The sequence below is a fragment of the Heterocephalus glaber genome, unplaced genomic scaffold, assembly GCF_053883595.1.
Source record: "Heterocephalus glaber isolate CG9 unplaced genomic scaffold, H.glaber_assembly_v1.0 deba00001509, whole genome shotgun sequence".
NCBI lineage: Eukaryota > Metazoa > Chordata > Mammalia > Rodentia > Bathyergidae > Heterocephalus > Heterocephalus glaber.
Genome location: NW_028258325.1, coordinates 10,279,824 through 10,568,181, shown reverse-complemented (window position 1 = coordinate 10,568,181; position 288,358 = coordinate 10,279,824). Strand labels below are relative to the sequence as shown.

Sequence of the window (288,358 nt, the reverse complement as noted above, 5' to 3'; positions counted from 1 at the left end):
TTTCTTCACAAAGATTTGATGTTATGATTTATATCTATTAAAGCCTCTTGTGACCATAGGTGGGACCTTTGGGAAGGTGACTGGATTATGGGAGGCATTTAGCCAGCTTGCTGTTAGGAGGTAGGGCCTGGCTGCAAGAGGCAGGTCAATGGAAGGCTCGACCCGGAAGGTCATATTTCCCTTCCCATGTCTTCCCTTCAACCCTGTGCTTCCCAGCCACCATGGCCGAGCAGCTCTCCTCGGCCACGCCCCTCTGCCATGGCTGCCCTGCCTTGGAGTCAGCCGACTATGGACTGAAATGTGAAAATGTGGTTTTTTTTTATAAAATGGAGTACTACTCAGCCATAAAAAATGAGAAATTAGAGACATTTATAGCTAAGTGGATGCACATTGAGGTGATACTCTTAAGTGAAATAAATAGGACACACATATGTAAATACCGAATAGTTTCTCTGGTGTGAGAAACTGAAAGTGTAAATAAGGACTAAAATGTATAATAGGCAATGTGAAATAGGAAGAAAAGGGGCAAAGGGGAAGGAAGTGGGAGGGCTAGGGGAAAGGATAGAAGGGAATGGGATTAATATGAGAAAATGGAAAAATAGGAACAAAATCTTTGTAAATAGGGGGGAATGGAGGGGTTGAAGGGAGGGCTGGGCAAGGGTGAAAAATAAGCCTACCTTTCTTTAACTTGTGGGTGGTGAATATTTTTGTCCCAGCCAGAAGAAAGTGACTAAGACCTATGGGTGTCAAGAGGTTTTTCTAATTGACATGCACGCAGAGAGTGCCTGAGAATCCATTTCCCAACATTCACGCAGTTAAAACTTTGGGTTAGCTTTGTCTTCACTTCTGATTATTAATCAGCTGTGTCTTTAGGGAATTTCAGCTTTTACTTCCTCTTTCTCTTAAATGTAACAAACACTTGAGAAAATGAATCCTAAAGGGACCCTGTAACCCTTTCCTTCTGCTAAGTCAATTGTTGGAGGACACTTTCCCTTTGCTTTTGTGTTTCTGCAAGTAAGATGCTCAGGTACAAATGGTCAGCGTTCCAATACTAAAAAGTATCCACCTCTTCCTAGCACAGCGTTTTGCTGTGGTATGACTGGAGGCAAGTTACCTACATCTAAAATTCCCATTTCTCATCTGTAAAGTGGTATAATGGAGGGCCGGGGATTCAGCTCAGGGGTCTGCCCCCTGCTTCGCAAGTGCAAGGTCCAGAGTTTGATCCCCGTACCAAAAAAACAAACAAACAAACAAACAAAAGTGGGTATAATGCAATGCCTACTCATCGAGTTGAAGTGGAGACTACAGGGATAATAAACACATCTAGAGTGTGCTGGAAACTCAGTGCGTGGTAATACTGTTCCTGTGGACTTATTTGTACATAGTTGCAATGTACAGAGGCTCAAAAAATGTAGTATTCATTCATTCCACAAATAGTAAGGACCTGCCACATGCCAGGTACTATGTTAGGTGCCGAGGACACCAAATAAAGTGCTTTGAGGAATTGGTGTGTCCCGTAGCAGCAAACAACATGGATTTTGTAGTCAGGTAAAAATGGGCAGGCTCTGCCTTTTAGACAAATAATAAAACTGTTTTGAACCACAATTTCCTCTTCTGTGGTATGAGCTTAGAGACATCTTTGGACCTCCCTGAATTCATTAGTGTCTGACCACCAAGAAGTACTCAGCAAATAAGCACGAACATCACAGAGGCCGTGTGGCGGACAGGTTCCACGCAGTGGGTGGAGTGGTCTTTAGGAAGGCAATTTCAAGACAGACATGCTACCTCAGGTGGTGACATGCAAACGCAAGAAGGGGAATCGAATCCATCTAAACAACCACAGGGAGAACACCAGGTAGGTGTGGCCATCGGGGAGGCAGTGGAAATGCTGCTCCTACAATGAGGGTGTCAAGGTTTCTTCTCTCTTCAGCCAACTATGTTTGTCATCTTTCAGCCACTCAAATAATACGATCACATTTTCCAAATCAGAAATAGAGAAAAGAAGAAAAATGACCCTCATTTCGAAACACCAGCCCAACTACCATTAACATTTTGGTATCGTTCCAGCCTTTTTCCTCATCTTTGATAGCTTTCAAGTTGCTTATAACGTATTATTTAGCTTAATTTGTTATTTTATAATTTACACCTGCAAGATTAGTGGAAATGCAAAGTTGAATGTTTAGGGACTCTTTAAGAATTTAAAGTAAATAATATGTTATAACCTCTGTACTTTCTGAAGCAAGATAAGAGAAATCAGGTAAAAAAAAAAAAAAGGAGACCAAAAAAAAATCATAATTTTTAAATTGTACCTTTAATAAAAACTGCAGCTTCAAAACACAGAGCCGGTCAAAAATTCCTAAGGGCCTATAAATGCCTTGTACGACGGGCCCTTCCCCTATGGATGCTACAGCTCTGTCCTTATGGATGGGCTGTCACCTCTCACCCGCCCTCTTTCAAAGACCCACAAACCCTACAGATTCCTACCCCTGAGTTCCCATAAGTACACCCCGCTCAAGGCTCCAATATGCCTCTCTCCCTTTTGAAGGCCTGCATTTTTATTTCTTTGAGTGTGTTCTTTTAGAATTCTGCCTAACTCTAACTCTAACTCTTACTGATGCATCCTTGAACTTCTGTTCCTGCAGTGGCAGTTAGCAACCCTGCAACCTGCCCCATGATGGGTCAGAGTTCTCCATCTCCACTTTGGGGACCTCCTTGGACTCTGTCTCGTGACATTTCCAGTTCACTGTGCGCACAAAGTCCCTGCCACACCACTTCTCCTCTCCCAGAACACAAGAGCCCAGGCTCAAATGCCAAATCGCACTCTCTGGGAGCTCATGGAGCCAGAACATCAATGCACCCTCCCCAGTCTCCGGCTTGCTGTAAGAACCTCTACATGCAAAGCAGAGACAGCCTCTCGATAAAGCCCCTAGGAACTGGGCACCTCCTCTCCTCAGTCCTCCCACTGGAAGGTCTCTTCCCTGAGAACAAGGCCATTGCCTGCCTTGTCCACCAGCAACACCAAACTCAAGTGCCTGCAGCACTAAGACGATGCCCACTGTGTGGCCAGCACATGGGAAAAGAAGACTCTCACACAGTCAGACTCATGACAAGAGGCTGAGCATCCACCCCTACATCCAAGGGCTTCCCCAGATTCTCCAGATAATTGTTGTCTATTTGCCTTGAAGGAAGCACAGTGTTGGAAGAAGAGGAAGGTAATACAGTAAATTGCATAATCCTTTTCCCCTTTCAGTGATACTTGCTAACGTCACTATGTGTCCAGTACTTTGCAAGCGCTACCCCATGCCATCTCATAAATAGGTCATGAGTCCCGTATTATAGATAAGGAATAGAGGTCTAGGGCTGGCAGACTCAGTGAGTTCTTGAGGAGGATTTATGGCCCACAGTGGGACGTTTGGGAATCGTGATTGGGTGCAGGCCTATGACAGCTGTGAGGAGACTTTGTGTGTCCCTGGGAGGCTGAGGGTCCATCTGTTTTCCCAGGGAGGATCCTGCCTCCCCAACATGTTTTCTACTTCCTCAAATGAGAAGAAGAATGAGTCGAGTTGAGTACTGAAAACAATAGGAAAGTGCACTTATTGAGGTCATCAGAGTCATTCGTTTGTGACCTGTTACTTTTTTCTACCCAGTTTATGAAAAGAAGAGTTATGTGGTTTCTCCTCCCACATCCTGAAACTGAGCTAGGCCCAGCTTTGCATTCACTAATTTTTTTTTCTATATTTTCAATGAGACAAGATCACAGAGGATTTGGCAGAATGCCTCAAAATATTTTTAATTCGGTTGGGCTGCCTGCTGTTCCGGGTAGGCCTGCCTGCTTATCTAACATGGGGATAGATCTGAGGGCACAGAAGCCAGCTTCTCAACCACTTCCTCAGTGAGGGCCCACTCAGCCTGCCAGATGCGGTGACTCCTCAGTGCGTCCCTCTCTCCATGCCCCACCTGGATCCTCCCTCTTCTTAGCCTCCTGCTAACGGCTTAGATCAGCGATGGCCAACCTTTCGGAGAGCTCAATGACATAAACAGCCCGCCGCGGCAAGCGTGCCATAGGTTCACCACCACTGGCCTGGACACTTGTTCTCGGGGACACTTTTACAGCCTTTCACCTTGGGACCACAAGCTCCTGTTACATATTTCCATATCCGTCCCATCCTTCCCGATATTTTTCAGTTCCTGCACCTTCACCTTTGTCCTCCACCAAGCTGTATAGAGGGACACATAACCTCCTCTGCCTTAGGTAGGTCTCCAGTGACCAGCAAGTCCCTGGGCCTCCACACCACTGCAAACTGTCCATGAAGATCACATTTCAGTGCAAATGTATTTTCCTTTTCATGTGCTTCTTTATCCACTCATGCAGTAAGTGTTTCCTGAGAGCTTACTCTGTTCCAGGAACTGTTCTGGGTACTGGGTATCTAGAGCTTAAAAAAACACAGTGCTAGCCAGGCATGGTGGCACACTCCTGTAATCTCAGGTACCAAGGAGGCTGAGGAAGGGAGACTGCAAGTTTGAGGCTAGTCTGAGCAATTTAGCAAGTCCCTGTCTCAAAATAAAAAGAGCTGGGTATGTAGCTCATTGAAAAAGCACCCCTGGGGTTGATCCCCACTACCAGGAAAAAAAATTTAATGCTATGGAGTTTATATTGTAAAAAGGGACAGACATATAATAGACAAAATAAATAAGTAATTCATAGCATGTGTGAAGTGTTGATATTGTAGAAAGCTAAATTAATTAGATATCTTGTAGACAGTTAGACAGGGCCAGCCCTCCTGGAGTCAATATGTCTTTTCTCTTTTGGTACCGGGGAATTGAACTCTGGTCCTTGCACTTGCGCAGCAGGCAGCGAAACCACTGAGCTAAATCCCCAGCCCTCCAGGAGTCAATATGAAAGACAATGCAGATACATTGACTGCAGGTCAACATTATAAAAAGAGAAAAAATACTATACTCACATACTTCCCCTAGAGAAGAACAGCAGTGATTGATAGTCTAAGTAGGTGTCTGTCATCTTGGGTGGGGACCAAAATCTCTCTGGCCCATTCCTTATGGGGAGGTCCTTGTTCCTTCCATGTACTCTTGCCTAAGACTAGAGCTGATCATAATTTTGTCCCACTTCGTGATTTCCCATTGGATCAACATTACCTCAGTGACTGTACTTGTAATCTTATTAGTTGACTATGGTTTTGTCCCACCTTGACCTCACGTCACCTTGTGGCTTTGCTAAATAAAACGCCTTTGAGAAGTGGGGTGGGCGGGCAACCCACTTTCTGGTCCCCTTCTTTCTCTCTTAGACAGAAGCCATCTTTCTCTCAATAAATTCTTCTTACTCTTCCGTTGTTCCTCGAATTCATTCTTCAATTTTAGAGAACATGAATTTAGAGAACATGTATTTCAGATATCTAGCAGGTTTGCAAGTTACATCTCTTCCCCTTATATCAATGACAGCTAAGAAACAAAGAAGGCGGAGATTAGGACTCGGAGGGAGCCCCTGGAGGACAGAGTGTCAAGGAAGTTATCGCTGAGAAGGTGGCATTTGGGGCCCTGGTCTGAAGAAGGTGAGGTAATCATGTGACATCTTGGGAAACAAGATCCCAGGTGAAGGGAAAAAAGAGGAAGGCACAAGACCCTAAGGCAGGAGCAAGCCTGCTGTGTTCAAGGAGCAGCAAGAGCCACTCAGAGGTGCCCGGTGGGGAGGTGCAGAAGGAAGTGGAGGTGGGATGGAGAGGTAACTGGCTGTGTGTTGTGGGCATTTCACGGGAGCGTGATATCTTCCAACTTAGGATTTCTCTAGCTCACTCTGGCTTTTAGTGAGCATCATCAACTCTGGGGTGAGGGCAGAGGCAGTGGAACCACCAAGGAGGCTGTGGTGTGGTGCTGTAGCCTAGGCAGGAGGTCACGGGGGATTGAACCAGGTTGGCACCAGCAGATGTGGTTGAACACCGGGGAGAGCTTCATAGTATAACTGGGGATTTCCTGATGAGTTCAGAGATGGGGAGCTCAAGGAGAACTCCAAGGATTTGGGCTGGGGCAGCTGGGAGGAAGGAGTTGTCATTTACAGAGCTGGGAAAGCCGACGAAAGGAAAATTCATTTGGGGCGTGAGTTTGAGACGCCCATTACATATGTAAGTGAAAACATCAAGAGACAAATGCTGTGCCAGACGTTACAAATATTAACTCGTTCAACCCCATACCAAGTCCAGCATGTAGTTAGTATTTGGGCTCTAGTTTTACAGGGAGGAGCTGAGGCCCCAAGAGAAAGAGTGGCTTGCCCAGGGTCACCTTGCTATATGGTGGTGGCACTGGGATTCAGATCCTTGCTCTTCACTAAGCTACCTGTTGGCTGACAGTGGATCTGTTCCCATGAGAAGGTCTTCCCGTAGCTCTGACTGACCCCATTTCTAGCCAATCACGTGGCCAGGGGCTGGGTCTTCTGAAAAGAGATGGGTGTGGGTGAAGCCCAACCTTGTCTGAGAAGGGAGCAAGGGGAGGCTCCCTAGAGGAAAGTCAGGACATCAACACCAGAAAAGGGGGAATAGACACTGAATAGCAAAGAACAACAGAAAAGCACACTTACTGGTCTTAAGTCTAGCCCACTCACAGCACTGGACACAGTTTATACACTAGTCATTCCGTATGCATTTCAAACCCACTCAGAACACCCATTCATGACAAAATGTTGTCAACAGTTTTTCTTGTAAGGTATTTTCTTCATTCCAGGGACACTTGAGCTCTCCATTCTTCTATTCAAACGCCAAGAGACTGAAGGTCAAATAGCTCAGCTGGGGAAGGAACACATTCTTGAATTTCTAAGAGTAACTGGGCATCATACTGAGCAAATTCAAAACAAAACAAACTCAAGAGAAAGCCCCAAATAGAATTCATTCGAATACTGTTAAACTTCATGTTGTTTGCTGATTTTGTAAATTTTGCCTTGTTCTTTTCTAAAATAAACTCCATTATTTAGAGCAGTTTTAGGTTCATAGTCAAATGAGGCAGAAAATAGAGTTCCCATATGCTCCCTTCCCTCAAAATACACTCAGCTCCCTCAGCAGCAACACCCTACCAGCTCCACTTGTTAAAATCAGAGAAGCTACAGTGGCATGTCACGGTAGCTGAACATCCAGCGTTCACCTGGGGTTCAGTCCTAGTCTTGTGTCTGTGGGTTTGACAGTGGCATGATGATATGTAGCCACCATTTGTGGTGGAATACAGAATAGTTTCATTCCCCCCAAGAGTCCTCCGTGCTTCAACTATTCATCTCTCTTGCCGCTCTAGCTTCAGGAAGCCCTTGTTCTTTTAACTGCCTCCATAGTTGTCTTTGCCAGGATATTATATAGTTGGAATCGTACAACATGTAGCCTTTTCAATTGGCTTCTTTCAAGCAGCTATATGCACTTAAACTGTCTCTGTGTCTTTTCATGACTGGATAGTGCATTTCTTTTTAGGACTGAATAATATTCTATTGTTTGGATATACCAGTCTATTTTTTCAGTCACCTACTGCAGGACATCTTGGTTATTTCATTTTGTTTTGTTTTCTAAGACTAAATTTTTCTCAACCTAAGAAATTATAAAATTCTTTTTATTTTACCTAGTGGATTAGTAGCTAAAGTAGAATCCTGATTTATATTTTAGAAAGGTATCTCTTCTTGAAAGGTAATGAGCTCTGCAAATTATTTTTCAGGTTGCAATTGCAATTTGGTTCTCATATGTACTTCTGAAAAGTAAGAGTAGAAAGAAAAAATAAAACCACACATAACTTCATCATTCAAAAGTAAATAATACTAAGGTTAATATCTTGGTGTAATATATGTATGATTTCCCCAGAATTCCTTGGATTGTAACTTATTATATGATAGATATTTTACTTTGTCTTCATAAATACAAATTTAGTAGTGTATAATCCTCCATACTATTGTCATACCATAGTTTAATCAGTATCTTTTTTCAAATATTTCTATTCTTTCACTGTACTATGGTAATATTGCAAAGGTAATTCCCTGGGGAAAGCCTTTATAGTTTTCTTACAGTAAATTTCTGAAATTTGAATAAAAACTATTATTGTTTATGTTGGAAAAAAAAGGACAGAAATTAAAGGGAGCTAGGAAATCAAACATATTCTAAAGCGTTAATCATCAAAATTCATACAGAAAAAAATAGTTCAGCTTCTTACATTAATAATCAAGAAAATCATCAAGAGACTGAAAATGTAGCTCAGTGGGTACCGCATTTGCCAGGCATACAAAGGTGTGGTCAAAAAATACAGTGAGTATGAAATTTAAAAGTTTTAAAAATTTCTTATAGTAAATGATGCTTTACCACTAATCCTCCTTGAAACACTCCATTTTGCTTCAACACTTACCCCACTGCCCTGGCCACTTTCTGAAGCAGCTCTGGAAATCTTCTTTCATGAGTGTTGATTCAAAATATTTACAACAATTTCTGTCAAATAAAAACATTATGGGGCCTGGGGATTTAGCTCAGTGGTGCCTGCACCTGCCTCAAAAGTGCAAGGTCCTGAGTTTGATCCCTGGTACTAAAAAAAAACCGTTATGTGTCTTCATCCACCTTATTCACCAGAGTCGGCACCATGAAACTTCTGGTCCTTCCTCAAAGTCAAAATTACCATGAAAAGTAAACATTCTCAATCAATTAAGGACAAAGAGGCAGCCACAACACAACTGAAGACCCTCATGAGAGAGAACTTCCAGAGCTGTTTCAGAAAGCAGCAAGAATGATGTGATACATTTGTTTAAAGTGAGGGAAAGTATTTCAAGAGGGATTAATGACAGTGTGTCTTTAACTGTAATGATTTTTTTTTAATTTAAACATTCATGTAGTTTTTGAACATACCTCATGTATGGGCTGACTGCCCAGGAGAGAGAGAGAGAGAGAGAGAGAGAGAGAGGAGAGATGGAAAGGGGAGGGGAGGGGAAAAGGAACATTATCAAGAATCTAGGTGTCAGTCATTATTTTTTTAAATTACATTTTTTGGGGGGGTACTGGGGATCGAACTCAGGACCTTGCACTTGCGAGGCAGGTGCCGGAACCACTGAGCTAAATCCCTGGCCCCAAATTATATTTATTGTATGTATTTTCCATAACACAATGTAATAGAATACATGTCTTTTGTAAAATAGTGGAAAAAACAATGTCCATGGTCACTTCAGCATTATTCACAATAGCCAAGATGCACAACCTAGCATACATCAATGAGTGGATGAATGAATAGAGAAATTATGGTATAGTTATACCCTGGAGTGTAACTCAGTCATAAAAAGAAGGAAATTCTCCTATTTGTGACAGTGCAGATGAACATGAAGGACACTACGTTAAGTGAGATAAGCCAGACATGGAAGGACAAGCAAGTTACGATCTCACTTACATGTGAAATGTAAAGGAAAAAAATTGAACACATAGAAGCAGAGAGTAGAATGGTGTTTACCAGGAGCTAGGGATAGGGAAATGGGAAGTGTTGGCCAAAGGGTTCAAACCTGAAGTTATAAAATGAGTCAGTTCTGGGATCTAATTAATGTGCAGCACGGGTGGTGACAGCTGTGTTGTCTGGTTTGACGGCAGTAATCATTACACATGTATAGGTATATCAAATCATCACACTGTACATCTTGAATATACTCAGTCTTTATTTATCAATGAGACATTTTAAAATACACTTTAAAAACGATGGCAGGGATGGAGATGTAGCTCATGGTTAGAGCATTTGCCTAGCTTGTGCAGAGTCTTGGGTTTGACCCCCAACACCATGAGCAGAAAAATGTGGCAGGGAGCAAATATACAAAATTACAAATAAGAGAACAAAATCCACCCATCATCAAAGTTTCTAGAGAAAATCACATTTATGCTCATTCTTCCACCTATATACACAGAGAGAAAAGTTGTCTGCACACACGCGCGCGTGCACACACACACACACACACATATTTACCTGGTTTAGAATTAAGTACTTGAGCTGAGGGTGTGGCTCAGTGGTACAGCACTTGCCCACTACTTGAAAGGCCCTGGGTTCAATCCCCAAAACCAGACACACACGGTTCTTAAAACCATCCACAAAAAACAAATGGCCTATAATTACTAAAATCATATCACACTCGCTCAGCGTGCAGTCACACACTTACAAACTGTACTGAGCCCTCGTGTGTTCCTGGCTGTGGGCTATTCCAGGAGTCCCAAGACCTTCGAGACAAGTGTCTGCCCTGAGCATGTCTCCATCTGACCAGGAGAAGGAATTCCTGGTCTATCCAGATAAGTGATCGCCATGTGCACCGTGGTTCCAGCTCAGCCACCGAAGGCAGGGCAGAGAGGGCCTGGTACATGAGCGACAGACTGCACAGACTTCAGCCAGGTCTTCATCCGGAAATCGTTTTCTCACATTTTGTGTACAGTCCTAAAATTTGGTTTCCCAGCTATCAAGCTAGCAGGAGACCAAAAGATAAAAATAAAGAATCTACTTTCTAGATTCTAGAAGAGTAAAGTTTCTGCCTTCTCGAGGCACTTTAATATGTGCCTGCAATAATTATTTTCATTATTCTATACATGTATTATCATATATGGTTTTGTCTCATTTAAATTTCATGCTCAGTAAATTTTTTCCTTTTAGATTGAGAAAGTAGAAGACCGACAGAACACAAAAGACCTTTCTCAAGCCAAAGCAGAATTTCAAAATCTCTGTCTCTCTGTCTCTGTCTATTGTCTCTCTCTGTCTCTCTCTCTCTGTCTCTCTCTCTTTCTCTCTCTCTCTCCCCAACACTGGAGATTGAACCTGGGCCTCAAGATACCAGTCAAATGTTCTGCCACTGAGCTATACCTCCAACTCCCAAATCTCATTTTTGTTGTTGTGGTTGTTGTTTTTTGTTTTTGCTTTTTGGTATTGGGGATCGAACTCAGGACCTTACACTTTCGGGAGGCAGCACCACTGAGCTAAATCCCTGGCCCCTCAAATCTCATTTTTAATAAGCATTAATTATCAGTTTGAAAAAATTGTATGCCACATGTAATGTTCAAATAAAAATACTTTATGCATGTTTATATATGAAAGGGAAAACTGTATCTTCACAGATAATTAATCAAATTAATTTCTTTAATAAATATTTGTAAGTTTACTATATGTCATCATTGGATTAGCAGTGACAAACCAGATGCAAGCTCCTGCCCTCAGCTTTAACATTCCTAGGGCCTGGCTTGGTGGCACATGCTCTAAAATCTCAGTACTTGGGAGGCTGAGGCAGGAGGATCACTGTGAGTCTCTGGCAAGCCTGGGTGAGTTCAATACCATACATAGGTGAGTTCAATACAATACATAAGTGAGTTCAATACCAGTCTGAACTACATAGCAAGACCCTGCCTAAAAAAAAAAAAAAAAAATCCTAGGATTCACTTAAGAAGAATGAAAACATATGTCCTCATAAAAGTGCATATGAATGTTCATAGCAGCATTATCATAGCAACCAAAAAATAAAAACAACCCAAATATCCATCAATTGAAAAACAGATAAATGGAATGAGGTATATTTATATAATGAAATCTTATTTAATTCAGCAAAAGGAATGAAGTACTAACAAATGCTAAAACATAGATAAACTTTGAAAACACTGTGCTAAGTTTAAGAAGCCAGTTACAAAGCACCATATTGTCCAATTCTGTGTACACAAAATCTCTAGATGTGGCAAATCTATAGAGACAGCGTGGCCCAGCAGTTGCCTAGGGATGGATGGGGGTGGGGGGAGAGACAGCTGGTGAGTATGAGGTTTCTTTTTGAGTTGATGAAAACGTTTCAAACCTAGATTGTATGATAGCAGCAAAACTGAATGTATTAAAACCATTGAATCATACTCTTTTTGGGTGGATTTTATGTATGTGAATTATATCTTGAAAGGGATGTTAAACAAATTCTTTCCCTCATGGAGTTTACATTCCCTAGTGCAACTTTCATGTTTACCAAGTGTGCTATTGCATCGGCCAGCTTTCCATCCCTGGGATAAAATACCCGACACTCACAATTTGAAGGAGGAGAGAAGTAATTTGGTTCACAGTTTCAGGGGGTTCTAGCAATGCCAGGCTGCTCCAAGGCAGGCTATCATGGCAGAAGGGTATAGCAGAACAAAGATGTTTTAGTTCAGGGCAATGGGGAAATAGAGCAGAAGAACAGAAGTGGAGAAGAAAGGATTGAGCAAGCAGATATAGACAGACACACTCAGAAGTGGGTTCTGCTAAACCCCTAGGTGGTTCCTAAGCCAATCAAGTTGACAATGGAACTTACTGGTCACAGCTCTGAAGACAGCTCATTTCAGACTTTGTGCCAGTGGGTAAATACTAAGGAGAAAAATTAGGGGGAAGAGACATATTTAGCACTTACTTCTCTGTGGTACTATCCAGCTAAATAGTAGCTCTTTGACACTGCCCTCCACGATCCGTCCTGGCCCCAGAAACCGAGAAAATTGCTTCCATTGGGAGAGTTCACATGCTGCTTCTTATCCACTTTGAGGAGGAGGAGGAAGGGATGAGGAGAAGAGGAGGAGGAAGAGCAAAGGAAGAAAAAGAGAGGAAGGAAGAAAAGGAAATGGAGGAAATATGAAGGTGGAAGAAAAGAATGGAGGAGGAAATGAAGAGCAAACATTATGGAAAAATTTACCATGCACCAACCCCTCTACTGGGCTCTTCATACACATCAAGCTGTTGAAGCCTCCGAGGGGCCCCCTGAGGAGGGTGCTGTCAGTGCACCTCCTTAATGGACTGGGCTCCGAATGTGGTGAACACAGCATCTTCAGGGGGTGCTGCTGGGAGGCTTTCCACTCAGCTGTGGTACAGCATGGGCAGGTCTCAGTTTCTCAGTTCCTGGGCAATAAACTCTCTACCAGACCAGTAGTGCAATTTGGAGATTATTCCTGGCTCTTCCTTAATTCTTTCACCCTCCAGGAATTCTGGGGCTTCCTAATATTCTATAATGTGGTACCTGGAGATGGTTCTGTTGCACTTAACTAAGGCCTTGGCCTACAGCAGAAAGGCCAAGCAACTTGACTGAATACACGCAGGCTTTGGTCTCTGCCAGCCCAATTCCAGTCCTTCACCATTGGCCATGACACCTGCAAAAGGAGCGGATCTGCCTGGCTGTAGCTCCCTGGTGCTGCCCACAGCAGAAAGAGGACCAGCACCCACCTGGTGATGAGCCCATGCCCCGGGGATAGAGGAGGCGGGAACATTTCATCCCGTCGCATTTTACAGGAATGTGTAACATTGACATCAATACTTTAGACATCTTAAAACTTCATTAACTAACTTCACTGATTAGCCAGATGTGGTGGGGCCTGTAGGTGGCACCTATAATCCTAGCACTCGGAAGGCTGAGGCAGGAGGATTGTTGGAAGTTGGAGGCCAGCCTGGGCTACATAGTGAGCTCAAGACCAGCTTGAACGGCATGGTGAGACTCAAATTAAATGGTCATAAAACAGATTAACAGGAGAAAAAACCCACTCGATTACATTAGAGTTCCAGGAATTCCACAAAACTACAAGACCAGAAGAAAGGGGAGATGATGGGCTGCAAGTGGTGGCACACGCCTGTAATCCCAGTATTTAGGAGGCTGAAGCAGGCAGATCGATGTGAATTCAAGGCCAGCCTGGACTACATAGTGAGACCCTGTCCAAAAAAAAGCAAAAAAAAAAGGTGAGATGCCTGAGGTTGACACCATGCTGCAGCACAGAGAGGAGTAGGGCCTTGGCCTTAGGTTTCAGGGCAGGGAAGCGGTTCAGGGTGATGACACAAGTTAAGAAAGGGTCAGGGGAGGAAGTATGTGGTGAATAAAGGCTGTCTAGTCTCACAGATAAAGACTCCCAGTAATAAAAAATGGTCCAGGTGCAGCCTGTTCCTGACACAGACACTTTACTAATGTGGATTTCCTTTATAGATGTGAATGTCTCTCACAAAATGATAGATTTTCAGAGCTACTCGTGCATCTGCAGTTTCTCTGAATAACCAGGCTAAAACATGCCAGATAAAGCTATTTTAGAGTGGCATCCTCTGGCTTTCTATGTCATATTTTGGGGCACCATCTTCACAAGGTTGGGTGTGTGCAACACATTCTACGACAAAATATTTCTCAGCCTTAGAACTCATCCACCACTCTCAACTTATCCCCACTCAGCTCAAGAAAATATAGCTAAGCCTCACTTCCTGTGTGTGACTTGTACTGCAAAATGCAAATTCAGAACAGTGTTTTCAAATATATTCCACCCTCAGACCTGCCACTGTGATGCAATCTTTAGCCAAAAACTAAAAGATGATTAAATAGAAAAACTCTTGCCAACCGAGTGTTTTGTAGGATGGGACCCATTCTTCTCTGAGGGTCTTAGACAACTTTTCTAAGTTTTACTGCATCATTTGTTTTCATGATCTAAGAAGGGGCCGAGTTGTCTAGTGTTTCCTTTTACGAGAAAGACTTCCCCCCACTTCAGTGAGAGACACAGAGCCTGCCCTCTTGACTTCCATGTACAAAGGAGTTGAGCCTGTACCAGGTTGGATTTCAAGCTGGGCTCCCTAAGAGTTAGAATGAGGCACCCAATTGTAGAATCTTTAGTTATTCAAGCAACTTGGAGTGGCTTCATTTACCTCCCTTGTGTGACTCTGAAGTCACCATCAGGACAACATCCCTCCAAGTAGCTGGTATTTCTTATGACAGGGAACTTACCATGCCAGGGGCAGGATTTCTAGCCCCAGATTTTAGGAACAGTTACAAAAATATTGCTGCCAAAGTTCACATACATAGTCGGCTGAGTGTAAATTGGAACAAACTCTTTAGAGGGCATATTAGCACTTAACACTCAAGAAATCTCTTGTCTGTGCAACTTGACCTCTAAAAATACAGCCAGCTGATAGATTTCCAAGTGTACTCAAGGCCTGTGTGTGAGGTTAGCTGAAGCAGAGGATGATTTCAAAGAATAGAAGGTTGGAAGGAGTCTAACATCCATTGATAGGGAACTGAGGAAATGCATTATGACAGCTCCATGCAGTCTTATGTGTGAGAACAAGACCGATACCTGAGAAGAAAGATCCAGAACACTGTGGAGAATATGCTATAATTTCTGTAAATATCAGGACAGATTTTATATGTTCTCATATGCGAAACAAATGTATACAATGAATGCAATCAATGTTTCTGGAACGATTAAGAATCTGCTAACAGTGGTTGCTTCTGGAGAATGTCCCCAAGAGTGTTCTCATGTTTCCGTGAAACATTTTGAATTTTGTACATGGTATTTATTTTGCTTCTAGAAATTTTCACTGATGGACTATCCCAAACGGACTTGCTATACAAATACTTGACCTACTTATATTACGTATCTAGAGTGTCACATTAACAGAAACAGAAGGTAGAATAGTGGTCCCCAGGGGCTGGCGGGAGCAGGAAAGGGAAATTAGTACGAGTGTTTAGTGAGTATGGAGCTTGTTTTGCAAGATGAAAAATGTTCTAGAGATGGGTGGTGGTTATGATTGCAAATAATGTAAATGCATCTAACACTACTGAATTTTACACTTAGAATGGTGAAGATTAAGTTCCACATTATGTTTGTGTTTTATCACAACTTAATAAAATAAAAAGCAAAGATTAATTTTTCTAAACTTAAAAAAAACCCTTCTCCCCGTCCACCCTGCTGTATTTTAGCAAAAACACTGGAGAAATATTTTTTTCACCTTTGTGTTTTGTTGCTTTTAGTGCTGTGTTGTTTAATTTAATTTTATTTTTTTCATATACTACAGTTATTTTCAAAATAAAGATCAATTTACCTTGTAATTTTGAAGTTTATGTGTATGTTGCAAAGAATAGGAGGGCGTTTCAGATGTTGCCCGTGGAACCTCAGAGTTCTCTATCAGTTCACATGATACGTTTGCGGCTGGAGCCTTTGGAATAATTAAGAAACTAGTTTCTCTGACAGTGGGGTGGGTGTTTAGTTATAACCAGAGGATTAGAGTTTTTTCAGATTTTATGGAGCGCACATGAGGACACACATGAGTAAGTGCTCTGAGACGTTCACCACTGATGGTAACCAGCATCTACACTGACTAAAGATTACAGTCGGAGTCAACATTTATTTCCTCTTTCCAGTTTTTCACCCATAAGTAATACACAGTTGTTCATTTCATTGCAAAAGTCCCAGCAAAGAATTGATGCATCAATATGGCAAATGCGTTTACATTTTGACCCACTGATTACATTTCTAGAAATTTATCAGACAAATGTTTCTGCCCATGTAAGAAATGATGGGTAGACCAGATGATTCATCCCATTGCTTATAAAAGAAAATGATTGCAAAAAAACATGAATGATTTTCCTAGCAGGGGTGTGTTAAGCACATTACAGAACATCTCTCCCATAGATTATTATGCAACTATAAAAACAAGAGAGAGAGTAAAGCATCTCTATATTTTCAATACAGAGTAATTTTTAGTATGTATTAATAAGAGAAAAAAACAAGGCACAAAATATTATGTATTAGATGTTCCCTTTTGTGTAAGAACAGTGTAGGGCACAATAACATGTAATTATATGTGCTTATATTTTCACAAGGAAACCCTTGACCTATAGGAATCTTTATCAGAGTGACAGGTGGGAGTCAGAAGACATAATGGGGTGGCATGAGGGTCTGAATGTCCCCTGAAGATCCATGTGGAAATGAAATTGCCCTTGTAACAGTACAAAATGAGACCTTTAGGGGGAATGAGGCTTTGAGAGCACTTCTATCATGAGTGGGTTAGCTGTTGCTGTGGGCGAAGGTAGGTAACATGGGAGCAGGTAGTTATCCCAGAAGTGGGCAGTTATTGTGGGTGTGGGTAGTTATCACGAGACTGGGCAGTTATTGAAAGAGTCGGTAGTCAACGTTGGAGTGAGTAGTTACTGTGGGTAGTTGCCAGTTCCTCAGAAGAGGATGGGGTCAGCCCTGTTCCTCTCTCTGCATGGCAGATGCTTGCTCATCCATCTGCCGGGTTAGGACATGGCACCAAGGCCCCCACCAGACACCCGCACCACACTCCTGGACTCCCAACTACAGCTATGAGCCAGATGAGTTTCTGTTCTTTATAAGTTACTCAGTCTCGAGTATTCTGTTGTAGCAGCAGAAAAGGAACTAAGACAGGTGGAAGTGACCTTTTTATAGTGCTTTTATTTTTTAACCATAAGTATATATTACCTCTTAAAAATAGCACAAAACCACCAAATGTAATCTAAAACAACTCTATTCATTTAAATATATTACAAAAACCAGCCATTGGGGAGCAGCTTGTTTTTCCTGCCTTACACAGGCCTGCTTATCAAGTCACCCCCAGTGGAGGGACCCACGAGACATCCGGTTTGGCTTCTCTATCACAGTGTCTTTCCCTTCTGCAGTCCTGCTTCTGCTGCCCCCAGAGGCCTTGAGAACACAACAGGATGTTCAGATACCTCTTACACAGCCCTTGGAGAGGAAACAACTGTAAATACTGCAGGTTCGAGGAAGAACATCTGGCAATTCTGAAAGGCTTCCAAACTAAACATCCCCACGTCCTTGGGTCCCTTTGGGCCAGAGTTCACGGTGGGGTCACACTAACCCCAACAAGCTCTGTTTTGGTGGCTCTTGAGGCCTCCATTTGTTTTGCAGAGCTCAACTGTGCATGTCGACATGATAATCATTTAAAGAGTGTCTGTCTAAAACCAGTAATCCATGGTTGATTACTCCTCAATTTATCTACTCTCTCTTCCTCCTTTGAGGCTAAAGACACTAAGATAAGAGTAACTAAGATATTTTTAAGACTTACAGGAGCATCATAAAAACAGATTACCAACACAAGCTTTTACCATGCCCTGTTCCAGGACCTTGCTCCAACCAATCCCACTGTTTCCCAGCTGAGCTGTTCTCTCACTCTGAATCATTCTCCTCCCCAGCTTTTATTAAGTTCCAGGAACAGTGGGCCTTGCAGGCAATCAGCTTCCTTGGTAGCAACACAACCTGAGCTAATGGCAACCAGACCACACTGTGACCAGAACTGCCTGGCTATGCATATCTCCGGCCCCCTGATTCCACCCTGACCCTCTGTAATCCTGGAGCCACTGCTAGCACCTCAAAGACAGACCTTAGGTCATTAGATCTTTGTCCTTCCCAATGTGGCCACACTGAAAATAAGTTCCTTTCCAGCTTCACCATTGCTTTTTCCCTCTATTTGGTCTCCTGGGGTGAGTGGCTGCACTTGTGTTCCCAGTAAACTGTCCGCTGCTTCCTTTGTAGCTAATAAACTGAGAGGCAGAATATCTGAGAGAGAAGAAAGTTTGTGCCTATAACCAGCTACAGGGAGAAGGCTGGAGCCAAGTCCAGTCCTACTTGATTTACAGCTGTGTTCCTTCGGGGATTTATACCCCAAGCAAAGGGATTTTGCAAGCATGAATGAAGCAAATCACTGCTGAAAGCAGTCACTATTCAAAGTCTCTTGGCCAGTTTTACATCTGCAGCTGCATACCTGTGATCGCTCTTCCAGGATGTGCTAATTTAGACACCCAGGCCTGCCTTTCTTATCTTTGAGCAAACACTTTACTCTTTTATAAGATTAATGTTAAGCAGACTATAAGAAAGATATTATTCCTGCTCAGGTTCTTTATGGCCTCTAACTGCAGGATTTAGAAAGGAAAAGTTTTCAAGGGTGATTTTCTCTCCAGAGTTGTAAATTCTTTGTCGTTTACACAAATCATGCAGCTAGCAACTAGAGATTAGGTCGGCAGCCACAGATGGTGGCTTTTGGTTTGTAACACTTGGTCACTGGGACCCCCCGAGCCAGATTTTTGGCCAGGGCTCTGGTAACCGTACCCTTAAACCCTACTCGCAGGAGGCAGAGTTGAAGCATTTCCCCTGTCTCCACAGGATTGTGCCCCATGAATGAATTCTTTCTCTTTTGCAAGCTCATCATTTCAGTGATTGGCACTCTGCATGAAAGGCAAAGTGGGTCTGCTTCAGTAACACGCTTGTCTACAGATCTACCCACCACATGCACCTGCCTCTGCCATCAAGGTTGGTCTTCCCACCTCATGGCCTCCAGAACACCTGATTCATGTTTCAAGATGCATTCTCTTCTCAATTCAATGTTACTGGTCAGTCTTCCCTACACACTACCTGGGAGCTACTTGATCAAAGGAGAACACTCAGAGGCACACACACACATGTGTGTATTCATTAGGTGGGAGAACTTGCTTTTCCAACTTGTGTGCATTGATAGGCCTGTAAATTAGTGGAAAATAGATTAACGGAAGGAAAAACGAATTTTTTTTTTCATATACAGGTAAGAGTACTCAATGATGAGTAAATGAACAGACAGATAAAAGATGTATACATCTGCCAAACTTTAGAATAGGGGAGAGTTCAGGGCTTCATTGGGAAAGCTTGGGAGAGTCTACTGGGCTTTTGTACATTGATGAATAAGAAACTTGTCTCTGAGGCTGCCAGATTCACAGGTAACTCCTCAGAGGGAGATTTAACAACAGTGGTATTTTCGGAGGCGCTGCCTTAGTTATGTAAGGGAAACTCAGAGAAGATTTCTTTCTGCATCTTCTTAGCTCAACTGTGTTCACATTGAGATAATCTTTATACACCTCTGCAGGCCTAATGATCACACACATGCACACACACACACAAACACACACACACACACAAAGTTTGTGACAGCAATGACTGAGCCCTCTTTCAGGGTTAAGGCAATGACTGGAGATTTCTAGGCATTGATCTGGTGGTGTGGAACAGGCTGTTGTAAAAATTAGTGGTTGATAATCTGTCAATTATGATGCCCCTGTGAGTCTGAAAAATATCTTAGTTAATCATATCTTGGTGTCTTTGGCCTCCAAGGGAGAAGAGAGAGATCAGATATAAAACATATTTATATAACTGTGTGTATATTTGTGTGTGGTGTATGTATGGGTGTGTATGCACACACCCATACATGCACCTATGTTCTTTTGACTAGAAAATATGATTTAGAAATCTCCAGATTGGAGGAAAAGTATTCTGGCTAAACCACCCTGATTGGATGCTTGGTGAAGTTTGGCCAGGATGATAAATTATGGGGTAATGGGGAGTTAAAGAATTTGATCTGCTATCGGGGATGGAAGATTTTACTAAACCACCCCTGCAGGATTCTTGTTAAATCAGAGCTAATTAGGCCCAATGTGCCCAGCAGCAGGGTATAATATATAGAGGAAAGATTTATTTTCTTCACTCATTTCCAGGTTCATATCTGTAGTATCTACAGCAAAGGGCAGATTAACAAGAGAAAAGCACACAAATTTATTTAATATAAATCTAAAGTGTTACAGAAGGTCCTTCACAAATAAAGACCCAAAGAAACGGGGAAACTCATGTGGGTTTTTTGTTTTTTGTATTTTGGGTTTTGTTTGTTTGGTAAATTTGATGAAGAAGTAGCTAATTGTGGAGAAATATGATTGGGCAAAAAGTGGCCATGGTCTAATCAAGGTAATTTGGCAAAATCTACTTGTTTAGATTCTCCTGTATTCCTATGTCTCCAAAGATAAGGACATTTCTTGTTTCCGGGTATAGGATTGGTGTCTCTCACATGAGAGCCTTATGACCTACTTTAGAGCAAGGCCAGAGAATTCTTTTATGAACTGTTAAGGGGTAAAGGTGGGAAGATCAGAGAGATCTTTGGTCCTGCCGCTTTTCAGATGACAAGGTGCCATATTTTGGGCTAGTGTGCCTTGAGCACACTAGGGTCCTTGAGGACTTGGGTCAAAGAAAGAATCTTAGGCACTGGTCAGATGGACCTCCCAAAGACTCTGCCTGGCCAGGCTCAGCATGAGAAGATAAGCCACGTGCTTTCATAGACGAATTGGCTGCCTACCGTGAGTCAGCATCACAGTCTCCAAAAAGCTCCTGAATTTGGACTTGAGGCTGAGGACACCTGGTTGCATGGTTTGCTGGAGCTCTGGGGAGGGGCCCAGGGCGAGCATTCTATGGGGCACATGTTGGACTGTCCTCCCTGCACCCACCCTGGTGAGCCCACATAGAGGGACTCTGCCTGGGCTGCTGGGCAGCAGGCGATCCTGGAGCAGGTGTCCCGTAGACTCACATCATAGTCCCTGCTCACACTGACGGTGGGTTATAAAAGTCTCTGACCATTGCCCCTGGAATCAGCACATATTGCCTATGTTGTGAGGATTGTTAGTAGAAAAAAATCCTGTGGCACATTAAACAGCTTACTCAAGCAGTAATTCATGAATTGGACAGTTCCAAATCTGAAGTGTTTTGGGGTGCAGCCAAAGGAGTGTGAAGAGAAAGCTTTGACAGTGGAGCAAAGAAATCACTTGATTGTTTGAAAGTAGGGCAGTTGCCTTACTTGGGCTGCCTCAGTGGAAAGTTCCTGATAATATGGCTAATACTCAGTTGTGCACCTATGATTGGTTCAGCTTAGGTCCTGTTTTGTATAAGTAATAATGGGGTTCAGGACATACTTTTCCCCAAATATGGCAACTTGGCATTTAAGAAAACCATGGAAATAAGATCACTCTCTTATCTCCTTCTACCCTTCTTCCCTTAATGAGGTCATAAGACCCTCATTCAAGAAGTGATTTCCCTGTACCCAGAAGAAAGGAACATCCTTATTTCTCAGGCACCAGAACACAGAGAAGAATCTGAACAAACAGGCCTTGCTAAATTCCCCCACTTTATCACCACCAGATCATGCCCTTTGGTCCTGTGATTCTCCACAACTGCCCACTTTCTATTAGAAGTAATCATAAACACGCACAGCTTTGCTTACATCTTTGGATCTTCACTTCCAAAGGCTCCCATGTCACATAAAACTTACATTAAACAAATATGTATGTTTTCATCCTATTAAACTATCTTTTTGTCATAGACACTTCATCCATGAACCTAGTGATGGATGGGGAAAACAAGTCCTCCTCCACTACAGTAGGGATCCAGGCATTAGAGCCTCCCATTATTTTAATCAGACCTAATACATGTGTATTAGTCAGTCAGTTTTCCCATTACTGAACACAATAGCTGACACTCACAACTTTAAAGAGGAAAGATTGAATTTAGCTCACGGTTTGGTAGGATTCAGTCCATAGTCAGCTGGCTTTAAGGCAGGAACATCATGGTAAAGAGTGTGGTGAAACAAAGCTACCTAGTTCATGGCAGCCTGGGAACAAAGCAGAGGAACAGCACCAGAGTGGAATGACCAAGGGATCATATATAATACCTAAGGCCATACCTCCATGATTTAGCCAGACACACCCAGAAGTGTGCTAGGCATTCCTTAATCCAATGAAGTTGGCATATCAGGATTAATATAATGGTCACATCATATAAAGCACTTAGAATTCTGCCTGGGATTCTGCCTCAAATGTAAGCTATGGATGAATAGAAAAGTCTGGGTAACCATATACTACATTGAGATCCATTCTCTCTAGGGAATTAAATGTGGAAGGATACTTTCATTTAATATATGTCTTCATTGTTTGTAATTAAAGAAGATGCATTAATTAGGTCTGGAATTTTGAAGATACTGTTGATAATGATCCTGGAAAACAGTGACTACATGGATGGGCCAGTGCAGTTGGTTTGGGGTGCATGTTCTAGAATCCAAGTTTGGATCCTGTTTCTACCATTCCTCCACATGGGACCTTGGTGAGACATTTTGCTGCTCACATTTGAAAATCAGGGTGGGGTATTATTGTGTTATCAACCTCATTGTGGGGCCCAAATGGGTAACTGCAGGGAAAACACCTGGAGCTGCTCCAGACCCAAGATGCATGGACCAGATTTGTCAGATAATGATGTTGAACCATCTCAGAGCCCATAGCACATGCACAAGACCTTGAGGCTGATACAGCACTATGATTTTTGCTCCAATGTAATGAGGATTGGACATTCTGATGAATATTGGTTACAAAGTATGTGCTATCAATCACTACCACAAATCATGGCCATCTCAATTACATAAGAGCTCACAAAGGCCATTTGACAGGTGGACTTCTGCGGTACAGTCATCCATTTCCCTGGCCGCCCTCTCACACTGATTCCTTAGCTTGTGTGGAGTAAGAGCCCTTATAGTGAGAAAGACCAAAGAAATGGTCCTGAAAGTGACCCTGGTTCCAGAAGCAACACTGCCCCCGACAGGCAAGGTAAGAACCTTCCTTAAAGACTAGGGAGGGGTGTAAGATAGCAATTCCACCATATCCTCATTTATCATCTACTTAGCTCCTAACAAAACCAAACATTGGATGAAATATGTCAAATGACAATAGGTGATCACAAATGGAGCCAAATGGTAGCCCCAATTTTCAGTTGCAAGGCCAAGCGATGCTGTCTTCATGACCCTTAGAACTTGGTGTGCTGTGAAGGTCAGGAGCAGGTTGCATTCCCCTGGACCACACACGTGATTCACCATCTTGGCCTCTTCTCTGTCCTTTGGTAGGCTAAAAGGACTTCAACTGTTCTCTAAACATTCATCATATCACCAGTCTGGCCCCTCATTTTGATGATGTCATGTTAGCTAAAACTAATGTGTTTGATGTGTCAGGTTTTCCTGATGTCCTGGTAAAGGCACATGTCATCTAGGGGTGGGAGATAAACCCTACAGCCTGGGACTGAGATTACAGTGAGCCAGTGGTGTAGGGTCATGCAGAGCCTCCCCGCAAAGTAAAGGATACGCTATTTCAACTTGTGCCTTCTACCACTATGAAGGAAGCACAGCGTTTGGAATCATTCTCTGGATTTTGAAGACAGTACAAACCATACCTGGGAGTATGGCACTAAATCACTAATCACACGAATCAGAAAGCTCTTGGCTTCAAATGGCTCCAAGAGCAAGAGAGGGGTCCGCAGCGCGTCCAGGTCCTGGATCTCATGGATATTTTAACAATATGACCCAGAAGAAACCATTGCTGTAAAGAAGGCCAGCTACATAATTTGGGGGTCCCCTGTGCAAAATCAAAATAGAACATCTTGTTTACAAAGTAAGAAGAAAAAGTACATCCAAGCTAAAGATACTAAAATAAAATGCTTTCTTTTAGAAATATTTTATTACTATAAGATGTAATTAGTATAATAATGATCATAAATAACAGATAAACCTACAAATTGTAGAAGATTTTGATGTCATAAGTTAATACAGTATTTTGAAGAATTCAATATATAATGGGTAATTTCATCACTACAATAAGTAATAATAAATTTAATGTGGTACTGTGATTTATTATGATATTGTCCTGGTTTCCTTTTCCACAAATTCATTTATTGGTTCATTCAAATTTATGCTTTCATCAAATGTATGTTTTCATTATCAATCAGTGTAATCAAAAGTGATATCAGTCACTCTTGGAAAATGCAAGATTGCAGTATGGTTGATAATTTTAAATTTTGAGAATTTTCTGCTAATAAACCTATTGCTGGAGCTATTAAACATTTTATGGTAGTTGAATAAAACTGACAAGTTACTTTATAATATAAATTTTAGTACATCTAGAACTGATGACTCACAGAACAATTTTTCAGAGAAAGCTTAACTTTCAACAAATCACTTGTAAGTCCAAATTTTCAGTGAGAATGATGCAACGGCATTTTGTGCTTTCTCTCACTGCATAATTTATGAGGTCTGTGCAACAACAGAAGGCGACTTCATGATTTTTGCACAATTTGAAAGAATCATTTAAAATGTGTTCTTCCCCAGTACCTTAAGTGACAAGGAAAGATTAAATCAAATAGAATTAATTGAATATAAGACAAAAGCAGGTGATAGACCAAGTTTAGCCCCACTCTGGGCCTTGACAGGTACTGTCCATTATAGCTTCCTGCCCCCCAAACACACACACACACACACACACACACACACACACACACACACGATATTGCAAGCCCCTTTGAGCTTCAGGAGATCCCCACACCTCTCTCTGTGAATTCTCAGGAGGGTCGGCTATCTACGGTGCGCACAGACTGTATGGACCTTCCCCTTACACATGTGCCTCAGCCCTCCTCTTCCTACCTTACCTCTGCCTTTTGGAAGAGCTCCTAATAGCAGTGCTCTGAGCAAAATATCTTGGGCCACCATTTCCTCCTGGGCAAGGTCATCATATCGCCAGTATGATGTCACTTCCGGGCTGTCCACCTCAGCACTGGACAAGGGCAGGCCCCAGTGGAAGCCTGACCACCTGGCTACTAAGTAACAGCGTTAGTACTTTTCTGTCCCTATAATACCTCAGGTATAAAATACCTGAGATAACTAACTTAGAAAGAGAGTTTATTTTGGCCCACAGCTTTGGAGGGTTCCGCCATGAGTGATTGGTCCTGTTGTTTGTGTCTGTGGTGAGGCAGTACATCATGGTGGGAGAGCCTGGCAGAGCAAAACTACTCACCCAGGAAAGAAAAGAGAGTGGGGAGGGGGCTGGAGCCCATCACCCTCTCCAAGGCCCTTGCCCCAGTGACCAAAAGACCTCCCACTTCCACGGGGGACCAAGCCTTTAGCACACGGATCTCTAGGGAGGACATTTAAGACCTAAACCATAGCAATAATGAAAGATGACTTCCAATCTGTGACTTTCCTTGTCTTCAGCAGCCTTGTCAGGGCATCTGCTTTGGAGGAGGGGTGAACAGCAGGGCCAAATTCACAGTCTCACATCTCGGGGAAAACACTATCCTGAAACAACGCTGCCCCTTCCGAGTCTTCTGATCAAGATAACCAGTAAATATTGGCCGAGCAAAATAAATTTGTTAAATGAAGCGCAAATTCTTAAGACAAACTCAGCAGCTGAGAACGTAAACCTCTGTACACATTAGTTTCCCTGACTGGAAATATGGCCGACCGACCCTTCACAGTCCCATCTCCCGACTAGCTACAAAACCTCCATCCTGCTGGTCTCAACTTGAAAGCCACTTGTTCTAAGCCTGCCTTCCCTGGTGTAGACAAGAGTGGGTCCCTCACTCTGGAACCCTAACGCTGTTGCCCGCATCATCTGCAGCACATACCTAAAGCAGATAGTAATTGGTACTAGTTTAATTGTCAGCTGGGAGCATTTGGGAGAGTTTCTCCCCTATCCCTCAGCCTCTTTCTCTCTCATCTCCTGTTCACTCTCCCTAAATTGTAATAGTAGGAGCAGAGATGGAAGAATAACTACTCTGATTATAATGCTGTACAGATCACTGCATCACACAAAGTTCAAACAAGCTTAAAGTGTTCTGAATGCTTCTAAGTATAAGGTAACTACTTCCAAATAGGAAAAAGTGTGCAGCACCATCCTAGAGTCACGCTGTGACCTTTTCTACAGCAAAATCATGTAGGTGCATCTGTTCCAACCCAAAATAAGCACCTTACACTTTGGCACAGGGGCAAAACATGTATGCTAGGGTTGTCTTTTCAACAGGCATCTGTCTAAAATATGTAAGTCATTTCCATAAGAGTTTGTATAATTATAATAGCATAAGACAGAACTTCCAAAGGACCAAACCACGTAACAGTGAATAAATAAGCTTTAGATAACCTGCTGTATTTTATATCTTCTGAGAGGGACTTCTGTATTTGTAAAATGTTAAGTAGAATGAATACTTACTGTCACACCCAGTGAGAGAGAACCAACCAGAGACCGATATTAAATCCACACAGGAGTTTATTACCAGCCAGGACCCGAGCTGAGCATCAGACTCGAGCCTCGACTGGGGGGAGATTAAAATATTTTATACACCTTTGAGGCCAACAGTTTCTAGACCCCCCTATGGGATAGAACTAGTAAAGCAAGCAAAAGGTACAGAAGCAGAACGACCTGCTGTTAGAACATTTGTAAAACAATAGTTGATTAATTGTTGTTTCTAAGAGACTCTAAGGGGAGGAGGTTTCTAAGCTTCCACCTTTTGAGCTCATCTGAAGGGCAGGTGGGTGGGTCATTCAGCAGCAATGTGGAGTCTGTCTTGCTAACTAGGGTCCTTCACTTACTATTGGGATATCTTCAGTCAGCATTACCAAAAAACCCAGAAATGTAGCAAGGTTTTAAGTGATGCATAATTGCCTCTGAAGTAGAATAGTTGAAAGTCTGCAACCTGCTTCGTTGATTATTAATGTGGCTATCCAGAACCCTTGCCAGGTCTTTAAAGGTAGCTTTCCAGTCTCAACAATTGTGGTGTCCCGGTTGCCAGCTCAGTCTTGCAGTTTGCCTGTTTCCTTGGTGCCCAGTGGCTCCTGAGAGGAGTCAGGCCCATTCTGAGATTCAAAAGCGCATTCATTAAGTTCCAACCACAGCACAGTCTTGGATGAAGACTCGTTTTCATGAGCTCTGCTCTTCTGCCTTGAGGAAAGACTGATAAATAGCAGGCATTAGGAGGTAGTTCAGCTTGCCTTGGACTGTCCACACAGAGAGGGACATGACCTTTCCAAGTGACACTCTGGACTCACTCACATCAAACTGGCAAGACTCAGTTTTCATTATTTCACAGGAGGAGGAATGAAGAAGCTGGTGTTCAGTGTATCATATGTCTGCTTCTACAACTTACTTTAGAAATATTCACTGTTGAATTCGTTTGCTACGACTGCCATGACAAAATAGGAATTGCAAGGAAGACTGTGTTAGCTGCCCCGCACTGACAAAGCATTTGAGATAATTGTTTTAAAAAGAGGAAATGTTTATTTGGGCTCACAGTTTCAGAGGTTTCTGTCCATGATTGATTGACTCATTGCTTTGGGGGCTGTAGTGATATGGAAAAGTTTTAGATAACTTAATAGATTGAATATTAAGGTAGTTGTAGAAGCAAAATAAGTAATGTGTTCTTTTAAGATTTGCTTTTCCCTGTAACTCCTTGTTTAAGGTGAGGATTATCTGACTCTAACTGGTAATTTCATTAATCTGACAAAGTTACCATGCCAGGGTGAATTTACAATGTCTATGGCCTATCTTGTGTCTGTGACTTGTAAATAGGAACTGGAATTGTATTTACATATCAAAGACCACTAGGGATGAGATAATGGCTAAAAAGGATATAAAAAGGGAAATGCTGAACAAAGGGGGCGCAGATACTGACCAGACTGGTTTCTGGCATTCCGCCCACTCGCAAGAAGAAATTTTATTATTTTATCCAAATTCTGTGTCTCTGTGTATTTCTTTCCGAGATTTCTGCAACAGTAGTAAAGCAGTACAGTGTGGCAGAAATGTGTGGCACAGGTGGCTGCTCATTTCTGGCAGCCAGGAAGCAAAGAGAGACAGGAAGGGGCTGAAGTCCCACAATATCCCCTCAAAAGCACCCCTTCCCATGACCCAACATTCTCCCAGTAGGCCCCACCTCTGCCAGTAGCACCACAGGCTGGTGACCGCGCCTTCAACACATAGGCCATCAGGGGACATGCCAGGTCCCAACTACAGCAGAGAATGGTCAGGCTGTAGCTACGGTGCTCAAAGTGAAATTCCAATACGCGCCTGCCATCTGAGCCAAGGTGTGGTCACTCCCCCTCCACATCTCTGAAGACCATCAGAAGAGGGTCATTGTGTTTTGTCATCAAAGTCTTGTGCTTTCCAATATATGGTTTTTTAAAAATCAACCAATACTCAGGAACATTTTGAGGATTTTTATCTCATTCTTTTTCTCACTTTTTAAGTTTAACAACGTTATGAGACTCCTCAGAATCCAAGTGTTCCCAGCTTTACAGCTACATTTCCTCCGACTTATGTGAAGATCTCTCTGCCACCTTAATACACGCAACAGACAGACAGGCTATCTCATCAAGGAAGGGTTTAGAGACCGCCTTGAACTTTTCCTCAAGGCCCTAAAATTTCTTTTCAAGCTGGGTTTCTTCTTTTTCATTTTTCATAGTAGTTTTAGGCTCATAGTAAAATTGAGCAGAATATACACAGAGTTCTCATATATTCCCGTCCCTCCACATGCACCACCTCCCCCACCAAAGTAGTGCCTTTACTAAAATCAACAAACCTGTGCTGATCCATCCTTGGACCTATAGTTTGCATTAGGGTTCAGTTTTGGCCTTGAACATTGCACGGGTTTTGACAAAGGTATAGAGTCATGTGTCCACCGTGATGGTATCATACAGAGTATTTTTATTGTCCTAGAAATGTGGGCTTCTATAGTATCCTGTTGCCTCTTGTTTTTGAGGACATGAGTGTGGGTGGAACTGGGTCGGGCAGCCTTGCAAATAAGTCACCTCCTACTACACCCCTGGAGATTTGGGTCTCCTGTCTGTGGAAGTGCAAAGTCTCTTTGTTTTTCTCAGTATTTTCACCTTCATGGTTCCCACGGTTTTCTCTTCATTTGTTCACTCAGCCTATGTATACAAAGCACCCACTGTGTGTCAGGCAGGCACTAGTACTGGATCTTTTGGGTAGTGGAGAAACAGAGGTGGTTTTCTTAGCTGATCCTGCTGAGCCTGCCTGCCTCTGCTCAGATGTGACCCTGGCCTAGGAGTAAGCTGTCAGCATCCCTTCTCTCATTGGTGCCATTGGTATTGGTAGAACTGATTTCATGGGGTCAGGGGAGGGTGAAAGAGGCCGTGTATGCAAATCCTTGCACAGTACCTGCTGCACAGTAGCTCCTGGCCTGTGCAGAGCTGGAAAGTGGTGTTTAGGCAGCTGACAACTTTGGCAGTAAAAGCAATAATCCTGGCCATGAACATGTACTCAGTCTAACTGACTCCCTGCCCAGGACTGTCCCCAGCACTTCATACACATTAACTCATCTCACTGTGTGTGCATGTGAGCCCTACTTATGCATGAGTTGATGCAGCTGACACAGTGAGTGACTTCCCCAGGGCCACACAGCTAGGAAGTGTTAAAGGCAGGACTTGAGCCAGACTGTCAGGCCCTGACTCTAGCTCTTAGCTGTGATGTTGGGCTACATCCCTAGGACCCTCTTCTTGGTTCCCCAAACTTGAAGAACTCAGTCAATGTTAAATGTAAACTCAAATTCTGTGATGGCTCCTTCGCTTATCACAGGCCCACAAGATCACAGCTGGTCAGGGTAAAGCCCTGTGAGAAACACAGATACCTGGTGAGGTCGCTGTGCTAGAGAGATCAAAACACTTGGGTCTAAAACTGGAACAAACTAAGGCTTTGAGGAGGAGGAGGAAAGCAAAGCCACCAGATAGAGAGGAGGCTTACGCTGAGAATGGGGAATAGAGAGAAGGAACGTGGAGCGTGGACAGGGGCTCCCTGGGCACAGGACTAGGGAGGTAGCTGGGGGCACAGGGAAATATCTGGAACGTTAGATTTCAAACTATGAACTTTGGGCTGGGTACGTAGCCCAGTGGTATAACTATCACCTAGCATGCCTGAGGCTCAGGGCTTTATCCCCACCACCACAAAAGCAAGCAAAACACACACACATACACACAAAAACCCACATAGATGAATTTCATTCTGCTGACAGTAGGGAGCCATCAAGGATTTGGAGAGAGAGGGTGATGCAGTTAGGGCCTTGGCTCAGGGTGCTTGCTCCAGCGGTGCTATAGGAGTCAGGCTGGAGGAAGTAGACAAGCAGAAGCAGAAAGATCCACCAGGGGTCAGTGATAGGTTTGCAAAAGGATTAGGACCTGTGGTTTAATGATTCTGCCCTGCCTTATACTCTTGATGCCAAATGTTGCCCCTTATGTTTAAAAGTATGAGTATGTGTACGAATGTTCGTAGAAAGAAGTCGAATTCTTTGTACGTAGGATGCCAGATGATAGCTATTACCTTCTTCCCAAGTTTTCTGTATGGTACAAATTTTTTTCAAGAGGTTAGGCATAAAGATTTTTATATTTTAAAAAGTAGATTTTTTTTCTACCTTTTAAAAATGAAAGTGTTTTCTTCTCCACTCCAAATGGCAGCATCTAATTAAGTCGCAGGTCAGTGTGTTGTGCTGACTGCAAAAGTCCCCTGGTAACCCAGGCAACCCAAAGGCAGTGGACACTGTGTTCTCCAAGCCTGGCCCAAGAGACAGACACCCTTGGCCGGGTTTTCCACCGGATTAGTCTGAGGAGCCGTGGTCCCAGACAAACTATAAATTGGGGTCGGCTGAGCCTTTTTCTCTCACTCTCTCTGTTCCCAGCAGTTTCACTCCTGGGCATCATCCTCCTGCTCTGGCTCCTTCATACATCAGTGGCATCACACACTCCATGTGTTTTAGTGAAATGTCGAGTACGTGCAGAGAAGTGTGGTCCACAGTGCTTTCAATCTGCTCGTTCTCCATTCCTGACCTCCTCCGGAGAAGCTCACACCCTGCCTTGCTTCTCCAAGCTCAGTCCCTTCGCCTATCTGTTCTCTCACTCAAGCGCATCTGGAAAGCCTACCTCACCCAGGGTGGCCGTGGCAAGGCTGCCGAGATGGGCAGACCCTCAATGTAGCCACAGTCCCCGGTGAAGCCAGGCAAGGACCCAAGCGATGGCAAGACCGACCGTGGAGGTGAACCACGGCACGGGAAGCCACGCAGGCAGAGGAGCAAAGAGCACCGAGCAGAAAGGCTCTGGAGAGGAGGTGATGATGGAGGCAGGGCTGCACATCTGTGCTGTGGGTGCCGAGCGGGAAGGGAAGTCGCTGCTGAGAGACCAGCATGTTCAATGTTCCAAGGCCCCGAAAGAGACAAAGTGGGCCACATCTGGGTTACGGCAAGCAGCTCAGTTGACGGATGCAGCGTCTCTGAGACGTGTGCACCACTGTCACAAGGCACGTTGGTGGCTGCACATCCCAGACACACCAGGCCTTCATTCCTTTACAGTCTTGGGTCCACGGTCTGTGCCCCTTACCTTCCTGGGCTTGACCTGCTTCCCGACCCCCACCCGCTCCCTGTCCCGACTGTGCCCTGCCACAGCCTAGCCCGAGTGTTCTGCAATAGAGGAGAAAAAATCCACCATCTCCAAAAATGCCTCGGTGTGTACAAGGCAAGACGACCAGAAGAGTGTCACATAGTGCTAGCTGTGATGAGGAGGATGAAGGCGGTTGGTGGTATACTAAGTCTGTTTTTTGATTATTAAAACAAAAGGATGGAGGCAAGATGCTTTATAAAGCGAAGGGGTTTATTTCTGCTCACAGTCCTGGAGGCCCAAGGTCCAAACAGCATGGGGCAGGCTTGGCGAGGGCCCTGGTAGGGTGGGAATGTGTGTGTACCTCTGTCAGTGTCGTCTCTGTCCCTCTCCTTTTGAGCCACCAGGGTTCAATCACGGGGGCTCCACCCTAACAACCTAATCTGATCGCATCACTTCCCAGAGGTCTTCCCTAAACACAATAGTGAGATTCAGTTCTACCGTCTTAATAAATGAGCGTAAGACTCTGGAGATTAAACTCCTGCCTTTGTCCAGGGGAACAAACCGTATTCAAACACAGCAGATAATGATGGCGACCATGGCCTCGTAGCCTGGCCTCTCCTGCCCAGAGGAGAGCCGATCTCTGGATTGAACACCATTGGGAGGAGCAGATCTTGGTGTAGACCCCACAAGGGCAGGGCACTGGTGGGAGATGAGAAGGAACCAGGAAAGAAGAAAGCCAGAGGAGTCATCAGAATGCTGTTACGTCATTTCTGGCAAGACAGACTGAAGACTGCCCAGGACAATGTCTGAGCTGACTGGCAGCCACAAGCCTGGACTCCAAGTATTTGCTGTGTGCATTGGTCACTAAGCTGTGTAGTATCCCACCTGCAGAGTGGATATTTGCTCAAATGTGCACAAATCTGAGCAACAGCACTGCAGGGAGAGCCTCCCCTGGCATCGAGGGATGGAGGTGTCTGGAAGACAGAGTTCCAGCTCTGCAGGGCTGGGAGCAAGCAGCACTGTGTCACTCTGCTGGCTGCATGGTTCTCTGGTTCTCCAGAAGTTTACAGGGATCCCAGAAGGCAACAAGCCACCCCGACACTTGCTGGTCCCTGGGGTATCAGAAGTAAGGAGGCCACATTCCTGGCCACACACACTTGCTATGGAGTAGACAAGGAGTAGCGAACAGAGAGACCTCTGAGACCAGCTGTTGTTTGTCTCCTCTGAAAATGTTTTTTATTGGGTCAAATTTCTACACTTATGGTATGTGTGTTTTTACATTTTTTTATGATAATAGGATATTGCATCCTCATCGGAAAATACAAAAAGTTAAGAGTCAAAAATAGAGGGGCAGGGATTTAGCTCAGTGGTTCTGGCGCCTGCCTTGCAAGCGCAAGGTCCCAAGTTCGATCCCCAGTACCAAAAAAAAGAAGAAAAAATAGAATCACTGCACCACATGGGGCTGAAATCTCAGCACTCTGGGAGGATGAGGCAAGAGGATCGAAAATTCAAACTCAGCCTAGGAAATACCAATTTAGGAAGATCCTGTCTCAAAAACATTTTTTTAAAAAGGACTGAGGATGCAGCTCAGTGAGAAAACCCTGGATTCAGATCCCACTGTCACACACACACACACACACACACACACACATCACTGACATGACCACTATCCAGTATTAGTTTGCTCTGCCTTTTGGTTCAGTTCCTTCCCTTTTGCCTCATTTACTGTATATGTATATCACATGAACATATATTCATGACATGATTTATTAAATTTGTACTATGTTGGAGCTGGGAGTGTTGACACGGGAGATTAGGGCATGGTAAAGCTGTCTGGTGAAGTGGGCGTGACCCATTAATCACATGACCCCAGACACATGCCCCAAACAGCTCCCAAAGCCCGGCACGTGGACTTCTCTCAAAAACTCCAGGGCCCGGGATTTAGCTCAGTGGCACGGTGCCTGTCTCCCAAGCACAAGGTCCTGAGTTTGATCCCCATTACTGAAAAAAAAAAAGGCACCTGCCTTGAGAACTTGAGGGGGTTTTCAATAGGGTGCCTAGACCTGGCCTCAGCCTGAAGCATGGGATCCCAGCGGCACCTCTCAGGACCCGGATGTAGAAGTTATCCTGGGTTTCCTCGAGGTTTGGACTCATGAAAGGGCACAGATGCCAAGAAGAGGTTGCTGTCGTGCCTTTCCTCATAATAGCTTGTCCTGCTTCCTCTAGGGTGTACTTTGTCTTGATTTTTCCTCTTACTTGGCCCAAGCTTGCTCTGCTGAGCCACTTTCTTCTCATTCCACTTTTATTTTTTCAAATAAACTTTGCCACTGCTCTTTGCTCATTTCATTCATCTCTTTGCTCTAGAGGAGAATAACCTGAAATCTAACTCCAGAAGGAGAGGCAAGCGACCTAAAATCCAATAATATTTATTTGGCAAGCCACTTTAAGAAGGTACCAGGTAGCATTTTGGTGTAGCCATCCAGGAAATTCAAAAACCAGGAGATTCCGATAACAGTGGTACAAGCCTGTAATCCCAGCACTCAGGAGGCTGAGGCAGGAGGTTCACCATAAGTTCAAAGCCAGCCTGAACTACACAGTAAGACCCTGTTTCCAAAAAACCAAAAAATTAATTAATCTGTATTGTTTCAAACAACTGAATTGTATAATAGCTTTATAACCTATGTAGTATTTTTTCACTTATCACTGACAGTTTTCCTATATTATTAAATACTCTTTGAAGACATTTCCTTTCATTTAAATACAGTGAGATTTATTCTTTTTGATGTATAGCTCTGAGAGTGATGAAAATACACAGATTCGTGTACCAAGCCACCACCATCAAGGTACAGACCAGACCAGGACTTCGCTCCCTGTCCCTCTAACTTGGCCCCTCTGCCTCGTCCTGACACCCGTTCCCCTCTCCCCAGCAGCTCCTGACCTGCTCTCTTTCCTACAGCTCTGCCCCTCCCAGAAGGCTGTACACACGGAGCCACACAGTGCACAGTCGTTTGGTCTGGCGTCTTCCCCTTCGCATAATGATTTGAGTTTCATCCATGCTGCTGCAGGCGTTATCAAGAGTTAATCACTTTTCACCGCTGAGCACTATTCCATTGTGGAGATGCACCCAGTTAATTTATCTATTCCCCAGTTCAAGGCCATCTGCATTGATACGCATGACTTTTACTTTTGGATGATATTCCATCCTACAGCTACACCAAAGCTTAGGCAAGCAGGTCTAAACAGTTCCAATAAATATGTAAATATTATTGGACATTTGGATTGTTTCCTTACCATATGTAGCCTTTAAATAAATCTCTTTAGATGGAAGTATTTGCATATCTGATATATATGTATATATTATATGGTATACATATATCAACCACCCTGCATTGTACACTTCTGGAGATATAGAAAAATACTGAAAATACAAAATACTGTTCTATTAGAATTTTCTAAATTTTTTTTTTTTTTTTTGGGTACTGGGGATTGAACTTGGGTCCTTGCGCTAGCAAGGTAGGTGATGTAACTACTGAGCTAAATCCCCGGCCCCTCTAAATATTTGATTGTATAAGGTTATGCAAGGGACCATGGAGTTAGCTCAGTGGTGCCACTGCCTGCCTCACAAGTACAAGGTCCCGAGTTTGATCCCTGGTACCAAAAAAATAAAAATTTTTTTAAAAAGATTATGCAGCACTTGGGGGGTCTCAAGACTTGGCACTATCATAAAAGCAAGAAAATCAAAAATTGGTTTAATTTTAAGGCCACAGATTTAACCTGCAAACAGGACTAAATTAGTTCCTTGTTTCCAGAATCCTGAGCATGAAAAGCACTGAAAAATGACCTCAGGACATCATTTTACCAGACAGAAGCATCTTTGGGGAACAGGATTGCTTGGCAAATGCAGAGCGGGACGGAAGACAGCACAGGCAGGTGTGGCTGGCAGCTGCTAAAACAGCACAGCTGAGATCACATCTGGGAGCCTGAAGCCAAAGCCACTAACAGAGCCGCGAGGAGGGTGGAGCTGTGTGCTGTAGAACGAGGCGGGGCTCCTCTCTCAGCCGCCGCCATCGCTGACCTGAAAATCAACCAGGAAATAGAAAAAGGGTCAGTACTGGTGTGTGTCACCTCCCCTCCAAAATACACACGCACGCGGTAGAAAATGTTCACTAGGGCAGAAAGTTATAAAGTCTCAGAGTCCCTCCATTCCTGGTTTCCAGAGAGAATCGCCGCTGATGATTAGGACTGTTCTTCCAGGAAGGAGACAGACGGACACACACACACACACACACACACACACACACACACACACACACACACCCCTTTTTATTTAAGCACATGAAATCTGCAACTTGCTTTCTCTGGATTTTTTAACAGACATTACTGAATTCTGTTAAACCAATGGAAACGTGAATTTAAAAAATCATGAGGCCATCTAATGTTAGATTGAGAATAAATCCGATGCACTGGAAGAGTGGCCTTAAAAATTCCTGATTCGATTTGAATGTTGGTGGCACCTTTATTTGCAGAAGGAAACTCGCCCACAAGTTTGTGTTATGGCTCCTCCTGCTGGACATTTTCTATGCTTACACTTCTGGTTCAATCCCAGACCTGGTTCACTAATTTTGCTCTTAGATAGCTACTTAATATAAGGATAGGTATATTTTGTACGAAAATACAATAATGTAGAACTAAACACAGTCATATTGAGAGTCTCCTGTTAGCTTTTCCTTTCCTCCCAGAAGTAACAACTGTTAGAAACTTGGAGTTTATCTTCTCAGACCTATTTCTGCCACTTATGTCCAAACAGAAACATCTGTGTTCATGTGCTGAGTGTCACTTTGTCAAATTTTAGCTAATAAGCTTTTCTCACTGACATGAGGTTATACTTGGGGTCAGTTTTATGCACCATTTGTAGTTATTCTGGTTTTTAAAATTCTTGCTATTAAATTTATAAATTCAGAAGTCTGATTTTCAGATACAACATTTATTTTTAAGTTATGAATTGTGTTGTTCTAGTTAAGAACCTGCTGAGCTCTGACAACTTTTTATTTTTTTTCCTACTAGCAGGGATGGAACTCACAGTTTCTTCACACTAATACGTCACCAGACTTTTTAAAAATGTATTGTTTTGAGACAAAGTCTCACTAAATTGCCCGAACTGGACTTGACCTTGTAACCCTCCTGACTCAGTCTCCCAGAGTGCAGGGACAACAGGAGAGCATTGCTATGCCTGACTCTGACAACTTTTAATGGCTTTTCACATTTATTTAATTTCCTTGGCAGTTTTTAGCTCCAGTTATTTGAGGTTAAAATGTCTAAACTGAAGTTTTATAATATTACATTTTCTTTTTATAAATACTTCAGCTTTCTCTAAACAAGCAAAGAGTTCTCAAATACTTGATTCCAGTAAACCCCACCAACGTGTGCGTGGCTTTGAGGTTGCAGTTTGGATTCGCCATCCCTGCTCTAGCCAGTTTGGGGTCCCTTCATCTCCCTGAGCCTGAGCGTCGTTGGTGAGGACCCTGGGCCCACATTCCGGGTAGGCGACCCAATGAGGCGATGGTGACCACAGAGCCCCGGCTGGAGACCTCAGCGGCCCTCATCCTGAGCAGGGCCTAGATGGCCTCCCGCCCCTCGGGACGGCACTGTGGACAACAATGGGCTGCACAGAAAGGAACTGCATGTGACCTACACCGCGACAGGGTGCCCTAAAGGAGACAGGAGGAGCCGCACGGGCCCGAGTGACCCTGCAGCCGGAGACTACCCACACCCGGGCCACCTGAGGCTCTCGCTCAATGGGCATCTGTCCCCTCAAACCCCAGACAACCTTGCTGTCCTCCTGCCAGCCAGCTGAGGAGTGGATACAAAGTTGCAGTGCACTTCAGTAAGGATTCCCAGGAAAGAAAGGAGGCCTGAACCCAAATATTTACTTACGAGGCGAAGGCGCAGTCAGGATGAGTGCTGTGATCCACGCACATCAGGAGCTTCACTGGTCTACAGAAAGAAAATCAGGGGGTTGTGTTTGGTTTTGATTTGATTTTTTTGTTTTTCTGGTAAGGGGGATCGAACTCAGGACCTTGTGCTTTCGAGGCAGGCAGTGGCACCACTGAGCTAAATCCCCAGCCCTTGATTTGATTTTTGAGAAAGGGTCTCACTATGTAGTCAGGCTGGCCTCAAACTTGTGGTCATCCTGCCTCAGCCTACCAAGTGGTGGCATTACTGACATACACCACCATGCCTGGAAGTGTTTAAGGGATTATTTAAATAACTCACATCCATCACATATTTATGGTGCACCTGAAAATTCTTGGAGATACAAAGTCTGGATCCTTGAAGGATATACAAACTATTCTTTTTCAAAAGCCAGCCTGTGGTACTGCTCCCCTATAGTCCCAGCACATGGGAGGCTGAGGCAGGATGATCGATCACAAGTTGGAGGCTAGCTTGGTCTCCGTAGAGAGCTCAAGGCCAGCCTGGGCTGTATAGTGAAACCCTATCTCAAAAAATAAAACAAAACCAAAAATTAGGTAGTATTTATTGTGTGGCCCACAGCGCGCTTCCTCTGATGACTAGCTCGCTTTCCAGGAAAGTATGCGAGGCAGATATTATTTTGGGTTGGCTTTTTTGTTTTGTTTTTTGCTTTGAGACTGTATCTCACTGGGCCAACTCAGGCTGGTGTCAAACTCCTGGGCACAAGTGATCCTTTTGCCTCTCTTGTGCATGATTGATCAGATGATAGATATCTAGACAGACAGACAGACAGAGATGGCTGTTGATTGTTTTATGCCCAGAGAAGGCATTGTGCTTACTGAATACTCAGTGTGACTCAGCGGAAACCAAGCAGGAGGTGAGGGAGCTGACCTTTGTCACCCTTTGTGATCTGCTCTCTGCTCCTCAGGAGCAATACAACCACCACCTTCCCGATGAAAGGGCTCCGGGGGAGCTGAGGGGGGAGGAAGGTGCAGGGACCTGGGACAGTGGGAGCTGAGAGGAGACCTTGGACTCTGGCCCAGCCTCTGCCAGGTGGCCCAGTGGCCTGCAGAACACACCTCCCTGGAGAGGTAGCCGGTAACCATGGGAACTTTAGCCACAGTGGTCTTCATCAATGAGCTGTTGTATAGTAAGAATTCTTTTTTGAAATGTACTAAAATTCTGGGGTTTTGTTGTTGTGTTTTAGGGGAGACAGGGTCTCACTATGCTGCCCAGGCTGCCTTGGCTGTCCTCAAGCCCTGGGCTTGAGCAATCCTCCTGCCTCAGCCTCTGAGGAGCCAGGACTTTGGGTGTATGACACCACACCTGGCTTGAAAACACACTGCTTGGATTCAGGCAGGGGGTGGTGACTGACAGGGAGGCTGGGGAGACTCTGGGGGTTGCTATGTTCTGCTTCTCTTCAGAGTGGGGAGCAGCCATTGAGACAGGGTCTCACTAGTGCAGGCCATCCTTAAACCTGCTATGTAGCCCAAGCCAGCCTTGAGCTCATGATCCTCCTGCCTTGGCCTCCCGAGTGATCACAGGTGTGCGTCACCACACTTGGCTGTGTTCTACTTCCTGACCTGAGTGCTGGCTGCATGTTGAACTTGTGAATATTCATCCACCTGGATACTTTGTATATTTTCTAAACATAGGTTATGTTTTCTAAGTATATTTGCTTTGTTTTGTTTTTCAAAAAGGGGTGATAAATAACATCTAACATTTGAGTTCCCCAAGAGCACTGTCAGTGCTATATGAGTGAAATGGTACAGAGGACAGAATAGACTCTTGGGCTCCTTCCCATGAGGAGGTGTGCAGTGGGGACTCTGCTCAGCCGGCAGCATAATGGCGCCCTTGGAGCTTTTAGGAGGGAAGGAGGGGAGGGATGATGATGTCATTTCCACACGGACACACCCGCAGGCTCGCAGGACAGCCACTGAGGGCCTGCACACCAAAGGCTGAGACAGAGGGCAGAGCCAGGTTCTGGGCCCAGGGGAGGGCTCACAACTACCCCAGGGCTAGTCAAGCTTTCTTAATGTCCAAGAAGAAAGAAGGCCCTCAAATGACACCCAAGTCTCAGTATAAAAAGTGCGCAGTCCTAATGCCCACAGTAAATGCCGCGATTACTATTTTCTCACTGGCTTATGGTCTCCTTGCATCTGTCTGCACTCTGTCAAACTCCCACCTCTGGGTCTGTCATCGACGAGGACCCCACAGGGACCCAGAGTGGAAGAAGCGCACTCCTGTTCTCTCTCTGGCTGCTCCACAGCAAGCAAAGTGAGGAGGAGACTGACTCAGGCTGATACAGTTCTCTGCCTGTCCTTTCGCTGCCATCGAAATGGACTCTGAAGCGGGCTGGGCCCAGGAAGAAGTGCTGGCGGGAGGGTCCTCCCTGCCACACCTCTGGAGGGCGCCGGAGAGCTCAGTGTCACGGCCTCTGCGGCTGCTGCTCGGCAAAGCCCTTCAAACTCCCATCGTTGGTCACCTACGTGTGATCGTTAACACAGCTGTGCCGGAAGCCCAGGGCCTCCAGTCTGTCTTCCAGGATCTTCACGCTGCCCTCTCCACAGGATTCCCTAAAACGGAAGAATGTGTTTCCAACACTGAATAAACAAAACGAGAGGAGGGAGAAGGAGAAGAAAACGCTGATTCTACCTGGACTGAAATTTCTTAAGAACACCTGCTCCCGACTTCCTTCTCTCAGAGAAGGGAAAGCCTGTGGGCCATTAGTGCTGCTTCCAGTAAACACACAGCATCCGAGGGTCTGAGCTGCTCTCCCTCTAGAGTCTGCATAGTGTGGTTATTACCCAGCCCAGACACAGGTCCAAGGTGAGGCCCAGGGGGTGCATGAACGAGGCTACGAGCGACTTTGTTCAATCTACGGAGTATTAACTTTAAACTTTAGGTAACAACAAATATATGCACTCCTTTAGGTATTAGAAAATGAAAATAAAACAAAAAATTACCCCAAATCTCACATCCCACACCCCTAGAGATAGCTGCTGCTGACATTTTCATGCACGCTGGCACCCACTTACCCGCAGTTTTCCCGTCATAATTTTTGTTATCTGTAGTTAACCTTGCCCCAGAAATAGTAAGTGGAAAACCCCCAAGATAAATGATTCATCAGTTTTAGATTGCATGATGAAATCTCCCACTGTCCCCTTCCCAAGGACATGAATCAACCCTCTGTCACCAGCAAGTCCACACCGTGTGACTTGTTTGTCAGTCACTTAGTGGCCTTCTCAGTGATCCGGTGGCCCGTCGTGGAGGACAGTCCTTGAGCTTAGATAATCCTCTTTCTATCAATAATGGCCCCAAGCAATTTGGTGCTGGCAATTTGGATATACCCAGAGACGCTGCACTGTGCTTCCTTGAAGTGTATGGGTGAAGGCTTTAGACTTCATTAGAAAAGAAAAAAAATCATATACTGAGGTTGCTCAGTGCTATGGGAGGAGCACATCTATCCATAAAAGTGTGAAAAAGGGAAGAGAAATTTATGCTGGGTTTGCTGTCCCTCCTCCAGCTCCAAAAGTTATGGCCACAGTGAATGATAAATCATTTTATCTCACCATGTAGGCATGAGTACAATTCAGTAAGATATTTTGAGAGGGACCACATTCATATCATTTGTTTTGCAGTGTATTATTATTATTGTTCTATTTTATTACCAATTATTATTGTTAATCTCTTATTATCCCCAATCTGTAAATTAAATTGTATTATAGCTATGTATGTATAGGAAAAAAATGTAGCCTGTATGGGGTTTAGTACTCTCTGCAGTTTCACACTTCTGGGAAGTCTTTTGGGTCAGGTTCCCGTAAATGGGGGGCTACTGTGTATCCTTCTAGGCTTTGTAAACATATATGTTCCCATGAGGATGTTCAGATACAGCAATGGCACTCTGCTAGCCAATGTGTTTTGTTTCTGCCAACACACACACACACACACACACACACACACACACACACACATATCTTTCTCTGCCGTTACTGCTCATCCCTGCGTGGTCTCCCTGACATAACAGATCCTAACTCAAAACAAATTCCTTCTGTGGAAGACCTAATTGATTCTCACACTCCAATGCAATTTATACTCCAACAAACCTGGTTGAAAATTCATTGTCATGCACCTTCTGAAGCATTTGATTCCTCGGCATAAATTTCTACCAACAGGGTTTCTGGTAGCAAAATTTTGCATCCATTTTCAGGTTCTCCCTACGTACTGCCAAATTACACTCTGATTGATCATGGGAACGTGCATTTCCCACACTCTCACCAAAAGATTCTCGCCCTCTTGATGCCTCAGGTAAGCAGGGAGCACTTATAAAGGCATAGAATGTCAGCTGTGGCCAACAGGCACAGTGCTCATGTCATAGACAGAGCCCGGCCTGAGTTTATGTGGACCAGAAGGTAAACAGCCTCCCTGTTATAAAATTGGCAGACAGGTGGTGTACAGAAAGGAAATGAGTAATTGGAAGAGGTTTCCACAGAAGTTGGATGCCAGGCATTACAAGAAAAAAAGCAAATAAAGTGTTCAAAGGCATAATTTTTTAGGACTTTGCCAAAATATGGGATGATTGCCCAGAAAATTGTTGGGTTTTTTTCAGTAAGCAATAACAAGGAGCCCCCAGGATGCCTAGACCCAGAGAAGAGTCCATAGTTACATTACAGTTTCTTTGAATAAAGGCAGACAAAGCCCTGCTAACTTCAATCAGACATTAATCACATTGTTTTTAGCTCTCTTCCTGTGAGTTTTTTAGAAAATAAATTACATTACATATACCAGAGGCTTACCACTGTTATAAGATACATGTAGATAATAAAAGTTACCACAATGAAACGGACTAATAGATCTGTCATTTCATATAGTTACTTTTTGTAACAAGAACAGCTAACATCTATTTAGCAATAACCTCTAATACAGTACAATTTTATTGACTACAGTGTTCCTGCTGTTCCTAAAATATGAGAAGCCCAACACCCCTACTTTCTTGGCTCATGACCTGCAACTGTACTTTTGCCTGTGGCTCAAACTTACCAGCAGGTGTTCTGACCCTTTTGTACCTTCTCCTGCAGCAGAAGTGCTGAGCTAAGATGACAGTGAACTATAGCACCCTATTCTCAGTAGAGGTAGTGTCAAAGAGTAAACTTTAACAGATCCATTAAAGGAACAGGTAAGCATGACTTCTAGACAAAGAGTAGCTTCTCACAAGAAATAAGAACACCACCATGCATCCTTCACACTGCAGTAAGTATCATCTGTCTTCGGGAAAGGGAAATGCTGATCTTGGTGTAACTTGTGCAATACGTAGTTTGCAAATTTATTGCAGACTGTTGCCTAAGAGCTGGGGAAGGGTAACGCCCATTATATGGTGAATCTTAGCGAGGGCGGGAAGCAGAATTTGCTGAGGTTCTCTCGGGACACATGTTTAATGGCACGTCCACTCCTTGGGTTGGACAATTCTATCCTCCAAGTAGCATCTGTGCTCTGAAGAACGAGGCCTCAGCTTGCCTCCGAAGGCCCATTATGGCTGCTGTAGGCTGACGTCTCATTGAAACATTACTGAACCTGATAGGTTTAACTTATTTTGCCTTGAGTTTGTGCTCGGAGTGTCCTTTATTGGTTAGACATATGAGTTCAGCTTCCATTTATATATAAACTCAAGGGGTTTCCCAGAGAAATATGAATCTTAGAACTTTGTTCACCACGTTATCTGAAACCCAGTGGTGGAGCTGGTTGTTCTCTGAGAATAAAATCTTCATCTTGTAGTCCCTGGGTTGATTCTGAAGACCCTGGTGAGGGGCTTTAATGACCAGAAAGAGAAACTGGCTTTGAACTTCACATACACATAAAGAACTCACCTAGGGCCAGGGATTTAGCTCAGTGGTTCCACCACATGCCTCACAAGCGCACGGTCCCAAGTTCGATCCCCGGTACCAAAAAAACAAACAAACAGAACTCACCTATCCAAAACTGCCCAATTCACTCAGAAAGGAACTGTGTTCCTTGGCTGGATAAAGGAGGTTTTCCCTCTCAGATCAAAACTGGCTAGTGGCATTCCCAGAAAGTAAGGCCTATGTCTCTATCAACCGCAACAGAAACAGAAGCCTGGCATTTCTCCCAAATTGAAAACGTAAAATGGACCTAACTATAGCACAGCCAAGAAAAATATAATTACCATCATTGATAGCACAAAAACTTACACATTAGGTCCTCCGATTTCATGCATGACCCAGATCTCTATTTGTGTGACTTTATCCTTCTGCAAGTAGGGAATTTCAAAATCTGCAAAAAAACTGAGACAAGGAGTTGTTTTTGTTTTTCCGTTTTGCACTGCATCCCCAGTGCCCCAGCCTGGAGGAACATTTCTAAAAGTTCTAGGCAGTGGTGGTGAACCTATGGCACACATGCCACACTGGGCATCCGGAGCCTTCTCCGTTGGCATGCGAGCCAAATCACCCCCAGCAGCATCGGATATTCAGGTTTAATTGCAGTGTCGGCACTTTGCAATAAATAAGTGGGTTTTGCATTGCAGTTTGGGCCCTCGGTTTCACCATCACTGTTCTAAAGCAATATTATACTTTCCCTTTTTGTCTTTTAGTTGATTTGCAAACTACCATTCAAAACAGTTTTAAGGGTTTTTTTTCTAACTTTTTTCCAAGAAACATTTAATTTAATATCAAAAGTGTTAACACAAAAGGCCCAAATTCAATGAAGGAACACATTCCCCCATTAACACCGAAGGCAATGCCCCTAACCTGTGCCTGTTGAATGGGATAAGGGTTTAATAAAGTTCACTACAGAAAAAAATAATGCAGTGATCCTCATCACAGCCAATATCCTTATTTAACCTACTTGTGAAATAAATGTTTATAATGCTTTAAAAAGTTTAAGTTGAAATGTGATACCACTTCTCCACAGTTGTACCATCCTTAGTTAAGATTATCTATAGTAGGGCCAGGGATTTAGCTCAGTGGTTCTGCCACCTGCTTCGCAAGCGCAAGGTCCCAAGTTCAATCCCTGGTACCAAAAAAAAGAAATTATAAAAAAAAAAGATTATCTGTAGTTTTTGCAACCATTCAAAGAACAAACCATTGATTAAAACTGGATTAACGGGGGCCAGGGATGTAGCTCAGTGGCACCGTGCCTGTCTGGCAAGCACAAGGTCCTGAGTTTCGATCCCCAGTACCACAAAAACAAAAACACAAAAACAAAAACAAAACACATTGACTTAGGTGCCATTAAGTAATACAGAGCCCTACACTAAATGGTTAAATATCTACTACTTTACCAACATCTATTATTTCTCTCATGACTATTAAAGTTGGTTCTTAGTCAATAAACCCTTTAAAGGCAAAGTTTCCCTCATTTGAGTTTTGACCCAGAAGTTCAACAACAGTCATGAAGTCCACAGTCTTACTGACAAAACTGATACACAGTGTCTCTAAGTCACTGTGCTCAAGGCTAAGAGTGATGCATATTCCCTTTTTACATTTAACTGGAGTTTTACATGTTCAATTCATGATTTGAATTTTTTCAATCCTCTAAACTATCTGAAGATATCATGTGCCACAGACTCAAAACTTCTGTTTCTCCCTCAGTTTTCTTCAAACAGAAACATTTCTCAAGCGTCTACATGTTCTAGAAGAGGAATTTTTCAAACGTGCCCTCTTCTTCGGAATAGTCCGAAGGTGTCAGACCTCTGAAGCAAGGGGAAGAGGGAGACCAAGGAGCTGAAACACGAGGTTCGTCTGGTAAGTTTTACATTAACCATTACAAAGTGGACAGTATGAGTGTGGGGGTTCTTTTGCCCAAAAAGCCTGAGTGGGAATGAGTACTTGGCTGTCCTGCCACAGCCCATCAGAGAAGTTCTGATTGAGGAGTAAGATTTGTTTACCGATCAGGTGTAAACTTCCAGGCACTCAGTTCATCTGGGGCTTGTTCCAGTTTGCCCTTAGTCTGTTCCAGTTTACCTTTCATTTTTTAGGAAAAACCAGTTGTTCACTGGGTCTACCATTCTTGATTTCAGTTGGGCCACATTTGGCTACTGGACTTGTGTGAGGTACTGGATTTGGGGTGCACACTTGTCTGCTGGTTTCCAGTCCCATTACAAGGTGTTTTCCCTGTGTACAGACTCCTGCTGCTGCTGCTTCAGCCTTTCTTTGAACTCCCTTAAGCCAGTTACATCGTTTAAGACCTGTGCCTTGACCTCCAAAGCTTGATCATATGCTTCCTACTCTTTCCATCTTAGAATTAGCTCATCTCCCGCCGTAACTTTGAAGTCTGTCTGTTTCTCTGTGGAACCTTTCTGGAAAGAGGTTCTTCATTGGTCATCTTGAATTTGAGGAGTCACCTCCAGGGTGTGGCTGGGTCCCTGGGAGTGAAGGTGAGGGAGGCCAGAAACAGCTTAACCGGGATGGGGATTTGAGGCAAAAGGGAACAGCTGCGGCCTCACCCAGTCCCGGAATCTGCTGGGGCCCCTTAACTTTTATTTTAGGTTACTTATTCATGCATTCATCAGCTACTAATGGTTTAAGTGTACAGACCTGGTTCTGGTCGCCAATTCCTTCAACTGTTCTGCTTTCCCTGAATTTACAAAGGCAACCATTACAGTATTTGTTGGTGCTGGAGTTCTTACCCTTTGATGGGATAGGCTCCTTTTGGCTCTGAACCATTCAACATCACATAGATCACCCCAGAACTATCCCTTGAATACTGCAAGAAGAGAGAATCAGAATCATTTTTAGCAAGCTAAAACATGTCTCTTTCCTGCTATGAAACGAGTTCTTTTTTATCGATAATTCTCAACACGGGAAAATTTGGTATTTCACACAGCAAATAGGGAGGCAAACTGGTTTACTTTGCAAGCCAATTGCTTTCAAATGTCAAAAATTCATAGAGTCAGTAATTCCATGTCTCAGCCTCTAACTATAAGATGATCTGTACTGCACAGCATTGCATCTGCTGGAGTAAACTAGGTCAAGCTGCCACAACAAACAGCCACAATAGCTCAGTGTCTTTAAACAACACTTTCTTTAAGCTCACACTGCATGTTTACCACATGCCCACTGGGGTCTTGCTCAATGTGTCTTCCTCAGAACCCAAAAGGAGAAAGTTTCCACATCTCTAAAGTTGCTCATTGTCCAAGAAGGAATCAAATGGTGACAGATCACTGAATGGTTCTCGAAAGCTTCCACCCACAAGTCACACAAGTCCCTCTCACTCGTACCTCATTGGTTGTTGTAAATTGCATGGAAACAGCAAACCATGGGTGCAGCAGACAAATCAGAAATATTTGGTAAAGAGTGCTAAGGACCACCCCGAGCATTGTGCACAAAGATTTGTACTGCAGCACTGCTTTTAGTACCAAAATACAGTAACCAGTTTAAAACACCCACATGGTACTTACTTACATGTTTGAAATATTAACCAGTGATTAGCAAAAGTCTACACAGTATTTGCAACAGCATAGAAGTGTTTGTCTTCAAAGCAAAATGCAAGATTAGGTGGACAGAGCATGAACTCTACTAGGTTAAAAATAAATAAGCAGCATCAGGGATATAACTATGTAGTACAGCACTTGGCTACCACTGGGAAGGCCTTGGGCTTAACCCTAGCAACATAAAATAAGCAAATAAATAAGCAAAAGACTAGAAACCCCCAAGAAAGAGAGCTCCAGAGAAATTTCCAGTTCAGAATACTAATGGAGCATATTACTTCCCTCATAAAATTTTATACTAGAATAAAGGTGAGACGAGAGTGAATTATGTATCACGGAGATACACAGTGCTGGATTTGCTCTCTAGAAAAGCGATGCCCAATATTAGCTGCACCAAAACAACGATACGGCCCATGTCATCCATGTGTCATTGCATCCAAGTTCTAACAAAGTCAAATCCTCAAATGCAGAGGTCTGATGATGACTATGCTAAAGGGATTGCAGTAAGGTGGTAGAAGCAGGTCCAATTCTCACTTTTATTTTCAGCAATTTGTCATTCTCTGTCATGAAAAGCCATTGAATCTTCTCTACTATGTCATGAAGGACACATTGGAAATAAATTAATAATAACCAGGTGTGGTGATGGACACCTGAACCCCAGTACTTGGGAGGCTGAGGCAGGAGCCATGAGTTCGAGGCCAGCCTGGGCTATGTAGTGAGTTCAAGGCCAGCTTGAATTACATGGCAAGATTCTGTCTCAAAAAAAAAAAAGATAACTTAATAATTGGACTTGAGACAGCAGTAGAGCTCTCACCTAACATGTGTAAGGTTCTTGTTTTAATCCTCCACACCACACACAAAAAAATAATACTACTAATAACTTAATACTAAGTGAATATTTACCTGCTAAGGTTCAAACCCTCTACACACACTAGACTGTCTCATCCTCCAACTCCCCAGCATATTCTAAGGCCTCAAAAACTCAAAAGCTGTGGGCCCTATTATTAGTTTCCCATTATAGCAGTGGAAGAAGTATCTGATGTCTGGCAAATCTCCTAAGTAGAGGATCTGGCTCCTTCACAGAGAACGTGGCTACATCCCCTGGGTTCGCGCTGTGATCCCACTTCAGGTGATGACTTGGCCACAGCCTCCCAGGGGAGGGGCCCTGGCTACCACGGCAGCTGGCTGGAATCTGCTGTCCAGATGACACCTACAGGAAGAGGAGCTGCCAGGAGAGCACAACCCGACACAATGCTTCCTGCCTGGTGGGGACCCTTCGCCTAGCTCCCAGCTGCAGCCACGGTCTAGGGTTTGGCTAAAGTCCCTTTGCCCTGACTAGCAATGGACCCAGTGTACAGCTGGAGTTCACAGTGGAAGAAGGTACCAGAGGGACACGATATTCCTGAGGGGGCAGGCGCCAGAGCTCACCCGGCGTCCACCTGCCTCTGGTCAGTACATTTAACACTGCGTACTCTGCAGCTCTTGACCAGGCACTGAGCTAGGGATCTAAACCTCTCGTTTCCAATCTTTACTCTAACCCTGGTGACAAAAAATGAAAACTGTAATCCCCGGCATTTTATAGCTATTGATAACTATTGTCGATCCTGGTGACAATATTTTCTAAGAAGCAGGTCTACCTTAAGGGGAACATTTCTAGGTCTTAGCTCAGCCATAGCCTCCTATTGTCTCCTCTTCCACTAACATAAGTTTGTGAACATTTCTGAACCATACTCCCAGATCTCAGGTGTCACAAGGTCTTTCACGATGCAGGGATTACCCAATTTTACATACCAATAAAAATATCGCCTGAATTTAAATAGTAATAACAACCATGACATAATGGAAATAGTGACTATATCATGTCCTTATTTCTAGGTAACATTTACTGAGTGCTTTTTCTGTGCCAGACCTTGCTTTAATTTACTTTCTTAGCTAGGCATGGTGGTGCATGCCTGTTATTCCAGCTCTTAGGGAGCTGAGGCAGGAGGATTGTTGGCTTGAGTTCAATCTCAGCTGTGTTGTTGCAGAAATCTCAGAAAGAAATACACAGAGACACAGAATTCGGATAAAATAATAAAATTTCTTCTTGCGAGTGGGTGGGAAGCCAGAAACTAGTCTGGTCAGTATCTGCGCCCCCTTTGTTCAGCATTTCCCTTTTATATCCTTTTTAGCCATTATCTCATCCCTAGTGGTCTTTGATGTGTAAATACAATTCCAGTTCCTATTTACAAGTCACAGATACAAGATAGGCCATAGACATTGTAAATTCACCCTGGCATGGTAACTTTGTTAGATTAATGAAATTACCAGTTAGAGTCAGATAATCCTCACCTTAAACAAGGAGTTACAGGGAAAAGCAAATCTTAAAAGAACACATTACTTATTTTGCTTCTACAACTACCTTAATATTCAATCTATTAAGTTATGTAAAACTTTTCCATATCAGTGTAACACATTCAAAGCCAGTCTGGACTATATAGTGAGACCCTGTCAAAAAAAAAAAAAGAAAGAAGATCTATATGTATATTATTTTCTTAAATTCTCTGAGCTTTATGGAGCAGAGAGAAGAAATTGGGATGTCGTAGAAGTGGAAAGTGAGGCTCAGACAGGTTCAGTAATGGCCTGGGCACCCAGGCTCTGAACCCCTGTTCTGTGTTCATGAGTCACGCATGCTCAGCCCCCAGCCCCTTCCCCAGGATTACCTGCATGGAGGCCCTCTTCCAGTAGGAATCCACAGCGTTGTTTTCACAGTCTTCTGACGTAGGGCAGGATTGGTAATCGAGTCCTACAAATCAAGTAGACAAACACATTTCATTTCAAAGATTGTATCGCGGAAGAATTAATTTTTAACATCAGCCTGGTTCTGCACAATGCACACAGACCATTAACCCTGCCCTAAGCCCCAGTCTCCCGTGATGGAAAGTGAGGGCAGTACGGCAGAGCTACGCCCAGTCGGGAACCCAGGCTCTGGGGTCCTGCGCCTGACACTGCTCTCTGTTTCCTAGCCATTCAGCCTTCCTTACCCTTGCTGTGCCTAGTTTTTTCATATGACAAAACAGGGATATTTTTCTAGTTAGTATTTTCTTTTTTTTGGTACATGTTTGCAGCACATAATAATTAAATTACTCGTGGAGAGTTGGTACATGTACATAACACATCTTAATTCTTTTTTCACCCTTTTTCCCTCCCCTCCTGCCTCTCCTTCCTCTTTTGGTCCCCTCCATGCCACCCCCTTAGTCTGTCACAAGAATTAAATGAGTTAAGATGCATAAAGTCCTTAGACCAGCACCTAGCAAAAGATAAGTGGTCTCTACCTACTATCATTATCAATTACTATACTGGACCTCAGAATTTGAGGGGAATCAGTGAGATAAATGCTCATGAAAATATCCAGCACAAATGGCAAATGCATGGTAAAAGGAGCCCTGGATTTTCTTGTGATGTGTATAGGAGTCTTACCAGAGGCATTTTTCTGTCGACACCAACTCAAGAAATCTCCAACCCGACCATACAGAACATCACACAGAGGCATAAAGCGACGGGTGTTCTCCGAATAGCCAGCAACGAGGAGGTGGTTATTTTCCCAGAACAGGGACTAAAAGAAAAAATTAAAATACAAGGTAAAATCAAAACAGACTACTTAGGCACAGTATCATCAAGACAAGTCAGGCAACCCATTTCTCATCCAACTCTGGCTTGCTGCAGAATGACAACACTTTCCTATCTTTGTCTTGATTTACCCATCTGATGACTGCTACCATCTCTCCTCCCTTTACTCCAAGGGTATCATGTAACTATTAACGAAGTATGTTCATAGTAGTACAAAATACCTTAGTACATGTAGTAAAATCTTCGATTTAAAAAAGGTTACAGAGCTGGGAGCTATAGTGCACACATCTAATTCCAGCTACTGCGGAGGCTGAAGCAGGAGGATGGGAAGATCAAGGCCCCCCCAAAAAACAAAAACAAACCAAGAGACTTGGGTTGGAATCTTGGAATCTTGTCTCTGGTGTACACATGTGTGTTCTTGGCCAAGGCATGTAAACTCCCTGAGTCTTGGTTTCCACACTTGGAAAATGGAGAGGATGAATCCTTTTTCCACATCCACAGCTATGATTAGAATGATATGCAACCACATCAGAGAACATTTCCTAGAGTGTAAGGTGTAAGGTCCGCCAAAAACATTACTCTTACAGTAACCCTTATGGTCTCCACTGTAGACAGTGTCTCCATATAACAGTGCAAATCACAGTATTCCCTGCTCAGTGGCTCATCTGATGAGCTACCTAGTCACCAGGCTCTGCCCAGACTAGAAGGTCTTCAAGGTGAAGCTGTTTTTCAACATCCTACCCTTAACCCTCAGCGTAATCCCTGGCACACAGAAGTAGCCAGTAAGTATTTCCTGAGCTCATCAAAAAGCCCACAAAACCTATGAGAGAGATAAGCAAAAATTATGCTTCTCCTTTTTACCAAAAGGGAGGCAGTAAGATTCAAAATACAATGGATACCCTAAAATCATGTTCCTAATCTATCCCACTTAAGACTTCATGGTTCTATTTAATTGCCTTTATAAGTCACACACAATAAAATCAGATTGTTACAGAAATAAAAATGCTATCCGTCTTTAAAGCCAAGGTACTATTCTAAGCAAGCATTTTATGGAGATTTTCTCATTTATTTTTATTTTATTAGACCTTAGAGTGCAGGCACAATGTAGACCTGTGGTTTTCTTAAAGAAACTAGTACTGAATAAATACCATAGTGACACCCCTCCGCAGGAGAGATTCTCCTGGGAGAACAGTGGCACTGAGGGCTTTCTGAATTATTCAGGGCAGTTAGGACCAGTTAGGCTGGAGGATATGCAGAACTGGCCGGATGTGGAGGCCCGGTGTGAACGCTCTGGCCATACCCTGAAGTCTCGTGGAGATTCCTGTACTACCTTGCTGACCTGGGAAAGTTCCTTCGGTCCACACGTGGGCAGCACATCTAGGGTGACTGCTGGGGCCAAAGCTGTCTTGGCACCAGTGAGTTAGCTCAGCACACATCTTCCCAGTGCATTGCTTGACATTCCCGAGACACTGCAGGCTGCTGGGGGCAGCTGAGCTCACCCTCAGCTGGCCTGTGCACCCTCTATCAGTACAGAAGGAAGGCGGTGACTCATCCAAGACGGTGTAATTACCTTGTCTCTGGGAATGGGGTGCCTAGACAGGTTAATGAAGAGGTCATAGTCCGAGGGGAGCACAGAGCACGGATCTTTGTCCAGCACCACTCTGAAGGCTTCCCAGATGGCTGTGCAGTTCTTGTCCCTGTGCAAAAGTACATGTCAAAATAAAGCCAAAGACGAATGCTTTCACAAGCGACTCTGTGTAAGTGGACTGCAGGGCTACTGCTCACACAAAAAAGACAACAAAGGGTTCAAGCGACAGACTGAGAGATCTGACACTGGGAGTGTTTCTCAGGAGGTGCTACAAGCCTTCTCAGAGTTAGGAACAGTTTTGCCCTAAGGTCACAAGACAAGTGGAAAAGGTTACAAATGAGAAGGTGACAGTTTAGGTAAACCAGACCGCCTCCAGGCACTTTTCCCCTCTTTTAATTGCTGGGGATTGAACCCAGGGCCACGCCTGTCCCCAAGTCCCCAGCCCTTGTTCTCTATGTGGAAGCCGGGCCAGGCTTATTATCCAAGTCTGGCTGGGCCCAGGGCCAGGTGAGGCCAGGGCAGAAGGCAGCAAAACCCAAAGAGAGCACCGGGTGCAGGGAACGGCTTTGCCCCTGGTAAAGCAGAAAGCATGGCCGGTGCTGCCAGCTCCCAGTCTTGGGGTCCGCATCAGCTTTTGGGGAAACTTCCTGCAGCTTTGGTCATGTTTCCTTTCTACACTAGGTGGGGGTAATATCGATGTTCCTTATTCCCCGCTCTTTTCTATTTGCCTGAAATGAGTCACAATAAAAACAACCCGCACATGAAAAAGATATGAAAACAGGAAAAGAGAAAGGGTTCCCAAGAAGAAAGAAAAATCAGTACGAGGCACAGCGCTGTTAAGAAAATAGAAAACTTAAGGCCGGGGATTTAGCTCAGGGGTTCCGCCGCCTGCCTCGCAAGAGCAGGGACCCAAGTTCCATCCCCGGTACCAAAAGAAAAGAAAAGAAAATTGCAGCTGTGCCCTGAATACTGGGGCTGAGGGTCCGGCCAAGCACTGGGCGGAGGCAGGTGTCTTTCAGTCCCACCTCTCCAGCTCGGGCTTCTAGACTTTCCACACCACACACGCACGCAGGCAAGAGCCCCTCACCTCTGGACCACACAGTGCCCTCACCTGGAGAACCCAGCCCTGGAGACCCCCCCTCCACCCGCAGCACACGCCTCTGCTCCAGGATCTGCGGTCCCTGAGCCACCCCTACACCTTCGCCGCCTCTCACCCGGGCTGCGGGCTCAGCAGCGTGATGTACTCGGCGCAGCGGCCCAGGAAGATGCTCTGCAGCCGCGGGCTGCTGCCCTCCCCGCCCCACCCGGCGTCCGCCGCCCGCCCCAGGGGCAGCAGCAGCAGCAGCGCGAGGAGCGGCAGCCGCCAGGGCGCGCGTCCCGGGCTCGCCATGGGAGGATTCTGATTCCCTGGACTCCAGCACTTCCTGCCCCGCCGCCGAGGGCGGCTCCCGAGCGCGCTGACCCCAGGAGCCGCTCCCCGTCCTCCGCTGCAGTGGGGACCAGAACAGCGAGGAGCATCACTCGGGCCGCACGGTTGCCTGTGCGTGGAATCCGCGAGGACCACGCCGAAAAGAAGACTCGAGGCTGGCAGACGGGTGAGAATTTCCATCCTCCAGAGACAGATTTTTCTGGCTCCAAACTGTAGCGACGTTGAAGATGTCTTCTTTCAGGGAACAATAACCACAAAAGCTAATATTTCTTAAATTGTTTCTATGTGACAAGCACTCGACTTACTCATTTACGTTCATATCTCTTCTAATGAGGATTTTTTTTTTTTTAATTTAAGCAAACTTTTTTTTTTTGGTACCGGGGATCGAACTCCGGTCCTCGCGCTTGCGAGGCAGGCGGCAGAACCACTGAGCTAAATTATCGTCATTTTGAAGCTCAGTAAACTCAAGACAGGTAGTAAATTCACGGTCAGTCTCGCTTAGGGACAGATGCAATAGCCAGGAGACGATCAGTGTAGGGTCCGGGTTAACACGTTCACAGTGGGCCTATGAGGTGACTGTCCCTGCGGTTAGCTTGGACCACAGCATGGGACAGTCTGCGGCTTGAGGGGGCAGGGACGTATTTAAATGCAGGAACAAATTAGCCAAACTCCAAAATGTCTCTCGAATTAGCCAAAATTGATTAAAATATTTGGCATCCTTTTCAAAAAGAAGCAATACCGCCACAGAAATCCCCGGAGGCAAAGGCTAAAGAGAAATTGAGGAAAATGTGCACCATTCACCACACAATCCTATCGTATTCTTGGTCCAAAAACTTCTGCATTGCAAAGAAAAGCCCAAATACCAAAAGAGTAATGGACAAAGCTGAGAACAGATATGCACAGAAGAAAGAAAAGGCTGTCTGCCGCGTGGATGATTCCCAACTTCATCCATAAAGAGAAACACATGAAGTAACACCCCAGATTCCTTCCCCCCATTTCTCAGGGGCAGATCTTTCTGTTGAGTTCTGCAAGGTTGTGCACTGGGCAGATGGTGAAGGGAAGGGCACTTCCCCCTCCTAGGGCTGAGTTGAGGGAGCCCACCCTCCTCTGAGAGCAGGGAGGCTGGTTGGTGACCAGGAGGCCCAGAGAGACCCAAAGGGGAGGGAGGGACAGGCAGGGAAAGAGAGGCAGGGAAAGAGGGGGGGGGGCATCCCCGAGGGATGGAAGGCGCCTGGAGAAAGGGGAAGGGGGCGAGGTGTGGCAGAAAAGACCGAGAAGTCACTGAGGGAACCCGAAGAGGACTTGAAGGCCCTGCACTGCCCTGTGGGCCTCTCCGAGAACAGAGAAACCCACCCGACGAGAAGCGCAGAGTGCCAGGCCTGGCAGAGAGGCCACGATGGCCAAATATCAGGACTTGGGCGCCAGGGCGAGGGAGAAAAAAGGGGCCTCCAGTGCTTTGGCCTGGGGTTCTGCAGATGCTCCTAGGGTGGTGCTGGAGCTCAGGTGGGTGGAGCAGAGTGAATTCCCCTGCTCTACCTGTGCTAGTTACCTAGAAAGCTGAAGTATCTGCGTGCTTAGTTGAGATTTTCGAACAAAATGTTTGAAGTGTGACTTGCTTCCTGATTGCTTCTGGTAGAATGAGAAAGGGAATAAATTGAAGGAAGTGCTAAAAATGGAAAGAGGATCTGATGATTTGGGAAATTCCGAATACAGACGCTAGGTTTAACCCCTGAGTACTGGTCCGATGACTAGGTCGTTAAATGAATTGGTCGCTAAATGAGAAATTCTGTACAGTATTACAATACTTGGCACAAAGAAATGGACAAGGGAAACTCCAACTTGATGACTTTGCTGTTATTTGCACGATTCTTTTAGTGTTTTTTGTTTTTGTTGGCTCTTTGAGATAGGGTATCCCTATGTAGTCCAGGCTGGCCTCGAACTCACAGGGATCCTCCTGCCTCCATCTCCCAAGTGTGCATAATCTTACATGCAGTACTGTAATGTATAACAGAACATAAACCTACAGAACTGTACTGAACAGCACAATCAGCAAAAATAACAGCACTGTGTAAACAAAGTACACTGTACAAAAAGACACAGGCTCAACAAGATGTACAGAACTGTGGGAAAAAAAGGACAGATTGTAAGTGACCACTGAGTTGTAATTCAGAACAGTCATTAAACAGGTAGGTCGTTAAACGAGGAGAGTCTGTTTTCTGTTTGGAAAAGATGCTAAAGTTAAGAGACCAACAATGAGGAGTACATGCACGAGAGAAAGCCAATGATGTGGTCGGACATCCTTCTTTTTAAAAATTCATTTTTGTAAAAGATTTAAATTGTGGTTAAACAGCAAAATTTATCTTCTTAATCATTTGTAAGCGTGCACAGCTTTTTGCTAGTGCTTGGGAAGTTTACAGTTAAGGCATTCAATCACCCAGGGGGTTCTGGGGTGAGGTGTGTGACCCATGCATCTCCTCAGTCAACTCAGGAGAAGCCAAAAATAGCTGGGCTTATTAAGGAAAGATTTACGGAGGAGCTACTCCTCTAACAGAGCGAATCCTTGTTACTCACCAGGCCTTTAAGACTTATGTTAAGAAACAGTGAGGATGAAATGGAAGGCTGCCAGGTTACTGAAATTTTACTGGCAGGAAACAGGCTGATGAAATCAGTGAGACATGCTAGTGTTGTTCTAAAAAGGATGGTTCAGAGAGTGGAGCCACAGCTATAGAGAGCAGACAGAAACCACACAATATCATTCCCAGGCTTTGAAACCCAGTGAAGTTCACCCAGTCGGACTTTGAAAGTGATGGTTTGGTGACTCCTTTTTGTCCTTCATTTTCTCCTTTTGAATGAGAATTTCGATGGTAATCCTATACCTGTTCCACTGTTTTGGAGCTCAGGACACGATTTCTAGTCTCCCACATCCACAGTTAAGAAAATTTTGCTCCAGAGCGGATTATACAGAGAACTAAACCCACATCTGATCTAGATGATTTATGTATGAGTTTTGTGTCTTTTGAACTGATGAGACTGAGATGAGATTTAGGACAAGTTGATGCTATAATGGGTTGAAAACTTTTGGGGATCTTGGGATGAGTGAATGCATTCATCCTGTGAGGTGACTATCTTTGGGAGCCAGAGACAGTCTGAATAACGGCCCCCGCCCCACGTCTACATCCTAATCCTTGAGTCCTGTGAATATGAGAAAATGGTAAGAGATTCTGCTGAAGAAACATGTATGAATGGACTTGAAACTGCCTGGTTGGACACAACTTATTAATCACAGCAAAAATAGCAGTGAGCAGCACTGTGTCAGTTCCCCCATACTCTGCCCCCATGGGATGCAAGGGTCAGATGTTACCCCTGCAAGCAGCGGATTGTTCTCAGGAAATGAGCTCCAATTTTTAAGACACTGTTTTTGTTTTTTGAGACAGGGTCTCACTCTGTAGTTCAGGCTGGCCCTGAACTCACCAGGTAGCCCAGGCTGGCCTGGAACTCTGTGATCCTCCTACCCCAGCCTCCCAAGTGCTGGAGTTACAGGCATAGGCCACCACCCTTGGCTGATCTTTGTTTTTATGGAGCATTCATTCCAGAGTGGCAGGATGCCAGAGCCAGTAATAAATTAATAAAATGATTATAAATTATATACTGCAAAGAAAATATACAAGAATGAAGGGTTTCATTTACCCTACTGTGACTAAGAAGGACTTTTTTAGGAAAGTAACATTTAAGTTAGTCTTAAGAATCTAAAATAGCAGACAGCCTTTTAAAAATTAACTCAAATCACATCTCTCCTGTTTAAATCCTTAAACAAAAAGCCAGAGGCCCTATAAAGGTCTACAGTCTTTCATGATTTGGTCCCCAATATTTCTCTGAACTCCGTTCTTCTTACTGTTTCTTTAGTACTTACTATCTTCTGAAGATTTTAAAGCTTATTATGTCTATGTCCCTCTCTCTCTCTTTGCAAACACATAAGCTTTACCAGAAAATAGTATTTATTTTGTTCACTTTTATATATCAAATAACTCTAGAAGAATTTGTGGCCCCCAAAAGTAGCTCATTCATTTTTTTGCTCAATGAACATAAAATCACTCAATTTTATTAATATTTAAATATAACAGGGCCAGGGATTTAGCTCAGTGGTTCCGCCACCTGCCTTGCAAGCGCAAGGTCTGGAGTTTGATCCCAGATACCAATAAATAAATAAGTAAATAAATAAATAAAACAAAGGTATCAAGTACAATGTTATATTAAGATTTAAATATAGCAGGAAATATTACAAGGTAACATCACAAAATAAGCAAAAGCTAGGGAAGAGTTTATTTAATGTGTAGAGTACGCTTGCCTGTTCCTAAGTTCATTCTAGGCTGGAACACAAGAAGATAATGCTACTCACATATCTCTGCACCATTCAATTTATTTCTTCCTTTTGATTTTAAGTGGGTTAAGACAGAAAACTCCAGGGCCAGGGATTTAGCTCAGTGGCACCATGCCTGCCTCGCAAGTGCAAGGTCCTGACTTCAATCCGGGGGAAGCGGGCTGGGGTGGGGTTGAAAGACAGAAAACTCCAAACTAGTTGTGAATGGAACTATAGGCAAGATGTAGCAAAGGAAAGCCTTCCTTCATCTTAATGCAAAATGTTGACGAACTTAAGTTTTCATAGTTATTCCTCAATGTATATGACAAACTAAGCTGTAACAATTCATTCTTTTCTTCAGGCACTAAGTTTAATTCAATAATTGATTCAGGGCTTTGAAAAGCAAAGGAATTTTTTACTCAATTGTTTTTCCTTAATGTTTGAAATTTCTCTTTTGGAAAAAAATAGGTAAAAGTTTGAGATAGAGAAGTGAGATACAGCAAAATCTCTCATTTCATTTCTTTCAAAATGTCTTCATTAATAATATTCATTCAATATGTTGCAAAAATCTTGGAAACATGTAGAAGCTAGGTCAATTATTTTTAAGCCTTGCTTGCCATATTTTTTTGAATGTTTGGACATGTTCAAAAGGTTGGAATATATCACTGTCTTAAACTCAGATCATTAAGAATGCCAAAAACATCAGTTAAGTATGCCAATTTCATTACCCAAATATCATCCTTAAAAATAATTGCTAAATGAGATTTTTTTTTTGAGGAAAATGTGAACCTCATTCCTGAGTTCATAAACTCGCTTAGTATTTTCCCTTGAGACAACCAGTGAACTTTGGTATGATATAATAAGTGGGTATAATTACTTCTCATTTCTCAACAAAATGTTTCAAGAAGTCAGCTATTCAATGAGCTTTCTTTAACAAGATTAACAACTTTTACTGCATTTTATATTTCTATGAGTCTGTGGAATTTCTCTGGAAGCTAAAACTTCACAATATATAAAACAGTGATTCCACATAGCACCATTAGTGACTTTTAGCAATTTTTTAATTACTCTGCTACATTTCCAGTTATGCTTGCTGTTCCATCACTTATAATTGCTTTGCAGTTTCTCCAGTTTAGTTTATATTGACCAACAATGCACTTTCCTAATTCTGTAAAAATATCTAATCCACTTAAATGTGAAGTTAAATTTAGAAAACACAAAAAATCCTCCATAAAATCATCTTGCCATGCATATCTCACAAACTATTTTGTGCGGCTTCCAGGATTCATGCTCTCAAGGAGCTGGATTGCATAATCTATACCAGACTGTAACCTAGCAATAAGCATTGTGTCTAAATCTTCTGCAATAATACAAATTTGAAGAGATTGTATAGGTATAGGTATTGTACATTGTATAGGTATAGTTATCAGGTGATTTATCATCAAAAATTGTATGCATCATATCCAAACATGCTGGAAGAAAAATTTTTTCAGCAGCTGTGTGAGCCACTTCCTCTTTTGCCACATGATACGCAATGAAATATGATGACAGTAAGGTTTCTTCACTAACAATACTAGTACAACGAAGAAACGGTGTTGATGACTTTCTCGGTAAATATTCCAGGTTTATCAGTAAGTTCAGCATGCTGAGTTTCTAAGTGCTTTTTAAATTTTGAATGTCTGAAACTTTCATTTGAAAGAATATTATTACAAATCATGCACTGAGGTCTATCATTTTCAAAGGGTTTTTCACATTTGATAAAATCGTATTTTAAGCAATCTTCATTATAACACCTTGTACTTAACTTTCTTTTTGCAGTGTGGCTCAAGTAATGTGAATGTTGAAAGACTGGAGTTAATATTTTTCTCAATATTGTCAACATTCATACTTTCAGATCTAACAGTTGATCCTGTTATTGTATATTTCATTTCATTATTCTTCTTTCTCTTATTATAGAAATGATCCATTTAAATAATAGTTTATTCAGGGCCAGGAATTTAGCTCAGTGGTTCTGCCACCTGCCTCACAAGCATGAGGTCTTGAGTTCAATCCCCAGTACCAAAAATAATAATAATAATAATAATAATAGTTTATTCAGTTAGTGTAAAATGACTGCCACTAACACAAAAAAGGGGAGGAGCCTAGATAACATCTCCAAAAATGTACTCAAAGTTTGCAAATGAATCTCAAGTGAATATCTCAGACTTCATATCTAACTGCAAGTCATGGTAATACAAAACTATACTGTACAACTAACTTTGCTATCATGAAAACTAAATGATATCAATAGGGCAAATAGTTGAAAACCATTTGTTAGCCAATATACATTTTATTCATCATATCCCTTTCATCAGAATACTTTTCTCGTATGCTGAAATGGACCTCAATATTTCTTACAATGTGCAAAATTCAGCCAAAGGATCTAAGTGAAACAGTCTGATACTATATATTTAGTTTTTTAAAAGTTCACCAAGACTCACAGAACTGATTGCACAACTCAGACTGTAAAAAACATTTTCTTCCAGAAATAATGCTTCCCTGTAGTGACCACCGTGCTTCCTAAATTTACTTAATGACCCTTATACCTCCTGGAGAGGTGCCCTGTACAGCACAGGGGCTGTGCCATTGTTTCTATGGATCTGAGAATACAAAAACCTATTCATTCATGAGTCATTTTCATCTCTGCAGGTTTTTCTCTACCTGATTGAACCAAATCTTGGGTACATTGTAAAACACTGTTATTTAGTGCTAACTGCTCTGGTTATAAAGTTGTATAGCTTGGCCCTAACCTTCTTTTCTATATGAGAAACTTTCAAATACAAATATTTGGTAAACTTAGTTGGAATTCTCTAAAGAATGCTTGTTACTTTTTAGCATAAATTCTGTAAACCATGAGTTTTTCCAGGAAGTCATAATGTTAAATGCTTAAACTGTGTTTAAGCAGACAGAGGTCTTTGTGTACATGGCTCCTGGCCACACACTGAAACATATGAATAGGGGAGAGAATTCAGGATGTGGTAGATGCCTTTGACTTACTCTTGGTTACATGCTTGGTTAGATCATCATGTTCCAAATATTCAACCTTAGTCTGAGAAGCAAAGCTTTTCTTTGGAGGTGTTATGTCTTCTACCTGCCAAGAAACATCAGAAGGACTAGAGTTTATGGCAGATGCCTCTTTAATGTTAGAGAGCAGTATGTGTCACCAATATATTAGACCAGAACCATATGGGAACGCAACCACATCTAGATTTTTCTAATGAATAAGAAAAGTTTGAAGGCAATTCTCATTCCTTGAGGCAGTACAAATCAGATATATAGCAGTCATTAATAAGGGAAAGAATTCTTGAATCTCTTCTTTTCATAAATGAAAGTTCCAGTAAAGATGCTCACCTATTTTTAATTCTTTCCTCTACCACCAAGTAATCTCACACCACTACAATTTTGTCTTTCTGTCACCGCTCTATATTTATTTTACTGATACCTGCCTTACATAGCTAAAGACAAACAGTGTTATGCAAAACATGCAACAGTCTTTTGTTCTCCCTCTTTCTCTACTTACATCTCTGCCAGGAGCCTTAAAAGCCAAGGGAGTTCAGGTGGGGTAAGTTCAAACCTAAGATTCTGGCCTAACCATAAGTTCTGGACCTTAATTTAAACAAAGATATGTTCAGTTAGAATTCAATATAAATCAGAGTATACACATACTAGAATGCAAGCAAGTACATAATGTGGTTCTGTAACCCAGATGGGTTCTGCTGGGACAGGTCCCTTCTGGTCAAAATTTCACAGTTGTATAAATATACACAATGATGCTTAAAATGTGTGCATGGAGGTAGGCTGTTGTGGATGTATAACCACATTTCAGAGGGATAATGCTCCTTATTCAGCTATCCATATGGTTAGCCATTCTTTAAGAGAGAATTCCAACCAAGGTTACCAAACACTTGTATTTGAAAATTTCTCATATAGGAAGGTACATTAACATGCTCATGTGATATAGTTTCAGGTTAACGATTTTTCCACTAGTGAATCATTTTATCTACCTGATCCTCAAATAGTGTGGCACAAGGTAGGGACTCAATAAATGTATTTGAAAAAAATGAGAAAAATCAGTGAGACCTATAGTAAAGACTGTATATTATACATTCTTTTCACCACGATCAGTGTCAAGTTTGGATATGAAATGTCCGCCAAAGGATTGCGTATCAGACTTTGTCTCCACTGCAGCAATGTTCCAAAGTGGGGCTTCTGGGAAGTGATTTGATCATGGGGACTGTGATATCATCAATGGATTAATCCACTGCTGAGTTCAAAACTGAAGAGATTACTGAGAGGTGGCAAAAGGTGGGGCCTAGTTGGAAGCTGGTCACTGGGGGCATCGCCTAGAAGAGCATCTCGTCATTTGCCCCACCCTTCATGTTGCCTGCCATGCCCTCTGCCCTGTTGTTTCTGCCTCACCACAGGCCTACAGCAATGAGCCAACCAACCATGAACTGAAACCTCTGAAACTGTAAACCAAAATAAACCTTTCCTTCTTTAAGTCTTAATTCTTAGGTATTTTGTCACAGCAACAGAAAGCTAACACAATCAGCAAAAAGTACATTACAAGTATATTTCTATAACTTGGTAATACATAAGACAAAGACTTACATATCTCTAAAAAAAGATAATACATATCCTCTTTCAAAATAAACTCCTTATGATATTAAGTGGCAGAAACAGGGGTCCTATAAAAACTTGTATGTAAACTATCTTTAGATTTATCTTGAGAGCTGGGGATTTAGCTCAGTGGTGCTGTGACCGCCTCACAAGTGCAAGGTCCTGAGTTCAATCCCTGGTACTGGAAAAAAAAAAAATGTAGAATAGATTTATCTTACGAAATCAAACTTACATGCAAAAACTAGTATCTCATTTATATTACTATATATATGGGTTTTTTATTCATATAGACAGAAGCAATTATCTTCTAACCCATTTCATTCTTCCACATTTTTACTCTTTTCAACTCAATCCCCCTTGTTTATAATTGGTTATGCTTCACTGTTATATTCAGAAAGTATTCACAGAAGGCTCAATCTCCCGCTTAAATCAAATAATATAGTATATTAAGGTAAAGATCTGATAGATGCTATATAAAAGCATGGAAATGTCATTTTTAAATTATAATAGGATGCAAGGTACCACGTAAGTGGGAGGCAGAAGGAGAAAATGTTGCAAGTTTGACCAAAGAAAGTATGAAATAACAAGAAAGTTTAACACAGAATGGACTAGGAAAATGTTTTAGGCCTTTAAGTGAATCTGCATGGCTGCCTAATGCAATGATCATTATTGTCATAATGCCTAATAGGTAGTCTTTAATTCCTGACACTAATCTTGCACATGCTAAAATATACCTCCAAGGTGCTATAGATATCATCTAAGAATATCATCAAAAAATCTGATCAGGTTCCTTCAAACTCAAAACCTTCTAATAGCTCTGAGCTAGTGGAAATGCCTCAGGATAATGTCCTTTAAGTATAATCCCTTTCTTTCTAAGTTTCTCTTTTATCACATTATCTCCATACATTCTGTATTTTCAGCTCTAAAACTATGGAACTTTCTGAAACATTTCGTGCCTCTTCTGTTTTTGTTCTATTTTTTTTTGCCCAGAATACTTTTCTTGCCTTCTCAGACATCTGAAATCCTCTTCATTTAGTATGATTTAGCTCAAATGCTATACCACTCATTGAATCAACTAACACTGGGGATGTTTTAGACATCTGGGTATAGATACTATATAGCAACATAAAAGAATATCTGTTTGGCTATTACGATGAACCAGAGCTTTATAACAATGACAAATCGTAAAAACAATAAACAAGGTAGCTCCAAATAATGTTACTGTTAAAATCATGCAAAACAGTATTCTATTGTAATTAAAAATTAAAACATGGAGGCGCTTTGGGAGTGTTTACCGTGTGCAAGAGGCTCATGCGGAACAGAATAAAATGAAGTGGAGCTGACAAAGAGCTGCAATTACTTATATAATCATTTATGTCTCCACTTGGGTGGGAAGTACACAAAACTTCGTTTCCCTTTTTTCCCATGAGTCTACTTTTAAAAAGCATTTACAAGGGTGGGTGCTTTCCTGAAGGCACTGCAAACCTGTTACAAAACCATGAACTTAAAATTGCTTCTCCCTTCGAATTCCGCTTGTTTTCCGTAACGTTAGTATGCACACATTACTACAGGAGGCCTCACAGGTAGGGATTCCAGGAACCCGTTTTAGGTATATTATAACGTAATCCTCTTACCTGGGGATTACTTCCTGGTTCCCTGTTGTCCTAAAGGGACGCAGCTAGGACTTATGGCACTGCAGTCCGACCCCTCAGCCCACTCTAGACTATCTCCCCTCATCTCCCGGCGGCTGCCCCCATCCTCCACCGTGACTTCAATTTGTCCCTTCAGCAAAACCAGACGAACCCTGGAATGTCTTGCTTTTTATTGGACTCCGGCCCACTCCTATCAGGGGCCGCCTTTCTTCCTTCTCCCCTACAGCCCATATGGCAGGACCTGAGCAGGCCCAGGGCGCCATCCTCATTTCGCAGGTGAAGCAGCAATTCGGGGGTTTTCCTCATTCATCCTCTTAACTCTAGTTCCGGCCTAACCTGGGAGATCCCACCTCCGTCCGGAAAAGGCTCGTAGAGGCATTCTACGCATGCGCGAGGGTGGGATGATAGGCGGATAGGCTTTTACACTCCTCCTTCCACAAAGTTCTCGCGTCATTTCCTACTCTCGCGGGACTTGTTTCAACAAATTGGCGGTAACCAGATCGAGAGTCCGAGGAGACTGTGGGTCTTCCCTAACCCAGCGCGACCAGGGGTCTTCACGCCGCCAAGAGAGGGGAGAAGCGGCTGCAGTAGTCCTCGGTGTCGGCCTTCCCTTCCCCGGCCAAGTGGGCCCCGCGGACGGCACAAGTACTGCTCAGTCTGTGGGAGAACTGTAATAGCCCCGGCCTTGTTTACTTATTTAGAGTACTGTAGCGTTCTTAAAATAATACTAGGGCCGGGGATTTAGCTCAGTGGTTCTGCCACTTGCCTCTCAGGCACAAGGACCCCAGTTGGATCCCCGGTACCAAAATCAATCCATCAATCAATCACACAAGTCCTGTGTGTCTCTTTAGATTGGCAGTAAGTCACTGCAAATAAGTGCATCTTTGTTTTATAAATCATTCTTTTTGATTTAAAATCTTATTATAATTTTAAAAATAGACCCAAAATGGTGAAGTACAAAAGCTTGAATTGCAACTGAAACTTTCTGCAACTTTGTCCACATTGCTTCGCCTCGTGCAGCTAATTTCATTACTTGAGAAATTGATGACACATTTTAAAAATTTTTTCTGCATCTCTCTAAGGTGCAGTTGTATGTAGCACAATAGGATAACTGGTCGACAGCCATTGTATATAGGGTCCACCAAAAAAAATGTATACATACTTCTGGAAAAGAAAAATAGTATGGGGCCGGGTGTTTGGCTCAGTGGTTCCACTACCTGCCTTGCAAGCGCAGGGTCCTGAGTTTGATCCCCAGTACCAAACAAACAAACAAACAAAAAACCAGAGTTAAAAAAAAATAGGGGCTGGGAATTTAGCTCAGTGGTTCTGCCGCTTGCCTCGAAAGCACAAGGTCCTGAGTTCGATCCCCAGCACCAAAAAAAAAATAGTATGATTTTTTTTCAACAGATGGTGTTACCTTTGTGGCTGTAGTATCAACAAGTGATGTAAACAACAGTGACAAAACGGCAGAGGTATGGTTATTGCATGAAGAACATAAGGCCATTTTTAATGTAGTATTTCAAATTTGAGAATATCGACGAAATACAACAATGATGGAGGCATGAGTTTGGAAAAGAACCTCTAACATACCTGACAATTTCACAGATTCACGCTAAGTTCGAAAAACATGATACTGTGTATGATGTGCATAAAGGAAAATTAGGCAGACCTTATACAGCAACAAGTGCTGCTTCCTCAGCTATGGTGCTGGAACAGTTCACATGTTCATGACAGAAGTCTTCCCCACAGTGTACATGTGAGACAGGAATAAGCAGTATCAGCATATGGCACATTCTTAAAAGAGCTAAGTGGAAAGTTTATATCCCAAGATTGTTACCTGCGATAAATAAAGATGATCCTGATGGAAGGATCTAGTTTTGTGAGTGGTTTCAACTCAGGGTAGGCGAGGATGAAGCTTGTGTGGTCTGATGAAGCCCAACTGAAGCTAAATGGAACAGTAAACCAACATAGTTGTGTTTACTTTGCACCAGAAAAACCCTAACATGCATGTGGACAAAACTATTTACCAGAAGTCAATGTCTGGTATGGAGTGTCAGCAAGAGGTTTAATAAGACCTCTTGCTTTGAAGGTACCTAGACATATTACACACATCTATCTTAGCTGCCATACATGAACTTCATGGAAAGGGTGAATTTTTCTTTCATCAAGATGGGATCTCGCCACGCTACCACAAAGATGTGCAAGTCTGGGCTGGGGATTTAGCTCAGTGGTTCCGTCTCTTGCCTTGCCAAAAAAAAAAAAAAAAGAGATGTGCAAGTTTATCTTTGTCACAGTTCATCATCCTTGGCACAGTGCAAAGGATGAGAGATTACTCTGAGTCAATGTCCAATTTAAACTTCAAAAAAGCCCAGAGGGAGTGTCCTTAACTGGGACCGCTCAGCATGAGAGAGCCTCATAAAGACAGCCGCAAAATGAAGCTTTTATGGCCTTTTATTGATAGAACCAGGAAGGACAGGGGAAGGTCAGGGTGGTCTATTACATGATTGATTAGGGTCAATGTAAGTGATAAATTGGGGTATGGGGAGGAGAGGGCCAGAGCATTCATTCCTTAAAGCAATGTATTGTGATCCTACTTGGACTTGTGGCCCTGTAGGCTATCTTAATGTCTGACCAGGCATTCCATGTGGCTGTAGAAGCTTGTTATCTCTGCATATCAACCTCATACATACCTCTGGCCAACACCCTCACATATCTGGATGAAAATTTGCAGGACACTGGCTAGGATGAAGAGGTGCAGTTGAGTTCCCTGCACATTCTCCTGATTTAACACTTGCAGACTTTTATGTATGGGGGACCCTACAGGACATATATATCGCAGAAAATCCACTACACTGCTGGCCCTTAGAGAAGAAATTGAAAATGCATATGCAGCAATCTCTTGGACACTTTGACCAAGGCTACTCGAGCAGCAGTTCACTATATTAATAAATGTCTGGAAGTTCATGGCCATCACTTTAAGCACCACTTGTAATTGTAGAGGCCAAAGGTAACTTGTATTAATCTCACAATGCCTCAATAAACTTAGTATTAAAATAGTTACACAAGTTTTTCTTTTCCTGAAGTGTGTGTACATTTTTTTGGTGGACTCTGTATTTTTTTGTTTTGTTTTTTGAGACAGGCTCTCATTTTGTAGTTCAGGCTGGCCCTGAACTCATTATGTGGCCCAGGCTCGTGGCAATCCTCCTGCCTCAGCCTCCCAAGTGCTGGGATTACAGGCATGTGCCAGCATGCCCAGTTTGGACTCTATTTCAAAATAGCTAGTGAGGAGTTTGAGTGTTCCCAAAGAAGTGATACATGTTTCAGGCAATGGACATACCAGGTCCCCTGACCTGGGATTTATACGTTTTATACAAGTATTAAAATATTCAACTGGATGCCATAAATATGTACCTTTTTCATGTGTCAATGAAAAGTTTAAAAATAAATTTAAACTGGGCCGGGGATTTAGCTCAACGGTTCCACTGTCTGCCTTGAAAGCGCAAGGACCCATGTTTGATCCCCAGTACCAAATAAATAAGTAAATAAATTCAAACTGGTTGTGGTGGTGCACACCTGTAATCTCAGCACTCCCCACTCAGGAGGCTGAGGAGGAGGACTGAGATCCTGTCTCCAAAAAAAAAAAGTAAATAAGTAAATAATAAATATAAAATATTTTTTGTCTTTTTCACTTACAGTTTAGTCCATTTTTTGTAGTTAGTGCTGTTTTACCATTCTTCATGTAAATTCAAACAAATGAGATGATATTATTTCACACTATCTCTCAATATTTTCTGCATTATATTGCATATTTTTTACTTTACAGTATGCTCTGTATATTCTTCCTCACCACTTATGTTAGTTGCTTTTCTCTTGTTGCTGAGACAAAATACCTGATAACCAAAGTTGAAGGGAAGGCCCGGGATGTAGCTCAGTGGTGCTGCAAGGCAGCAATAAGCACCAGGGGGCCTTATCGGCAGCTTTCTGCCCCTTTTATTCAGACTACTGGGTTTAGGGAGGTGCCAAACCAATCACTCACCTGTAGTGGCTGAGTAACCACACACCCTCAATCCTAGCATCACACATTCCAGATTTAGCTACCTTCAAAAAAGGCTGCAGGATAAAACTTGGAAACAACCCAATTGCCCATCAACTGGAGACTGGATAAAGAAAATGTGGTTTTTTTAATAAAATGAAGTATTACTGAGCCATAAAGAACGAGAAACTAGAGACATTTATAGCTAAATGGATGCACATTGAGGTGATACTCTTAAGTGAAATAAATAGGACACACATGTATAAATACTGAATAGTTTCTCTGGTGTGAGAAACTGAAAGTGCAAATAAGGACTAAAAGGTATAATAGATAATGTGAAATAGGAAGAAAAGGGGCAAAGGGGAAGGGGAAGTGGGAGGGCTAGGGGAAAGGATAGAAGGGAATGGGATTAATATGAGAAAATGGAAAAATGGAAACAAAGTCTTTGTAGATAGAGAGGGGTGGAGGGGTTGAAGGGGAGTCAGGGGAAGGAGGAAAATATAAGGACCAAGATGGATTATGTAAAGGTGTAAATTTCCAATGATGAATGTCATTATATTGTATACCTTAAATGTACCAATATAATTAATTTTTTTAAAAAGGCTGCAGGAGGTTTTGGGGAGACATCTAGACACAAGCCACAACACCAGGATTTAAACTTTTTTTTCCTGTCACATTCCATTTTGTAGATGCATTCCAATTTATACCATTAGTTCCCTATAGATGGGCACTAAGGTTTCTAGTCTTTGGATATTAGAAAGAAAGCTTAAATGAATACATGTGATTGCTTACATTGGTGGGGAACTCGGGTTCTCAAGAGAAATGCTGTATCAGAGAGGATTGTGTCAGTAAATATGAATATTGATGGTTGCTTTTCATACATTGATAGCGTATGATCCATTTTACTCTGTAGTGCTGACAGTAGAGATGGGAAATATTGCTTTTTAAAAATCTTTGTTAGGGTGATTGGAAAGAACAAAAATATTATTAAGGGGCATGTTTCTGGTGTTTGGTTGGTTGGTTTTTGTTTTTTGAGTCAGGGCTTCACTATTTATACAGTTCAGACTGGTTTTGAACTCACTACATAGCCAGACTGGCCTTGAACTCCCAGTGATCTCCTGCCTCACCCTGCCCAATGCTGGGATTATAGGTGTGTGCCACCAAGCCCAGCTCCATGTTTTTGTTTTTGAGAAAATTTGTAAGTACAGTAAAATCCTAAGGAGCTTGGGAATATGAGTTAGAATGATAAAGGATATATAAAAAAGAAGTTGTTGAGTAATAGGTAGGCTTTTTTTTTTTTTTTTGGCAGTGTTAAATTTGTACCTTTTTAAAAATTTTTTTGAGACCAGGTCTCACTATATAGTCCAGGCTGGCCTTGAATTCATGGCAATCCTCCTGCCTCAGCCTCCTGAGTGCTGAGATTACAGGCATGTGCCACTACACTTGGCCCTAAACTATATCTTTAATATGTTTTTCTAAAAAGTTTAAGGATGTTTAGAAAAGTAAAAAAAAGTTGTGCTCCAAATCTATACTGCATTGCTCTATGACAAAAGTAATTCAATAACAGGGAAAATGTGGATAATTATTACAATTATTCTACTGGGTGAATTATTAAGATTTTTTTTGAGATAAGGTCTTGCTATTTAGTCTAGGCTGCCCTTGAACTCACTATGTAGCCCAAACTGGCCTTGAACTTGTGTCAAACTTCCTGCCTCAGCTTCCTGAGTGCTGAGATTACAGGCATGTGCCACCATGCCTTAACATTGCTTCTAAGAGTAATCTGGGGCAGGGGATATAGCTCAAGTATCAGAGCACTTGCCTAGCATGCAGGAGTCCCTGGGTTTAATCCCCGGTACTGCAAAAAAACCAAAATCCAAATTTATGTATATACTATATTTCTTGCCTTTACACTGCTCTATAGAAATACAGTGTGTTGAAATTATCCATTATATTCTTTACTATTCTGAACTAAACTGTTATCAGTGTTCTCAAACATATAGGTGATATGCCTAGACATGGTGTTATGAACTAAATCATGTTACCTCAACATTCATACACTGAAGTCCTAACTTCCAGTGGCGCAGCACGTGACCCTTATTTGGAAATACAATCTTTAAAGACACGGTTCATTGAAAATGAGTTGCATGTGCGGGGATGCTGGCTCAGTGTCACTGTCCTTATAGAAAGATTAGGCCACACCCAAAGACACCAGGCAGTCACACACACACAGCAGCACGGCCATGTGAGAATACCATGAGTGGGGAGCCATCTGCACGCCAAGGAGAGGTCTCGGAAGAAGCCAGACCTGCTGGTGCCTTGACCTTGGACTTTGACCCTCCAGAACTGTGAGAAAGTAAAGTTCAGTTGTCTGAGCCACTCAGTCTATAGTATTTTCCTATGGTGACCCTCGGTGACTAGTAACATTAGAATTGGCAGGAGGTAGGGTTATGCACATGTTAAGTAGTGTCAACATTTTTAAAGTCCTATAGTTGGGCCAGTGTACAATCTTGCCGACTGAGGGCTGTGGTTTAAATATAGTTTCTTCCCTCCAAACCTCAGTGTTGAGATTAATCCCCTTGATGAGATTTTTAGGGATGGGACTTGTCAGAGGTGCTGAGGGCTCTTCTTTCATGAAGGGATTAATCCATTTTATAATTAATTGATTAATGGGTCATCTTTGGAGTGAGTCTACCGTAAAAGCCAGTTAAGGCTAAATCTCCTGTGGTGCCAGCAAGGAGCCTGTCTTCACATGCAGACCTCTAGACCTTGGACTCACACTGTGAGCAGAATAAATCTCTTTATAACTTATGGAGCCTCTGTGGTGTTGTTATTAGCGACTGCAAATGGATTAATTCTATGCATTAGAATTCTTATTCTATACCCTTGTCAAAACCCAATGTTGTCGACCAATCTGTTGAAAATGCATGAAAACTTACTGTCATCTTAACAACAGAGCTGGATCTCTTCATATATATCTTGTTTTTTTTGTTTTTGGATTTTTGTTGTTTTGAGACAGGGTCTCACTATGTAGTCCAGGCTGGCCTTGGACTCACTGTGTAGCCAAGGATGGCCTGGAACTCGTGGCAATCTTCTTGCCTCAGCCTTCCAAGTTCTGGGATCATAGGCATGCAGCATCATGCCTGGTTTATATCTTGTTTCTATATCAATAAAATATGTGCCTGCTTCCATATTGCTACTTGTTTTTGATGGATTGGAGTTAATTTTAATGAAATTAAATTGTTCCTTTTTTTTTTTTTTTTGAGACAGAGTCTTGCTATGTAGTTCAGGCTGGCTTTGAACTCACTGTGTAGCAAAGGTTGGCCTTGCACTGGTAGTGATCTGCCCGCCTCAGTCTCCTGAGTACTGGATTACAAGTGTGTGCTCCACTACACATGGCTATCTTCTCTTTTAATGGCCTATCCTCTTTTCAATGTTGCAGGAAATTCTTCCCAAGTTCTAGAATAGGAATAACAAGTTGTCCCAGAACTTTTCACTAAATACTCTAAAAAAAAATACTTAAATACTCCCTTTTTCTTCATACTTGGCTGATCTATGGTTCCACCTCTTGTCATACCACTCATCTATATACACTGTTTTCTTTCTAATCTCTAGACTATTATTGTTTTGTTCTAGATGGCATCACATTCTCTTCATTTATCTGGGTTTATGATCTTATAGTGATTTAAATTTTTAGTTTTAAATGCTGTCTAGGTATGTACCAGCATGTGCATGTGAACCCATCCTGTGGAGAACAGAGCTGGCAAGGTGTATTTAAGCATAGGAAATGTTTTTCGACAGACTAGAACAACTTCTTTCCAAGGCACCACAGTAAAAATTGAACCAAAGGGCTGGCCATGGTAGTACATGCCCATAATCCCAGCTATCAAGGAGCCAGAGGCAGGAGAAGCAAAAGTTGAAGCTCAGCCTTGGGGACCCAGTGAGACCTCGTGTTAAATAAATAAATAAATAAATAAATATATCAAGCCAATGAACCATTTAAGAGGCTTTGTCTAACATAGGATCAGGCTTTTGCAAGTATCTTTGGTGGGGTTAATACATGAAAAACATTGGGCAATCAATGAGTTAATAATTGTTGAACCTCATTGAATGTATTCATATTTTTAAGGTTTCAGTGGCATCAGTGACTAGTTGTTGTTGTTTTTTTCCTTTGGTCTTACATTTGTTTTTTTGTGGTTTTTTGTGGGGTACTGGGGATCGAACTCAGGCCCTTGCGCTTGCAAGGCAGGCGGTGAAACCACTGAGCCAAATCCCCGGCCCCAAAACTTATATTTGTTTTTTAAGATGCTGTCCTAAAGAGGACATCATGGTGGCGTTCAGGAAGCACCATTCACAAAGCTCAAGGTCCACACCAAGGCCAGTCAGCATGGCTACTTGAGATAGTTAATCTGCCAGCCACAGGAATATATTGCAAATGGCAAAGCAAACAGGTGAAATGCAGGAGGTGGGAGAGCTAGAATAAGAAGCCACACATAAGCTCAGGTGTTCTCCCAGAACAGATTTGGAGAGACTGCTATTCACAGTGCAGTGGAGGCAGCGTTTCCCCGCAGGACACGACCTCCAGTGTGTGATGACAGTAGCAAACAAGTCCCCCAAGCACCGCCGGCATCCCAGCCCACATCTGGAGAATTATCCACCCTGTTACGGATGCATGGACTGCAGCACTGAGCCTTGCTTGGGTCCAGAACCCAAGCTCCTCTGTGAAACAAGAACAAGGCAGGAGGGTGGCCACAGCTCTGCCCACACCTGATGCCGCTGTCCACAGCACAGATGGAGTACAGCATTGCAGCCTCTGGTTCAGGGCCCTGGGTCGCACAAGAGCCAAGTGGAAATTCAGAGGCCCAGGAAACTTGTGGTCCTGTGCTCAGTGATGGGAAGGTGGAGAGAAAAAAACCTGCACGGAGGAAATCTCCTTGCTAGTTCCAGAGACCACTGAAGTCGTGGAAGGCTCAGCAAGCTGAGACAGGGAGTTTCGGAGACAAGGAGTTTCGGAGACTGTGAGAGGGACAGGAGGTGTTCTGCAAGTTCCTGGTTGGAACCGAACCTGAGGCTGAAACTCACGGCCAAAAGCAAGGGTTCTGAAATGGGGTGGGCTGAGTAGAGCAGAGCTGGAAATCAGTGGAGCTTTTGCCCCACTCTAAACCTTCCTGCAGTCTGCACATAAGCCTGGCTAGGCTATCTTGCTGTGACAGCAGGCTCCCTCCCTCCCTGCCAAAGTGTTGGGGGGTAGAGCCCAAGCATGTATGCAACTGTGTACGGGTTTGTGTTTTGTTTTAATTTCTGCAGGGATTTACATTTATCTATTGGGTTCTCCCACCAAGGGTAATGTTTTGAGTCTTCCAACATTGGGTTTCTGCAGGCAGAGTTAAGCTATTCATTTGTTCCAACACCCATAAAGTCTCTCATGCTTTCCACTTACATTTTTTGTCTTCTTTTTTCTCTGCCCCTCATTAACCTCTCAAACCTTCTCTCCCTCTACCCTCCTTTTCAGGCATAAAAATAATACCATCAAAACCGATTTTCTTGTTTTTCCTTCTTTTTTGTTTTTATTTTATGATTTTTAATTTAATTTTTCATCCTGTTCCTTTTAGTTCCCAGTCTATTTGTAACTGGTATTCCTTCATCTTCCTGGGTTATTGAAAAAATTCTGAACAAATTTTAAGTTCAGTGTTGATATATGATTGCTTTGTATGTTGTTGTTACAGGTAATTGTTCAATCGAACAATTCAGTTATCAACAGAAGCATTCGACAAACTTTTGCTTCCGTTCACAAACTCTGCATCGGGTGACAAACACAACCCTGGCCATCTTCCCTGCACAAACATGAACACAGCCATTTTCTCTGCTCTGATGCATGGTTCTGTCTTCCTTGAGTTGAGATCTTGGTCACAGACTGACCTGTGCACACTTGCTGTGAAGCTTGTTTGTGTGCTTTTTAGCACATACAGTACTGAACATTATTATTTAATCCAGCATGGCTCCAAAGAAAGTGCAGCATGGTAATGAAGATAACAAGAATGTGCAGAATAAGAATGGTAAGAAGGTGCAGGGTGGGAAGAGTAAAAAGAAGGTTTTGAAAAAAATTACCATTGAAGAAGGAAATTGTAGAAAAGCATGAGTGTGATATTCATGTGGCTGATCTGGACTTGGAATACAAGACGGTAAAGATGACAGTCTTGACTATTTTAAAGAATAAAGATGTCATCAAAGAGCTGATGTGACGAAAGGAGTAACAGTCTTAACCAAGCAGAGGACACAAATGCTGGAAGAGGTGGAAAAAAATTAGTGTTGTTGAGTGAGAAACAGGTGCCAGGTGATAGCATTAGTGAAGCTATGATCTGTGAAAAAGCCAGAAAATTACACAGTGATTACTGCAAGAAAACCCCCCTACAAGTGCAATAAGTGATGACTTTAAAGCCAGTAGAGGGTGATTTGATAAATTCTGTTACATCCAGCGAGAAAGAACCAACCAGAGACTGATATTAAATCCACACAGGAGTTTATTACTGCTGGGACCTGAGCCGAGCATCGGACTCGAGCCTTGACTGGGGGAAGACAAACATATTTTATACACCTTTGAGGCCAACAGTTTCTAGGCCCCCCTATGGGATAGAACTAGCAAAGCAAGCAAAAGGTACAGAAGCCGAACGTCCTGTGGTTAGAACATTTGTAAAACAATAGTTGATTAATTGTTGTTTCTAAGAGACTCTAAGGGGAGGAGGTTTCTAAGCTTCCTCCTTTTGAGTTCATCTAAAGGGCAGGCAGGTGGGTCGTTCAGCAGCAATATGGAGTCTGTTTTGCTAACTAGGGTCCTTCAAATTCCACAAGAAGAGTGGCATCCACAATGTGATAAGACATGGTAAGGCTTCCAGTTCTGACAAGGCCACTGATAAGAAAACTTCTACAATGCTATCATGAAGTTTATGAAGCAAGAAAGAAAATGACATATCAGATCCCCAGTCTTGAGCTCAGATCTCCTGTAAGGCAGTACAAAGTGAGACAAAGAAAAAAAAGACACAGAAACAAGACTTAAACAGATATCGGGGAACTGGGAAAGGCCACACTGAACATGTGGCAGTGAGGTCGAGCATGTGGCAAGGACCATAAGGAACCATAACGGTATTTATTGATTATATAGGCGTGGGTAAGAATAGGGTAGAGGGACTCATGTGGCATCTGGTGATATCAGCTGACACAGGCAGGGCTTGTAGAAAGAAGGATCAGTTATACTTGCAGAAGGAGCAGGACTGACCAAAGGTCAGTCGCAGTTTAACTAGGAAGCTACTGAGACAATTAAAGGATGGGCAGCTTTGGGGATGGAAAGTGGATTGGAGCCCTGCAGTCCTTAGCTGCAGTGTTATCTCACTAGGATCCCTGCCGCTTCACAGATCAGGACTTAGATCCCCTTGGCAGCCATTGGCCCAGAAGATGCATTGGCCTGCAGCATCATCCAACATGCTCCTGTGCGTCACGCAGGCTTTGGTCCAGCTCCGGTTACATTATAGCCAATTATGGGGGGAGAGGAGATGCCTGCCCCATATTGCAGCCCTCTCTGACTTTTGGTCATGACTCTTGGTCTGCCACCATGACCAAACAGACCACTTATACTTCCTCATCTTCCTTATCCAGGCCCTTTACATCTCCTGGTCATAATTCTGATGACGACACTGATGAGGACTTTGAAGGATTCGATGACTACAGTGTTAGCTGGAATATTTTTTTCTTTTGTACAGTTCTTTACATCTTCTTTATAGAGCCTCAGTGTCTTCTTTTTGTACAGTACACCTTATTTATTTCTCTCTGCTTTTTTGTTTGGTTTTGTTTTGTTTTTGAGACAGAGTCTCTCTGTATAGTTCTGCCTAGCCTTGAACAAACTATGTATCCCAGGCTGACCTTAAACTCAGGAATCCTCCTGCCTCAGCCTCCCAAGTGCCTGGATATTCTTTTTTTTGGTACCAGGGATTGAACTCAGGACCTTGCGCTTCCAAGGCAGGAGGTGGAACCACTGAGCTAAATCCCCGGCCCCCAAGTGCCTGCATTACAGGTGAATGCCACCATGCCCAGCCAGTGCATCTTGTACATACACTAGTGTAACTTTTGCTGATTACACTTAATGGTACAGTACTGTAGTCTTATGTTCTGTTATACATTCCAGTACTGCATGTGACAGTTATGCAAATAAAAGCAAGGACATCAAATTGGAGTTTCTTTTGGCCATTTCTTTGTTCTGAATATTGCAATGTATACACTATATACAATTCCTCATTTAACGACCAATTCATCTAATGATGTAGTCACAGAACCATAACTTGGCCATTAAATGAGGAATATCTGTATAGGAAAAGGCCAAGTGCTGTTTGCCACAGTCAAACAGCTAATTTAATAAGCAGAAAATGAGCTCTTTCAGGCCTTCTACCCTTTAAAAATTTTTGTGTATTATATTTACCATCATTTGATGATCTCTGTGAAAGTTAAGGGTGGCTAGGATGTTATTTCTGCCTGTCCAACTAGAAAGTTTTTGTTTTTGGTACCAGGATTTGCACTCAGGGCCTTGTACTTGCCAGGCAGATGCTATGCCACTAAGCTAAACTCAACTAGAGATTTTACTTGGAAGTTAGACATACTAAAGTTTCAACTCTCTTGAGTGGTTCCATTTTTCACACTTAGAGTTTGGTAGCTATGACCTGAGTTCAAAGTAACTGGGTTTAGATAGAGCCTAATCCTGTAGCCTAGTAAATGTATGATAGAAAGAATGCAAGGAAATCTTTATAGGCTACAACAGTAGTTGGTCATTTTGGCCTAAAATTATTTTTATTTGTGGTACTTAATCATATCATTTTTATACTAATATGCTTTGTTTCCCAATTTGTTCTGCTTATCTTAAAAATAGTAACTCTAGGAAATGGCAGAGCAGTGAACAGCAGAGAAACAGCTTCTTTGAGATTTGGTGTCCAGACACTGGAATATAGATAGCAATGTGAAGAAGAGAAGAAGAAGGGAAGTGGGTCCCCAGAACCCAGCAAGGATTTGAAGTGAGAATTGAAGACCACAGGATGAGTGGAGAGAGAGAGACTTCAACAAAGAAGAAAGAGGTGGCAAGTGGCACTTTCTTCCTAAGCCCTACTACTGCATGGGAAGGGCAACTTGAACCTACAGATGCACGGTGACTATTGGTGACCTTAGAGGCCTCCACAGAGAAACACACCAGTGGAATGCAATAGACTGCAGTGGCTGGTGAGTTATTTGGGTTCAGACCAACCCCCAGGAGAGGGCAGTTGGCCTGTAGCTATCTTGGAGAGGGGCCAACTGAGCTTGGAACTTATAGCAGCTGTGAGCTAGCTCCATCAAGATGAGATGGAACCAAGTTCAAGTTGGCAGGAAGTAAAGGAGCCAAGTTCAAGCCAACAGGGAGCTGAGTTCAAGCTGGCAGGAGGCACAGAGTGTTGCAGGCTGAACAAACCAGGTTCTAGCCTCGCAGCCAGAAAACAGCCTGAGTATGAGAACTAAAAGTGCAGGCTTGCTGGCATTATCCACTACCCTGCTGTAAATATAGAGCTGGCTTATTGGGATGAATCAACTTGGATCTGGACTCTGTGTCCCCAATTTGTCTACCAGTGACAGCAGAGACCTGCCTTCAATGGACATTTTTTTCTTATTTTTCCCTTTTCGTGTTTTTGTTTTGCTTTATTTTTCTCAATTGTTTGTTCTTGTTTTTATATAAGTGTAAACATTGTATCTGGTTTTTTGTTGTTCTTCTGTTCTGTTTTTGTTTTTATTTCTTCCTTCTCTCTTTCCCTTCTGTCTTCTTCACCAGTTTCACAATGTTTGTGTAATCTTTCTTTGTCCTCCAGCCTTACTTCTAATCTCTTCTTCTATTTCTCTATTTTTCCCCTTAATGCCTTTTAAATTCCACCCTTAGGGTAAAATTGCCTTACTGAGGGCATATTTAATGTATACAATTTTATGATTTGTTTTAGATTTTGTTGTATAACCACAAGTCTAGTTCACACAGTTAAAGGTAGCAAATTAATAGTTACCATAATTTGTAATTTTCTAGGCTATGTTTGATGCTGTTGTTTTTGCTGATTGTACTACTTTAGCCAAGGTGGCATAATTGTTCTAATCAGTTGTTCTTCCTGGTATGCTAAGATTGAGATTACCTAAGGGTCATAAACAATACTATAGGTCAGTGCCAAAGAACTAGAGGCTAGCCCAAATAGGCAACAACTTCTCATCCCCAATAAATTGAAGAGGTAGGATCTTGCAACAGACTCAAAACCCAAAAACCAGTTACACCTGGAAGACATCTCTGAGAAGTAGTCATTTCCTAAGGGTTCTAAATGCTAGCAATAAAGCTTCTTGCCATACATAATTTGCAAATATCAACCCAGGAATTAAACTCAAAACCAACCAACCAACCAACGAATAAACAAACAGAAAATGAAAAGATACTTAAGCAAGATGCAGCCCCAAACTTCTCGCTCACCAAAAGCAAACCCAAGGGGCAATGAGGAATTGAAGAGTTGTTTCTTTGGGTTTTTTTAGAGTTGTTTCTTTGAAAGATTAAATAAAATTGACATACCCTTAGCCAACCTTACCCAAAAAAGGAAAGAAAAGACTCAAATCCATACAATTAGGAATGAAAGGGTGAAATCACAACAGATCATGCAGAAATCCAGAAGATCATCACTATCTACTTCAAGAAACTGTATTCTAACAAGATGGAAAACAGAGAAGAAATGGACAGATTCTTGGATACATATGAATTACCAAAGCTGAACCAAGAAGATATAAAAATTTTAAATAAACCAATATCAGTCAATGAAATTAAAGATGTAATTAAAAACCTACCAACAAAGAAAAGCCCTGGCTCTGATTCACTACTGAAGTCTACAAGAAATTTAGAGATCTAAGGCCACTACTTCTCAAACTCTTTAATGAAATTGAAAGGGAAGCAGTGCTCCCCAATTCATTCCTGGAAGCATTACCCTGATACCAAAACTAGAGAAGGATCCAACCAAAAAAAAGAACTATACATCAATTAGCCTAATGAATATAGATGCAGAAATCCTCAGTAAGATACTGACAAACAGAATGCATCAAATCATCAAGAAGGTTATACACCATGACCAAGTAGAATTCATCCTAGGGATGCAGGAATTGTTCAACATATGTAAATTAATAAATGTAATGCACCATATCAATAGAGCCAAAGACAAAAACCATATGACCATCTTGAAAGATGTAGAAAAAGCATTTGACAAAGTCCAACACCCATTCATGATAAAACAAACAAACAAACAAAACCAAACAAATGCTACAGGGCCTGGGATTTAGCTCAGTGGTGCTGCCACCACCCTTGTAAGTGCAAGGGCCTGAGTTTGATCCCTGGTACCAAAAACAAAAAACAAAACCCCAAAAAACCCTACAGAAAATTGGAATAGATGGTACTTATCTCAATCTAATAAAAGCCATCTATAACAAACCAACAGCCAACATCTACTAAATGGACAAAAATTGAAAGCTTTCACTCTAAACAAGACAAGGATATCCACTGTCACTACTCTTATTCAATATAGTTCTGGAAACATTAGCCAGAGAAATTAGACAAGAGAAAGAAATAAAAGGAATAAGGATAGAAAAGGAAGAAGTTAAATTATCATTATTTGCAGATAACATGATACTCTACATAGAAGACCCCAAAAATGCCACCAAAAAACTTCTAGATTTAATAACCAAATTAGTAGTGTAGCTGGATATGAAGTCAACACTCAAAAATCAATAACATTTCTGGACACAAATAACAAACTCACTGAGAGAGAAATTATGGAAAGCATCCAAAAAAATGAAATACCTAGGAAACAATCTAATGAAGGAAGTAAAAGACCTCTATATGGAAAAGTACAGTACTCTGAAAAAGAAGATCAAAGAGGATATCAGAAAATGGAAAGATATCCCCTCCTCTTGGGTAGGAAAAACCAAAATAGTGAAAATAGCCACACTCCCAAAATTTTTATACAGATTTAATTCAATCCCAATCAAAATACTAAGTAGCATATCTCACAGAATTAGAGAAAGCAATCCTATAACTCATTTGGAACCAGAAGAGACCTAGAATAGTGAAAGCAATTCTGGGCAACAAAGGCAAGGCAGGAGGCATCAAAATCCCTGACTTGAAATTATACTACAAAGTTACTGTGATAAAAACAGCATAGTACTGCCCCCCCCCAAAAAAAACAAAAAACCAGAGCCGAGGACCAGTGGAACAGATTAGAAGATGCAGAAACAACTCCAGACACACTCAGCCACCTCATCTTTGACAAAGGAGTCAAACACCTTCCCTGAAAGGAAGATAGCCTCTTTAATAAATGGTGGTGGGAAAACTGGATTTCAATGTGCCAGAGATTAAAACTCGACCTGTATCTTTCACCATACACTAAAGTAAAATTGAAATGGATCAAAGATCTAAATATTAAAACAGAAACACTAAACTTGCTGGAAGATTGAATAGGTAGAACTCTTGAAGACATGATGTAGGCAAAGACTTCATGAACAAACCCCTGATCTCACAGGAAATATCCCAAAGAATCAACACTGGGGATCTCACCTTATTCAAAAGCTTTTGCAGCCAGGGAGTTAGCTCAGCGGCACTGCACCTGCCTTGCAAGTGCAAGGTCCTTAGTTTGATCTCTAGTGCCAAAAAAATAGAAAAAAAAAGTTTTTGCATAGCAAAAGAAGCCACCAACAGACTGAAGAAACAACCCACAGTGTGGGGGGAAAGTTTTTGCCAGCTGTTCCTCAGACAAAGGACTAAAGACTCAATCCAAAAATGGACATCTGAAATGAACAAATGAACAGACTCTTCTCAAATGAAGTAGTAGAAATGGCAAATAAATGTATGAAAAAATGTTCAACATCAGTGTCATTCAAGAGTTTCAAATTAAAACAACATTGAAATTCTATTTCACTCCAGACAAAATGGCTACTATCAAGAAATCAACCAATGAAAGAGGCTGATGGGGCTGTGGGGGAAAAGGAGCCCTTCTCTACTGTTGGTGAGAATCTAGATTGGTGCAACCACTGTGGAAATCAGTGTGGCAATTCCTCAAAAAAGTGAAACTAGAGATTCCATTTGACCCAGCTGTTCTCCTTGGTATCTTCCTGAAAGAATTAAAAGCATTATACCACAGTGATATATGCACACCCATGTTTATAGCAGCCCAGTTTGTAATAGCTAAATCTTGGAAACAGCCCAAATGTCCATCAACCAGTGAGTGGATCAAGAAAATGTGCTTTTAAAAAATATACAAAGGAGTACTACTCTGCCATAAAGAAGGATAAGCTTGAGAGATTTCTAGCTAAATGGATGCACTTTGAGACCATACTCTTAAGTGAGATAAATTGGACACACATGTTTAAATGCCAGATTCTCTAGTGTGAGGAACTGAAAGTGGAAATAAGGACAAAAATATATAATAGATATTGGGAAATGGGAAGAAAATGTTCAAATGAGAAGTGGAAGAAGGGAAGAGAGAGGGGGAAAGTGAAGGGGACTGCACTGTTGATTATACCCACAGCAGGCTGTAAGCAGTGCAGGCTGTGAAGAATTAACCTCACATCTGGCTCATTTATAGAAGTGAGTCCGGCTGAAGACTATGTGCTGAGGTCAGAGTAACTTGCACCCACATTCCATTCCCACAATTAAAAACCTTAAGTAGAAGGCAATGTTCCAATTATAACCATATATTTTGTCTATCCTGTTCCTAATTTGAGAATGCTTTGTCTTTTTCCTTTACAAGACTTGCCTCCATTAGCTTCCATAGAAACCGCACAACTGTGCATCTTCACACAGCATCTTGCACATAGCTCGCCTTTACCCCAATTTGATTACTAATAAAAATCGGTGACTCGGACCGACCAATGCCTTTTGCTAATTAAGCATCATTGGCTATCCTGGCTCCCCGGTTTCTCTGTGTCTTTTAGTTCTGTCTTTTAGGTTTTTTTTTTCTTCAGCCTGGCATTGTACATTGAGCAGGAGATGAGACTACTGCAGAGGTTTCCAGTAGGAAAGGAAAGAAGGGTAAAGGGGAAAAAGGAGAATAGAAGAAATAAATGGAACTAAAGCTTTTGTAAATAAGAAGGAGAGGACGAGGGATTGAAGGGAGGAAATGGGGAAAAACGAAGCAAGATATACCATATACAGGTACAAATTCCCCATGATGAATGCCATCATTGTGTGTATCTAAAATGAACCAATAAAGCTTTTGCTTAAAAAAATTAACTCTAAGTCAATGTTAATTTGAAGAAAATGAATAATGGAAGAAAATGTAGGAAGTGAAACCTGAGGGAGGTTATATTCTTCTACAGTTTATATGACTGAATGCAAAATCAGTGAGGCAGAAAAATGTTGTATAAGCCCGGGTACACTTCACTGAAATATCTTACACCGTTGCTTCATCTGTTGTTTGGGTGTGAAGTGGTCTGTTGCAGCAGACTCACTGCTTTCTTTTTCAGTGACTTCTAGTGAAATGATAGCATTCCTTATCAGAAAAAACAAGTTAAAAGAAAAAAATGCATGGAAAGAAAAGAAATGAGTTAACTGGTAGAGTAGGAAGGAGGTTTTATGACCATAATAAAAATTTCATGAGCAGGATGTGGTAGCATATGCCTGTAATACCAGCACTCTGGGAGCCTGAGGCAGAAGGGTAGCTTGTTTGAGCCTAGTGACTTTGTGACTTAGGCCCTATCTGAAAATAAAAAAGGACCGAAGATATAATAAAATCTCTGGGTTCAATCCCCATTATCACGAGACAAAAGAACAGGTCAAATTTTATGAATATTTTTGTAAGAAAAAAGATTGGAGTCTTTGTAAATAGGGAGGGATGGAGGAGTTGAAGGGAGGGCAGGGGAAGGGGGAAAAATAACCAAGAGAGCATGTAAAGGTGCATACCTCTAATGATGAATGTCATTATATTGTACACCTAAAATGTACCAATAAAAGGATATACAAAAAAAAAGTCGGAATCACATATTTGTAATTTCACTAATATTTAAATCTAACATAGGCTGGGCATAGTGGTGCACATCTGTAATCTCAGCACTCAGGAGCCTGAGGCAGGAGGATTGTTTCGGGTTCCAGGTTAGCCTGGGCTCCATACTAAGACCTTGTCTCGAAAAACAAAAAACAAACCAAAAAATCCAACATAGACCAATAATACCAAACCAACCACAATACGAATAAAAATTGAGGAACATTTTACTTAATGGGGTAAATATGCTATCCATTCCCGAGTTCATTCCAATGTGGCATCATAAAGACAACTGTTCTCTCTGGTACACTATTACTGCATTTGCTGTACCTAGCAGTGGGCAGTCATATTTCATCCAAAAGAATAATATATTGTTTCATAATCATGAAATGTTTATAAAGTAATCTGTAATATTTCATATTCTTCATGCACCAAGAATAGCTCAAGTTTTTGATTCAGGGTTTGGGAAAGCTAATGAACCTATCCATATACTTTTCATATATGCATCAAAAAATTTTTTTTTCTGGTATGTAATGTTGAAAAGTTTGAGCCAGCCAGGTGTGGTAGCACATGCCTATAATTTCAGTATTCTGGGAGGCTGAAGCAGGAGAGTCTCCAGTTCGAGCCCAGACTCAGCAACTTAGCGAGTTTGGAAGACCCTGTCACAAAACAAAACAAAACAGGTTATGGATGTAGCTCAGAGCAAATCCCCAAGTTTACCTCGCTGAGAGCCTCTCTAGGCTGCACCACAGAGAGGGTGAACATACGCCGCCTGGTGAGATCCCTAAGTAATGACACAGGCCGGGAGAAACCAAGAGTGTATGAGGTGGAGGTGGCAGCATAGACCTGAAGAGGAGGGAGCTCCAGAGAGCAGGAACAAATGTTCGGAGTGGTTCAGTAAATTCTGGTCATGCGTTTGAGACCATAGCCTGACTCCAAGAAAGGATCATCTGAGTGCCTCAGAGAGACTCGAGTCACGCTCAGAGGGCGCCAGGGCACTCGCTGTCTGTCCCACTGGACAGCGGGAGCCCTCTTCACTCACACTGGACAGTGCAAGTAGAAGGCCTCGCGAGAGGTGGGGAGGAATTAGTCCTGGACTGCGCTTGTTCCTGTCTTGCAAAACAAGTGTTTAAGAAAGACTTGAAAACCCACACCATTTCCGAGTAACTGTTCCAGGAAAACAGCTCAAGAAAATGTAAAAACGACAACCAAAATAAACCCCACACACATCTTCTGTCTCTCTCAAAACAAAACAACAAAACAAAAGAACTCCCCCAAATTTTAATACTTGCATTTCTAACGGTACCAATATGGTTTATAATGCTTACATTAAAGTAGTAAATAGTCAACAACTGTTGTTTTCTTTTCCATTATTATTTTCCATTTTCATTTCCATTATTATTATTTCTTTTTCCACAATATTTTGTGGTTCTTTTTTTTGTTATTTTGCCCATGTTAATATTTTTGACTGACATTTCAAGACTGTAGACATTTATGGAATAAAATAAAAACAAAAACATTGAATGAAAACACTACTGTGTAAACAAGTAGCACTGTGTAGCAAGCACTGGATAAATTTTCTTTGTTAATACTGCATTTCCTATGGCCGGGGATTTAGCTCAGCGGTTCCGCTGCCTGCTGCGCAAGCGTAAGGACCTGAGTTCCATCTCCGGTAGCAAAAAAACCCCCTGCATTTCCTAACAGGCTGCAGTTTCACCAGAAAACAACACAACAAAAAACCACACACACACCCTCATATTTGTAAAATCTGAAAAGTCAAACCAACTGAAAAGATTTGTATTACATGAGCAGAATGAGGAAATTATCTTTAAAAAAAATAGTATCAGTAGGAAACTGAGACAATTCCGTAAGCATTTGTACATAAGGCAAGTGAATCAATTTCCTCTTGCTTCAGTCCAAGAGCATGGCTTGTGGTTTTAAGCAGCTCATTTTATTGTAATCCACACTCCTTTGAAGGCTGCTGAAGCACGATTACAGATAGGCTACAGTCATCAGATTCCCAGCCACTGTCAAATCTGTCTCCACCCAGACCCATGCTTTTTGAGTCCTGGGTTGGTTCATTTTCCTACTGTTTTTCCCCCCTAAGTTTCAGGATTTTTGTGTTTCATGTAGAGGCAGGTAGCCTCAATCCTAAATTTGCGTTTCTTTCCTTAGATAGAGTTTAGCTATGCTTGTGTGGCAGAGCAGTTCATTTCTCATTCCATGTTTGAAAGCATTTAGTAAGGCTGCAGCATGCAAAGAGCTCTATGCCAGGCACAGGCAGTGGGTGGGAAGGAGTGGACAAAACCTTGGATTGCATACTTTGAGCATTATTGTGGGCATTTGCAGATTCAAATGCCTTTTTAGTACACGTGGCATGTAGGGTGACCAGATGTATTTAACGTGGCTATAGGGTAGCTCTGTCACCATTTTACCAAATTAGCTGAGGAAACTTGTGAGGCAGATCATCCTAAGAGAAGAAATTAAATGGATCAATAATAAAGCTCTGGCTGGAGTGAAGGAGGGATCTGGTTATGGTGATATGGCTGTACCTCCGATTTGCCCTGGTTCAGACCCCTGAAATCACATTTGATGCCCCAAGAGCTACAGGTCTCTGAGTAAATACAATCGAGAGCTACTTCACTCAGTACATGGGCTGAAGCAGCCCTCCATTGTGATTCCCTTAATAGTTTGTTACAAAGGGGAAAGCTATTCTTTCCTACCTTAGCATTTAGGCCAGTGGGGACCACCTGAGAATTTAGGGCCCGGAGGAAGAAGGGGCGAGACAGGCGCTCGCTTTCCATCTGGGGTACTGGCCCAGGTCTATGGGAGCAGATGCATGACGGAGCATGGGAAAGACATCCCTGAGGACCAGAAGTCCTTTGTCACAAGTGAGGAGAGGACTTTGCTAAAGCTGGAGGCTGTAAACTTGAAGGTGGTATAGTGGATCATTAAGAGTCATATATTAAGGACACTGGGATCTCATTTGTACCTGTGGGTTGCTGGATCCTGTGGGAATGTAGCTGTACAAAGTTGAGCAAAATGGTAACCTTGCCTTCGAAAACTATTCACTTAAGTGAGAAAAAACACATGTTGAGATCAATGAGAAGAAAATGCAATGTGCTTAACTTTATACCTGAGATATTATACTGGGTGCCTCATTGAGTGACATGTAAGTATCGGGGGCCTATTTGGTAGAAATTGAGACACCTCCAAATGTTTTTAACTAAGAGAGTCATTTTTTGGATCTGTTTTAGATACATTTCTGACTCCTTAATTTGGCAAGAAGGATGAGGATGAGAAGATAAAAGGTGGGCCAGCAGAAGCAGGAACTAAAGTTGGCCCATATTGTTGTGAATAAAGAGGGAATGGATACAGAGATGTTTAAGAGGACTATGCATCTCATGCCGTACTGAAATGATGGAAACGAGAATCTTTGATGACAATCCCAGAGTCTTAGAAGCAGTACCATGTAGGAATTTAAAATTTTAAACAGCCAGATACGATGGTACATGCCTGTAATACTAGTACTGGGGAGGCTAAAGCAGGAGTATCACTGCACGTTCCAGGCCAGCCTGTGCTACAGACTGAGTTCAAGGCCAGCATGAACTGCATGGGGAGACCCTGCCTCAAAAAGTCAATAATAATAAAATATAAAATAAACCTAGACTGCCTAAGTTTGAATCTTGACTTTGGTAATTATTAATGGTATAGCCTTGGACAGAGATGTATAGCTTCACCATTCAGTTTCTTCATCTGTAAAATCATACTTAATAGTAATTATCTTTAATGCAGTCATTCTGAATAGAGAAAGTTTTATGCTAAAACGTCTTTAGAATACTGCCTCACACTCAAATATATTTGCCACCTTTATTCTAGCCAGGGTAACTACATGAACAGCAATAAAAGTCAGTGAGTAGTCAGGTGTCCCAGCTACTCTGGAGGCTGAATCGGGAGGAACAGTGGAGTCCAGGACTTCAAGATCAGCCTGAGCAGCATAGCAAGACCTCGGCGGAGAAAAAAGGACCAAGACAAAACAAACAAAAAACACTAAGGTGAGAAAACAGAAGGCTTGGTAAATGCAGAGGACAAAGGAAATGTTGCATTCAATTCTGGATATAAACTAGTTTCTGGCACATGGCAGTTTGTTGAATAATAACACAAATTAGCAGATTTCTCTTTCTTTTTTGTGAGCACTTAAAAAAAAAATCACATGCCAAGCACCGTTATAAACTCTTTAGTTATATCATCTCTACTCCATTAGCAGCATAGAGAACAGATTTGTAGTGTAACAATATTAGCAAAGCCCTCATTCCCAAGAGGCAAAAAGGTTCTGATTTATTCTGCTGGTAGTCAGAAAGTGGACCAGCTGGAATTTGAACCCAGACAATTTGATTCCAAAGCTGTGTACTGAGCCCCTATAGTGTTTGTAATCATTTGAATCCTCTGTCCTCCAATATTTCAATACTAGAGTCTATTAAGATACTATGCCCAAGCCTGATATGGTAGCCCACACCTGTAATCCTAGCACTTAGGAGGTTGAGGCAGGAGGATCACCCTGAGTTCAAGACCAGCCTGAGCTACATAACAAGTTCAAAGCCAGCCTGAACTACATAGCAAGACGCTGTATTAAAAAAAAAAAAAAAGAAAAGATGTTGCATCCTAAGTCTTAACAGCATTAGATGTTTAATAATAAGGATTCCTATCATTTACTCATTGGGTACTATATGCCTTTACTTTAGTCTTTAGTCTTCATATTTTTACTTCATTATATAGAAACTAAGGATCAGAGATATTAAAAAAATACCATACCCATAAACACATGACTACTAAGCAGCAGAGGTCTGGGATCAGGTCTGTATAGTCCCATAATCTATACTATTGCTAGACAAATCTTCTAAATTTAGCTGTGTTACACATTTGACCCATCATATCTACAGGTTCTGCATCCATAGATTCAAAGAACCATGAATCAAAAGTGTTTGGCACTCCAAGGCTGAAACAGGATTGTAAGTCTGAGGCCAGCCTGGGCAACTTTTGGACTCAATGAGGCTCTCTCTCAAAAAAAAAATTGGGATGTAGCTCAGTGCAAAGGCCTTGTGTTTCATCCCCAGTACTGCAAATAAGTAAATAAATTTAACAAATAAAACTGAAACTATTTTGGGGGAAAAATCATGTCTGTACTCAGCATACACTTTTTTCCTTGTCATTATTCCCTAAAAGACCCAGCACAACAGCTATTTAGATAGCATTTACATTATGTGACATATTATAAGTAATCTAGAGATGATTTAAAACACACAAGAGGATTGTGTAGGTTCTATCCAAATACAATATGATTTTATATGAGGGATTTTGGAGGGGGTGTCCTGGAACCAATCCCCCAAGGGTGCCGAGGGACAAATGTATTTACTGTACCCAGTTGTGTTTTTAAAGGACACCATGGCTCCCCTGAACTCTGCAACCACCTTATGAAGTTTGAAAAAGTTTCAATTATGGAACTGAGGTTAGTAGCTGGAAGAGCGTTTATCAAACGTTTGTTGCATAGGACTCATATATAGAATCCTAGACCTTGCTCCAAATGCTTTGAATTGGATTTCCAAGGATAAGTCTTAGCGATCACTTCTTTAAAAGTATCTGATGTGATTCGATTCAAGTTCTCCAAGGTCCATACTTTGAAGGGTCCTGTAAAGGACTGAGTTAATTCAGCACTGGAAATCTCTGGTGTAAGTTTTACTGCAGATGCATTATCAGTCCCATAGTTTATTAGCCCTTACTTATTACTTCATATCTGCTGCTGTTAATTTTGTAGAGGACAAGCATGTAGCTAAGAACCCCGAAACAGTGTGTACTCTGCCTCTTGCTCTGCTGTCATTGTTTTCCACTTTGTATCCCTTTTCCCCAACGAGGTGCCCAGCAAAGTTAAATGGTCAGACTTGTTTTTAACAGAAAGTAAATGTGTGATAGTTGTGCACGGAGAGAGTGCTGGCTTGAAATCTTACTTCTGCCTCTCTGAACTTTGATTCCTCATCTATAAAATTGGGTCATCAGGACCTACTTCTACTTCACAAAGTTGTGAGATAATGTGGTGCCTAGTATTTAGTTAATCTTTTAATAACTGATGACATTCATCAATGCATAATACACCTTTACCTTTGGAGAGAAAGCTCATACAAGTATTATGATATATATAAAAGAAGAAATATCATTTCTTAGGAATGTTCAGTAGGAGGCTGGCAAGATTAAACATGTATAAACCTGTAGTCCTTTGTGATAATAATTCTCCTTTTAATTCAGCCCATCCTATGGCTAAACCAAATTAGACATTTGGATTTGGTAAATATTTCATAATCATCACTTATTCATTGCTCACCCTGCAAACTAGGCCAGTATGACTGTCTTAGGCATTTTTCTCATTGCTGAGACAAAAATCCTGACACCCAAAGTTAAAGGAAGAAAAATTTATTGTAGCTCAGATTGTAGAGGTTTTAGTCCAAAGTTAGCTGGCTCCAAGACAGGGTGGCATGGCAGAGGGCATCATGGAGGAGAAACAATTCATGGCAGGCAGAAGGCAGTAAAGCTGCGAAGTAGAGGAGAAGCCACAAGCAGTAAGCAACAAGCAATAAGCAGCCCTCTTTCTTTCCCTTGTATTCTATCCAGGCTACCTGCTCTTAGGGTGGCTAACACTCACACCCAAGGTGGGGCACCCTTAATCCTAGCATCACACCATGAATCAATCCTAGCATCAGATCCTTAATCCCAGCATCACACACTCTAGCTCCTGCCACCTTGAAAAAGCCCCATCTATGAGTGCATGAGGTTTTGAGGGGACATCTTGATACAAGCCATAACAATGACCCACTATTTTTCTTTTATGGATTATTCAGGTACCAAAACACTGTTCTGACAAAAGATCTGGTAATAATCATTGTGTGTACTTATGCTTTTTCTGGGAATTACTTTATTAAACCAGAAACTTGTTTGCTGTTCTATTCTTTGTCTACAACAGGAACACCTTTACAAAAAATGTATAACTTACTGCAATGTCAGCTACCTAGAAATATTTATATTACATAAAGATAATGGACCGATACAATTTTAGAATACTCTTGAGGGAAAGGATTTCAATATTTTAGGTTGCAAATTGTGAAGAGAGTCTCACTTGAATTATCCAAATTAAGTTTGTTTTCTTTTTTTCCTTTCTCTTAAATTTAATTTGTCACATATAAGGTTTTTATATACAATCAGTGTGCATTGTAACAGTTTATATTAAAAGTCAATCAAGTTTGTCTAAAATGTTTAATCTTTTTTTTTTTTTTTTTTTTTTTTTGGGTACTGGGGATCAAACTCAGGTCCTTGTGCCTGCAAGGCAGGCAGCGGAACCACTGAGCTAAATCCCCGGCCCTAAGTTTGTCTGAAACGTTAATCTGCCTGCATAGCACATTTGACATTATTGCCCACACGAAAAGGGAAAACAAATGGATTTACAGTAATGTTTGGCTGTTTGGATTCTGAGAGTCACATACCTACCCTTTTAAACCAAATGCATCTGGGAAAAATGTTTCCAGAGCATGCAGTTTAAGCTAGAACCACCCAGCCAAACCATCCCAGGATTTCTGGATCTCATAAACTAAGAAACAGTAAATGTTTCTCCTTTATGCCACTAAGTTTTGGGGTAATTTGTTATATAATGATAGGTCATGACATAAAGAAAACATTGTTTTAGTCCAGCATGTGTAATGTGCCTGTCATCCCAGCACTTGGGGAGCTGAGACAGAATTGAGAATTCAAGACCGGCCTGGGCTTCCTAGGGAGGTGAAAGGCCTCCTGGCTTATATAGTGAAAAAATATATATAAAGAGGAAGAAGGAGAAGGAGGAGGAGGAAAGAAAGAAAACCTAATCTTACTTACACCACTGTCATTTTGTATTTTCCATTGCTTATCAATAAGTCTAACTCTTAAGTCCCTTTTCCAGTTAAATTGTTATAGATTTGACCCAAAGTAACTAGTTTTAAGGTGCTATTCCTAGGGTTCTCACAAATTGAAAACTCCCAGAGACCAAAGAGAACATCTTGTTCAGTCTCATCATTTTACATCTAAAAGTTACAGCTAACGTGCAGTGATTCCAGTGTTAGATTCAGTTCTTTTGTCCAAGTTGATGAGGTCTGGACGGGTTTCTAAGTTCCGGTGTGTGACAGTAAGGAAACAAAGAATTGCAATAAAGGATTGCACGTTAAAAAAAAAAAAAGAATTGCACATGATGGGAAGGAGAAAAGCAATAAAGTTTAACGAAGTTTTATTAGGGGATGGTTTGCTCAGAGTGAGTGAGCTTGCACTGGTTAAATGGAAAATGGCGTTAATGCTAAATGTGTTGGGTTTAAGAATTTAAAATGCTGTACCTGGTGTAGGATGCCTCCCATTGGGTCTTCCAGAGCATGATGGCCAATGTGACCAATAGGATTCTGAGTCATGTCATCTGCATCTATGATGCCTGTCCCCTCCCATAATCCACTCTGTTACAATCAGATGTGTGAGATGCAGTCCATATGTGCCAACATTTATTTATTTATTTATTTATTTATTTATTTATTTATTTATGGCACTGGGGATCAAACTCAGGACCTCAAGCTTGCCAGGCAGGCGCTGTGCTGCTGAGCTACATCCCTGGCAAATGCATGAAACTTTAATGAGCCCTATGTGAAGAAAAATTACTATGGGTAATTATTATAGGTATGATAGCTAATTGTCGTGTCAATTTGAATAAGAAACACCCAGCTGACTGGCTTGGCAGAGTCCTGGGTGTGACTGAATGAAGGACTGACTGAAGAGGAAAGACCCACCCTGGGGGTGGGTGGCACCAGCGAATAGGCTTGTAGCCTGAATGGAATAAAAAGGGAAAGAAGGAAGTCTTGCTTCTTCATCTTTGGAGGAGCTCCAATCTTTGCCATTGCTTTTGGATGTCTGTCTCTACTAGCCTTCTCACGCAGACTCCTCAGCCTCTGAACATCGACCCTTCAGCTTCCTGATACAGACTGCAACAGGACTGGGCAGTGAGCTTCAGGTCTTTCACCTTTGACTGGATTCTTTGGCTCTCCAGTGTGCAGACCGCCCTTTTGCATTCTTCCACACAGGACTCTACAGGCGGCTATTGTAAGCATATCTAATAAATAAATAAAGTACATCAAATCTGTTACGCTAGTGAACTCTAACTGATACAATAGGTCAGGCTTGAGGAGCTGGCACTCACAGATCTTGTTTTTCCACTTTGAAATCTCTCTAGGTGGGCTCAGGGGTCTTTGTCTTCTCTGATCTCTCCCTGAAAGGTCAAGGAGCCCTGGGGCATTGGCTGGGTTCAGGTGAGTGGAGGAAAGTGGTCCTGTACCCCTAAATGTACTTTCTACACCAGTTCCATACATTTCATTTTCAAGACAACCTGTGAGGCAGGGACTTACTATCCCATTTCACACACAGCAAAACAGCGTTGACTTTTTGCTTTACTGTCTCTTTATTGCTAAAGAATCCTTTCAAACCAATTCAAGGGCTGGGGTGTAGAGCAGTGATAGAGCACATGCTTAGCATGTGTGAAGCATTGGATTTTGTCTTCAGCACCCACTGCCCCTAAAAGTCAGTCAAAAGCAAATATCAAAGTTTTGTTACAATCTTACACCCAAAGGAAAAGATCCATAGCAATCCAAAGAGGCACCTTTGTGGAAGAGACATTTTTGGACAAGTGAATGGAACTAATCATAGTTATACTTACGTTTACACAAAGAAAATGATCACTGGTGAAAGGTCACCTAACTCCTTCCTGACTCATGTGGGCAGTGGATGACTTATTTCCCAGAATAGGTAAGTACTTGCTATCCTGGCAGAGTCCTTTTTGCAAATGTTGTCAGTCAGTTAATGTACTAATTATTTTGCACCACTTATCACTCAAGAGCACTCCAGACCAAGTATGTACAGTATTTGTGGAAACTAAATGGGCAAATAATCTTCCTATGGCCTTGTGGATAGGCAGGTAGGTAGTTGGAGAGGAGGGATTAGAACTCAGGATAATATTTTATGTATTAACCTAGCTATTAAAAAAGTTATTAATCAGTGAATAGGAACACTACTTTTTCTGCCTACACAACTCCCAGGATTTAAAAATTTTCAGAGTTGCTTTTGTAACTAGGAATATTTTTTGCACTCTTGTTTTGAGGTTTTTTTTTTCTTTTTTTCATCAGAGCTAAGTAGGAAGGAACAGAACTATTTCCTGAAACACATTTTCCCCTTTCTCTTTGGACAAAGATTAAGCAATTGTCTGACAAATTTCTCCATTGCAATAAATGTAAATCTGCCAATTTACAGGAAGGTTATCAGTCTTTTGGATTCCAGAAACTCCTGATACTTTTCCTTAGGACATGGTACAGACATCCCAGTTGAACTGCACTTTCCCTCGGGCCATACACGCTGTGCCCTGCAAGTTAATCTATAATGGGGCCTTTGACTGGAAGTCATGGAGTTGCTGTGGACTTGGCATTATTTACTAGAGAACAAGGTAGATATAGGCTGGGGTGTAGCTATATGGTTGAGTGCTTGGTTAGCATTTGAAAAGCCCTGGTTTCCACTACTGCAAAACAAGCAAACAAACACACACAGGTATGTTTAGGAAACCGAAGGCTCTTATCTCCTTGAACTTTTGAAAAGAAACATAGACCATTATACACATTATAGCTCTATGTTTGTAATGACCAATCTATGGTGTGTTCTGTTTATTTATTTGTTTGCTTATTTGTGAGTTTTTTCATTTATGTATTTTTTTTTAATCTTGAGATAGGGTCTTGCTATGTAGTTCAGACTGACCTTGAACTCACTATATAGCCTAGGCTGGCCTGGAACTCTCCCTGATCCTTCTTTCTCAGCCTGAGATTACAGTGGCACTATCCATGAGTAAACTATGGTTTTATCATTATCTAAACTACTTCTCATCAAAAGATAATTTAGGGAATGGAAGGTATTCCATATTTGGACATTTACTGACTTTATGGTGTGTGTTACATTCTTTTCAGGGTAGGAACTGAAAATTTGAGTGCCCATATGAGGCCAAGAATTCCTACTTAAGGGGTCAAAACAAGCACCTTTTAAAGGGAGGAAACAATTTTTGAAAGTAAGGACTTTAAATATAGCATGTTGGGGTTAATTTTTTTAAAAGAACTGTATGTATATTACTGAAAAATGAGAATTTCTGGTTTGCAAAGTTCTTTCAGTTAGGGATTTAGCTCAGTGGTGCCGCCGCCTGCCTGGCAAGCGCAAGGTCCTGAGTTCGATCCCTGGTACCAAAAAAAAATTAATAAAGTTCTTTAAAACTTCCATCTATTCTTGTAGTAAAAAATATTTTATATGTACTTGTTCTGGGTCCATGGATAAAGACAGATAAGCACATTACCATGTAATGTTAAGTACTTAGAATTGCTACGAAGCAATAAGTCACTTATTTAGTAGACTATTCTTTTATTTGTCATTAAAATATTATGTAGTAAAAGCTGCAGTCATCGCAGAAAGAAGAATCAACCAGAAGGAAACACTTGACAGATCCCTGCAGCTCATTCAGGAGTGAGTAATATGAAACTTTTAATCTCCTTAAAAGCTATGATATTTTCAAGAACAATAATTTGGATTTATTCAACTTCATATCCTGCTGTCCAATTAATGCGGAATGAATGAAAATAAAGTCTCTGGAATCCCAGGTCCATGGGACCTCTACTCACTCTGATTACCGTGGCAGTATTCCATGTTTACTGGCTTGCTCTTCCACCAGGACAGAGAACGGCAATCTCACAAAGCCTGTGACTCCAGCTCAGAGGTTAATAGCACATATTATGCATTTAAGCTGTTGATATGAACTAAGCACACGACATTGTCCCTTGAGCATAAGGTGAAGTACATGTTAGGAGTTAAGAAAGGCATGGATTTAAATCCCTGGTTTTCCCCTCACTAGTTCTATGACCTTCAACACGTCTGTGTATCTCTCTAAACATCATTTTTCTTTTCTGTTGAGTGGGAAAAATAGTAGAAGATTCCTCACATTATGAGGCTTACACACTGTAATTTGTGGAAAGCATTTATAATGCCTGGCAAATGGTAAAGCTTCAATATATTTTAATCATTGTTACTTCTCTATTTCCACCTATATCTTCTTTTCTTATTCCTTCCTTCATTCTGCTTTTCCTTGTCTTTTTGTCTGGTCTTAACTGTCCCTTTTTCTTTTAAACCCTTTCCTCTTCTTGGCTTATAGCTTTGTATGTGTCTAACCAATCCTTTTCTCATGTGCTTCATATTGACCACCTCTAGGGAAGACAGCACATTGTGGAGCACTTGTGTTCCAATCTGATGTCCTATCCTGTAAGACAGAAGCATGCTGCATCAGTCAGGTTTCTGTTACTGTAAAAAAAAAAAATACCTGAGTCATAAAATAGGTTTATTTAGGCTCAAACTTTTGGAGGTGTCGGTCTATGATTGTTATACCCAGTGCTTTGGGGCCTGTCGTAAGGGACCACACCATGGCGTCAGAAAGTGGCAAAACTGGCCCGGGGATTTAGCTCAGTGGTTCCACCACCTGCCTCACAAGTGCAAGGACCCGAGTTCAATCCCTGGTACGCCCCCCACCCCCCAAATAAAAGTGGTAAAACCACTTACCTCATGGCTGGGACAGGAAAAGAAAGAGGGAGGGCTGTGTCTCAATACTCCTTTCTTGGGCCAATGGTTGGAAGAGCTCCCACAAGGCTCTTCCGCGGTTCCAAGGTTCCAGCACCTTCCAATTACAGCGCCACAGGCTAGTGAGTTAGGACACTAAGACTGGGGCAAACCAGACAACTAACTGAATGTACCAAAGGTCATAAAACCCATGACTAACAGGTTGAGCAAGTGGTTTTCTAAAAAGAGCAGGCATGAACTATGGGAAAACAAAGTTCTGTTGTTTAAGCAACCTAGTACACTATGACAGGCATAATAAACTAATACACATGGCAACTCATCCATAATTTTATAGGTAAAACCAATTTGGGAATAGTGTTCACTGTAATTAAATCAGAGTCAGATGCAGTATGCACTCTGGAAATCTACCTACTTTGGAGGACAGCCATAGTTTAATGATAGCTTGGTCAACTTAATGTGACTGTCTCAAAACAAAAATTTTAAAAGCTGGGGATGTAGTTCAATGGTAGAGTGCTTGTTTAGCATGCATGAGGCCCTGGATTCAATCCCCAGGACCACAAAAATAAAGAAGAAAGGATGGAGGCAAGGAAGAAAGGAAAAAAGAAAGGATTTGAAGTAACTGCAGACAAGTATATGTATGTATTACATTAACCGAGGTCCATTTGCATATAAAGTAGGCGAAAGGAAAATGAAAACATAGTGTAGCATTTGACATTACATTTCAACTCATTGGCTCTGTTTTCTTTTAATAATAACATTATTCCTACTTTATATTTTATCTCTAAATCCATAGTTCCTGGTAACAGTTGTTGATTAGCTATTTTGACTGAGTGATATTGACCATCAACTCTGGTACTGAGTTAGGACTGATGGCAACTGTTTTATAATCTTAGCATTCCCTCATTGCTTATTTTCACAACTAACCCTTTACTGGGGAAAGTGCTGTGCTACATAGTCAGAGTAAAAAGCCTTCGAATCAACCTTTCTTGACTAGTAATCTTTTTTTCAGGGCCTTCACAACTAGGGTTAGAAAAGTCTACAGAAAAGGCCTAGTGTCACTGTATTTCTTGGTTGCCAGGGAATGACATTTTTCTTCCCCCTGTAGCATGCAGTTTTTGGAGGGAATAAGAGTGGGGAAGAGTACCTGGGCCTGGTGGTGTATGCTTGTAATTCTAGCAGTTTGGGAGGCCAAGGCAGGAGGATTAGAAGTTCAAGCCCAGCCTGGACAATTTAGCAAGTTACAAGAACCTACCTAATTAAAAAAAGAAAAGGGGGGAATTCTACTAATCCAGAAGGCATTGCTTTGTTGCCCCACCCCACCCCTTCTTACTGGGGATTGAACCCAGGGCCCTTGCATGAGCTATACCCCAAGTTCTTTATTTTATTTTTTTGGATTTTTGAGACAGGGTCTCACTAAATAGTTAAGACTGGTCTTGAACTCACTATATACCCCTGGCTGGCCTTGAACTTGTAGCGATCTTCTGCCTCAGCCTCCCAAGTGCTGAGATCACAGGCCTGTGCTACCACGCCCAGCCTCAGTTTTAATTTTTTAAAGCTTTTTTTAATTTTGAGAAGAGATCTTGCCAGGTTGCTAGTTGCCCAGGCGGGGCTAGAACTTGCCATATTCCTGCCTCAGCCCCTAGAGTGCTGGGCCTATAGGTGTGTGCCACCATGTGGGTTTTAAGTGCTCTGTTGCATGCCTTACCCAGGCACCTGATGGCAGCCAGTGGCTAGATGATGTGTGAGGATTTGCCTGCTGTCCTGCTTGAAGAAATCATTTATAGCTGGCTAAACTAACAACCCGCGCCTCAGTGACAATTCCTGTCTGGTACAGTTGCAGGAACCTATGATAATGACACTGCACTGATCAATGCCTCCTCTCTCCAGCTAAAGTTCAATATAAATGAATCATTTATTCTGTAGGTCAGGTGATGAATTGCTAAATTACCCAGCATATTGAGCCTATAGTAACAGTTTCTTTAGCAAATAAAAATGATCTGCAGGCTTTATTTTTTTTTAATACTTTAATTTTTTCATTTTGTCTTCTTAAATTCTGTGAAACACCCAGAGTCCAAAGTCGGTGTTATTACTCTTCAACTGACTGCACAGCTTCAAATCTGAGTTACAGCAAAACTGTGTGTGGATGGACATTTTGGTTGTCAATTTTTAATGTGCCTGGTTATAGGGTTAAGTGGACAACACAGAGAAAAATAGATGAATGGGAAACGCTGCATGGTATATTTAGTTAGTTAAAACTAGAAGTTAAAAGAAGGCCACCAACTTCCCTTATTCCTTCTTTACTCAGCATTTATTGAGTACTAATGGCATTGTAGAGATTGTTCTAAGCACTGAGAATAAAATAAAGTACATGTTCTCATGGCGTTCATTTCTCTATATAACTGGCTCATCCGAGGGTTGATTCTACACTCCAAGATAGCTGGAGTGAAAGATCAGAATGAAGTAAAGAAACAGAGAGGGATGTTAAAAAGTATAGAGGCAAAGCTCTAGGCAAAAGAGCAGAGAAAAAGCTGAGCAAAAACAAAACAAAAAGCACAGGCACAAGGAGAGGGAAAAACAAAGTGAGAGAGTAACAGAAGGAGATGAGTCTGGCAAGGACTTTGTATCACTGTTCCTTAAGCTTAATCTTTATAAAAATCCCATCAAGTAGGTATTATCGTCATCCCCGTTTTTTTTGTTTTTCTGAGACAGGGTCTTGCTCTGTAGTCCAGGCTGGCCTTCAACTCACCATGTAGACCAAGCTGGCCTTGATCTCTCAGCTATCCTCCTGCCTCAGCCTTTCCAGTGCTGGGGTTACAGACATGAACCACCACATCTGGCTCTTACCTCATTTTACGTAAGCGGAACATGAGGCACAGAAGAAAGTCATGTAGTAGGTTGTCCAAGGTCCTACTCTTAGCATTTGGCAAAACCAGGTATTTAACGTTTATTTATAGAGTCTGTGTTTTTAACCACTGCTCACACTGCTTGTCAATAAAAAAAAAGAAAAAAGGCACAAGATTAGAGCTCCGCATGCAGATAAGCTCCAGAGCAAGGTTCTCACCTCCTTCTACTCCATCACGTTCAATGGGGATTTTTTTCCATCATGTTCAATGTTTACTGAGTCCCTATGTTGTCATGAATTTGGAATGGATACTAGAGATGGTCATATCATATCTGATTCTTGCCTTGCTGTAGTACATGGCCATTAAGCAAGTAACACGGGCTCCCCAGTTCCTCAGCCTCCCTGTCTCCCATTTCTTCATCTGTCCAGCCATGGAGAGCTGATCATGGTGACCTGGTTTCCTGGCGGGCTGGGGCCAGGCCAGGTGACTGTGGAAGACAGCCTGACCTTTCGGAAGTGACCTCATTCTTAAGTCTCTCGGCTTAAAAAGGAGCGGTTTGTTCCAACGATCTTTCTGCACCAACCCTCCCCAGGACCCTGGATCCCCGGGACGCCTCTCGCCCTCCCTGGGGCCTCATGGACTCCTGGGCCCTTGACTGGTAGGCGGAAGGTGCCCCGGCCGACCCACAGGCACGCACAGCTAGGCCACGGGCCTGGAACGCGGCAACTGCGCAGGCCTCCCGGGGATCTAGGCCGGGTGGGGACGACGGCCACATGCAGTCCTGACACGTCACCCGCCCCACACAGAGAGCGTGTTTTTATGCAGTGAAACAACCGAGAGCAGCTGTGGCGTCTTCCTGCGAGACCCGAAAAAGACCGGGTCGAGCGCGGAGGTGGCGGGAGGCGAGAGGCGGGTTCCGCGAGGCTCCGCGCGTCTCGGGCCACGTGATGCGAGGACCGCATGGCGGCGGCCCGCGCGCCCCCGCGTCTCGGCCGCCAGGGCAGCCCGGGCGCGCGCGCCGACGGGGCGGGCGCATGCGCAGGGGGGCGCGCCGCCTCTGCCCCGCGGCGAGGGTGTCTATGGAGAGGCGGCGGCCGAGGCTGCTGAAGAAGCGGGGGCTGAGGCCGTGGCGATGGCGCCCTTCCCTGACGAAGTGGACGTCTTCACGGCGCCGCACTGGCGGATGAAGCAGCTGGTGGGGCTCTACTGCGACAAGGTATCGGAGAGGGCGCGCGGCCGGCGGGGGACACGGGCGGGCGGTCCCCGAGGCCCGGCCTGCGCCGCGCAGCGCCTCCCGCCTCCCGCCTCCCGCGCAGCTGTCAGCCCCGTGCCCCCTGCCCGGCCCGGCCCGGCCCTCGGGACCGGCCCGGCCTGGGGCCTGCGGGCTGCGCTGTCCCCGCGGGCAGGGCCCCGCCCTCGGGGACCCGCTGGTCCAGGCCACGTCGCAGGCCGCTGGGGCCCCCAACCCCGGCCCGTTTCGGGGCTCGCGGCGTCTGTTTGCGGACGCGCAGCCGAGCAGCGCGCTTCCTGCCTCCGCGCGCGGCTGCCCCTGGTGATTCGCCTCCTCGCCTTCCCCGGGTTGACTGGCGAGAAAAACCAGCCTTAGAAACTGACTTTCGCTCTTTACGCATGGGTTTTTAAATTTTTTTTGCAACTTTTATTGCCCCTCCCACGCCCCCTGCGTATTTATTTACTCGATGTAAATTTTGCTGTTAGACAGCTGTTCTTCGTTGGAGGTCTTTACCTGGGCCGCAGTGGAAGGGACCTGGGGAAAAGTTCGTTTGACGGTGGGAACCCGGCGTGGCCGGCCACTTAACTGGGCGCAGCGTGAGCCCAAGGAGCACTTTGGTGGAGAGGCTCAGGGTGCCAAGACGACATTAAAATCCCCTACATTTGCCAGTTTACTCTAGGGAAAGTCTCAGGAATATCCTTAAAATTCCAGGCAGTCCTGTGTCTTGTGGAAAGGAAGGTAATATACTAAAACGACTAAGCATAGAAATAAAGTTTTTACTTTTACAAATTATATAGTGTTAACTTTCGACAGCCCCCAGGGGAGGCGGTTAGGGGCTGCCCCGGTTCGGTGCTAGGCCACCCTCAAGACTAGCAATTTAAGGCGGTAAGTTTGAGTTTCAGATCTTAGCAGGGCTGCTCCACAACCATCTTCTCCCTCCCTCCCATTTTGGAAAGTAAAAAAAAACCCCATAAAACCCTGATTCAAATGTCATTTTAAACCTTAGGACTGTTCTAGGATAGTGGTTCTCAACTTGTTTGCTGTTCAAAATTCTGGTGCCCAAACCTCTGGGCTCCAAGACAGACATCCATTTTAATTTAAATCTCCCAGTTAGTGCAGGGCTCAGCCACTGGGGAGAACCACTTACCCAGGAAAAGTTTAGGGAATGGGTAAGCCAACGAGCAAAAGTGTTTAACTTTTGAATTTTTCAACGATCTATGCTGTCGTGTCTTTATCCTCTTTTCTTCTGAAGTGTGTTTGAACAGTGTCCTTTAATTGGAAGAAAGAAAAAATTGGGGGAGCTTTTTCACTTCCTCAGAAATAAAAAATCAGTAAGATTAAATCCCAGCATTCAGGAGGCTGAGATGGGAGGAATCAGGAGTTCCAGGTTAGCCTGGCCTACATAGTGAATTGAAGGCCAGCCTGTACTACATAGTGCCTGTCTCAAAAATAAAAAACCAAAAAAAGTTAGTGAGGACTAATGAATCCTAGGTTTTCTATTTTGTATTGAGGAGAGGTGTTCTGGAGATCACCTGATATTATATGGCACATTTTGTGCACATTTTCCTAAATTTTCTTCATCTTTCCAACTGATTATGAGCCCCCAGAATAATCAGAATTTTATTTAGTTGCTTACTAGGCCTGTCAGACTTACTGTGAAATTTTGAAGAAGTGTCTCATTTTTTGTGGTGATTGAGAACTTTTGAGCAAATTTTGAATATGCAGTTGACTTTTTAAAGAGTGAAGATTCTTTTCAGTAGTTCAGTTTCCCTGTTTCATAGTTTAATAAAGTATTTTCAATTTGACATATCATACGTCAAATTATTACTAATTTATTCTTGGTATAGCACAAAAAATTATCACTAATTTTGAATTAACTACATATAGTTAATGAGGTTATTGTATTTGCTCATTGAGATTAAAAGTCCAGTGTTCTGAACCTTGACGAAGGTGATTTAGCCACCAGGAACCTGCACAGGAATTTTACATCATCATTTCTTCTTGATCCTAGCAGCCAGTGGATATCTCTCTTGGGTTACCCTGTGTGCGCAAGACTAGAAATATAGGTATTTTGTGATGGCTGAATGAATGGTCTTAAGGGTTCGTTTTTTTTGTCATCTGAAGTTTTACTGTCACTCATTTGGTTCTCTGGATCAAGGATGCAGTCCAAACAACCTTCAGTAAAACTAAAAATGAGAACTAGTTTTTATGTTCAAACTAAAAAAGTACCAAATGTGTTACTATATTCTGTATTTTGACTCTTAATGCCCCTGTAACTATAAAGAAGTTGGTTTTATTTCTAGTATTGCACTTAAGTGCATTGCACTTTTAAAGTACAGTATATTTTAGAAGCATCCATTTGTTTACTAGAATTAAATTATTTCTCTGCTTAATTTATTTTGAAGTAGTTGTAGGTCATGTTAAATATTGATGCAAATACTTAATACTTTGTTCATAAATTTTCTCTTAATTTTTTTTTGGGGGGTCGTTTTGAGAGAGTCTCGCCATGTAGTTCAGACTAGCTCTGAATTTACTGTGTAGCCCAGGCTGGCCTCAAATTGAGAGCTATCCTCCTGCCTCAGCCTCCTGAGAGCTGGGATTACAGGTCTGTGCCACCATGTCTGGCTCCCTTACTTTTATGAAAGATCTTATGGAAAGATTTTTCACGTTTGTTATCTAGACAACAGTTTCAGGGTAGGTAAAGGTGGGGAATATTTCTGTTTTATAGTTGGGGATTTATAGGCCTAGTTTAGATAGGCCTTGTTAATGTAAGCAGTTACTGATTCAAATAGAGACCCAAGGCAGCATTAGGACTGTTCAATTTTCTTAGTGGGAAACCATAATAGTTTCTGATTTTTGGTTTGTTTGTTGGCTAACAGTCTGCTAATCTTTTTTTGCTAACTCACTGATTACAAATTTAGATGATTTTAATAAAAATTTGCACAGGATGATCTTTTCCCCATTTTCTTCCAGTTCTTCAGTTTTTCCTCTGATCCCGAAAATGTAACTCCATTGACTCTTGTCAGTTGAGTATGCAGCTTGTATTTGTCAATATCCCTTGTAGCTTGGCGTGGCAATGTAAGATGTAGTTACAGTGCTTAAGGGGTTCACAATTTAATATGTGATAACGTCTATGCTAGGATGGAAATCCAATAGGCTGTATTGGGAAGGAAGGGAAGAATGTGTTCAGCTCTGTATTCACCTGTGAGGAGAGGTCTCTGAACTGATCTCTGAGAACAAAGTGGGTGAGAGTTGTAAGGCTGTGAGGAGTCCCAGACTTACACCTAAATCAGTTATAACAAATTCAAGTGGTGGAGGCCTTCATATGTGCCCAAATTTTTCAGTTGAGGATATTAAAAGTGCCTTCTACTTTATCAGTTTATTTAAACAGGATGTTTAGTGACCAGAACTCTTAAGAAGGACGTAAGCTGCTCAGAATAATTTAACTAGGTTATTTGTTTAATAGGAAGAATATAGTTTTATAGTCAGTCTTCCCTTTTTTTTCATTTTTCTGTATACCTGTAAAAACATAACTGACTGCACTTGGGAAGTTTTAATGCAGAGGATATTATATTGAAACCTGGGAGAGGACGGAAAGGGAATTTAATGAGTTCTTGCTACATGCTGACGTTATTTTCTCTAATCCTCACAAGAGCCCTATAAGGCAAGTGTTAGCCCTCATTTAAAAATGAGGAAACAGTCTTAGTGGTTAGACAACTTATTCAAGTAGTAATTAGTAGAGCCTGAATTTTAATCTTGGGATTTTTTTCCCTTTCCAAAGCCCATGTTTTTACGTTACCTCATTGATTCTGCTGCTTGTTACTAACTTCATGATTTTATGCAGAACAGTTCATCTGTGGGGTCACTGTTTTTGAGTTTCTTCAGTGAATGTAAATCTCCTTTGATTAAATGAAAGAATTGTCTGGCTGAGTAGACAGAAAGTAAAAGTTATTTGTGTGGTAATGGTTGAGTTTTTGTTATGTATTTCCATATGCTTTTTGGGCAGTAGAGGGATTGGATTGAACCAAGGGCCTTCCTCATGCTAAGAGCTGTACCACTGCCCTTTATGTTTTCTTTTTCTTTTTTCTTTTGATTTACAGCCGTCCTGCTTCAGCCTCACAAGTAGCTGAGACCACAGGCCTATGGGACCTCTCCTGCCTCCTATCTTTTTTTGTTTTTCTTTTTTGTAGCACAGTACTGGGAATTGCAAGCAGGCTGGCTTTAAGTGATACAGCCCCTTTGGGAATCATTTTGAAGCCAGATTTTTATATTTTAGGTTGTAGAATGTCAAGAGATAGAAAGTCAGTTATAAATTCTTTCAAAAATATGGAAGATACCATGTTTCTCTTTGTTACTAACTGATTATATGTATATTACTTTATTAGGTCACTAGAAACTCTTTTTTGGTGGTAGTGGTGGTACTGGGGATTGAACCCAGGGCTTTCACAATGAACTACATCTCTACTTTCTTTTTTTTTTTTAATTTTTATTTTGGCAAGGTCTCACTAAATGCCCATTCTGGGCTTGAAATTGAAATCCTCTTGCTCCAACTTCCCAGAGTGCGGAGTAGCAGGATTGTGCCACCATAGCTGGCTTAGAAACTTACATTCTATTGTAAAGCATTGTTTTTCAAAATATTTTCTATAATCTGTCCTTCAGCAAAAATCAGTTTTGCAGATCAAAACAATTTAAAAAATGGAAAGAGGGAGATACTCTTACTGAAACTTGATGGAAGTGTTTGTGATGTGTGAGTCTAGACCAGTGATGGTGAACCTTTTAGATACTGAGCGCCCAAGCTGCAACCCAAAACCAACTTATTGCAAAGTGTCAACACTGCAGTTAAACCTGAATACTGAGGTTTTAGTTGAGAAAAAACAACCCATACACCTGGCTTGTGTGCTGATGGAGAGGGCTGTGTGTACTTGCTATGGCATGCATGCCAAAGGTTTGCCACCACTGGTCTAGGCTGTATCGTATTATATAATGATGGTTATGGTAAACAGTGCTTACCAGGCGTGGCAGCGCATCCCTGGAATCCCAGCACTTGAGAGGCTGAGGCAGGAGGATTGCAGTGAATTTGAGGCCAGTCTGGACTACACAGTGAGATTGTCTCAAACAAAAAAACCATAATGCTTGAAAAATACTTGAGTAGAACAGTGTTTCTCAAGCAAAGCACTATTGTCATTTAGGGCCAAGTGATTATGGAGGGGGCTGTTGCTTGGATTGCAGGATGCTTTGCTGCAGTTCCTGGCTTTTATGACAGTAGCGCTTCTTCAGCGATGACAACCAAAACTCTTTTATCTCCAGATCTTGCCTTTTTCTTTTAGGGGGTAAAGTTTGAGAAATTCTTCTGTAGGGCAAGTAGTTTTTCTGATCATTTAGTCTCTTGGGTCTGAAAGGTATCTTTATGATTGGAACAAACGTTGTATCTTCTGGAAAGAACACAGGCATTAAGAGTCACAATAACTCATCTCTATTTTACTGTCTGCCAAATAGTTATATAATTCAGGATAGAGTGTTTCACTGAGCCTCAGTTTTTTAAATCTACAAAATGGGCTGTGATACCTACTTTCTAGTATTATTCTAAGAAATAATTCTTAAAAACACATAGTATAGTACCTAACATATTTTAGGCCTCAGTATATCCTACAAATTATATCCTGGTTTATTTTTTTCTCAAACATGTCTATATGGAACACCTTTGCAGAAGCAAACAAAATTTCGGAAGAACTACTAACATATTTGTAGAGTTAGGTTGTATATGTTTTGGTATTTCTGGTTATTCTTTTTAACTGCTGAATATTCTAACTTGGTTCCAGGTTAAAAACATTTGTACTTTTAATGTGGAGAAAAACTGGCATGGTTAATATTTTTAAGGCCCGCTCTTGAGTTTTATTTTTCCTAATCTCATATTCATTAAATCAACAAGCAGGGGTTGAAAATTTAATACAGGTGAAACTCTTTTATTTCTTCAGTCTGTTGTACAGACCTGTTTTGTTCTTGCCTAAGAATGACTTTTCATCTGTTGATCATTTATTTTCCATCTTTATTGAAGCATAATTGACAAGGATTGTTGTTGGATGTGGTAGGGCACATTTGTGATTCAAGCACTCTTCGAGGCTGAGGCAGGAGGGTTATAATTTTGAGCTTTACCATAGGCTGCTCTGGAATCTAAAAGAATCCGATCACTTAATGAAAGGTATGCAGTATTTCAGGCATTATATTTTTATTTGTTTTTAGACAGGATTTCACTGAGTAGTGCAGGCTGGCGTTGAATTCCTGGCGATCCTCCTGTCTCAGTGCTGGGATTATAGGCTTGTACCACCAAGCTCTTCCTGGCATATCTTTTAAAATGTTATCTTCCTTACTTTCTATGAGTGCATCATTTACTTTATTGCCATTTGTATAAGTTTTTAATACTTTCTTTTGATATATGTCATAGTTCTGAGACTATTTCTGAGGGTTTTATTTAAGTGAAATGACACTGATAATATTTGCAACAATTAGCAACTAGTGAATTTTGTTTAAATCTTATTAAATAGAAATGTCATTTCTTAGCATTGTTAAAATCTACAACTTGGGTTTAATCAAATTGACCTGGCCAATTGTTTTTATGTGATTCAAGAGCTAGGAGTTGTTTTTATATTGTTACATCATTAAAAGAAATCAACAAAATATTTTGGAACATGGAGAAACTATATGTAATTTCAAATATGTGTGTGTAAATATAAAGTTTTATGGAAATACAGTCACAACCATTTACTTGCCTGTTAATCTGTGACTACTTTTGTGCTACTGTAACTGATTTAAATAGTTGTTATAGCCCGTATACACTGAAAAAGTTAAAATATTTACCACCTGGCCCTTTTCTCATGTATTGTGATGAACTATTCATTGCTTTATTTTCCTTCACTAGAATGTGAACTTCATAAAAATAGAGATCTTTCATTTGTTCACTCATTCATGTATCCTGAGTACTAGGAACAGTTCATCATATCTTCTCAGTAAATACTTGAATAGAGTAAAAAGTTCATTAATTTATAAAATTGAATGTTTAATTTTGAAAATATAGCTAACACTTAAATACTACACCATATAATTTGTTCATTATTCACATTTAACACCAGAATGAAACTAAGACTTTGGGAATGAAATTAAGCAAGGTTACACAGATAAATAAATGGTAGATCTGGGATCTGATCCTTGGAAATCTGGCTTTAGGTTTGGTTCTCTATAAATTAGTCTGAATGCCTGATCTGTTTAAAACCACCCCCCTCCCCATATTGGGCCTTTAAACAGCACTTCCTGAACATTTTTTAATTGGCCAGGGTGAATTGAATTTATGATACACCTGCTTCCTGCTTAGCTTCCCAGAATGTTGGAATTACAGGCATGTGCTACCATGCCTGGCTACCATGCCTGGCTCACACTATCTTTTATAGAAGATACTTAGTTCTGCCTGATGTGGTGGCACTGCCTATAATCCCAGTGTTTAGGAGGCTGAGGGAGGAGGATCATCACGAGTTCAAGGCCAGCCTGAACTACAAAGTGAGGCACGTGTGCCCTCAAAAAGGATAGTTTTATTGTATATAACAGAATAATTTCACTTTAGGAGTTTGTGGATTATCTTTTTTGATGCTCTGTCATTGGACCACAGTTTTGCTAAGAACAGGCAATGAAACAGGTTAGATTGTGCTGCATTTTAGGAATACTAGATCAGGGTTTAGAAAGCAAGGCCAGGAAATGTGGTGTTAGCATTTCTTCTTTTGTTCATCTGTCTGTTGTGTTTAACCTAATTAGATTTCACCTTTTAAAATGAGTTTTGAAACTAGAATTGATAAAATAGAATGTAGATTTACTAAGAGTATCGGAGAGGTTGACTGTTACTTTAAATTTTAACTTGAAGCAAGTTTCTTGATTGTATGTATGTTTTAAATACAGAGTTTAATTTGCCACTAGGTGTAAAAAAATTAGAATTACATTGTAATAGGCTTTTTTCTTTCGTTGAATATTAGAATTAAAGAATATGGTAGTTGTTAGACCCAGTGAGAGAGAACCAACCAGAGACCCATATGAAATCTACACAGGAGTTTATTACCGGCCAGGACCTGAGCCAAGCATCAGACTCATGCCCAGACTGGGGGGAGACAAACATGTTTTATACACCTTTGAGGCCAGCAGTTTCTAGGCCCCCCTATGGGATAGAACTAGCAAAGCAAGCAAAAGGTACAGAAGCAGAATGACCTGCTGTTAGAACATTTGTAAAACAGTAGTTGATTAATTGTTATTTCTAAAGGGACCTTTTAAGGGGAGGAGGTTTCTAAGCTTCCTCCTTCTGAGTTTATCTAAAGGACAGGCAGGTGGGTCAAGCTGCAATATGGAGTTTTGTCTTGCTAACTAGGGTCCTTCAGTAGTGTGCGTATTTCTTCATATTTTTACTGATTTGTATCTTTCCCTCAAGTGGATTTACTTTTTCATTGTTTGGTATCCTAAGTTTCTGTAAGTTGTGAAGGGTTTATGCCAATTTTCTTAAAAAAACAAATAAAATTCCTCCAATTATTTAGTAATGTTCTAGTAAGTCAATATTTTATAATTTTTTTTTTTTTTTTGAGATAGGGTTTCACTGTGTATCCCAGGCTGGCCTCAAACTTATGGCAGCCCTCCTGCCTCAGCCTCCTGAGTGGTAGTATTACAGACGTGCACCACCTCCTATAATTATTTTCCCAACAGATCAGTTTTCTCTTGATATTAGAGCCTGAAGAAACCATTATGGGATGTTTTTGAATTTTTAAATCATAAACTCATATTAACATAAAGAATATTTTGAAAAAGGAAAACAGCACTTTATTATTCTAACGCAACTCTTTTAACATGTATCTCTCTGGTGTACCTGCTGATATTTATTATACAGTAATGGAATTTGCAGTTTGGAAGGAACTGGGTCTAATTCTTTTTACTTTATGTGATTTGTATATGCATCATATTTCTGTATCACCAGGTCCTTTAGAATGCAAAGCAAAATCTTTCTGGCCTAGAGTAGTTTTTAATTATACCTTTAAAACACTATGAATTTCCTTTATCTGTATTTTAACATAATCAAGTGTAAGGAAAACATGTTACTGTTAAATAGGAATATATTTGAATATTTAATTGGTACATTGTTAACATGTTTGCATGTATTTATTATGCCTTTCTTTTAAAATTTTTATTCAGCTTTCTAAAACCAACTTTTCCAACAACAACGATTTCCGTGCTCTTCTGCAGTCTTTGTATGCTACTTTCAAAGAGTTCAAAATGCATGAGCAGATTGAAAATGAATACATTATTGGCTTACTTCAACAACGCAGCCAGACCATTTATAATGTACATTCTGACAATAAACTCTCTGAGATGCTTAGCCTCTTTGAAAAGGGACTGAAGAATGTTAAGGTAAGTTACAAAAATTGGTATGTAACTATCACAGCTTGTGCATTTTGTTATGTCACTGACAGAACTTGTTAACAATTTACAAATGCTATTGTGTTAAAAATATTCTTTCAGCTGTTAAAGATCTAGGAAGACTTGATCAAGAGGTACAGGTGCAGTGGGGCGGCTTGCAGTATGGAAGAGAAATCTGGCTCAGCTCTGAGTGCAACAAGAATCAAGAAGGGTGAATAGCCAGGGAAGATGGTGAGGTTAATAAATGGAAAATTACCAAGAGGAAACATCGAGGCCAGGAGGATTCTTGCTAGATCAGCTCTGCAGGATTTTTCCTAAAGGCATGCCAGGGTGATAAGATATTTAGGATGAGTGGGAAAGGAAGAGGAGTTTGATCAGATATTGAGATAGATAGATAGATGCCAGCGGGCAGAAGATTTTCACTAAACTGACTCAGCAGTTTTCTTGCTAAAACTGGACTAAGAAGGTGAAGCTCACACCCATTGAGAAGAGATAGGGGCCGGGGATTTAGCTCATTGGTTCCGCTGCCTGCCTCACAAGCGCAAGGACCCGAGTTCGATACCCTGTACCAAAAAAATGGGAGAAGAGGCAATCTGGCTTAGTTTCATTACAATTTTATTTTTTTATTTATTCTGTATCTTTATATTTTTATGCCATTTTTCTTTTCTTTTCTTTGTTTTTTTTTTCGGTACTGGGGATCGAACTCAGGTCCTTGCACTTGCAAGGCAGGCAGCGGAACCACTGAGCTAAATCCCCGACCCGTCGTTACAGTTTTTTGTCAATTGTCTCTATTAACTGTTTAAACATTTTATCATGAATGCTACTCACCATGTCTTAAAGTTGTTTTGTAAGTTGAAATTTTAATTATCATGAAATTACTGTATTCTGTTAACATTTGCTGAATTGCCAAGGAGAGCTATCACTGTAGATACTAAAGGTACAATTGTTACTTAGAATGAATACACATTTTATTTTACAAATTTTACCTTTTTCTAAAATTTAGGGGATGTGGCTCAGTAGTAGACCACTTGCCTAGCATGTGTGAGGATTTGGGTTTGATCCCTGGCACCATTAAATAAAGTGTAATGTTTGCTATATTTTTTCTAACAGGAAATAGGGCGGACAGGGTAATTTCAGTTATATAAAATGAAGGTATTTTTAGTGTAGTTTAGGATAATGATACAGATTTTCTGCTTAATTATTGTTATGGTTTATATCTAGATGTCCCTCCAAAGCCTCACGGGCTCAAAGGTGGGGGATTAGAAAGGTGATTAGATTGTGGAGGATTATAGCAGGCTTGCTGTTAGGAAGTAGGGCCTGATCAGAAGAGGCAGTCACTGGGAGTGGGATGTCGGTGGGTTTGTCCTCCCTTTCCCAGCTTCTCTCTTCTCTTTCTCTGCTTCCTGTTTGCCATGTTTACCAACAGCTGCCTTCCTCCCAGGTCCTTTCACCATGCCTTTCTGCCTTGGAATCAGCCAGCTACGAACTTAGACCTCTACACACTATGAGCCAAAATAAACCTGTCCTCTGTTAATCTATGGATGTTGGGTATTGGGTCTCAGTAATGAGAAGGTGATGGAGACAGACTTTGGTACCAGGAGTAGAGTCATCACTGTGACATTACTTGAGCATGTGAGTTAGATACCTTTAGAACTGGTTTACAAGAGTTTAAAAAGGTTTGCACATGCTTGCTGGAGAGCAGCCCTAGAAGGCTGTGAGCCAAGCTAAGTGGAAGTTTTAGGTTGGAGTTGGAAAGATCAGAATGATGATAGAAATGTAGCCAGCAAAAACCAGTCTCAGGAGGTTTCAGTTGAAAAGGTAGATTCCACTGGCAGTTGGACCCAGACCGTGTGTGTTCTTTTATAGAAAATATGTCTACATTTTGCTCCTGTCTGGAGACTTTGTAGGAGACTGAGATTGAGGGCAATGGACTGATCTGCTGGTGGAAATTTCAAGGCTGCCCAGTGTTGGCACTGTGGTTTGGATACTGTTGGGGCAGGTTAGCCGGGTTTATACTGAAAATGAAGAGCCAAGAGTCCATTTAAAAAGTTAGCAGCCTGGGCTGGGGATTTAGCTTAGTGATTCTGTTGTCTGTTCCGCAAGCGCAAGGACCTGAGTTCAATCCCTGGTACAAAAAAAACAAAAAATAAAACGAAGAAAAATAAAAATTAGCAGTGTGATGCTGCCACTTGCCTTGAAAGCGCAAGGTCTTGAGTTCAGTCCCTGGTACCAAAAAAAAAAAAAAAGTTAACAGCTTTGCCAGAAAGAAAGTGCGTGCAACGATGGAGCAGAGGAGAACTTGGTTGATGAAAAGATTAGCATTAAAAGAAGACAAATACTTTGGATTAGAACATTAGGAAAAATGACTTAAGGTTCAGAATTGCAAAGGTGAAAGTGCTTTGAGAAGAGAGCCCCAGGGCATCTAGCTCAAGAAGGGCTGCTTAGGGAGTTGGTGCCCTGGGATTCAGTTTACAGTGCCCAACCATCTAGGTACTCGGAGGCCTCTGCAGCTGCTACTAAAGGGGCTTGGCTACTGCTGGAGCTGGTGGCAGACCTTGGCATCATCCATGTGATGCTGGTTTTATAGGTGCAGAATGCAAGAGTTATAAAAGGCTTCCACAACAAGGTGTTGAAAGTCAGGCAGTATACCTCTGTGAGAGAAGTGGGTGATGCTGTGAGAATGAAGCAGACCGTGCAGTGGAGACTCTGGGAAGTTGGAGAAGCCAGGGATGTGAAATGTGTGAGAAAAGCCACAGGGAATGAGTAAAACCAACCCAGGAGAGAAGCCATGAGAGGTACCAGAACTAGCAGTGCTGTAGGGGCAGGTCTGTCCAAGCCATTTGAAGTTCAAGTGTCACCACAGCTTGCCCTGGGTGTCGGACTCAGCTATAGGATTTAATGTTTGCCCTGCTGGGTTTCTATCTTGCTTTGGTTCCATTGATTTCTATTTTCTTCCTCCTTTTTGCAATGGGAATGTTTACCTTGTGTCATTGTTTGTTGACACTATTCAACTTTTTTTTTTGATTTTTACAAGGTCTTATAGCTAAGAATTTGCCTTAAGTCTTAGAGGGGACTTTGGACTTGGACTTTCCAGCAGTGCTACAACTGTTAAGACTTGTGCACCTCTTAGAGATAGACTAAATGTATTTTGCATAAAGGGATATGCATGGGTGTTTTAAGGCCCACAAACGGAATGTTATTATTTATATCTTGATGTCCTTCCAAGCCATCATGGACTGAAAAGTGGGGATTTTGAAAGGATTATGTAGGATTATAGCTGGCTTTCCATTAGGAGGTGGGGCCTGGTCAGAAGAGTCCAGTCACTGAGGGTGGAAGTTTATTTCCCTCCCCAGATCCTCCCTTCACTTTCTTTACCTGACATCTCCATGCTATGAGCAGCTCCTGTCTGCCTTGGCTCTTTCATTGTGCCTTTCTGCCTTGGAGCCAGTTGATTGTGGATTGAAACCTCTACAACTGTGAACCAAAATAAATCTCTCCTCTGTTTTGCGGGCATCAGGTATTGTGTATCAGTGACGAGAAGGTGACTAGGATAGTTACTTTTATATATTATGAAATATTTGAAATTTGGTCTTATTTTATTTCCCTTCAGGCTCAATGAGCATAGGCTTCTTAAGTAACAAAACTATCCAGCTACCATGCAACCACCTTTCACTTAGAGCTTTTGTTTTAGAAAGCGTCACTATTCTGCTGGAGGGAGGAGAATGGATTGAAGGTAAAGAAAAGACTCAAGAAGGAATACTACTAGTAGAAAATTAATAACCTCTAAAAGAATACTTCATTGCTTGGGGAGGTGGGAAATTGAGTGGGGTAGGGTACTGGATGCTAATGGAAGAGAGATTCATTTTTCTGTTGAGTATTCCTTTGTATTTTGGGTTTTGTATTACATTATATTCACATATGTAGTGTGATTGAAAAACACAGTGTGTTTAATTAAAAACTTATTACTGTAAAAGACACATTGCTATTGATCTCCCTCATGATACTCCCTCTCGCTTTGAACACATCACAAGATTCTTGCTGCTCTCTGAAGCAGTATTGGAAATTCTTTTTTGTGTGTGAGTGTGTTTATTTGTTCTGTTGCAGCTGCCTTGATATCCCGAATGGATTCAAAATAGTAGTTCAGGCTCTGAGGAAGAGCCCAAAGTCACACAGTGCTGGATCTGTTGAATGAGTTGTATGAGGATGCTGTAATGTTTTTACAAGCCTGCCTGTCCATTGGATGGTACTTGGCAGCAGTATTCACTGTGGTTTTAAGCACACCTTGTAAAGATACTCATGGAAATGGACTTCAAGAACTGCTTCAGGGTATAGCAAGAGTGATGAGATGAGTGTGTATTATGTGTAGATTCAGACCAGTGGTGGCAAACTGATGGCACACATGCTGCAGTAGGCTGTATTGTTGAAAGTTCTGAAAGGTTCACCATCACTGATTTAGATTGTCCCCCAAAAGTCTCAGAGGTGGTGCTCTTAGAAGGTGATTAGATCATGGAGCACTGTACTTACCACTCGATTAGTCCACTGATGAAGCCATACCTCAACGTGCTTTTAGGAGGTGGGGTCTGGTTGGAAGAGTCTGGTTACTGTGGGCGTGACCAGAAAGGGTACACACACACACACAAACACACAGACAGACACACACACACACACACACACACACACACACACACACACACACACACACTTCCGGGATGTAAATAGCTTTCCTGTACCATATTCTTTCACTATGCCCTATTTGCCTTGGAGCCAGCCAAATGTGGCCTGAATCCTCTAAAAACCATGAGCGAAAATAAACCGCGCCTCTTTTGGGTGTCAAGTATTGTATCCAGTGATGGGAAAGTGACTAAGATGGAAACAAGAGAGAGTATTTTGAAGTGAATTAATGGCAGTATGTCTTCTTTTTTTTTTTTTTTGGTACCAAGGATTGAACTCAGGACCTTGCGCTTGTGAGGCAGGTGGCGGAACTACTGAGCTAAATCCCCGGCCTGAGGCAGTATGTCTTCTACTGTAATAATTTTTTTTTAGTGTAAATATTATTGCTTTTTTTTTTTTTGGTACTGGGGATCTAACTCAGGACCTTGTGCTTGCAAGGCAGGCATGGTACCACTGAGCTAAATCCCCGGCTCAATGCATTTTTTATTTTTTATTTTTCTTAGTACATATTTGCAGTACATAATGTTTACATTCCTTGTGTGGAGTTGGTACATGTACATAACACATCTTAATTCCTTTATTCATCCCTTTTCCCTCCCCTCCTTCTCCACTTCCTCCATCTTTTGATCCTTTTCCCATCTGAGAAAGATTATATTGTCTACCTCCTATTTTTCATTTTATTCTCTACTTAAAATTTGGGTTTCTCAAATAAGAGATACTGTGTGATATTTAAACTTGTGTGTGTGATTTAAGATTATGGTTTCAGGGTACATCCATTTTCTTATAAATGACTCAAGTTTATCTTTCTTTATGGTAGAGTAGTACTCCATTGTTATAAATACCACATTTTCTTTATCCACTTATCTGTTGATAGACATATGGGTCACTTCCAAGATTTAGCTAATATATATTGTGCTGTTATAAACATAGGTATTCATGTATCACCATAATATGTCTTTTAACTCTTTTGGGAAGATGCCTAGAAGGAGAATAGCTAGATTGAATGAAATTTTCGTTTTAATCTTTTGAGGAATCTCCATTCTGATTTCCATAGTGGTTGTATTAGTTTACTTTCCCACCTGCAATGTAGAAGGATTTTTGTTTTTTCTCCTGCAGGCTTACCAGCAATTCTTATTATTTGATTTCTTGATGATGGCCATCTTTCTAGGTTAAGATGGAATTTCAGTGTAGTTGTAATTTGCATTTCTGTAATGACCAGCAGTGTTGAGCATTTCTTCTTGTATTTATTGGCCATTTGTACTACTTCTCAGAAATGTCTATTCATTTCACTTGCCCTTTTTTTTTTTTTTTTTTGGAACCGGGGATCGAGCTTGGGTCCTTGCGCTTGTGCAGCAGGTGGCAAAACCACTGAGCTAAATCACCGGCCCTACTTGCCCATTTTTTGATTGGTCATTTATTTAGGGGGTCTAATTGTTTTTGAGTTCTTCATATATTCTAGTTAGTAGTCCTCTGAGAACTAGCTGGCAAAATTTTTTGCATTCACTAGTTTTCCTTTTCACTCTGTTGGTTGTTTCTTTTGCTGTGCAGAGCCTTTTAATACGATCCCATTTGTTGATTTTATTGTGCTCTTTTTTTTTTTTTGTACCAGGGATCAAACTCAGGACCTTATGCTTTTCAGGCAGGGGCAGTCCCACTGGGTTACATCCCTGACCCTTCATTTGTTGATTCTTGGTACTATTTCCTGTGCACCTAGAGTTCTGTTTACATAGTCCTTGCCTATGCCTATGACTTCAAGAGTTTTACCTACTTTATCTTCAAGTAGATTAACTGCTTCAGTTTTAACATTGAGTTCTTTGATCTATTTTGATTGTAGTTTAGCATATGGTGACAGATACGGGTCTAGATTCAGTCAATCTGCTTCATGTAGATAGTTTTCTTGCACCATTTATTAAAGAGGCTATCTTTTCTCCAGTATATGTTTTTGGCCCCTTTGTCTAAGAGCAAATAGTTGAATGTGCTTGGGGTTGTTTCTTCATCCTCTGTTCTGTTCCACTGATCCTCATGTCTGTTTTTGTGTCGGTACCATGTTGTTTTTTATCACTGTAGCTTTCTAATTTCAAATCTGGGATTGCAATGCCTCCTGTTTCGATCTTGTTGCCTACGATTGCTTTTGTCATTCTGGTTCTCTTCTGTTTCCATATGAATTTTAGCATTTCTTCCTCCAGTTCTGTGAAGAATGTTGTTGGTATTTTTATTAGGATTGCATTAAATCTGTATGTCAGTTTTGGAAAAATGGCCTCCTGGACTGTATTGCTTTTGCCTGTCTAGGAACAGGGGCTGTCTTTCCATTTTCTGATGTCTTTGATTTCCTTTTTTTTTAACGTACTGTAGTTTTTGTTGTAGAGGCCTTTCACTTTCTTTGTCAGATTAATTCCTAAGTATTTAGTTTTTCTTGGTGCTATTATGAATGGTATTATTTTCCTAATTTCTTTCATAGTTCGTTCTTAGTGTACAGGAATGCTATTGATTTTTGTGTGTTGATTTTGTATTTACTACATTACTATTGAATTTGTTCTGAGAGTATTTTGGTGGATTTTTTTGGGGGGGAGTTCTTCTATGTGGAAGATCATATTATCTGAAAATAATGTTAATTTGACTTCTTCCTTTCCTGTATATAGCCCTTTTGTTTGTTTTTCTTGCCTAATTGCTCTTGCTAATATTTTAAGTACAATGTTAAACAGGAGTTGGATATCCTTGTCTTCCTGATTTTAGAGGGAAAGTGTTCAATTTTTCCCCATTTAATATGTTGGTGGTAGATTTGTCATAAATGGCTTTTATTGGATAAAGATAAGGTCCTTTTGTACCTGTTTTCTTCAGTGTTTTTCTCATGGAAGGATGTTGGATTTTGTCAAAGGCTTTTTCTGTGACAGTTGAGATGATCATGTGATTTTTGTCCTTGTTTCTATGTGATATATTATGTTTACTGATTTAGGAATATTGAACCAACCTTGCATTTAGATATCTAACTATTAATAATGCTTAATGGTTATACTAGTAAAGGGAGTGGGGAATGGGAGAATGCAAGAAGTTTGAAAAATGAAGAGGAAGATGAGGTGAGAAAAGTAAGATAAAAGATTCTATTAAGCATAAAAGAAAATCAATAGAATTGGATAAAAGTATCAGTAAAGAAGAAAAAGAAGAAAAAAGAAAAAAACAGTAAAATTAAAAATGAAAAAAGAAAAAAAGGGGAAAAAACAAGAAAGCCAAAAACTATATCCTGAAATTCCAAGAGGAAAAAACAGAACAGTCTAAAAAAAAAAAAAATTCTGCATGTTTTTGAAGGAGTGCTTTCTTTCCGGGGTCTATAGTATTGGAATCCAGTAGATAACGGGGAGGGATGCTGAGTGAGTGCTATGACCTATTTTTTTTTTTTTACTACCGGGGATCGAACTCAGGACCTTGTGCCTGTGAGGCAGGTGGTGGCACCACTGAGCTAAGTCCCTGGCCCGTGACCTATTTTTTTTCCACACTAGTGATTTTGTGTGTGAATTCTGAATCCTGCCCCACCTTTCCCACTGGGTATGGGCAGTCAGTGATGTCGACCTTAAGGCTGTAGTTAGTCCAGCACCTTTATTTTCTGCTCCCCTTTGTGTTTCGCCGTCACAGTTTTCTCTGCCTAGCCTTACACCTGTGGGTTTATGAGGTGCCCCCTTGCTGCCGTAGTCCCTCTGTCCATATATTTCAGGCTGTGGCAACCATCAAGCCAAAGTACATGCTCACGTTGGCAGATGGGGAAAGCACATAATAGATCAGTGAGTTCTGTGCTGGATGTAGGCAGCAGGGCAGGGCTTCAAGCTGACTGCTATACCTAATGCCACTGCTTTCAGACCCAGGTCTCTCTGAAAGCCACCCATACCTGGCCTGGCTTCTGACCTCTGGTGTGGGTCTTCATGTACTTGCCAGTTTGAGCTTAAAGTTCCATTGGTGTCTGTGTCTAGCCCGTACCCTCTCCGCAACTGTCTCTTGTGGCCTTTTCCCATTCAAATCATTGTGGTAAGTGACACCAGAAACCCTAAAGTAGAGTTGTTCTGTAGTTCATGCTAAATAATGAACTCCTTCCCAAAATGGCACCTGATTGAACCCTCTCAAATATGCTGGGTGCTGCTCTGGATTTCTTCTCCAACTCTAGTCTGCTTGGAGAAGGAATTACTTTTTTCTTCTTTGAGACAGGGTCTCATTGCACAATTCACGCTGGCCTTGAACGAACTGTGATCCTCCTGCCTCAGCCTTCCCGAGTGCGGGGATTACAGGCATGTACTACCACACCTGGCAGGAATTACTTGGAAAGTAAAGCCCCACACTTTCTGCAGTTTCCAGTAGTCATGGGCTTTTCTTGTCTACCTCTGCCAGCCAGATCTGTGGCTTCTTGGCTAACCTTGTGTCATTGGGGACTGATCTTCCCTGGGGGTCTGGCGGAGCTTTCCACACTTCTTTGTTCTTTTCTCCATGTTGTGCTGTGTTTCTCCAGCTTCTCTGAAGTTTAGTTTTCCTGTCGGCTCCCTCCTGATTCCTGGAGATCTCCTTTATTTCCTCTTTGCCAGGTTGTTGTTTTCCAAGTGTTTCAGTTCCAGGTTGTGGAAAAGCTGAATTCTGCTGTTGGTCTGTACTCTGCCGTGTTTAATCCTCTAAGGACAGCTTTTGTACAGAGACCATTTTTGTTGTTAGTCTTTTTTTTTTCCTGAAAGTTTCCTGTCAAGCTTTAAAACTTTCTTCCTAGGAACCAGGCATAATATAAATAATGAAGCAAAACTTTTATAAGTAATACATGATTTTTTTGTTTCCAGAATGAGTATGAGCAGTTAAATTATGCAAAACAGCTGAAAGAGAGATTGGAGGCTTTTACAAGAGATTTTCTTCCACATATGAAGGAGGAAGAAGAGGTAAGCACAATTTTTCCCATTGTGATTTGGATTTATACAATTTTTACAGTACCATTTTGCTTTGGTTTTTCAAAATAATGCACAAGATGATCAATCCAGTTGATGGAGAAAAGCCATCGGTTTCTTTTGGTAACTGAAGACAAGCCCCAAGGAAAAAAATGGTATTTGATTTATTTTCTCAGAAAGGTTGCTGCTTTTAGTGAATGAATAATCTGGTTTCATTTACTCAGAAATGTGTATTTTCATGTGTAGGTTGCACTGAGCTAAATATTAATAACCTTTTATGTCCCCTAATATTTTTTCAGAATCTATTGAGGATTATATAAATTTTTATTTTGTTTTGTTTGGGGAGTGTTTGTTTTTTTTTTTTTTTGGTACCAGGGATCGAACTCCGGACCTTGTGTTTGCGAGGCAGGCGGTGGAACCACCGAGCTAAATCCCTGGCCCTTGTTTGGGTTTTTTTTTGAGACAGAGTCTTGCTATGTAGTTCAGGCTGGCCTTGAACTCGTGGCCGGAGATCCTCCTACCTCAGCCTCCTGAATGCTGGGGTTACAGGTATGCACTACTACCCCTGGCTTAAATTTTTAAATACAGTATATGTATTTAAATTTAGCATGCTAAATTTAAAGAATTTTAAATGTATTTTTCAGTAGTAGAGTTTAGGAATCAGATTGTAGTTTTAAATTTATCAGTCTTCTGCCAAATGTATATGTATTAGGATATCATCGAATGAATGAGAGAAACATTTCCTCTTTCTCTACTATGGGATGAATATCAAGGTAAGATATAAAGTATTTTGTGAGGAATTGGTTACTTTTTTAGCTGTTTGTGTAGTGATTCTCAACTATGGTTTCACCTTACGATCAAATTAGTAATTAAAAAAAATATACAGGTGCAGGCCTGTAATCCCAGCACTTAGGGTTGCTGAGCCAGGAAGATCACAAGTTTGAGCCTCGCCTGGAAAACTTACTGACTTTGCAAAACCCTATCTCGCAATAAAATAGAAAAGGGGCTAGGGCTGTAGCTGAGTGTGAAGGCTCTGGGTTCCAAACATAAACACATATGTAAGCCCTTACCAGCCCACGTCAGTCAGATGGGATGAATTGACATGGTTGTCTTTCAAGGCTCCCCAGCTTACTGTAGTACAGAGCGTGCAGTCACCACTGAAATCATTGAGGTACTGCAGCAGTATTGCTTCTTACTGGTTTTTGTTTGTTTTACTGAGGTGTGGGTTCTTGTTAACGTTGCCAACACTGGCTTTGAACGTGCGGTTCTCCCACCTCAGCCTCCCAAGTAGCTGGGATTACAGGTGTGCACCACTGCATCTCTCTCAGAGCAATGTTTTTTTAACCTGTGATGCACACCCCAATTATCTATGAAAAAACAGCAACAACAAAAACTATGGTTCCACCCTAAAACTTATAAATTAGAGGTTGGGACTAAGCACCTGTTTTTGCAAGTGCTTTTGAAGAAATCTCCATGGATCATTCTCATAGCACCCAGTGTACTAAAATACCGATTTGTGGACACATCTCCAAAGTTTAGAAACAGTAATGAATAGTTCCATATCCCAGAAGAAATGTGACTTTATATTTCTAGTGTACTGGGTATCTTTCTCACTTAAAGTAGAGGCCCTGTATTACAAGGTTTGTTTAGGAAAATTTTCTTGTCCCTGAATGCTTTAAAATTTTCAGGGCCTGACTTCCTACCTGGAGAAACCATAAAAGGATTTTTCAGGGCCATATTCTTTGCCTTTTTGGATAAACTTAATGGTAATAACTGAACTCTGTATCTCTTTGATATATTTGGTCATTATACTACACTTAAGCTGTTAACAATTTAAAGTGTATAGAGTAGAACAAGACTAAGCATCTTTCCTTGGAATATCTTGTTTAATATAGGTTTTCCAGCCCATGTTAATGGAATATTTTACCTATGAAGAGCTTAAGGATATTAAAAAGAAAGTGATTGCACAACATTGTTCTCAGAAGGATACTGCAGAACTCCTTAGAGGTCTTAGCCTATGGAATCAAGCTGAAGAACGACAGAAGTTTTTCAAATATTCTGTGGATGAAAAATCAGATACAGGTGAGAGTCTCTATTAGAGAATTTATTAGTTCAGGACCAGTGACATTGTTATGATTTGTAGATTTTTTTTGAGGAATAATTTAAGTCAATTAAAAGCTATTTATTTGCACTTATAAATTAATTGAAGAGCTGAGCATGATGGCCTATGCCTCTGATCCCAGGTGGCTGAGGCAGGAAAATCTCCTTGAGTTCAAGGCCAGCCTGAACTGTAAAGAGAGACTCTGTCTCAAAAAACTAAAGAAACGTGTAATTGAAGATAGTAGATTCTATTTTAAAATTTAGTATTTATAATAATTTAACATCTTATGTACTTGGACCATATGTAATATAATCTTTCTTGAATAAGTTTATATGTACATATTAATAATTATTATTACTGGACCCAGTCAGAATTATTGAGAACTACATCATACAGAGCAAGTTTACAGTATCATCAGACTTTCGAGCTCCACTTGTCATACTGGCTACTTTTATCTTTCCTTTCAATGTTTCGTTGATTTGCAAAGCTGTAGTTCCTGACTTACTGTGGTTCAGCTTACAGTTTTTTGTATGAAAGTCATCCCCATACCACAACTCATTTTGAGTTCCATCTTTCCTGGGCTAGCTGTGTGCTGTGTAATGTGCCCACAGTGCTGGGCAGCAGTGTATAGTGAGCTCCTGCTCCACTCAGCCGTTTGGGCACGAGGGCAAAGAACCAATAACACCACAGCATACAGTGGTGCTAAGCCCTGTTGTGTAGTGGTTTAGGCATATTAAATGAGTTTTCACCTTGGATAATGTCTCCTGATGATGGGTTTATTGGGATGAAACCCTGCTATCAGTCAAGGAGCATCTGTAGTTTATTTCCATCCTTTCCTACTTGTCATTCTTAGTTTACATCTGGTGATACTCGGGAGTGTAGGAGAGGCAGTGTGTTTTTATGTGCAGTTACTTTGAGAAGATAAGTAAGAAATGCAAATAATATATGCTTACCTTTTTTTTCTTAATGGGTTACTTCCTCCTTAGTTTGTCTATTTTTTTACGAAAAACTCCAAACATAGCCAAATGCTGAAAGAATTACTGTAAGGAATCCCCGTGTGCTCATCACCTGTCGTTATAGCTTTACCTTTTAAAATACCATAAAAAAACAGCTGGCATCCTCAAGCTAATAAAACCTTTTGCTTCTTCTAGATGTGCAATAGCAATGTCATTCCTGTTGAAATAGTCTACAGTTTTTAAAAATTGGTTATTTTCTCATATTTTATTTAGCAAAGTAGGTGAGATTCATGTTGAAACAAAAATGACTTTTAAGTTAAGCTATTATTAAACTCATAAAACTTGTAAGCTTTACTGTGCGACGCTGCTTGTGTCTTAGATACCAAGCTAAGACCTGTTGTGTCTGGTTTAGTTGTAATTATAACGTGAAGTTTAAAAGCATCACACTGGTTATATTTAATTTTCCCACTCCTTCAAAGCAAATTATCGCTGCATTATGTGTAAGATATTTCACATTTAAAAAGTGGCAGATTAAGTTGATTCTAGCAATTCTAGATTTAAGTTACATTGTAAAGATAAATCAGATATACATTATTCAAATTCTTCCTAGTACTTCAGTGATAAATCTTTTGTATTTTATATTCTTTATTGTAACACTTCATTTTCATTTTTCTTTTAGAAAATTGCTGCTGAAATAATAGATACACCCAATTGTGTGTCCAATGACATACCCTACAATAGGTTCTAGTAGAAGATTCCTTATCAGTGTGTACCAGCATTAGAAAGAATTACATTATATTGTCTCAACTGGCACATAAATAATTGAAGAAAGTTAAGGCAACTATAGGTTAAAGAAATCAGATTTCGTAGACTTTTTATATGAAATATGAAAATCGAAGAGGGAACACAAGGTACTGGCAGGAGTCATAATGTATGAATAGAAAATGTGAGATTGTGTGTCATTAAAAATGCCTTGTAGATCTCGTAATCTGGCTGACTCTACAATTGTTGATTTAAAGCTGTATAACCTGTTTGGTTCCTTTTTCAAATGATGCTACTTATGCTACAAAGTAAGTATTGTTTTTTCTGTGACGTCTTTGTAAGAGGAAGTCAATTCTGTGTTCATTTTGTAGCTCTCACTGATGAAGTATGACCTGGGCCATGATAGTTTAAGTCTACAGGTTCTTAACAAGCTCCACATCCCCATGTTATCGCTAATAAGTGTTACTTCCTTTTCACATCTTGCAAGCAGGAAGGAATTAACTTCAGGCACTGTATTTTACTTGTACAAATGTGATTCTTAGTTTCTTACTGCTTTTGCTCTTACAGCCTTTCCTACTAAAGTTTTTCTTTTCTTATTTCAGAAGCAGAAGTGTCAGAGCACTCTACAGGTATAACCCATCTTCCACCTGAGGTAATGCTGTCAATTTTCAGTTACCTTAATCCTCAAGAATTATGTCGGTGCAGTCAGGTCAGCACCAAATGGTCTCAGCTGGCAAAAACTGGATCCCTTTGGAAACATCTTTACCCTGTTCATTGGGCCAGAGGTAGGTAAATGGGATTTTTAGTTTTTGTAAAAAGTATGTCAGTATCTTTTTTTTAGATGAATATTCATAGCCATTGATAAGCACGGCTGGGGAGGGAAATTCTGAGAGCATTGTCAAAGTATTTCATAGTTAGATGTTGTTCTTGATGTATACATTTCAGAAAAGATAGCAGTCCTGAAGTAGCCATGTGAATTATGTGATGTCTGCCATTACCTTCAGAATATAAGGAAAGAACAATTGGAGGAGAGAATTTAAAAAATTGGATAGATACTGATAATTGTTGAAGATAGGTGATGAACATATGGGGATTCCTTGTAGTAATTCTTTCAGCATTTGGCTGTGTTTGGAGTTTTTCATAATAAAAACTTAAAAGCAAATGTAATAGATTTTCTGAACTGTTCTACATAATTAGTTTGAGTATTTAAAAAATACAGAATAAGGGCCAGGGATTTAGCTTAGTGGTTCTGGCGCCTGCCTTGCAAGCTCAAGGTCCTGAGTTCGATTCCCGGTACCAAAAAAAAACCAAAAAAAAACCCAGAATAAATTCCATGAAATTTAAGCATGAGGCACCATTATGGCTCCCTTTTGTTAGTAGCTCAAAATAACTGTATTTTTTTTCTTTAACATAGTTTTTTTGTGATTGGTAATTCTCATTCTCTAAATCACAGTTTCATATTAATTTCATTGTGGTAAGTTACTTTCACATATGAACAATTAAAGAAAATTTTTTTCATGGACATATAATGCAGTCATGGGATAAATGCAAGGAATATGGTATATATTTTTCTGTAACTGAATTAAAACACTTCTGGGTGAGTATTAACTCAAAATTTATATGAATTTAAAAAATTTCTCTCACGGGTGACTGTATGACTTTAGCATGTAAATATGTATATCTCATATAATTTTCTCTGGCTTAAATGATAAATTTTGAAAGCAGTTTGTTACAGTGATATGGAGCAAATTTTTGTGTGTTTGTTTTTGAGACAGGGAATCTCATGCTGTTGCCCAGACTGTCTTGTAACCCATTACCCACCTCCTTCAGTGTCCCGTGCAGCTAGGACCATAGGCACATGTCACCATCCTGCCTTGTAGTACTTTTAAAATAAGTTGTTAGATGTTTTATTTATTTATTTTTTTTGTACCGGGATCGAACTTGGCTCCTTGTGCTTGCAAGGCAGAGGGCAGAACCACTGAGCTGAATCCCTGGGCCAATGTTTAATGTTTTTTGAGTGAAGCTATTTGAAGTATTGGAATTAACTTATATAATTCAGATGATAAGAATTAGCATTTTTATATGGATTAATTTTTAATAGGATAATGAAATATTGAGTAAAAAGCCAAATATGGATACATCAAATACTTCTGCTGAGGTGTTTCTAATCAAGAATTAAGAAAAATATATAATGAAACGATTTTACATGTTATTAAACGTGATTGTCCTGTGCTTTTATGAAGTCACTCAAATCTTAAATTTTTTTTCCTATTTTTAATATATGTAAACAAAAATTCCAACGAAAGATGTTTATCGTTTACGTATGATATTTGTTTTGAGTGGCTTTCCCCTCTTCCGTGGGATATTTAAAATGCCTGGAGACGTTTTTCTTTTTCTATCTTTGGATGTTATACTGGTGTCCGGTGGATAGAGGTTAAGGTTGTGCTAATCTTCCTGCAGTCCGTAGGTCAGCCCCCCACAGCAGTGAATTACCTTCCCTAAAATGTCAGTGTTATGTGGGTTGAGAAACTCTGACTTAGATATAATGTTAAAAAGTTAGTAAATCAATTCTGCATTGCTTCACTTCATGATCATGTAATTTAGTTGAAGTGTAGTCTCTAGGATCTATAAATTTATCCTTTCTCTTTGCCTTAATCTTTCCCTTTGACTTCTCTCACATTCTTATGAATTGTTGACTGATTCACTGCAGAGTAGAAAGTCATGCTTCGTTTTGTTTATTAGCTGTCAGCATAATGGGGCTATTGCTGAAGCTACTGTGAAGCCACAGTAGGGGAAAAAGGTTAGGTTATTTTCAGTGATTTTTAAAAATTACATGTACAGCTATCGATAATTATTTTTCTTAGAAATGGGTTTATAACCATTAAGCTTATTTGTGTAAAAGGTGAACTGGAAAAACTTCATATGGAGAGTAGATACATAGCAGACTATACATTTTTGTAACTGTTAATTTTTGAGAGGAAGATTTACGTTGGGAAAATATCAATTATTGATTAGTTGATTAACTGTGTTAATTGAAGCCACATAATCACAGTTTTTTTCAATACACTTGAAATTGAATCCTTCACTTATTAAAGTGTAATTGTTTTGAAACCACAATTAAGTATTTCTAAAAATAGTTGTTCCATTGCCTGGGGCTAATATATCTTTTGTGTATTGAGGTTGATATTGTAAATACATTGGTTTTTTTGTAATGGTAGGTGTTCTAATCTTACCTTATAACTCTTTCTGTTTATTCATTGAGTAGGGGACTGGTATAGTGGTCCTGCCACTGAACTTGATACTGAGCCTGATGAGGAGTGGGTGAAAAGTAGGCAGGATGAGAGTCGTGCTTTTCAGGAGTGGGACGAAGATGCTGACAGAGATGAATCTGGTGAGCCATGCTCGAAATTAAAATTATTACATGATGTTTTACTAACTGACATGTTTAATGATCACTGTAAACATTCGAATGTTTTTGTGTTTTCCAAAGAGATTTATTTTTAAGCCTACTACTTTTTAAAATTTGAAGGAATAATAAGCAAATGTAAAATTTATTCTAAGTGGTTTAAATGTGCATATTACTTCCCATGTTTTCATATTAAAATAAAAAATGAGAAACTGATGCCCGTTTTCCATTTGAGAATACAGTGTATTCACTGTGGAGCTTCACTGTTTAGAATCCGCTTTGTAGAGCCAGTTCAGTGAATGAGTTGATCAGCCTCACTGAGTCATCTGTGTTCCTGAGGAAGGAACCATGAGGCTGTTGAATGTGTTTATTAATTTATAAAGTTGTAACATTTGCCTCACAGGGGTGTCGTACTTCAAGATTCTGGGTTGGGGTGTAGCTCAGTGGCAGAGCACTTTTAATACCCAGCCCTGCAGCCCTTCCCAATATTTTTTCATATATGAAAATTCTTTATAAGTGGGAAAGAGTTGTAAAAAGTAGAGTGGCCATTTGTTATGCACTACGGGAAAGTTCAAGGGTTTATCAGAATGTATTCCTACCCTTAACTCATAAGTGGAGGATAATTTAGAGTACATAATTCTTAATTCAAGGTACATAATGAAAAGTGCTGTAATAGAGGTGCATATGGATGCTGTTTAGGAGTGTGGAGGAAGATAGAAGTTCTATTTTAGATACTATCCTAGATAAAAATTGCTAAAAGATAATGAAGTAGTAAAAAATTAACATGATATAGTCCTCTACTTAACTAAAACAAACTGTAGGAAATTTCTGATTAGAATAACACTTTTTACTTAAACTGCTCCAGTGAAAGACCTAAACATGTGGAAAGTAAGAACTTAAGTATGAAGATTATTATTTCAGCAGTGGAATCATTTTCTTTACATAAAATGAAGATGTCACATTGGGTTTAGTTTGGGAAGGTGCTTGGTAAGGAAGAGGTGTGTCCCACCTGGATTTGGTGATGTGCTTCCCCACGGCGGGCACTGTCTGAATGAGGGATATAGGGGTGAACAGAATGGGAGAAAGTACACTGGCCTTGTTGAGCTGAAAACTTGGACAGGGAAGTGGACAAGTGTTGTGGAAAAAAGGGAAAGTGTGCCAAGAAAAAAAGAAGTTCCCATTAAAAAAAAGTGGTTTAGTTTCTCTTGAGATTCACGCGAAAACCCAAAGGAGGTGAGGTCTTTGCTTACTTGTCCTGTCACCTTAGGAAAGACTTAATTGATGCTCTCTTGAAAATTAACTCATACCACCCATGAGAAGAATTATAAAGGCTTTAGTGTATTTTTCTCGGTGCTTGAAGACCAGCTTTTCTCTGCATACTGAAAGCTGTAGCCGGGCATAGTGGCCCACCCCTGTCATACCAGGATCCAGGAGGCCAAGGCAAGAGGATCGAGGCAAGAGGATCGCTGTGAGTTCAAGACCAACTTGAACTACATAGCAAGACCCTGTCTCAACAAAACAAAACAAAACAAAACAAAGCTATAAAGACTGGGGTTAGGGCTGAGGTGTGGCGTAGTGGTAGAGCACTGCTTAGCACCTAGGGGCCTAGGCTCAGTGCCCTAGGAAAAAAAGATTGAGCCTTTGTGAGACAATGTTATCTATTCCACTGATGAGTGGACTCAAGACTGTACTGTGGATCTGCCATCTACCTTAGTGCTGTGTGCAGTTTAGATGTCTTTACTACTCATGCAGAGATGATTACTCATGTTAAACTTTTTTTTTTTCTTAGAGATTTTACAGTAAGCAATACACATGTACATAGGGAGGGCCACAGAAACAGAAGAAGGGTTGGGAATGAAATTGTAGTGAATAAATGGCTTACTAAGGTAATTTTTATTTCTCTACATTTTACATATATGCCTGGTGAAGGAGGAATTTGAGAGAATAGCTATAGACATGAAATCATTAGTTTAAACTTATTTTTTCACTTACATTCCTTTTGTCCATTGTTCTATTTTGAATCAATTTTCTTTTTTTCTGTTAAACTGTCTTTTGTTTGGAGACATTCAAGTTAGGTCTTTAGGTAATAAGCAGGATAACAATAGGATCTTGAGAAAGGATTTAAAATAATCACTTCCATCTTGTTAATGTAGTGTATTTTTCTTTATATAAAACTGGCATTTTAAAATTAAAATTTTTTTGTGTGGTGGTTGTTTCAGTAGTGCGTCCCATTGTAAACACCCAAGCTGAATTTTATCCCTGCCCTTTAAAAATTGTTTTCAAAAATTTTGAGACAGTGTCTGTGTATTGCTCAAGCTGGGCTCAGGCTTTCGACTCTCTTGCTCCATCCTCCCTGGGATTATAGGTGTGAGCCACCATGCCTGGCTGCCACACTTGTTTTTAACTTCTTAGTGATTTTAAGATACCTTCCTTTGCTTGATTCATTATGTTCAGGCTGAGTGTAGTTTCAGATCTGTTCAGCTTTGTGTTTTATTTAAGTAGAATAACTGATTATACTTTTGACTGTGTGTCTTTTCTTTTGGTACACATTCTGTTTTCTCTTAAAGAATGTTAATATTCTTTAAGTATTCAGAGTTCTTTTCAAAACTTACTTTATTGCCTGAAACTGGAATTGCTTATGAAGGGGTTTTAGGGACAGCACAAAATATTTCTTTTTTCCTTTTTTTTTGGTTCTGGGGATCAAACTCGGGACTTTGTGCTTTTGAGGCAGGTGCCAGAACCACTGAGCTAAATCCTTGGCCCCAAAATATTTCATATTAACAATTGGCAAGTCTTTAAGTAGCCTAATTGTAATTAGTATATCAAATTCTTAGACTTTCGAATTCATTTTACAGAAGAGTCTGCAGAGGAGTTGACTGCTATCAGCATTGCACAAATGGAAAAACGTTTACTCCATGGCTTAATTCATAATGTTCTGCCATATGTTGGTACTTCTGTAAAAACTTTAGTATTGGCATACAGCTCTGCAGTTTCCAGCAAAATGGTATGTACATATTAGCACTAGCTTGGGAATTAAGACAAATAGCAGTGTTACAGCTTTGGTTTGTTTATTGCTGAGCTTAATTAAGGGAAAAATATATCAAGTGCCTTCCCCTGACTAGGCATACACTGCCGACTCTCATATTATTTTAGTTCTTAGGAAAGTCATTTTTGCATGAATATCATTGCCTACATGTTATGGATGAGGTAACCAAAAGTAGGAAAGGTTAAATATTGTATTCAGATGTTGGTAAGATAGGCAAGTGAGATGAAATCACTGTTGTTTTTTGTTTGTTTTTGCAGTACTGGGGGTTGAACCCAAGGCCTTAGAGCTGAGCTACATCCATAGCTCTTCTGAAAAAAATTTTTTTTCCTTCAGATTTTTGAGGTAGAGTCTTGTGAATCATATTGCTTCAGGCAGTACTCAAATTTGTGATCTTCCTATCTCAGCCTCCCAGAGTGCTGGGATTCAGCCCTGCACCATCCTAAGAACTGTTCTGTGAAAATTTGTCTTGTGACTTCCTACATCAGTGTGTCATTGGATACTTCTTAAACATGTCAGTCTCAAGCCACTCATGCTCGTGTGTGTTTGAAATCCTAGTACTTGGGAAGCTGAGGTAAGAGGATTGCAAGTTCAGGCCCAGCCTGAGCAACTTAGCGAGACCATGTCTCAAAATAAGAAAAATAAAAATGGCTTGTCTAAAGGCCCTGAGTTTAATTCCCTGTACTGGGGGTGGGGGTGGGGGTGGGGTGGGGGTTAGACACCCTGGGTATAACCTCATAAGTATTAAAATAAGTTCTCAGGGTTTTGAGCCCAGAATGTATATTTGCAGTGTACTTGTCTTAGTTACTTTTCTCATTGCTGAGACATAATATTGATACCCAAAGTTAAAGGAAGAAAGGTTTATTTAGGTCACAGTTTGTAGAGGTTTTAGTTGGCTGGCTCCAGGGCAGGGTGTCATGGCAGAGGGGGATCACAGAGGAGAAACAGTTCATAGCAGGCAGAAGACAGCAAAAGCAAGCCAGCAACGAACACAGCTCTTTCTATCCCTTATATTTTACCCAGGCTGCTTAGGATGGGCAGCCCTCACCCTGTAATCCCAGTGCCATTGATCTTAGCATTGCACCATAAATCAGTTCCAGTGTCACACACTGTGGATCCCAGCTACCTCCCGAAAAGCCCCACCTATGACCACATGATGCTTTCAGGAGACATCTAAAAACAAGTCATAACATTCTGCCCCTGACCCCCAAAGACTTATATACATCCCTTTATGCAAAAGGCATCTAGTCTATCTCTAAGAGTTGCCCGAGTTTTAACAGTTTTAGCATTGCTGAATAGGCAAGTCTAAAGAGTCTCTTCTGAGATTTAAGGCAAACTTTTAGTTGTAAGCCCCTGTATAAATGAAAAGAATGTTAAACACCTTCAACATTTAATGGCACAAGATAGACATTTTTATTTTAAAGTTATAAACAGGGATAGCAGGAATGGGAACAAAGCAAGATTAAAAGCTAGACGGGCAAACATTAAATCTTACTGTTTTACTTGTAGCATTTTTGGCAATCTGTGGCAAGTTGTGAACTCTAAAGGGCTTAGGTGGCTCTGCCCCAGTGCCATTGACGGTGGTTGTAGCTCTCATGGCTTTTCTCCTAGGCCAGCTCTGTTCCCTATTTGTAGTTTTTTAGATGACCTATATTTTTGGGTTTTTAAAAACTTTTGGGGTCTCTCTTGTACCCTTGGCTTTGTATTTGCAGCTTTATGTACTGTTTGAAATCTGGGTGGAAAACACTTTTTGACCCCATAACCGTTGTATTTTGTATGGACCTAACACTAGTACCTACCATGTGAGCAGGGTCAGGGTCTACCACCAGCTGGAACAGTAGCCAGGCTTTTTCCCCCATTTGGCTGTAGGAGTTGAGTGCCCGTGAACTAATTTTGAGGAACAACTTTTTTAGGCTGCCGCCATTTTGGAATACGGGGTTCTGGGGCTTTTTTTGTTGTTGTTGTTAAATTCTTTTATTGGTACATTTTAGGTATACAACACAATTACATTTCTCATTGGGAATTGTACCTTTACATGATGCATCTTGGTTCTTATTTTTTCCCCATTCCTAGCCCTCCCTTCACCCCCTCCACCCTTCTCTATTTACAGACTTTATTTCCATTTTTTCCATTTCTCATCATTTTTCCTTTCCCTTCTTTCCTTTCCCCTGCCCCTCCCACTACCCCTACCCCTTTGGACCTTTTCTTCCTATTTTGCATTCTCGATTATTCATTCTAATCATTGGTACATTTTAGGTATACAATATAATGACATTCATCATTGGAAATTTGCACCTTTACATAGCCTCTCTTGATTCTTATTTTTCACCCTTGCCCAGTCCTTCCTTCAACCCCTCCATCCCTCCCTATTTACAAAGATTTTGTTCCTATTTTTCCATTTTCTCATATTAATCCCATTCCCTTCTATCCTTTCCCCTAGCCCTCCCACTTCCTTCCCCTTTGTCCCTTTTCTTCCTATTTCACATTACCTATTATACATTTTAGTCCTTATTTACACTTTCAGTTTCTCACACCAGAGAAACAATTCAGTATTTATACATGTGTTTCCTATTTATTTCACTTAAGAGTATCGCCTCAATGTGCATCCACTTAGCTATAAATGTCTCTAATTTCTTATTTTTTAATGGCTGAGTAGTACTCCATTTTATAAAAAAACCCCACATTTTCTTTATCCAGTCTCCAGTTGATGGGCATTTGGGCTGTTTCCAAGTTTTAGCTATCACAAACTGTGCTGCTATGAACATGGGCGCACATATATCACTGTGGTATGATTCTTTTAATTCTTTGAGGAAGATTCCCAGCAGTGGAATAGCGGGGTCAAATGGGAGTTCCAGTCCTAGTTCTTTGAGGTGTCTGCATACTGATTTCTATAGTGGTTGCACCAGTCTACACTCCCACCAGCAGTGGAGCAGGGTTCCTCTTTCCCCACAGCCTCTGGGGCTTTTTTTTTTTTTTTAAAGCAAAGTCTTTTACTTTGTAACTGAGGCTGTAGAGGCTGGAGTCTTGTTGGTTTTTGTGATGTCTTTAGGCTATCTTTTTTGTTATTTTTTGTTAGTATTTTTGGTGACCAGTTTTTGTTTTGTTTATCTTTGTAGGCTGCAAAGCTTTTTTGGGGGGAGGGTTTCTTTTTTTTGGCCAAACTCAAAATGTTTAAGTCATTTTGCTAGGCTCTTTGTTCTTGATTTTTAACATAAATCTGGCTAAAGGCCTGTAACAGTACCCATGTCATCACCTCAACATTAGACTGCCATGAAAATTTTTTTGCCAGATAAATTAGTCTGCTGTCCTTAATCTCACCCTCAGGGAAAGTCTCTGGACACAAGCAAAATGTAGACAAACTTTCTGCCAAGTTTGCTGTAACACACATCTTCTCGAGACTAACAGCCAACGTAGTCCTTTTTTCAGCAGAGACCTCTTGAGCCTGGTCCTTACCAGCAGAATTTTTATCAGCATTCTGAGCTCTGACCAGAATCTCTCATCAAGTATAGCCTCAGGTGTTTTAGCTCTATTTTTTTTTCTTTTTTCCTTTTTTAATGCTGGCATTTTTTAACCTTTTTAAAATTCTTTTTTTTCCTTTTTACAAGCGAGCTCTAAAAGGCTCTTAAACCACATGGTCAGGTATAATTACAGCAATGATCCCACTTCTCTTACCAAATTTTGTCTTAGTTACTTTTTTCATTGCTAAGACAAAATATGTGACACCCAAAGTTAATGAAGGAAAGGTTTATTTAGCTCACAGTTTGTAGAGGTTTTAGTCCATAGTTGGCTGGCTTGAAGGCAGGGTGACATCACAGAGGAGAAACAGTTTATGGCAGGTAACAAAGCAACAAGGGAAGATCACAGCTTTTTTTATTTCTTAAATCTTATCTAGACTGCTTAGGGCAGATAGCACTCACACCTTTAATTTTTTAGCGTTGCACCATGAGTTAATCCCAGCATCACACTCTAGATCTAGCTACCTCTGAAAAAGCCCCACTGAAGTAGGACTGCATGAGGCTTCGGGGGGGACATCTAGACACAAGCCATCACAGTACTATTCAAGTGATTTTTTTTTTTAAACATGCATATAAGTTTGAAAAACCACTGGATTATATTTACAAATAAGTGTCTCTTGCTTCTAACTAAAGGTTTGCAGATCTTCATGGTGATTTTTTCCCCTCCTTAGGTTAGGCAGATTTTAGAGCTTTGCCCTAACCTGGAGCATCTGGATCTTACTCAAACTGACATTTCGGATTCTGCATTTGACAGGTTAGTTACTTTAAAACACTTTAACTGTAATGAATTAGTAGAATTACTCTCTAGTTTCTCATTTACATCATGATAATTTAATCATACTCTTATTTTTTACTGCTAAGTCTTCATCTTGTTTGGCTATAACTTGATAGCAACCTCCACTTCTTTTCCTCTTATCTATTGCTCCCAGCTGATCCAAAACTTCTCTACCATTTTGCCACATCTCTAATCAGGTACTGTGGCTAGGCTTTTGAGCCTTGCTTTATAACCACATGGATTAGTTCTGCAAGTTTTTAAGGTTTCAGTTGAGCTCTTAAGCGCCATTTGGCACAGTTCCCTTCTAATTCTTCATATTTTTTCTGGTGCAGTACCACTTGTTCCCGCTATACTTTTTACAGATTGTACTTTGTTGGATGCTACCAGTTTCCCCTTTAGTCTGTCCCCTCCCTCCCATCCTAGCATTATCCTATTTCAGAGGGAGCAGTCACTCTTCTGGCTGAGGTTAGTCATCTAATTCCTAGATATTGCTTCTTATGTACTTTTCCTCACTAAGCCTTAGATATTCTTCTTTTGTTTGTATAGTACTTCTCCCATGCTGATTATTTTTAGGATAATAAACAATTTTTATCCTTACCCTTCTGCCATCCTATCCTTCGGTTAGCAATACTGTTAATTTCTAATCACTCTTACTATCTTTTTGTATCCTTAGTACCAAAAGTACTGCCTTGTAACAATAAATATTCAGACAGTGTTTTGAGTGACTATATTAGATTTAAATTCTATTTTCTAATATCCTTCTATACAATTGTAGTCAAGTGCTTTTGAAGAATTTAACAACATAAACTAATAGTCTTGTTACCTCTTAATTATAGTTGGTCTTGGCTTGGTTGCTGCCAGAGTCTTCGGCATCTTGATCTGTCAGGATGTGAGAAAATCACAGATGTGGCTCTAGAGAAGATTTCTAGAGCTCTTGGAATTCTAGCATCTCATCAGAATGACTTCTTGAAAACTACTGCAAGCAAAATTACTTCAACTAAATGGAAAAATAAAGACATTACCATGCAGTCTACCAAGCAGTATTCCTGTTTGCACGATTTAACTCACAAAGGCATTGCAGAAGAAATAGATAATGAGCACTCCTGGACTAAGCCTGTTTCTTCTGAAAGCTTTCCTTCTCCTTATGTGTGGATGTTAGATGCCGAAGATTTGGCTGATATTGAAGATGCGGTAGAATGGAGACATAGAAATGTGGAAAGTCTCTGTGTAATGGAAACAGCATCCAATTTTGGTTGTTCCTCATCTGGTTGTTACAGTAAGGATATTGTCGGACTAAGGACTAGTGTCTGTTGGCAGCAGCATTGTGCTTCTCCGGCCTTTGCTTATTGTGGTCATTCATTCTGTGGCACAGGAGCAGCTCTGAGAACTATGTCAGCACTCCCAGAGTCTTCCGCAATGTGTAGGAAAGCATTAAGGACTACATTGCCTAGGGGAAAAGACTTTCTGGACTTAGGGAGTGAGAAATCTGATCAAGAGACTGGGCGTGTACTTTTGTTTCTCAGTCTGTCTGGATGTTACCAGATCACAGACCATGGTCTCAGGTGAGTAACCAGGGTAGTAGGAAATGGACACACTCTCATTCTCATGTGAAATAGGAAAACTTGATCTAACTTACCCCTTTCGGTGCATTTATTTCAACGAGGGTTAACAAAAGTGTTTTATTTCAGAGTGTTAGAACAATATAACTTAAGGTGTTAGTATGAAGTTTCATTGCAGTCAGTTCAAATCTGTTGTGATATATAGAACAATGTAAATTTAATGTTTTTGCAATTTTGATAAATTTATAAATCCTTATTGACGATTTCAAGGCTCCAGTCTGTGAACATGGAATGTCTTTGAATTTATTTGGATTGTATTTAATTTTAGCAGTATTTTATAGCTTTTCAGCATACAGCTCTTTCACTCTGGTTAATTCCTAAGTGTTTTATTTTCACTGATGCTGTTGTAAAATGGGATTATTTTGTTTTTCAGATCGTTACTTGTTAGTATACAGAAATACAACTGAGGAGCGTGTGTTGATTTGTATCCTGCTACTTTCATTAGATCATTTATTCTAACAGTTTTTTTGTGGAATTGGAATTTTCTATATGTGCAGTAGTATCATTTCTAAAGACATAATTTTACTTTTTTCCAGCTTGTACACTTTATTTCTTTTTCTTATTTAATTGTGTTGGCCAGAACCTCCAGGCCTATGTTAAATAGAAGTGGCCACAGTGAGCAAGCACCCTCACCTTGTTCCTGTAGGGGAAGAGTTTCAGTCTTGCACCTATGAGTGTGATGTTAGCTCTGGGTTTTAATAGATGAAGAACTTCCTGTCTACTTCTGGTTTACTAGATTTTTTGTTTTGTTTTGTTTTTATTTTGAAAGTATATTAGATTTTGTCAGTGCTTTTTCTGAATCAATTGAGATGATCTTGTGCAGTTTTTTTCTAGTAAATTATGTTGATTTCACATGTTGAAAGTTGATAAAACACACATGGTCAAGGTGTATCCTTTCAATGTGCTACTGAATTCAGTTTCCTGGTTGTGTCTTCATGTTTACCAATTTTTTCTATAATGGCTAATTACTGATCATTGTTAATCTTATTCAGTGTGTATTTTGTTTTAGGTATTGTATTTTTCATCTCTAGAGGTTCCATTTGGCCATCTGTATCTTTCTATATACACACACAGGTATATACACTGAAAATAAAAACATACAATAATATTTACAAACAAGGGCCAGGTGCTCAGTGGCACTGTGCCTGCCTCACAAGAGCAACGTCCTGAGTTCCATCCCTGGTACTGAAAAAACACCCAAAACAACATAAAATACACACACACACACACACACACACACACACAAAATCCTATACAAAATTAAATATAAATTATATAAACATACATTTCTGTTTCTTTCATTTTGTCCATACTTTCTTTTAAATTGATCTTTTAAAAAATATTTATAAAAGTTTTTAAAATAGATGTTTTGTATATACATATTTAAGATATACAGTATGATGTTATAGGATACATACTTTATAACAGAACAGATTAACTTACCATCATCTCACACAGTTATACATTTTCCCGTCTTGTGGCAAAGCAGGTACAGTTTCACTTAGCAAATCTCTTGGCTATAGTACACTATAATTAACTAGAGTACTCATTTTGCACTATCTTATGACTTGTTCATGTTACATAGTTGCTACCCTGTATTCTTTAACTCTCATTTCTGTGGATTCCTCACTGGTAACCCCTGTTTTATTCTCTACTTCTACATATTGGATTATTGGAGTATTTTTAAAAGATTACACATAGCAGTAGTAAGATCATGCAGTATTTTCCTGTCTGGCTTATTTCATTTAGCATAATGTCCTGTAGGTCCATCTAGGTCTAGTGTGGCAAATGGTAGGATCTCTTGCTCTCCCTCCTCCTCTCCCTCCTCCTCTCCCTCCTCCTCTCCCTCCTCCTCTCCCTCCTCCTCTCCCTCCTCCTCTCCCTCCTCCTCCTCCCCCTCCCTCCCTCCCTCCCTCTCTGTCCCTCTCTCAGCACCCACCATCAGTAGGGCCTACCTCCTAACAGCCCATACAGCTCTGAACATCTGTGTTAATCAGCTTAAGTGTTCAGTCCCCCCATGATTCAGCCAGGAGCCTCTTAATCCAGTTAAGTTTAGCTGGCACAATTCAGGATTTTGTTAATTATTTTTGTTGTTTTGTAGATCTTTTGTTCTTTGCTTCCTTGCGTTATCATTGTCATTTGGTAATTTTCTGTACTGCTAAGTTTTGATTCTTTTCATTATTTGTGTTTTTGCTATAGTTACTCTGTGGTTGCCATGAAGCTTATATAAAACGCCTGAAAGTTATAGTAGACTGTTTTGTACTGATAACAACTTTAGTTACCTACAAAACCTCTAGATTTGTATCTTCCATCTAACAAGTGATATTTTTGACGTAAAAATATACCTCATGTATTTCTTTTTTGTTTTTGTTTTTGTTTAAGACAAGATCTCACGATGTAGTTTGCTATGTAAATCTTCCTATGTAGCCTTGAACTCACTATGTAACCCAGGCTGGCCTCAAACCTGAGGTGATCTGCCTGCTTCTGCCTCCCAAATGCTGGGATTACAGATGTGCACTACCACGCCTGGCTCTTCGCGTATTTTGTAACAACTATTGAGAGCTATTACTGGTTTTTGAGACAGGGTATCAGCATGTAGCCCAGGCTGGCCTCACTGACTTCCATGTGCTGGGACTACAGGTATATGCCATCACACCCAGCTCATTGCTGTTTTTGAATGTTTTGGGTTTTTACCTTTATACTAGATACACTGATTTCTGAAGCACCATATGGCTGTATTTGGCTACCTTTACCATTGAGTTTTAATTAAAATGGGTCTTTTGGTTGAATCTCTTTTAGACATCTGAGTTTCATGGGTCCAGATGACCATATCTATTCCAAGGCTTTGGAGCTTTTTAGTAATTACTTCACTAGGTAAACTTTCTGTCCCCATCTTTTGTAATTCTCATAACATGAAAGTTTGTTCATTAGGTCACATAGGTTGTATTCTCTCTTTGTCATTGTTTTTTCTTTTTCCTCTGGCTGGGTTATTTCAAAAAACCTATCTTGAACCACTTACCAGTCCAATTATTTAAATATAAGATGACCAAAAATTGCGTATTTTAAAATTAACTTTTATAATATAACAGGAAATATAAAAATAACAAGTATGATTGTTATGCAAGCAAGAATTGGCTGGTTATAATGACACCTGCCCAGTGATGCTTAGGATAGTACATAAACAAACGCACTGCCCGAGTGATACTTCCATTCATTGGGTTCTTTAACTCCAAAATTTCTCTTTGGTTCTTCATTATGCTAGCTGTTGAATTTGTCATTCAGGTCAGTTGTTTTCCTGATTTCACTGACTTGTCTATCTGTATTCTCTGATCTCACTGAGTTTCCTAAAGATTATTATATTAAATTTCTTTTTAGGCCATTTCATACATTTTTTTTGGAGTCAGTTAATGGAGAATTATTGTGTGCCTTTGATGGTGTCCTGTTTCCTTGCTTTTTCCTCTTTGTTACGTCCTTGCATTAATTTCTACACATCTGATGGAACAGTCCCCTCTTCTTAGCTTACTCAAGTGGCTTTAGTAAGGAACGATTTTTCAGGGGTCTTGCTCTGCCAGCTGGGAACCATGTGGTGGCTCTCCTTCCAAACGGATGCAGTGCTTTTGCCTCTGTGCAGTGACTTTATTTTAAGATCCATAATAGCAGTGCCAGTGGCTTAAGCTGGAGGAGTTTGTGGTGGCACTGATGGCAGTGTAGGTAGTGAGGGCACTTGGTGCAAGAGCCTTGGGGTTCTCTTTATTTTCCCACAGTGGAGAGTTTTAGCTGAGGGTATCTCTCTTGGTGTCAGGTCTAACACTGTTCACAGGCAGCTGCGGAGAAGTTGGGTTTCAGAGCACAGATGCTCATAGCAGCTCTAGAGTCAGGGTCCTGAGCACAGGGTCTCATGAACCTGTGTGGAGCCCAAGTCTACCCTTTCACTTCATCTTATGTATGCAAATACTGTTTCTATTCTTCTAGGACATACTTTGTTGGACTTTCTCTTTTTAATTAAAATTTAATTTACATACCACAAAATTTACCATTTTTTTTAGTGTACAGTTCTGTAGCTTTAGAATAGTTACATGTTTTTGCAACCATCACCATTATCCAATTCAAAAATATTTTCATCATTTCTAAAAGAAATCAATACTTATGAATAGTTACTCCCCATTCTCCCTTACCTCCAGCCCCTAGCAACCACTAACCTACCTTCTGTTTCTATTGGTTTACCTATTCTAAGATAATACTACTAATGGAATTGTATACTGTACCCTGTAGCCTTTGTGTCTGCCTGTTTTTGCTTAGTATGTCTTCAGGGTTCATGCGTGATGTAGCATCTGCCTTTACTTTGGAGATCCATGGTGCTTAATTGTATGGATGTAGCACATTTTGTTTACCCATTATTTAATGGGTATTTGGGTTGTTTCTGTTTTTGACTGTTAGGAATAATGGTGCTGTGAACATTCATGTACAAGTTTTTGTGTAAACAGTTTTCAGATTTTCAGATGTACACATATAGGAATTGCTAAGTCATGCTGTTTTTGAAAAACTAAAATGGTCATAGGTTTAAAACTTGAGTAATTTTCTTGATAATTTTAACTTGGACAATTTGGTGGGGAAATTATTTATAACTTTGGGGTTCAGAACTTCCTATAAGTGTTGAGTTACTGTAATATTCTTATAAAGGAAATTTTCATAGATGACTTTATTGACTTTTTAGGAAAAATTTAGATAGTGTTTCTGAGTTAAATGTATTTCTGCTTCAGGATATATAAATCTGCTTCAAGGTCAGTTATCAGTGTTTCAGAGAAATTCTTAAAATTTTTTTATTACGTAAAATCATGGCCCAATGGGCCATAGGAATATAAAGTTTTCATGGGTTAATATATTCTGATTGTCGCGTTGTGTCTCTTGCAGGGTTTTGACTCTGGGAGGAGGGCTGCCTTACTTGGAGCACCTTAATCTCTCCGGTTGTCTTACTGTAACTGGTGCAGGCCTGCAGGATTTGGTTTCAGCTTGTCCTTCTCTAAATGATGAATACTTTTACTACTGTGACAACATTAATGGTAATGCCTTTTAACAATGAGAATTTTAGCACTTCTAATAACTTTTATGGTTTCTGTTTGATTTTCTAGAAAATTGTTTTACTTTCCGTTTTAGTCCTTTAAATTTGATAATATTAAAAAATCACAGATGTTTATTACTCGATTTCTCAAAAGGTAAATTTTTCTGTGGGTTACATATTTCAAATATCCATTCTGTCAGATTTTTGAGGCATATAATAGTTTAATCACTTAAAAATGGCAAATTGTTATAGAAATAGTAAAATCCTTAAAATTTTTGGAAATTCCTCCAATTGTACACTAAAGCACTCATTAACAGTATAGAGGAGTTAATCTAGATACATTGATTTCTTAGAGTAATAGACTTATTTTTCTAGTAGAACAATTTTATCAAACATTAATAGATGTAGAAGTAGTTTAATAATATGAACTCTGCAGGAATTCTGGGTCTGGTTCCAGATAAGTCTCACTGAAGACTGCTGAGGGGATAAGGCCGGGTGTTGAGAAAAGGCTGAAATGATTTAGATGTGACTAAAATTTCCAAATAGTATTTTGGAAATTGATTCTTGAACCTGTTCTTAAAATTCATAAGATAGGGCTGGGGATGCAGCTCAGGTAGAGCATTTGTCTAGCATGTGTGAGACCTGGGATTCAATGCCCAGCACTGTGAAAAAGAAGGGAAAAATTATCAGGTAAGTATGATTTGTTCATTAAGCTTAACCTACCCTACTACGAGCCTGTTGAATGTACTTTTTCATAGTACATTCAGTGCCCATTGGGGCATTTGGTAGCTGGTAGGAGAAACTAAATTTCCCAGAAAGATAAAAAGCTGCTGCTTAATTACTAGTAAACAGATCAACCTTCTGTATTTATAACTGGAAAAAATTTAGACAGCTTTCTACTCAGTTGGCTATCTTTTTATCCTGTATACTGTGTCTTTGAGAGAGCCTGGTTCCTTTTAATATGATGGGAGGTCAGCTGAGTTTTTCTCAGGTAGAGCAACTGACAGGAGACAGGAATACCAGAGTGATGTTACAAACTAGGAGGTAGAGAAGTTAGCAAATCTGCTGTTTCTCAGGAAATTAGATTTTCTTTAGATAAAGAGACAGGAGAGCTCTGCTCTCTTATTCCTGCAATCACATTGTTACGTACTGAACTTCCCATGTTCCTGGTATTTCAGCAGAAAGTTGAGCATCTTTGCTCTCTCTTGCCTTCAGTGTGTAATTAAGTAATGATGAAAATGAATGTTATTTTGTTTACAACCAGCTTAAGCCTCTAAAAAAATGTATGCTGACATAATGGAGCATTTTCTGGATGCAGAGGGTTTGAGAGGGGAGTTTTGTGTTTTGTATTTAAACATGAAGTTTTATTGTGGGTTGGTTGTACTTCCTAAGACTGGTAGAACATAAAGTAATCAATAAGCAGTTCGTTTTTGAGAAAAACATTTATACATTACACTTTAATTTGAACATGTAATTTCATTATAGGGTATATTTGGGAATAAATCTCACAATTTAATTTGTTATATTTATTTTTGAATATATAGATATTTTAGGTGATGAAGTATTAGGTTTTAGTTCATTTTATGATCTATCTCGTGTTTATGTGTTTTTAAACTTTTTGAAATAATTTTGATTATAGGATAAGTTAAATCTTAAAATCTTTCGTACTTTGTTGGCATTCGTTTCATCTTAACCTGTTTTGAAAATATAATATTCCAAAGGAGCTGTTGTATTTCTTTTGTTGAATGTAGGAATTTTCTTTTTTGATAAGTGATTGGTAATTTTCAGTAAATGAGCTTTATTTAACTAAGAGATCTGAATTTGAAAAGTTTGAAAGGAAATTGCATTTTTTGAATGATACAGTATTAAATCTCCCTTTATAAGTCATCCAGGCACAATTTGGGAGAAATGAAACACTGCAACAGGGTGACTTGTCATAGAGCTTGTGTTCTACAGTAGCAGCTAGTCGGTAAAGCAGTGCTGGAATACTGTCTTTTCCTTAAGAGGACATTTGGACAACCTGGAGACTGGTGGAATTATATCCAGTTTGCAAGGTGACACTCTTGACACAGTGTCCTTTCAAAGCAACTCAACTTGTACAGTAAATGTTTAGTGAATGCTTGCTTATGGGCCCCCTTTTTATTGTTTTTATTATTATTTCTGAAACTAGTCTGTTTTAATATATGGTCTTAAAGTAATGAAGCATATTTAGGTGGTAGATTATATTATGAATACTTGAAAGTAATTTGATTCAAAATTAGTTTGCTAAAAGATAATCTATATAATTAACTATCAGGTTATTAGCTAAAAAAAGTAAATATGGTTAACGTTAGTCATTAACTGAATAGTAAATGGTTAAGCAGAATGTTTCCTAAACACTGGCAGAGATTTTTGAGAAGATAAAGATAGCCATCCCTTATTCAAACAGTAACTACCTAGAAAAAGATACTGTGCTGAGCATTGATATAAAGTGCAGATTGATTCCTCTAAATGATTTATCATGCCTTTTAAGTTCGAATAAAAAGACCTCTTAACCATAACATTTGTAAAATTCTTTATCATTAAAAAGTGTTAATTGGAACGGCATGGATTAGAGCTCTGAAGAACATTTGAACAATGATAGCAAATAAATTTAATTTGTGCCTATTTGTATTTCAATGTCTATATAATTTATGAATTAAGATAGATTAGCTCATAGCTCTGGAAGTGACAGTCTCAGATGATTTGCTCTCTTGTGTTTCTAATTTAAGTTAAAGAGGAGTCACAGGTAAGTTGAGGTAAGTGCAGAACCACAGCATGAGTAATGCAGACTCACAGCCTGGGAAGACAGTCGTTCTGTAATGCAAGTTGGGGAAATAGTGGCTTTATAGGTATTTCCAACCAATATTTAAAATTACTCCTTAAAAGGCTTTTAAAGATTTTATTTAATGGCTGGGGATTTAGCTCAGTGGTTCTGCCGCCTGCCTCGCAAGCACAAGGTCCAAGTTTGATCCCTGGTACCAGGGGGAAAAAAAAAAAGATTTTACTAAATGATTATGCAATTTTATTTTCTTGTTTTCTTTATTATTCTTTAGTATAGTTTTGTCCTCATATATTAGAACCATTCGGATTCTCTGTCCTCCATTGATATGGAAATTTTCTGGTTGTAATTCAAATATTTAAAGTGAACTATTGTGTATTTTGAATTGTTAGTGTCTTTTGAAGTATAGCTGTTGACTTGATATACTTGGCAGCCTAACATATCTGTATTTCTTCCTTGTTCTCGTTCATTTATTCTTTTTGTTGACCACCTCCTCTGTGATACTGAAAGATCTTAGTATTAATGTTGCTTGTAATTACCATGCTTTGGAAATTGCTACTCACACGTTTTCTACAATATGAAACTAAGTTTAAAACAGTGATTGTCTGCTTGTACTTTTCCCTAGGCTTCAGGAGAATAAAATCCTTTCTTGAAATGTATTGCTTTCATGGATTATTAGGATCAGATAGCCAGTCACTCCTCTGATTGACCTTATGATGATACTGTAGCGTCGAAGCTGTTAAAATCATGGTTATTAGTTAGGTACTTGTAGGCTTCTCTAGATAGATCCTACGTTTACATTTAAAACACCACTATATTCCCTCTCTTGATATGAATCCCACTGGAACTCATATTTGAAGGAAGTGGCACATTTTATGTCAGTGTCAGCAAGAATTTTGTGATGAATAAGGAGATGCTGACAGAATTCTGTTGTTAGCTTTCTACTTAACCAAAGTACATTTTTATATGTACACTTTTCATCTCTTATCTTCCACCACGTCTAGACTCTGAGAACAGGTGACACAGGTGGCCAGAGTGGACACTGAGGATGTTGGCTCCCTGTGTCTTTTAGGTGGGATGGTGAAAAGCTGTGTGGTGTCTGCACCTCTGTGAGTCTCCAGGAGAATAGCTTCCTTGGTCTAATTTCCCTGTGGAGTTCTTTCTCACTTTCCGTTGGAAACCAGTTGTGCACTTCATTTTTCTTTTGTTCCAGCCATCACTTACAGTTTTTCCAAGGCCACTGTAGATTTACTAAAACATTCCTTCTTTACCTTTCTATCATTAAAAAAAGGGGAGGATATGGCTAGGTGTGGTGACACATACCTATAGGCCCAGATACTTAGGAGGTGAAGCAGGATTGTTTGAGCCCAGGAGGTGGGGCCAACCTGAGCAACATAGTGAGAGCCCATCTCTTTAAAAACAACAAATAGAAAAAAACCCAAAAAACAAATAGTAATACAGACATTATGAAGTATTTTGTGATATTTTAGTTTAGAAAATTGAGTCTATATATCTCTTCTTACTTCCCTTAAAAAATTGAGACTAGAATTACATGCTGATAAAATACTAATCAGATACATTTTGGCAAAAACTAGCAATTCAGACATTTCTTCACAGACTCTGAAGGCCAGGGGGATAGCACGGAGGCAGGGGGTGGGGCTTGGAGAGGGCACTGGACGATGAGTGGGCAGAACGGTAACCATGTAAGGGGTGTGAACAGACAGGCCCAGGAGGGGCCGAGGAGGGGCCACGGCCTGGGCACTGCCTACAGGTGAAGCTCCAAGTGAATTTAAAGGGAACCCTGTTAAGACTGAGTGTGGGAGAAGAGTACCCCAGCTCTAGGGTTCCTTATCTGAACATTTCTCATAAATACTAAAATGTACTAAAAAAGTTTAACTTGATTTTGTGGCTCAGTTGACTTCAATGTTGTATCTTATTTCAAGAGAACATAATCTTAACAGAAAATGCTTTGTAAATTTTAAGTATTTGATACATTTGACTTTTAATCTTAAAATGGAATAGATTTTTATTTTGATTAAATAAAAATGGGCTTGTGGTGATTGTATTGAAAGTAATTTTTTTTTTTTTTGGTACCGGAGATCGAACTCAAGACCTTGTGCTTGTGAGGCAGGTACCAGAACCACTGAGCTAAATTACCCAGTCCTGTATTGAAAGTAATTTTAAACATTTTTCTTTGGGGATTTTTAAACATATGAACAATAATATAGTGAATTGTCATGTACTATCAGCCTCTGCAGTTATAAATCTGTGGTCAGTCTTGTTTTCTTCCACACCATACCCATTCCCACACATGCTCCCCATTCATTTGAAGCTGATCCTAGGTGTCATGTCTATTTTAAAATAAAGTATAACTATTTGAAAATGAATGAAAGCATAGACCAGTGGTGGTGAACCTATGGCACACGTGTTATTTTGTTTTTCTTTAAAGACAAAGATGTTAAAGTATGAGTTGTTTTTTCTAAACCAAAACCTCAGTATTCAGGTTTAATTGTAGGGGTTGGCTCTTTGTGATAAATAAGTGGGTTTGAGATTGCGATTTGGACACCTGGTCTCTAAAACGTTCGCCATCACAGGCATAGGCTATTGCAGTTCCACATAATATGTAAAGTTTACTCATTTATTTTCATAAACATTTGTTGTCATTTTCATAGTGAAATAGAGGAACATTATGCTTCAGTGATTAAATACCCTAAGACATTCTCCACTTTCTTTTGTATATGCCATTTTAGGAATACAAAGAAAAGTTAAATTTCAGGAATTTAACAAATAGTGCTATTAGCAGACTTGCCTTCTTTTGCAGTGAAGTGTTGCTTTAAAAAAACAAAAAAATACATTTTTGAGTTAGGCTGGTATTATTCCAGTGTACTGTGGTTTTTCAGTTATAATCCATTTGATATATTCAGCAGTAAAATCATATTTTGTGTGCTTTTAAGTTTGGTCCTTATATGTCACAGTTACTGAGGAGTTTGCTCTAGTGGGCACGGAACTAATTAACTTTCTATTTTTCCATGATTCAGAAATACTGAAAGACTTCAATATAGTCAAACAACCTTTTTCTGCATTTGCCAGCCTTTATAAAAACTGTCATTTACTTAAAGTACTTAACGTTTGAAAATGTGCTATAAAACTTCTTTATTATTTTCTAATTCTCAGTTATGTTCCTTAATGGATCTTTTGTCTAGTATTTGGGTAGCATAATGTGAGTGGAATAAAATGTCATTATTCCACAGATATTTTATTACTCTTCTTTATAAGTGAATCACAATTTTTATTGTGTGTCAGATGTTTAATTACTCATTATTTAACTCAGATTTGGAAAATAATTTCATCTAACCCTACCATGTTTTTTTTCTAGCTATAAATGTTAAATAAAAATACACCAAAATGCTAAGTTTATGTATAGTGTATTTTAAATTTTGTACATCATATTTATTGTAATTGCACAATAGTGAATTATTTAGCTGACCTATTATAGTTTTTTTTCTGGTTTTTGTTTTTCCTTTAATTATATTTCTAGGAATCTATTGTTAAATTAGCCAGGCAGTCCTGCTTCTGCGGATTGCTCCTTTTCTTCTTAAGTTTTTATTTTGTAAGATTGTTGCCAAAAACTATTTCTTTTCTCTTCTTCCATTACATTTTGGACCATGAAAAACATTGGGTAATGTCAGACTGTTACTGTCAATGTTTGTCTGATGAATTTTATATATACCCATTGTAAGATTCTACTTCTGTGATATAAGTTTACTACTGGGAAAGCAAATAAATTTTTTAGCTCTTTCATAAGCCAAATTGTTTTTATACGATTGCTAAGAAATTCTTCCTTTCACACTTGTCTCTTTTCATACAGGTCCTCATGCTGATACCGCCAGCGGATGCCAGAATTTGCAGTGTGGTTTTCGAGCCTGCTGCCGATCTGGCGAATGACCCTTGACTTCTGACCTTTGTCTACTTCATTTAGCTGAGCAGGCTTCCTTTCATGCACTTTACTTATAGCACATTTCTTGTGTTAACCACCCCTTATTGAGTGTGTCTTGTTTTGGTCCCATTTCTTATACTCTCAGAAATCTTAATCTACCAGTGAATTGTACAGTGTTGTTTCTTAGGCAAAATATATTTTTGTTTTAGAAAGGTATTAGGTCATTTCTTAAGGGTGAGAACAGTCTTACTAGATTTCTTTTAAACAAATGCTTCAAAAAGAATGTCACTAATGCATTGCCATTTAAAGTATGTTTTAGATTATTTTGAATTTTGAAAGTCTTTGGGGGTTATTGGTTCTCCTTATGTATAAACACTGTACTAAGCTTTACAGATTGTTTCAGATGTACATTTCTGAAGTTTTATTTTCAAAAACAGCACATGTTGGAAACTAATCTCTTTTCCATAATATTTTTTTTATTTGAACAATTTTAGGGGGCCAATTCAAACACATTCACATATGAGACCCTTTGAGGTTGTAGAATAATTGGCTTTGTGGTGTTAGCTCAGTGAGCTAGCAGAGCACCAGCTTATTTATATTTGCTTTGTCCAAAACCCCTGGTTCTACCACTGCCCCTAAATTGTCAGATTTGAGAGGGATTTTTAATAATTCCACAGCCATTTGAAGAAATGTATAAATAAAATTACTTTGAGGACTTTACCAAGTAATATCTTCTGTGTTGTGATTTTATTATAAATTTCAATCCACGTTTACTTTAGTATAAAATAGGACTAAATATTTTGGCTTTTGAGCTTGTGAAATATGACTCTGCCAGGTAAACAATTTTACACAGGTGAGTAATCCTGAGCTGAATTTTCTTTTGAAGAATGGTTCTTCAGTAGCCAAAATTTAAATCTAAGTTTATCTTCATTACTTGGGAAAAAGTCATGAGAGTGAAACCTACCAATGAGAAAGGGACGTACCGGGTCAATTTTATGTCATGCTGTGTATAATTTTATACTAAGAAGAAAATAGTGCCATGCCATCTTTTTAAAAATAAATATGTGCAAAGCTGGAGAAGAGGAAGTAATCTTGCAGGCAGGTTCTTTGTAGCCCCAGATATTTTTGTTTGCTTGAGGGAGACTAGGAGAGGTATAAACTGCAGGGAGGCACATTGCAGTTTAGGCTATGAGAAAACTGTTCTAGAGATTAGCATGTAATGATGAAGAATCATTTGACGGAAATATAAACGAGAATTTATGAATGCTTTTGACAAAATTTCTGCACTATAGGGGATTGAACCCAGGGCTTCATGCCAGCTAGGCAAGTGCTCTGCCATGGAAGTGTATCCCCATCCTTTTAAAAAATTTTTACTTATCACCATATTTGTGATATATAACGCCTGTTTTCATTGTGGATATTTGGTACATGTATATGACACATCTTATTTCTTTTGTAGGTCCCTTTCCTCACTGCCTTTCCCTCTTCTCTCTCTCTCTCTATCCTCTTCTCATTTGCAGAGGATCTGTACCCTGCTTCCTTTCATCTTCTGTTTTGCTCTTTAATTTATTTATACTTTGGGTTTCTCATATAAGAGAAACTATACAGTATTTAACCGTATGTATGTGATTTATTTCACTTAACATTGTCTCAAGGTGCATCCATTTTCCTACAAAAGCTCAAATGAGAAAGGGTCTTGCTAAATTACTGAAGCTGGCTTGGAGCTTGGTGGATCCGCCTTTACAGAGTCCCTAGGATTATAGGCTTACGCTCCCAAGTCTGGCAGGAACGCTTTTTAATTCAACTAACATTTGAACTAAACACATGTGATAATCAGCTCTAAAAGGAGCATATCCAATGATGCTTGGTTTTAACTTGCACTTTAGTGATTCTCATTTTGATTTCTTTGCTTTTGATATGGTAGGGTAGGGCAGCTGTTACAAGCAGATCTTGACTTTTGAGGTTTTTACCTGTTAAGCTTAAGTATCATGTCTTTTGTGGCAGCACTACCTCCATCCTCCTATAAGTCTAGGTCTAACTGAAGAATAAAACAATTTCTTGGGACTGATTAGTGATAGAGCACTTACCTAGTATATAAATACTCTGGGTTTGACCCCCAGCACCACAAAAAAAACATTCCTGAGAATGTGAAAGGAAATCTGAGCTTACTAAAGTCGAGTTTCATTTTGTCAGGTTCAGTGTTTTATAGTTACTGTGTATTTACTTCCATAAGAAAATCTATATGATTTAAAGTTCACATCATGGACTATTCTGAGAAACAAACCATGGGAATTCCTGTGGGGGAGAGTCTCATCCTGCCCCATACTTCATCTTCTTCTTTTTTTTTTTTTTTTTTTGCACTTTATTCTTTTATTGGTACATTTTAGGTATACAGCACAATTATATTTCTCAATGGGAACTGTACGTTTACATAATGCATCTTGGTTCTTATTTTTTCCCCATTCCTAGCCCTCCCTTCACCCCCTCCACCCTTCCCTATTTACAAAGACTTTATTTCCATTTTTTCCATTTCGCATCATTTTTCCTTTCCTTTCTTTCCTTTCCCCTGCTCCTCCCACCACCCCTACCCCTTTGGACCTTTTCTTCCTATTTTGCATTATCGATTATTCTAATCATTGGTACATTTTAGGTATACAATATAATGACATTCATCATTGGAAATTTGCACCTTTACATAGTCTCTCTTGGTTCTTATTTTTCACCCTTGCCCAGCCCTCCCTTCAACCCCTCCAGTCCTCCCTATTTACAAAGATTTTGTTCCTATTTTTCCATTTTCTCATATTAATCCCATTCCCTTCTATCCTTTCCCCTAGCCTTCCCATTTCCTTCCCCTTTGCCTCTTTTCTTCCTATTTCACATTATCTATTATACATTTTAGTCCTTATTTACACTTTCAGTTTCTCAACACCAGAGAAACTATTCGGTATTTATACATGTGTGTCCTTTTTATTTCACATAAGAGTATTGCCTCAATGTGCATCCACTTAGCTATAAATGTCTCTAATTTCTCATTTTTTAATGGCCGAGTAGTACTCCATTTTATAAGAAAACCCACATTTTCTTTGTCTCCAGTTGATGGGCATTTGGGCTGTTTCCAAGTTTTAGCTATCACAAACTGCTGCTATAAACATGGTCGCACATATATCACTGTGGCATGATTCTTTTAATTCTTTGAGGAAGATCCCCAGCAGTGGAATAGCGGGGTCAAATGGGACTTCCAGTCCTAGTTCTTTGAGGTATCTCCATGCTGATTTCCATAGTGGTTGCACCAGTCTACACTCCCACCAGCAGTGGAGCAGGGTTCCTCTTTCCCCACAGCCCTGCCAGCATTTGTTATTGGTTGATTTCATGATAGCAGCCATTCTTTCTGGAGTGAAGTGGAATCTCAGTGTTGTTTTCATTTGCATCTCTTGAATGACCAGTGATGTTGAACATTTTTTCATGTATTTGCTGTTTCTACTTCTTTGTCTGAGAAATGTCTGTTCATTTCAGATGCCCATTTTTGGATTGGGTCTTTAAATTTCGGAGGTCTGATCTTTTTAAGTTCTTTATAGATTCGAGATAGTAGACCTTTGTCTGAGGAAGAGCAGGTGAAGATTTTTTCCCACATTGTGGGTTGTCTTCACACTGCTGGTGGCTTCTCTTGCTGTGAAGAAGCCTTTTAATAAGAACAGCTCCCACTTGTTGATTGTTTGTGCTAGTTCATGGGCAACTGAGGTTTTGTTCATAAAATCTTTTCCTACACCGATGTCTTCAAGGGTTCTACCTAACCTCTGTTCCAACTGGTTCAGAGTTTCTATTTTAATATTTAGACCTTTAATCCATTTTGATTTTAGTTTAGTGCATGGTGAGAGATATAGGTCTAGTTTTAATCTTTGGCAAGTTGAAACCCAATTTTTCCAGCACCATTTATTAAAGAGGCTATCTTTCCTCCAATGAGGGTGTTTGGCTCCTTTATTGAAGATGAGATGGCTGAGTGTGTCTGGCGTTGTTTCTGCATCTTCTAATCTGTTCCACTGATCCTCAAGTCTTTTTCTTTGCCAGTACCATGCTGTTTTTATCACAGTAGCTTTGTAGTATAGTTTCGGGTTGGGGATTGTGATACCCCCTGCCTTATCTCTGTTACCTAGAATTGCTTTTGCTATTCTGGGTCTCTTCTTGTTCCAAATGAATTTTTGGATTGTTTTCTCAAGGTCCATGAAGTATGTTGCTGGGATCTCAATTGGAATTGCATTAAATCTATCTAGCAGTTTTGGAAGTATGGCCATTTTCACTATATTAATCCTTCCTACCCAGGAGCAGGGGATGTCTGTCCATTTTCTGATAATCATCTTCAATCTCTCTTTTCAGAGTGCCATAGTTTTCACACAAGAGGTCTTTGATTTCTTTTGTTAGGATGATTCCTAGGTATTTCAATTTTTTGGATGCTATTGTGAAAGGAATTATTTGCCCTATTTCTCTCTCAGTCTCTCATTTGTGTAGAGGAAAGCTATTGATTTTTGTGTGTTGACCTTGTAACCAGCTACTTGACTGAATTTGGTTATTAAGTCTAGAAGACTTTTGGTGGAGTTCTTGGGGTCTTCTATATAGAGTATCATGTCATCTGCAAATAATGACAATTTGACTTCTTTTCCTGTCTTTATTCCTTTTATTTCTTTCTCTTGTCTAATTGCCGTGGCTAATGTTTCCAGAACTATATTGAACAAGAGTGGTGATAATGGACACCCTTGTCTTGTTCCTGATTTTAGTGTGAAGGATTTCAGTTTTTGACCATTTAGTATGATATTGGCTGTTGGTTTTTCATAGATGGCTTTTATCAGTTTGAGGTAGAGACCATCTATTCCAATTTTTTGTAGGGTTTTTATCATAAATGCATGTTGGATTTTGTCAAATGCCTTTTCTGCATCTATGGAGATAATCATATGGCTTTTGTCCTTGGCTCTATTGATATAGTGTATTACATTGATTGATTTGCGTATATTGAACGATCCCTGCATCCCTGGGATGAATCCCACTTGATCAGGGTGTATGATCTTCTTGATGATCTTCTGCATTCTATTTGCCAGTATCTTATTAAGGATTTTTGCATCTATGTTCATTAGTGAGATTGGCCTATAGTTCTCCGTTTTGGTTGGGTCTTTCTCTGCTTTGGGGATCAAGGTGATGCTTGCTTCCAGGAATGAATTTGGGAGTATTGCTTCCCTTTCAGTTTCATTGAAGAGTTTAAACAGTAGTGGCAGCAGTTCGTCTCTAAATGTCTTGTAGAATTCAGCAGTGAAGCCATCAGGGCCCAGGCTTTTCTTAGTTGATAAGTTTTTAATTCCATTTTCAATTTCATTGGTTGATATTGGGTTGTTCAGAATTTTTAGGTCTTCTTTGTTCAACTTTGTTAATTCATATGTATCTAGGAATCTGTCCGTTTCTTCTGTGTTGTCCATCTTACTGGCGTATAGGTTCTGGAAGTAGGTATTGATGATCCTCTGTATTTCTGCTGGGTCTGTTATAATTTCACCCTTTTCATTCCTAATTGCATGGATTTAGGCCTTTTCTTTCCTTTTTCTGACAAGGTTGGGTAAGGGTTTGTCAATTTGATTCTTTCGAAGAACCAACTTCCCTCCCGCCCCCATTAACTTTATTAAAAAATACAGTTACATTCATCATTGGGATCTTGTACCATTACATGAGTCTCTTGGTTCTCATTCTTTTTCCCCTTCCCTTGCCCTCCCTTCACCCCCTCCACCCTTCCCTATTTGCAAAGACCTTGTTTCCATTTTTTTCCTCTTCTCATATTTTTTCCTTTCCCTTTTTTCCCTTCCCCTACCCCTCCCAATTCCCCTGCTCTTTTAGACCTTTTCTTCCTGTTACACAATATCAGTTATACATTTTTTAAATTACAATATTAAGATCTAGAAGACATTACCACAGATTTTACAGAACTTAAAGGGATATAGAAAGCATATTACAAAAATCTGTTTTAAAATAAATTTGACAACTTCTAAGAAGTAACTTAGACAAATTAATGAAACTGACTCTAGAGGAAATACAGAAATGAGAAGACACATAAACAAGCCTCAAAAACAGACTTCTGGATCACCTACAGCAACCCCAAAGGGAAAGGAGATGGAACAATCTGATACTTAACCACCTGGACTCTCTGAACTGGCAACAAAAGAGAATCTGGGAAAAATGAAATCAGAAATAACCCTGTTCTTCTTTATGCTTTTTTTTTTTTTTTTTGGTACCAAGGATCGAACTTGGGACCTTGCGCTTTCAAGGCAGGTGGCAGAACCACTGAGCTAAATCCCCAGCCATGTTTATGCTTCTTGATGTCAGCAAACCATTTTGGCCAATTTGAACCAAACTGGCTTTACTATGTCAGCATGTTGTCATCTTGAAACTCACTGTTTTTCTACCATTTTTTTTTGACCTGTGATTGCATGAGGTCATGACATAATCTGCATTTAAGTTTTATACATTGCCCTGGTTTTCATTATTAACCTAAGCGGACAGTTAATGTTTAGTAAAACGCTATATACTTGGTTTAAATTTATCTTGGGTTTTGCAATTTCCTTCTGAAAATAAAATGCAAGCATCGCATAAGGTGCCTTGTGCCTGACAAACATTAGGTGTTCAGTGTAAGGTACTTCTAGGCGCTCGACATGTGCTGACCTGTTCAGGGTTTACACAGTGCTATGGAGCCTGTAATCATTCTCATGTATGTAACAAGTTAGCTAACTTAGTGTGGATTACCCAGATAGTAAGCAGCAAAATGAGGATTTATCAAGAGTAATTGTGTCACTATGTCATTATATTGGTAACTTGAAGAGTTCCCATGAAGAGTTCATATTAGAGGTAGCAGAGCCATGTCACACATAATTCCAGTGTAACTTGATAGAGAAATGTATAAGAGATTAGCAAAGGTGAAAGTTGTTCCTTGGTTCTTTCTGTCTAATTTTTCTTTTCACTTTAAAGTGAGAGCTACATCAGTAATTGTCAGCTGGACTCGATTATTTTCAGAGGACATAGAAACAGCAACATCAGGAGAAATTTTTGTCACACTTGGCTGAAGAGAGGGATACATCTGGGATCTCATTAGTATAGGCTAGAGTACATGCTGGTAAACATCTTAAAAGATTTATTAGTAGATGTTTGCAATACATAATATGTTCATTATGGGGAATTGGTAATGTATATATCACTTCTTAATCCTGTTCACTTCCCTTACCCCTCTATCCCTAGATCCCCTTATCATCTGCAAAAAAGTCTTATCTGGTAAACATCTTTAAAATGTAGGGAAAACCCTACACAACAGGTAATTTTTGGGCCCTGAATGTCAATAAGGCTGTTGTTGAGAAATCCTGCTTTATATACTTGTTTTGTGTACTGTATATCCAGATAAACACATACATTTAATTCTTTTTAATGGCTTAGTGTAATATATGAATGTGTTTATCATCAGTTGGGTTGCTATAACAGAATATAGACTGGCTTAAACAACAGATGTGGGTTTTTTTTGTTTTGTTTTTTTTTTTTAGACATGTGTTTCTTATTTTGAAGGCCTGAAAGTCCAAGATAAGCCCCAGATCTGCCGGAAGCCAGCAGATCCAGTGTATGGTAAGGGCAGTCTTGGAACGCAGATAGCATTTCCTTATATCTTTGTATAGGGGAGTGGGAGGAAAAGGGGAAGGAAGGGAGCACAATCTTTCCTCTCGCTTAAAAGGACACCAATGCCATCATAAGGATTTCACCCTTATGGCTCAGTCATCTGAAAGGCTTCATCGCCAAATACCATCTCATTGGGGGTTAGGGTTTGGCGATAGAAAAACATAGTTCATGGCAGTGTCTAAGCCTTTTAAAAAAGAACATCCCCCCCTCCAGTATTGTTTCAGTGGGTGCGTGCACATGTGCACAGAATTAGGGTAACATGAGCTACCCAGGGCTGAAAAATTTGATACTGCAAAATTGTTCTTCCCCTAGGAGAGTTGAGAAGTGTTGTTTCACTGGGTCTTAGAAGTATAATTGGTGTTCTGCTGGACAGGCAAAGGAGAAAGGCGTCCCAAACAGAAGGTGACAAGTGCACAGGCAGAGGCTCGAGGCTCATGGTTGTCCCACTGTGCAGTCTCAGCTGAACTGGGGAGTGGTAAAGACAAAGCAGACTACTAATAAAACACACAGTTTGAAAATAGGTGAGGAAACTTTATTTCATTTAAAAAATATTCTCATATGCTAGTTATAGTTTTTACATGATATAAAAAGCACTGTGAACCAATTACCTGTTGCGTATGAGGGAAGCAACATAGATCCAGACGGACAAAACATTTTTAGGGTATGGGTGGATATACACAGCTAGAGCAAATTCGACGTTAGGAACATCAATATTATGCACTCCAGTGCTGTACACGGCTTCAATTAAAGGCTTCACTTCAGAATAGGGCATGTGAAGGGGAAATCCAGAGAACTAAAAAAATACATGAATAGTCATTAGTGAAGTTTGAAGATTGCAATATTTCTCTACATAAATGTAATTCTTAATACAGTTAAATCTTCTAGATCACAAGATCATCCGGTTCTGTGTTTCTGGTCAGTTCTATGTTAACAATACAGACAGTGGCGAGAGGATTATGAGTGTGTAAGGGGCCTGTCGTCACCCATTCTCCATCAGTCCCTTTGCTCTTCCTGCCGGTGCCTAGTGTGCATGACACATGTAATCATTCAGACCTAGGTTAAGCTGATGTTTGCATTTCACCTCTGGCCACAGAAATTAATCTACAGGATGGGCATGTGATCAACCTGAGACTCAGGAAACAATGCTGTCACCTACTTGGGGCAGTATGTGTGCGGGCGTGTGTCCCGGGCCTGCTTTAGCATTTTCTTCCAGGAGCAGAGCAGCCTGAGAGTGGTGTTAGCACAGGCGGAGAGCAGGGAAGAGCTGCAGGGAAGGGGCTGGTCTGATAGCTGCTCACCTCTAGAGTCACTGAAGTAAACCAGTGCATTTGCTAGTGCTCAAGCCTCTACGTGTTCTTGTTACTTGAACTGAAAACATCCTCAGTGACTAATCCACCTTGGCTGTCACCTGTGTTTGCCATCACTTTATTGTCTCAGTTATGACATTGCTTTATAGGTTTTCTTACCAGCTACAGGATAAGAACACAGCACTACCAAGAGGTGGTAGAGAGGATATATTGTTCATTAATGAGAATTTTTCCTAGCACTGAAAAGCACGGTGCAAAACCATGTCCTTTAAAACACCTAACCTAGAGTCTTCACTGTCTTGTGCAGTTGTCTGATATAATTTAGCCAGATGTTTTCATTTTATTTACTAGCTATGTATTTCATAAAAGTATAGTATCTTAGGATTATATTACAAAAATGGTAATATTGTCACATTACAGACATTTTGTCATTTAGTATGGGTTACAGAACTTTTACTAATACTCTTTAGTCTATGCTGCTGTTTTTATATACTTGGAGGAGCAGCGTGGGTATTTGGTTGCAAGAGCCCATTATTGGGTAATTTCTCGTTTGTAAGGAAGAAACCCAGCAGGCCGGCCTGTGAGTCACTGTGCTTACCCTGTAGTCTCCGAGCTGTTTCAGCAGTTCTGCTCTGTGGTCATCGTCCACGCCTTCTCCTTGGCTTCTTTCCAGCAGAGGCAAGAAGTGGCGCAGAGTCGAGATACAGTGCCTGTTCCACCGGGTCAGATGGCGCGGTCTCCAGTCCATGATTTTTTCTTTTAGCATTTTTTCAATCCTGTTCATAAACAATAAACTGCAATATTTGGTGACTTGACTTTTCCCTTGTTAAAAAAAAATGTTTCTGGGCCAGGGATTTAGCTCAGTGGCATCGTGCCTGCCTCACAAGCGCAAGGTCCTGAGTTCAATCCCCGGTACCAAAAAAAGTTTCTGTTGGTATTGTTATTTACCAGGCAGTTAGTAATAAATATGGGCCAATCCCTGGGGATTCTGAAGTCAACACAAGTGATTCTTTAACAGTTGTTTATGGGGGTGGGATGTGAAGCAGATGTATAATTTCTAAGTATATAGTACCTAAGGGCCTAAGAGATGTTGGAAAATAGCACAGAAGAGGCACACTGAATGACGGGCTGGCTAACGTCAACACAGGTGGCAAGACATTTTTTATTACCACAAAAGAATTTATCATGTATTCATTTGGTGACATACTGATTGACGAATCTGACCCAGACATAAGGAGTAGGACTTGTGTTGAAATCCTCAAATATGTATAAGGCTCTCAGGGCTTATATTGATTTTTCCCCAGTCACCTTTATTCATAATAGTATAATTTTTTTTCTAAATTGCCTTACACTACCTTTAAAATGCCATCATTGCATCTTAATGTTTTAATATAAGTATGACTTCATAGAAAGTGAAGCTTAAACATAGAATGATGGAATATAGCTACCATTTACTGAGCTATTTACTGGGAACTGTGTTTTTTATACACTTTCTTTGAATCTCTACAATAACCCACAAGGTAGAAGATACAGTCTTGATTTTACAGATGAGAAGACAGTTTGATATAATTTGATTTGACTAAAGAAGGGAGATGACATGCAGACTGAAACACTGCTGATTCTAAAGCTTCTTGTCCATCCTCTAACCAAATGCAGAGATTTAGAGTTGTGGCCAGCTTACTCAGTAGCCATAGGATCCCCCCCCCCCTTTTTTTTTTTTGCTAAGAAACATGTATCTTTTGGTTTCAAGATGGCCTGAACAAGAAACTATGGGTGAATTGTCACACACTAATACTGAAGAAATAAATGACTCGAGTCTAATTGATAGCATGTCTAAGATCTTAGAAGAAACAGAATAAGTTCCACATGAGGATCCCAAATAAAGCTTTATGGAGAAATTAAGAGTAAATTGGTGTTTTCTAATAATAATGTCTAAAAGGGGGGTCCTATATGACCTTGTGTAATTTGACATAGTTGTCTTCACATAGCTTGATCCAGTGGAAATGGCAAATAGGTTTGGAAAGCAGAAAGATGTGGCTAGGCTCACACACCCCCTTTAACGTTTAACAGTACGTGGACCACTTTGAACCTCATTTGCCACATTTGTGAAACTGAGAGAGAAAGTGATTTTAGTATGAGTGGAATTAGAGGGACTCAGCCTTTTACCAGCCTTCTCCTTTGGTTAGGTTCATAAACTAGCTGAAGTTTTACAGGCCACTAATAGACAAAAGAAGCATATTTAAGTTGAGGATTATGATGTGCTTCAACAAGATCTACAATAACACGATGTTAAGCTCTAATCTGAGGTAAAATCTTTGGAGAACTGCGTGTTTTTATTAGAGTTCAGCTCTGTCTTACACTGTACTGATGCTAATGCACTGTTTTGAGCCTTGAGATTTAGAGATCGCATCTGTACTCAATACCTGTAATCATGGATTTAATTGCCCCAGTTTCATACAGATCCAGGCCGACAGCTGTGTGAAGTTCGGTATTATGCTTCTGTGACAGATTACATGTGGCTTTACGGGTATGATGTTACCTGTCTTGTAGCTCCGCTGCAGCCGTTTTATCTGTGTGTTGATAAATTAGCTCTTCAGGCTGTAAAAGAGATCATATTTTGGAAATGCTAGAAATCACTTAATTTGAATAGACAGACCTTTTTTTTTTTGGTACCGGGGCTCCAACTCAGGACCTTGCGCTTGAGAGGCAGGCGGCGGAACCACTGAGCTAAATCCCCGGCCTTTGAATGGATATACTTTAATATTTTTAATTATGAAATTTCAGATACTCAGTAAGATACGGAGGATAGCATAAGGGTGCACCCATGACCCACTATAAATAAAGCACCACAGATAAGTTGCAGAGCTTTGTAGTTCTTTCTCAGTTTCATTTCCCTTTTCCCATCACAGAAGTAACCATGACCTGAGTTTGTTTTTAACATTCCTTCACTCAACATTTAAATGAGTATTGTTGCCAGGCACCTTCACAGGTAATGGTAATAGGGATATTACCGTGAATAATCCCAGCCTGCATGGTGCTTACACTGTAGTAAATGAAGACAGACAAATTAATCTGTGTTTGAGATTGTACTGCAGATATGCAGTCCTAACCAGCATATTGTTTTGCATGTTTTCTGAACTTTATGAACGTGCAACTTGATTTTTCTCTAAACATTATACAAGGGATAACAGCAAATATAGTTTTAGAGTGCTTACTAAGATTCATTAATGTTCATTTAATCGCTATAAAATATCCCACTATATACTATAATTGATCTGTCATTCTAAGTCTTATGCTATTTCAAACCATGTTCCAATGAAAAATCTTGTATATGTCATCTCACATACACAGGCGAATTGTATATGGAGAATTTCTCCACGGCAATGTTTTTTGAAAGCTTTTTGAATGGCTATGCCACAGTAAAACAAACAAACAAACAAAATTATATTAAGAACCCAGTAAGACATACTTGTAGCTATCAAATGAAACAAAAACTTTTAGCAACCAATGTCATTGCTTTCTACTTACAGCAAGCCACTGCTCAAGACTCTGTTAATTTAATGAGCCTTAGTGGATTGGAAATACAGTTTCATTCAAGTTTTACTAGTAGTTTTGAAATCAATTTAGTGGGTGAGACCAAAATTTAATTACATAGAATATATTTTCTGGCACTTTGTATGTCATAAGACTTTTTATATCAAAACTTTCTTTCACATATATCTCAAATATTCATAACTAGTACTTGTACATAGGTAAACGTGTTTGTGAGCTTGGCTTAAATAAGTTTGAAAAACATACTGTTCTAAATTAGGCAGCTAGGAGTAGAATTAAAGGCCAAGAGATATCTAGTTACTTCTATGATGATTTCCTATCCTTTACTTTCCTTGTATTGTTAATAAAGAAATCATACCTGAACACTGGAAAGGCCAGGATATGGAAGGCTTCTTGAAAAAAAAGGTTTCCATAACTTGGGCTTGGTGACATCAAAATTTATCCTTAGTGGAGAATCATACTGTTGAATATTAAACCAAATCTAAAAAGGACAAAACTACATTAGCATATATGCTGGCAGATACATATGCACGTGTGTGTATGACCAAAATAGGCTGCACACTCTCTTCAATCATTTTTTGATTTGTAAAATTTCCGTTTTGCAATTAGTGGCATCATACAGTTGATAGTGGTCATTTTTTCCCACATTTTTGGTATTTGAAGTTAGGGTGTACATTATTGTTGACTGTAGGTTTGGTGAAGTAGGGTAAATCCTGACTATGACACTTAATATTTTTAGGAGTCAAGGCCCCTCCTTTCTTAGCCTAGCTTTCCTGATCCTGTCCTTCTCAGCCTCCTAATTGACTCCTTTGTCCACCTCTTTGTTTCCACAGCACTGCAGTGTCTTGGTGAGGCACTATAGCGTATTGGTCCTGGAATCAGACCACTGGCATTTGAATTTTGGCCCCAGCATTTATGTAGCTTTTGTATGTCTCAATTTCCTCCTCTATGAAACTGGGATTAAAATAATAACTACCTCATAAGGCTGGGCAATAGCTGGGACATAGTAAGTGATCAATAATTGTTACCTGTTATTATCACTATTATTAATTATTGTCTATAACTTCCTGTCCATCCTCATTAGATTACTAAATTATGGCTCAAGGACATTCACCATATCCCTAATTCACTATTAGATCTTTACCATCTAGTATTAACTCCTGCCGTATAACAGTCACATTGAGTGTGTGGATTTGTCCATGCAACACTGAATCACATGTCCACTCAACATATTTAAGTACCTACTCATTCTAATCACTGGGGATAAAGTAGTGAATGAAACAATCCTACCCTCATGGAATATCTAATGAGGTATATAGCAAAAACTAAAGGTAAATACATGAGCTATCAAGTGATACTGAGTCATGTGGTAGAATGTATCATTGGCCCCAATTCCTAACTCCTTCCTATAAGCATACCCTTTCTCATGTTAGTTTTCAGTTCCTTCCACTAGAAGGGATGATACACTTCCCCGCCCCCTGACTGTTGGCCAGTAGACAGGGATAGAAGTGTTAGTGTGTGACTTACGAATCTAAACTGAGAGTCTTTGTGTGTTTCCACCTGCACTTTTGTGCCTCTTCCATTGCCACTGGCCAAAGTCCCAGGATGAACACCTGAAGCAGAGCTGTCCCATCCCATCCAGCCCGCAGGCCTGCAGTGAGCAAGCAGCAGAGCTGTCCACCCTTGATGAGCAGAGCCGTCCCAGCAGACCCGCTGATCGGCTCACGAGAATACATGTTTGAGGCTGTGTAGTTTGGGGATGGGTTTTTATTATCTTCACAGTGCCAACAGCTAACTGCATAAGGGCGATGGAGAGAGCTGACCTGTAGGAGCAGATGGAATTTTAACATAGGGAATCTCTCCCTATGGAAGTTACATATGACTAGAAATGCAAGAAGTGCCAGAGAAATTTATGAAAATGCCTGCTAAAGGGAGCCTGGTCCTTTATGTAGAGGAAGCAACAGGTGCAAGGATGGACAGCAAGGAAGTGGCCTCAGAGGAGAGAACAAGTAAGCAACGACAGTAGCAGAGAATGGGGCAGGGACAGGGTGGGTGTTGGATCATAGGGACCACGAGGGCCATTTGGAAGATTTAGGCATTGACCCTTGAGCGTGCAAGGAAGCCAATGGGGTACTTGGAGTGGAGGAGTGATATAATTGGCCTTCCATTTTAACAAGAATTCTTTGCTGTTTTGAGACTGGACAGAAAAGGATAGGGTGGGCGGTGAAGTCTCCAGTTAAGAAGATTTTTTTTCTCCGAGTAACCCAGGTGAGAGAGCCTCAGTGACACGGATGAAAATGGAAGCAGTGAAGGTGAACTGTGGCTGGAGTCTGTGTATACTGTGAGAGAACCAATGGGATCTATGATGGAGATGGATTGGATGGTAGGAGAGAGAGGAACAAAGGAATCAAAGATGACTCCAAGAGTTTTGGCCTAAATAAATGAACTGATGGAACTGTCACTTACTGAGATGGGAAACATGCAAAAATAAATCAGATTCCAGTTTGGATGTGTTAATTTTGGGATGTTTATGTGACATCCAAATGAGGATTTGAGCAGGTGAGTGGATATTTGAGGCTGAAATTCTGGGGAGCTAGATGAGCTGGAGATACAAGTTTCGGAGTCACTGGAATATATATAGCATTTCTAGGGAGGGAATATAGATAGAAAAGAGGTTTGATAAACTTTAAGAATCTTTAATGTTTCAAATTTGGAGAAACAAGGAAAAAGCAGTAAAAGATAGAGAAGTGATGGCCAGTGAGGTTGATTACTTGGAATCCTAATCAAGGGATTGTCTGAAGAAGGCAACATCTTTAAGGACTACTGTTTGGCTCTTGGGTAGGGAATGTGCAGAAAAGTCATAAGGAATAGCACTCGTGGGATAGAGGTGGCTGGGGCAGATTAGATGGGGTTTGGAAATCTAAGGTGAGAAGGTTATCCTTACATGTGTAGGTAGTGAAGTACCTATCATAACTCTGAGCCATAAAACGATGAAAACTAAACATTAAGAAGCTTAACTGGCACCAGTATATCAAATTTTGTGAACTGAATTGGAGACTTTTAGTTGGATATTTACAGTAATGTAGGGTGAAACAGTAATACCATGACCTAAAGGAACTGAAGTGGCAGGGTTTATATAATTTGGTATCTGTAAATAGGATTAAAGGAGGAAGCAACAGGAAGAGGTAAAATCTAGGACAATTCTGGAGTTTGGATTTGGTTAACTGATATCCATAGCAACAGGAAGACAGAAAGACAACCTGGTTTTGGAAGCAAAAGAGAAATGTCTTGAAGTTTAGATGAACTGACTTTGAGATTTTGATTAAGCACCAGGGTATTGAGCAAACAATTTATAATTCAGGACTCAAAAGTTTCTGGGGCTCAGCCAAGGGTGGGAGGCTGAAGCAGGACAATCACTGCAAGCTGAAGGCCAGCCTGGGCTACATAGACCCTGTCTCCAGAAAGAAAAAGAAAAAAAACCAAACAGTTTCTGGGGCTCTTGACAGAATCATGACTTCTATGCCAGGATTAAGTCATATTACTAATAGGTATGATCCTGGGAGGAATCTAAATACAGAAATTTTAGGAACATCTACTTTTAAGATGTGGGAAGAAAAAACAGTGGAAGAAACAAGCTATTGCAGAAAAAATTAAAACCAAACTGTTTTATCAGTAAACCAAGGAGAGGAAAAGTGTTTTCATGAAGTAGTTAGCCATGTTATATTTCATAGAAAAGAGAGAAGAACGAGGAATGAGAATTGTTACAATCACTTATTCATTAACAAGACAGTGGTACTTGTGTTTAATTTGTGTGGTTTGATTAGAGAAAAGCTAGACTATAGTGGGCAAAGCTCTGACTGTGTTGACAAAGTGGTAGCGGACAGTATAAGTAGTGTTTGAAGAATTCTGGAAGGAAAAAAAGGGCAGATGTTATGGTTTAGATCTCAAATGTCCCCCATAAATCCAGTACTCAGAAGTTGGGCCTTGAGAGAAGGAAAGGGTCACTGGGGGCCTGACCTGGAAAGGTGTAGTCTTGTCCTGGCTCCTGCCTTTACTCTTCACTCTTGGCTTCCAGGCTGGCCATAGACTGAACAGCTTTCCTCTGCCTTGCCTTTCTACCATGATGGTCCTGCCTCGGAGTCAGACTACAGTGGACTGAATTTCCCCAAACCATGAGCCAAATTAAACTCCTTTATGGTGTTGGGTATTATATCTTAATAATGAGAAGGCTGATTCAAACAGCAGTGGTGGGAGTTCAAGGTATATCCAAGTGGGAAGAAGCAGAGTTTAGAATTTTTAGATTCTTGAGCATATAAATAAGTAGAGAAGGGGAAAATAGAGGGGTTGGTTTAGTTAGTGGATCAAGGTCTTGGAGAGGTTTAGTTGATGGATCCAGGTCTCAGAGTAGGAGTGGAAATGAAGGGAAGGAAAGAAGCTTATTTCTTGGAAAAGAAGTACAGAAGGAGAAAGACTGATATCTGAAGAGGTGATGTGCTGAGTTGAGGGCAGCTGAGGTTTGGAAGTGCCAGGCCATGCTTGCTTCACCAGCACGTATACTAAAGTTGGAAGTGGCGCGCTAACACAGGATGGAGGCCTCCACCGAGAGCGGTCAAGGCTTGGAGTAGGATGAGCTCAGCTGCCCCAGCAATGCCTGGCCTTGCCAGCCACTGTTATTGTCTGTACAAGTGGAGAAGAGAAGGATCTTCCTCACAAAACACTGATTTTATGAGAACTAGTCAGCCATACAATGATTGTTTCGAGAGCCAACAATAATTTTGCCAGAAAGTGGAGTTCTAAACTATTTTCCAATGTCCGTTAATCCTGGTTGATTACTAATGACCTTGAAGTGATCCTCTAAATGCAAATGGAGCGTCCCAAACCATGTGTGATTATGATAATGACTTTAATTAAAAATAATAATTAACATGAGAATAGAGCTCCACAGTACTTTTTTCATATTTGTAATTAATGATAGTTGCTGTTTGCTGAGCACCCACGAAATACAGGTACTTTGCTGGGTACTGGCATATATTAACTCTAATTTTAGCAGCAAAGGGTAGGGTACATACCTCAGCGATACAGGAATAAGCTATTAGGTTTTCTAATTGTTCATGTTTATTTTAAGTGTTTTTTATATGATATAAAAGTGATGTATATATAAGTATATACTATTTATAAATAAAATATGTATATTGTATAAAGTTTGTCATGACTTATATCTAATGTCCCCCGAAGGCTCATGCATTCATAGGTGCTGCTTCTGGGAGATGGCTGGTGCATGGGTGTGTGATACTGGATTACGGGTGTGGTAACTGGGTCATTCTGCTGATTGGTGTAGCATAACTGTGGGTGCTAGAATTACTGAAGAGGGAAGCCTCAAACTGGCAAACGTTTGTAACCTGGATGTGTAAAGAGAAAGAAAGAAGGCAAATTTGCTGTTTCCTGCCTTCTGCTTCCCACCTGCCCTGCCATGGACTGTCTCTGTGCCAGGCCCCTCTGCCATGCTTCCCTGCCTTGGAGCCAGGTGACTATGGACTGAAACCCCTACCAACTGTGAGCTGAAATAAACCTTTCCCCCTTTAACTTGTAGGTATTGAGTATTTTGTCCCTGCAACAAGAAAGTGACTAAGACAACCAAAAATTTCACTTAGGACTATTCAGGTGACTAATTCTGCCACCATCTTGGCTACATTTTAAAAACTAGTGTATGTATGTGTACGTGTTTATTACATTTATATAAATTTTTCTGATGCATAACTATTTAAATGGCCAATTAAGAAACAGAAAGCAACCATGTTTAAGAGAAAATGATAATACTCACATTATCAGGACCAATTAAACAACCCACACTTTTCAAGGGGCAGAATGTATCAAACTGTCCATAAAAATGTCCACTGCAGGGATTCCATATTAAATAATGATTTTGTTCCCAAGTTAGCACATAGGCAGTTGGACCCTGAAGGGAAATAGATGTTAAAAATAGTTTTGAATGAACTATGCAATTAAGGTCAAAATAGTTTGCACAAACATTTTGTTACTTTAGTTGGACCCTAAAATTCCATGGTAAATGGTGAAAACTAGTTTGTAGTTCTGAATTTTAAAAATAATATTTTTGGGCAAAATTCTCAGATCTTATACTAGTACTGTCCAAGTAAAGATAACGGTCATTTTACTCAACCAGAATATCTCCAGATTGGCTGCAGAACCATTTCTAATGAAGTAAGAAGTCATTGGCATTTTCTTGTTAGAGTTAATAAAATTGCCCTTGGGTATCTAGAAGGCTGATTATTTTGAAATACTATTTCTAAGAAAGTAACTTCCATTTGATACTCATTTATAATTATGCAAATACATAGAAGATTTGAAAGATGCTTGGGAATGGACAGGAGAGGCTTACACAAAAGGAGAGCTAACTGGGGCTTTGGGTGATGAAGGCTCCAGTTTTGCTAAAAAACAGTTTGAAATGCTGTTGAGGGACCTGCGTACCACATCAAGTCATTTCACGTCTCATTGGTGGTTCTGTCTACCTTTAGGGCATTTCTGGGCCACTTTCCTAGTAACTCAGAGTTGTTATGAAAACAAGTCCCATCCATGGACCCAGCTGGACAACTGCACTCCTCTGCGAGAGCCAGGCTTCGGGGCCGTACCTCAGGAATAGCATTGCCCATCACCACCCAGGCCTTCTTTCCCAGGAACAGAAAGAAATTACACAGCAGCACCGCGTGCTCCTCTTCATCGCCTGCCAGGAGATCAAGAAATTGCTGACAAGAAGAAAAGAAGAATATGTAGTGTTGACTGGCTGCTTTACCTGGATCGCCACACAGAGTTTTAGCAAGGCATAGTTGAGATTAATATCTTAAAGTATAAAACCTAGTTTTCAAGTCCTTTCCCAAATTTATTACTATATTGATGATTTTTGAGTTTTTTCTGTTTGACAGGATCTTGGTATATAGTTCAGGCCAGGCTTGAACCCACTGTGTAGCCCTGGCTGGCCTCAAACTCATGGTGATCCTCTTGCCTCAGCCTCCTGAGTGCTGGGCAGACAGGCATACACTACCATGCCCACCATGCCAGTTAACAGTCTTTAACAACACTTGTAGTGGACATAGTGTCTTCTCTAATATCGGTGACAATGTACATTTCTAGAATCAACACTATGATTGAGGTGTGGGCAACAATTTTAAAGAGTTTTAGTTTTCATTTTGAATGTGTATATGACTGCCCACTCCTTGGTAAATAGTCTGTAAAGCACATTACATGCATTAATGCATTTAATCCTACAGCAACCTTTTGAGTACTCTTATTCTCTAGTTTTGCAGATGAGAAAGTGAAGGCATAAATCAAAGTAACGCCTAGACAATGTTAAGCCAGTCTGGCTCTACAAGTACAAGAACCATTCCATGCTTCGTCTATCTTATGGATCCCTACAGGTTGTAGAAAATTCCTTTCTAAAACTGTCAACATTTATGTTGCCAAAATATATCAGGGAACAAAAAATGTAAAGCATGCTTAAATTTCTTCAACTTAGGAGTTTCTTTCAAAGAAAGTTGTATAACACTGTGCAATGAAAACACAGTACAGTGGGAGACCCAGAAGCAGAATTAATACCTTTGGTAATATATGCTTGTCTCATATTACCTAAGATCAGTTTGGAAGTTTACGTACCATACAAAATTGTAAATTCAGTAAAAGTGGAGCTATATTTATTTTGCTAAGGCCAGGATCTAATGCTATGCCTGGTATTACAGTAGGTGACCAATAAGTACATAATGAATAAATAATGATTCAGGTCTTAGCCTACAAATTAAGGAATATACAATTGCCAATTACAGTATTGAATGAAATTTTGATTTTTATGAATAAAACTGGGATATTTTTACAGTAACGCTAACAGGATAATTCAGCATCAAGACATCTAAAGTCTTATTTTTTTGTGGTGGCACATGCCTGTAATCCCAACACTTGGGAGGCTGAGGCAGGAGGACTGCCATGAGTTTGAGACCAGCCTAAGCTCCACAGTGTGTTGAAAGCAAGCTTGAACTACATAGCAAGATCTTGTCTCAAAAAAAGTCTTACTTTTTATTCTTTGTGTAATTAATTTATTTTTAACTTATTAACTTTCAGAAAAATGAACCTGGAAAAAAATACTATAGGATATAGCTCATGCTGCTGAACAGATGGCCAAGTAGATTTTTATGATGATCAATGAATGTTGCAATGTAAAATCATGCAAGCCATTTAGCTAATATTCAGTAAAGTCAGAGCAAGTTAGCCAATCTTCGAGGAAGAAGGACTCACATCAGATGTGCTCCAGAGATCACAGATGCCAGCAAAGGAAACCGTGTCAGGCAAGAAAGGAATCAAGGAAACATATCGAGCTACCAGTTCCTGTGTGAACAAAATGGGCATGAAAAAATAATTTCCAGCAAAATAGCAATCCCAACCTTCTGTTTTGTATTAATATTATTTTACTTAACACTCACTAAACATCTTGTAGATTACTTCTACTATTTATGTATTATATATGTTATAAATATCTTCTGATTTGTGGCTTAAATTTTCATTTTCTTCGCAGCTTTTTTTTTTTTTTGGTATCGGGGATCGAACTTGGGTCCTTGCACTTTCGAGGCAGGCGGCAGAACCACTAAGCTAAATCCCCAGCCCTTTTGCAGTTATTTTTGAGAAACTCAAATTCTCAATTTAATTTGGTCAAATTATTATTTTTCTTTATAACAAAGTTTGTGCTTTTTTCTTAGTTAAGAAGTCTTATCTGTCTCAGACCATAAAAATCACAATGCCTTTCACACTTAAGCCCTTAATCTGTATGCAACCGAGTGTTGTGAAGTAGGAGTCTATTTTTATTTTTTCCTTATGAAAATCAATGATCCCGATACAGTTTATTTAACAATCAATCTTTACTGATCTCCAATCTTTGCCACATATAAGTTTTCTGTATTTGAATGAGTCCGTGCTGGGTTTTATGTTCTCCTCTATCTTCTGCTCACTCTGTCAGTTCCACATTGCCTTAATCACGAAGGTCTTATAATTTCCTGGACAGATGCTATGGCAAGTGTTCCCACTGGGTCCCACTGGTCCCTACTCTTCAGAATTGTTTTGACTATATTTGGCCCTTCTCAATCTTATATAAATATTAGAATCAGCTTGCGAAGTTCTACTAAAAAGTCTTTAAACTCTGACAATCTGTGTCTTTTCCCTGGAAAGCTTAGTCCCTTTCTTTTGATTGATTATTGGTAAATATTTAATTATTTCTACCATCTTATTCTGTAATTTTACTTTTCATGTTTTTAAAATTCTTTTCCTCCTCTCATGCCAGTTCATTATTTTTCTTCTCCTAGTTTAGGAGTTATATTTATTATTTTCATTCTCATCCCCGGCCCATCTGTTATTTGTTTTCTGAGGCAGGGTCTCACTTTGTGGTTCATGCTGGCCTGGAATTCATGTATCCCAGTCTAACCTGGAAGCCCTGGCGACCTTCCTGTCTCGGCTTCCGGAATGCGGGGAGTACAGGCCTGTGCTCTATGCCGGGCTGGACTCTGTGATTCTATCTACAGTCTGTGGCCAGGACCTCCCATCTGTTGTTCCCTTCAGCTCTTACTTTTTGTGTGGTGACTTATTTCTACCCTGATGTTCTTTTGCTGTGTGGGCATGCCACTTGGCACTTTCTGTGTTTTGTGGCCGAGATTAAATGACTTTCTTCTAGAAGGATTTAGGTCTGCTTTTGACAGTGTCATATACCAAAAGGGAATACTTTCAACTAGAGTTTTGGTTGAAGTGTTTTGAGTCATACAGGGAATGTAAATTCCAGTCCCACATGTGAATAAAAACAAGTTAGTCATTAGGAATTCTCAGGGAAGACTTTTTTCTCTCTTCCATCCAGAGTCAGACCGAGACAGCTAGGATTCCTTCTACAGAGCAAAGGAATTCCTCATCTACTCACTGATGACGTCACCCTTCCAGAGCCCCTCTGTGCCCAGCCTGCCCCAGCCGGCACCCTGCCCCTCTGCCCTGAACTCAGCCCTGTCAGCAGGATCATCAGCCGGCCTGAGGGCAAACAGTGTGGCCTCCCCATCCTTGCCGAATCTTGCTTTTTTGCTTCTTTTTTGTTTCTTTTTCCCCTTCACTTTACTTCTGTTTTAGCCATGATTTTAAAAATATTTTATTACTTTTAAGTGCTCTCTCTACTGGACAAAGTTTTCTGTACATCTATAATGTAGGGAGCATAGACACCTTTATGGCTTTCTATAAAAAGCAGTTTAAAGAACTAAAATATAGAACACAGGGGTTTTAAAAATATTATCATCCTATTTCTCAGTCACTACATTAATGACATTAGCGGTAAGAGCCCCTCTAAAACACTTACGGGTTAAAAATAGCGACCCTAACATGGCTTCTGGTTCTGAAGGCAGTGAATGGTATGAGTTTATTTAATGGTCCAGTAGGGATGTACACTGGGGTGATGGTCTCAATGCTGAAAATACTAATACTAATTGTTAAAATAAATTTTGATTAATTTGAATTCAGTGATGCTTATAGCATTAAGTATATACCAAATAGTTATTTTTCTGTTTGTTTGTTTTGTTTTGAGACAGGATCTCACTATGTAGTTGAAACTGTCCTTGAACTCACTATGTATCCCAGGCTGGCCTCAAACTCACAGTGATCCTCCTGTCTCAGCCTCCCGAGTGCTGAGATTACAGGTGTGCACCACCATGCTTGGCCAAGTAGTTATTTTGATATAGTACTGGGCCGGGGATTTAGCTCAAGTGGTTTCACCACCTGCTGTGCAAGCACAAGGACCCGAGTTCGATCCCCAGTACCAAAAAAAAAAATTGATATAGTACAAAGTCCATGAATTCTGATCCAATCCTAACAGGAGTTATTGAGAACACATAACAAAAACATGTTTATATAAGACATTTTGAAAGTGCAGAGTATCTCCCATATGTTAATTTTTAAATACCTAATGGAATGCCAGGGACAGAGTAAGCATTCAACTGTTATTCACTGAAAGAATGAACTATAGATTGTCGTCATCTCTGGTACATTCAGGCTTTTCTATAGAAAGCAACCCTGTGGCAGTAAACAGGTCTCAGTCATTATGTTATGTGACAGTTCATTTGGATTGTTAGCTTGATTGGCTTGAGCTCCACCTTGGGATTAGAAGCACATTTCTGGGGGTGTCCGGGTGGGACCTGGAGGCGAGGCCTTGGGGACTATATCGGGTCCCTGGCCACTTCCTCTCTGGCACTGGTCTCCTGCTCTGCTTCCAGCTGCCATGAGGTAAGCAGCTCCCCTCAGCCCAGCCCTCTGCCATGATGTTCCTGTTCTAGAGCTAACTGAAGACCTGGCACTGAAACCATGCGCTGAACTAACCATTTCTTCTGTGAAGGTGTGGGTGTCAGGTGTTTGATCCCGGCCACAGGAAAGCTGATCAGTACACTTTCCTCACTAATGGTCTTGGTACAGTTAATATCCTATGCGATGACCGATTGTGTCAGCTTGAGTAAGAGAAACTCAACTGAATTGGCTCAGCGGTTCCACACCTACACAGGGTATGAAGACCCAGCCTAGGGCGGCTTGTCGCCTGGATGGTATAAAGGGGAATAACAAGGACAAATCTGCTTCGGAGGAGCTCCAGTCTTCGCCTTCACCTTTGACGTCATCTCCTGGCTTCCAGCACAGGCTCTTCAGCTTCCGGCGCAGAACCTTCAGCCTCCATCACAGACCCATTGGCCTCCTGATAAGGACTCTCATGAGACACTGCAGTGAGCTCCAGACCTTCGAACGGATCCTTTGGTCTCCAGTGTGCAGTGTGCAGACATACCCTTTACCCTCTTCCACATCTCACTCTTGGGTGGCCATTGTAAGCCAATCTTATAAATTTTTATATATTTATATATCTTGTGTTACATATGTGGTTCTCTAGTAAACACTGACTGATATACATGGAATATGATAAAATGGCAAAGTATTGATCAAAACATTTCTAGCAACAGCACTGATTGGCTATAAAATACTTACTGCAGTGGCCTGTGGGTTACTGGGGTAGGCGTTCAGGAGCTCCTGAGGAGGGTTTAAAGGTTTGAGATATCGTGTAATGAAAACTGTTTTTCCACTTATGTCAATTACTGTCGTAAGGCACTGACGACTCGGGAACTTTAAGGCACACTCAACTTGAAACTTCTCTGTTGCTTGAAGCAATTTCTCATCTTCCTGAGAATCAAACTTCAAAAAGAAACACTTCATGGAGTGTATATGATTACAGGAGACAAAGTAAAACATGTTCAGATTCCACATGAATTAAAAGTGTGGTTTAAGAAGTATGATTAAGTGATTCTTTATACAACCATCCTGTCTTCATGTCCCTGTAACTTTAATTGTATTTATAATGTACAAATTAGACTGATTCATTAAACACATAAAGTGGATTCCATGGGATTAAAAGAAAGCAGTGAACAGACAAGCAGCCATTGGGAAACTACTGGATTAATACAACAAGCTATGAAAATTAAGCTATGCATAGTGACTCTGACTGATGAGCCCCAGTGACAGACCTTTATGTGACTATCTCCATGTTGGTTTTAAGGGGGAGAAGGGCTCCGAAATCCATCATCTCAAATGTGAGATGTCTGTGTCAGATTCCTAGGGTAGAATTGTCAAGCAGGAAACAATTGTAGCTTTAAGAAGATGGAAAATTAGGAAACAAAGATGATGTGAATTCAACCCTGATCCTTTACACCCATTCATCAAATACAGTAAGTTCCTGACTTAGGAAGGGTTCTGTTCTGGGAGAACGCTTGTAAGTCAGATTTGTTCCTGAGTCTGACAAAGTGAGTCTTATACAGTGTACCTATGAAAGTTCACAACTGGCATGTCCTGTTTTTTTTTTCTTTTTTTTTGGTACCAGGGATCGAACTCGGGTCCTTGTGCTTGTGAGGCAGGCAACAGAACCACTGAGCTAAATCCTGGGCCCACTGGCATGTTCTTAAGTCAGGGACTTACTGTATTTGAGAAATGTCTGCAGAGGCTCTAAAAGATTCCAGGGATGTGGAATAAACTGAGTATGAAACAATCCCTTCAAAAAAATAAAAAGAAAAGAAATCCCCTCAAGGAACTTCTACTTGAGAGGGCAACATTGCTAAGCACTTAGGTACTTAAAATACCTGACCAGCGGTTCTATGGGGATAAGCACAGGGTGCTATGGGGACATCTAAGAGAGGCAGCTAGAGACGCTGTCCAGGAAGAATAGCAAAGATTCTGAGTCTGCGCTGACTGTTGGCCCTCCAAGTTGAAAGATGAGAGGCCTTTTGCTGCTGCATGCACTTGCATGTTCTGTTGTGTATCCTAACTCTATGCCAGGATGTTCTGAGGCCAGGGCCTGTGTGTGGATGGATTCTTTCTCAGCCGAGCATGCCCACGGCAAGCACTTGATAAACATTAATAGTCACTGAAACTTGTTTAGGCCACCCAGATGCCACTTCAAGGAGTGAAACAGGAATTTAAGGAGTTGTATGCTATGCTGGTGATTTAAGAAGTGCTATGGAAAAGCTACATAATAAAAGAATTTGGATGGTTTATTATGCAAACAGTTCAGGTGGAACTGACAAGTTCACAGTTTGATTCAAGGGGAAATTTGGAAAATTCTTAATTGGCTTGATTATTTGACCCCTAGGTTAACATAAACATTTACAGAACACTGAAAGGGTATATCCTGCTTTTGAATAGCTGCACCTTGACAGCCCCAACCTACTAAAAAATTGTCAGAGCCACATTCTCTTAAGCAGCTCATAGGCTTCCTGGATTTGGAAGGAGTGAAGGTTGCTCCCAAGGGGGAGGTGACATTCAGATCGATGACTTCCTAGACTTAATGCCAACTGAGACCTTTCTGACAAATGAAGCAGGCCAGAGGAATTTTTTTTTTTTGGAGGGGAGCAGTGCTGAGGATTGAACCCAGGGCCTTAAGCATGCTAAGCACATGCTCTGCCTCTGAGCTATACCCCAACCCGACTGCGGACATCTACAGTTCACTGCCAAGGAATCACTCACACGTCTGGACCCAGCCCCTGTCCCCTGGGGACGGTGGACAAAAGCAGCTACTTGGGAGCCTAATAGTGAATTATAAAACAAAATACCGGTACCTTCTTAAGCATGTCACTCATCTATCACAGGCAAGCAAGAAGAAAAGAAATAGAAGAAATGAGAGGAAGACTTTTATCAAGATAAAAAGATCTATTGTAAAAAACTTGTTTCCATCCAAGACAGTGTAAAGTAGATGTTAAAACAAGTGTTCGCAAGGTCCCAAGTTTGATCCCCTGTACCAAAACAGAACAAAACAAAACAAAAAACAAGTGTTCAGGAGTTGCTCATGATTTTTAAAACTTTTCCATTAGTAAAAACCTTTTAAAAATCATATAGAATGATTCCACATGGGATGGAGGAAGAGGGACCACTAATGTGCTAATCCTGGAAGTTTCTGTTGGTGAAAATATTCTAGGTTGTGGTCACCATTTGTGACAATTAAGCCTAATTATCAACTTGACTGACTTGGGGGCCTTCTAGGGGACTTGTGAAAGCACACTTCTGGGTGTCTGGGTGCACCATGGAGGCCTAACTTGGGGGTCTGCACCTGGTCCCTGGCTCCTTCCTCTCTGCTGCTGTTTTCCTGCTCTGCTCCCCAGCCGCCATGAACTGTGCACTGGGGTCCACCACACCCTTCCACCATCATCACGTTCCTGCCTTGGAGCCAGCCAACCATGCACTGACTCTCCTGAAACCATGAGCAAAATAAACCTTTCCTCCTTTAAGTTATGTATGTCAGGTTCTGAGTCTCAGTAATAGGGAAGCTGACTAATACACTACTGTTTTAGGGTAAGAGCTTTGCTTTCCTGAATGGTCTGCAGGTGAATCACAGGGTGGTAGTTTCTGCTACCAGTTGTTTAGATTATCAGTTTCCTATCAATCAACTGAGTTCCCTAACAAACAAAAACAAAAATAAGCCCTGTTTAGAGGTCTTAGAGAAATGCTTCCTGCAGCCACAATGGGGCAGTGACATGCCACCAAAGGCAGCAGTTGACTGCCTAGTTCACAGCTGTAGGGAGGAGGGCTGCAGGGCTTGGGACCCCGCTCCAGGCCTGGGTGCTTCTCCAAAGGAAACCTACAGCAACAAGGACTCGGGCGTTCAGCCTTTCTGTCAGCCGAAGACTGCTTTTGCATGTTCTGGAAACTCCTCCAGAGGACGAATGGCTGACTGCCTTTTCTTCTGTTTAGCATTCACAGAAATAACAAAATCATCTTTTGTCTGGGAGCATTTTTCTGTGTGAACATGCTTGTAGGCTTTCTCTTGAATTTACACATAAGACAACACTCAAAATATATAGTCCCTTTCTGAAAATATTGAGATGCACACATTCTAATGATTTTTTGAGAACCACAGCTTTAGTGACAGAGCCTAGCATATAAGAGTAATTTGAATTTCAGTACATTTATTTTCCAATAATCTTTATATACTGCAAACACCTTCCAAATGGGATATAAACATAGTATTTTTCTCTGTGAACCAAAGTGGAATACTGGAAAAGAAATGAAAGTGCATTCATTTTCTTTTTTTTTTTTTGGTTCCCATCTGAATCTTAATAACAGTGGAAAACTAAAGAGGACAAGAGATTGTGCCACATGGCATGGCAGTTACTGGGTGCAGTATTGTGAATATACACCTCGTGGAATTTCCACCTGCTGTTCCAGGCTATTATACCACCAGTCCCTTAAAAAAATACCTGTCACATACAGGATGATCACTAATGTGTGCTGGGTGTACAGCGTGTTCAAGCGTCACCTCTGCCGTGTACTGCCTGTGTGACACTCAATAAATGCAGTCTTACTTAGACTCATTGCCCAAGACATCTGTGAGTGTCCAAGAAGAGAACATATCCCCAAGTCTGACAGTGCTGAGGAGTAAGGACTCAAAGCACGCTGGTGATGGTGATCACTACATTAATCCACATTAATCTCAATAAGAGGTCACAATAATTTTTTGCCAGATCCAACAAGGGCAGCATGCGTAAAGGCTGCATGAATACTTCACATTAGAAAGTCTGTTTCCCAATGATGAAGGTTGGGGAACAGCTGCTACCAAGTGGAAGTTATAGAAATTCTTCATTCTAGAGTTATTTAAAAGAGAACGTATGCATATACCGATTCATCTAATGAAATGAATTTTGGTGACCCATGAAGGTCATCTGGCCTTCTGATGCTACGAATTGATTCAGTGCATGGCACAGCCAGATATGTGAGGTCAGACGTGGAAATCCATTCCAACATGGTTGCTAGTAAGTTTTAAAAGAGGAATCTGATTTTCTAATTTGTCATTTTTCATTTTCACACTGAGTAAATTCTTCTCAAAGCAGAACATGTTTATATTTGTCTTGCTTTGCCCAAAAGTTTAGGTTACTAATTGACCTAACTATTGGCTCAGTGAAAGCCCAAACCCACACATCTGTTCTTTCACTATCATTCAGTCCAAACTGAAAGAATAACAAATGGAACTTGAAGCAAGAGAACCTTCGTTCAGTGCAAAGTTTACAATAGCTTGGCCTGGCTGACACTTGTCAGGTTTCACCAGCATTTGCCTTGGTTTCCAAACTGTGCACAAGCAAAATTACCTTCTCTTGGATGGACTCTCCTGGAACCAGCTGTGGCTCAATGGTGATAAACAGCGTAATATAGGAACCTTCACTTAAGCTTCGGACAGAATCAAAGCCTCGCTCAATAAGCATGTTTCGCTCCTTACTGTAGCCCAGGAGAACTGGGGGAGTATCTATTTTAAATGTTCCATCAATCTGTGAAGAAAGTATGATTTGGTAAGCATTCTGGTGGTTTTTCCGACAGAAGTTCAAAAGCAAATGTCAACTCCTCGTTGTCTAGTGAATTAAATAGAAGCTAGCATGCTGACATTCAAAGCCCACCCCATCTTTCTAGCTTCATCTCCCAAGCTCTCACTAGAAAGGGTGCTATATTTCCCTGCCTTCTGTTTTGTGTTTAGCCAAGGGTGTACTGGCTATGCAAGTTGCTTGGGTTCATATACTGATTTAAACTCCAAGTGCCTCAGCTTCCTCATTTTTAAATTTAATGTCTCATTTATAAAAAGGAGACAATCATAGTACTTACTGTGTAGGGCTGTTGTGATTATGAATGAATGAAGAGATACAAAACACTAACAACAGTGGCTGGCTTGTGGTAAGTGCTCTATAAATACTGGCTAGCTGGCATTCCCCTTTCCTGCAATGCCGAGCTTCCCATCTTTACCTTACAGAATTTTAATTATTTTTTAAGGCTTGGGTCAAATGTCTGTATCATGAATTTCTTTGTTATATCTACCACTCTACCACAGAGTTTGTTTCTTTCATTTGTTAGATTAAGACATTATGTTCAACGTTATAGTTGTGTGCATATTTGCCATATTCTAGTAACTGCTCTCAGCAAATATTTTTCCTCCTTTTATATCATCTTTCTCTGATACACAGCAGTGTTTCGAATGCACAATAGATGCTCAGTGAATGTGAGCTGAATGAATGACAAGCCACTTATGCAGAAGGAACTTACATAGAGTTCAAAAAGGCAGAACTTTTTACTTTGTAATGTCAGAACTACTCAGGGTTGGAATTTTAAATGCACTGATTTGCAAAGCATCCAATTTTTATTACAGCCTTTAGTGGCTTTTGTGTCTCAGTAGAACTAAAGAAAGAACTTAACATTTCAGTGGATATGTTGTCTAGAAACGAATTATGGAAGCCATCATGTATTTGTCTCCTTACATCAATGGAGTGCACCAAAGCCCTATACCCAATCTAGTGATAGGGTACAGAGGAGAAATGGTCAAAAAGTCACAGCTTAAATAACAGCACATTTATTCTGTAAAGTAGGCCAGTGAGATAGAAGACAATATGCACTACCTTCAAGAATCTGAAGTGTAAGGACTTGAGACAGGGATTCTTAGCCTGCCACGGCTGCTATTTGGGGCCAGGTCACCCTTGGCACTAGAGGCTGTGCTGTGCATTGTAGGGTGCCAGTAGCAAACCCGACTGGATTTTACCAACCGAAGATGTCACAGACATTGCCACATGCTCCCTGTCATACCTTTAAGAGCATGGGCTTTGGAATCAGACAAAACTCTTAGACAATAAATGTAATGAAGTTATTCTCCAAAGGAACATTGAAGCATCTAAACAAAAACGCTGAATACTGCTTTCTCCTTTAACCAGTCTTGTTAGGAGTTGGTAAAAGTTGAATCCCAACTGTGCTGTAAGCCCCTGTGATTTGAGTAAGTCATGTAACCTCTCTATGTTCTGTCTCTTTGTAAAATGGGGATAATAAAACCAACTGTGTTGTGAGGCTTAACTGAGGTGACACATAAGGAACCTAGTATGGGGAGGTAACATTTTTCACCCAAAATTATTATTACTATGGGATCAACATTCTCCTTGTTACATGTAGCTCCAGGGAACTGAAGCAGGACCTAAGAGTGGGAATTACAGGAAGTACATAGATAGTGGCACCTTTCAAGGAAAAACCTTATGACAGAGCCATTCAAGGGAGAACAACCTGCTCATAGGTAGTGATTTCTTGGGGAAGTAAGCAGAGCTGAGCATCGCCAGGCAGGAAATAGGAGCTTCATTCAGCAGGGAGTTTGGAATAACGACTTCTGAGTACCCTTCCAAACGTGACCTTCAGTAATGCCAAATATTATAGGCATTTGGCTTGTAAATGAAATGCTCTTTAAAGTTTGTTCTTTTAAAGTCTATTCAAAGATGGAAGTGTAACTTCTTTTGGTGAGTGTGACACCACACTGTCCCCTCTGTGCAGGAAGGATTGCAATTCCAGCTGATCCTTGAGATTCCAGCTACCCCAACTCAAGCCTCCCAGACTGGAGTTTTGCTCTTGGTTTTGCTGGAGACCCTGTGGCCCAGGGAGCATTCGCTCTGTGCAGTCATTACAGTGGCTCAGAGTCTCCGGTTGCCATGGATTTAACACTGGGACATTAGAGAGATTTCGGAATCCTTAACTGTCCCAGATCAGAGCTGCTGCCATTCCAGAGCTGTCAACCTAATGAATCCCCTTAAGCAAAATCATTAACTCTGAAGAAGAGTATCTTTGTGCAGCACGTCTGTGCTAATACTTTTTCATGTTTTAAATAGTGTGCAATGAAGAAGTATTAACAGAACACACTGGATTCAATGGGCCATTGCCTGTCTTGATGGTTTTGTGCCGATTACGTTCAGTCATCTATCCATTCCACTTTCATCATTTTGACAAGTTTGTACTTTGTCCCACCTCCTTCGCTTCTGTTTAAATGTTTAAAATATTTTCACACTTGAACAGCCATGCATTAACCATTAACTCTAATGGTTACTTTATTAATGTTTAATAAGTCATACAACTATCATGGCAGATCAGTGCAATGACTGTTTTCATTCCAATGGCTTTGGACCCAAGTTCTCTCAGTGTTGACAGGGCAAATGGACAGAGGTGTTCCCTATTCCCAAGGAATTCTGACTTCAGGTACTTACCCTTCCTTGGAAATATATAGTGCTAAATGGAATCTTCACACATCCTAACCAGTGCCTCTCAATCCGAGTGTGGATTCCACTTCCTCTTTCCCGATCATCCTAAAGGAAACGTTTGGAGGAGGTAAAAATTATTTAAGAACTGCAGAACTGCATTTAATTAACTTTTCACCAAGAAAGCAGCAGGGTTTTGGCTAAAACCATGCAGACGTAGGTAAGAAGGACCTAGCTGAATTCCCCTTCAGACACTTAAGAGCTTTGTGACCCTAGGTGTCTTTCGCTTTCTTTGAACTTCAGTTTTCTCATCAATCAACTGCAGCTTTCACAATGTATCTCATAGGACATTTAAGAGATAAATAAAACAATATATAAAAAACATCCAGTACAATTCCTGGCACAGAGCAAATACCTGCCTGAAAATAAGAAAGCCAGTTCTCCCCACACTGTTTCCCTACTTAACCGTGTCAAGTGTCAAGCACTTATAGCGTTAGAGAGGTGGGAACTGTGTTGGAGATTTCTCCTGGGACAGAGGACATGATAGAGTTCAGACGTCCTCCTTGAAACTGAGAACTCACCTCTAAGACATCGCATAGCACTTCGTCAAAAATATTAATGAACACATCATCTTTCACCGACTGTAAATTGGCTGAGCTATAATCCCCGTTAGGGGCCCTGTAAAATAACACAGGCCAGGGGCCATGAGAACAGGAAAAACAGAAATAATGAGATGCGTATGTCAACATCTGAAAAATACCCAAGTAGCAGTGGAGGGGGGGTGGTGGATGAAAGACACCCTCTTCCATCCTTCTTGTTTCTGTTTGTTTCTTTTCTTTTGAGACAGGGTCTCACCGTATAGCTGAGGTTGGCCTTAAACTCACTGTGTAGTCCAGCCTTGCCTTGAACTCACGGCAATCCTGCCTCAGCCTCCTAAGTGCTGGGATTACAGGTGTGTGCCACCATGCCTGGCTAATAAAGGCAGTGCTTTCATTTCCAGGACTTTCCTGGGGCAGGAAGAAGGTAATATCTACACTCGGATGGAGAGAATGCTGCACTGGAGACTGCAGAGCCAGCTCCTCGGCGGGCTTGTTCTGCTGAGTCTCCACTTTCCTCCCCCAGCCCACAGTGAGCTTTACAGGCAACAGCATGGGCACAGGTCTCTCGCCGACGCTGGGGTTAGTCACAGACTTGCCCAGCAAGACGGCTCCCAGTAGTAAATCTCCTACTGCTGTTTGCTGGTTGAATGCTCCCTCCCCTCCACTCACTTTCTCATGGGGGGGGAGGGCTTTTCCTGCCAGGCCAGGCACTGTGGATATGGAGCATTTCCCTTAAGTGGCCTCATTCTTCTCTCTTGTGTTTTGTGTAACAGTGCTCTCTGGTCCCCTCTAACCCTGCTCGTCTCTAAGCTACTGTGGGCTTTCAGTACATCACCTGCCCTTTACGGGTATTTGTTTCTTGTCCAGAAAAGCAGAAGGTTAGATAAGGTCACTTTAAGGACTAAAATAATAAAAATCTTTAAAATATCTGAAATTCTTGGGTCACTGTTGTGGAATGCTTGTTTATTTTTGGCGAAGACAAAAATGTCATTTAGGGGGGCTGGGCTGGAGCTCAGTGGCATCGTGCCTGCATGGCAAGCGTGAGGTCCTGAGTTCGATCCCTGGTACCCTCCCCCCAAACCCCAAACAAACAAACAAACAAAAAAACCAAAACAACAAAAAATCCAGAGCCTGAGGGAACATAAGAGTGTCCGACCATGGCCCCCAGTTTCAAACACCGGACACTGTTCCAGTTTTACAGAGTCATCTGTGGCCGAGAGAGAGACACAGCATCAGACTTGTTGTCGGGGCACCTGGTTCTTGTTCCAACTCACCAGTCGTCCACCTCTACACCTCTCCCCTCAGCCATCTCTCACTGGCCCTATTTTCCTCACACTACTCAAGACATCCTACAGTTCTATAAAGAAAACTGTGTTTACCTGAATGGAAATTCAAGCTCTTCATTCCAGCTGGGGTTTGGTCCTTCAGCTGTGGTTGTGTGGCAAATGGTTCGTTGAAAAGAGACTTCTACAAAAGGACGGACTAAAACCTTACAAGAGAGGACAAATCCTGGTTAGTGGAATTATTTTGTTCTTAGCAGAGGTAGCCTGTGCTTATCAGTGTATTTTTTAAAAAATGAAGCAGAAAAACTGCTCATGAAGGTGATGGGTGATTCTTAAAAACATCAGAGGACATTGGGAGCATCCAGGCTCTCACCTGGCCAAGAGGGTTGTCGGGGCTTTGGTTAGGGCTGTGTGCACTCGGGGAAGCAGCATGCTTCTCACTGAAAGTCCTCGAAGACCTCGATGGCTGCTGGAATTTGCTGGGAGGGAAAGTGTACAAAAGAAATAAGTGACAAGGCGTATTTGATTATCTACTGAGAAGCTGTTTTCTTCAAAATGTATGGCCCTAGTAGCTGTGGGGAAAGCTGTTCTTCCTAAGCTTGTGGCGTCTCCGAAGCTTTTCGTATCGCCTAGTGATTATGCGAGCCTTCCTTCCCCAACTGCTATTCCTGGGCCTGCATGTCTGCTGAGAACAGAACAAAAGGCCTCCTTCTCCTTCCCTCGCACTGGGCATCTGTGTGGGACCTGCCTTTCCCCGTGAATGAGAGCTGAGTCCCTACTAGGTAGTGGAAGCCTGGGCACCTGCCCTGACTCCATCCGGTGACACTGGGCTACAGGGCAGGCCAGGAGCTCTCTCTGGGCCTTTGCAGCCTTACTGGGAAGAGGAGGTTGGGAACCCCCAGCTCGAGTTGAGTTGAGATCACTAGGTCTTACCTCTTTCTCCCTCCTCTTCCTTCCTTCCTTCCTTCCCCCGCACCAGGGAGTGGGGTTTTTTGAGACAGAGTCTTCACTATGTAGTTTTTGAACTATGTAGCCCAGGCTGGCCTCAAACTTGAAGTGATCCTCCTGCCTCAGCCTGCCCCCCCCAGCACTGAAATCACAGGTGTGCGCCACCCCACCTGGCTACCTTCTCCCTTTTGATCTGCCATTCACACAGGAGCAAATGAAGGCCACTTCCAGAGAGCCTCATCCAGATACCTCTCCCCCAGGATTCTAACTTCCTACTTGTGCACAGCTGTACTGCATTCATTCCTGATCAAAGTACAAAGTGTCTCTTTCTACCAGGTGGTTACCTTTCCACAGGTAGGGTTTCGGACAAACTGTGAGACAATACAAATGGAACATTCAACACAACACCTGCCAGAGAAAACCCATTTTTCTTTGGAAAACCATCAATTATATTATGGAACAAACAAATATAAGTATGTGCTGATTTCAGGACCTATGTTGGCCTTGGGCTGCAGAGGCAAATAGGGCAACACGTCAGCTCAGACTGAACTGAAGGCAGATATAGCAATCTCCAAGTGAGGTAACACGTTAGACTAGGTGGGCATGGCTATCCGAGCATGGAGACGGAGATGGAAATCCTATCTGGTTGAGCACAAGGGTAGAGGCTGAAGATTTGGGTGAGTTTAATGGAAAAGTTGATGTCCGAGCTGTTCTGATGCAGCTACACTGAAACATGTAGCACGCAGGATCAAGGATGCTTTCTTGAATTACCTGAATGAGTGATTTAACACTTGAGAATATATATAGAGACCAACAAACAAATAAACACCTCTATGTTCCTTAAAAACAAACAACAACAACCAAATAGCTTTTCACTCTGGAGTTGAGCTTTGAGGCACTCAGGGTGGAACAGTTGGGGAATAGGCCCTGGAAACCAATGGTCCATTCCAGGGCCTAAGTGGACCCTGATAAGAACCAAGCCCTGAGAATGGTTGGCACCAACAGACATTCTGTAATTGGTGAAGAACTAGAAAAGAAAAACAGGACAACATAACTGGATGAGAGAATGGAGGGATGGAGAAATAAAGGAGAAGAACCTAGAGAGGAAAGAAAATGCCAAAGGCTGGCCCAGCACTCTTCTGTGAAACAGGCAGTGCTGAACAACCTCGACTAAGTCACTCTGCTCACTTCCATTTTTTCCTCTGTGAAGCGGAGAGAGCAATAGTAGTAGTAAGAGTTACGTGAAGTAGTGCATGCAGGTGCCTAGCACGGCACTGTGCGAATGCACAGTAAACTCTGCTTTCCTTCTCACCTACAGTGAGGGCTCCACCGCCTGCAGGGCAGAGACTCTGTGTGTCCGCCCAGCTGGGGCCTGCTGCTTTGACCCCACCTTTCTGGCTGTAGGGGACAGGACCGGGCACCAACACCTAAGCCCAGTTAGCACCTCAGCCTCTCTCCTGAGGGTGTGATGCTCAGCTGGCAGTGCCCTGGCTGTAGGACCACTTCCATCTCATGAGAAAAAGGAATCAGGTCCCTGCCGTCCACTGTGTCAACAGCTCTACCTCTTGTCCTTGAGTTCCATGAGATGTCCCAGTCCCTTAGTCTGCAGTGACTGTTACTTGCAAACAATGGAGCCTCGGCTTCAGCAAGAACTCCTGGCCCCAGTGGACAAAGCTCTGGTAGGCACAGGAGTGAGCACCTGGGCCCTCACCTTGCTGCGGGTTTCCTCACTGGAATGTCGTAAGCCCGGCAGATGTTCACCAGCAGCTTTATGTCTCCATCAGACAGGTTTTGGGCCGTCACCTTCTTCCGGCCCCTTCGCCTTGGCCTCAGTGGTCGCTTTTGTTCTGCCAGCTTGAAGAGGCTTAGGCCCAAACTGCTAATGATTACAGAACTCGATTAGGACTCAGAGGAAAAGAAGGTCCCGAAACTGGGTGATGGCTTCCAAACTCTGCCCCGTCATCGCTCATGGGCCTTGGCGAGCTCTGCCCTTTTAAGGAGTTTGGAATAGTCTAGCAATTCTGCCAAATGGGCGATGCCGCTGCATGGCTTCTTCACATTGATTTCCTCAAAGGAGGAAAAGCCATGTTCTGGCCCTGCCTGTGCCGCCCGCTTGCTCCCTGCCTTGCTGACCTGGCAGCCCCTCACCCTCATTTGCTCCTGCCAGTCCTTCCCTCCCCCTTCAACTGCCGGTGGGAGGCATTTTACCCACCCCCAGGTCTCCCTGGCCCCTCCCACAGAGTCCCAGCCTGAGTTGGAAGGGCTGCTATCGGCCCGGAGAGCTTGGGACTTCTCCATCTCAGGTTAGATGGAGCTGGGTGCAAATCCTGGCTCCAGTCTACTCTGGGCCAGGTTATTTCACCTCTCTAAGTCTCTTTCCTCATCTGCAAAACGGGGTCCTTAATACCTCCCTGTGGGTAGATGAGAGGATGGATGTGCTGGGGTGCACTCCATAGATGCCCTTTTCATGGCAACTGTTGGGTTGGTGCCAGTGACTGCAATGCTAGTGACTGTTCTGGAGGGAGAGGGGCACAATCCTTCTGTCATCTCTCTCTACCTTTCACCGAGATGACACTCAACAAAAACTTCCTGGAAGATGAAAGCAACAAGGCGGTAAATCATGGGTGAAAGGTCCTTGGGGCAGATAAACTCTGGCCAAGAGACTAAACAGAAACACAGATGCGATTCTGTGTCTGGAAGCTGACATCGGTGACTGTGCCAGACAGGCACAGAACAAGGTCAGCTGTGTGGAGTCAGCCATGGGCTGCGGGACGTGTGGCTCTCTGCTTTCCTGCCGAGCCCTGGGGTGGGTGCCCAAGCAGTCCGGACTGGACTCCTCTGCTGGAGGTGCACAGCAGCTGAGGCTGAGAGCCATCCGCTGTCTCTGGGTGCTCAGGAATCCCAGGAGCTTTCTAGCTGCAGCTTCTGTTCGCCTGTTAAAAGCACCTTCAGTGTAGCAGAAGTGGTGCTAGGACCTTACCTACACTATTTCTAACCCTCACAAGTAGAGTGTTTACCCCATTTTTCAGACAAGGAAACTGAAGGCTCTGAGAGGTGCTGATTTGCTGAAGGTAATGAAATTTTGTTTCATTTTCCATAAGAAAATAAAGTAGGAGGGGGGAAGCTGGGGTTCAAACTCAGACCACTGACTACACACTGCCAGGACACAGTCCTCCCCCAGGAAGCCTGCCCACCCTGGACTTGGGGGCCTCGCAGACACACTCTGCGCCCTAACACAGCAAATCTCTTTTCTCATCGACACTTCCCCTCTCCCAGATGTAACCCCTCCTGGGGACTTCAATGCCCCGCAGGCAGTCATGGGAGCACCGTGTTGGCTGGACCATTAAATATGGAAACATCTTAGTGGAAAGCCACAAACAAACTGAAATTAAAATAAAGGAATGAACATACCCCGAGCCTTCAGAACTTAATGCAGAAAGTAAAGCAGAAAAAACAAAAAAGAAAGAAAGGAAAGAAAGAAAAAAACAGCATGAAAAATCATCATCTGTTCTAAGTGTAGTTTTCTTGACTATGAAAACATTCAACAACCACACTTTGGGCCTGGAATAGAGAGAAGTTCCCCATGAATTTCTGTGGGTGTCTCTTCTGCACAGGCTGCCGTAGATGGAACCTTCATTTATTTATTCATGGCTTCCTCCCAGCTTGGTGGTGGACAGCAAGCACAACAATAGGAAGCAGCCTCCTTAGGAGACCAAGAGATTGGGCCACAGAAAAGGTCATGAAGTGAGGGGGCCCCATGAGGCCACCAAGATGGGGGCTTATCTCTCACCTCTTCTTCACCCAGCCCCAGCTGGGACCACTGAGGGTTATTCTAAATCATAGGACACCCAGCCGGCGAACACTGTCAGTTCCCAGCTTCGCTGTCAATGTGCATGTTTTCCTGCTGCCCTTCGCCCTCATTAGGCACACATGCTAGCCCCGGGCCTCCGGGCTGGGGTGCTGCAGCCAGGCCTCCCGTGCAACCCCAGAACTGTGGAGGGTGAGGGCCTGGCCACCCCCTCTGCCGGGCCCAGGTCAGGGCAGCCTGGCCCTGGGAGGCTCGGAAGCAGAGGGCCTGTGCAGGAGGGTTGGGTTTTGTGATAGAAAGCAGCGGACGCTGGGGAAGGGATGCTTTGGAAGTGCTAGCAGGTGAGAGGGCTAAACTGGAATGCCATGGGGAGGCTCTGGCTTGACTCGTTCTAACAGAAATTCCCCAATCAGTGTCACCACGGCGCATCATTCTGGGCCCACATGCATACCATGGAGCGATTTTTATACTATTGGGTATTTTCAATTTATCACGTGTGTGTATAACTCTTACGGTAAAGAATGTGTAGAGCAAATAAATAGGTTGAGTCTGGGAAACAGAAGGAACAGCATGTTTCGTTCAAATTCTTCAGAGTACCTGTTCGGGTTATCAAAGACTGATCACCCGAGTGTCCGGGCAGCTAGGAGGCAGATTTCTTGCTTCCTACCATCACTTCCTTAGAGCATTTGGGTGTTTTCATTGTTAGAATTGTCATATTAAATTTTGGTTGAATAAAGAGTTTTATCTTTTCTTTATTCCTTCAACCTTCCTCCTCTCCCTTTCCTTCCTGTCTCTCCCACTGCCAAATAAAGGACACTACTCCCTCTGTATCTGCGGATATACCCCAAGACCCCTAGTGGGTGACGGGAACCCCAAATAATACTGAATCATATACATCTATATCTTTTCTTCTTATACATACATATCTATGATAAAGTTTAACTTAAAATGAGGCATGGTATGGGGTTAACAATAATAAAATAGAACTGTAATAAAAGTTACATGATTATGAAAAAATCTTGTATGACATTTTTTTACAGTATAGAATAAAAATAAAGATTTTTATAGGAAACAATAATAATAATGGCTTTGTTTGATTCTTTTTACCTGATATTGGGAACTTCTTCTTCTACTACCAAGTCAGCAAGAAGGAAATGATGTTTTGCAATTAGGAAACGATTTACTACTGACTCTCTAACCTGGGGAAAGACATCAGCATTGGTTAAAAATATTCTTATTGGTTAAGCTTCACAGTTTACAGCCTCTGCTCCGTGGAGTCTTTGCCCTAATGTCACGTCCGTGTCTCCTACCCTCAAACTGTTATTTTTTTTTTGCTGTAAATGCTCTCATTTTCCACCCCTAGACTATAACTTTCCTAAAGGCAAGGGTTATATTTCAGGAGCTGGACAAAGGATAGTAAACTTTTGCTTAATGAATGCATTAGTGATTTAAAAAATCAGACCTCGAAGTATACACAATTCAGAATTGAGTCTTAAGTTTTTCCTCTATTCAGAATGATCAACTTTCTAATTCAAATAAAAGATCTCTTAAAATTTCCATAAATCTCTTTTTTTTGCGGGGGGGGGTACACAGACCACAGGGTAGACAAACGAGATGAGGAAAATGCCTGGTAATCACAGCAGCATTCCTTAAAAATTAAGTTTACTGAAAGAAGGAAAGAAAAAAGATGAAAAAAAAAACCCAAAGGAAAGAGGATAAAGAAAAAGATGTTTCAACTTTAATTTTTAGTTTTCTAGTGCATAAAGGCAGGGTTTTTTGGTTTAAAAATTTGTTCTGACTACAGTGGTAATCACTGGAATGCAATGCAACATAAATGCAAACATTCAAATATTAGAAAAAGCATGATGTAGAAATTGAGTCCTTTGTAATCGTGCCCTATGTAAGATATTCACTGATAATAAATCACAACACATCCTACTAGTTTCATATATCATCAATTATGTATTTGTATTTATGAAAGTAAGTCCAGAGAGGCTAAGCTTGTGTAAGATGACACAGACATTTATAAGAATGAGAACTTTCCCCACTAGAACGCTGGCTCCTTCTCCTCCTGTACCATCTGCTTTAAATTATTCTCCTTACCTGCTGCAGGTACTTGGCAACTATGGCTCGGTGGGTGTCCATGTGGTCCTTGGTTTCAATTACGCTTTTGTCTCGTAAACGTTTCTCATAGTCCTAAAATGAAAAGAGCATCACAGTTTTATGATTTTAAAGTGCTTTCTGTTGCTCTTCTTGGGAATAGGGAATTATTTATCAATGTGGCTTAGTCACAAATTAGAGTTATAAATGTTCCTTCTAACTTCTGTTTCAGAGTGGATCTTGGATGTAGTATCTAGGATTCTGAGTCAGGGTCAGTGAGGTTAGCAGCCTTACTAGTGGTACAGTATTTAAAAGTTAAAACGTTCATGCAGGAAGGGATAGAAGCCACAGAAGAGACAGAGCAAGGACTTATAATTTGTCTTAGTTATTTTTCTCATTGCTGAGACAAAATACCTGACAGCCAAAGTTAAAGGAGGAAAAGTTTATTTGGCTTTCATTTAATAGAGGTTTCAGTCCATAATTGGCTGGCTCCAAGGCAGTGTGGCATGGCAGAGGGGCAACAGTTCATGGTGGGCAGGAGGTAGCAAAAGCAACATTAACAGTGTCTTTCTGCCCCTTACATCTTATCCGGACTACTTAGGGCAGTAGCACTCACTCTTAATCCTAATGCCCTTGATCCTTGCATTGTGCCACGAATCAATCAGCATCACATGCTCTAGATCCAGCCACCTCTGAAAAAGCCCCATCTATGACTGTGTGAGGACTTGAGGGGACATCTAGACACAAGCCATAACATAATTCAAGATGATAAGCTCATTTAAGCAACTTAACCAAAGCCCTGCTTAAGTTTTGCCCTATTTTAATTACAGAAACAGTGGAGAGCTCCAGTGAAAACATTCCCCTTATCCCATGACATGTGGCTGTAGCTGTCTTGGGTCATCTACTCAGAGGGTGGCATTGGATTCCTTTGGCTCTGCTCAGGCCTCTCCCTTCTTCAGTCAGTGAGACAGCGTGTGTGCCCCACCACATTCTTCTTTATGCGCAACCTCAGTCAAAGATCAATGGCCAGCAGTGGCTTCTAACCCAGGCTTGGAGGCTCAGAGCTGTGCCTCAAGACTTCTGAATTTGGAGCTGGAGGACAGCTCTGTTTCTACTCGCTAATGCCGCCAAATATAAACTTGGCCGGTGTTGCTGAGCATGTGACCCAGTAGATAAATCCTGTCTGCAAACAGGAAGAAGGAAGCTACCAAAGCAGAAGCAGAATGGCGAAGGGGCCCAGCAGCGGGAGGGAAGGCATCCTGGGGTGTGAGGCACAGGGGCTCCTGCAGTCCCACGTCTTTAGGTGTTCAATGCTATTTTGGAATTAAATACCAGTAAACTTCCACTGTGTCTGAAATTGTTCAAAATGGGGTTTTTACCCCTTAGGATCACAAATGCAAATCACTGGTTGGTAGGAGGAACCGCCTAACAAAACTACTCACCAAGAATAGTTTCTGCATGAAAAATTGCAATGGTATTCATTCTAGTGGTTCCCCATTTACCTCATCAAATACACACCTGCCTGTCTCTCACACACAGCCCATGCCCTGTAACTCCTCAGAGCTCCTCAGCCTCCACACCTGCCTCTGCGATCCACCCTCCGCTGAGCCTTTGTTCCTCCTCTTGCCCTTGCTTCTGGTGGAGGGCCGGCCTGCTGCCTTCCTGCTTGGCTGAGCCCAATGGTGAGATCCTACCCATCTATAGGTTTCCCTGAGTGCCTTGCAGTATGCCTCAGACAGGGTACTTAGCAGGTACTTAGTACATGAAAATGGAACTGAACTCCTGATGAAGGCAGCACTAGTTAGCCATATTAACCTGCACGATCTTTTCAGTCTTCCTCTTCTTTTAATTGTAGGCAGTTCAACCAACTGATTCAGAATCCTGGTTACTGGATATATGCTATTATATCGAGGCAAGGAGATCATTTAAATATCAAATTCAAGAAAAATAATGGACAGGTTAAGTATAAACACGCTATAAAACAAAAACTAATTTTGATACTGAGAACATCAGTAAAGTACACATACAACCACATACCAAACAGCACAGCAGATATTTTATTATTTTATTAACCTCTCTCAGGAAATTTCCTACCTGGAATACCCTTTCCATAATTTCTCGGTCATATGCCGGAATTTGCTTATAATTTCGGAATTCTGGCACCTCTTGGCTTCTAAGACGGAGAAGCCGGAATCGTTTGGATCTATTTAATTCCTCATCTGAGACAAAGTTAAATTCTTGTTGCAGCTGTTCCAGTCGAAAGAAATCAGGGACATAAGATTCTCCACTGGTGGCAACCTATAAAAATTAGAAAATGCAGAACTCCAGACAACAGGCAGGTTTCATTCAAACAAACCCAGCACCGAGCTTTTGGGAATGTTTAACAGTTGTAGACCAACAAGTTTGAAGGCCAAAAACTTAAAATACAATTGTAAACGGGCAGATAGTATTATATTCACTTAGCAGTTATAAGAAGTACTACAAGTCATTTTCCAAAAACATGAAAATTCTAAGTTTCACTTTTGGTGTGCATGGTTCTGTAACAGTGTTATGATATACAATGTATAGACCAAAATAAAGGAAATGTGGACATCACATTTCAGTGTATAAACTAGCACCAACTAGAAGTAGGATTACTCACAAGCATGGCACATGTAAAATGCAGACATGGGAGGCTTTTCAATGTGTTTGTGCACATATGCAGATAAAGCCCTGAGTTGGCTGGTCAGCTTCATTCCTGTCTGAACAGCATCTCATGGTCTTAGTCGTGCAGAAAAGTGAGTCAGAGATGGACACCAGCGAGCCCAACCTCCAGGGCCTCACAGAGGTGCTGAGTCAGCATAGGCTGCTTGATTCCCAGGTCTCTGCTCGGTGCTTTGCAGCTGTGACCTCCTCCTGGTCAGAGGGAGGCTAGACAGCAGAGACTTGCTGGGGCCGCAGGATGGGAAAGAGGACCCTGCTTGATGCTAGGGGAAATTCTGGTCCATAGGAAGTTTTATGGCTTGTATTTAGATGTATCTATGACCAAAACCTCAGGTGGTCATAGGTGCAGAGTTTCAAAGGTGGCTGGATTGGGGTGTGTGAATGTGGAATAAGGGGGTGATGCTGGGCATAAAGGTGCTGAGTGTGGGTAGCAGCAATCAATAGGTCTATAGACTGGATGCAATATAAAGGGACTAAAAAGGCAGATTGCTGCTGCTTCCTGCTCACTGCCCTCTGCCTGCCATGCCATGGACTGTTTCTCCTCTGCAATGCCCCTCTGCCATGCCACTCTGGCTTGGAGCCAGCCAACTATGGGCTGAGACCTCTACAGACTATAAGCCGAAATGAACCTTTCCTCCTTTAACTGTGGGTGTCATGAATTTTGTCTCAGCAATGAGAAAAGTAACTAAGACAACAAGAGATCAGTCAGGAAGGAGATCTCTATGCTTCGTTCTCTTGTGGGAAAACAAGTAGTTAAAATGATGAGTGTGATGTGTGTGCTCTCTTATGGCTGATTTAAAGACAGCAGTCAAAATGTGATTTGGAAACCTTATATGGAATATACCCGACTTTACGAAATGTGGCCTCTTCTTAATATATCTATTCTCCTGGTTAAGAGGTCTTACGTCGGAAAGAGTTTATAAGGACAAAAGTCAGAATAAAACAAAGCTTATTTTATTAGAAAGATGGGAATGAGAATGGAGATTTCACAGAGGCCATAATCACTCTGTGATGAGCCCATGCTAATAACCATGGCGATGAGAATGTGTCACACGCTCACCCTCTGTAGCACACACATGTTGATTGTGCTTTTGTGCCACTTATGAAGTTGGCACTGAATTGTATTGTGTTTGCTTCTATGAAAAACAATTTTCTAACTGATTTTCCATTTTATTTACAAATTCACTGAAGAAAGAATTTTGAATGTTGTGGTAGAGACAAACAATTTATCTGGTACATACTGAAAGATTTTTAAAAATACCCCATCAGTACCTTAGGGGGTGAGGGAAAGAGATTGTGCTCTGAGGTCAGAGCCACTTATTGGCTGTGTGACTGTCAGTGAGTACTCTCAGGCTCTGATCTCAACTCAGTCTCCTCTCTAAGGAACTGGGAACTGAAACCTTTCTTGGGGGCCCTCCCTGAAGTCACAGGCAAGAGTAACGGTAACAATAGCCAGTATTTATTGTACGTGGCTTGTGCACCAGCTGCGTGTCCACTGGCCACAGTGCCTCTGCTCATGACCACACCTCGAGGGCAGCCCAGGGCTTCCAGCCTTGATGCTCACATGGCCCGACAGCCAGGTAAGCAGCAGAGCTGCGACTCAAACCCATCACTCTGCACAGCACTCCTGTCATGGAGAACGTGGTGCAAGACAAGTCACAGCCCTTTCTGTTACCGTCACTCCGGGTCCAGCTACATTACATTACCGAGATTAGCTGCATCAGAGGGGCGTTGTTGGGGTCGTTGGGGTCCAGCTTGGACTCGGCCACCCACTTGGCCAGCTTCTTCATGTCTGTCAGCCCTGATGTGCCAATTGATGAGATGGCATCTGCTCTCTTCAAAGCACTGGAACCAAGAACAAGGAAAAACAGCAGCTGTTAGATTCTACAGGGCTTGCTTCATCACACTGTAGTCTGCTGCAGGATCAAGAGGCCCAGGGGGCGGCCTAAAGAAGCTGCTATCCTCCATGAGAGAAAATCCCATCATAGGCACGCCTGACTTGCTCAGTGATTGCCGTTAAATGCGTTACAGGGTGATGAAGAAATGCGAATGGAAGCAGGGCAGAGGTGACCCGGCCCACGACCTGACCCAGAGCCCAGCCCAGTGCAGTGAGGTGCTCCGGGCCAGGGAGCCGCTGTGTGTGGTCCAGAAGGCCTGACCGCCTCACCTGGGGACACGGGCCGAGAACAAAGGGAAGGCCAGCTTTACCTAAGCACGGGCTCTAGACAGGGACCCAAAGGGGGTGAGCCTGTCAGAGCTGGAGCATCACCAGCAGCTCATCCTCTCACTCAAGTGCCCGCCTCCACCCTGGAGCCTGAGGCTTTGACTCCCTGAGCCCTGGAGGTTTCTCTGGGGCAAGCCTAAGAGCAGTGGCTGCAGAAGGCCTCTGCCCCGCCCCGTCCTCCTCCTCGCTGAAGCGACTCCTGACTCGGCCCCAGCTGCAGCTCCTAGTGGTTTTCTTGTCACACAGAGACCGAGGTTGCAATGGGGGTGCAGAGGGCCTGCAGGCACAAGACGAGCCCTTTCCAAGCACTGAAAATGAAGTCTGCGGCTTGGAAAGTGTATTCTCCAGGACCAGGAGGAGCCCTGGACTTCAGAGAGGAGGCCGCGGAGGCCTGGAGGAGATGGCACTCAGGCGAGACTGGGGAGCCGCCTCTCCTGGGGTGAGGGCCGAGGGCCTCTGCACCGCCTCGCCTGGGCAGGAGGGAGAGCGCCTCACGGCTCCCTGCAGCCTCACCAAATGCTCTTCCTGTACCCGTGTCCCCACCTCTAACATGGATAAACATCTACTATTAACTAGGCGATTGCTATTTTAATTTTGCCCTGAAAACAACACCCGGAATACACTAGCAGCTGACAACGGCAGGCAGCGGGAGAATGTGCTTCTGCAAGCTCCCCACCCCGCTCTGCAGGGCCAAGCCGGCCTGGCCCTCCGCCCACCTGGTTACCTCCGAAATCCCGCGTTCTGCTGCGACACGGGGGGAATCAGCGGGACCCCGTTGTCTCCCACGGCCCACGCCACACTGTGGGACACTTTCCCGGAGGTCATGAGAGTCAGCTGGTTGCTGCCGTCCGCTTCGAAGGAGAAGGGCACGCCTAGGGACACGGGGCGGAGAGGTCACTGTCTCGGAGGAGGAGGAGGAGGCCGGGCGGTCGCGGGTTCCTTCTGGTGGCCGCGCACCGCACTGGCTCCCAGCCTCTCCGGCAGCAGACTGCACCTGTCATCAGGACGCCGGCTGCAGGGACCGCCTGAGCTATTCAGGCTCTCCTCACAGCGGTGACTTTGCCCAGTGACTTGCCTTCTCGGAGCCCTAACTCACTTACCTGAAAATAAGGGGGAATAGCAGCATCCCTTTCGAAGAATCATTTCAAAGATACTTATTTGTTCATTCACTCAAGATACCTGTTAGAGCCTCCACTTCAGGCCAGGTACTATTATAGGCATTGAAGGTAGCAGTAAAGTAATAAAACTGATAAAGATCTTTATTCTAAAGAAACAAAATCTCCTTTTTGTGGAGTTCATATTTGAGTGGGGGAGCAAGGAATATGTAGATAAATAAGAGAAAGTCGAGTTGGGTAGGGTTACAATATTTGCAATCCCGGCAATGGGGAAGCTGGGACAGGAGGATGCCCAAAAGCTTGAGGCCAGCTTGGGCTACATAGTGGGGCCTTGTCTCAAAAGAAATAAAAATATTTAAATAAATAAACAAATTTAATAATTAATAATATAATTTAATATATATAAATATATATATGGAGAGAGAGAGAAATCTTTAGCATGCCAGGGAGTAATAAGGTGAAACAGATTGGGGAAGGTTTATAAAAATTTGGTGCTGTGGGGGCTGAGGGTGTCATGAACTTTCAGGTAGGGTGAGCAAGACAGCCTGGATGAGGAGACTTTTGAATTTGTGGTTGAAGTGCATTAGGAAGTGAGATGTAGATGTGGGAGTATGCATTCCTGGTGGAAGGAGCGTGTGCCCGGGCCCTGGGGCAGGAGTTCATTGAATGACTGTGTGTGAAGTACTACAGGCATGGCAAACAGTGAGCACACAATAAATGTTCATTATTTCTAAGCTATTAGGGTCACTGACTAAGCCTCCACCAGTTGGAAATGAATGATAAAAACTTCCTGGGCAAATAAAGGAAAAAAGATTTCCAAGTTCTAAATACAGCAGTGACACAGTCTGGATTTCCAGTTACCACCACAAAACACAAAACTACCACTATTCCACTCCAATGATATTTTTGTTTTTCAAATCTTTCCTTCATTTTGAACATCCCATTTTTATCTCCAAAAAACTCCTATGAAGCCTTAAAGGAGGTACCATGAGATCTACTTAATGAACAAAGAAGTTAATATTTAAAGAGGTTACATAATTATCCGACTACTTGATCACACTGCTTGTGTGTCTACATATTTTATACCGGCGACTGGATTTGGCCCTTAGACAATTCTTGCAGAAGAGGTTCCAGGAACGAATTAAAAAATTAAAATCACCAGAAACATGAGAAATCAAGACACCCAACTAAGAGGAGGCAGAATCAGACCAATATCCAGACAGGTATTGAAATTATCAGATATAGAATATTAAAAAGTATTTTAATATATTAAAATAAAATGAATGAATGAAAAAGAAATGATTGAAATTCCAAAGAAAGGACAAAAAAGCAGTGAGAACTGACCAGACTGATTAGAAAAGAACTACACAGAATGTCTAGCATTGAAAAATACAAGTGGAAAAAGAAAATGATGATAAATTCCAATGATTAGACATTACTGAAGAGTAAATTCGTGAAGGTTTGAAGAAATTACATAAAATGTAGCGGTGAAATAAAATGATATCAAATATATTAAAGAAAGGTTAAGAAACTTAGGGAAGCACAGTGGCCATACACACCTATAATCTCAGCACTCTTGGGAGGCTGAGAAAGGCGGATCTCAAGTTTAAACCCAGTCTAGATAACTCAACAACTCAGTGAGAATCTGGCTCAAAACCAAAAAATAAATACATAAATAAAAAGGGTTAAGAATGTAGTTCAGTGTGGAGGCCCTGAGTTCAATCCCACTAAAAATAAATAAATAAATAAGAAAAGGAGAAAATGAGACATGGAGGATGCAGTGAGGGTCCATTATATATCTTATTAGAATTGAAGAAGAGGGTAAGACAGAATAGTAATGAACAATCTCTATAATAATTAAAATTATTACTTCAGCCGTATAAGTATCACTCTGATGTATACTTTTATGCCCAAAGCTTTTATCTTGGTTTTACATTATTTCCTTATACAAGATGCCCCAAAGTAGAATTAAGGTACCAAAGGGTATTTTAAAGGTCCTTAATTCATTCTACCAAACTCCTTCATAGTTACATAGTTATATGCATTTACACGGCCAATAACAGTTTATAAAAATGGCTTGGCAAAATAATCATATCATTGCTGTTTGAATTTGATAGAACTTTTATAATTATGTGGTTGTCTGAAAAGTGAAAAAAAGATATTCAGTGAAACCATGAGTCACTGAGGATAATTAGCTTTTCTTACCACTTCCAACTCCCTCGTGGTCCAGGGTCACGTGCTGGTTACTGCTGAACTCCACTTCCTCAGTGGGAGCCCTTCCGGTGACAACGGTAGTCTCAGGGATAGGCAGGAACACTTCTGCTAGCAAGGTAGTACTGCTGTGTCCAACTGTTTCATAGACCTGAAACCGAGAAGAGAAACAGCCACGGATGGTGCTCATTCTCAGCTAATTGGTCCACACTGTTAGCGTTTCTCCCGACCCTCAGGGTCATCCCAGAGCGGAAAGCTGAGTCATGTTCCTGTGGTCCCAGGAGACCGGTTTATATTACTCCAAGTGGCCAAGTTGTTGACATCCTGTTTTCTTGCCTGGCCTAATCTCCGTGGCAGGGAGGTCAATCAGAGTTGCAGGCTACTGCAGTTGTTTCTGTTCTAGATCAACACACAGGTTACTTCGGGGAATGGGTGTCCTTTGTCCTGGTTGCTTTCACAGAACAATGCTAACAGGTGAGTGGATGAGACCATAAGGACATGGTCTATCAGTCATCTGGGCCCACCTTGAAACCTGTCAGAGATGTCTCACACCCAGAAGCACTGCAGTGTCATGTTTACATCTATTTTATAAGTTTCTCAAATTCGTCACATCCACACCTCATTTTCTTTGTCAGATACAGAAGCCCCACCTGGTTGCTTCTCAGACCTCCCAAGATGGTGCCATGAGGGTGAGCTATTAATGAAGTACCAAGACCGGAAGCATAATTTGACTTACACTTAACCGTTTAAAATATTCTCCTTTTGTGAAAGCAAAAATAAAACCATGAAATTATTATTACTTGCCTGCATTTGGAATTTTAATTAGATCTTTCCTAACCTAGAATCTTTGTTACTCTTGGGTTATAGAATTTCAAGTCAATCTTAACACCTAAGGCAGCAGAATCAGGGTTTGAAGCCCGTTCCAAAATAACACATCGAAATGTTTTTGAAAGACCTTATATCTCCTGTCATAAGATAATCAAGTGTTAGTTTACTCAGCTGTGCAGGACAGTTTCTGTATTATGTGACTCCAGTGGCTTTGCAAATGCACCTGCGTTAGACTTGAAGAGTTCACCAAATATTTTATTGCAGGACTCGAGTTGTTACTGAACTTCAGTTTTGTGTTTATTCCTCCTGGTGTGGCCTCTGCTGGTCACCACACTTCATGGTGCCCAATAGAACACACACTGACACACATCATGCCAAGGGCATTTCTGGTGGACAGTGGAGAAAAAGTCCTTGTTCCTGGTCCCTGGGGGCATTTTCCCATTTAGTGCCAGAGACAACTGAGTGGGGTCTCTTGGTGCTGGGTCCCTAGGACAGGGGCAATTATAGACCCCAGGGGAATTAAAGGCATGCTAATTGGCACCACTGCTCGGAAGCTAATTATTCCCTTTTTAAGAAAGAAAAACGGATTCCACTTAACAAGCTTAAAAACAGCCAAGTTCCCCAGACTTCTCACCCTCCTCTTTGAAAGTAGCAGCAATTTTGTTTAGTGCCCCTACCCATTAGAGATACCAGTAGCTGCCCACCAGTTATGAGACTAAAACATGGTCCCAGGCATTTTCACGTGTCCCCCAAGGGGCAAAATTAACCCTGACTGAGAAGCACCGCCGTGAGCAACCTGAGTGTGTGTTTGAAGGTGGAATGTTAATGAACTAACAAGACAGTATAAAGAATTTGATTTACATTCAACTGTTCAAAAATTCTGCCACTGTGGAAGCAAAGTTGAGGGTATTTAAGAGATTATTATTACTCTCTAGGACTCCCTGGCTACTGTTCTCCCAAGCCCGGTTAGGAAGCACTGAGCGCTATGGCTAAAAATACTTGCAATGCCGGGCGTGGTGGTGTACACCTGGAATCCCAGCACTTGGGAGGCTGAGGCAGGAGGATCACCTCATGTTCGAGGCCAGTCTGGGCTACATAATGAATTCAGGGCCTGCCTGAACTACAAAGGGAGACCCTGTCTCAAAAAAACAAACAAACAAAGAAAACACTTGCAATGAAGCCAAACATCACAGCCAACTCTGTTCCCCTCAATGGTCCTTACCCTCGTGCATTGTTTCTCCATCTTCTCTCTTATCCCTGAGCGGGACTGAAACCCCCCTGGCAGGGCCCTGGGCACCTGTTTGTACTGAGCCTTCTGACTCGCCACAGCTCTCCTGGCTCCCGGGGAGACACCCAGAGGGCTCCGAGCCAAGCAGCAGACATCCATGACTCGGTTGCTGGGTCACCAACTGATGCAGTATAGTATTGAGAAAGAATCCCAGACCTTTTCCTGAAATACACTAGGCTGCAAAGCCAAGAATTGGATACTTTGGATAATACTGGCATGAAAAGATGCTTTCCAGGTCCTTCTCAAGGTCGAGCTGAGCAACATCCCCAGCCCTTTCTCCATTTTCCTAGAGCTGCTAGTAATTCCTTAATTTTTTTCCTTGTTCAAAACTAGCAAGTCTATGGAAAATTTCCAAATAGCATAGAACTAGTCCTAATTTCCAAATAGCACAAAACTAGTCCTTAAGATAGGAAGCACAACATCCTACAAATTAGTTTCATCTATAGCCGCTATGCAATCATAAAAAAATTATGCCATCATTATATGTGGTTTGATTCATTATTAAATCCCTTTAGACAGCTGAAGAACTTAGCCAGAATTAATTTGTAATTTAAAAAATTTACACGGTTCCGTTCTTAGGTCCAAGCTAACTGCCTGTTAACATACTCAAGGTAGTAAGGAGAAAATTTTGCTCTTTTGGTTTAAAAAAATTCACTATATAGTATTTCAGAGAATTATCCTTTTCACATTTTTTTAAAAAAGTATTTTGATTGTAACATCCATAGCAAGCAAATATTCAAGATGGTAAAAGCGACAGCACTGGCTTTGTTTACGTTTAGAACGCTGTGAAGCAGATTGCGTTGTGCTGGAGGGAGGCGGCGACCTTCTCTCCAAAGAGGGCTTCACTCTGGCTCGCCCCTCAGCAGGGGGCGCTGGACACCTGTGGGAGGGGATTCCCTCTCCTGTCTCCTGTCCCCTGGCTGAGGCTCCTCTCCTTCGCATCTGCCACGCCACTGTTGGCTGCTCTGGGTGGCGGCCAGACAGCCCTCTGCTCTTCCGGGTAAGCCTTGCTCCTCCTCGCCCGGCTCTTCCTCTGCGCCAGAGGAACCACCGGGAGATGCGTCCACCGCAAGTCTCAACTAGGATGCAAAACTCTGAATTTCAAATCTTATATTTTGCTTTACTGGGGATTGAACGCAGCGCCTTCACACTGAGTGACATCCTCTGGCCTTTCTCCATTTTAAAATTCCGAGACAGGGTCTCTCTGAGTTGCTAACTTGTTTCCACCCTCCCGCTTCAGCCTCTCAGAGAGCTGGGATGACAGGCGTGCACTGAAAGCTCCGCTTCTCTGTGAACCACAACAGGAGAGCTCACCTGTGGGCGTGTATTCCAGGGGCACGTGACAGAAAGACATCTCCTGTTTATTTACTTTGTTGCTCAAGCCTTACTTTTTTTTTTTTTTGGTACTGGGGATGGAACTCTGATCCTTACACTTGCGAGACAGGCAGCAGAACCACTGAGCTAAATCCCTGGCCCTCAAGCCTTACTTTTAACCCAGGCCATCGTGTGTGTGTTTAAGTCTCACTTGAATCTTCAGTGTAAGCACATAGGTTCGGGTGTGGCGAGGACGGTTCCCGCGGGAGCAGCAAGACGTGATCCCGAACCCCACAGCACCGCCTGAAGGACACTGTGCCTGGGCCCCCCAAGAAGGGCTGCACCCTACTAAGTGCCTACTGGTGCCTGTAAAGTCCACTACATTCGGTCTGAAATTGGATTGTGTCTTTCGATCCATGGTGCCTCACAGCGTAGAGCTGAGAGGTGATTAGCTGAGACCCAGCAAGCAGGATGACAGCGTGGTTGGGACGTTGTTTTGCTAAGAAGACAGAAGAGGAGTCCTTCAAGTACCCCAGGCCATCAGCCTCAGCAGGAGCCCCAGAGCAGACAAAGGGAGGTCTGTGGACCTCAGATCTGAGGGGAGGTAGTATAGAGAGCACTCAGGGCCCCTAACTCCCACCCCTTTGGTCTAAGGCCTGCTACATGGAGGTAGAGACACAGGAGCCTTCTTCACTTGGAGCTCACTGAAGGTTCATGCATGTGGACTGCATCTGACACATTCAACTATAGGAGAGTGAATTATGGGAAGGGCCATGTGCCATAGATACAGGCGACGTGACTCAGCACCCTGTCAATCATCATGTCAGTCATGCTCTGGAAGTCCCAGGGAGACCTGAGACCTGATGTGCAGCATTTCACTGAATTCTTAAATCCAGCACCCTAAGCCTCCTGCCTTTTTCCTTTGTGCCAGCAAAGCCCCGCTTGCTCTGAGCACACTGTCACCTAAATTACACTCTGCTGCTTTTTCCTTGCTGTGTTCACATCCAGGTCTTTGTTTATCTCGCACAAGAACCTGGAAACCCACCCGGGACCCCACCACCCATGCTAACACAGGGACACTGGTACCAGCTGTGCCCAGCAACCACCTATCGGGAGACCACATGGCTCCCCTTCCCAGGAGCCGGGGCTCTCCGTTCTCCGCTGCAGACAAAGTCACCTCATGTCACTCCCTGCATCCATTCAGAGTCATGAGTCAAGGGCACGCGAAGTCCAAATTTATAAGGAGATCATTTTCCCACAGGTGATACCCAGAAAGGAAATTTTCAGGCTTAGGTTTTCACCAAAACTTCCATATTCAATCCCACCTCCAGCAGTAAATTTTACTTTGAAAAATGTACCTGTTCTCTCACCCATATGAAGTTTAAGTGAGCAAGAGTAAGTTTAATTTTTGCCAAGTTCCAGGATCCCTGGACCTTTTTGTTTTAAGTAGAAGCATCTTAAATGTTTGTTACGAGTGACCGGCCCAAGCCAAAGCCTAGAGTTTCAGGAGCAATGCCCGTGCAGATATCAATGCGATCCTCGAGACAATGGCTTCAAGCGACCTGGCCAGAGTCAGTGCTCAGTGCTTTGTAAACGCGGGACACCACCTGCCATGGCCACCTCCAGGTTACAGGTGCAGAGGTGTGGAACCAAATTGCCTGGGCTCTGGAAAGCCCCGAGCCGAAGGGTTGCCCATAGGTGCGCAGTGTCACCCTGTAAGCTCTCCTTTCACTTCTTGCCCTCCCCCCATTCCAAGTCTTTCTACCTTGCTCCTTTCCCACTGCCAAAAGAATCTCCATCTCATCTTCTCCTCATTTTAGAAGGGTTTAGCATTTCAGTTGACATTCAACGCACATGTGTGGCCCTACCCAGTTGGAAATTTGTCACACAGTTTGGGAATAAGGTCTTGGGGGTGGAACAGTTAGAGGGACAGCGAGTCCCTTTAACTGGTCAATTATGGAAGGTTCCAAGGTCTTGGAAGTGGGGCTATTGGCCAAGATAGTATTCTACGGGCAGCAGCTGGTTACCGTTCAGTACAGGGGTCTATGTTAATACACTGTAAGGTCAATTATAATCCATACATTTAAGGCCAGTTATAATCAATACATAGTGGCCACATGCAGAACCGTGTTGGGATGATTCTAGTTATATCCAGGTTCAGTTGGTGGGGGGAAGGGCATGGCCAATCGGTTATTTCTGGCAATGACTGCAGGGGTGGGGTGGATGGGAATGAAGAATTTCTGTATATGTGATGGAGAAGATCGGTGATTTCTGCCTGGGTGGTGGATGGGATATAAGGGTCTGTGTACCTCCGATTTGCAGCCCTAGTTAACAAGCCTATTAGAATCACAAGAGAGAACTCTGCTGGTGTCCTAAGAGAAGATTCACAAAAGGGATAGACGACCCTTAAGTCACCATGGTGGTTTCAGTGCATCCTCCAAAAACTGACATCCACTCAAATCCTCAGAATGAGGTCTGATTTAGAAATGGAGCTCCTTTCCTTAGGTGTAATTCATTTAGGATCCAGACGAGATGAGGGTGGCCCCTAAAACCAATGAGAATGTTCGTGGATAAAAAGGACACAGAGAGGACCCTATGAAGACAAGAGATAGATCGGAGCAACACTACCACAGACTGAGGGACTCTGATAGCTGCTGGAAGCTGGAGAGCCAAGGAAGGATCCTCCTCGAGAGCTTCTGGAGGGAACACAGCCCTCTGATACCTTGCTTTCAGACTCAGGGCCTGCAGAACTGTGAACGAATACGTCTGTGTTATTAGGGCCATCAAGTTGTGGAGTTTAATTTTGTCAGCCCGAGGAAACTGACACAGACAAAAATATATTGCTAATGAGGAGACCGAGGCTAGAGTGGGGAGATTTATTAATCTGGGGAATCCTAGAACCTGTACGCCACACCCATGTAAGTGCTTGTGATGGTGGTGTAACTGGTTTCTTTGTTATGCTGTGCTAGGGTTCTGGTACATGGTGAAGCGTTTTCACAGTGAATGAATAGAGATCTCCCTGCCTACCACCTTCTTTCAGCCATGCACCCCTGTTCCCAAGCAAACACTTGAGCACTGTGGCCAGCTATTCTGCCAGCCGCTCATACCTTCAAAGACCACACAGTTCTTGGGATGGGGATTATGATTAAAATGTGTACCTGAAGAGTTAAACTCTCCGGCCAGTTGAATATCTGCAGATTGAAAATCTGTCCAAAGTGAACACGGAAGTCTGCCCCCAGTTGCCGACTGACCGTCCTGGATACCTCCTTGCTGTTGAAGAGCACCTTTAAATACACTGAGCGCCGCTTCACATCTTCCCTTCGCAAGACCTCCACCCTGCAAAGTGAGACCATTGTAGCTGGGATTAGTATTAATTTAGTAAGGATCCCTGGGGTATTTGACAGAGGGACACAAGGATAACAAGAGACCCTAGAGGCAACTCCTTCAGTCATGTTAGCTCCCATTTAACCAAAATAGCTACAAGTCTTGCAGAGTTTACTACAGTAAAATATTGTGGTATGGAATTTAAAGAAAAGCCCCTGCAAAAGGCAGAGAGGACTTAAGAGCTATGATTTAAGCATCACTGTACTGCAATCTTCTTAAATTGTTCAAATGAGTCTTACATTTGCATCCAAAACAAAATTTTAACATTCTTTGTTAAGTACAATTAAATTCAGACCATAAGGGACAGTAATGGTTAATATTTGGCTAGTACATTTTATTCTAAACACATAGTAGAATATCATAGCTGTTAGATCAGGTCTATTTCTCCAATACCCAAGCTTTTTCTCAACATTTTCGGAGAGTGAGTGACTGCTCAATGGATGTAAAGTATTAAGACATGTTTCTTATTTGTAAAAATCATTCTAATCACAATAAGATGTATCCTGGTGCCTTGTAAGAATGAAAGCATAGTAGTCTAATAGCCAGAAACTTAAAAAAATAAATTCAGTATCTCCAAGAGTGGTCTTCAATCTTTTTTTTATTTTTGGTACTGGGGATCGAACTCCAGACCTTGCGCTTGCGAGGCAGGCAGCGGAACCACTGAGCTAAATCCCTGGCCCGGTCTTCAATCTTACGGCCTGTGTTTGCAGAGACAACCACCAAAAAGCTGCAGGTTCCTGGTTACGTCAATAGCAGTTCAAGTTTACAGTGCATTGAAATCTAAACCTAACTCAGGTTTTCTGAGTGATGGCTTATGAATTAATTTTACAGTATGGTAAAATATATAACACCTAACAATTATCATTTTAGCCATTTTCAGCGACCATGTCAGTGGTGTTCCGTACATCCACAATGTTGTGCAAACACCACAACTATCTCTAGAACTTTGTCATCACCCCAAACAGAAATTCTCCACTCACTACATTATGTGGTTGGAATTTATATGAGAAAATGAAAAAATGGAAACAAAGTCTATGTAAATAGGGAGGGATGGAGGGGTCGAAGGGAGGGCAGGGGAAGGGGGAAAGAATAACCAAGATTGATTATGTAAAGGTGCAAATTCCCAATGACGAATGTCACTATACTGTATACCTGTAATGTGCCAATAAAATTAAGTTAAAAAAATAAATTAGGTAGTAGCTTTAACTTTTTACATCTCTATAATTTAGGCATCTCGAGATACAAAATTGCTCAAACAATAGCATTTCCCCTCCTATGAACAACATTTAACACCAAACTGCAAGAAGCATCAAGACATAAATTGGCTTCCGACCAAGGGTGTGTCTGGGGGGGTCACAGAGGCATAGCCCTGGGGTCCATGTCTGGCCCTTTGTCCTTTCTTTACTGCTGTTCCCCACCACCAAGAACTAAGCATCTTTTCTCTAGAACTGCTGTTCCCAGTAACCTCATGCAACAGACAGGCCTAATGCCGCCCCAACTTTTCTTCATTTCTTCATGGTCCGGCTAACGTGGTGGCCTGATGAAGGGGAGATTATGGTCCTTGGTTTGGGGGTAATCTGGGTGGTACTCCCAACTCCCAGTGAAAACTCAGAAATGGATTAAGACTGAGGTGTACACTTTCAGTCAAAATAGGACTCACATAAAAGATCACTAACTTGAGCCCAAGTTCTCCCTTTAAAAATATGCTCTGTTACATATTTTGAATATTCATGACAAATTTATATGATATTTGTGTTTTGAAAATAGTTAGTTTGGGGGGGGTCAAAGAATAGCTTATTTATGTGTAGCATCAGCAAAGTTGTGAGAACACATAAAAATGCAGAAGTTACAATTAAAAAGAAATCATTATAGGGGCCGGGGATTTAGCTCAGTGGTTCTGGTGCCTGTCTCGCAAGTGCAAGGTCCTGAGTTTGATCACCGGTACGCCCCGCCCCCTAAAAATGAAATCATTATAACATTCACAGAAGTTTGAAACCAGGAAGGCCATAGGAAGCCTTACAATGACATCCTAATTAATCGCGGCATCAAAATGAGCAGGAAGATGACTCACTCAATTTGAAGTCTTCCTTTTTTGGGGAATGTTAAAGAGTCCAGTCTAAGATACCCTCGTCTTTATGACAGGACTTACATTTGTTGAAGAATTAAGCCTCATTCATACTGGTGGTATTGATGATTTCAATAGATTCCCTTTAATTGATTACAACATGCTGTAACAGGTATCAGAATCACCTGTGAACCTACCTTGCAGGACTGTGATTTTGTAAGTACCACCCAGAGTTTAAGTTCAATGGGTCTCAGATAAAACCTGGGTATTTGCATCTACTAAGGTTCTCAAGTGATGTTAATGTTGCTCATCCACCTTGGAGCAACACTTTGAGAACTGTGGCTGTTAGGGTGGAGTGACAAACTTGACTGGCTTTTCAATGGTGGAACACATTTCTGGGTGTGTCTTTGGAGGGTTCTAGAGCCATGGCCTTGGGGTCTATGTCTGGCCCTTTGCCACTTCTTTTCTCTACCAGGACTTTCCTCCATGTTGTCTTTACCTTGGAGCCTGCCAACCATGGACTGACTCTCCTGAAACCGTGAACCAAATTAAACCTCTCCTCATTTATATTGTTGGTGTCAGGTATTGTGTCCAGTAATGGGAAAGCTAATACATAGGTATAGAATATTTAAACAATATTTTAATTATAATTTTTTAAAGAATATGGGCACATAACATATGTTTATGAATTTATTATTTGTGTAGATATATAAAAGTGCTGCTTCTCTCAGGCATCACATAAGAATGACTAGAAATGTATTTTTATCAATCCAGGGAGTCTGCTCCAGATGGCTTGACAAATACAGCTAGAGGGCATTCCCACAACTTCCTTTGGGAGGTTTGGGGAGTCCTTCAAAGACAGAAGCTGGCCTCTGGTGCAGCTGAAATTGAGGTGCAGGACAGAGTCTCTGTGTCTGTACCAGGGAGAAGGGACATGGTACCAGTGGACAGAAAAAGTATTATAAATAGGTAAGTTAATTAGATATCTCGTTGGCAGGTAGACAGGGCCTCCCTGAAGGCGCCAGCCCAGGAGGAGCCAACCTGGAGGACAGTGAAGACACATTCACTGAAGGCCAAAATTGTAAAAGAAGAGAAACTACCACACCCATGTAGGATGAATAGCAGTGATTGATATTCTAAGGAGGTATCCATCCCCTGAGTAGGGAGTCAGGGTCTTAACCCAGCCTCTCCAGGAAATATCCCTGACCTACCCTTACTGAAAATCCTTGTATGCTTGCTAAGTGACTTGCTCCCCCATTTGATCCCCATTTAATCAATATTACCTGGGTGACTGTACTTGTAATCTTAGTGGTTGGTCATGGTCTTGCCTCACCTCATGCCCACCTTGTAAATTTCCATTGGGTCTTACAGTTTTGTCCCATTTTGTACCCACCTCACCACATGGCTTTGCTGTATAAAACATCTTTGAAAAGTGGGGTGAGTGGGCAACCCACTTTCTGGTCCCCCTTCTGTCTTTCTTAGGCAGAAGTTTTCTTTCTCCCAATAAATGTTTCCTATTCTTAACCTCCACTGTTCCTAGAATTCATTCTTCAATTTTAGAAAACATGACCTGTGTTTTGGATATCTAGTAGGTTTGGGAGTTACATCTCTTCCCCCTATATCAAAATCCCGCTGAAGTTACAGATAAGGGACCCAACCCAAGGCCACCTAGAGAGCTGCTGGGGAGAGCAGGGAGAGGTCTGTGACTGGGTTGCTCTATGTGGCAGGCTCTTGAGTGGCCAGAAGGGATGAATCTGTGGGTGAATCTTTTGAAATCACCAAACATAAGCAAATATCACCCGTCTGCTATGGTTCAACTTACATTCACAGATGGTTAATGATGTGTGGCTCAGGAGATGTGTACTTCCTGTCGTGTGCAAGTGTATGTATGGGTGTGCAGGTGAGTGTGGGCTCCTGTGGGAGTCAGCCCTGCACGCCCAGAGCATCTGCTCACCTGGGACACTGGTCATTGGGTGTCACGCTCCCCGCCAGGCTCAGCTCCGGGAGTAGCACAGGCTCGCTCGGCCGCCTCCTGCTATGGGCTGCTCGCTCCCTCACCTGCTGCTCTAGGGCCACCTGGTCTGGGAGTTCTGGGGGGACCGGCTTTGCGGGCTCCTCCCCAGGATAGGACTCCTCCTCAGCCTGTCCCTCGGGATGCTCTTCTGCTTGTTTCTTTTTTTTCTTCTTGACCTTCTGTTGGGGAAGAGACAACCTGACATCAAACAGGAGTCTGGGAATTTCATCTGCAAGCAGGAACGTGGTCTTCAGAGCTGGACGGAGCTGGATGGGAGCCCAGCCCACCTCCAGTAGCTCGCTGGGCAGGTTCCCCACCACAGGGCCTCTCTCGGTCTCAGGTCTCCCAACCCCACGGGGACGCAGCACGGGAAACTCCTTCTGGCGCTACAGAAATGAAGTCCTGCACGCACTTATCCTGGAAAGGTGGGTAACTCTGAAATAATCAAGTCAGCTTTCAGAGGTTAAGGATTCCCCTGCTAAAACCATGTGGCTCCTGAAAAATACTTGCTATTCACGGGGTCACTGATGTTCATTCTCAAGGCCGAGGACACAGCTTGAAATGAAAGGCTTGAGACCACAGTGGGCATGGCAGGTCACCCTGGTCTATTACTTACTGCCCCGGGATTTGGTTTTGCAGTCATATGTAAAGAGCGGCATAATTTTCCAAGGGAAATAGAGGCATGAATACTGTACACTCATGCAAAATACAGAGCACTGTGCTGGACACATGTGTTAGTGATTGCTGTGTTCACTCAAATACTCACAGGGTGCTACCGCTGAGCTAGACATGGCATGGCTAGCGGAGTGGCTTTCTGAGCAATCTGCTCATGCTTTTGTGTGCTAGTGAGCGGTCAGGGAGAGAGACAGGGAGGAGCCAGCAGGAGAGCCCAGCCTGTGGGTCCAGCTTCCCTCCTCTGTCGCAGAGGCTGCTGTCCCACACTCTCCCCCCAGCCCTGGTCCAGCCTGGGGAAGGGCTTACGAACCTGGGCTTTTTTCCAAGCTCTCCATTGCTGGTATGAAGCTCTGTACGCTTCCATCTTCTGTTCGTACTCTTCTGTGTGCTCTTCCATCAACTCGCTTATTTCAGCTTGAATTTCTGCTTCATATGCTTCTTCATCTGCTTTCTGGTCAACTTTTTCCCTTTAAATTAATTCACAGTTTTCTTGGTTATTTCTTGGAATTAAGTAAGAGAATGAGGGAGTGAGAAATAATTCCAGAGAGCATTAATTATAACAAATACATATTTTGGGCTTTTATCTTCTAGTTCCTCTTCTAACTGTGTTGTACAGCTGGATGTACCACATGGTTATAATCCTATCACTCTGGAGGCTGAGTTCAAGCCCAGCCTGGGCAATTTAGTGACTTAGAAAGGCACTGTCTCAAAATAAACCATTTTAGAAAGTGCTGGGGATAACCTGCTGCTTTGGGTTAGACGAGCCATGCTGGGTGCTGACACAGTGCCTAGAAGTCTACACGGGCAGAAGTTTCACTGTGTTGTTTCATCAGTTCCTTCGAATCTCCAAGGAACCACTTCATCTGGTTGCTAGCAAGTCCCTGAAACTGCTCCTGGACATCAGATTGCTGATAGGAGATTGTCTCATGATTCTGTTGCTGTCTCTTCACCTGGACATCAGTCCAGCCAAAGCAGTATTTTCCACAGTGTGCAGTTCTGTGAGATGTCCTACCAAACAAAGGTGCTGTGGCCATACCAACTCTAGATTAAATAAACGCGAGACTCTCCTTGCTGTTCCTCTCTTCAGAGCCCTTTCCATGTTAATGAACAGTGGGACTTCCACTTGGGGTGTGGTAAACATATGGTTCCCGTATCCCACCTAGCACTTTGGAGTTGTGGTGCAATTTATTAATTGTGCTGTTTTTCCTCATGTGGTCTGGTTTCCAAGTTCCCCCCTCCTAAACCTCCTCTATGCCTTTTAAGTAAACTTAGTCAAAGGCCTAGAGCAGATAGATATTTGCTTAAGACCACGTGTGGCCTAGTGGTTTTGCAGTGATCTGTTCCCTGAAGCACAAGTTCTGCTAGGACTCTAAGACATCACCAGACACATCACATTAGAGGATGCACTGTGGTACCAGAAATTTATATACATTGGGAAATTTGCCTCCCCCCAAATTATGTTCCATCTCAGAGTTTAGTTTTCTCATTCTGATCCTGAAGCACGATGCTTGTTACTTCTAGGATAGAAAGGGTTGTTGGAGAGAGGGATTCCCAGGTACCTACAGTGTTCTCTTGCTTGGCTCATTTGTTATTACTGTCTACACTGCATCTATGTCTTAAACATTTTTCTGGATGTACGATATAGCCCGATACAATGATTTTTAAAAAGCCTACTTTCTCAGAACAAGTCTCAAGGATGTATTCGTAAACCTCTGGAACTCTCGAAGGGATTTTATCTCTTTCCACACTTTTATGATGGTCTTGAGCAGTGTTCGATCTTTTTCTTGTTCAGCATTGCGCATTTTTCTTGTTTCCCTACAAGATACAATAATGTACGAGTGCATATTAAGAAGTGATTTAGGCGTGTTTGTTTGCAAATAAAAGTAGAATCAATAATGCTATGTGATTACATATTCAATTAAATAGCTACACACATTTCTAAATAAGTACTAGAAGAAAACCAAATACCAATGCAAATTTAAAGAAAATAGGGTTTTTGAAAGGTTTATTTGATTTTATTTTCTCTAGCTAAATCTGACTTGAATTAAACTAAAATACCTTTTAAAATTCTCACTGTAATGATGTACTCTTAAACTAACAAGCTCTTTTGCAGTTAGGAAAAGACAGGATACCAAGCACCGAAAGCAGTTCTTATGGACTAAGTTTTTTAAACACTGCAGAGAATGCTGTCCTCTAAGTCTACAGCAGAATACTCATGCCTCATACTCAGTTCCATACTCAGGGGATGAAGTAATGTTCTTGCAGCCTTGGACAATTTCCAGGGCTAATTAGATGACCAATATTTTTGACTTGACCTGAAGAGGCATCAATTAAAAATGCTTTTGTCTTTATTTCCAATATTTCAAGTTTTTGGGAATTGTTTAATATCTTATTTTAAGCCCTCTTTATGAATGAAAGCTACACCCAGACCCCAAGATACTCCATGATGCCATGAGTGAATGAAATGACTATTTAATTTTTGAATAAGTGCCATGTCATCCCAGGCAATTCAGAAGTGTCTAGGAGAGAGAGAGAAGTGTCTCTGTCCTCAGGGACAGACACATAAATGATGGTGACACGCAGCGTGGGGCTGGCCAAAGAGATGCCACAAGGAACCAAGGAGGATCCATGGCAGAGATGAGCCCCTCCTGACCTCAGGAAGACCTGAGTCTGGAGCTGGCTTAGTCTTAGAGATGGGACAGAGAAGCAGCAGGTCTGGTTTCAAATTGTTCAGCTGGTGGCAGTGGCAAAGGAAGATGGCCAAAGAGAGTAGCAAGTATCCAAGATCCAGGACTCTCTGAAGTCCTCAGAGATGCAAGAAACAATGAAACAGAATAAGAGCACTCTACTGAGGGGCAGTAATGCCTTGTGGGTAAGTGTGAGTTGTTAGACCTCACTAGGTTGGATTTCTGGCTCTGTCATTTGCTAGGTGGCCTGGAATGGGCTACTTCCCTGGAGGAGTTCATGCAGGGTTTGTTGGGAGGAACACAGGAGTTAATACAGTCTGCTCAGAACCTTGCCTGGCATCTGCCAAATAGCCCACACATGTTATCTGTCATGATCAGGTGGCCCTTATACCTTTAGCTGGTACCTCCTGTGCCTTATTTTTAAAAAACTGTCATATAAAATGATTTCCTTGAGTTATATGGCTTTAGGCTTTCTGTTTTCTGACTCCTTTTTCAGTTCCTAACAAAATACATTTCCAGAAATACTAAAAAGAACTTTTAGCAAAAAAATATTAACCTTTGAGCTAAGGGAGCAAAGAATCATAAAAGAATATTTAATTAAGAATTATAGCCAGATCTGGGTGTGGTGGCACATGGCTGTAATTCCAGCACTCAGGAGGCTGAGGCAGGGGATCACTATGAGTTCAAGGCCAGCCTGGGATACATAGTGAGTTCGAGGCCAGCCTGAAGTACATAGGAGACCCTCTCTAAAAAAATAAAGGACTATGCCCAGGCCTGCAGAGGAGAAAAAGGCAATTTAAGTAGGGGGCTGGGAAACATTTTAGTGCAATTTGATGTTCATGGGGCCGGGAATGAGGAAGGAATGTCCAGCTTAGAAATGAAATGTTTATTGAGATGATTTCTAAAACTACCACAGGAATGGATTCATCTTAAGTAAAAATACAGATAAAAAAAGGTTAAAAAGAAGACAACAGATGCATGCCTGTAATCCCAATTCCTGGGAGGCTGAAGCAGGAAAATTACAAGTTTGAACCAGCCTGGGCAATTTAACAAGATCCTGACTCAAAATAAAACATCTGGGAAGTGTATATAAATAGATAATGTGAAATAGGAAGAAAAGGTCCAAAGAGGAAGGAGAAGGGGAAGTAGGAAGGATAGGGAAAAGGAAAGAAGGGAAAGGAGTAATTATGAGAAAAGGAAAAAACAGAAACAAAGTCTTTGTAAATAGAAAGGAGTGGAGGGGTTGAAGGGAGGGCAGGGGAATGGGGAAAAAAATAAGAACCAAGATGGATTATGTAACGGTACAAATTCCCAATGGTGAATGTCATCATATCTTATACCTAAAATGTACCAATAAACTTAATGAATTAAAAATAGATAGATAAATAAACAAATAAATACATCTGGGGATGTAGTTCAGTGGTAGAGTGCCCTGGGTTCTATCCCAGTACCAGGGATAAAAATAAAGAAAAACAAAACAATACCTGAGGAACACTGAAGATTTATGAACTGGGCAGGAGGGAGATTAGGAAAAAGACACCAAGAAGGTCAGGTGATTGCAGAAGCATAAAGAAATCAGGAGAGGGAGGAGAATGTCTCATCTGGGAACCTATGGTGACAGTGTCAGTGTCTTAAGCTGAGAGGGTTGCAGCAGGGTCTGCTCCAGAGGCCAGATGGGTGCAGCAGTAAGCCGGAAGGCGGGGGCCAGATACTGTGCACAGTGAATGTTTTGCCAAGTTTGGCCATGCAGGGAAATACTACGGCAGCTGGATGGGGGGATGAGGCAGCAGAACTGTGAGCACATCTGGCAAGAGAACACACAGTGGAGGACTCAGCAGAGGTGTAGGGCAGCAGCTCAGGGGGGCCAATCAGCAGATGGCGGGAGTGGCAGGAAATGGGTCCACTCAACAAGACATCAGGAAGAGACCACCTGCCTAGAAATTGCTTTCTCGCCCAGTGATAAATCAGTGAAAGGCTGAAATCCCTTCTTCTTCTGGATTATCATCAAGTTCTAAATCTCAGAGGTTTTCATCCTTAGGGACAGCAGAACAACTGTTGTGGGTCTGTGATGAATCCACTGGGCATGTTCTGTGGGTTTCATGCACAAGTATGCTGTTTTTCAAATAGTGCTTGATGAATATGATTCTCTATAAAACAATGATTGTTTTCAGAATAGCTGGATGTCACTGTTTTCTTGCCCCATGTGTGCTACATCAAAAACGATTCTCACATAAAGCCTGTAATATGTTTTCCTCTCAACATGAAAGGTGATTTTCAAACCAAGAGTGGTGGTGCATGTCTATGATGTCAGCACTCATGGAGACTGAGGAAGGAGGAGCACAACTTAGAGACTTTGCTAGACCCTGTCTCAAAAAACAAAAAAGGATGGTGATGTATCTGGAAGGCCCTGGGTTCAATTCCCAGGATGATAAGAAAAGCATTCATTTCGGGGGCTGAGATGTTGCTCGGTGGTAGAGCACTTGCCTTGCGTGTGAGGTCCTGGGTTTGATCCCCAGCACATCACAAAACAACCAATTTTCATTTTTAAACATATTCTTCACATTCTCTCTCTCCCTCTACACACACACACTCACACACACACACACACACACACACACACACCCAAAAAAACTGTTAACAAGGATTTTCTCCAAGGCATGAGATTTTAGGTGATATTCACATTTTACATTCTACATTTCCTTATTGTTGGGAGAATAATCATGGTTTTAATTTTTGAAAGAAAATGTTTTGTTTTGTTTTTTGGAGACAAGGTCTCGTTCACTACATAGTTCAGAGTGGCTTCGAACTCATTACGTAGCCCAGGCTGACCTCCAATTTGCAGCAGTCCTTCTGCCTTAGTCTCCCAAGTGCTGGGATTTCATGCATGCGCCACCACACCCTGCTAATTTTTGAATTTTTAAATTATGAATAATTCAAAACCCAGAAAAGTACATATCATCTTTCCCTAAAAATAATAATGAACTGGAAAATAATCAGCCTTTAAAGCTAGAGGTCAAAAATGCCACCGGGCTGGGGATTTAGCCCAGTGGCAACTTGCCTGCCTTGCAAGCTCAAGGACCTGAGTTCGATCCCTAGTACCAAAAAAAAAAAGAAAAGAAAAGAAAAGAAAAAATGCCAGCCCAGACACCTTTCTTACCTGCCATTATAGAGAGGCCACCAGGCAAGGGAACAGTGTGGTAACATCTTCTGCATGGCACTGGCCATTGCCATGGTAACCATCTAGGGCTTATTGTCCAGTTAGGTCTTATTTTCAGGGAAATAGAGTATAATAAATAACGTGACACCTGCTGATGTTTTGTCTCATTCGCTCAGTGTGCCTTTTGTTTTCGTGAAGTGTTGACGACCTCTCCCACTGAGCCGTCCCTCCCTCCCAGGAGAAGACACTGGTTTTCTCTGCCTCTATGTCCCATGCACGTGGATGCCCAGAACCAACAGCTAACTTTTCAGGCATTCGTCAGGCTTTGTGAACCACTTCGTACAGTGACACAGGATCTTTTCCATCTGAAGAGAGCCAGAGCAGAAGCGAGTCGCTGGGTCCCAGCTCTCGGGCACCTTCTGTTCTCCACTAGCACAGCCCTGCTACTCTCCCGAGTGTGACGCTAGCCCTGCACACTGCAGGCTGTATCCTCACACTTTCCTCCATGTTAATGGGCTTCAGAGTCTGTGTTAATATGATGGAATGTATCTCATTTCATTTGCCAGGATTTCCCATGTATTCAATGCATTCAGAAAAATCTATCTGGAAGATAAACTGTAAACAAGGACATATCTAACAGGAAAAAAAAAGAGATCGGTAGTTAGAACTACAAACTCTACTCACCGAATTTCAGATTTATATTCATTGACAGTCTTTTGGGTTGCATCAAGAGACTGATGGGGTTTTTCTGGATGCAGGCCAGTCTGAACAGCATTTCTTAGTGCTTGGAGCTTAAAAAGACGTGGACAGGAGTTTCACATTAGTAACTCTATCCGCTAGGCAAGCAATATTCCTGGGCCCACCCGGTTCCCCTGGGCCGAGTGGGGTGAGCATTCTGTGAATGGAAGCATCCAGCTGCCTCCAAGCTCTCACCAAAGGGAACTTTGGCTGAGAATTGTTTCATCTCTTCTTAAAAATCGGAAATAATCATGAATACTGTTTGTTCATCCTTGTTCTGTGGCTCGGATAATCAAGCAGCTCACAGAAATATTTTTATATGAATATCTGAAAAACAGGTTTACATTCCAGCTGACAGTGGGTCTTTCTGGGCCCTGTCTGTACTACAGTGTTCTTGTGATCTGAAAAACTCTAAAATTATAGACTCGTAACAGGAGGCGTTGTGGAGTAACCTCTTATTTGGATAGTAAGGTTTCAAAGTGAGGACATGAGACCATGAGGTGTGATTGAACACGGAGAATGCTTGAATCTTAACACTGTTTTTAGAGTAAAGACATTTTGCCATTAACCCCACACTTCCGACACACTTACCCCCCCTCCCTTTTCCCACTTTCTGAAGCAGTTCTGGAAGTCCTTTTTTGTGTGATCAATTGAGATGTTGTGGCTGCCATCATGTTCTGAATAAATTCAAAACATTTCCCTTTCATGGTCATTTTGACTTTCAGGAAGAGCCAGAAATCACAGGGTGCCAGATCTGGTGAATAAGGTGGACAAGAACTCGTTGTGATGTTTTTATGATCCCGCCTTTCCACTGGGTGGAACTTGGTAACAGCATTCACTATATTTTTGATCACACATTGTAAAGACACTCATGAAAAAGATCTTCCAGATCTGCTTCAGAAAGTGGCAAGAAAGATGGGATAAATGTGTTTGGAGTGAAGGAGAGTATTTTGAGAGGGATTAATGTGGTGTGTCTTTTACTGCAATAATTTTTTATTTAAATATATGTTCACCCGTTGTAAAATGGCCTATAGTTGAAATTACCAGTGGACATCCCATAGGACAGTGTCACATTGGAAATAACTCCAAGTGGCAGCTATTGTTTTGAATATCCATTGAAGGCAGCTGTCGTGTTTAGCTGCCACATGGTGGGAAAAATAATCTAAAAACAAACATGTCTCTAAGGACAGAGAGATTCTCAAGCTACCATTGATCTCAGGATCTGAGACCACTGCAGCAAGCAATGGCCGCTTCCCTTCCCACCCCTACCCACTTCTTGTGTGTGGGATATCTTGCGCTCCTCACAAAAACTTCCTCTTGAAGTCAATTGTGTGCCATTGAATTTGCACTTGTAAAACTGCTCCCCATCTAAACCCTTCCTCTTGCCTCTAGGCAGGATGATACATCACATATCCCAGAGAGTGGGAACATGTGAGAGACAGGACCATTTTCCTGCTAAAACCTACTTTCATGCTTGGGCCCATTGGGAGAACTAGTCCTGCGAAAGCGTGGCGATTACACATACCTTATCAGTAAGAAACTTCGCCTTGTTTCTCCGGTGTCTTGCAAGGTACTGGTCATACAACTGGGCCAGCTTGGCAGCCAAAACGTGCTCTCGGCTAAAACAGGGGTGATGAGTGAAGATTAAACCCGAAATATCAATGTCCAGTTGGAAATTTCCAGGAGGGTCTCCAGATCCAATCATATGCTGAGTCCTGTGCACGTACTTCACTGCCTGCCAAAGGGAGCGCAGAGTGGGTGGAACACAGGGAAAGTACTTATTAGATAATGGTGTTCTAACGCTCACAGGGAGAGCAGCTGGATACAAAATACCTCCTGCCTGTCAAGTCAGGCGGAAGGTGCCCCTTTACCTGGTTAGGGGCCTGCCCTTTTTTTGCATACTTGGAAAGGAAACTGAAGGAGTAGGACTGAGAAAGGAAACCATTCCAAATCTTGCTTTCCTGTCTTTTCATCTTCACTATTCTCCCAAGTCACAGTTCTGACCATTTTCATACACTATCTTGTTTCTGGAAATCTTGGGTTATGTAGTTGGTGACTCTGAAATTTTTTCAATGTGAGAATTATAGATTTAGGCACAAATGATCATTATTTGGGTCATGCATATGTATGTGAATTTTAAAAACATGTGGGGATGTTTTTGTATTGTAGACAGCAGCAAGAGACCTTTCCTCTGTGGACCTGCATGCTGGCACCCAGTCTTCCCAGGGGGGTGGGGTGGGGTGGAGGGGATGGAGCTATTGGTAAAAATAACAGAGCAAGCAGGGGGCTAAGTGGCTGAGTCCAGTGTGTAGAAAATGGGAATGGAAATTTCCAGTGGGAATTTATTGGATTGTTTGGTGCATAATGAATCAGATGTATCCTCCATTTCCCTTCCCTAAAGTCTTTAAGATATTCTTCATCAATCATCACTTCTCACTGAGTTTGTGAAGCTTAAAGATGAAGGGTTGCCTGCATTGTACCACTATTTACAAGAGAGAATATTTGAGTTTATTTCATTTTAGACACTGAATTTCATATTTTCCCAGATTAGCCAACTATTAATGTATATCTATGATTTATCATTTCTTACAGGACGCTAATACATTGCCTCCTACATTTATATTAATGGGATATCATCCTCTTTTTTTGGTAAAAATAACACTGTCTTTGAGAATTCCTACAGTATTTCTATTTTACAAGTTGTCCCTGTAAAACTAGTATGTTCATAAATATTGTAGACTTGAGTAGGAACTGGATTAACTGTACCTCAGTACCTTCCAAAATATGCTCTGCTTCCCCAGTTGGAGTCTCAAATATGCATCAGCCTATGTTCCATCAATTGGAGGTGGTCTATGCCTTAAACTCAGTTAGTGAAATAGGAAAAGCTTCCAGGACTCCTGAAAGTCCTTGACTGCACTGCCCCAAAGACTCTAACTTTCTTCCTTTCAGAGAGAAAGATCCCGAGTTCCTCATCTTCTTGTTGTGTCTGTCTTCCCTTTTTATGTATTGAGAACCAACAGGAAGACAGAAGTCACAGTTTCTCCCGAGCACCTCCAGGCGGATGTGTGGGCGGAAAGCCCGCCCCTTGCGCATCCTCTGCTGGTCACTTGGATCTTACGGAAGCCCAGTGTGGCCTTTCAGAGGTGAGTTCTAAACATACTCTTGACACTGGAATAATGGACACCCAATTCTTTTCCGTTCAGGTAAAAGAATAATTTGAATACAATTATAACCTGCAGCAGTGTTAGAAGGTTTTAGTCTCCACGCGCTACTATGTATCTTACGATCACCCAGATAACCTGGATTAATTAAAAATTTCCACCTTACAAAGACACACAAGCAAACATCATTTCACAGACGTAATGGAAAATTCATCTCTAATTGCTCGGTGCCTGCTACTTCTTTCCTTTAATTTCCTTTTTATGGAGTTCCCGAGTTATGAAGTCACTCGGGGTACGGCTGGCTGGTCCCACCTTGCACACTTCTTGGGGTGAGTCTGCAACGTTGCTACAATGATTCTCTTTACTTGCCAAGTGGCCTGGGTCACCTGGCTTTTGCACCTGTGTTCACCAGTCCACATGAGCCCACGTTCCAGTAATCGCTCGTGGTCTCTGCCTCAGTGAAATGTAAAAGGCTCCCAGGATCCCTCATAACCACTGAAATAAACTCCACAAAATAACCTGCCTCTGTTTCTGCTAGGGAAAAAGAGCTTAGTTGCTTTTTTGTTGTATCTGTTTTCATTTCTTTTATATTGACTACTGTTAGGAAAAGAGTAGCAACAATTTCTTCCAAGAAAAGATAGTAAGTATAGGGTATATTTTAGTGTGAAACTTTCTTCTGTCTTCACTTGAAAGCTGAAAGCCAAAGCTATAAGATGTAATGTATATGGGTTATATTCTCAGCATGTGCATAGACGTATATCAATGAATAAAAATTTAAAAGTTGTACAGAAAAATAATAATTGGTGGGGTTCAAGTATCAGTTTCTAAATTTGTCCTGTGGGAGAATTTTTTTTTTGTTCGAGAGTCTAGTTATGTAGCTCAGGCTGGACTTGAGCTCAATATGTAGCCTTGAACTCATGGCAATCCTCCTGCCTTAGCCTCCCAAGTGCTGTGATTATAGGTGTGCGCCATCACTTCCAGCCTGTAGTGGATTCTAAAGTTAGTATTCTGGGTTTTCCTGAGGAAACTTCTCAGTTTCTCTTTTTTTTTTTGGTACTAGGGATCGAACCCAGGACCTTGCACTTGCAAGGCAGGTGACAGAACCACTGAGCTAAATCCCCGGCCCTCAGTTTCTCTCTTTTACAACATGCTGTGCCAGGGCACCGGGCATGGTGATACATGCCTGTAATCCTAGTGCTCAGGAGGCTGAGGCAGGAGGATCTCAGCAAGTTCAAGGCCAGCCTGGGCTACATAGTGAGTTTAAGGCCTGCCTGAACTACACCATGAGAACCTTCCTCAAAAAACCCACTCCCATCTAAAAAAAGGACATGGCACATGATCATGAGATACAGGATCCACTTACAACTGACTAGTTTGTGCTTGGTGTTATAATGTGGAAGGTGGGGAAAATGCGATCCCTTTTCTCTGGAGTTGTTCAGAGGCTACCAAGGATCATGGCCCCCAGCAATTGGAGAGAATGAGGCCCATCTACACTCGAGAAGAACTAGAAAGAAGAGAGAGAGAAACTGGTGGATGTCACATGCTACCATCCAAAAAATGGTTTAACTGTGAGTTAATGCAGCTGTTAATCTGCTAGATTCAACCATTCCACAGTGTATACACACTTCAAAACATCATGTTGTACACGATGAAAACACAGTGTTATCTGTCAAAGAAAAAGAAACATAGTGAAAGGAATACTATCTTTTTCACCACATACCCCATCCCACTTGTGGCTCCCAAGGGACAAGGAAGAATCGGGCTGCTTGGAGTCAGCTGGAGGCCCTGGTCCTGGTTGGGGTCCCGTGCAGAGCCAGGTGGCCACCTCTCACTGTCTAAGCTGTCCGTATGTGGTCTCTGGCCTTCCATGTCGTGAACTCAGCAGGGCAGTCCTAGGGGCTCGGGCTCTGTCCAGATCGGGAAGATAATTCACGGGTGACGCAGTGGGAAACCACTGCCTTCAGGTCCACGTGGCAGTCTGCACCGTATAGTACCCTTAGTGCAACTGAAAGTCTGATTTTTCTGGCTCCAGGGCATTTTCAACTTAGGGTAGACCCTACTCCTAAAGGAGACAGATGAGCTCAATCGGCTCCCCCTGCTCTACCCTCTGTATTCATTATTCTCCTGTTTTCTCATTTCAGCCCACACTGCAGTGCTTCATTCTATCAGGGGTTCACATTGAGATGGACAGATGAGTGGACAGATGAAGGGATGGACCGAGGGATCATTTGGTATATGCATAAGTTCACACTGTCTGATCACTAATTATATCATGCATCATTTGAATAGAACCAAATAGATGATAAATCATAAGGCTAAGCTTTATGTTTATTTCTTAATAACTTCCAGCATCACATTTTTCGCACAGTAGTAATGGTCTGCAGTAATATTTTATAGGAATTTACAGTTTAATAAGGGAGTGTACTCATATATCACCTTCATACTTGCAATGACCCAATGAGGTAGAGAAGATTATGATTTTTTCCTACTTTTCAATTAATGAAATAGGACCAGAAAGGCAAAGAGACCCACCTAAAGCCACAGAGTTGTAGCAGGACAGTGGGATTCTGCTAGGACTCTGACTACAGGCTATGTCTTATGTGCTCATGACCTTGCTTTTATGGGATGGCCAGCTACCAACTGAGCTAAAACTCTCCTTTAACTCGTGAGTGTTAGGGGTTGTGTCCCAGCCCAGCAACAAGAAAGCGACTCAGACACACCTCCAGAATGCTGAGCTAAATAAGCCTCCTTTCTAAATGAAGTACCAAGCTTCCAGTGTTTTGCTATAGCAACACAAAACAAACAAATGCACCTGTATTATCGCATTCAATCTGCATAGTAGTCACTAGCACTATGTCTATATTACAGATAAGATCCCAAGGCACAGAAAGATTGAGGACCAGTTTCACCCCACGAGTGGCAGAGTGGGACACAAATCAGGCCCGCTGCTGGCCTGCAGATCTATTGTGTGCATGAGAGAGCTGAGGTGGGCAGTGTCGGGCTCTTACACAGTTGGCCTGCTATTTGCTCTTTATGTGTAGAACAGTGAATCCTCCAAAGAGAAAAATCAAGCAGAATTCTACAACTGCAGCATCTGAGCTATTAGACACGCAAGGCATTTTCAGTCTTGTGGACTAGGGTGGATGGGGTGCATACCTTTCTATACAGCGTCTCAAGTCCTGCCTTGGCACTGGGCTCCTGGGCCAGCCGCGGGGGCCGGGAGGGAAAGGGCCTGATGGGGCTTGGCAGAGCCAGGATTCTGCCATCATCACCAAACCATTTCCTGCCCTGCAGAGCAAGCAGAAGGAAAGACTGTGTTTTCTTCTCTTTGGACATAAAATGGTTCTTACAGCAAACAAGACTGGTGGGAAAGTTCTATGTCGAAGTACACATTTCACAGACCTCCTCCTGTCCGAGAGAACTTTAAACGTCTCTGTTGCCACTGGAAATCGGTCTGCACCAACACTCACACCGTGAAATGTGGACAGCATTCCTGACCACCCATCAAAAAACTTAAGAAAAAGCTTAAATGAATACTTAAGGAAACGTTCATGTTCTATTCATTAAAGATTTAAGGTGATATAACCATGGGAGAAAAACTTGAACCTGATCACATTCTATCTATAGTGAATTAAAAAAATTTAGCCTGGCCTCGTGGCACATGCCAAAAATCCCAGCCCTCAGGAGGCTGAGGCAGGAGGATCGCCACAAGTTTGGGGCCAGCCTGGGTTACACAGTGAGACCCTGTCTTCAAAAATAAAAACAAAACGAAACAACAAAAATTCCGTGAAAGGGGCAAGATTGCCAACATCTGGTTTAGCTGAAGCTCAGAAGCAGTGAGCAGAGGATGGGGTTTGGGGAGCTGAGAGGCTGTGCTGTTTGAGGATCACTAAAGGTACCGAGAGACAAAATACAAACAAACACAAAACCACTTCCTGTGGAGCCGAGGAGCGGAGGACTGGCGGATGCCAGGCACGGGGGAACCGCGGGGCACTCACGGACTCCTGCCGCAGCAGCCGGCTCTCCGCCACGTTCTGGTTGGCGCGCGTCACCTCCGGCCGCGCTCCCGTGTACAAGCCTTCGTCCTCGGGGAAGCGGGGCTGCACGTTCTCTGGAAGCTTCTCACAGATCGGCACTGCACGGTTCACAGACACAACCCTGAACTCCTGCGCCAGCCTCGGCCTTTCAGACCACCCTCTGCCCACTTCCAACAACCAGCAGGGATCGCCTCTGTGTCCTGGAAACTGCAGGTTTCCCCGTGACTTTCTAGAAGCAGGGAAGGAGGTGAATGTGTTCGTTTGCGTTATCGCGTTGCAGAGTGGTGCACTGAAGAGAGGACACCGAAATAATTCAGGACCTAACTCGCCAGTGTGGCATACCGCGAACAGAAGGAGCGTAGAGCCCGCGCCTGTAAGTAACCCCAGCACTCAGGAGGCTGAGGCAGGAAGATTGCTGCGAGTTCGAGGCCAGCCTGGCTACATAGGGAGACCCTGTCTCAAAAAACGAAACGAAACCAAATCAAGAAAAAAAAAAAGAAAAAGAATAGGAGTGTAATATTTGAATCAAAAGGCCTGGGCGCACTCGTTAGCTCGGGTGCTGTCTCTGAGCCAGTGTGGACCATGCACACTTTGGAGCTCTTTCCGGGTACCACAGGCAGCGGCTTCCAGTTACTGGGTTCCTGGGAGCAGCACACGAGGGAAGGGTGTGGAATTGTTCCCTAAATTAACACCTCTGAGAGCTGGGGTGCAGCTCTGCGGCAGAGTGCTTGCCTAGTGTGCTAGAGACCCTGGACTCCATCCCCAGCACTGCAAAAACATTTTTTTTTCATTGAGTAAATCTGACCATTACCTCATTTATTTTTTCAATCTGTTTTTTATTCACAGGACAGATCTTCACAGACACTCTGCCAGTGCCAAGTGCTCAAAAACTCTGGGCTCTGGGCCAGGCCACTGCTATCTGGTCCCACTTGGATCCCCAAGGGAGTGACACACAGCAACAAGAAATGGCTTTGTTTTTGGTTTTTGAGACAGAGTCTCAGTATGTAGCCCAGGCTGGCCTCAAACTGGGAGAGATACTCCTGCCTCAGCCTCCCGAGGGGTAGGATTACAGGTATGCGCTACCATGCTCAGCCAGCAACAAGAAATGAAGGTCTCTACAGGATCCTGTCAGAGGGTGACACGCATGATGAAGAAAATCCTCAGGTGGTAATCACTTGGGTAGGGGGAGCTGCAGGTTAAAGAGAGGCTTTTCTCAGAAGGGAGGGGCCATCGATGGGCCGGAAACTAAGTTCCCTGGGAAGAGCAGGCACTGTCCTGCCTTTAGGTGAGCAGGGAACTGCTGCTGTGAGGTGTCCCACGTGGCTAGGGTGCAGCTGATGCTTTCTGTCACCTAGCAACGCCGCCCACCCTGTGTTAATCCACCTACAGCACCAAGTCCACCCGGCCCACACCAGGCCACCTGGTGTGCACTGACTGTACGGTCTGGGTTTGCACATCCACACTCAGGCCCTGTGATGTTGGAATTGCCCAAGGGCACAGTTCTCAAAACTGTCTCTAAGCAGGGCAGGACCGTGAGAAGGCTGGTGTGCTGCAGGCACAGATTTCCCAGGGGAGGGCAGGGGGGATCGTGACTCTCACAGGGCCCCGGCTGCTGCGGCAGAGGGGAGACGGGGAGAGGACGCCCTGTCCAGGTCGGGCTGTGGGTCTTGAGGACCTCACTCGGAAGCACGGACGTGACAGCACAGGCTGGAGAGCGCTGTGTGGCCTCGTGGCCAAGCCAGATCACCTGCCGTTCCTAGAACTCTGGCCCTCACAGGTCACACGAGCTACAGCTTCACCCTTGATCACACAGCGAACATCAGCTCGTCACCACTCTGATGGGCTCCAGAATTTCTCATGAAAATATACTCAATTTGTGTAGGTGTATTTACTACACTACTGTGCCTACAAAATTAAACTAAGACAGAATAAGGCTACAGGTTAAGAACAAGCGGATGTGTCAACATGGTCTTCCCTCCCAACATGAGTGACAGCAAGACAAGGCTGTTCATGCACATTATGTTCCCCGCGCTCACAATTGACATAAATACCCAAAGCCGTTTCTTTGGCAGTTTCCGTATCCTCCTGTCTCCAGCAGCGGAGCTGCTGTTGGCTGGGGCATGCTGTCACCCCTCACTCACCCCTCCCTGAGCCTGGAGCAGGGTAGAAGCCGGATTCCTCAGATTCCCCGCTCAGACCAACCAGGGCTCCATATACCTCTTCCAGGGCCCTTGTCCAGCCCGAATTTCCGGCTGCTGGCGTCAGCCCCCAAGGGAGCTTGCTTATGTCTGCCTAACCTCTGCCCTGACTCTGTGGGGTCGGGAGAGAGGCCCCGACAGTGAGCCTCTGAATCAAACACAGGTGAGAGTCTGCTTCCAGGCTGAGGTCGCTCCAAAGGTCTTTCTCTGTACCCCTCAGAAACACCAGCAGACAGAGCAGCTAAGAGTGGGACCTTGGGGGAGGGCACCTCGAGCATAATTGCGCTTCTGTCATCCCCAGCTTCAGAGTCTCGAGCTGGCTCTCTAGCCCTTCGGGCTTCTGCTCCTGCGTCTATCAAACTGGCAGGGATGACATCAGTTGGGCGTGCAGGGTAAGGTTTGCTGGGCATGGGGGTAACAGCAGCTGACATGCACCACAGCCCTAGGAAAGTACATGGAGAGCAAGTGCACAGGGTGCATCGCTATTGATGTTACTGGGCCCAAGCCATTTCCTGTGGGTTTTTTTTTTTTGCCAGCTCTCTATTTTAGAAGGAAATTTGAGATGTCCATCAAATTTCGATACTTTGAAGACACATGACTCAAAATGACTTCTCTGAATGAAACAATATCTTTGTCTTTGACTCGGCATTTCATTGGAACTCAGAGAGAACAGGGCAAATTAATAGGAAATTGATTTTCCTAAATCCCATCAAGATGTTCCTGTCCCCTTCTTTTTCCTACCAAATGGCATCAGAAAGAAGGTAAGGTGAACCCCAGGCCACTAACAACCAGAGTGGGCCCCATTACAGGACTCGGGCACTCTGTTCCTTTAGCTGTTGATTAGTAGAACCGAGTGAGCCTAAGTTGCCTTAGCATTCATGGAAGAGAGCAAAGGGAAATCCAGGCCAGAGAGAAAGCCTGGCAGAAGCTGTGGGCTCCTCAGGTGGGCCCAGCTCCAGAGCCCTGGCCATTGCCCCAAGGGTGGAGGGTGAGAAAGCTCACAGAGCCCGAATCTCAGGCTCTCACTACTCTTGGACCCCAGAGCTCACCCCAGATTTGATGCAGGGGCTCCCCTAGCACTGTGGGGCTTCTTCTGCTATTCTACAAATAAGTATCAGTTGAATGAGTTTTTCCATGTTCTTTAGTTTTTGATCTGAAGATATTTCTGGATTGTTCGATCAGATTAGTAAGTACAACCAGTTCTAGGAATGAGCCATCCTTATGTGATGTATGGTATAAAATACAGTGGTTATTTAAATCAGAAATTTTTTATTACTATAAAAGACACATTGCCATTATCCTCCTCAAAACACTGACCTTCGCTTCAGAAACACTTGTTCCATCATTCTTGCCACTTTCTGAAGCCGTTCTGGTGTTCCTCTTCAGTGAGTGTCTTTAGTCGCACTTTTGTAGCTGCCTCAACATCTTCAATCGATTCAAAATGTTTATCTTTCATGGTTGATTTGACCTTGGGGAACAACCAGAAGCCTCATGGTGCCAGATCTGGTGCACAAGGTCGATGAGGACACACTGTGATGTTTTTAGAAGCCTGCCTTTCCATTGGCTGTCATTTGATAGCAGCATTCACCATGTTTTTTAATTATACCTTATAATGATAACTCATGAAAAAAGACTTCCAGAACTGCTTCAGAAAGTGCTAAGAATAATGGGATAAGTGTGCTGGAAATGAGAGGAACTATTTTGAGGGGAGTTATTGGCAGTGTGTCTTTTACTGTAGTAAATACTAAAAAATACAAACATTCACTTGTACTTTTTTGTAAGTATTAAAAAAATTAAACATTCACTGTGCAGGCACATTTTATCTGAAGGAAAATGAAGATATCCACGCTGAGCAGAGAAATAAAAAGAATAAGCACCTGCTTGTCTACTGGGGATAAAGAGGATTTCCTTTTCCTTTTCCAGCCAGGTGTGGATGCTTTCATACTCTGCAGGTCGGACTGCCACAGAATCATCAGCTGCGGGGTCCAAACCCAACAGGAGGTCCTCAGCATCCTTACCGCTGAGCAGCTCTTCTTCATCCTGCATGATGTTAAAAATACCAAGCAAAAGTCGTGCCAAGATTCTTAGGTTATTAGGAAAATAATTCTTCCTCATCAAACTTAACATGTCCTATAGCAAAACTGAATTGTCTTTTTCTTTTTAAAATGAAAACATAGAACTGTATAGCATTTCGTAGACAACAAGTGGGTTCTGCTGCTGGTTTTCCACTATTCTATACAACGAAGAGACGTCAAAAGCAGAGAGAGCTGAATCAGAGAAGTGGTAAGCAAAGGTAGTAAAATCCCAACAAGCCCTAACCCATGTAAAGAATGTAGGCTTCTGGGTTACATAGCCCTGAACTTCTCACCTGGTGTTGACACAAGAGCCAAGGCAGCAAAACAGCTGCTCAGACGGCCTGGATGCGAATGCCAGCTTTGCCTCAGGGGACTCAAGGGGACTTACTTAACCTCTGATTCTCAGTTTTCTTCACTGGAACATGGGGATATGGGGATACTAGTAGAGCTTACATCTTTGTGAGGGTCAAACTAAATTACACATGCAAAAATCTAAGCACCGGGTGTGAAATATATGAAGTATAGGAATTTTGTTTCAGTGTTTTCCAAATTTTTCTCCATCTCCTCCTCCTTCTTTTCCTTTTGTTTCTTCCTCTTTAAAAATTTAAGCTGGGTGTACACATTTGAGCAGTTTCTGAAGACCATGGGGGCAGCCTAGCTACATGCCTCCTAATATTTCGTCCCAAAATGTGCAAAACAATAAGAAGGGAGAAGTCAGTCTCCATGGAAACCATGCATCCAGCATGACTTCAAGGCTGAGAATGCCAAAAACATCAGAAAATGAAAAGAGAAAAGTCACTAATAACAGTGCCTGGCCCCTGCCTCACCTCTGCTTTGTGGGGAATAAAAGTGAACTGAGAAATGTGCAGAGGAGACAGAAAAAGGAAGCCAGGGAAGGGGCCTCCAGATTCTCTGACACTGCCTAGAAAGTCTAACTCCACTCTGAGCATGATAATGCTTAAAAAGTGTCAGGGCAGTCCAGAGCAGGGCTTCACACTGCTCTCCAGGAAGTAAAAAGGCAAAGCAAGGAAGAAGTTGCTTTTGGAGGCAAGAGCCAGGGTTTCAGAAGATGCCTGGAAATGGACACTTCTGCCTCTGCAAGGTGGACCCTAATTCTCCCTTTCAATGTGCACTGACCTGTGCAACTCATAAGGAGCAGAATATGGTGGAGAGCAGGTCCTAAAAGGTACTGTGGCTTTTCCTTGATTTCTCTCTGAGAACACTTGCTTTGGGGAAAGCCAGCTGTCCTGTCCTGAGATCACTCAAGCCACATCATGGGAGGTCCCTGCAGCCAGGGCAGATGCACCACCTTGGAAAGAAACCCTCCAGCCCCAGCCAAGCTTCTACATGCCCATGGTCTTGACTGTCTTGTCTACAATCTCATGAGAGATTCTGAGCCAGAACAAGCTGAATATTGATTTGTAAAGCAGTGACTACAGAATGAGCTGAAATATTCCCACACTTCCATAGACCTTGGAAAGAAAATACATTCCTGGGAGACATTTTTCAAGGGAGGAGACTAGAAGTTAAGCCTAGAAATATGGCAACAGTGCAAACACTGAAATGTTCTGGTGTGTTTTCTGTTTTTATTTTTAATGTTGTAAATTACGTGTAATGTAACACATGACATTTGGTTTATCATTTAACCATTTCTAAGTGTCCACAGTTCATTAACATTAAATACATTCAAATTCATCTTCCCAGACCAAAATTCTATGCCCATTAAACACTGACTTCCAATTCCTTCCTCCCCGAGACCCTGGCAGCCAACACTTACTTCCTGTCTGTGTGATTTTGGTTGCTCTAGGTACCTCATATAAATGAAATCACGCAATATTTGTCCTTTTGTGAATTTAACTTAGTATAACATCTTCAAGGTATCCTCATGCAGGCTGAATAATAATGATTTACAGACGACATTTTATTTATCTGTTAATAAACGAGGTTGCTTCCACCTTTGGGCTGTTGTGAATAATGCTGCTATGAACCTTGGTCCACAAATACCCATTCAAGACCATGTTTTCAGGGTTTTTTTTGGGGGGGGGGCTGGGTTTATCTTCAGAGTAGAATTGTGGGGTGTATAGCAATTCTGTTTAAATTTTGAAGAAATGCCTTATTTGTTTATAGCAGCAGCTGCACAATTTACATGCCTACCAGCCATATAAAAAAAATCCACTTTCTCCACATTCTCTCCAACCCTCATTTCCTGTTTTGTAATAGCTATTCTAATGGTGTGAAGTAGCATCCCATTATGGTTTTAATTTGAATTTTCCTACTGAAAATGGTAAGCATCTTTTCATGTGCTTATTGGTCATTTGGAATCTTCTGTGGAGAAATGTCCACTCCAGAACATTCCCCAGGGTTACAGACATGGCTCAGGGGGAGCACATTTGCCTAGCATGCACGAGGCCCTGGGTCCCAACCCAGCACCGCAAAGAACCAAACCAACACAACAAAAAAAAACTATGCCCAATGATATCCTATTACTATGTGCAATTTTTCTGTATCAGTTAAAAACTAAATTTTAAAACAAGAAGGGAAAAGATCTATGCCCATTTCTTAAGGGTGTGTATTCTTTTTAACCTCACCTACCACACACAATTACGGAATCCGAGCTGCAGCTTGGGTGTGATATTGGGCACAGAAAGCTATTCGCTTTTAAGATGGCGGAGAGAGAACGAGAGTGAGGTTTTATGTGCCTCAGAGAGAAAAACACGGTGCGTGTGAAAGGAATGCTAATCATTTTGGGGAGAAGAGCAGGAAAAAAAGTCTGCAAATTGTGTCATTTCGCTTTTTTCCCTATAAGAGAAAGACAGGCACATTTAATCAAAGCCCCTGCTATAACTTGTGGGGAGTAATCAGGAGGTACAGAAAGCCCGGGGAGGCTGGTTCTGCTCCCTGAGCAGCCCCACCGCTGTCACCTAAGACTCGGGTGAGATGTGCGCTGCCAGGGCTGCAGGTTTTCTTTAGCCACTGTCTTTCATGTGAGGCTGTAACCTGCACCTTGTCCCGCGGTCCCCCTGCTCCCGGCCACCATGATACTAAGTACCGTTTTGTTCACGCCTCCTGCGGGGGATTCTTCTTCCTCCCCTTCCTCCTCCTCCTCCTTCTGATTGGTTCCATCTCTGGCTCTTACTTTTGCTTTTACCTCGGGTTCCTCTGGTTCAGGATCGAAGTTGAAGGTGAAGAAGTTGTAGGCCTCTTCTGCAGAAGGGTAGCCAGGTGGAGCCTAAGCAGAACAAGGAGCAAGAGCAGCTTCAGGCTTTTAAATCACAGGCGCTCTGCACAAGCCCAGCCTGGGGGCGCATGCCTGTAATTCCAGCACGGTGGGGGGCGGAGGCAGGAGGATGGGAAATTTAAGCCCAGCCCGGGCAATTTAGTGAGAGGATGCCTCAGAATAAAAAAGGGCTGGGGATGTAGTTTAGTGCAAAGGCCCTGGGTTTAATCCCAAGTACCACGTAGAAACACTCAACAGCAACAACAACAAAAAACTGCACACAACTGCTATCTTTGTTGAAGGTTAACTTGACTATGTATTGGTGATGAATTTTAACAAACCTGGCAGGCATTTGGAGAACTATTTAAATAAGTAACTATAGTTACTTTTGTAAAAACTGACAATTATTTACATTCTGGTAAGCATGTAAATACAATACTTACATGAGTAAATACAGTAGAAAATGTTATTAATATGCCAAAAAAAGCAGATTCATTGTTCTATAGTATTCAGATAGTTTTAATTATGAAAAATGTAAGATTCATTAATCTTTTTAAAAAAATGATCCTTTTTTCTTTGTATCTTTGGACTAAAATCTTTAGACTCTTCTTCAGTTAGTGCATTCTTTTTCTCCCCATGATGAAAGCTGGTGTAGTTTCAGAGTGGAACAAACTGCCTCACTCCTACATCTCCAGCCCCCCGTGCACCCACTTCTTCAATCAAGACACTGTTGTGGCCTCTCCAGCTAGATTCTAGGACAACTGAAAATAGGGATCATTTCTCATTCTTTTTCCTTTTATGCTAGATGACAATAGGAGTCAGGTACACAGATGGTCATCTCTTAATGGATATTTTTGAAAAACACAAACAAAAAATCATGGAGTACTACTCAGCCATGAAGAACGAAAAACTAGAGGCATTTATAGCTAAATGGATGCATATTGAGGCCATACTCTTAAGTGAAATAAATAGGACACACATATGTAAATACTGAATAGTTTCTCTAGTGTGAGAAACTGATAGTGTAAACAAGGGTTAAAATGATTAAAATGAATAATTGATAACTTGAAATAGGAAAAAAGGTCCAAAGATGAAGGGGTGAAGGGAAGGGAAGGGGAAAGGAAAGGAGGGAAAGGAAAAACTATGAGAAAAGAAAAAAAATGGAAATGATGTCTATGTAAATAGGGAAGGGTGGAGGGGGTGAAGGGCACATAGGTAAAGGGGAAAAAAATAAGAACCATGATATATCATGTACAGGTACAAGTACCCAATGATAAACATAAATGTATACCTAAAATGTACCAATAAAAGAACTTAGAGAAACAAACAAACAAAAAACCATGGTGGTGCATGCCTCTAATCCAGCATTTGGAGGCTAAGGCAAGGCTACATAGTGAGTTCAAGGCCAGCCTGAATTAATAATGAGACTCAGTCTCAAAGAGGAAAAAAAAGACAGGATTCTCACCTGAGGTTTAGACTTGATTTTTCGTACAGCATCATGGAATTTTACTCTTGAATAACTTTGGGAATCTTCTTCTTGGTGAGTCGCTTGTATCTCTTTGCCTGGCTATATGAGTGGGAAAATGATAGATAAACCATGTGAATCAAGAAATAAGGGTGTTCTAAGTCTAAGGTTAACACTCTGAAGACTGTGGATGCACCTTGTCATTCCACAGGAATGAAACGGTTACAGACGTCAAATATAGCCGAAGGTTAAGGTTATGAATATTTTCTTACTCAACACTGTCTCTCTCAAGATTAAACAAATACAAATTTTCACACTTCATAAAGTGTTACTTCATCCCATAGATCAATTGATTCTCTATTTCCCAGAAGATCATTTCCAAACGATCTAGAGAATATCAGTGTTTGGGTGTAAATTAAGTACAGCAACCCCCCCACCAGGGGACACATCTTGTTCTTACTGAGCCTCTGGTTCTCTGAGCCTTTGGCCCACACAGCTTGAGCAACCCTCATCTGAAATGCTTGGGACCAGAACTGTTTTGGATTCGGATTTTTTTTTCAGATTTTGGAATATTTACATATATTTTGCATATTTGGAACATTTGCATGTATCTATGGGTAAAAGCACATCTAAAGACAAAACTCAAAATCCACTTAGGTCTCATATACGTCTTATACAGGCAGCCTGAAGGTAATTTTCTACAATATTTTTAGTGTACCCGTGTTTTGACTGTGATCTATCACACAAGTTCAAATGTGAAGTTTCCGCTGGCCATGTCATATCTACAATCAAAGACTTTTGGCTTTTGGTGCCTTTCAGATTTCAGATTGGTGGGTCAGGGATGCCTGGCCTTTACCTGCTTGATGTGAGAGTTCTCTTATGGATGTAGTCCTTTTTCCTAAGTGCCAGTCCACAAACTACTGGTCCCGTCTTTGCATCCATTTCTCCTTCTAATTAAATACTTTAAAAACCCAACTACTATACTGCTTCTTTTCCACCCCCTGCTATAATCCAAATGCCACACCTTCATTTTGAGCACTTCTATGCTGTTTCAGTAATATATATATTCAAAAAACAGTAAAACCTTGAATTGCAAGTAACTTGTTCTGTGAGTGTTCTGCAAGACCAGCAAACATTTCTAATAAAATTTCACCTGATAAATAAGTGATATCTTGCAGTATGAGTAATATGTGACTCCAAACTTCACGGGATCACAAGAGCCAATGGTTTTTCTCTCTCTCTCTCTCTCTCTCTCTCTCTCTCTCTCTCTGTCTCTGGGCAATGTCACATTTTTGAGAAATCCTCAAAAGGTGGCAAAAGAAAGTGTCTTGGATAGGTTCCTCTTTAAGAGCTGCATGAAAAAAGGATTCCACTGAGCCAATAGATATCAGTATTCCATGAGGAATAGTGAAAGTCATCATACACAATAACTTTCCTCTCTTTTGTCTCCCTCACACCAGCCACAAAGATTTTCAAAGGTAAGTGCAGGTTAATTTGTTTATTTTTTTAATATTTTGTATTTTCTTTACTATTTTGTATTACTTTGCAGTATTGTAATCATTTTTATATGGATATTTTTGGGTTGTGGAAAGAATCACCTGAGTTCCCATTATTTCTTGTGGGGAAATTCACTTAGGTATACAAGTGCTTGGGAATTAATTAACATGTTTCTGGAAAAAATAATGCTTGTAAACCAATGTTTTACTGTATACCACTAGATATTTGAAATGAGAAAGGAGAAACTTATTGATCATTATTATCTAGATGGAAACTTTTTGAAGTCAGGAATAATTTTCACCCAATGACAATCATGACAGCCATGTAGTGTGCTTTCATTAGAGATCTTCTCCCCATCTGGCTTAAGCCCTTCCTGTTCTTCAAGACTGCACAAAGCTACTTCCTTTCTGAGCCCTTACCCTAAAATGTACTTTCTCTTCCAGAATCTTATTGTCTGAGGCACATCAGGCACAGTTCTGTACAAGCTTAGTAATTGACATCATAGTCTCCGGAGTCCTAGCTCTACCACTTAGAACTCTCAGGCCATTAGTCTGAGCAAAAACTGGGCATAAAATATAAACCATAGTTAGGCTACTGGTGGTAGCTGTTATTATCACATGATTAGTTTTCTTCTTTATGTCTGTCTTTTGTCCTCTTCTATGCATGTAATAGGACTATGATTTATTTTATTTTATTTTTAAAATTAATTTTATTGGTACATTTTAGGTATACAGTATAATGACATTCATCATTGGAAATTTGCACCTTTACATCATCTCTCTTGGTTCTTATTTTTCCCCCTTCCCCTGCCCTCCCTTAAACCCCTCCATCCCTCCCTATTTACAAAGACTTTGTTTACATTTTTTCATTTTCTCATATTAATTCCATGTCCTTCTTTCCTTTCCCCTATCCCTCCCACTTCCCCTTCCCCTTTGCCCCTTTTCTTCTTATTTCACATTGTTTATTATACCTTTTAGTCCTTATCTACACTTTCAGGTTCTCACACTAGGGAAACTATTTGGTATTTACACATATGTGTCCTATTTATTTCACTTAAGAGTATTGTCTCAATGTGCATCCCTTTAGCTATAAATGTCTCTAATTGCTCATTTTTTATGGCTGAGTAGTACTCCATTTTATAAAAAAAACAAATATTATCCAGTCTCCAGTTGACAGGCATTTGGACTGTTTCCAAGTTTTAGCTATTACAAATTGTGCTGCTATGAACATGGGTACACATATATCACTGTGGTATGAGTCTTTTAATTGTTTGAGGAAGATACCCAGCAGGAGAATAGCTGGGTCAAGTGGGACTTCCAGTCCTAGTTCTTTGAGGTATCTCCATACTGATTTCCACAGTGCTTGCACCAGTCTACACTCCCATCAGCAGTGGAGCAGAGTTCCTCTTTCCCCACAGCTCCGCCAGCATTTGTTATTGGTTGATTTCATATTTGGTTTGTTGCATCTTTGTTTATGATTGTCATCTCTTCCTCTTGGATTGTTCCCTTTACAAGGATGTAGTGTCCTTCTTTGTCTCTCTTAATCAGGGTTGGTTTGAAATCCACTTGATCTGCAAAGAGGATAGTTACTCCTGAATTTTTTCAGGTTCCTGTCACATGGGCTGTTGTTTTCCACCCTTTAACTTTTAGTCTATGAGTTTCCTTTTTAAAATTTTTTTATTAAAAAAAATTTTTTTTTATGAGTTTCCTTTTGAATTAAGTGTGTTTCTTTTATGCAGCATATTGTTGGCTGTTGCTTCTTGACCCATTCTGCCAGTCTATTTCTTTTGATTGGTGAATTGAGACCATTATCATTGATGGTTATAACTGCTATGTATTGACTTATCATTGTCATGACTTTTTCTGTTTGTTGGATTCTCCCCCTTTGTGTTTAATTTCTTGTTGTGCCTGATGGTTTCATTGTGCTGGGCTTCCTTGGGTTTTGATCCTCATTGTCTTTTCCTAGGATATTGTCTAAAATCTTTTGGAGTGCTGGTTTGGTAGTCACAAAGTTCCTAAGGTGCTCTTTTTCATGAAAGTATCTTATTTCTCCATCAATTTTGAAAGTTCGTTTTGCAGGGTACATCAGTCTGGGTTGGAGCCCTTTGGGGCTTGAAATACATCATTCTAAGCTCTTCTTGTCTTGAGGGTTTGCATTGAGAATTCTGCTATTATTCTTATGGGCTTTCCTTTGTATGTGATTTGTTTCTTTTCTCTAACTGCTTGTAGAATTTTGTTCTGCTGTTCAGTTTCTGGAATCTTAATCATTATATGCCTGTGTGTAGATTTTTTTATCTTGGCTAGCTGGAGTCCTATATGCCCCTCTTATCTGTATGTCAAGTTCTTTTCCCCTGCTTGGGAAGTTTTCTGCTATCACTTCTCTGAACAGATTTTTTATGTTGTCTGCACTCTCTTCTGTTTCTTCATTGACTCCGATAAGTCTTATGTTATTCTTCCTTGCATCGTCTAGCAGCTGCTGGATTGATTTCTCATGGCCCCTTACTATTTTAAAGAAATTTTTCTTTTCCTGGTTGCTAATTGCAGTCTTATCTTCTATATCTGAAATTCTGTCCTCACATTGGTTCATTCTGCTGGGTAAACTTTTAATGGAGTTTTTAATCTCTTCGAAATCTGTTTGCATCTGTTTTATGGATTCTATTTGTTTCCTATGTTGGGTTTCCATCATGTTCCTAAGCTCCTCTATTTTTGTGTCTGAGTCCTCTCTAGATTAATTAATCATGTCTTATACTATGGGCACAATCTCTGCTGTCATTTGAAAAATTATTTCTGATTTTATTTTTTCCAGATCCTCTTTTGTTGCCAGTTCAGGGAGTCCAGATGGATAAGTATCAGATTGTTCCATCTCGTTTCCCTTTGGGGTTGCTTTAGGTGATCTGTAAGTCTGGTTTTGAGACTTGTTTACGTGTCTTCTCATTTCAAGGGTGGGGGTGGGCTGCTGGCACACACGCGGCCCACCTCCTCGTCACTGGGGGCGGTGGTACGGTGGCCTGGAAGACTCCTCCTCAGAGCTGGGGGTGGCTCTGTTCCTTGGCCCTGGGGGTGGTGGTGGTATGGTGGCCCAGAAGGCTCCTCCTCAGCACTGGGGGTAGCTCTCCTCCTCAGTGCTATGTTTTATTTTAGCCTGTGCCAGGTACTACTTCTGAATAGACTCAAAGCTGGGGAAATTTAGGGACACTTATGGACATGACTCCACTATCAGGGGCATGTGCATAATGGGCCACAGTTGTGTAAGAGTGACCTAACACACTCAACCACACATGGTCAGCATGATCACAGTCTTGGATCAGGTGTTTTGTCTCACCATGTCCCAGTAAGCTGATAATAGATACTACAACTGCTGTGAACTAAAAAACATTGTAGCTGTTTAGTAGCTGTCTTTGCTGAAAGAAAAAGACAAACAGCTCTTGAGCTGTGGAGCAAATGCTCCAGCTCTCCTGCTCTGATGCTGCCGTGATGGTGATAAATAGCTCATGTGTTGTTCTTTTTTTTTTTTTTAGTACCAGGGATTGAACTTGGGTCCTTGCTCTTGTGAGGCAGGTGCCAGAACCACTGAACTAAATCACTGGCCCTTGTGTGTTGTTCTTTATTGGGAAATTAATTAACTCACTCATAGGACAAAGGACTATATGGAGTAATTTGTGAACCCCTTTCCAGGTGCCCCTGGGGAGCCTCAGGCTTGACAGCCTGCTAGAAACCAGACTGTGAGACAAAGTTTTTAGCATGCCTGTGGATGATTTTGAGAACCAATACCAAATAATAGGAGTTGGGAACTGGAAAGAATAAAACAGGATGGAAAGTCAATCCAAGAAAACTTTATAGAGCTGGTGATTACAATAGAAAAGACAGTTCACTGTCACTGGGAATCCTCTGAGGGTCATGTAGAATACTTCTCGGACTTGTCCACCTGGGACATAGAAGAATGGGAGATTTATCTAATGGCCTCTGTTCCCAAGTGTTCAAGGATTGTCCCAGGGATTTTAAGCCCCAGGTGCTTCCAGGTTTGTGTATGCATCAGAATGGCTGTGTAGATGTCCACAGGACTTCCAGAGAGGCAGGGAAAGCCTTGGATGAAAGGAGAGATTTGTGGTACAGTAAAGGTGAAGTGTTGTGAAATTTTACTCATGTGCAGCTGGATGTCCAGAAATGGCTAGAATAAAAACAATGTAATTCTAAGTACTCTTCAGTAAAGATTTAGCTTCTTCTACAAATGTGCCTGTAGATTAAGACTGGCAATATAAATATTCTAGCTACTAAGCTTTGTTATCTTGTGGTATACACTAACTTTATATGTTTATATTATTTAGATCTGGCCACAACAAAAGGTCTTTAGATCTACAAAATAGGGGGCAGATCCAGGTTTTGAGTAAAAAATTTTATTGGCCCACTGATCACAAAAACATAGATATTTTTGTTTAGTATATTCCTTTGCCATTGTTATAATTAAAATAAGAAAACATTAGATTTCTTTGACAAAACAACTAAGATTCTATATGGTCTTAAACTCTACTTGCTGTACTTGGGCTAATACCTCTGGACAAACCATGGTTAATGCTGAAGATGAAAAGTTTATGTCCAGTGGTGCTTAGTTTGTCTGACCTCTGCAAGTTTTTGAGCTAGTACTGGTATTCATCAATGTTCTATTTTTAATATTTAGCTCTCACTTATATAAAATGGATACAAAATTAAGCTTAAGCATCAATGACTTGCTAATGTTCTTGTCCCTTTTCCAGACTACCAAAATGATGGTTCATCAAACAACAAAACCCATCTTCCTTTGTCTCTTTTAGATCAATGAGGATGAGACTTTTGATCCCCACCTAGTCAGCATTCATGCCCCTCCTGTGCCTGAAGCAGTTAGAAGAAGATGGACTCCTGGCCCTTCTGCAACCCTTAAGAATAAGGAGTCAAAGTCTTGGGGTGAGGGGATGGGAATAAAGTAGGATGGAAGAAATAAAGATAGAAAGTAGATGAGGAGAATCATAACTAAAAAATTGTACTTTTAAAAAGACTGCAACTCCAGGACACAGTCAAAGTTACCCAAGGTAATCCATATCCATATTATTTAGGTTTGTTTATACTTCTTTTCTTCTAGGTCCATCACATACAAAAATCCCTTAAAGATATATTACATCCATAAATTAATTTAGTTGATAAAATAAAGGGCAGAAACTGGATCTTAAAGGAAGAGATTGAGAGTTCAAATAATGTTTTCAGGCAAAACAGATTACTCATCCAAAAAAAAAAACCACTGATAAGGCTCATGCCTTTAACTTCCAAACTGAGCCATTGTCTTTCTGTAGGTAGGTCATCCTTTTCCTGTAAACCAGGACCATGACAAAACTTCCTACTGTGTCACAAAGTTCATAGATTTCCACCACCAAAAACACACAAATATTACCAGCTCCAGACTCTACCCTCCCGTCTTGAGGGCTCACACTCTATTTTTTTGAGTGTGCACTTTAAAAATTCTGCCTATAAATCCCTTTATATGTGTTTTTAAAAATGAAGCAAAACAAAACAAACAAACAAAAAAAGAGTGTCAGTTGGGTGTAATCTACTATAACATTGAGATACAGTTTGCATTTATATAAAATTCCATATTTCTCTATTTCCGTATTTTGTAATGTCAGAGATAAATTGTTATCTACTAGTTCCATTGTATGAAAGTTGAAGCTGTACTAATGCATACATTCCACAATGCAAAGCAAAATGGAGTTGTATGTCTTGGTCAGAATTTTAAGGTCGAGGAAAAAAGCAGGTGAGTATTACATTGTGTAAGGATAAACAATAAAAAATACAAAGTAGAATAAAGATTAAATCTCTTTGCTTGGTCAGGAAGACTTTCTAACATTCTGCCAAGTTTGTAAAATAGAGCAAGTTTTAGATTTTGTAGATCTGTGAAAATGATGGTAATAAAATACAAGACCAGGCAGAAAGTCTTAACACTGGTAGTTTAGAAAATAAGTAGGTTAAATCCCCTATGTTGCAAAATATATAATTTGTTTTGTTTCCTCCCATGTTTTTCTGTATTTGGTTGACATAGAAGATAAGTTTAGATAGTATAATTTCATTGGTGTGTTCTATTGCAATATTAGTGGTTTTAATACAATGTTTCTGGAGTTGATAAAAGTCTTATAATTTAGTTTTTATCAAAATCTAAAAATATTAAAAATAAAAATATAAGTACATTTAAGGCCATCAAATATGTTAAAGTGGTTGAGTATGGTGAATTAAAATTTTAAGAATTGTTATCTATAATACGTTTACATGATCTTGTAGTAATAATTATAAATTATCAATCCAGCAATCACATATTAAGTGCTTACCATGAATGACTACAACTAGAGAGGAATTCTTTTTTATTCTTATGTTTGTTGTGTCCTCCTATTATAGGCAGCTCAGTTAGATAAAAATTAATATACAATCGGAGAGGGACTGGGATCTCAAGAAAGTCAGTGAAAGGTGGAGACATCAGAATTGTGGCTGGAGGTGGATCTGAAGGAGGCCTCAAGATTAAAATCACAATGGCCAGATTTACATACTTCCCTCTGAATGGAAATTTGTAATAGTACACCCAGTCCATTAAATCCAGACATGCATCAGGCATCCAGGTGGGCCTGGATCCACCCCTCCCCCCAAAAGTTCCTGTTTCAGAAGTTGTAGATAAGCAAAGATTAATTATGTCAGCCATATGCCCTTGCTACATGCCCTAACTTCCCTACTATATCAATATGAGCTAAGCAGCTATACTTATAATCTTATTGGTTGATTGTAGTTTGACCCATGTTGTGCCACATTGAGACTTTGCTGTATAAATTACCCTGACAAAGGGTCTTGGAAGGTGCCCACTTTGGGGACCCTCCTGTCTCTCAGGAGCTATTCCTGTTCCACAGTAAACCTTTGCTACTCTTAACCTCCTTTGTCCTTTGGAATTTTTAACTCTGATCTCTCTTCTAAATGACTAATCACTACTTTCAATTCTGTAAAAAAAAAACCCTAATCTAAAAATCTTACCGATATCTCATATTTTTATATAATCTTAATACTAGTTATCTTATTAATCAAGATATATGATTTGCAAACAAACTGTTCTGTGAGTTTTCTTTTTCTTTTTGATTTCCTTTGAAATAAAGAGTTTTTAATTTTGGTGAAGTCCAATGGATCTATTTGTTGTTTTGTTACTTGAGCATTTGGCACTATATTTAAGAAAACCATTGCCTATGTAAGACGCCTCAAATTTTATATAGCCTGAGTCCAAGCCTGGGGTTAGGTGCCATTTCTGTGGGCTCCTACTGACACCCGTAGAATTGAACACCCTGTACCCCTACTACCTATTAATGTGCCTGGCACCCTCTCTAACTCCTAGGGCAGGTTGTTGCGGTCACGGTTGTGTGTTCACAGCCTGTTGGATGCTGGTAGGAAGGAGTATCCCATAAATGTTGGGCATCAGAGAGAGTGTGTTAAAGGATCAGATCTTGGGTAACCTAGACAGCGAACCCGGGCACACATAGAGAAATTTTGGGGAGATCTACTGGAGGCCAAGTTGCTATCTGTTACTTTCACTTTGGTGTTTCTGTGATTTGTATTTGTTCTGTTATCACAAGTCTGGTGAGTTTAAAGGGGGAAGCAATGCAAATGAAATTAAGCAGTGGTTTCAAGTGGTGAACTTAGATTGCTAAAAGAATACCAAAGTATTCTCAACTGTTTTCTCCTTTTGTCTAAATACAACCTCTAACAATGGCTCACACTGAAATAGGGAGGGCTTACCACGTGCCAAGGACTGCCTGAGACACCACTAGTGTGTACTACCTCATTTAACCCACACAGCAATAGCAAAAGTTAGGTTCTGGTATCATTTCTGCTTTGCAGAGAAGAGAGGAGCTGCGTGCCAAAGCAGAGCTACAGGTCGCTTCTCACCTCTGTGCCAAATGCAGTCTCCGTTTCTTTCTCTCTGGGACTTCGCAGGCGCCTGGGTCTCGGGGTGGGAATTTCCTGCAGCAATGCACTTTCTGCCTTGGACTGAGAAGTCGAACAGAAAATTACTGCTACATAACCCCAGGAATGCAGTGGAAAAAACCTCAGTCACCTTTCCATCTCAGCACAGGATAATCAGCAAAAAATGCACATTTTAAAAATGCACATCTTTCAGGGATGGGAGCGGGGTGGGGGCGAAGGGCTTAGAAGAATGGCATTAATTCTCAAGCACAAGTTTCATCCTTGCCAATGCAAAACACTGCATTAACATTTAGAAGGAGAAAGAAATTGCGTGGCATTCAGATCCATGCAGTTTGGCGCACACGAAGCAAGCCAGCAAAGCCCAGGAGAATGCCGACAGCCCCAAACTGGAGCACCCTCCCGTCTGCTCACCCTTGCGGCTTGGAGCTTCTCCCGCATGCGCTCCCTCATGGAAAACTCTGCGAAGCCCGTTCTGGATGTTGAAGGAATTGGAGGTAAGCCTTAAAAAAAATAAAGGAAAATTACTTTTGTTTTCCAAAGGGAAAATGAAAATTTTAAAAATGTGAGAATGTAATTTTATTTTGCCAATCCAGGGCTTCACGCGAGCAACCATGAGATGTGCTGCAGCCCCGCTTTGGATGCAGGAAGGTGTGTCTTGGCTTGGAGGCTGACAGGGAAAATGGCTCTGCCAGGACTGTCGCCCCAACTTAACCAAGAATAAAGGGAATGGCACCTGAGGCCCAACTCAGATTCCACTGGGGAGAGGCCCTGACATTCATGGATTGGGAACAGACGCCTAAGGAGTCAAGCCTTTCACTTTGAGCAGAGAAATCTCTTCTCCAGGCCTTGGCCACAGCCCCGCTCAGTGGCATAGAGATGCAGTGTGTTTTGTCCATAGTATGAAATACGGACAACACATCTGGAACCAGTGGGCAGCTGATGTGTGGCAGGCACTGTGACACACGTCAAATGCACCGTCTCCTCGGTCTCCTCCTGGCAGACCCTGGGTGTCCCTGACCCAGGCAGGAGACGACACAGACTCTGAGGCCCTGTGTGGTAAGTGCCTGGCTCCACCATCACACACGCAGCATGCAAAGTGTGTAGGATCTGGTCCCAGCTTTACACTTCTGATGCTCTACAACCTGACAGGAGAGGTGGCGATAAAAGGACTGATCAACAGAGTGCCAGCCTCATGGGAGCAGAGTCCCTACCGGGAAGGGGGGGCTGGAGTTTGGGGTTCAGTTGGGGAGCCTGAGGTGTCCCACAGAGGAGCTTTGGCTCTGCTCTCCAAGCTGCTCGGAAGACAGAGGTGAGGAGGAGGCTGATGCACCTGGGCTGCAGGGACAGCAGCTACGGGCCCAGCTGGGGGGCCCCTGTGTGACAATAAGGAAAGGGGTGAGTGAGTGTGGCCACAGGAGGAAAAGTACAATAGGCCTTGAGGTGGTCGGTAGGAAGGGGGCAATGGACAGCGTTGAGCAACAGAGGCAGAGGTGGCGACTCCTAGAACTTCTTAGAGCTGCAGGCTGCGGGGCTGTTCTGCGAACCCCAGCTGCGGCCCAGCCATTTGTGTGGCTTAAACTCCCTCAGGTGGGAAGACCTTGGTCTGAAAAACAGCGGCCCACAGTGTCCAAGTCCTGACAGAGGCAGTCAGGAGTGTGAGGCTGCAGAGAGAAAGGTGAGGGGTGAAGCCAGGCTGGGAGGTAGCGGGGCAAACTTGTTTGGAGCCAGCATGAGTCTGAGGTGTCTGTCCAGGGCTCTGCATGGCAGCCTGGGCCCAGGCCCAAAGGTAGAGTTGGGAGTACTTTGACCAGGGAGAGCACTGAGGATCTGAGAAAAGCTGCTCTCCAGAGGGAGGGAAGCTATAAGAGAAGGGGCCAGCACCTGGAGACAGCGGCATTGCTCAGGGAGGAGGCCTATGTCTTCGTCTTTGTCCTTCTGTGAGACAGAAAGATACAATGCACTACCTATGCCATGCTCCCTTATTTAATGCCTGCTGGAAGTGGGACACATTGATGGCGTTGATTAGAGTCTTGCATGTGTATGAGGAGATTCAAATCTCTTTAAATTTTCACCAGCTCAATAAAATGGCCTTCAGCATTCATACCTTTTTTTTTTTTTTAACTCAATTAAAAAACCTAAGTCATTATTTTCCATTTTGAAAGAGCATATAACCTCAGTAGATTCTGGCTCTGTGACAGCAGCTCAGAATCCAGAGACTTCTCCTTCATTGCATAAGTCACATTTGGAATTTACAGATGTGTAAATTCTAGACCTGCAGCGTACTCATCCTTGTAATCCCAGCACTAGAGCGGCTGAGGCAGAACATTCATTGCAAGTTCGAAGCCAGCCTGGTCTAGTGGGAGACCCTGTCTCAAAAAACCAAAACCAAAAAGCAAATATCTGCTTCCTTCCCAGATTTTAAGGTTCCGCCACATAGGGCAGGCACATCCCAGGAGTCACGGAGCATGGGTGGCGTGCTTGGACGGGAGGCGAGAGAGGCGTCTAGATGGGGCCCCTAGAGCCTGCCAGGCTATTCCGTGGCGGGTTACCCACAGGGCTCTGACATCCACCCCCCCCACAGATGACCCCTTTCACAGTTAATCGCAAGTTTCTTTGAACATTTAAAACCATCTTGCTTTTTTACTCCCACCTTTAAAAAAAAATAAGACTCAGCTTTTCTTTCTGCTCGAAACAGTTACTCTTTGTATGTGGCTCATTAGATAATTTTGTGAATGATTCTTTAAAGAGGGACAAGATACTTTATTCAACAACATCTCTTCTGGATAAGAAAAAAAACCCCTGAGTGTCTTTAGTATTATTTTGTAAAACCTTAACTATTTTGATACAGTAAAAAGTAACTCTTGCCTAATTTTTAAAAAATGATATTTATTTATTTAATTTTTAAAAAATATTATTTTATTGGTACATTTTAGGTATGCAGTATGACATTCATCATTGGAAATTTGCACCTTTACATAGTCTCTCTTGGTTCTTATTTTTCCCCCTTGCCCTGCCCTCCCTTCAACCCCTCTATCTCTCCCTATTTACAAAGACTTTGTTTCCATTTTTTCATTTTCTCATATTAATTTCATTCCCTTAAATAAAGGGTATTTATTTATTTCTAACGGACATTACTTTGTGGAGCAGTTTTAGGTTCATAGCAAAACAACGCCCCCCTCAAACAAAAACAAAACCAAAAAAACCACAATTTTTTTTAAAGACAAGGTCTCAGTATGTAGCCCAGGCTGGCCTCAAACTTGGAGCGATCCTCCTACCCCAGCCTTCTGCATGCTGGGATCATAGGCACACACCACCATGCCTGGATCTCAGCAAAACTGAGAGGCAGGTGTGGAGCTTTCCTAAATCCCTGATCCCCACACGTGCCCGGCCTCCCCCACTCAAGTGGCGAGTACATGAATTACAGTCCATGAACCTATGCGGACTGTCCTCACCCCCAAGTCTCTGTCTACACACGGCTTCCTCTCTGGGCTGCGTGCTCCATGCTTTGCAGGAAGCTACGGCCTCATCTGCCCAGCACAGCACTTGCTGGGCAGTTCCAAGGCCCTGGAAAATCTCTGCTGCTGCCGTGAGTCCCACTTCCCCTTCCTTGCAACCCCTGGCAATCAGAGATTTTCTTTGCAACTATTTTTTTTTTTAGAAAGTCTGTGCTACTAAAAGACATTTAGAGACTTTAAAGATCTCCAAATCCGATCTGTGCTACTACTTGATGACACGACACTGCCCCAGCTAGGAGGTGACCAGCTCGAGGGCAGGACGCGTCTGGAGTGTGCTGTCCCTGGCATGCGGTGGTGACAGAGCATCCAGGGGAACACAGGGACCAAAGCGCGGGCATGTGGGACACGGTGCTTAAGTTACTTCAAACAAAATGAATGCAGTCGTCTCTGGTGATGGCGACTGTTTCTCTACTACTGCTAACACGACACCCGTGAAAAGCCACGGGTGCGAATCCACTCCTGTTGACTTAGCAACTAGTAGGGATTAAGTACATTGTTATCTTGGTAGAAAATGGCAGTTTCTTTAAATAGCTGGAAATACAAAGACAGCCCTCTTAAGACCTTTCTTTCCCCTAATTTATTGTCATTTACTCCACTCCCAGGTATGTGATCCCAAACTGGGACTAATATCATTAAAAAAAAAAAAAATCAGGCAAAAAGTACTTTTTATTATATCAAATTTTTTTAAGGTTTAAAAAACAATATTAAGGAAACTTCAGCTTCTTTATGCATTTAATAAACTATCTTGCCTGTCTTTAAAAAAATAATTCGCATGGACAAGTAATAACTTTTTTTTTTGGTACCGGGGATTGAACTCAAGACCTTGCGCCTGTGAGGCAGGTGCGGGGTCACTGAGCTAAATCCCTGGCCCAAGTAGTAACTTTTTTTTTTGTTTGTTTTGTTTTGTTTTTGGTACCGGGGATCAAACTCCGGTCCTTGCACATGCGCAGAAGGCGGCGAAACCACTGAGCTAAATCCCCAGCCCAATAGTAACTGTTTTAAGTAGACAGTGACTGGCGAATCTGGCCCGCTCTGGGGAGGGAGGAGACCAGCTTTCCCTGCTGAGGGAGGTGTGACTACTTCACGCTCACAGAGAGGCGCCTTCCGGAAGTGCTGTGACAGCAGTGGGCAGAGCCAGCTTGACTCAAGCTCTGCATCCTCCGGGTACCGGGAAGGTGATGGGAATAGTTTATAAAATTAGTGAAAATTCTTATGGATAATGAGAGAATTTTGGGACATTCCATTAAACTTTATACATCGCTTCAATGCAGCATGAATATGGACTTTTTTTTTTTTGACAAAGTGATGTTTTTCATCAGAACAAGCAAAGATCTAATGTATAGGTTTGCACTTGCTGCTCGGAAAGCCCCTTAGCCCCACGATTACATCAGCTGCATGTTTGCAAAAGGCTTCTAGATTGCTACGCTTTGTCTCCTCTTCCCTAACATCCGTACTCACTGCACCCCATTCTCTCTCTTTGCAGGTTTAATAAAATGGTGGACATTTTCCATTTTCTTCTTAACCATTTCCCTTATACCTTCAAAAGACACACCATGTGCTCCTAATAAAACAAGCGTTGCATTTTGAAATAATTTTTTAGTCTTCTCACTGAATGCTCCCAAATGATGTGATCTAGGATCCTGATCCCTTGCCTACTTTTTTCTTTAATAATAGCTTTGTTGAGAGATAAGTCACCTACTACAAAGCTCATGATTTAAAGTGTCCGATTCAGTGGTTTTTATTTATCTATTTAGCAGTTGACAGATATTTGGGTTGTTTCCACAATTTGGCTGTTATGAGTAATGTTGCTATGAACATTTGTGTACAAGTATATGTACGGTCATATGTTTTCAATTCTAGTAGTTGAATTGTTCAGTCATATCCTAATTCTGTTTTGAACTTTTTGAGGAACTACTAAAATATTTTCCAAAGTGGCAGCAGCATTTTACATTCCCATCAGCAATACACAAGAGTTCCAATTTCTCCACATCCCTGCCAACACTTATTATTATCTGTCTTTTTAAATGATAGCCACCCTGGTGGGGGTGAGGTGATATGTAATTGTGCTTTTGATTTTCCTTTCTTAATGGCTAATGATGTGGAACATCTTCATGTGATCATTGGCCAACTGCATGTACTTTTTGGAGAATGTCTATTCAAGTCTAGTCCACTTTAATATTGGGTCACTGGCATTTTTATGTCCTAGATATGGCATCCTTGAGTTGCAAATATTTTCTCCCTTATGTGGGCTGTGCAGAGCTTTGATGGCATCCAGGGAGGAGAGCTGAGGGACTTCTCAGGCCTGTTCTGGGAATTAGGGGGGCTGGTTTCAAAGCTGTGCATGGACATGGACAGACTATTCCCCAGTTTTTCCTCTGAAGAGTTTTCATCAGCCTTTTGTAAACCTCAACTGGTGATTCCTTGCCCGATGCTGCGGTGCTGATTTAACTACTGGCTTTTGACAGAGGTCCACTGGATATTTGTATTTGTTCTCACAGAGTGAGCTCTGATTCAGGTAGAAGCTTTGGGAATAGAGCTTTTCAGTGAGCTAAAATATACAGGTCAAATAGTGAGAGTTCTCGGGTGAGAAGGCTTTGGGGAAGCTCCGAAGGCTCCCCCAGCTTCCTGAGATGCCAAGGTTGTGATTTTTCTGGCTACCATGATTGTGAGGCTGTGGCGCTGAGTGATGGGGACCAGGATCAGGGAAAGTCCCACATCACAACGCTCGCTGTTTCTACGGGGACTCACTTTCTGGAAAATCCCGGATGGCTGCCAGCTTTTAGCTAATTTCCTTAAAAATGTTTATTTTGACAGTTTTTGCCAGTGTCCTGTTTGTAGTGCTGCGGAAATGGGTTTTCTAAGGCCCTGACCTACTATTTTGGAAGTGCCCATCCTTCCCCTCACTTTCAGGAAAATCCCTGCCCCTCCAGCCAGGCTGGTGCTCTGTGAACCTCACTGCCTGGACCAGCACTGTGGCATGGCGTGGAGTTCAAGGGACTTCTCTGGACCCACCCCGGATTTGGAGACCGAGGTGTTCTGAAATTTTAACTGGTATTACCTGAATATACACAGATTATAGAATAAGCAAGTGTGGTGACCTACTTGATTAATTATCTCCTTCTTCAACTTTTCTACCCTAGATAAAGAATATGCCTGCCAAATTTTGATTTTTAAAAACTTTCTATCATTCATAATTACAAAATTTTAGAGTATGTTTCTATGTTTTCATAACTTTCATTTTGTTGAAAACTGTGACTTCAATCAAAAATTCAATTTGTTAACAGGGTGAATAATAAAAGATTTTTAAGCATAAAAATAATACAGTTCTGCATAGGAAGTAGAACGAAGGAGTATGAGAAAAAAGAAAATGGTATGAAATTTATTATATTTTCATTATTTCTCAACTTATTTATTAATTTCTAAAATAGATGATGGGGATTATCCAGTCACTGTAACATTTCAATTCTTTTGGGGAACCTTAAAATTGATATAATACTTTTATCTTTAAACATGAATACTTATAATAGGCCATATATTAAATCTCTGGCAAACATTTAAAAGCATAATTAAAATTTTCTTTTGACAACTTAAAAAAAATGCAACAGGGACCTAATATTTCCATGACTGTTGTAGGGGTGGTGGACAAAGGGGTTTGAAGAATGCTGGCCTGACCTGTGTTTTATTTCTGCCTCTCCTCTCTAAAACTCAAACCCTTACGTAGAAACCCTCCCACCTTGGCAAAATTCCAGGGATGGAAATGTGAACCTGGAGTGCGGGAGCAGCACCCGGCAGAAGCCAGCTTGATTCAGGAGCTGAAACTGGAAAGGAGAAGAGGTCGTATCCCGCGGGGCTGGGAGGAAAGCTGTAATGACGTGGACAATGCAAGGACCTAAAGTATCACCAGCCACAGTCAAAGCTCTGGGGACACAGGATTCTGCCAACAAGCAGGGAAAAGCCAGGGCAAGGAAGGGGCCAAATGGCTAAGGACAGTCACCAGTAGGGTGGAAGAATGAGGTGGTTACCCACTGAAGGGTATGAACGGAGGGTGACACAACCTGATTTTTTTTTTTTTTTGGTACAGGAGATTGAACTCGGGACCTTGCGCTTGCGAGGCAGGTGGCAGAACCACTGAGCTAAATCCCTGGCCCACAACCTGATTTTTATAAGATTTCTCTGGCACCTTGGTCAAGAATGAGGGGAGAATGCAAGCAAAGAGACCAGTTAGGAGGCTCTCGCAAGACCTAGGTGAGAGATGAGGGTCTAGGGTCGGGATGGGGGAGCGGAAGGATGGCTACATTTTAGGCTCATTCTGACGGTGGTGCAGATGGGCTTGGTGGGTGTGGGCGGAGAGGTGGAGGAATCCAGGAGGCTGCTTCAAGTCCTCCCCCAAAAAGCTCCATTAGGAAGATGGGAAAGGCTGTAGGAGAATCAGGCTTATGTTGGCAGAAAGTGATTGCTTTCAGGTGCATGAAACTTGAGTCATCTCAAAAGCGGCCACAGACCTAACTAAAGAGCTAAAACTATAAACCTTCTAGAAGAAAACATAAGAGAAATATTTCAAGATCTTGGGTTGGGCAAAGAATTTTTAGATACAACTCCAAAAACACAATATGTGATTAGAAAAAAATAAATTCGAATCTATCAAAATTAAAAACATTTATACTTCAAAAACATCACTGGAAAAATGAAAAGACAAGCCATTGACTTAGAGAAAATACTATATTTTCAAGTTATTTATCTGATAAAGTACTTGTACGTAGAATAAAGAACTCTGAAAGCTCTATAGTAAGATAAACAGTTTAGAAAATTTACCTAAAAGATGTACAAATGGCTAACAATAATACAAAAATATTTCAAAATCATTAACCATGAGGGAAATGCAAGTTAAAAGCACAATGAGATACCAGTTCATATTCACCATAAAGGCTATACCTGTATACAGTCCCTCTTAATCTTCAATTTCAGTTACTTGTCATCAACCACAGTCCAAAAATATTACATGGAAAATTTAAGAAAAAAGCAATTCACAAGTTTTGAATTTCGTGTGCTTCTGAGTAGTATGCTAAAATCTCATGCCATCCAGCTGTGTCCCACCGGGACACGAAGCACCCCTTTCCCATGGACCTGTGCTATATAAATTGCCACCTCTTGGTCACTTAGGAGCCACGCTGGTAATCAGATTTACTGTCATGATATCCAGGTGCTTGTGTTCAGGTACCCTTATTTTACTTAATAAAGGCCTCAAAATGTAACAGGAGTGATACTGGCAATTCAGACATAGCAAAGGGAAGCTGTAGGTTGTTTCCTTTGTGTAGCTGAAAGTTCTCAATGGGAAAGAAAAAAAATCAGATGCTGAGATTGCAAAGGGATGCAGAATAATAAGATATTTTGAGAGATAAAGAGGATTTATATAACCTTCATTACAAATATTGTTCAAGCTTCTATTTTATTATTAGTTATTGTTGCTTACCTCTTATTGTGTTAACATGTTTGTTAAGCCTTACCATGGGTAGTTATGTAAAGGGGGAAACCTATTATAAAGTTCAGCTCTCTATAAGTTTCAGGCATCGCCTGTGGGTCTGTGGAATGTATCTCTGTGAATAAGCAGGAGAGTACTGTAGTTAAAGACAGATAATACAAGTATTGAGAAGGATGTAGGAAGGCTGGAACTCGTGCCAATTGTTGGTGGGAACATAAAATGACAAAGCCACTTTGGGACAGACTGGCAGTTTCTTAAAAAATGAAACATAAATTTTATCAATAGTCTACCCCTAGAAATCCTCCCAAGAGAAATAAAAACATATGTCTTCAGGGAGATGTTACAAGTGTTCATGGCAACACTGTTTATACTGTACCAAAATGAATATAATCTAAATGTCCACCCAGAGATGCATAAAGAAACAAAATGTGGTATGTGTGTAGGACGGAATATAATTCAACAATGAAAAGAGGAAATGTGGATACATGCTACAGCGTTTAGGAATCTCAAAAAACTATGCTAAGGGAAAGAAGCCAGATGCAAATCACTACATATGCGATTCAATTTACACACAATGTCAGGAAAGTAGGTTTATAGGGATAGAAAACAGATCTGGGGGGCCGAGGATTTAGCTCAGTGGTTAGGCCTGCCTCACAAGTGCAAGGACTCAAGTTTGATTCCCAGTACCAAGAAAAAAAAAAAAAAGAAAACAGATCTGTGTTTGTCTAGAATTAGGGCAGGGGTGGAGATAAAGACACAAAGAGGAAATGTGGGGGTTAATGAAAATGTTCTAAAATATTTATACATCTATACATTTATCAAAAATTCCCGAATCATATACAGTGGTACCTCAGTTCATGAACTTAATTTGCTCTATGATTTTGGAAAAGATGGCCATGTTTGTGCGTTTGTGTTCGTGCAGGAAGATGGCTGCACTCATGTCTGTCACCCACTGCAGAGTTTTGCAAAGCACTTCTTGGTTTTTTTTGGTACCAGGGATCAGACTCAGGAGCTTGCACTTGCAAGGCAGGCGTGCTGCTGTTAAGCCAAATCCCTGGCCCTGCAAAGCACCTCTGTCTGCAAGCCAAACTGTTTGTGAACAGAAGCGTTTATGAACCAAGGCAGTACTGTACTCAGAATGGGTGAATTTTATGATTCGAACAGCTGTCTCTCTAAGGCTATTAAAATGAGCTGTCTTGTTAATATCCAAAAGTCGTAAATGCACACTCGGTCTGGCAGGGGCCAGGCTGAGGAAAACAGCGTGTGGACAGGATCAAAGCCTTGAGGTACCAACAGGAATCGGTGTTGATACAGAAAGCAGGGCCACGCTAGGAACTCGAATGCACGACACCGGGCAGCTGGGCTGTGAGTGAGGGCTCCAAAGACGAGAAGAGGAGCAGCCAGAGAGGCAGAAGGAGAACCAGGTGAGTGGCACTTGGGAAGCAAAATAAAAAAGCAGGAGGGAGGATGAGCAGCTCAAGCTCAAGCAAGACTCGGCTTCCTGGCATCACGATGCTGCTGGGAGCCCCGTCAGTTCAGGATCAAGCACTGATGGTGAATTAGCAAACGTGCGGTCTTCACTGCAGCCCCTGAGCATCGTGTGAGGGAGGGCACAGATCCCCATGTTTTCTGCGTGCGTCCTCTGACACACCTGGGCTGGCCCTGGACCCCAGGGTGACCCCTGACACCCAGCTCCCTCCTCGCAGTCCCACATGCTATTGATTCCTTGGCCCATCTCTCCAGGTTTTGATGACTTCTAAAAACTTCCCCCAAATAACTCATCTACTTCATTAACATCACATTTCACTAGTTTCTGAGCTTTCTTTTGAGCCAATACTGAGAAACTGGCTCTGAAATGATACTTTAATCAGAGAACCTACCAAGAGTGAGTGGAAAACAGCTGTTAGTAATGAAGAAATTTATGTTCATGAGAAACAACTTAACTTTGGATAGTCCCTCCCCTAAGAGGGTACAAGATGAAATCATGGGGAACCGTGTATGTCTTACACTGGATGTTTACTTGACTTGGGCCTTGGGCATGTTCCATGAAATGATTTCTTCATTCAGAATGTCATGCCTGGACATATGTCCGATCAGTAGACGGGAGGCTGCAGCTTTCACTGTGTGTGTTAGTGCTGCTGTTCACTGGGGAGGTGGCACCCTGGCTAAGCGTTTGTGCAGTGTGGAAGGCCACCTGGTCCGGGTGCTGGTCTCAGGCTCTCAACGCTGCCTGGCTTTGGCAACACCTGGAGGCGTGCTATGGCAGCCCCGAGGGGCAGCCCAGACCCAGGGGAGAAGGACAAAGTCCGGGCAGGAATCAAACATCTGGATCCAGATGTGCAGACTTCATCTGAAGGACACAGAGGGTAAGCTGGTCAGGTGGGAGGTGAGCAAACCCAGGCCAGAGCGAGGCCTGGGGCAAAAAGAGAGAGGAGAGCTCAGGACACTGTTCATCTCCCCCCGCCCCGAGATGATTTCAGATCCTCACACTGCACAGGGGATGTGGAAGCGCAGAAAGGTTCCACTCAGACTCCTGGGCATGGGGGATGTTTCCAGACGGGGGGGACATGTATATATGGAGTTTTGAAAGTTGAGTAGCTAAGCTGGATGTGGTGGCACACACCTGTAATCTCAGCACTCGGGAGGCTGGGGCAGGAGGATCACTGTGAGTTCAAGGGCAGCCTGGGCTACATAGTGAGACCCTGTCTCAAAAACAAACAACAACAACAACAACAACAACAAAACCAAAGGACGAAGAGGAAGAGGAAGAGGAGGAGGAAGAAGAAGACTTAGAAAGTGGAGTAGCTAATACAAAAATCTAAACAAAAAACCCCAATAGATAAAGGATTAACCCACGGTGGGGAAGCCAGGAGAACTATCCCCTTGAGTGTTATTATTTTTTTGGGGGGAGGATGAGGAATGGCTGGATCAACAATGCTGTGAACTCTCAACTGGCTCTGTGTCTCCCATGGAAGATCTTCCACAAGTCCCTGAGAACACTGCTGGGTTACAGCACTGCCACTGTATCTTCCACGGGCCATTAGCTCTTAAGAGCAAGAGGGTCAGGCTGGCAGGTGTAGAGTGGTGTTATAATTTGGCCAGAGAAATCGAGTTCTGGAGGTCAACAGGTGAGAGCGTGAAGTTTTGCTCCATCTCTTGTGTTTATCGATGCACACTAGACCTAGTCTTCTAATCTATGAAACAAACTCTGATAATCAGACTGTTCTGATACTTAAGCAACAATACAGATAAAGACCTTAGCACCATGCCTTCCAGATTGCTGACTAGCTCCAAACATGATCTTAAATTCTCAGAGTCTGAGGCTGTCAGATTTGTCTTCCATTTATCTGTCTGCCTACCTGCCTTTTAATCCCTCCACCATCATAAAAGCCTCAGATAAATCAAACAGTTCCATAGCTTTCTCAGTTTTAACCCATGCAATCAACTTTGTTGTTTAGGCTGGATTTGAAGTTTCACCTGGGAAAATGCAAGTAAACAGTGTTTATAAATTAGTCATGAGCAAAAAGGTCCCGAGTTCGATCTCTGGTACCAAAAAAAAAAAAAAATCTCCTAAGAGGAGCTATGAGAGCCAGGAAAACAATACATTTCCATTGTTGAAGCCACTTTATGAATGATATTTTGTTATGGCAGCCTGGAGCTGACTAAGATAAATTGTAAGCTTCAGGAGGGAATACTTTTGAGTATTTAGAAAAAGAAACAGCCACATTCTGGTTCTGTTCTTAATAAGTCCTAACAGCTCTCTGTGTATCATTGCTTTTCCCAGGGTTGGACTTGAGATCAGCTGGCTTCCAAAATCCTCTCATTTGCAACAGTTACTTTATCCTCCCTGTGCACAGTGATACAGTGTAACAGGTAAGGATTGGAAAGTGTAACACACTCCCCTCACCCAATCCACTTTCGCTGAAAAGCAGTGAGTTAAGGGCAATGGTTTTCTTCACAACAGGCAAATAACTCATGGTGTTCACTGTAGAGTGAGTAGAGGCCAAAGTTCTTGGAAGGGGGAGGGAGTGTACAAGGAGTGAGTGTAGGCATCCTAAGCGACAAGGTCACCTAGGGTCTCAGAAATCTCCCTCATTTCTTCCAAGGTCAGATTCAAGCCCCACTCCATTGATGTATGCATTTCCCTTAACTGTGTCATCCTCCTTTGAATTTCTGCATATTTGATTATCTACACCATTTCTGTTTCAATAAATGCTTCCTAACTTAAGCATTTATAGAAATACATTCCAAATCTTAGACAAATACTGACCTTTAAAATGACAGAGTTTTGATAAAGTGGGATGGAGCAGTGGCCACACATGAAAAATAATGTCCCTAAAATAGGCATAGTGGTGCACATGTGCCCTGCCAGCACTCTAGGAGGCTGGAGGATCACCAGTTCAAGCCCAGCCAGGGCAATTTAGTGACTTAGCAAGACCCTGTATTTAAAAAAAAAAAAAAGGCCTGGGGATGTAGCTCAGTGTGAAGGTCCTGGGTTCAATCCCCAGGGCTGAAACAAACATACAAACCAACAACCCCAAGAAATTCTCGGATAGCACTGTGCTGAGCTCACAGTAGACAATTAATTTAATAAGTACCAGCTGGCCGGAACTGAGTGACACTCCGAGGGCCCCGCCGGGCCGGCACACTGACGAGCCGAGTCTGGGACTCTTCCTGTCCCGGCTCCTGCTGGGAGCTGCCATGGGCTTTTTCAGACACCATTTCCCCGGGGCCAGCTGTTGGTGGCTGTGGACAGAAGATCAAAGGTTCAGAGGTGCCCAGGGCTTCAGGTGGCTCAGTTCCTCACTGAGGACGAAGTTGGTCAGCAGTAAAAGGATGCTACTGAGAGCTGGACAACCGTGGTTCCTATCACCCGAGTCACTGTGGACAGCCACACTGACCCCCACCCTAGGAAGGGGAGCCAGTCCTGAGATTTTCTATGAGGTGTTAAAAATGAAATTACTGAGGGATGCCCAAATAAGATGGTCATTTTCACTTTCTGTAGGTAAAATGTATAGAGCTCTGCAGAAGAAAAAATCACAATCAAAGAATTCATTCCTAACCCAGATAGATTGGAAACAGCTGTTAGAGTGTTTTGTCCATCCGGGGCATTTGTCATCAGGGTAGATACTGAGCCTATACTTTGCTGCCCCAAGAGTACCCTGGAGCATCTTCCTCAAACTCTGATAGGAGACAAGAGGGAGATGGAGGGATGCCTTCCGGGCAGACAGACAGGGCTCGCTGCCAAACTCTGGTGTGGGCTTGGGACAGTTACTTAACTTCCTGGCTTTGCCTTTCCACCTGTGAAGCATGGAGCAGAGCAGTTGATTCTGACTGCAATGGATGACAGGTGGGCCTGGGGCGCTTCAGCAAGGCCATCCTTAGGGATCTCAGCTGAAGCACGGGTTACAGGACGGTCCTACACCTCCTGGCGGGTAACTGCGGAGACCTATTATATCCCGGTCTCCATCCCTGTGTAGTCTGGGATTAGCTCTGTCTCCCGCAGCTCACTGTACCTGTGACTTTAGAGCTCAGGGCACAAACCGTTTTCATCTGCCCCTAGCGTCCCCTGGCCAAGTGTGCACAGCAGTGAGGCTATGCTGAGGAAAGGGTTAAAGCTCTGGGCGCAGGTCAGCTCCGGAGCGAGCAACCAGAGACTGGCTCCGCGTCTGGTGGCCGGGTGGCACCCCGCCTCCTGAGCCCTGCTCTGCACGGCCTTGGAAAGCAAGCACTGCAGGAAAGCAAGCAGGCCCTGGCCTGCGGGGGGTGCTGAGCCTGAAGGGCTGGAGGGAGGCTTCCTGCCCGCTGGGCTCCCGGGTGCCCTTCCCTGTTTTCCCGCTGGGCTCCTGCAGCCCCATTACCAAGTGACTGCTGGCCAAGATGGCGCTCCCCTTCCCGCCCTCCTTCCGGAGCTGGCATCCGAGGGGGCCTGGCCACCCCTTCCTTCATCCACATTAACCGCTTCCCTGCCTCCCTTCGCAGAGGACAGTTGCTCCTTAGCAGGGCCACAGAGTTACCTTGGAAAGGTTTGTCTCGTCCTGGCTTAAGAGGAACTCCTGCGGAGACGGGGGAGGGACGGAGCAGCCCGGGGCCAGGGGCTGGCTGCTGGCTCAGACTGAAGTGGAATTTGGCCTTGGGGTGAAGAAAGAGGGGTTCCCTGGGATCTGCAATCCTGCACTGCCATCTACTGCCAGTCCTTGGTTATGGCCCGAGTGACAACGCTGAAACACGCTTCATCCATTCTTGGTTGACTGCTCACAGGAGCCCGGAAGAAACTTAAAGGAAAAACGCTCCAAGTACAAACCACAGCCCTATCGTGAGGATCGCCCACCAGCCCGCACACCAGGGCTCCCACACCGGTGTCCATCTGCAGTCCCCAGAGCAGCCGGGAGTTTGTGCCCACAGGAAGGGTGCTGTTCCTGACAGAGTCGGTGTCCACCAAGGGGTGCAGGCAGGCCGCAGGTCACTGACACCATGCACAAGCAGAGCTTCCCTTCACCTCCTACCTGTTTCTTTTTTCGATGTCTTTCAGCCTTTGAATTCTTCTTCCACCTTCCCACATCTGCCTCCTCGTCATTTTCAGTGAACTCCTTTGTTAAAATGCAAAGGGAACAGGGGAGAGAATCTTATGAGAGGAAGCGGGGTATGATTTTCAAGTATCAGAATTAAAAACACCATGTTGACCTCGGGTCTGCATCCATGACATCAAATGTGAGCGAAGGAACAGTTAGCACAATCTAAGTGGCCGTCACATCTGCTCTTCTCAAAATAACAAGCTCTTGAAAACCTGAACCCAAGTGAAATAGTTGTAGACATGATATTGGAGTGCCGTTGTTGCAGGTCTGCATTTATGGCTATGAGATTTATGGGGCACTTACTATGTTCCAGCTCTGGGGGCCTCAGGACAGAGTACAGCACACTGCCCACTCACCATCAAAGAAAGGCAACTACCAAGGGAAGCTGTCAGGACAGACGGCGAGCCATAGCTCAGGACAAACATCAGACTCATGCCCGGGATTCCACAGCTGTCCTTTCCAGCCTCGCCGGCAGGTGAGGAAAAATGAAAACACAGCACATGCTAAATCACCACGAGAATCGTAACGCAGAGAAAAGTTTGGCAAATCTTTTTGAAATGGGAAAATCGCAAAGGTCATTTTCTTTGCACATTATACTTTTTAGCATTTTAGACAAAATATTAGAGCTGAAAACTTGAAAGTATCCAAGCCCTAAAGTTTTCTTGTCCTAGAGTTTTACAGAGTGGGTCATGAGCACCTGTGGAGTCAAGGAGAAGTTGCAAGATAAACGTGGACCCTCTCCTGGCAAACCAAATTCATTAGACCTCTTTTTCTAAAATTGTTGCTTTTTCTAAATATGTTGCTTTTATCCTAGAACACAAAGCCTGGATCTTAATGATATGAGAAGGTTTCAAAGAACTCGAATGCAGGTTGTGGGGCCAGGGCCCAACTACTGCTCCGTTCCCTAGGCCACTGGGCTTAGGGAAGCCAGGAGCTTCGGTTACGGAGGAGAGAGCTGAAGTCGACTGGAGCATGGCTTTGGTGGGGATTTTCCTGGTCTTTGCGAATGCTCTCCTTCCTCAGGGTCCACCAGATACAGCATTCTTAGCTTAGAGATTCACCAACTTAATTACGAGATGATGGTAATATGGAGGTGTGCAGGGATGGCTCTTTACACAAATCTGGTTTTGTTGGCTTAGAATGGACTTGTGAGAAGTCTAGGTCATTTTTTCCTTTCCAATAATATTTCATCTTTGATCATTAGAAAACTGACTGGTAAAACTTGCAATAAGATGGAATGGGAGCTCCATGCGGGCACTGGATTTTGGTCACTGTGGAATCCCCAGGGACTAGAGACACAGACAATATTTGTTTCATGCATCAGTGGGCAAATACAGAGCTGTGTGGCTTGTAGGTACTTAGTATCATGGTTAAAGTTAATCTGCATGGTTTTCATAATGTGTTCCCTGAGGAGTTTGGAAGCATTACATTGGAAACAGTGCACTTTCTCTCTCTGGTCTTTAACCAGTGAGCCCTTAAGCCCAGGGAGAAGCAAGGATCGAGAGGAGCAAGCATTCTCTCTGCCAAATTGGAGATGGTTTTCCTTCTGTGGGCTGTGCGGGGCTTTAGTGAGTTTGTGCACCATGAGACAGAAATTTCCAGGCTCGAGCACAGAGGGTTTTATTAGCAAATGTAATCAATGCAATCTACAACTGTGGCCTTCCTTCTCAACTTTATAGGAAAGCATGGTCTTCAGGCAGAGGTGGGCCCAGGAGCGGGTGGTGAGTGGGAGCTACTGTGTGCTGCAATTCAGTTTCACAGCATTTGTGGAAAAGACAGACAGAGGCGCCTATGGGCCTGCAGCACCCCTCACCACCCACCTCCTCTTCTCCACCATGTGCCTGAGAGGGAAGGCCTGGCAACTAAACTTGGCCTGAGGGTGCCTCCGTACTTGGAGTCTTTCCTTAAACTGCAACCTAACTTAGCACTAAGTAATTGAAAGCCTAACTTACGAGTATACACTGTAGCAAATAACTGAGTCTCACAATCACAGAAGCTCAATCAATCGGAGGTAGTCAATGGATCAGATCACGTTCAACTAAGGCAGCACTGAACTGCAACCAAGCAAGCATTTCCGTTAGTTCCTCACTTTCATTTCCCATCCTTAGATGCTCTCGAACCTCTGCTAGTTCTGAGTGCTATCTTACTCATAAAGTGCCTTGGTCCAACTAAGAGCTGTTAAATTGAATCTAACAGTTTTTTAAAACCACATGCAATTCATGCTTGTTGTTGGCCTTAAGTTTCTCATTAAAAAATACATCCCAAAGGGACATCGGAACAGCCACTTACCTCTGTAATTATTTTTACTTTCTCTTCCCTGGGATTCATTTTGTTTCCGATGGATCCTTAAGAAAGAAAAATGAAGAACTCAGGCATTTTTAAATCAACGAATTATCATTCTTCTTCCATTAACGAAGAGGAAGCTGACCTTGCCAGTTATCCAAGTGTGTGAACTGAGAAGGCTGTGTTCACAGGAACCCAGTACCTGCAGACTGGGTGGAAGCAAGCACTGGAGCAGAAGGAAGGGAGCCAGTGGCTTTGCTGTGCACATCTGTGGAGTCAGCTCCATCATTCCTCCTCTCCCCTAACTCTTCCCCTCCTTTGTCTCACTCAGCAGAGAGATGAGACCATAGAGAAACCCAAAGCCCTCACCTCATCCACCACCTCCTGAGACATGCCACCCTCCTGTTTCTCCTTGCCTCTGTGAGTGTCCCTACTCCTGTCTAGCCAGCTGCTCCACCTGTCTCTCAGTCGCCACCACTTCTCTTCTCCAGGTCTCTGATCTGGACAACTCCCCCTGCATTCACCTGGACAGTCACTGCCTCCTGCTCCACCAGCTCATGCCTATTAGTGTCAAAGTGTCGTAACTTATTCATTCCTTTAAAACCAAAGCGCTCTCTTGACTTTACTTGTCTTTCTAGCAACTGCTTACTTTTTCAACCCCTATAGAAAATTCCTCAAAACATTCCCTCTTTCTAATCATTGTTTTTTGGGGGATCTGCCACACCCTAAAATTGCTCTTGCTGAGTCTCCGAAGACCCCTGCACTGCCTCAGTTCCCATTGTACTTGACCTCATCAGAGGCATTCAGCGATGAAAGCGGCCCATCATTTCCTTTCGGATACTTTCTTCATGTGACTCTTGGGGTAAGTTGCCTCCTGGTGTTCTTTCTACTTCTCAAAATCCTTTACGTTTTTTTCCTCATCTTCTAACATCAAACACTGGAATGTTCTGGGATTCAGCCTGACCTGCCCACACTCGCCCTGCTTCTTGGCTTTCTGTGCTGTCTTTGTACTTCCTGTATTGACATCCTGAGTCCAGACATCTCCCCAGAACTCCAGACTCAACTGTGTGACTACTTGATGGCCAGCATCACTTGCCTAACAGGCCCAAACACAGTTCTTGGCTTTTACCCTTATGCTGCTTGTGCTGCAACCTTCCTGTCCCAATAAGTAGAAATCCACTGTGCACAGCCCAGAAACCCTAACTCCTCTCCATCTCTCCCTGACATTTCATATCTGTAGTGTTGAACTGGAGGTGTCAACTTGACTGGATGAAAGAATAACTAGAAATCTGGAAAGGCATTGTTTTGGGTGCATCTGTGAGGGCATTTCCAAAGGAGGTCAGTGTGTGAGTCTGAGGGGACTAGATCAGGAGGACCTGTCTTCAATGCACAACCTACGCAGCTGGTGACCTAGAGAGAGCAAATACAGAAAGTGAATTGGTCTCTCCCTTGAACCCTTAAGACTTAGGACATGATCTGTTATGGGCTATATCTAGATGTATCCCCAAAGCCTTATGCACTCATAGGTGGGGCTTTCGGGAGGTGGCTGGATCATGGGTGTGGGATACTGAATTAAGGATGTGATAAATGGATTAATTTACTGATTGGCTTAGCATAGTTCTGAGTGTGGATAATGGGAAGGCCCATCCTAGGTGTGGGTGTCACCAACCAATAGACTAGTAGCCTGGATGGAATATAACGGGCAGGAAAGGAGGAAGGCTGGTGCTCACTGCTACCTGTCTGCCATGATGCCATGGACTGTTTCTCCTCTGTCATTCCCTGTTGCCACACAGCCTTGTCTTGGAGCCAGGGAAACCTTGAAACCCTTGAAACCTCTACTGAAACCTGTGAACTAAAATAAACCTTTCCTCCATTAACTTGTGAGGGTTGGATATTTTGTCCTAGCAATGAGAAAATTAATGAAGGCATGAACCTTTCTTGAAGTCCAGGCTCTCTGGCCTTGGAACCCCAAGCCTTACACCAGCATCCTCTCTGAATCTTAGACCTTCTGCCTCGAACCCAGTTCTACCATCAGCTTCCCTCATGCTGAGGCCTTTACACTTGCTTTGTGTCACATGTCAGCAACCCAGGTGCCCTGTTGTGGGACTACTGAGCCGAAGTCAATTTCCAAAAAAATCTATATCTATATCTATATCTCTCTATATCTATATCTATATCTATATATCATATGATTTCATCTCTTTGGGGAACCCTGAAAATACAACATTTAATCCTTTGAAATCCTGCTAGCTTTGACTTCAAACTGTATTCAGGACAATTGCTTCTATAGAAGGACCTTCACTATTAACAACCTGGTCAAGAATCACCTTCTCCCATGCAGGTGACTGCAAGAATCTCCTCATTTCTCTGCTTCCCACATCGCACACTTATAGTATTCTCTGCAGAGCGAATGGCTGCAAATTTAAATGTGATTATGTCTTTCCACCAAAATCTTCCAGTGATAGACCTTTGCCAACTGGGTCAAATCCAACATTCTTTCAAGGTCTTCCAAGGCCTTATCAATTTTGCAGTTGAACCCTCTGCCTCAGGACCTCTGTGTTTTAACTATTCCTTCTACCTAGAACTCCCTTTCCCTAGATATCTCCATAGATCTTTCTCTCTCTTTCACTTCCTCAGGTCTTTGATAAATTCTAATTTTCTCAGAGAGGTCTTCCCTGACCATCACAGGGTAATGAAAACTTCTCCTCCCCACCATCCCGGAACTCTTAGTACCTTACAGCAATTGCCTTTCCCACGGTACTTACTGCCAATCAACACATGTACTTATTTGTTGATGTCTGCCCATCACTGTTAGAAAACAGCTATAAGAGGGCAGGGACAGAACTTTATTCATTGTTTACTGCCGAACCTTGGCTCATGACACACAATAGATACTCATCATATACTTGTCAAATGGAAAATCAAGTTACTACTCATTGGCTGTGTCCTCATGGCTGTGTTCTGGGAACCTTTTAAAGCTTTTTATCCTCTCTAGGTTGATGTGAAAATGAAACCATCTGATGTATGGAGAAATTTCAGGCACAGGGTTGGGGCTGCCTACGCCCTTCCTAATATGAAATCCAGTTTTAGCTGGAAGATTAACTTGCCCTTTTGTAGGAAGACTAAACTCCCACTGCCTCAGCAACAACATTAGCCCATTCATGAGGGGCGGGCCCCTCCTTAGGCTCCTCCTCCCAACACTGTTCCCAACACCTGCTTTCTGGGGATGCACTTGAACCACAGCACATAGCATGTCATCAGGGCCACAGGGAAGCACAAATGTCACTCTTAACCAGCTCATCCGAGGTGTTCCATGTTTGCCTGACCCCCCCGGGGAATTAGCATGTTAAAGGGAAAGAAAGCATCAGAAAGCCCATTGTGTCTCATACAGACCTCAAAAGGTACAGCAAGTAGAAGAAGCAAAAAGATGAGAGCCAATCAGGAAATAAAGAGGCAAGAAGAGAGGTAACCGGGGAGAATTAAGGATGAAATGCTCAAGGACCTGACAGTTCTCCAATAAACAACTCTGGTCAGCACAGAATAGAAGGCAAGAGCTGAAATATTTTAGTAAGTAAAAAATGATTCTCTATAAATTAAAAAGTCTTACAGAGAAGGAAAAAATAGAAGTAGGAAATAACAAATGTAACAAATTGCTTTTTTTCTCCTCATTCTTTCCTGATCATCACCTTTGAATGAATTTCTAAGGAAATCAAATGACACCCAAATTTATTTTTCTTATGAACGCTGTAGCTAAGAAAAGATAAATCAGTCCTACTTCACTTTAATATGCCACCTGTCACCATCATTTTCATTGGGCACTTGTTAATCTGTTCCTATTGGCAACACCAAGATCAGAGCTGTGATTTACTGCAAACTCATTTTGTGCTACCTTTCGATGTACATTCTCTTTATTCCTTGCATTGACACTTCTAGTGTAGCAGTACAGACACCAATTTATGTACAAGGGAACTGAGACTCTGACAGGTTGTATGATTTTCCCAAGGTTATAGTTATTAACACTCAGCTTCCCTCATGCTGAGGCCTTTACAGGTTATAGGTTGTAGTTATTAACACTCGCATTCAGATTTTGACCTCAAGACTGTGGTTCCAAATTCCTCCCCATCCCTCAGCATCTTCATCATTTATTCAGGCTTTTGCAGGGTTATCAGTAATGATTCTTCCCTAGACTTTTCTGGAAGTATTTACAACTGGAAGCTGGGAAACATTGTACCAGTGGGAAAGGGCTTAGGCTATGTGAGGTCAATGATTTGTTTTACTCAGTGTAGAACACTCAGTGTAAAAATATAGTTTCAGGGAAAGTTCCGACACCTTCATCTGAACAAAGGGGTCCTCCTGGATCAGAGCCACAGCCAGAGGGCTGTATACTAAGGAAACCTACCACGTGTAGGGGAAGGAATGGAGGCATGGGAAAGGGGCAGCATTGTGTACAGAGTAGCTCATTGCACAGAATTACAGCGAAACCATGTGTTTCTAGAAACAATGAGGACTTGGTAAAAAATTTTATGGACCTGGGTTCAAATTCCAGCTTGACTTATCAGAGGTGTGATCGTGGAGCAATGCCTCCACTTCTCTGGGAACATTTCTCTGTAAAATCATGATTACACTGTCTACTTTGAAGGGTGATTCGTTCATAGAAGCTCCATGATACAAAATGGATAGTAAAATGCCTAGCATGGACCGGGTTCTCCCTATTGGCGGGTCTCATTACTAAGGAGAAGCTGGGTGTGGTGGTGCATGCCTGTAATTCCAGCACTCTGAGAGGCTGAGGCAGGAGGATCTCCAGTTTAACCCCGAGCCTGGGCAATTTAGCAAGACTCAAAAGGAGAGATAAAAAGGGGTGGGGATGCAGCTCAGTAGGAGGGTCCTGAGGTCAATCCCCAGTGACAGACAGACAGAAAGACAGACAGGCAGGCAGGCATGCACGCACACACACACGCACATGCACACACACACACACACACACACACACACACGAGGTGATGGTACACAGGGAATGTGAAAGAAAGGGCTGAGGAGGGGGAACAAAGGAGAGTCATAAGAGAAGCCTAATGGGATATTCGAGCCCCACTCCCCTCTTTAGCTCTCGCCTTCCCCACCACCCCATCGCCACCTGCCTCCCTCCAGCCAGGCCCAGGCCCTTGCTTTTCCATCTCCTCTGTGAGGAGCTTCTGAAACTCCCCACCTTCTACCCCTTTGCGTTTTCTCCCTCCATTCTGAGTGCACGTTCCTGTCACCTTACAGAGTCTCAGAAACCTTAGCAGGTACCACATGGCTCTTTTTGCCTGTATTACCTAATTCTATAAATTATTCCAGCCACAGCTTTCCTTAGTATGAGGCTAGTGACAGAGAGCTCTGGAGAACTACTGGCTCAGATGTGCATAATTTACATTGCCCTGGAAGGGTGCATATAGAACCAGAGTTATGCTGTGCTGTGTGGTGCAGAGCCAGGGGGCTTACAGGACAGACTACGTGCTGAGCGCCCCTTTCTGGAAGGAACCCTGCCATGCTCCGAGGGCTGAGATCTTTTCATAAATCTCCTGTGGCACTTAGCTCATTGTGCTGTTATTATCAGATTATGGGTCAGTAGACCCAGCAAACCCATTTCTCATCTGGTCTAATTCAGTTTTGCACACTCTAAATCGAAGCACACACCTGGTGCAACATTGATGCCCCATAAATGAGCTCTAGATGTTCCATTCTGGCACTGAATTTATCTGCAGAAAGGTTTATATAAAAATGCAATCGTGGATGTATATTTCCCATATGAGTTTATTAACTGCTCACAGCACTTCTTTCCAAAGAAGGGGAAAAATCTGTCTGCACCACAGCTGGGAGGTTTCCCCCGAGTCTTCTGGAGCCCCGCATCCTCAGCCTTGCGCTCAGGAGCCCTTTCTCTGTCCAGTGCCAAGAAAAGGGAAGCTAGTAAGTAAGCAGCAAGTCCTACTTCTGCCCTTGAGCCAGTTCAAGCTAAAAGGCTCAGAGATGCAACAGGCAGCAAATATTTCACAGAGGATTGGTCGGAGAGGATTTCCACTGGGGAATTGTGACGAACTGGATTTGCATTTCCTGCAGGGCAGACACAGCTCGAATCAAAGCCGCCCGGTGCAGTGGTCTAGGTTTTCATTTTGGGGGATAAAAATGCAAACAGTGAGCCTCTCCCTTTACAGTTCTTTCACTCCACTGTCTGCCGACCCAGGCAGAACTCCACACCAGTAAGTGAAAACATGAAACCACTGGGCCCCCTGAACAGATTTACCTTAAGGAACTTTACAGATGGCTCTTGCAGATTCTGCTCACTTTCTGGAGTGGAAGGGAAGAGGCCAGAGACTGGTGAGGTCAGGCTGTTGAATCTTCTGAGTCCAAAGGGAAGGGCTGAGTGGAGGGGAGGCCTGGGCTCCCTAGGAAGCCGCAGCCAAGTCTCAGGCAAAAACACCAGCTTAGCAACTGGTTCCTGGGAGGTCACTTGCAGCTTTTTTTTCTTTTAAAGTGACAGTTCACTTCTAGTCACGGAGTCCAAGGGTGCTGGGCGTGCAGCGGAGCACAGCCTATAGAATTCAACTTAGCGGTTTCGAATCAGAAAAGATGTTCCTAGACGGTGACGATGTCTGACTGAGCAGTAGCAGTCTCTGTGGGGTTGCCCAGGGCCCTGGTGAAGGCAGTGTTTTCCAGCTAGACATGGAAGACTGAGTGCACGAGTTTAATCCCTGCTCATTCTCCGCATCCCACTGCAATTACTCAAAGGGAACATGAATGTTAGGGTTCAGAAAGGCAAAGGGAATGGGAGGGTACATGAGGCGAGCAGCCTGCGGGAAGCCGCACCCTAAGTGCACTGTGCGTGCATGTGTGTGTGTGTATGTGTGTGTGGGCACGCGCAGGTGCACTGACTATATTTCCTTATTTTCTATGTCTTGATGCTCTGGCTTTTGCTGCTTTGATCCTGGAGAGATTGACTCTCCCAGGAAACCTAATTCTTAGAGAGAGCAACTGGCTCCCCTGACATACACACACTCTCCTTTGACAGACAAGCCAACCAATCCCAAACCCATCTCCTTTATCAAACTCACATGAGGGAAATATTGGCCACATCCTCCACCACCCCAGGCCCAGGCACCAAACGGCTATGGACCCCTTTGTAGTCCAGAGCTCACAGAAATGGATCAAACTGTCCAGGTCTAAATGTACCCAATACACCCACCTGGCTCACCTGCACCTTCCTGGCAAAACCTGAAAAGGCCCTGGGCTATCTTTTACCCTCCTCCCGGTCTCCTCCTGGTGAACACTCACTCATCCCCATGGCTCCGAATGGGGTGTTACGGGCTATGGTTCAAACGTGTCCCCCCAAATCAGGAGTTGCAAACATGATTCCCAGTGCAGCGGTGCTGGGAGGAGGAGCCCAGGGAGGGGCTCTTCCCTCACGAAGGGGTCAAGGCTATCACTGTGCTAGATGGGTCCCTACAAAAGGACACGTTCAGCCTCCTTCTCCCTCTCTCCCTCTTACCTTCTGCCATGCCACCATGTGACATGAAAGCCCTCACCGGATGCCAGCCCCTCTGCCTTGGACTTCTTAGCCTCCAGAACTGTAAAAAATAAACTTCTATTGATTAGAAGTTTCCTAGTATATGACATTCTGTTTTACCAGCATGAAAGAGGTTAAGCCACTATGGCTCTTATTTCTAGCGACCTGTGAGTATGAACTTCTTTCTTCATGACAATCACTTCCACGCCTGCCTGTCTTTCCATATGTGTCAGCTTGACTGAGTAAGACCAGCCTAACAGATTAGCAAAGCCCTGGGTGTGTCTGTGGGTGATTGACATGTAGACGAAAACTGAGGAGGGAAGACCCATCCTCATCGTGGATGGCACCAACCAATAGGCTGTAGCCTGGATGGAGTAAAAAAGGGACACAGGACGCCTTCTCTTTTCTTCTTCAGAGGAGCTCTTGTCTTCAGTCTCACCTTTGGATGTTCATTGCCAGTTCCTCCAGGCTTCCAGGGCAGCCTCTTCAGCGCAGACTCTTTGGCTCTGTGAGACAGACTCACACAGACTCTGCAGTGAGCCTTCGAACTTCAATTGGATCCCTTGGATCTCCAGAGCTCAGTTGACCACTTTGCATTCTTCCATCCCTGAGGCCACAAACAGTCATTGTAAGTCTACCTAGTGAAACCTTTAAATATTTTAAAAAAATATGTATTTATGTATTAAATATTTTCCTCTAGTGAACCCTGACTAATACACTACAGCTTATTAAAACAAATCCAGAGTTCATTTTTTAACACAGTATGTATATATGTGTCAGCATGTTTGTGTGGTATGTGTTTCTCTGTATGTGTCGTGTGCATCTCAGTGTGTATGCGTGTGTGTGTGTGTGTGTGTGTGTGTGTGAGAGATGGGGGTGCAGATAGGTATGAGAAAGAGAAAACGAGCCAATCTACTTGGCAGACATCCAGAGGCTCCACAGCAGAAGTGTTACGGGCTGAATTTTATGCTCCCCCAACATATGTTGAAGTCTTCACTTCCAGTATTTCAAGATCTGACCTCATTTGGACATAGGGTCTTTACAGAGGTAATGGAGTTAAAATGAGGTCATTAGGGCAGAACCTAATCTAAAAGCATCCTGTCCTGAGAAAGAGGGGACATCTGGACACAGAGATGGGCACAGAAGGAAGATGAGCAAAGCCACAAGACAAACACCACCAATATCAAGCAAGAAACACTTAAACCGGAGGTAGGAGGTCACTGGACAAGTTCTCACTCACAACTCTAGAGAGGAACCAAACTTGCCAACACCTTGGTTTGGGACTTCTAGTCTCCAGAACTGTGAGACAGTGAATTTATGCTTTTTAGAGACACTCAGTGTGGGGTACTTAGCTACTGCAGCTCGTGCAACCAGACACCAAGGAAAGTGGAGCGTTAGAGACAGATGGAAATGCAGGAAGATTTGGAAGTTTGCATTTGGAGGGCTGCATCTCAGGCCCTTCTTGATTCCTGGCAGCCAGAGCAGTCACACCCTCCCACCACCTGCCTCATCTGCAGCTGTCCGGAGGGGGCTGAAGGCTTCTTCTCTAGGGAAGTGGAGCCTGATACTGAGTACCCTCAAGTTCCTAGGTATGCAAAGCTGAACATGCCTCAGGGCTGCTAAATGCTTTTGAAATGGCAAGATTGTTGGGGCTTTCAAAGATGTCTTCAAGAACTTTGGCAGCCATTGTTGCTCTTACCAGTGTGGAATTGGAAAAAAATGGGAAATTTTTTTTCTGAAGAAACTGTGTGAATACAAGGAATGGACCCCAGACACTCGCATTTCTGGATCTTTGCATGAGAAAGCAGATTGTCTTTATAGAAAGCATTAAAACTTTTTTGAATAGTCTCAGGCTAAGAAATTCAATACTTATTATAGAAAGAGAGAACTAAGAAAATGGAAAGGTAGAATTTATCAAAGGAACAATACAAGAAAAGCTGTTGGAGAGGGAAGAATCAAGCCTTCAAATCGAGAGGGAATATCTATTTTGGCACAGAGAGAAGAAAACTTGTTTATCTCATTCTGTGCTCTGTATGTGACGGGGAAAACATTCTCTAGAGAATTCCTAACTACTGACTTGAACCATGTACTTCACCTGCTTTATTTATGCTGTCGCTAACTTTTAGGAACACTCTAAGACAGCAGTCCCCAATCTTTTTGACACCGGGGGCTGATTTTATGGAAGATAATTTTTCCATGGACCAGGGGAGAGGGACGGGGTGGTTTCTGGTTAGATTCTCATAAAGGAGCACGCACCCTAGATTCTCGCATGTGGTTCACAGTAGAAGGTATGCTCCTGTGAGAATCTAATGCCTGCTCCATCCAATGGGACAGTGATGGCGAACCTTTTAGAGATCGAGTGCCCAAACTGCAACTCCAAACCCACTTATTTATTGCAAAGTGCCCAAAGTGCAATTTACCCTAAATACTGAGGTTTTAGTTTAGGAAAAATGACAGTTATCTGGGGCTCGGCTGCTGGAGCGACTTGGCTCAGCACTGATAGAGAAGGCTCTGCATGCCTGCTGTGGCTTGCGTGCCCAAGGTTTGCCACCACTGCCACTGAGGGTGGCCATCAGGGCATAACAGGAGCCACGGGGACCGCTGCAAATGCAGGTGAAGCTTTGCTTGTTTGCTCCACACTCACCTCCTGCACAGCCCAGTGTCTGATGGCCACAGATTGTTACTGGGGTTCGGGGACCCCTGCTCAAAGGGATACATTTTAAAAAGTGGCCTCAGGCTACTGTAGCTCTTGCGAGCTGATGCACCTTCAAGTAAGAGTCCAAGATGTTCACAGGCAAGCCTTAAAGAAGTTGAGCTCAAATTCCCAAATTAGACAATGCAAGCAGGAATTCTCTGGTCAATAGACAAGCCAGAGAGTGTTATTAGATACCTAGGGATTTTGTATAATACAACCATTAGATGGAGAATGTAAAAAAAGCAAAGAAACAAACAGACAAACAAAACAATGACCAAAAGTTTAGGAGAATAACAAGAAGACTTGCAAATATGAAAGAAGAGGGAAGCACTATGGCATGACTATGCCATAGGCTGCTTATTTGTCCCTCTGTGGCTGGACCTGTGGGTTGTGTCCGTCACAGCAACGAACATTTGCATATGAGTATTTTCCTGAGTTTCTGTCTTCAGCTCTGGGTGTGCGCTGAGGGTGGAGGTGCTGGATTGTATGTAGATTATGCTTAACTTTCTGAGAAACTTAAAAGCTGTTGGGCTGGGGATTTAGCTCAGTGGTTTCGCAGCCTGCTGCGCAAGCGCAAGGACCCAAGGTCGATACCTGGTACCAAAAAAAAGCTGTTTCCTAGAATGGCTGTGGCCTTAAACAGCCCCACCCTCGATGCACAAGAGTTCCAATATTTGCCTATTCTCACCAACAGTTGCTATTTTCAGTTCTTTTGATTACACTATAGTAATCCTGGTAGCTTTGGAGAGGAATCTCCTAGTTTTTTTTTTTTTTTTTTGAGGCAAGAAATATCTTTAATTTTTATTATAGGAGATGCTGAAGGAAGTGTCATCTTTGTATGGAGTCAATAGTACAGGCCAAAGACGGACGGGCTGTGGAAGCCAAGAACCCCAGCATCTCGTTAGAGGAGTTAAACGGCCAAAGTCTTGTGTTACAACCCAAATGCTAGCCTTTTGTCTTCCAGATGGTCTCAGATACAGATTTAACCCTTCAGGAGTTCTGGTAGGAACATGACAGCATTCTTTCCTGTGTGGGGTTAAGTGAGAAATCCTGGGCCAAGGTCTCTCTAAGGATCCCGAGAGCTGCCTATTTCATAAAGTCAGAAGTAGACAGGAGCTGGATGTGGTGACACACACCTGTAATCCCAGCACTTGAGGCAGGAGAATCATGAGTTTGAGGCCCAGCCCACCTGGACTACATAGTGAGACTCTGTCTCAAACACCACCACCACCAACAAAAAGTAGACAGAAGAAACACAGGCTGCCTTGCTGGAACTCAGGCAGAGGAAATACATTTTCTGAGGACAGGCACTTTGTTCCACAAGGGACAATTGCATTTCTCTAATGAGTGATGATGTCAAGCATCACGTTTCACAGTAGCCATTGCCCATTTGTGTATCTCCTTTAGAGAATGGTGTGTGTGAGTGTGTGTGTGGGTAGGGGAGGATTGTGGTTGTAACTAGACTCATGGCCACTGATTCGATTGCTTTAAATGCTTGTAAACCTACTCAGATTTTACATTTCTTTTAATTTCAGTTTTAGTATATTATATATTTAAAGAAAATTGTCCTTCTACTTTGCTTTTAAATTGATTGGCGAGAAGATTTTAAAATATTCCTTATTTTAAAATACTGATGTATCTGCAATGATATTCCTTTTATTATTCATACTAATAATTATCCTGGGCTTTATAGATCTGGGTTTAAAAACCAAACCTCCACACTGTCTGACACCCTCTCATCAGTAAGCGGGGTCTGTATGTCTGAGTGGATCTGCAGCTGTTTCGACCAGCAGGGTATGGCAGATGTGGTACCGGCTTAATGGCCAGATTCTAAGGCTGAGCTGTAAAAGATGATGCCATTTATATGTTATTTTCCAGAACTGTTGTGCTTAGGTCCCTGAGCCATCATATATGAAGTTTGATTATGCCTTCGAGGCTACCAGTCTGCCACACGGGAAGGCCTTGTGGACACAGTCTTTTGCCAGACCTTCTCTGAGTCACCTCAGCCCAGGCTTTAGGCGTGTGAGTCAACAAGCGTTTGGATGATGCCAGCCCCTAGACATTTAGTTCCCTCTTAGGATTCAAGTTTTCTCTGATGAGTTTCAGACACTGCAGAGTAGAGATTAGCTAGCCAGCTGTGAGCTGTTCAAATTTCTGACTCACAGAATCCATGTGCATTCTAAAATGATTGTTGTCAGCCATTACATTTTGGGGTCATTTGTTATGCAACAAAAACAACTATATGAGTTGCATCTTTAAATGAATAAAGAGATGAAGGAACAAAAGAAATATAGTCATGACTTTTTAACATGGAATATGCTTTGTACATATTGGCTTAGTTTGGGCTGTTTTAACAAAAGCTTAAACAATAGATGGTTCTCACGGTTCTGGGGAGTGGAAGTTCAAGGTCAGGGTACCACATGGTTGGGTTCTGGTGAAAGCTCCTTGTCCGGGTTGCAGATGGCTGCCTTCTAGTGTCCACTCACATTCTGTAGAGCAAGTGAGCTCTGGGCTCTTTCTCTTCTTCACACTACTCCCATCAAGGGATTCTATGGCCTCATGTAACCCTAAGTACCTTCCAAAGATCCACCTTTAAATTCTACCACATTGGATGCTAAAGCTTCAACACAAGACTATTGGAGGGAACATGAACATTTCAGTCCATGACACATGCATACTTTTCCAAAAAAGGCAAATGCATTAAGTTTCTTCAAGGGTGATGTCACGAAGGTAGGACATATTTGAAGCCTTTTTGGGAGACTAGAGCCCTAGAATAAACATCTAAAAATTGTAGAACTTGAGATGAGATTCCTATTCTATTTTCTCTTTGGAGGAGAGATGCAAGGGTGCGTTATTTGGGTCAGTAAATGGCTAAGATATACTTCTCACACCCGGGCAAGGGTGACACAATTCATCTTTGTATGGATGTGTCATTCTTATTCAATTCTTTGAACTTTACAGTTCTTACGATTACAGTTAATGCGCTCTCTGTGAATGAGAAATGTATTACAAGGGAAAACGCATCACCAAGATAAAACTCAAGTTGGAAGCTGAAGAATCACCTTTGAACTATAAATTTTTATAAAACCATGCTCTTCAAACTTGGATTTATATTTTTCAATTTATTAAATTACATGTATATCTTCTTGAAATGTAACTCAAAACCCAGGAGATCTGAACCTCTTGTTTCTCTAGTAAATGGAGAGAAACACTTACTGATATATTGTCTGTGTACACTATTTGTATTTTGTCGATATTTGAACATTTAATTTTCTTCTCCAGTGCTATGATTTTCAACCTGCTTTGAATTACAACACTTTCTGTCATTTGCTTCATTTCACAACATTCCCACTTCTTAACAGAGCTGTCAGAGCCATTGAGAGTAAAACACTATAAAATCCATTTTATTTAGAGACTCATGTCATAATGTGAAATAACCAGAGATGCTCTTACACATCAGAGAAAACTGCTGCTTTAGTGTGAGCAGTGAACTTTCTTCTTTTTCTTGCTGGAGATGTTACTTTCCTCCAAGTTATACCTTCTCTTCTTTCCAGCTACTTCCTCTGTGTGCATCTTGCTGGCTAGACCTGCTTCGGCAGCTAAGTGTACAAATTTCATCATGACCCTTTCATTTTCTAGTTAGTTGTTTGACAATGATGCTTGCCCTTTTCAGCAGGACACCTCGTAGTTCCTTCTTGAAGCTTCCTTACTTAGAGTTGTTCGTAAATCTCAGGGGCCTCACTTGATACAGAGAGTAACGCTTTGTCCAAAAGGCACTGAAGAGGGAAGAGACGCATCTAGCCAGTTACTCCCGGGGGCAATTCCCAAGACGTGTAACCCTTGCTGCCCTCAGCCGCATTGTGGCTCCCACAGTGTCTCATATCAGACACCTCACATTTGAGATTCCCAAATTATGCTCTTCTAATCTGTATTAATGCACCTCAACCACTGTTGCCCACTGCTCAGGTCATCTGACAAAGTTTGGGGGTAACTTCAGCTGTCATAACACAGGGAGGGGTGTTACTAGCATCTAGTGAGTAGAAACCAGGGATGCTGCTAAACATCCTATAATTCACAGGAAAGTCTTCCTACCACAGCCCCAACACACAAAATATCCATTGGTCCTAAATGTCAGTAGTGCTGATGTTATTGCTGAAGAACTCTGGTTTCTACAGGGTTTTCCAGCACTAGGGTGATCCACTACTGCTTTCAGCATCTCTAAGGGTTTGGGACCACAGTCACAAGCTATACTTGAACGCCAGCAGCAGCCTCTGAGTTGGTTTGAACAAGAGTCACAAGTCCACAGGCTACAATCTCTTTTTCTTCATGTTGAGTTCTTCTCCCTGGTGTCACGTATCTTTCTTTGTCTGATTAATCTCAGACTGGAGCATCTAAGTTAATCACTGACATTTTAATTTTGTTGAAATTTATCAGGAAAAAGGCCAGTCTTGAAGTTCATTTTCCACGCAGAAAGATCCTTAGACCTCTTTGCAAATTTATTCAGTGTATGTGAAGGATCACAAGGGACGTGAGAAGATTTCATGAGCACCATGAATGTCACAGAGAATTCCATTATATCTCCACTTCCCAGGGATGTGGGTGTCTACATTTGCATAATCAAGATGGGCTGCTCAAAGGACCCTTCCTTGAGACTTGTTTATGCAAGGAGACTTGCTGGGTTCACTAGACAGGGGAATAACTGACACTCCACCTTGATTAAAAATTGGTTCTGCTTCATGAGACAGTCTGATCTATCTGTCATTTTCTCATGCCCTGTGATGCCACCAATGGTATTGTATTTCCTTCCAATGCACCCAGCACTAAAATATCTGAGAAACAGATAGCTTGCTAGATTCAGTTAGGAACGTCCTCTCTACTGATTCCCGGTCAAAAGTTTTCATATATTTGCTGTTGGCAGCCACAGATCTTGGGAGGTGATGTTGTTTTGTCCCCTGCTGCAGCATGCTTACAGAGCTATAGGAGTTTGGACCCTTATGTCAGTGCAGAGGATATTCTGGTACCTGGTAGCATTTATTCTCACTGCCTGATTTTAGTTAAATTGGGAAGCTATTATCTTATGTGCTTAGGTGGACTAGGACATAAATGGAATTTTCATGGACTTGTCCTTGACCTCAATCATTGTGGATAGTTTTGGAAATCCATGGCAGGCTAAGAAAATTGGTGAGCAGATAGATTTCTGGAGTTGGAGCCTTCTGTACAGGGGAAACTGCCTGTATGCTCACCATGTGCCTGATGGAGGTTAGAGGAGGGGCAAAGGAACCTCTACCACTACAGCACCATTCTGTTCTCTTGGGCTTGGATTCGGAGGGGCTGTGGAATTCTTGAGGGATTACTTCAAGGGAGCAGGAAAAGACAGGCACTGTCATATGCTATTGGACATGGTTAGAGAGGGAAGCAGTCCTAGTTGGGCTCCACCAGTCTCAGGAGGGTGGGATCTGATCTTGTGGATTCCAAGTGCCTTCAGATTTAGTTGGCAGCTTGAGGTAACTCACAGTGCAAGAATTCCTCTCTCATCTTCGAGTCTCTAGTGAAATCTTATACCCTTATAATTGTTCCAGCATGGTCTTATCTGAGCCCCAGGGGGATTGCAGAAAGGGTTTAGAGCCATGCTTGAGATGGGAGGGCAGAAGGAAGAGTAATTTCAGGAGCGAGAATGAGGGCATCACAAGTGGGTTCTGAGAACATCAGTAGGGAGGTGTTGGGTGTGAGATTCACCCCTTCCTGTGTGGAATTCATTCACTGCCAGTCTGGGTTATTTCATCAAGAGATTCTGAAGTTAACTCACACTTGCTGAGAGATAGTGATCGATGCTTGATACAATCAGATCTTTCCTAATCAATCAAGAAGGACCCACCACCACTAAAAAAGCTTCCTCCTTTACTTCTTCTGTCCTTTATCCACCTTTATCACATCGTACCATGAACACAGAGGTGGACACATGGTTTTATCTTTCCCACAGGCTTCTCATTACTCAGGGAATTTCCAGGGACATAGGAGACACTCAATAAAAATGGTTGCAGGAATGAACAGACACATGATGGAATCTTCATTGGATCTTATTTGATGACAAAACTGAAGATCTGAAAAGTATAACAAACATTGGTATCAGATGCAGTGACTCAGAGCCAGGAAAAGAGCTTCTGTGAAGTTTAGGAAAGTCATCCTTAATAGGAGGGGAACCTAGGGCAAGTGTAAGATCCCTCAGAAATGAACGGTAACCTGTTGGGTAAGATTTAATATCTGGCTTCAAATTTTGGATCTGCCATTTGCTAACTGGATATCAAAGTAAGTAGGTTTTGGTTTTATTTGATGTCTAAATTCAAATTAGAATTCACCTGTCTATCAGTGTGTCCATCAATGTGTCCATCCATCTGAAATTTGTTTAATACCTGCCATGTGGCAGATATAATACAAAGTATTCGTGATTCATAATGGATTCAGATAAAATCCCTGCCCTCCTGCTGCTTGCTGTACATGAGGGTTGAAACCTTTGTTTCCATTTATCTAATTAGTTTTTGTGGCAAGTAACTCTCCCAATGGAGTGTTGTCAGTCCATGTGCGGCTGTCCCTTCCTCCTGTCACACAGATATATATGCACATAACTTGGTTATTTGTTTCAGTGTTTATGGAAAAGTAGCTTTGAAATATACCCAAGGCAGTGGGACGGGATGGATTGAATGAAAAAAATGGAAGAATTTGGCTCCGGCCCCATCTTAACGATCCTGACTATTTCCTAGTTTTTTATGTACCTCCTTTTCCTCCATGAAAGTGGCAGAGAAAGATGATCTTTGGTTGCTCCTAGCTGATGCTTGGGTTTTATGAAATTTTAAGAAAGCCCTTCTCTAGTAGAGTCATTATAGTTGGCGGCCACTAGAGGTCACTACCTTAAAAAGTAAACTGGCTGCGTTCCATTCTGTTGCCATCAAAGCAAGCCTTGAAGCAAAAGCAAAATGACTATTTTCGTATCTTGTTTTGGTTAGGAAGAAACATCCATTCCCCCTCCCCCTTAAAGAGCAGTTTTCTCTTTGACATATTGGAGCTTTGGAACTGACAACCTTCAACTTCTTTGGCTGAACACTCCCTTCAGAGCTTGCCAAAAATCTTAGTGACAGAGATGGAATGAACACAGCCACAGCCATGGAAGAGTTTGGGATTTCTGTACAAGCGCACATGTATGTGTGACAGGAGGAAAGGACAGTTGCAAACGACCCTTCTGCAGAGTCATCCTCCGCACACCTCCAGTGGAATAGTTGGTCCTAGCCTTGCTCCTAGCTAGGAGAGCGTGCAAGGGGAACATTTTTCAACCATGATTGTTCTCCTTGATGTGATGGGAAAGGCATTTGCCCTTCTCCCTAGGTTCCTTCCATGCTGAAAAATAGGAATTTCCACTCTCACAAGTGTTGGTGGAACATCGCCTGTGACTCACCGCTATCTTTCAATGGCTTCTTCCAATGCAGAGAGAGGAAGAGCTACTCTGGTTGGTGAGAGGTCGGAGTCTGGCAGCCCTGGCCTTTGGTTGCTGTCAGGAGTGGGCTGTATGTCCAGGGCTATCTGCAGGTGTGATCTACAGGCTTGACTCAAGTTGCTGTAGCCCTCTCTCCTCTGAGGCTGTACAGAGAGTTTCTCTTCCTGGTGACAAGTCAGGTCTGGACCTAGAGGCAAGCACTGGGAAGGCTCTCCCAGGCTCATGTCCAGGTTGCCTTCTCTGCCCTAGTGCTCCTAGTACAAAGCCTGGATGTTAGTCCGTACGCTCCGACTGTGTGTATTTCCCAACCAGCCTGGACTCCCAGGCAAGATGAGTGGGATGAAGTGAAAGTGTCTTTCCAGTTCTATCCGAGGAGATGGGTCCATGCTCTCTCTGAACTACACTTACACCGCGCTCTTCTTGGTGATGTGGTCGGGGGCGGGGGGGGGGCGTTAACAAGATCAGGCTGAGGGATATCTTTAGATAACGGGATTGAGAAAGAAGACAAATATAGCTCTTCTCCATGATCATCAATTTGTAGAGCTGAAACCAAACTGGATATGAAAGACAAAGAATAGAAAAGAAGTGATTAAAATAAAACTTGAGGAGCAAGTAGAAGAAAGATGTTTCTGCTGTGTCCTGATGATGGTGCAGTGTTGGTATTAAAACCCAAGCCCAGCCAGGTGTGGTGGTGCACACCTGTAATCCTAACACTTGGGAGGCTGAGGCAAGAGGACTGCTGCAAGTTGGAGGCCAGCCTGGGCTACATAGTGAGTTCAAAGCCAGCCTGAACTACATAGGGAGACCTTGCCTCAAAAACAAACAAAACAAAACAAAAACAAAGCAAAAGCATTCAAGCCCAGCCAGGCGGGGAGGCACTTGGCTGTAATCCCAGCTACTTGAGTGGCTCAGGCAGGACAATCATGAATTTCAGTCCAGCCTGGGAAAGTTAGCAAGATTCTGTCTCAAAAACAAGTAAGGGTTGGGGATGTAGTTCAGTGGTAAGTCACTTGCCTAGTCTCTGCAAGACACTGGGTTCAGTTCCTGGTACTGGAAACAAAAGTAGAAAAACAAACAAACAAACAAAAAAACTCCAGGCTTGTTTTGGTACTAGGTGATCCTGTATCCCTACGGACTGCTCTCCACTGCCCTCCTATCCTGGAGTTACCTCTTCACTCACAGAAGGGGAAAGACAAATGGAAGAATCCACAACAACTGCTCCAACAACAATGACTACATTCATTTACATAGGACTATCCATCATGTCTTCATTCACTCATTTGTGTCTCAAATATTTTTGAGCATTAATTATGTGCCAGGCAGTTCAGGCTGCTGAAGCAGACAAGACCTGGCTGCCTCATGGAGCAACAAAACATTGTAGCAGGTACAGGGACCTTAATTGAGGATCCGAACCCAGGACCTTCACTGGTCCAGGATGCCTTGGAAGATTTCTAGTGGCCTCATCGCTATCTGTATGCACGAAGCTTTCTCAAAGCCTTGAAAAGCTCTGCCAGAGCCCCAGGGATGAGGAGTGAGGGGTGAAGGGTGAGGGGTGAAGGGTGAGGGTGAGAGGTCAGGGCTGAGGGGTGAGGGGGTCAGGGGTGAGGGGTGAGGGGGTCAGGGGTGAAGGGTGAGAGGTCAGGGGTCAGGGGTAAGGGGGGAGGGGTGCACCCTTAGCTGGCAAAACACCATCCCCAAGTGCGGCAGCCCTCAGCCAGTGACTCTTGGGAACTGGCTGTTGCTTACTCTAGCCTGCACTTTCGAGTGAGCTAATCCTGGAGTGTGTGTGTATATGTGTGTGTGTTTGTGTGTGTGTGTGTGTGTGTGTGTGATCCCATTTCTCCTAGCTCCCTTTTGTGTTAAGCCTCAACGAGCTGCGGAGGCACTTTGCCTAGAACACACAGACTGTTGTTGTTTCCTGTACCTCCCAAATAAACTTCTTATACACTGACCCTTGCCTTGGGCTCTGCTTTTTGAGAGAAACCAGCTAAAACAGTCATTTTTCACATGCATTTTTACATTTGGTTCTTGGAAGGGCTCTGAAGTTCTGGTTGAACACCCAGTGTCTGTTCAATGATACCCTTTGGAGCAGGGGCATACTAGCCTACGTTGAGTTGGCAACCATGTTTCATGCCTGGTATTTCCGGTCCTAGCTGACTTGACCAAAGGCTCTGTTCAGCAGGGAACACCCCCTCAGCCTGGCTCCTTGATAAGTAGAGTCCAGCTAAGCCATGGGAGCCTCATTCTGTGGCCTTTGAACTAGGAAGTGAAGAAGAATCAGGGATTGAACATTGGAATGAATGGGACTATGACTACAAGAGATTGTGATAAGGCGAAAGTAGAACCACTAAGTCAAGAGACAGACGGTAAAGAAGCAAATTTGTAGTATGAGAAGCCCATGGATAAAGAAAGCAGGGGAAATATGGGGCAGAATGGAATTCAGTTACTGGTTGGATCTACTGTCTTCCCTCAAGGTCCTGGTCCAAGCAGGATGACAGCACCACTATTCCTGCTGTGATTTTGTTAAAAAGTTCGTTCAGAAGACAGCTGCCAAGTTTTGCTTTTAAGTGAAGATGTGAAACTAGGTAGACTTGCCTTTTAGAGCTCAATTAGAAGACGGGGGACTCCAAGCTTTCATTAGAGCTGGAAGGGAAACCTGAAGCTCCTTTAATTCAGGGAAAGCAAATTGATTTCATCTCGAGTGGAACCTTATTGAAGGATGGTGATTGCCTGCAGACTTTGTGGAGAAATCTGAAGCTGCCCCGGGCGGGTGGGAAGGAGTGATTCAATCCATCAGCATCAGCTGCCATGAGCTCAGAGAAGGAAAAGCAGCCACATGTGTCCACCCCATCTAATGGAGGCGGAGACTTACAGAATTTAGGTGAGTTGTTCAGAATCACACAAGGCTGATTACTGATGTTTCTGGGACTACATCTGCCACCTTTCTACCCAGATTCTCTTATGGTGTTCTGATGCAGTTAACTCTGTCCATTTAAAACTGTTGGAAACTAAAATCTCATAAGAAAAAGGTATTTCTTATATGAGGAATTATGTGCACAACCCCTTTGAAGGTTACTTGGATTGACATTATGTCTGCAGGCGAATTCTAGGCAGCTAGAGTTGCCAGACTCCGACCAGTTAAAAATGCAAGATATATGAAGCAATTATTTGTTGTATAATCTGAAATTCAACCTTGAATTTCCCAGGTTGATATGGCGGTCTGAATGGAGAAGTCGAATGGCCCATTGCTCCTTGTCTGTGTGTGGATTTGATATATAGATGCCTGTGTATCCCAGATCCTGACCTGCTTACAGACTGGCCCTGTAATGGTTATTTGCCAGTGGTCTGAGAGACATGGATGCCTGGGGTGATTACACCTTTAGCTCAAAATATAGTAAAGACTCTATGTTGTCTGTAGAAAATCCTTGTGATTCCCTCTCTTTGTTCATGAGTAATTTCTGTAACCATGGGGATGCCTGCCAGTGCCAAATTTGCTATCTGAAACCAAGGCAGAGGTAGATGGCTATTGTTTACTTCAGCCCAGGCAGCATCTCCCAAATTATCTTGTAAAAGAGCACTTTGGTAATGTAGAGCATCTATCGAAACCCTGCAAGTTTAGGGTTTTCTCCTTCCAGCACTCTCAGAGCATTTCTTGGAATTCTGACTGCGTTGGGCAAACCTGTACTGCAGTCAATTCTGCCACCTCCACGATGGCACTGGAGGGAAGCTGGGTTCAGTCTTCTTCAAGCTGCTGCTCGTAAACACCTCTGCCATCTGAGAAATGCATTGGTTCTGAGTGACTTCACGCTGCAGCTAACCCATTGGGTTTACAGTTCTCGGCTAATAAAAACTCAATGAGATGATGTCAATTCAAGACTCATTTCTTTCCTTGTTCCAGCTGGGATGGGATAATTAAAAAATATATAAACTGGTATTATTTTGACTTATCCTTGCTTTGAAGAATCCTCTGGAATAAACATCCAGGTATGGCACCAGAAAACTTTAAGGATGATCTAATTTCACACTTGGACCTGCAGGGCTAGGGAGCTTGTTTTTGTTTCTCTCCTTAGACCTTTTCCTTTGCAATGGTTTGGAAGTAAATCTGTGATCACCCAGGCTATTCAAGAGCTTGTATAAAGTGTCATGTGAAATAAATAAAATATACTTACTATAAAAATAGGAAAAACCAAAAGGATGGAAAATCTAAAATCTCTTTACTTATTTTTAAATTTTTATTTTTATTAATACATGTTTGCAGTATGTAATTACATAATTAGATTCATCGTGGGGAGTTGGTACATGAACACATTGCATCTTAATTCTTTTTATGTCCCTCCCTTCTCCCTTCGTCTCCTCATCCCCTTCTCATTTTTAAAAAATTAAAAAAATTTTTTTGAGACAGGGTCTTGCTATGTAGTTCAGGGTAGCCTCAAATGCACCATGTAGCCTGGGCTAGCCTTGGACTTTTGGCAATCCTCCTGCCTCAGGCTCCTGAGTGCTGGGATTACAGGCGTGTGCCACCATGCCCATCCTATCCTCTTCTCATTTGAAAAAGATCTATCTGTTTCCTGTTATCTACCTTTTAATTTTGCTCTTTAATTTATTTATACTTTAGGTTTCTAATATAAGAGACTATATGACATTTAAGCTTGTGTGTCTGATTTATTTCACTTAACATTAGGTCTCAAGGTGCATCCATTTTCCTACAAATGACTCAAGTTTATCCTTCTTTATAGCAGAATCCAGGCCTTTTCTATGCACATGTGCAAACACACTAAAAATGGGATAATTCCTGAAAATATACTTTAGTAATCTACTTGCTCTGTTAATGTTTCTTGCTCATCTGGGTGCCAGTGCACTTCCGTCCTCATTTTTAATGACCACATCCCATTGCAGGAAGGGACCACAGCTCATTAAACACAAATGCTATTAGCAGACATTAGGCCATTTCTCAGTTTGCTACATGACAGGCTTTGCTGTAAGACTCTATAATTAGAACTTTGCAAACATTACTGATTAGTTTCTTGGAGTAAATTTTTAGAATTGGAGGACTGATTTTTAGATGAGGTGAGGGGGCAGAGAGAGACAGAGAGAGAGTGAGCGAGCAAGTGATTTTGGCTCCAGTAAGAGGAAGTTGGGATAAAGGCAGTTTCTTGTTGCTTCTTGGATACCTTCAGGATGGAGTGCTCTTTAATGCGATGGTATCACAAGGGGACAAATCATCATTAGCATATCTCAAACTAAAGATCAGGTAGAGAATGTTTACGGGGGAATAGGAAGATTGTGGGGCTGAGTGGCTTTTGTCACCTTGTTAAGATTGTAGAGAAGTGGTTCCTAACCAGGACTCCCTCGCCCTGGAACATTTGGCAACGTTCAGAGACACGGCTGGTTGTCCTGACTGAGGAGAGGTGCTGCTGGCATCTGGAGGGTAGAGGGCAGCAATGCTGTAAATGTCCCTTGAGCACGGGAAAACACTTCCAAACAAAAAATAATGCGACCCCAAATGTCAATATTGCTGAAGTCAGCAACCCCTGAAGTAGAACACACAAATGAAGTGCGACACTCCTCTTGGAAGCTACAGTATGGCGGTGCATATTTCACACTTTTTAAACAAGTTTTTCTTTTTAAAAGGATTCTTCAGTTATCCAGCATATTTGGCATGTCTTGGAGTTGATCTAAAAACCATGCTGTGGACACACAAGGCCTGTGGAAAGTGTGGTCCTGCTTATTCCTGGCTTCTGGTAGGATTAGTCCTGAGGAGAATGTGTGTGGACATTTGATTTAGGGCACTGTTTAGTGAGGAAAACTGAGAGGAATGCAGGCTATCTGTATTTTCATAAGCACTGTATATAACAGTGATGCTATGCTTTTGCCTGGATTATCTTTGGCACGCTGAACCTGACCCGTAGGGTCTGCACTGGGTCTTGGTGGACCGCCTTGGTTCTTTTTGTTTGTTGAGACAGGGTCTTGCTTAGGCTGGCTTTGAACTTGCAGGAATGCTCTTGCCTTGGCCTCCCAAGTGCTGGGATCGTAAGTGTGTGCCACTATACCTAGCTCGGTCTTTGTTCTGAGCAAGGGAAGTGAGTGGATTTCTGGCTTCTTGGATTTTTCAGAGCCCATTGTCCTAGACACATTGATTATTTTGATCACAAATAAGCCAGCCCTTATGGTGACCACTTTTCTGGGGTCAAAGGAAGAGGAATGAGAATGGAGTGTTTCCCCCAGAATGCCATGACCTGTCTATGGAACTGTGCCTTCAAGCAGAGCCCTGGAGAGGTAGGAAGTGCAGGTGGGTGGGCTCATGACTAGGCATGAGGGAAGCAGGTGGTGGAGTTAGAGCCCATGTGGACTAAGCTTTGACAGTGAGCAAGTCACCCAATTGCTCTGGGCCTCAGTATTCTCATCTGATGAGCTGGAAAGCTTTTGGACTAGAATTTTGAACCCTGTAATGTTCCACCAGCTGCTGTTGTTGTTGCCAGTTTAGAAGGGGGACTTACATGGGGACGCTCTGGCAAAACCCCCCATCAGCACTCAAGGGCTTGACCCCACACTCCCATGCAATTTTCTTATAAGTAGAGCTGGACCACTTCTGAGACTTGAGGGCTCCGTGTATATAAATTACAGGCAGCTTTAAGCAACGCTGGAAGGTGTCCCTTCTGCCTTTTCTAAGCTAGGCTTCCAGTTTTATTGCACCATCTGCATGGAATTTTAGAGACTTTAGAGTGGGAAGGGATCTAAGAGGGGAACCTTGTGCTAGGTAATTTCCATTTACTTCCACCCCTCTCTGGGATCCTCATCCATTTTCTGACTTTCTCTCTTCTCTTTGTCCCAGAAGATGAATTCTGTACACTGCATCACTCAGACTACTCTGGTCCTTGGAGTGCTTGGATTTGACCAATGGCAGGCACAAGTAGGAGGCAAGGTGGAAGGAGAATAGTCAGGGGATTTATCCTGTGGCTTCCTCTTGCTCCTGTATGGTCTTGGAGGTGGCTCTTCTCCAGGCCTAGCTCCTGTAAGACGGTCCCTCTTCCAAGTCTAGTGCTTCACCATGATCAGCAGCTCCCATCACCTCCCTGTCTCTTCAGGCTTTGGGAGTAATAGGTTCCAGCTGTTCCCAGTGCTTTGCTCTGTCAACATCTCTATCTGGTTATTTAACCATGACTGCACCTCTGAATACAGTCCAACTGAATACAATTCAGCCCCGTGGTGAAATCCTCTGGAGTCTACCATGCTGCTTCATGCCAGGGCCCTCAGTAGTACCATCACAAAAGAAATCTCCGAGCCCTTGCTATGTGGCTTCAAGAGACTTTATCTCTTCCACTGTTATGGTTAAGAAATATCCCAGCACTGGAGCTCTCTGCTATGTGCATATCAACACACTTGCTTTATGGAGGAGGGAAGTAGGATTGCTACTGATTTCTCTCTAGTAGTTAGAATGCGCCACTAACATAGACTCTGAGAAAAAAATAAGATACCTAAGATCCAAGATCACGCCACTTACAAAGAACACACACCAGAAATGGTACCTGCTGGTATCTTTAGGCACTGATTTGTGATCTCTCAAAAAAAAAAATGAGGAAGAAAACAGAATAGCAATATAATTTGTGACCTGCAATTCATAGTTTATGATTGTTTTCAATATTGTCATTATGTTGTTGAAGGAGTGAATTGGCTCTACTGGCCCTTTTTAATTCCATAAAGAGACTAGTCTCCAAGGTTCTACCTTCTTCCTATAATTATCAAGGATAATAATTGCGTATGTTTTGTGTCATTTAGGGTATTGATGTAAACAATCAGAAGGTTTGAGGGAAGGAGTACTTCTGTTGAGAATAAAAAACTCTTTCATTTAAAAAGTGTCAGTTGGGGGTCAGAATTATGACGGCCTGTGGGATGAGACCATTGCAGGTGCCAGGCTCATATAGTGTGAAATAGTCCATTCTGATTAAATGCTATAAACAATTAGATTACCTTAGAAGCTGGCAACACATTTATTTTACGTCATGAAGACAAAATAAATGTGGTTTTGATTTTGTGTGGAAACAGACCAAAGAGGTCACCTGCTGTTTTGTTTTGTTTTGTTTTTGAGACAGGGTCTCACACTGTAAATCAGGCTGGGCTTGAACTCTCTGTGTGGGCCTGGTGGGCCTCAAACTGCTGTGGATCCTCCTGTCTCAGCCTCCTGAGTGCTGGGATTACAGGTGTGCATCACCACACCCAACGCTCACCTGCTGTTTTTGTTTGCCAATTAGACAATGCCTCTTTTTCTAGACTTTTATTTTCCTATGGGAAATGATGTCTTCCCCACACTGCAATCATATGACTTCGGTGGCACTGTTACTGGCTCTAGCTTCCAATGGCTATGATGCAGCCTGGCCAGTGGGAATAGCACATCTTGTGGCCAATCAGAGGTAGAGGGATGGGCTCATGACTTTAGCAGGACCAATCAGAGCCATGACATATATGGGTCTTTCCCTGGAACTCCTGTGACCAATCAGAGGTAGAGAGATAGGCTCACCACTTCAGCAGGATCAATTAGAGTCATGTCATACACAAGTCTTTTCCTGGAACTCTCGAGAAAGAAAATTTTTTTTTTCTTGCTGGGACTGCAAAAGTATAATCCTGGCACTTTGCCTGCCCCTCCCATCCAAAGCAAACCTGGAGCTGCTGGTGGCCATCTTTGCCACAGGGCAAGAACCTGCCATTAGCAAAGCCAACCCCAAAGAGAGCTGAGCTAGAGAATCTAGAGTAATGCAAAGGATGATTTTAGAGCTTCTTTTGGTGTGATCCGTCTCTCTCTCTTCATTCTTTCTCCACATGTGAAAATTGTGACTGGATGGAACTTGTGACTGATTAAATCATTACATTTTCATTGAGCACATCCCATGGCAGTTACTGAGGACAATCCTGGGAAATAAAGATGGAGGGACTGTGTGAGCAGTGTAACGATGTCACTGTTGGAAAAGGAGAGTGAAGTAGGGCAGGGGGCTGCCTGGTGCCGAAGAGAAAAGACTCCATAGCCAGACTGCCTGTGTCTACTATGCCATCTATGATTTACCTCCCGAGTTCTTCACCTCTGCCCGTCAGTTTCTCCATCTGTAAAATTAGGAGGATAATGGCTGTAACCAAGTAACCAAAACCTGGGGGGATTACAAATGACAGACATTTCTTTTTTATGATTCCGAAGTCTGGGAAATCCGAGATGGAAGTGCCGAGTCGGTGTCTGGTGAGGGCCCGTCCTGTTCACAGAAGGCAGTTTCCCCACTCGGCCTTACCTCGGTGGAAGGTGTGAGGCAGTTCTTGAGGCCTCTTCTACGGGGGCCCAGGCACACTCATAAAGGCAGAGTGGTCTGGGCCAACGGCCCCAAATATCCCATCCCTTAATACTCTCATGTTGGTGATTAGGATTCAACATATGAATTTGGGAGACAGAAACATGCAGACCATAGCAAAGACTGCATGCGATAATAAATGTGAAAATGTTTGAAAAGTGTGCGCTACTGCTGCTATGACTGTTCACTAGCTCCCAGCTTGGTAAGAAAGACCCCTGAAATCAACTGTGAGTCCCCTTGTCCCTGGGGAAGGGGGAAGTTAGAGAAAAGGAAGTAACTTTTGAGCTGAGCTTTGAATGATGAGCTATCCAGACAGATAAGGGCAGCAATTGGATGATGAGTATAAATGAAACATTATGTGCAAAGATTCGGAGGCATGCAAGGGAAAGACATCCTGCAGCTGCAGTTATCTGGTTTTTCCTGGATTATCTGTTTTATGTAGGTGGCTTTTGAGATGTCACAATAAGCTGAAGCTAGATCCCAAAAGATGCAATGTGTCATTTTAAAGGGTGCTAGTGTTATTAAGTAGGATTACATCTTTTGCGAGTGACAAAATGCACGGAGGGCTTAAGTGACAACAGCGTTTAATGGATACCGTAACTGAAAAGTCCAAGGAATATCTGTGGCTGATGAGACCTATACATAGGTCTAGATCAAGATGTAAGCAATGACTCCAGGACCTCTTCTCTCTTTATCTCCATTTTCCTGCTTCATCTGTGGATGACCCTATTCTGAAATGGCATACGCCTTGTTATGGTAAGGTGGGAGCTGGACGTGCACAAGCTCCAGTCCAGTGAGATTTGCTTCTATAGAAGTTCCAGCAAAGTCTCAGTGTGTCTGATTGAGTCATCTGAACCAATTCTTTTGGTGAGTGAAATGCTGTGCTCTGTTTGATCAGGCCGGAGATGTAATATGGAAGAGTCAATTTCACCGAGAAGCTCATTGCTTAGTGTGTAAAAGAGGAGGCCCTTCAGAAGGAGGGTGGGTAAGGATGCCAGAAAAGGGCTATGGAATATATGCTTCATAGAAAAATCCACAGAACTTCAAGACATCTTTTATATTTAGGGATTGAGAGGACCAGAGCTGATTTTTAAACTGCAGGGTGATGTGACCACATTTGGGTTTTAGAAAGACAAATTCAGCTGAGTGGGGGATGGATTGGAAGGCTGTGGCTGGAGGTAATGGGTCAGTTACAAAGTTTTGTTTTTTTTTTAATAATCCAGGGAAGTAATGATGACAATATGGACAAAACCTTAGCATTGATAATGGAAAGTTGCAATCAGTCAGAAATGTGCATTTAGGGGCCAGGGCCATCAGAATTGTGTCCTTAGCAAAATTTAGTGGAGAAGAGAAAGATGTTGTAACAGCACCTTAGGTTTTTGGCTTCAGTGACAGCATGGCTAGTGATGCCATTTCCTGAACATGGAGCCACAGGAGGGCAGAGAGGGGAAGATTCAAAGCAAAAAATTGCTATTATCTAAAACCTCCTGATGTCCATGACCATTTTTGGAGAGTGGACCAGACGAAGTGCACGTTCAGAGTTTCTGAAGTCTAATTTTGACCATAAGCAATGTTATTCACAATGGTCAGTGTCCTGGGTGTGCCCTTGTGCACAAAAGGGCCCTTAAGACCCATCACATGTGCTGTAAATGTGTAGCATGGATCCACGTGTGATCGTGTGTACCTGGTTTGGTATTACCCTCATTGTTGTCTTTTTACGTTGATTTTGCTATTTTCTTTTTGATTCTTTGTGTATTTTGCATATCTTTTTTTTTTTTTTTTTGGTACCTGGGATGGAACTCCGGACCTTGCACTTGCAAGGCAGGCAGTGGAACCACTGAGTTAAATCCCCAGCCCTATTTTGTGTATCTTTATAAGAGGCTTTGAGTGCTTCTGGAGCAAAATAGTATGTAGTAAATTAATATTGGTTAGTACTACCTATTCCTTACAAGTTAGCTCTTAAAAAGAATGATTGAAATGAGACCTGAAGCTTTTTAAAAAATAAAATTGTTCTTTCTTTACACAAATATTCATAATGTGGACAAATTGTATCTATTACTTTTTAAGGGATAAAAGACTATGGAATTTCCTTAACATTTATTCCTTTAGTACCAAAACTTTCTTTCTCTGTGTCAGCTGTCTGCTTCCCATCCCCATGCCATTCAGTATCTCAAAATAAAATTTATTGGGCTGGGGATTTAGCTCAGTGGCACAGTGCCTGCTTGGCAAGCACAAGGTCCTGAGTTCGATCTCCAGTACCAAAAAATAAAACAATAAAATAAAATAAAATTTATCATCTCTGGGCATCAGACCAATGAAAGAAATTATAGTTTAAAAAGTTACTCAAAATGGGCTCTAGAATGAAGAAAGATTCAAAGGATAAGCAAAAATGTGTAGATCAGGATCAGAAGAAAATTTTACCTCCCCAATTGGCTAATTTCATTGGCTCCTTTTTCTACTGTGAGCCTGGGGTTCTAGTGTCAGCTGTTTGCCGTAGGCAGCAGACTGTCTGAATCAACCTTCGCTTTCTCCTCCTCATCGAATCCTTGCTGTTCTCTCAGTCTCCTGGGGTCATGACTCAGGGACCAGCAAGAGGACAGAGTGTGGGGGGCAGGAGAGGGGAAGGTAGGCCTGGAAGACGGGAGCCCAGCATTGCTCTTAGACCTACTGTTTGATGGTTGTGCATTTCACCTCTGATAGCGGAAGCGCGGAGCCCTGGATCAGAGACGCCTCACTTTCTCATAGATAAACGTCCCACTCCTCGGCCTGGCCTTGAGGCGCTCATGGACATGGTTCACTGATGCTTCTCCTTTCTCTTCTTACTTTCACGGTCAATCTGCCTTGTGATCTCCACCTCGTCCCTTAATCAAGTCCCATCATCGCCGAGGAGGGCCCAGTGGGTAGGCATTTCCCAGGCCCACCTCACTCACCGCGCATTTGGATGTAAACATTTTCTCTTCTTTCACAGAACTGTTTTTTTGCCTCTAATTTAGTGCTTAATATATTTTACCATGTTCTTTTCCAGAATTACAGGTATGTGTGTGTGTGTGTGTGTGTGTGTGTGTGTGTGTGTGTATCATTTTTGTGTCCTTAGAAATTTGATGGCAGGAGCTGTATCATGCTCATGTTGCTGTTCCTCTGTCTTCAAAGAATCCAGCCTGGTGATTCATACATAGGGAGCATTAAAATACTTATTAAATTAATGAGCAAAGAGAAGCAACAGAAGATAGAATAGAAGACAGTGAAAGGGAAAGATGAAAG

General features: G+C 42.0%; 3 protein-coding genes, 1 long non-coding RNA gene and 1 pseudogene across 14 annotated transcripts; 1 reads left to right on the top strand and 4 right to left on the bottom strand.

Moving 5' to 3' along the window:
- Nucleotides 1-26,641: 26,641 nt before the first annotated feature.
- On the bottom strand, nt 26,642-54,180 carry Bst1 (bone marrow stromal cell antigen 1). Of its 4 annotated transcripts, none has more exons than XR_002395856.2 (10): nt 53,591-54,066; nt 52,359-52,485; nt 50,639-50,774; nt 49,882-49,964; nt 46,379-46,455; nt 43,944-44,036; nt 40,227-40,313; nt 37,702-37,761; nt 35,627-35,842; nt 26,642-27,343 (listed from the first exon to the last, which is right to left on the bottom strand). XR_002395856.2 is itself a non-coding variant. In XM_004847508.3 (9 exons), exons 1-9 carry the CDS (start codon nt 53,983-53,985, stop codon nt 35,734-35,736), a joined length of 1,167 nt encoding a protein of 388 aa, XP_004847565.2. In that variant the 5' UTR covers nt 53,986-54,066; the 3' UTR covers nt 33,040-35,733. The 4 variants fall into 4 exon arrangements, 2 of the variants coding, with proteins under 2 accessions (XP_004847565.2, XP_021115917.2); XR_015441282.1 differs by lacking the exon at nt 26,642-27,343 and adding an exon at nt 33,040-34,371 and having other exon boundaries at nt 53,591-54,067; XM_004847508.3 differs by lacking the exon at nt 26,642-27,343 and having other exon boundaries at nt 33,040-35,842.
- On the bottom strand, nt 44,054-46,372 carry LOC101720647 (pre-mRNA-splicing regulator WTAP pseudogene; annotated as a pseudogene).
- Nucleotides 54,181-91,832: 37,652 nt separating the features above from the next.
- Nucleotides 91,833-96,386, bottom strand: LOC147825062 (uncharacterized). Its single transcript, XR_015441281.1, has 2 exons — nt 96,232-96,386; nt 91,833-92,713 (listed from the first exon to the last, which is right to left on the bottom strand). It is a non-coding gene; the product is annotated as an uncharacterized LOC147825062 (long non-coding RNA).
- A 3,734-nt stretch (nt 96,387-100,120) lies between these two features.
- Fbxl5 (F-box and leucine rich repeat protein 5) lies at nt 100,121-148,040 on the top strand. Its single transcript, XM_004847258.3, has 11 exons — nt 100,121-100,308; nt 109,537-109,752; nt 119,238-119,333; nt 121,235-121,421; nt 123,761-123,943; nt 126,424-126,549; nt 129,420-129,568; nt 133,794-133,876; nt 134,734-135,459; nt 140,428-140,576; nt 147,244-148,040. The coding sequence occupies exons 1-11, from the start codon at nt 100,225-100,227 to the stop codon at nt 147,318-147,320; spliced, it is 2,076 nt and encodes a 691-aa protein (XP_004847315.1). The 5' UTR covers nt 100,121-100,224; the 3' UTR covers nt 147,321-148,040.
- Nucleotides 148,041-155,508: 7,468 nt separating this feature from the next.
- Nucleotides 155,509-264,512, bottom strand: Cc2d2a (coiled-coil and C2 domain containing 2A). 8 transcript variants are annotated; one of them, XM_021260260.2, is made up of 38 exons: nt 264,328-264,512; nt 258,057-258,112; nt 255,699-255,782; nt 253,791-253,938; nt 240,610-240,698; nt 240,160-240,261; nt 230,726-230,827; nt 229,093-229,272; nt 225,846-226,008; nt 221,732-221,868; nt 220,890-221,021; nt 216,098-216,307; nt 214,519-214,625; nt 209,665-209,805; nt 208,301-208,457; nt 207,256-207,494; nt 203,011-203,188; nt 196,417-196,573; nt 193,821-193,968; nt 192,579-192,717; nt 190,264-190,467; nt 188,173-188,265; nt 187,177-187,268; nt 183,973-184,140; nt 181,687-181,792; nt 181,410-181,519; nt 180,013-180,109; nt 179,441-179,539; nt 176,537-176,713; nt 174,017-174,037; nt 171,900-172,103; nt 168,156-168,245; nt 166,505-166,618; nt 165,679-165,813; nt 160,216-160,338; nt 158,845-158,903; nt 156,904-157,081; nt 155,509-155,791 (listed from the first exon to the last, which is right to left on the bottom strand). In XM_021260260.2, exons 2-38 carry the CDS (start codon nt 258,093-258,095, stop codon nt 155,603-155,605), a joined length of 4,911 nt encoding a protein of 1,636 aa, XP_021115919.2. In that variant the 5' UTR covers nt 258,096-258,112; nt 264,328-264,512; the 3' UTR covers nt 155,509-155,602. The 8 variants fall into 8 exon arrangements, with proteins under 8 accessions (XP_021115919.2, XP_021115920.2, XP_021115921.2 ...); XM_021260261.2 differs by having other exon boundaries at nt 183,973-184,137; XM_021260262.2 differs by lacking the exon at nt 174,017-174,037.
- Nucleotides 264,513-288,358: the final 23,846 nt, after the last annotated feature.

Coding starts and splice junctions, on each gene's coding strand:
- Bst1 (XM_004847508.3), bottom strand. CDS start 53,985: ATGGAAATTCTCACCCGTCTGCCAGCCTCGAGTCTTCTTTTCGGCGTG. Junction 46,456..49,881: donor GGAAGAGGGCCTCCATGCAG/GTAATCCTGGGG, acceptor CTCTTCTTGCAG/TATTCAAGGGATAGTTCTGG. Junction 44,037..46,378: donor GGAGCCTATCCCATCAAAGG/GTAAGAACTCCA, acceptor TCCTTGTCTCAG/TTTTTTTGCAGATTTTGAAA.
- Fbxl5 (XM_004847258.3), top strand. CDS start 100,225: ATGGCGCCCTTCCCTGACGAAGTGGACGTCTTCACGGCGCCGCACTGG. Junction 100,309..109,536: donor TGGGGCTCTACTGCGACAAG/GTATCGGAGAGG, acceptor ATTTTTATTCAG/CTTTCTAAAACCAACTTTTC. Junction 109,753..119,237: donor AGGGACTGAAGAATGTTAAG/GTAAGTTACAAA, acceptor TTTTGTTTCCAG/AATGAGTATGAGCAGTTAAA.
- Cc2d2a (XM_021260260.2), bottom strand. CDS start 258,095: ATGAATCCCAGGGAAGAGAAAGTAAAAATAATTACAGAG. Junction 255,783..258,056: donor AAGTAAAAATAATTACAGAG/GTAAGTGGCTGT, acceptor ATTTTAACAAAG/GAGTTCACTGAAAATGACGA. Junction 240,262..240,609: donor AGAAGCTCCAAGCCGCAAGG/GTGAGCAGACGG, acceptor TCGACTTCTCAG/TCCAAGGCAGAAAGTGCATT.